The 251292-nt window shown below is 43.3% G+C and overlaps 2 protein-coding genes across 3 annotated transcripts; one reads left to right on the top strand and one right to left on the bottom strand.

Annotated features, from left to right (window-relative positions):
* The first annotated feature begins 25573 nt into the window (after positions 1–25573).
* Esd (esterase D) lies at positions 25574–46721 on the top strand. Of its 2 annotated transcripts, XM_051195380.1 has the most exons (10): positions 25575–25613; positions 28121–28169; positions 29937–30008; positions 32645–32733; positions 36278–36376; positions 37134–37258; positions 41540–41659; positions 42919–43017; positions 43700–43867; positions 46511–46721. In XM_051195380.1, exons 3-10 carry the CDS (start codon positions 29941–29943, stop codon positions 46589–46591), a joined length of 849 nt encoding a protein of 282 aa, XP_051051337.1. In that variant the 5' UTR covers positions 25575–25613; positions 28121–28169; positions 29937–29940; the 3' UTR covers positions 46592–46721. The 2 variants fall into 2 exon arrangements, with proteins under 2 accessions (XP_051051338.1, XP_051051337.1); XM_051195381.1 differs by lacking the exon at positions 43700–43867 and having other exon boundaries at positions 25574–25613.
* A 6906-nt stretch (positions 46722–53627) lies between these two features.
* On the bottom strand, positions 53628–231805 carry Lrch1 (leucine rich repeats and calponin homology domain containing 1). Its single transcript, XM_051195379.1, has 19 exons — positions 231331–231805; positions 149713–149857; positions 129186–129312; positions 118750–118855; positions 112442–112578; positions 111452–111579; positions 110348–110411; positions 107262–107367; positions 104850–104965; positions 100696–100760; positions 98691–98777; positions 97752–97841; positions 97605–97641; positions 89786–89839; positions 88841–88913; positions 78205–78314; positions 74533–74670; positions 73466–73543; positions 53628–56014 (listed from the first exon to the last, which is right to left on the bottom strand). The coding sequence occupies exons 1-19, from the start codon at positions 231578–231580 to the stop codon at positions 55904–55906; spliced, it is 2022 nt and encodes a 673-aa protein (XP_051051336.1). The 5' UTR covers positions 231581–231805; the 3' UTR covers positions 53628–55903.
* Positions 231806–251292: the final 19487 nt, after the last annotated feature.

The raw sequence follows: 251292 nt of genomic DNA, 5'->3' as shown, positions 1-251292 counted from the left end.
CAAGATCGCTGGCATTTGCTGCATTTGTCATTTAATTCTCAGATGTGGAAGGGTTTTAAATGTTATTCAATAACACGCTGCTTTCTCTTCTACTACTTGGGCTTTACCTGAATTTGCAATGTGGTCTTGTTTCGTATATTTTCCTCTCTGTAAACTATCAAAGGAAAATTTTGCTTTTTGAAATACAGTTCTAGAACTCGCTTCAAAGAAACAGCATCCTGGAGGTATTTGGTCACTCACTACAGGACCACTGCACTGCGCATGCACCCTTTGAGCTGTGACCAGTACATTGATTTGACTGACACAGCTAAACAATAAACTCAGGTTTCTCGCTGTTAGCAGTAGTTTCTTAGACTATTTATGTTAAAAAAAAAAAAAAAGTCATGTGACTTTCCTATTGACACTTAATCAGGTAAACTGACGTTTTCAAAGGGCTGGGGATGTAGCTCCATGTGTAAGAGTGTTTGTCTAGCATGCAGAATCCCCAGCACTGGGAGCATTGGGGAAGCACTAACTTGGATCCCCAGGGCACCGTGATGCATGCCTGTAATCCTAGCCCTTGGGAGATGCAGGTCAGAGAATCAGGAATTCAGTCATTCTCAGCTACTTATTGAGTCAGTGTGGACTGCATGAAATCCTGTCTCCAAAAAGAAAATAAATAAATATAGGCTTTTCTAAAAATTGATACTTTCAGATCAATGTGTTTATATTATTTATTAAAATGGGTTAGATTGGTTCCACAGTGATCTATGTACTGTATCTTGTGAGTGGAGCAGTTCCTTAGTTATTAAGGGTATAAAAATTAATTTGTAAGAGCTTTACATTTAAAAATGACAACTTAATTGATCATTGTCAACAAGTATGAACAGATTTATTCTGAGAATCAATCAGTTCGATTTCTTTCTTACCCGACTCAGAGTTTGTATTTACTCTTGAAAAAAATTTTTTTTCCAGTTTTTCTCATTTGCCAAGCAGGCAAGAAAATGGGAAAATATCAATTAAATCAAGGATTTCAGCTTATATATATAGAAATAAGCACCTCATGACTATCAAGGTTTAAAGCAATATTTTTTCCTACCCTGTAAAACTACATTCATTTTACTCTGACAGACACTAGCTCCCAATTAAAAAGCAAGTATCAGTTACCATAATGTTTGGTAGAAACTACAGACTAACAGGTCAACCACTGTTAGTCCATTTGACACTGTGATGCACAAGAGTGAATTGCACATTACTGTTGGAACAGATGATAGATACGGGGGAAAATGCTGGAAGATTTTTATTGACTATAAAGGTGTTTTGCTGTAAGCCTTTGGGAAATGTTCCAGGTTTGGCATTAAAGAATGTAGAAAGCTTCATTATGTAAGTTGGAAATGCACTAATGTTTTCCCAGGTTTGCCTTTACAGGCACTTTGAATGGTGATCGTTGCTTCAGACATAGAATTTTAGTATGTCCCTAGGACTTAGGTTGTATTTGAAAGGAGCTAGTCTTCAATTATTAGACCATAATGATTGATAAAAACAGAAGTGTTAGGAGGTCTACTGTAATGTGTGTTGCCTTAGTTTAACACTGTACACATGTCAATATGCATTAGAAAAAGATTATTAATTTTAATCCATGAACTTAATTCATCAAGATGAACATAAATACTGCCTGGCAGATGTCTTTTGACTACAGATATATAACCAGTGTGTATGTGGTTTTTCTCTCTGTAAGTATCCATTGGAGTGTATATAAGAAAACGTGTACCTGTATATATGTACAGACATGTTCCCATGCACTTTATTCAATATTTATATATTTATATGGAAGAAGAGCAAGTTGGTGAAAACACACACATGTGCATGTTTGAATCATGTTGATCTAAATGTGAATTCATGTTCTAATATTCCTATGACCTTCCATGTCTGCCAAAGGAGGTTACTGTGTAACAGAGATACCCTTTAAATAAACTGGAAATTGCTTTAATTGTATGGAAAGATTTTAACACAGGTCTATCAGGGTGTTGAAAATAATAGTCTGTGTTCCGTGTATCAATCTTAAATTGAATGGTAACTTAAGGCCTGTCTTTAGTCTGGGTTCTTCCTGACCTCTATGGCTCTTCAGATACACTCCTCTTCCCAGGAGGTGGGGAAAGACCATCTAATGATTTATTGATCCATGACGAAAGGATTTGTTTCTGGACAATACTATTAAAAGAATAACAAACTTCACACTTCTTTAAGTTGAATGACATGTTATTCTAGACTTAAGGGATTCAATGCCATAGTTAAGGAAATCTCAGTTAAAACTTACAAAATCTATTTGGCCACATCGCCATCTTATGGTCAGTTTTGGAAAATGCTACCATAGCCCAATAAAATTGTGACTGGGCTGCTTTTAGCAAAAGGGTTCTTCACCCATTTTGTGCACTGATGAAACGTATTTATAAAGTGTTGTTATTCTGTGCCATATGTAACAAATACAGTGAAGATTTATTTTATGTACTGATTTTAATCTATTCTAAGATATTTCAAGAATGAATGATTAATTGCAAATAAAGTATACTAAAAACAGTGAGTCAATAGTTGTGTTTGCTCAAAGGAATTGCCTCAAAACTTCCAGATCTCCAAACTGAGGACAGTTGGAAAGTAAAGGCCTGGACTTCTGAATTCAGCCACATCACAAAGCTAGAACTCACTTCTTCAGTTTCAAGGTCATGAGTCAGTTTCCAGTTATACACAGAAGAGAGATGCTCTGTGTCTCATTGATGTCGTCAAGAGATAGAGGCATGCCTGCAGGTACACACAGGCACAGGTGCATTACCATACATGCACAAGCACACACACATTCTTTCACAGGGACCATAGTTAATCAAGGACATAGAGCATCATTAAATAGGTCAGAGAGTCGCCTGATTCATCTTTTTATCTTTAAGCATAGAGACAAGCAGGGCTTCATAAGTGCATGCCTATAACCCCAGCACTGAGGATGTGGAGGCCACCCTGAGCTACATGGTACACTGTTTCCAAAATAAAATTAAATAAAGAAGGTATAGAGATAATTACAAACAGGGATAACGGTCTTCTCCGGGTTGTTGTACCTCATGTGTTGAGCACCTAGCTACTGTATGCCAGCTGTTAAGCTGTTTTTGCTCATTTTACATAAATGGGCTCTTCACAATGATCCTAAAGGTAAGAATAGTCCTTTTGAAGGTGAGGACACTGATACTCAGTTAGTGACATGTCAAAAGTCACACAGCTAACAAGAAATGTGGCAGTTCAAGCCAGAGGCATATGATCCAAATCCATAAATGCTTCTCCCAACTTCATTCAAGTGGTGGAAAGAGTACCTTTCACAACCCGAACACTCCAGTGTCCATCTTGGCTTCTCCTATACACTTAGTTACGAACTTGAGTCATCCTTGTCACCATGCACCTCATTGTTGTGTCTCTAGAATGGACCTGCTGCGCCCTGCCTGGCTAAATGACAGAGATGGATTCATCATATCACAGCTGTAGCTGTCCATGATAACCTGCAACACACTGGAAATGTTAGAAATGGGTTTGTTTGCTTCAGTTTTTTTGTTTGTTTGTTTTCATTATTATAAAGCTAAAGATTCAATTTGGGTCTTACACTGCTAGGCAAGTATTCTGCCACCTAACTATGCACCAATGCCTAGCAAACCCAATTCAGCCACCCATCCTTGATAGATCAATTGGAAGAGCCAAATTAATGGTGAAAACAATAAAGAAGGATTTATTCAATGAGAGATGAAGAGATTTGGAAGGCAGAAGTTAGCTAAGCAGTCCTACCAAGGTGTGGTCCTGCCCAACATTTTCTCAGATCCCGAAGTTAGTTTCTCCTGCATCATCATCTAATAAGCTGTAAGTCTTTCCCCCAAAGACAAGTTTCTCTTCTGGCTGACAAAAGTTCCTTCTCTGGTTGTCCCCAGGGCATGGACATTTTCTTTTCCAACAAGAGATTCCTGAGAAATTCTATTTACTGAGGGATCCATTTGTTTCAATAGTCTGATAGGGAAAGACTAGGACACAAGTATGCCTTTTGAATGGATTTGTTCCTGCCAGGCAGGCCTCTATTTTAACAAGAGACTAAAGCGTATTGGCCTTGGGCAGAAACCAAAGGCAAACACTCTAGACACCAAGAAGAAAAACGAGAAAGAAATTTGAGGAACAGTAATGTTTTCTGGGTGTCTTGCAAATGATCTACAGAACAAATAGGTATTCTCTGATCTTCCATAATTCTTATAAATGTTTACAATTTAACATTAGGAAGGAAATCGAATTTCCTAAATGCATGTTGTATTCATATCTTTTCTTCTCCTACACCTATTGCCCCCAACTCTTTCTGGGCCTCCTGACTCCCTCTCAAAAGCATGACATCTCAATTTATTATTGAGATACATGCACACACACACACACACACACACACACACACACAAGACCAACGGGCTGAGTCCATACAGTGTTGTTCAACTGTATGACTATGTAAAAGGTTGACCTCTGGATAACCTTTCAGTGAGCTCATCCCTGGAGAAAATTGATTCTCCTCTCCCTCTTGGAGCAGCCATTTGCTTATAGTTCTCCTTCTAGAGGAGGCCCCTCTGAGATTTTCCCTGTCCACATAGTCATGTGAGCTGCTGTTGTCAATATGCAAGTCTTATTTAGCCAACTGTAAGATAGTGTCTTCTACATATGACAGTATTATCACCTAACACTGAGTTTAGCCCATAATAACGACTTGAAAAAAATCCATAACTTTGAGAAAATTAGGAATATTACTAAATTCTTCCTCATGTTTTACAGCTTATGGGTATTTAACACAATCAATAATTATACCACCTCTTGATGCTTAGTGATTATTTGTGTATGAGTTCAAAAACAAATGGTTTCTTCTGAATAACATTAATGATATACACCCAAGGGCTCTGACCTTCCTTGTTATAATACAATTTTTATTGAATTTTGGTTTTGAGTTTCATACATGTCTATAATGCACTCTGGTTACCCTCACCTCTCACTCTGCTTTCCATCCCAACCCTGCCGGACCCCTCTTGTCTACAAGTCCCTCTCCTACATCCATGTCTGTTTGCTCTGATTTATGACCCACTGATTTTAACCAGGACCTCTGTATGTCCATGGGTTTGGAACTGTCCATTGAAGCTTTGTGAGCTCATCCAGGGGCACAACACTGAAGCCGGTGTCTGCCTCTCCTCCAAGTAGCCAATAGTTCAGCAGAAGGGATGGGGCTCTGGCAGCTCCTTCCTGCTCCGTGATGGAGTAATGACAGGCCCAGAGGAAGCAACCTCAGCTGCTGTAGACCATAATTGCAATGGCTGTCGTGCCCTAAAGGTAACATTTCAACACCTTTTGTCTCATCCCCTGGCTCTTACCTCCTTTCCTTCTCCATTTCCTCAAGGTTCCCTGAGCCTTACTGGGGGAGATATAAATGTCCTGTTTGAGGCCAAGCTCTCAATCATCGCTTAATTCTCAGGACCTAAAGCAGCCATATGTCTCTGCATTCACTCACTGCACTGCCTCATCGCATTTGCTTACTGCATTGCCTCACTGAAAAGCCTCACTGCATCACTCACTGCATTGCCTCACGGTGTTCACTCACTGTGCTCACTTACTGCACCAGCTTACTGTATTCTCTCACTGAATTGGCTCCCTGCATTGCCTCACTATGTTTGCTCACTGTGCTGCCTCACTGCATTTGCTCACTGTATCACCTCACTGCATTCACTCACTGTATCACCTCACTGCATTCACTCACTGTATCACCTCACTGCATTCACTCACTGTATCACCTCACTGCATTCACTCACTGTATCACCTCACTGCATTCACTCACTGTATCACCTCACTGCATTCACTCACTGTATCACCTCACTGCATTCACTCACTGTATCACCTCACTGCATTCACTCACTGTATCACCTCACTGCATTCACTCACTGTATCACCTCACTGCATTCACTCACTGTATCACCTCACTGCATTCACTCACTGTATCACCTCACTGCATTCACTCACTGTATCACCTCACTGCATTCACTCACTGTATCACCTCACTGCAGAGCATCACTGCATTCGCTCACTGCACTTGTGCACTGTATTGGCTCGGTACATTCACTCACTATATTGGCTCACTGCAATGTCTCTCACTGAAATGCCTCACTGCATTTGCTTACTGCAAAGCATCACTGCAAGTGATCACTGCAAAAAAAAAGTTTCTCAGGTTGAGGCTAAGATTAGCATATATATATATATATATATATATATATATATATATATATGTGCTAAATCTTAGCAGTTTAAGCCCACATCAATTTACCCACACACTAGAAAGTCTCACCTCAGGCCTAAGACGTGCTGACATACATTCTTCACTGGGATTACAGTACCAGGCATAAATCTCCTCTTTTGGAATGAGCCTCAAAACTAATAATCCGAGATTGGTTGGTTAGCCTTCTTAACACAACTCTTATTTTTCAAAGGGGAAAAAAGATAGCTCATTCTGAAGCTAAACAAATATGAATGACCACAGCCTTGGAACATTGATTTAGATTACCCCAAATCCCGTGCTTCAACATGGTAACAGTGTGATGAATTTTTTACAGTAGTGGGACAAAGAAAATTATAAATCAAGGCATTTTTAAAGTACATTGGTTACAGCACAGTGGAGAAATCTCAGCTATAGGCCTCATATACTGTCTGATGATACTCTCGGCCTTTCGTTTAGTGAAAACTGGGGGTTAAGTTAATATGTTCCGAAAGCCTTTGTCTGTTAATCACAGGATGTCAGGACAGACTTAGAACTATTTAGGGGGCTAGAGATGACCCAAGATAAACGCTGTTGGCTCTGAACCTCTCCACTGTCATTGAAGTTCTAATCAGTTAATCATCCATGAAGGAAGTTCCATTGCAAGCTCAGTTCATTTCTAGGGACTTCCATTCTCCCCTCCATAACAAGCATGCCATTACTGCAGCGGTGAGAACACTCTGTCTGGCAAGCTGGCATTGTAATTCATAGAGTTCACAGCTGGTTAAGACTATCAATGCGCTTTCTATGTATTAATTAGTGTTCTCTAGAAAAACAGAGCTGATAGAATGAATATACATCCCATATATGGAATTTATTAGAGTGCCTTAGTCCAAGAAGCCAGTAATCATTTGGTCCACAAGGCGGGATGTCTCAGCTGGTCTTCGGTATATGTTGGAACACCAAATAAGTAGGCTTTAATACCAGTGAAACAAAACTGAGGTTGAGCAGGCAAGGAGGAAAAACAGCTTCTTTGGTCCTTCTCCTTTATATAGGCTGCCACCAGAAAGTATGGCCCAGATTTCAAGCTGGTCCTCCAGCCTCAAATGACCTGGATTTAAAGTGGGTCTTCCTGCCTGGAATGATCCAGTAAACTAAAAAAGCCATCACAAGTGTACTTAGGTTTTTGTTAATTCCATGTGTAGTCAAGTTGACAACCAAGAATGGCAATCACACTCTCCCAGGCTCCATACAAAAGCTAGCTAGTAGGGTCAAAGCTTCAGTTCAGTTCCAGCTTGATTTCTCTGCATGTTCCAATGAAGGTATGCGGTGTCTTCAGCAAGAGAGTTTATCAACTAGTTCTGGTAGGCAACCAGGAGGAATGGCAAGAGCCTTGTGATTTAACACCAGTATGTTCACACGACCCAGCACACCATGAAGTCTTTTCAGATAGCCTATTTAGAGTCTAATTGTGGCTGGAGAGGGACAGACAACTCAGACTTGGTTTGCCGCTCTTGTGTGACTGTGGGAAAATGTTTATTCTACCTGGAAGCTAGAATAAAAGACTTAGGGATAAGGGTGGAGGAACCTGTCCTAGGTCTGAACTTATCTGAATGTTGGAAAGCCTGGTCCTTCAGACATCAGTGAACCATAGCAAAGAACATCCTGGAACTCTTAAATTCTATACATGGATTTCACATGGCGGTAGCTGACTTTCAGAGCAGAACCATCAATGATCTAAAACTTTTGTAAGCTATAGAACCAAAGGTGGGCATCGGCATAAATGAGTCTGACTGTGGCATTATCCCACAGTCAGGTCCTCCTTTGGACAGCTTCTTCACCATTATAAGATAAACTTCTGCTCTCTTTAGTAGTTCCTAGGCTTCCTAAAGAGTAATTGAACCTATTACTTGAGATCAGTTTCCTTGAAGGGTTAAAATTTAAGAGCCCAAATAGATTTAGAACCCACAGTGACAAACAACTTTTTATTTATTTATTTTTTAAGCTAGATTATTGTTGACAAAGAGCCAAGGTCATTTAGGTCTTTATTTATAATTAAAATTATGAGATTTCCAAATGGTGTTTATTCTGCCTCCTAGAGAACAGCACAACATGTACTTCCTGTCCCACATTTCTTTCTGATATTGGAAAGTAATGTATGCCATTACTCATCATATCTGAGTAGGGTGACTCTGAAAACAGAGCCAAGAGTGAGGTACAGATTGCCAATGTGCAAGATGATAAGGGGAAGAAAATAAGGTTAGATAGAGAAGATGAAATGTCTATGCGTGTATTATATTTGTGGCTGCTGGAGATGTAGCCACCCATCTAAGCTGAATGGAGCACGTCATTTATTCTCTCAGCAGTTTGGTTAATAAAAACCCCAGTGTGTACATTCTACATAAAGATTGATTATATATGGGAAGTCTGAGGACAGCAGTATCCTTGTATGGAGAGGTCTTGTATGGAGATTATTCAGTGCACTTCACAAAATGGGTGTTTATTTTATTCAGTCCTCCAACTTTTCCACAAATTAACCTAGTTAATATGCAGCATCACATGCTGCCTGAAGGGGTGCACAAGACAAGATGATCCCTGACTGTTTTAGCCACCCTAGACACTGGTGGGCCAACAACAAACGTCTTCAGATTGTTGTAGAATTCATAAATGTATTTTAAGTAAAAGAAAATAAAGGAAAATTAGAATATTAGATTATTAGATATCACTATTTCCAGACTCCATTGTTAATGTTCTTCATTCTAAATCTAAACAGGTTCACAATGGATGCCACCAAGAATCAAATGTAAAAGGGGGCAGTGGATAAAACATCATAGACAAGAGCTTTATAAAATAACAAACTCAAAAAGGAAATAAGCAATGATCAAGCCAAAAAAAAATTTTCAACACATAACATATTGAATCATTTGTCTCTTTGGTGCTGTAAAAATAGGCTATACCACTTGTCTATGTAATCTCTAGAAGGAGATTTTCTTATGAATTACAAGGAAAGTGTGTAGTTAGTTATTCATGAGTGACGTGAATCTGACAAAATTAAACCACCAAAATGTTTCCAAGGGCAATTGGAATGATTTGCATGAAATGTCATGCTTTAGCCAGCCTTCTAATAGAACACAGAGAACGTGACTATGATTAAATCATCTCTGAACTTCTCTCTGCAGAATGAGAAACTGTGGCCCACGCTTCATCTTGTTCCCATACACAGAATAGACCCAACAAAGTTCAAGAACTCACTAGAACTACTTGAATCTGGGGGTATAGCTTAGGAGAAGACCGTCTACCTAACATGTACATGTTTTATCCTCAACTTTAAAAAAAAAAAGACTAAATCTGGAATCACAATCACTATAATGATACAAACAAATTATTTTAATAATAACCAGAAGAGATAAAACACTGATGTTAGAGAAATATTTATGTAATTATTCTTTGAGAAATTTGCCTTACTGATGCCAAAAGATAAGTGAACTATTTCTTCTTTGGGTATGAATAGTTTTTATTTATATATGTAAACAATGTATGCTGATCATAGGCACTCCTAACATTCCCCTTCCTTCATGACATCTCCTTTAAAACAATGATAACCCACTGAGACAGTTAGTGCCGCCTGTTGGAAGGTTGTCTGGTCTTGTTGGCTTGATCTTGTGGCTAACCACATCTGTAGTGGGTTCACAAGTACACCAGAGTGCCATGTCTAGAAAGCAGCATTTCACAGCAGTCCTCCACATCCTTCATCTCTTATACCCTTTCAACTCCCTCTTCTGCATGTTCCCTGATTCTTGTCGTGGGGATTAAGTGGGGCTAATAGAGACAGTCACTCAGGTAGGATGATTACTATCTGAATGAGGTAATCGCTGTGTTGTTTAAAATGGGGAGTAGTCTGACTAGATTCTAAGAATCTGAGGAAGTTACAGTCACTTGCAGATAGGTAAATAATGAATATCTAAAGTAGAAATTAGGTCTCATTCTCCTGAGACTGGAGGCAGGCTGGTAGTCTGTATATAGTGTTAGGAATCCTCCCTTTGATAATTGAGAGGTGCGGGTAAGAGCTATTAATTCAGCCTGCTTGTTTGTGGTTTGGGCTGGAAAGGCCTTTGCTTCAACCACTACGGTGTCTGAAACAATAGCATATCCTGCTTTGCGTAACTCCTTCATATGGGAAGGAGCTGCCATCCGTGGACCATGTATAAGGGACCTGAGATAGTGCTACCTCCTTTTCAGTAACACAGAGAGAGAAGAGGTGAGATAAATCTGGAGGTGTAGGACTGGAGCCTGGAGGAGGGCCTGTTGAAACTTACAAAATAGCATAGTACCAGGGGCTAGAAGAGATTTGCGTGAGGGGACAGGGCTGCTTTATATAGGCAATAGACAAGAGGAGAGAGAAGGAATCCAAGAGCATAAGAAGCCAGACATTCCTGGAAAAGATAAAGAGTTTCATCCTTTGTAGTAGTGACTGGATTAAGTGTTTGCTTTCTAGGGCAATGGCCTTATGAGTTGGAGTAATGGCTAATCCCAGATAATCAGGTGCCTGGTACCAGGGCTTCCCTAGAGTTGGGAAGGCGATAGAAAACTGAGCTCTAGGGGAGGGTCTCATCCACAGGAAAGGTCTGGGAAAAGGAGACTTTTGTGGCTCTTTTTTGTGGGGAAGACAGGAGGAGGGGACAGGAAGGGATGCTATAATGCAATTGGGCCTAGGGAAATTGCCTGGTTGCAGCTCCAAGGGTAGTGGAGGGTGGTCAGATGAAGAGCCAGCCATAACCTTAAAGACCATGGCTAGGGTTACCACTGCTTCCAAGAGTACTAGAGGGGTGCTGGACACTCAAGGGTCACTTCCTCAGACCCGGAGAAACATTTACACCAACCAAGGGGGAACTCATCTAATTGGTACTATTGGATAGAATGCTGAGTGACTTGTGAGCTGGAAGGTGTGTTTATTGCAGATGGACTGGAGATAAGGGATAGGGTCCCAGTGTAGTTTAGACCCCAAGGGGAGAGCACAGGCACCAAGAGTTTCAGCACCAAACCATAAGCAAGTGTGAGTGTTGCAGTTGTAACTCAAGGCATTTGTAACAGCACATACGAAACCCGCGCAAAACCAAATCCCAACAAACAGAAGAGTTTGGCACACAATCCTATTCCCAAACATGGAACCATTGACAATTGATGGAAGAAAGTGAAACAGTTTTTCTAAAAGTTTAGTCCCTGGTGAGTTGGCCACTCTCCAGTATAAGACCACACAGGTAAAAATATTTGTGCAGCACAGATTATGTGTGTGTGTTTGTGTGTGTCCACCAAGGTCTAACCTTGGGAAAGATATGACTCTTCCTAGTGATTCCAACTTCCTGTGTAGGGTAAATAATAGACCTTGATAAAGAAGTATTATTTGATTATCAAAGTGAAAAATTCTCTACAAAAAAAGGTCGCTCTTGGTTGGATAGACAGAATGATAGCACATCCTTCCTTGTCTCTCCTCTTGACTCAGCTTTTTGCCTAGAGAACAAATTTAGCATAAGTTTCTCTCAAACAGAGTAGAAATGCATAAACTCTGTCCTTCATATTAGTGGGTAGGTTCAAAAATAACTTTCTGATATGCTCTTGGTACTTCCTGTACCAATGACGAGAAGAATTTTGACTTGAAAATTCATATTTTAAATGTGTTAGACATGCTAGTCAGAGAAGTTGCAAAACCTCTGTTTTCTTCAGAGGATGTAGAATTTACTGGATCAAGAACATCTAACAGGCCTTAAAGAAATAGAGGTACACAACTCACTTCGTACCACATCTGAAAGGTAACCCACATTAAATCCTCCACACTCACTAAAAGCCTCCTAGGCCATGGCCACCTCCCTCAAACTTTTTCTCGCCTGTCTTTCTTTTTATCATCTTTCTACCAGTCACTCTTCTAGCAGCTTGTAACATGTGCTGACTCAAGATCCACAATGGCTTGGCCTTTGATCTTGTACAGTTGCCAATAATCACTTGATCTTCCTGTTGTACCTTTTACAGATGTTTAGAGAAGGGCTGATCATGTTTTAGGTTCTCCATAAAGGGACATAACTTTCTTCTGAGCCCTACCTGAGGATGTGCGAGACCAGATTCTAGCCAGAGACCCTTTTCCCAATCCAATCATCTGTAAGGAGCTGTGTGAGATGTTCCCAGAGAGGATCCTTGGCGAGAAAAGAGTCACCAGATTTATCCAAAGTCTACATGCTTAATCAAAACCTTCTCTGCAAAGTGAATCCATTGACTTCTTGTTCCGGTCAGTGTGGCTACTCATTAAGGCTTTGCATTCCTCTTTCTTTCCATTTTCCCTGCCAATAGAACTATTTGCAATTTCCCATCCAAGCCTCTTCTGAAAAACAGAACTTTCACAATAGTTGACACTTTAAAAGATATTATAAGGAGCATGCCAACCACTTTTCTAATGGTTCGATCTGAAAAAAAAAAATAGTTGCCATTAAAAAAAATTTTTTTTTTTCAGAAGCGTGAATACAGAACCCTAGGAAAACAGTGGATGGGAGATGAGTCAAACGCAATGGTGCTTTTTCACTGCTTGCCTCAGAATTGTGATTTGATGACCTTTATGGAGCAATCGCTGAGTTCTGTGATTAAAATAGTCACATTACAATCTACAGGAAATTGGACAATTTAGGAAGAAAAAAAATCATTCAAACTTCAGTGGAGGAGAAAATCATTTGGTAACTAAATTAGAAACATTTATGTCATCAGTTTGACGGAGCCCTTACACCTACTGGTGTTATAAAACTTGTATGTTCCAGAATGTCTGCATTATACCTGCCAGGGAGGGGAACATGGATTTTAATCTCTCCAGATCAGACTTATAAGACAAATCAGAGAATGGTAAGTTAGGCATGGGGGTGCACACCTGTAAGCCCACCACATGGGAGGCAGAGGCTGAATGAATTCAAGGCCAGCCTAACCTATAGAGAGAGTTCCAGGACAGCCAGGACTACACAAAGAAACCTTGTCTCAAAAAAAAAAAAAAAAAAAACAGGAAAGTAAAATATTACTCCTGTAGTGCAAGAGTTATTCTAACTATTCATATTATTTTTTGTTTGGTTTGGTTTGAGGTTTTGTCTTGTTGTTTGATTGTCTTGTTTGGGTTTTTTGTTTGTTTGCTTTTTTTTTTTTTTTTTTTAGATAGTGTCTCACTGTGTAGCCCTGGTTGGTCTGAAAGTCGTCACTATGTAGATTAGGTAGACCTCAAACTCACTGTGATCAGCTTCTGCCACTTCCTCTGCCTCTGCCTCTGGAGTACTGAGATTACCATATAGCAAGATGGTTAATGACACTGTACCACCACCACACCTGACAAATGATTCATATTCTTTAGATTTACAGCAAGAAAACAATATAATAGAGCTTAGGTAATTTAGTTTTAAAGAATATCATAGTGAGTCAAAATTCTTAGGGAAAAAAAATCTAGTGCTGAAAGGTTTAGAAGGTCAGTAGAAATGGATCACAAGCTTAGGAGTCACACAGGCATTACTTTGCATCTTATCTCTACCATTTACCAGCTATGGGGAACAGCTATTTATACTCTGCAATCCTCAGCTGTTAAATGTTCATTGTTACGTTCCAAAATGAAAATTCTCCAGCACCTCTCCCCATCCTTGGTGCAATATTGGGAGATTGTGGGATGTCTGAGGCACAGGGCATGGCTAGGAGATGCAGACCACTAGGGGTGAATCATCAGGATTGTAACATAGTCGTGTTTCTGGTTTTGTCTCTACTTGCTGTCAGCCACATGTGGGAAGTATCAACCATGGGCTTCTGCTGCTCAGGACCAAAGCTCTTCCCACTGTGACTTCCCCATTGTGAGGAACATGAGCCAGAACAAATCTCCTCTGGGAGAAAAATGTTTTTTAATCAGTCGTCAATCTAGCCCATTCCCAATATATTTTCATGAAGGTTTAGAAAAATAGCACATTGAGGAATTTTGCAATGTAGAAACTATTAGACTTTAAAACAAAATAATAAAACATTATTTGGGGTTCTTTTGCAGATACACTTTAAAGGGGAGGCATTTGCTTTCCTGCCTTGTCTTGTTCCCAAAGGTCTGAGGACTCCTTCCCATAGGGAACCACAAAATAGGCCTCTCAGCCCCCCTTGGTTGTGTCCTATCAGATGCAGATAGAATGGGAGTGATGATTTCAACACTGTTTCTCAGAGATGAGGGAGACACAGGCCTGGCACTTCTACAAGTGAGAAAGACCAATGGCCTGCTCCATCCTGGACAACAGCTGGCAATACAGAAGACTCCTTTCAGCTGCCAGTGGACAGGCAGAGAACAAAAATCAGATGCATTGGCAAAATCTAAGCATAAGATTATATGGAGGGGGTAAACCTCCCCACCCAAGCACTAGTCACGAGCCCCATGAGGCTTTGGGACTATGGTATTTGGGCTCTTGAAAAGGAGCCTTTCCTACCAACCTTTAAGGCAGAAAGGGAGGCAGGTACAGGGTAATTCTGATTTAGACAAACATTATTTTCTCTGAAATGTTACTACTTAAAGTAATAGAAAAATATGATTTCAAGTTATAATTTCCTTAAAATAGTGTAAAAAACTGTCAGTTGTGTTGGCTTGAGGGGGCAAGAGGCTCATTCTATTCCTACCAACCATCCTTGGAGCAGTAAAAAATTTCCATTTTTTTATTACTGGGTGACATCTGCTGGGCATCTGTTGTCAAGCAGCCTGAGCCCTTCAGAAACCAAGAAAAAAGAGCCAAAAGAGCTGCCAACCCCCCAAATGAATCTTCAGCAAGTACAACAGACACAGCTCTGCCCCTTGTCTACAGAGACCTTCCTCATGTAGGAAAAGTGGATCCTATGAAGGTGATAGTCAATACTATGGTACCCACAGCTTACAAGTTTGAAATCACAGGCACCTGTGGGTGTTGTAATGATTATGTGATGAGATGCTGCTAATGACAACCATGAGATAGAACGGAAGATGGGAAAATAGGCAGAAACAGGTACTCAAGACCTCCAAGGTAAGTGGTAGACATTGTCAAGGTGTAGACAAACTACAAGTGAGCAGCAGAAGAAAATCGCCCGAGTCTAACAGTTTCTTGGACACAACAACAACCAGCATCTTTCAAAATCTCCAGAACAATAATTCTCATGCTGTAGAAAACATTAGAAATGCAGGTTGCAGGGTCCCATTCCAGATATTCTTGGTGCATTTACCTAATTATTCTTTATCAATAAAGACTTGGGAGTCAGATATCTGGATAAGAACCTTAATGATCACAGAAGCAGCAGAAAAACAATCAGTAACCTCACTATGTCTTCCTTTCCTTCATCCAAAAAGGCTGAGAACCTTTCTAAGCTCCACCCTACTGCTTCCTGTCTTTCTATCTGTCCTCAGTCCTCCAAAACCTCTATGATTGATTTTGGTCAGCTACTAGCTAGCACCGTCCTCTGATTCAAAAAAAAAAAAAAAAACTTTATTGACAGTCTTGGGATCATCAGAATGCAATGAAAATATTACACAGCAGATTCTGTTTGGAAGCATGCAGGGTCTGATCCCAGAATCTAAAGTTGTATATAATACATAGTTCCTATACAGTCCTCAGACCTCTTTTCAGGAAACATAAAGGTGTGGCTGCACCCCATTTTTCATTCCTTCAGTGGACATTTATTTAAAATGCATCTGAGTGGTCAGGCATAGTAGCACATACCTGTAACCCCAGCACTCAGGAGGCAAAGAAAGGAAGAACACTGCAAGTTCAAGACCAGCCAAGCCTGGATCATGAGACCTGCCTCAAAATTAAGTAAAAATAATAAATAAATATGGATGGATGGATGGATAGGTGTTAAGTTCACCAAGCTATTTAGGGGGGAGGGTGCTGGGAATTACTGCAAGGATGTTGACAAAGGTTCAGTCCCTGGCTTCAGAAAGCCCATAGTCTAGATGACTACAAAGGCACAGGCATTCGTGGAAAACTGGCCAATAGCCAGTCTGGAAAGTGTTTGTGGATGAGAAGACTGACTTGTGATTCCTGGAACCTGAAATACCCCTCAGAAGCCAGTGCTCTTGGTCCCCATCTTGCAGACCTAATTTGAAGTCTGTGGTGCATTTGTGAGATGGAGCTCAAGTGGAGGCAGTCGACCTGTGAGGATGTTTTGCCCTGCTGGTCCAGCTGCCCTCTCTGCTTCATGGTCCATGCCATAAGTATCCTAAGCCACATGTGATGGTGCATACCTCTTTTAATCCCAGCACTTGGGAGGCAGAGTCAGCAGATCTCTGAGTTTGAGGCCAGCCTGCTCTACAAAGGAAGTTCCAGAACAGCCAGAGCTACACAGAGAAACCCAATCTCAAAAAAGAAACAAAACAAAAAGCCATTACCTACACAGGCTCCCATTGAGTTGCACCATCACTTTCCAGCTATGGTGGACTGAAATCTCTAGGAAACCACAAGCTAAAATAAGCCTTTCGTCGCTTGAGCTGTTTGTTGGATATTTTGCCTCCGTGGGAAGAAAAGTCACTAAGCTGTATTTCATGAATAAATACTAAGTCATCTTGGCCCTCAGGTTACGGAAGAATCTGAGAAAGCATAAGTCTAGTGTTGAACATAAAGAGAGAAAGTGGAATAGCAGAGGATGAATTATAATTTTATAGAGAGGAGGCAGATCAAAGACAATAGCAAATTCCCACGTTGAGAAGCTCCCTTGTGGGCAGTGAGAGTCGCTGATTAGTGGAGAAAAACACATGTAATCAGATTTGTATCTGGAAGGGATCCTAGTACTGAAGGTAAAGATGCTGGAGATGAACATAGTAGCCCCACATAGAGTAGGAAATGCTGACACTGTTTGGAAATACAAAGGATGACTAGGAGATGGGAGAACAATCGAATGAGGCCCTTTAGGAAATTACCAGACTCCAAGCTCACAGTCTTCTGACATGGTTCCAAGATCCTCAATTCCAAAACCAAAAATTGTCAAAAACCTACTCACTGTACACACCAGAGCAACCGAATAAAGGGAAGAACACCATGGGCATGAAAGAGAAGACAGACCCAGCTCTAGCGGGGACTGGGGCTGACGGAGACAGTCACCATCCAGAATGAACAAGAAGATAGAGCCAAAGGACTAAGGAATGTTCGAGGGCACTTAGACTGAATAATGTAATAATATAATTTTCAATTTAAATTATTAATTTCTAGAAACAGGTCATCTAGGGATGGAACCAGAATTCCTCCTAACTGTGTTGGCTTATCTGTGATGCTATCATTATGCTGGTCTTGTTTATGGGTGCATTTTCCATATATCTCAAACTTCTTAAAAATCAGATAAATGAAGACAGAAAACAGTAATGTGTAGTTGGGTGAAGCACTTCAGAACCCTTTACTCATTGTAGGGCCCTGCATAGACCCCCAGGCATCTTGAGCAAGCCTGAAGCTGTTGGCTGAACATCTTGCCCCAGAGTTGTTACTGGTACTCTGCCTGATTTGCTAACTTGCAAGCTTGACTCTTAATTGTTTTCCACTGTGCTGTGAGTCAGTATAATAAATAAGCCCGCTCCTTCCCCTCAATAAACTGCATTCCGCATTCAGCATTCCAGCATTCCTGTTGCAGGAATGACCTGCTGTCTTGTCTTTTATTTCAATCTCTAGGCCTTTGCACGATTGGTGGAATAGATTGTAGTGCGGGAGCTACAACTCATGCTCTTAAAACTACAGTATTTATGCCTCTCAATATTCCTCCTGTGTGTGTGTGTGTGTGTGTGTGTGTGTGTGTGTGTGTGTGTGTGTGTGTGTGTGTTTTGGCCTGTGCTTACAGAGTCTGCCAAATCCTCATTTCAATAAATATTCAATTTGCTTTTCTGTGTATGAAGTTTCAAAAGATATATTCACCAGCAGTAAACCCCCTACAGACAAGGAGAGGCTTGATGCCACCAGAAAAATTACAGAGCTGCATGCACTTCCATGCTAATTCCAGGGGACTTTCTACTGACTTATTAAATAGCACAATGTCATTTATTTCCTCTTCTGGAGGAACAAATGAATGTCCATACCTCTCTCCTTCTCAGAACTCTGTATGATTTGATCACTGTTTTCTGTCAGTAAATTTTCCCCAATGATAAAAGAATTGCAGTGATCTGTACATCCATTAACCTTGTTTGCTTCCCCATCTCCTGAGTTAATAATAAATTCAACTGCAACATTCTTGATTGCATTTTTCTTTATAAACCTATATTTATCAGATAGCTGTATGGCATATTGCATTGCCCTTGGCAATTCTATGTGTTAACTGTCTGTGTCAGGCACCCTGGATCCCTGAGAAAGGACATGCTGAGACTATATACAAGGTGCCTAAATGAAATCCAGTGTGTCCCTAGAAAAAGATGTCAGTCTCACCCATAATTTCAAGAGGTGTGTAAATGTCATGAGAATATTATATTGAACAGGTATTTCTAGGAGAACAGAACCAATAATGTGTGTGTGTGTGTGTGTGTGTGTGTGTGTGTGTGTGTGTGTGTACTTTAAAAGGAAGTTTATTAAATTTGTTACACACTAAGGGCTGGGTCAAGAAACAATGGCTGTGTTCACACCAAAGAAAAACACAATAGAGTAGCACTCAACCCAAAAATTGTATGTATGTATGTATGTATGTATATATGTATATGTATGTATGTATATATATGCACACACGCGTGCGCGTGCACACACACACACACACACACACACACACATATATATATATATATATATATATATATGACTTATTAGAATGACTTACTGGCTACAGTCCAGCTAATTCAACAATGGCTAGCTGTGAAAGGAAAGTATAAGAGTCCAGTAATTGCTGAGTCCATAAAGCTAGATATCTCGGCTGGTCTTCAGTATATACGGGAATCCTGAAGAAGTAGGCTGCAATACCAGTGAAAGGATGGATATGCTAGCAAGGTGAGGGCAAGCAGGCAAAGAGCAAAAGCTTCCTTCTTCCATGTCTTTATATAAACTTCTAGCAGAAAATGTGGCCCAGACTAATGCTGTGTCTTCCCACATCAAAAGTCCAGACTAAAAGTGGATTCACCCACTTCAAGTCAAGCCAAAAAAGCTCTCACAGCTATGCCCGAATTTCTGGATTGTAACTCATTCCAGCTGTAGTCAAGGTGACAACCATTGACTACAAGAAGAATCATCATAGTGACCAAGAGCAATGGCAATAGCTTGAAGTGATTTGGAGGCCTCTGGAACCTCCATGAGCAACCTATGAACTCCTTAAAGATGTATCCAACACCTGTCACTGAGATTTCTCTTTAATAGCCTACAGCTTCTAGGGGCAGACTTACCTACCCCTGCAGGTATCTCCCTTCGTGTGTGTGTGTGTGTGTGTGTGTGTGTGTGTGTGTTATATATTTCATAAATATTCTTTTAATTTTTAATTATCTTACAAATAGTAGGTTCCCATATGGATTTTCATATATCTTTAGTTTCAGTTACCACTCTCCTCCACCTACTGTGAATACTTTGTGAAATAGGCAACTGACTTTTTAAACATAAATACATATTTAACTGCCCCTCTAGGTCAGCTATATAAAGTTGGGTTTGATGATCTGGAAATTTTTTTAATGACCTTCCATTTTGTTCTCTGTCAACTCTTCAAGCTCTTTTTTTTTATACTCCCCAAGCTAAGATGCCACTAAAGATGGACATTTCATCCCCTGAGAATTTGATTCATACTCCCTGAGCCCACAAAACCTTCCACACCCTGATTGTCCCTTTAGCTTTCCTCCCACTAAAATATTTATGCGCACTGACAAATGAAATAGACAGAGCCCTCACCCCAGTCATAGAGTGAAATATTTCCATGTCCAGAGGCAGTCACATCCAAGCTGGACCGCTTCTGGCCCATCTCTTCTGTTGCTGACTCACAATGTCATGATTTCTGAATGCTGTTACTATGTTACTGACTCTTAGGCTGCATAGTTGGCTTTAGGAGATGGACAACTGGGAAAGGGCCATATTCAACTGCCAGTTGGAAGATGTTGCCTACGCCATGTCCCCATGAGCTAGTCTAGGCTGGAAGCAATGGACACTGGTGTAAACTTGCTTGCTTCCATTTCTACTTCTCTTCTCGGAAGCCTGAGTCTTTTCTAACAAATCAGTATTCAGTCTGGAGCCCTGTTGCTTGCAATTTTCAGTCAACTCAGCTCTCAAATTAAAGAGACTATGTTTATTGTTTACGTTATTCCTTGACTATCCTCTCCACTAGTTAAAAAGCTGTAGGCAGCATACAGGTCTTTGTGTTCCCAGACACATAGGTTCACATAGGTGAACCTGGAACATATAAGCAAACAAAGTTGTTCCTTCAAGGGAAGGATGGAAAACCTGTTTTCCACCCAGAAGGCTGGAGTGGATGTCCTTTCTATCCCAGTGACCTCTGCACAATTTGTGCGCCTGGACCCTCCTCCAGGACCATTCTTGTAAACTTGTTTTTCTCAGTCAACATATAGAACCTATATTTATGGAAGGTGTATGTGTACTTTACAAAGAGTTTCAGTGTAGTAACATCTAGTCTGTATTTAGCTTATTTTGTTCCTCAAATAGATTGATATATGTATGCTTTATGGTGCATGTGAGAATGAGTTAGTCATCTCAAGAATAGTTTTCACCAGGTTGTGCTGAGCTTAAATAAGCCCAAAATAAGCCACCTGGGGTCAAACTCCCTCAGTCTGAAGCAACACTGGCTACTGAGTCATGTGTGTTGAATTGTCTTCTTGCCTCTCACTCATTACTCTGCTGCCTGGGAAAGTAACAGAGAGCCCTGAAAAAATAACTGAAGGAAGATTACCAAAATTCTTTCAAAAAGGCAGAAATAAGGTATGTACTGCTTCCTGGGGGGGGGGAGGGGTTGTAAACAAATTTTATATAGATTACTGCTGAGAAAAATATCAATTGAAGACATTGATAGCATCAAGGAACCAATGCTTTATCCCTTATGTGGTCTGGGTAGCTTATGGTTTCCATGACCAACATTTCAAGGTGATGTTAGGAAAGAACGTGCAGTTTCTGTCTTTCTCCTGGGACTCTCTTCATTATGTACTTGGGCCACCAGGTACACAAGACGATGCTCTGACCTGAAGGCTACATCCACTGCCTAGTTTGTGAGTGAAAATATCTATCAATGACTCCATTCTCTTATTTTTGACTCATCTCAGCTGTTGGATCTCACAGCTAATCCACAGACACCATGGATCTGAGACACCATGGATCCGAGATAATTTGTGTTGATATCTTGTCTGTACAAATAAAGCCTGTCTGAAGATCAGAGGGCAGAGCTAGCCACCAGCTCACCATAGAGGTCTGGAGATCAGGGCAGACAGACAGGAAGTGAGATGACTGGGCAGAGAGACAGGATTATAGGCAGAAGGAAACAGGAGCTCCTTCTCATTTCAGCTGGGAAGTTGACCAGGTAAAGTGTGGCTGTAGATTGTTTCTTCATCTCTCTGACCTTCAGACACACTTTATTTGTGCAAACAAAACACCACAATAATTTATCCCTCTTTGTGCCTTGTCTAACTGCTGTCCCCGAGAATGAGCAAAGAAAGGTGGTATTTCATGTAACTATGCTTGGCATTTGTTTTTACAGGATTAGTTACCACGTTACTGTAATATTTGTTAGGGGAAATGTGCCACATCCACAGACTGATGCAGCACATAATTATTAGAAAGTTTTAAAAAAGAGTAACTCATATTAATACATATTATCCTAGTGTATGAAAGTGGGGATGATAAACATGGCACTTACGAACTTTTCAGAAAGAAATATGGCAGTAGATTTCAAGAGCAATAAAAATGTCCAAAACAATTGGCCCAATAATTCCTCTTGAAAAACTTTATCTTAAATTAAAAATGTTTAAGTTCACACATAAATCCAAAAACATTTGCTTGAAAATATCAACAGAAATAAATCACATATATAAAAAAGACAAGAACACAGTCCCTCAACAATTAACAATAACAGTATGATTACCATTGAGGTGGAGACATTTTTTTAAAGACACCAATATACAGTATAAATATATTAGATTACCTCTTTAGAAAACATGGAATTAAAAAAAAAATGTTTTAAACAACTGAAGCCATCACTGTGCCCAACTCACACTCAGTCATCAGGCTTTGCAGTCCATGATTTTCAAGCTGAACTTCTGGGGCCGGGGAGCTGGCTGGGGGTAAAGTGTTTGCTGTGTAAGTATGAGGACCTGAGCTCAGACCTCAGCAACTGTGTAAGAAGAACTGGACTTTGGGGTACACACCTGTAACTCCAATGCTGAGAGGTAGAGGCAAGAGGATCACAGGATTTCACTGCACAGCTAGTTTTTAACTACTTGTTGAGCTCCAAGTCAATGAGAGACCCTGTCTCAAAGTATAAGGTGAAGAATCAGAGGGAGATACCCAGATTGATCACCAGCCTCCACATGGATATGACACGGACAAAAACACTTGCCCCCATGCATGCACTCATTCACATATGTGTTGTGTGTGTGTGTGCATGTTTGGAAAGGATATGCAGTCCCTGTCTCTTTCTCCTGGGACTAGAGCCCATCATTATGTACTTGAGCCACCATGAAGACAGGCCAATGCTCTAGCCAGAAGGCAGCATCCACTGCCAGGATTGTGAGTGAAAATACCTATCAATGACTCACTACCAATGCACACATGCACACTGACCTATGTAGAGAATTAGATTAAATTCTCTCAGAGAGGAGAGAGACACGGTTCTCAAAAGTGCGTATCACTAGACTCAGACCCAGGTTTGTTAGCATTACAGGTTAAACAAGTATTTTAGAGCCAGGCATCTAGATGCCCAGACTGAACTTTTATTGGATGCCATTTAGAAGTGGATAATTGTGGGGGATAATTATGACATAAGCACAAGGTTCTCACAAGTGTGACAAATGCCCCAACAAAAGAAGGGACCAGAGCTCTTGCTCTTTGCAGCGAACTTGTACCAAGGTGCTCCTCTGCAAACCAGGGAGAGAGCTCTCACCAGGGACAGCATTTCCCAGCTCTCAAAATTATTATGCTCTACATTAGTGTATAAAGTTTTTTGGAAAGTTAAGACAATCTCCATTCCCACAGAATTTAAGTAGATTTGAGTTTTTATCATTTTCGTTATATTCTTTGTTGATTACGTTATGTTCATATTCATTCAAACTGAGACACTGAATATTCTCAGTCACATACCTGTAGGTCAGTGGGTCTCTATCTGTGTGTCACCATGCCTTGCAGGGAGGGGTAGAATGACCTTAGGGAGGGGTCATCTAAGACCATCAAAAACGGAATATATTATATTATGATTCATAACAGTAGCAAAACTACAGTTATGAAGTAGCAACAAAATAACTTTATGGTTGGGGGTCACCACAACATGAAGAACTGTATTAAAGGGTCCAGCATTAGGATATTTTGAACATATTTTTTTGTTTTGTTTTGATTTTTTGTTTTTCAAGATAGGGTTTCTCTGTGTAACAGCTTTGGCTGTCCTGGAACTCGTTCTGTAGACCAGGCTGATCTTGAACTCATTGAGATCCACCTGCCTCTGCCTCCTACGTACTGAGATTAAAGACATGCACCACCACCACCTGGCTTTGGACATATTTCTTTAAATTATTAATATTCACTCACTTTCATTATCAGAAATATCAACATTACTTTCTGGTTCAGCTTACTTTACTTCCCTATCCAAATACTAATATATACTCTTGATATTTTAGGAAATAGAAGTTTGGATCTAATATAATTTCATGCCAACTGCAAGAGTCATCATGATTATTATTACCTCATGTGACTATAAAAACCCTTTAAGAAAATTAGTCTATACCTCAAAGAAATCAACTTACTAATTGAACACCCTTTAAACATTATTCAAACATTTAACAATTAGAAAAAACCTGCAGACTTGGGCATTCTTTTATTGTTTTGGTTGTGAAACTCAGTTTGAAGATAATTGCCTTTTCAGTAGTTATATTTAAAAGTAGTTATGCCGGGAGTGGTAGAGGACACCTTTAATTCCAGCACTGGGGAAAAAGAAGCAGGTAGATCTCTGAGTTCAAGGACAGCCTCATCTACACAACTAGTTTCAGGCTAGCCAGGAAAATAATAATAATAATAATAATAATAATAATAATAATAATAATAATAGTAAATTCACCTTCATGCTTTCTCAAAATAATATTTTTATTAAGTTTTAAATAGGTGAATCACATGACACAGAAAAGCAGTGTTCTGCATGGCAGCTCATCCACATTTAGGTTATAGTCCATAGTGCTCAGTTCACCTACTTGCTATTTCAGCAAGACTAGCCATGTAATTTGCAGGTCCCTGAGCAAGACTAAAAAGTAGAGTCTATACACAGAGCAGGCTCTGTGCCCTTCTGACCGACCATTCTAACGCAAAAGCACAGGCTGTGTGCTCGTTAACCCCCAGATTGTGTATAGTATTCACAACCTAGCTGTCTAAATTCTGATTTTAAAAATTAGTTGTAATGTTTAATTTTCTGAACAAAGTACACTTGCTGGCTACATTGGATGAAGCAGAGATCTGCTGTAAATAATTAACCAGTAACTCTTAAGCAGTTCAAATTTTTTTTGAGGGAAGGGGGAAGAAAAATGGACATTGACAGAGTTACTGTGTCACCCTCTAGAAGCTCCAACTCAAAGCAGGTGCACTGAAGACTTGGGGCAGAGGTGCGAATTTGAAATTTCGCCCAGGTTCCAAAGCAACTGAAGAGTTACACATAAGCCCTTTCCACAAGTTATCTGGGGCAGGCCCGCTGGTGTTCTAGAGCCTCGTTCCCTCGTTGCCTTCTGGGATCATCTGAAGAGCGCTGCAGAGGTCTAGAGGTCCAATGTCACAACAAACGCACTTTGGCTACCCTGACATTTGCAGCGACCAGAGGAACCTGTGAAAAGGCAGTCAGGAATGGCCTTGTAGAGGAGGGGCAGGGCCCGGGGAGGACGGGCAGTGGCCTTAGAGCAGGGCCACAGGGAGAGTGCGACCAGAGGGCGGGGCCACAGAATGGGAGCAGCCCCGGAGGGCGGGCTGCAGGGACAGGGGGAAGGAAGGGGGGGAAGGAGGGGAGGAAGAGCCTTGAGGGCGGGGCGGCGGCCCAGGAGGAGGCGTGCCCTGGGGCGGAGACTCCGCGTGGGCACGCCCCGGGGCGTGTCTGATAGGGAGGGCGGAGCGGGCCATCTCGCGTGGGCGGGGCCAGAGGGGCGGGTCTCGAGGCGGACATGTTAAAAGCTCCACCCTTCTTCCCTGGCGTTCCGAGTCCCCGGGAGCTGTCTCTCACTGAGGTAAGAAGGAGAAAACGGCGGGCCCCAGGCTTCCTCCACCGCCTGGGTCTGGGGCAGCTGTCCCGCAGACGCCGAGACGAGCGGCGGTGACGGAGGCGGCGCGAGAGCGGGGACGATCCCTGCCGTCCCGCCGTGGCAGGGCTGGCCTTGGCCCGCCCGGCCTGCTAATCGCATTAACTTCGGGGAGCTGGAAACAATGTGTGACCTGGGGCGCCAGGCTTGCTGGGAAGCTCGGGTTGGTGGAGTGCCTGCTAGTGCAGCTTGTTGCAAAGCTTTCCAGTGCGGAGCAGCCAGGAAAGCATTCTACCCCGGAACCCCGGCTGGGCTGCTGGCGACGCCACCGGGGCATGGGTGACCCTTCACCCCGAGGCGCCCTCGGGAGCGCGCGGGAGGCCGTGCACCTGGGAGCTGGAGCCCAGTTCTAACAGTTCGGGTATAGGCTGTCCTCTATGGGTCATTTCTGGTTGGTCATCCGAAAGATGGCATTTACTGTTTTTGAAAATTAATAAAAATTTACTGTCATTTTTATGTAGGCCATGTTAGGACTAAAGGTGAGCTTGTTAAAGGCATCCATTGAGAAGTCGAATGAAAACCCAGGCTTCTATAACGGTATTGTTTGTAGTGGGACATACTAGTAAGAAAGTAAACTAAGGTTTTAGTTATCTAGTAGCTTATGTAATTGCTATGATGATAGTGGGATTTATTTATTATTTTTATTTGCCTGTCCCAGAACTCACTTTGTAGACTATGCTGGTCTCCAACACAAGAGATCCACCTGGCTCTGCCTCCCATCTGCTGGATTAAAGGCATGCACAACCAAGTCCGACTTGATAGTGGAAAATTTTAAAGTTGAACTTTGAGACATTTCAGATGTAAGTCAGGCTGCACAGGCAAGGGTCTGTAAACAGAAGACAATGAAAAAGGAAGTTGGCTTGAAGTGAATGACCTAAGTTTAATTTAAATGTGTTGATTTTTATTAGCTAGTGATAGAAGGACCTAGCAGTTCTGGCACTAATGCATAACATTTTGAACATAAAGTGGCAGATTTAGATTTTTCAACCCAGAAACTGTTTAGGGAATATGAGTTAGGGGGAAAGTATGTGCAGAGAGCAAGGAAAGGGGCTCAGGTGTGTGGTGGGAGGGGGGCGTGTATGAAAAAGAGTTTTTGAGTAAAGAAATGGTGGTCAGTTCTATGAGTTTGAGTCCCTGCCCCCAAAGCAGCAGAAAGTGTCTACTCATTGTGAAGCAGCAAAAGTGTATGTTCATTGTCAAAGTTCTTTGACCCAACCCTAAGCCTTGTGGCAAATAGACATAGTCATACATTGCTTAACAACTAGGCTAAGTCCTGAGAAATGTGTTCTTAAGAGGGATCATTCATGTGTGAGCATCCCAGAATGAGCCTATGCAAGCCTAGACAGTACTTTGACTTTGAACATGTACAATGTACAGAATATGGTGGGCAACTGGAATACAGTGGTAACTAATTGTATATCTACACATAAAGATGTGCAGTAAAATATGGTATAAAAGATTTAAAAAAAAAAAAAAAAAGGATGCCAGTCAAACACTGCTTACTGTAAGTGGAGCTTACGAGTCAGGAGTTGCTGGTGTGAGCCAGTGGTTGAATGTAATTGACCCTGAAACCTTAGGATATGTTTATAGATTTCACAAATGAGCTACACTAGATTTATTTTGAAGTATCTTATTCAATAATAAATCAACCTTACCATACTTTAACTTCTTACTTTATAAACTTTGTAGTTTCTAGAACTATTTAACATTGTACAATTATGCAGCCATTCTTATTTTATCAGCTTTTGCTGGGCTTTGTTTTCTGTTTTTTGAGTTTTTACAAACTTTTTATAAAAACTAAGACATAATCACACACTAGGCAGGGTTGATTGCATGGGATGGGTCGCATCAATATTACTATCTTCCTCCACATTTCATCCCACTGGAAGATCTTTAGGGGGCCACACATATGGATCTGTCCTCTCCCACAGCGATGCCTCGTGTACTGCCTGCCTGAGGCTCTTTTCTTAGGAGCTGGAGAGGAGAGTGTGGCTTACATAGTTTCCCTTTTAGTCCTGAATTTAGTAAGTGACTGATCACCATCTTCTTTAATAAAACCCTGTTGGTGTTTGGTCTCGTGTTTTTAAAAATGTAAACATCTTACTGAACTTTGCAAATGGTTCTGTTAAATCTTCACTGAATGTCTTCCCTCTCCAGCCATGTGTATGCTGGCTGATGGACATTTTCAGTTCTACTTACAGGGTCACTGTCATATATGTCATGTGTCCTTGACTAAATAAACCCTCTCTGTTCCGACTGAGAATGTATTAAGGTGATTAGGGGGTTGAGGTCTTTGTCCCATCAGCTGTATTTCCCAAGTCAACAATTACCTCCCTCAAAGGAGAGTCTCTGTTGAAAATACATCAGTGTGAATAGACTCTGAATAGCCTGAGCTATGGTAAAATATGTCCTGATTACATTCCATTTCTTTTTAGATCCTTTGCCCTTTGGTGTAGACAGAAAGAACAAGTAACAACTGAACAGGTAAACTTAAGTTTCATTATTGGTGACTCAGTTAAAAATGATAGTGATATGGTTTAAAGCAGTTTTTATTTTTCACATAGAAAAGTTTTATTAAAATATAATCACCTAATATATAATCACTTGTTTACTTGATTTAAAATTGAATTTATAAAACAATAGAAGAAATTGTTAAGTTTTTCTTCTCTCTCTCTCAGCATTCTACTAAGTTTTTTACAAAAGATTTTAACCATGTTTCTTCTGGCCAAGGAAAAAAAATTCTGATTTAGAATTCAGCCACAGTCTAAAAGCAGAGGAAACAGAATTGTGGTTTATTCAGATAGATGAGTAACAGTTTCAAATGATACAAAAAGTCAAGAAGTTCAAAAAACTACTCATCAGTTCTACAAATCACAATAATTATTAGGTGCTTCTTAGGTACCAAATATATGCTCAGTGTGCCATGTTTTAAGGAAGCAGATGTAGCTTCTGCTAGGCTTAAGGAAATAAGGTTTTATTGTAGAATACTTTAGCAAATAAATTGTATTCCTTGGTCTTGTTCATATGTGTATAAAATAATATATATATTGTCTGCCTCTGTAATGTTAATGTTTTAGGACATGAGTGAGAATAACCGAAATTTATATAGAATAATAACATGTTATGGAATACTTTGTCATGTAAGAGTTGATATTTCATAAGTTAGAAACCAAGCTATCTTTGAACAAAGAGTACTTTCTTTTATGTTTAGCTACCCTAATCCTATAGAATTGAATTGGTTCATCTGGAATACCTTTTTTGTTGTTGTTGTTTTGTTTTGTTTTAAGAAGAGAAAAGAAAACAGAAAGCTCTATGATCCTCTAGACAGCAGGACCACAAAGCTGCTAAAAGTGGCATGATGGTGTCTCCCACCAAAGTTCAGGTTACAATTCTCCAAAGTACAACCAAGTATCTAGACTTAAAGGCAGGGTTGGAATTACTCTCACTTAGAATTGTGCAAAAACATTTCCAGAATTCACTTTTTAAGCTGATGTTACACATCTAAGAGTACCTGGAATATCACCCAGTTACATCACTGAGACCACGAGAGTGGTAACACCTGCTTCTGGTGCCTGAAGGTGCCCTGTGTAAGACCCATCACTGCATATCTGAATATAGTTCTTCTAGGGATGGAAGGGAAATCTTTCTGTGAGAGGTGCTCACCAGAATCAGTTGATTCTTCTCTTGAAATGCTATTTATGATAAAAATGATTTTCCAAGTTTTTTTCATGCATTTTCTATTGAAAGATAATATGTTTATTTATGTTTAAATTTATCTTCATATGAAAACCAAACAGATTCACTGCAGAGGGAAGGAATTAATTGTCATGCTTCAAAATTCCCTGACATTAAAGCTATTTTCTTAATTCACAGCTAACAGCTTACTTTTGCTTATTTATTTGTTTGAAAGAAATGTTAATCAAACAAAAATATCTTGTCACTTTCTTGTAAAAACTCATAAGGTGAGTAATTGATGTACATATAAAGAATGCCTTGGTGTATAGAAAATGCCCATGATACTGAAAGTGTTCAGTAATTTTTCAAATTATTCAATAACTTAAGATCTGTCTTGAAAGAATGTGAGGCAGCTCACAACCGTAAGGACAGCAAACTTCACTGATGATATACCAAGTACGGACATTGTCTAGAAACAATTTGCGTTTAGATAATTTGATCAGAGAACAGTTTTGTCTCAAAGTTTTTAGGAATTAAAATGCCTTTAGAATGAATGGGATTCATCTTTGCCCACAGGAGAATGGCTTTGAAGCAGATTTCCAGCAATAGGTGCTTTGGAGGGCTCCAGAAAGTTTTTGAACATGACAGGTAAGCATTAAGGTACAGTTGTAGATACCTCTCATTTGGTTTTATTTTGTGTTTTGTTGCAGTTTTAAATAAAACTCCCACTTATAAACCTGCTTTCTCTGTCCCACTCGTACTATGTATCTGAAAATTTCACATTTAGTTATTTCTGGCTTGGGTGTTATGAGATAAAGGCAATCCTGTGATGGCCTCCAAAATTTTTCTGGAACACCATCTATGGGTATTCTAATATAACAAAAAAACCTAGACTTGATTAAATTGGCAGCTTAAACAGACATATTTGCCTCTACCACCTTCTGAAATCCCACTAATATTTCTTAGACAAATGTATTAAACACACACACACACGCTCAGAGACAAAGAATCAGAGGATAGGAGCTAAGAACAGTATTTTAGACGCCTAAATGCAGATAGTTACATACCTACTTAATTTAGCAAAGCCTAGAAAACTGAATTCTAGCCTGAGAATTGATGTGATTACATAAATTCCTAAGAAGTACTGGTACTACTGGAAAGATGAAAGTGGAGAAGAGGGACAGGATGATGAAAGTTCATTTTAAAACTCAGAGCCCTCAGATTGTCTCAACATTCTATATAGTCAGACTGCTGCTTTTCCTGCTTTGGCCAAAGACTAAAGGTTTATTATCCAGGGAAGGTAGACATTTTGTAGTAGGGAATTCTAGACACAGTGGGTGAAGGATAAAACAATGCAAGCAGATACAAGAAGAATTGGCACACTGAATTTTTCCTGGTAGCTAAAATTTGGGGGGTTAGGTTTTTCTTCTTGGGAATTTGGCTACTCCAGGAGAGCAGATGTTGTGATGGGGACCTGTTAATAAAATGTCTAGCTAGACCCCATTCAGCAATGAGATAGTGATTAGCAGTTACAATGTGTTACAATGTACTAGTGTTACAATGTGGAGTAGTAGTAGATGACTAGAAGTCTCTAGATATTTGAGTGATGTCTTTAGTTTGAAAAATGCTTGTTCAGGGAGTATAAAGGAAAAGGCCCTGGGGGAGGAGACTGCAGAGTACAAGCTTCAAATGTCACAGGCATAGGGAAATTACTGGCTCAAACCCTAGAGGACAGTGCTATTAAAAATGTCTAAGGACAAAATACCCAGAAATCAAAATTTAATAGCAGAGATGATAAATCTCAATTGAACTTTTTAGAAAGTAGAATAAGGCAAAAGTAGTAAATAAGAAAATTAGAAAACCAGTCCAAGAAGCCTAACAGCAATACGGTGCTTGAAAAATAAAATCATGTTCCTACAAAGGATAAAGAAATACTTTAGGGCTGGCAAGATGGCTCAGTAGGTAAAGGCACTTGCCATCAAGCCTGACAACCTAAATTCTTTGATCCCCATGTCTTAGTCTCTGTTCTGTTGCTGTGAAGAGACACTATGACCAAGGCTGGCCCATGCTTACAGTTTGATAGGTTTAGTCCATTACCATCATGGCAGGGAACATGGAAGGAGGCAGGCATGGTGCCAGAGAAGTAGTTGAGAGCTAGATCCTGACCCATAGGCAGAGAGGAGACTGGACTGACATGGACTTTTGAAACCTCAAAGCCCACCCTCAGTGGAACCATCTCAACAGGGGCACACCACTTAACCCTTTCAAATAGTGCCACTCCATCATGACCAAGCATTCAATCTATGAGTCAGTGGGGTGCATCTTAGTCAGACCCACCACACCCCAAAACCCATGGGTGGAAGGAGAGAACTGACTCCAGACAAGCTATTCTGACTGCTACACAGGTACCATGATGTGAACACCCACACAGGCTGTGTACTAACTTACCAATTTACCGTGAGGGAGAATTCTAGAATTCTTAAACTGAATGGTTTAAATTATCAGATTAAAAAGGCTAACCAGCACAATGGAAGAAACACCACAGTGCTGTGAAGTGTCAGAGCATTGGGCACAAAGAAAATTCTAAACGTTTCAAGAAGGAAATGAATTGAGATTCTTTGCAGATACAGGTTAGCTTATGAGCCACACCAGAATCAAAGAGATGACAGTGATGCCTTAAATTCTGAAGGATGAGCCCACATCTGACCTCACATCTTGTATGTGGAGAATGAAGACAGTTTTCATGTATTTTCTATGTGTTCTTTTCTGGAAAAAGCTGGGTATCATGCTTCTAATGAGGGACTAGAGTGAGAGCCGAAGACAAGGGATCAAGAAGCAAAGGTGTCTCGTTGCAAGCCAAGTAGCTCTGATAAAATATTAGTGATGACAGGAAGTTAAGGGTACGGTACATTTTAGTGCCCAGGAGCCAATGTAGAACTGAAGAGTCTTAGTTTTGGAATTAATTTCTTATAGAAGTCCCTTTGCTATGACATATCACTAGATATAGACTTTAACAGAAGTGCTACATTGAGAATTACATATAACTTTTTTAATTTATTCAGCTTTAAAGCATAGGCTCAGGCTGGGGAATAGTATACTAAGCTGGCTTCATGCTTTTTGCAAGGAGTACAGTAAATCTATTAAGGGTTGGCACTTTGAATATTAAATCATATTTTAAAAATTCTTTACTGCTTATTATTCTTTTTCCAAATTGATAAATTATTTCGTATCTGCCCTGATTAATAAAGAACATTAATACTTTTGTGTGCTTGTTAAAATTGCAGTGCTGAGCTGAAATGTAAAATGAGGTTTGCTGTCTACCTACCACCACAGGCAGAAAGTGGCAAATGTCCTGCACTCTACTGGCTGTCTGGTAAGTATTTTAGTTTGGCGTTTCATAAAGGAAATTTGTCTTGCCTTTTTATTGTGACCTACTTATCTACTTCTTGAGTCACTTATAAAAATCTGCAGATGGAGCTGGAGAGATGGCTCAGTGGTTAAGAACAGGTACTGCTCTAGTAGAGGACCCAAGTTTGGCTTTTTAGAACCCACATCGAGCAGCTCGCAACTTCCTGTAACTACAGATCCAGGGGACCTACCACCATCTTCTGGATTCTGAGGGTGCAGGTACCTGCACTCACATGCACACACACATACACATGTAATTAAAAAGTAATAAAACATATGTTTTAAAATTTTTAAAGGCTGTCATACTCCATTTTGTAACTTTATCTTGAGAATAATTTCAGACTTAGAGAATTGTATTTTTATTCCCTTTTCAATTAGACCAAGTAACTTAGCTGAGAATATCAAGGTCAGTAATCAGTGATAAGGCTTGGGAAACTTATTCATAATTTGTACCTGCCCAAAGACTCTAGCAGTCAAACAAACAGAATTAGACAGAACTGGAACACAAGGATGCATGCTTTAGAAACCATAGACAAGAAACTTCCTAGATGTGCTCTGAACACTGAACTCCATAGAGCTTCACTGCAGCAGTTTAAGGAGTCCAAAGAACACAGTGCTTCTTATCCATGGTCGTATTCCTAATCAGACGATAGGACAGGCAGTGAGAGTTAAGGTACACAAGGGTGGTTCTGAGCCCCTGTGTTTACTTCTCTTTCATAAAATATGAGCACATCTTTATTAAACGCAACTGTAAGGAGAGTTAGAGCAACCCAGTTGTCACAGATGGTATCTTATTTCCACAAAATTAGTTCTTATGTTAACAAATCCATCAAAGAGACTCCCCTAATGCCAGGGTTAGTTTCTGTTGCCATGATAAAATAGCATGACCAGAAGCAACTCAGAAAGAAGAGTTTATTTAGGCTCACAGAGCAGAGGTTAGAAGTCCATCATGGAGGGAAGCATGGCAGTAAGCAGTGTGGTGTGGTGGCAGAAGCAGGAAGCTGAGAAGTCACAGCCTCAACTGAAAGCATGAAACAGAGAAGTAAGGGAGTCTGTATGCTCTCAAAGCCCATCCCCAGTGATATACGTCCTCTAGTGAGGAGCGCTTAGAGTCTGTATGCTCTCATCACACTGGAAGTAGGGCCCATCCCCAATGATACACTTCCTCTAGTGAGGAGCTCTCAATCCTCCCCCAAGTGTGAGGGATCTCTGCAAGCACCACAGCCAGCAGAGTGCGGATCTAGAGGAAGCAAAAAGGAAATCGAGTTCAGCACAACTCAGTAGCCAGTCTTGGCTCTAACTTCGAGAGTCTGACCACATGTAATTTGTTTTAGGCATGTTTAACCACAGCACAATTTGGTGAAAAGATTCCTAGTGATAATTAACTCTATCCTGTGTGTCCAATAAAACCTAATACGTCACTACATTGAACCTCTTTGGAAAGGATGTGTGACATCTTCCATAAAGATAGGTTCTATAGATTAACTGAGGAAAACAAGCTTGTATCTGGGGTAGGATCTGGTGTGGTCTCAGCCACACAGATAATGAAAAGGTCTATTAACAGGCTATTAACCACATCCTCTCCCAGCCTTCTGGGTAGAAACCAGGTTATACATCCCTCCCTTTGAAGAGACAACCTTGTGTGTTTAACATTTCTGGTTCCCCTAATGCTTTTCTGTTAGCATAAGGACCTTCATACCCAGACAGTGCCATTACCTGGGGACTAAGTATTCAAATGTTTAAACCTTTGGGGGGACATTCTCATTCAAACCAGGACCAATTTTGATTTCCCCAAAAGTGTATTACACCCACCAATAGCAATAGCAATAAAATTGGGTACTTGATTAGAAAACATGCTATTATACAACTAAATTTATCTTAGAAATCATGTAACTCAGAAGACAGGCTTAGGAAGCTAAATGCTATCCAAGGTCATACACAGGTTTCTAAGTCATTATAGACCTGTCCTTTTTCTGCTATTTTCTTGTAGTAAACTATAAAGTCTTATTCTTTGGTTAGAGATTATTAACCCAGATCAGAATTGAAATCTTAACAGTGCATAGCATCTGAGCTTTATGGGGGTAAATACCATTGGAGGGCATTACATATGTAGTTGTATATGATCTTCCTATGAGGAATAGGCAGTCAGATCTGTCTCTAGTTTTTAAATGTTCTAAGAGATTCATATAAAGTCCCTTACAGAAGCAGGAAGGAACAAGTCCCCCAGAGCACAGGGGAAGTGGGGGGGAGGCAGCGAATGGAGAGAGAAGTAGGAGAAAGAGAGGGGGAGGAGAGGAAAACATGTACAACTAGGAAGATTGAGTCCAGGTAGGAATAGAAGACAGAGAGAGAGAGAAAGAGAGAGAGACAGAGAGACAGAGAGAACATAAAAGAAGGAGCAAATATTGGTTTGAAGAGAAAATTGAACCCAAAGAAAGGTGTAGAGACCTACAAGACTGCCGCCAACTAACAATGTGAGCATCCGTGGAAAGGCTACCATAAATGCCCTTCCCTGATAGTGAGATCAACAACTAACTTATCCATGGAGCCCTCATCTAATACCTGTTGGAAACAGAAGCAAGCACCCATACCTAAACACTGAGTCGAACTAGAACCCAGATGCAGAGAGAGAGGACAAGACCAGGTTGCAGAAACACATACAGACAGCTGACCTGAACAAGGAGGAGGTAACGGGCCACCAGACTGATAGCTGGGAAGCAGCATGGGACTGACTCAGGCCCCCCTGAATATGGGTCTCAGCCAGTAGGACTGAGCAGTCTAAGGGACCTCAGAGAGTGGAACCAGGATGTATCCCTGGTGCACAAAAGGACCTTGCGAACACATCCCCCATGGAGGGATAACTGCCTTAATCTAGAGACAGGAGAGAAGCCCTAGTCCCTACTTCACATGACCTGTCAGATCTACATGACCCCAACTGGATGGCATTCCCCTACATATGGAATTGGGGTGGGGGGATGGGAGGGGAGGGTGGTTAGGGTGCATGTGAGAGGGCAGAGAGGGTAAAATTGAGGGAGGAGGTAGGAAGGGAGGGAGAGGGAACTGGGATGGACATATAAAATAATAAATTGAACAAAAAAGAAAAAAATGAGTGAAGGCATAGTAAGAATCTTGTCTAAAGCGAAATATGAGCATTCAATTATCAACTTTAATGTTACTTGTACTTTGTGTCTTATTAATATAATACTGTTTATGAGTAGGCTTAGTCTCTGTTCTCTTGTGGGCTAACAACTATAAATGTTTTATAGTTAATTTATATGCATTTCAGTAAGCTTCATTTTTGCTAATATTCAAATACTTAGCAGTGACCTTTGGAAAAGGGCTGCTATGTTAGGTTCAGCTCAAGCGTCATTGCTAATTTAGTTTTGGCCACTCTCAAATCAGTCTTAGGTACCTAATAATACTAAGATAGCTGATTTTCTATATGACAAATCATTAAAGCTTACAGAATATTCAGTGTAGCTTGACATAACAACCTTTCTCATCTTCAGGTTTAACTTGCACAGAGCAGAATTTTATATCCAAGTCTGGCTTTCAGCAAGCTGCCTCAGAACATGGCCTTGTTGTTATTGCTCCAGATACCAGCCCCCGTAAGTGTTCCTGTTCAAAATGCTTCATTCTCTTCTACATTTTAGTCTCGGATATAAGTAGAATAATACCCATTAGACAATCCCTCTCAGATTTTGCTGTCACTATCTTTTGGTCTTTCAAGTGACATCATGACTCTAAAATGCCATACTGGGAGTAGATTGGGGGAAAAAGTTGAAATAATTTCAAGAACATTAGGAGACATTTTCAGTTCAAGATAATGACTTTAACATCGACATCTGTCTCCTCAAGGTCATAGATGGTCCATGAAGGTTGTCAGGAAAAGATCACAAAACAGTCCTGGAAAGTAGAGAGCCTAGGAGCCCCTAGTAACAGAGTAAGGATGCATGTTTTCAGAATGTGTGGGAGGATGTTCAGGCTAGAGTAGCTTACCTTGCCTCCTGAATTCTCCAGTTGGAAGGCCATTCCCTCTCACCTTATTGGCCAGAACAAGTGGCATGTACTATTCAAGGGAAAAGGACCCAGAAAGTTAAATCCATCTGAAAAACTGGAAGACAGTTTCATATGTTTCATAAAAGCTCCATTGTGTGTGTACACACGTTCAGCTAACAGTGTCTATGGTGGCAGTCATTATCTTACTAAGTAGCCTAGGCTGTCAGGCTGACTGATGAGTAAGTCCCCTATCTCAGCCTCCCAAGTGCTGAGATTATAGATAGGTGCCACTCTACGTTACTAAAGATGTTACTGAATGTGGGGAGTTACTGTAGAGGGGTGAGAGTATAACCTTTTTCTTGCTAGGTGGCTGCAATATTAAAGGAGAAGATGACAGCTGGGACTTTGGCACTGGTGCTGGGTTTTATGTGAATGCCACTGAAGATCCCTGGAAAACTAATTACAGGATGTACTCTTATGTAACCGAGGAGGTAAGTTCATTTGTCATGTCATTATTAGCTGATGACCACTGAGAGTCTGGTTTTAGATGTGAAGCCCTTCCAAACCTGAGAATTTTAATACAGGAAAGGCACTGGAAAACCAATTTTAATTTAGAAAATTCCAAGGTCTGCTAATATTATTGTTGCTGCACTTTAAGTTAACTGTAAGTGTAGATTCAAGGATTTTTATAATTATATTCAGGTCTGTGCACACTTTCTAGGTTATCTCAGAACACAGCACATGAAGCAGCCCTTCATGTTCTGGAGCTGGTTCATTTAGGTGACTTGTATAGTAAGCAAGGGCTGGATTAGAAAGGGTAACCAAAGCATGGCTTCTTTTAATGCTGATAGGCAGTGTATGCATTTTCCTGGACTGTATCACAGACATCATAAAAACTCAGACACAGTTGAAATCTTAGCCATGTATAGTTTTGGGTTAGTTGTTTGCTGTTTTTGGTGTTGGGATCAAACTCAGGATCTCATACATACTAGACACACTACTGATGCACATCCCAGTACCCAGTCACCCATAATTTTTACACCCTCAATAACAGTTGTGTGTTGCTATATTCTGAACTTTAAAATTTTTATTTGCTTTTTTTAAATATAGATTTCATTGACGTGGTTTTTCCTGTTAGCATTTGTTCATTGTACATTGCATTAGGTTTCAACATTTTCATACAACCAACACCCCACATACAACCCCTTAACTTCTCTGCTTCCTTATTGTTATTCCTCTATCAGGCATGCCAACCTACAGCATATGGCCATGTGCATCCTAGGACAGCTATGAATACAGCCCAACAAAATAGCAAATTTACTTAAACTATGTGTGTGTGTATGTATGTATTTTTTCTTGGTTGTGCTATTCTTAAGTATGAACTCTTTAGATGACAACATCATATTGCATTTGTACACCCTGCTTTCTTCTTTTATGTCATATACACATAAATGATTTTATGTATCTATATAGAATCTAGTGTCCACGAATGAGAGAAAATATGATTTGTCTAGTTTAATATGCTTGACATGTTACTCTCCAGTTACATCCATTTTCTAGCAAATGACATAATTTCATTCTTCATGGCTGAATATAATTCTGTATATATACACCATATTCTTGATACCCATTCTTCTGTTGATGAATACCTTATTTGATTCCATAATGTAGGTATTGTGCAGTAAACATTGATGTGTTGATATGAAAGTGTCTCTGTGATATATTGACTACTCTGGGGGGGGGCTCATGAATATGTTTATTTCTCTTCTGTACATAGGATTCCTTCATGTGTCTTCTATGATAGTCATCAATTCTTTAAATTGATTATTGTGGAAGTTTTTTTAGTTATGAAGGATAGTTTGGCTGGGTATAGTAATCTGAGTTTATTATTTTGGTGCTTACAATATATTACCCCATGCTCTTCAGAGTTTCAGGTGTTCTGTTGAGAAGTCTGATGTGTTAGATGTGTTTGTATGACTTGGTGCTTCTTGCTTGCTGCTTTCAGTGCTTTCTGTTCTCTGTACTCCATTTCAGTGATGATACGCATGGGGAGATTCTTCTCTGGTCTTGTCTATTGACATTCTAAATGCTTCCTGGATGAATCTGGATGGCCATTTCATCCCTAGACTTAGGAAATCTTCTACTATGGTTTTATTGACTATATTATTTATGTTTGAGCTTCTTTCTATAATCCGCTGATTCATAAGTTTGGCTTTTTATTTGTGTCCCAGAGATCTTGAGCTTTGTCTTTATCAATACCTGAATTTTCAGATTCATTTATTTCATCTCCTGTCCCTAATGTCTTTCATAAACTTTATTCATTCTGAAGGTGAGGCTTTCTGTTATTTTATTTAATCAAGAGCTTTTCATTTTAAAATTTCAACTGAGTTTTATTTCAGTAATTTTTCTTCCATTGAATTTCTCTTTCATATCCTGTATTAATTTCCTTGTTTCACCTGTTAATTTTTTTTTTCACTCATTTAGTTTGTGTTCTCTTGATTTTATTAAAAATTCTTACAGTTGTCCTCTTGTATTCTTTGTCTAAGATTCTATCTGAAATCACTAAGAGTGGAATCCACTACTGTGGAATTGTTTAGGGGTTTTGTTTTGTGTTGTGTTTCAGGTGTCATACTGCCTTGATGACATGTATCTGGTATTTGTGCACATTGGGACTTGGGTTCCTATGGTTACTTCATAGGTTGGATTATAGTCTTTCATTAGAAGTATTTGCAAAGTTTAAAAGGAACAATATTGTAGCAGGATAGAGGTATCTATTCTCCACAGTAGATTGAAATGTAGATCTGTGGCTAAACCCTAGGACCACAGGCTTAGTGCACCAGGCATAATTCCCAAGAATATTATTCACTACAGAAGCCGGGCCCACTCTGCAAATGTAGTTGGTCATCTCTTTTACGTTAGTTTGAGTTATAAGGAAACAAAGTTTGTAAGAATTTAGTACTGCAGAGGACTGCAGAGGAAATAGGCAAAAAAGAAAGAAATGAGGAGGGAAAAGGTGAAGGAATGGGGAGCTCTGGGGAACTGTTAATATCTCACAGAGATCAAAGATTGTTAAAGCTACAAGATGTTATAGTTAAAAAGTAAAAAGGGAGAGGGAGCAAAGTAGGAATGAGATGGTACATCTATGGATGGTGCATAGGAAAAATAGAATAGAATAGATGGGTGCAGAAATTAATGGAACACAGAACGATCATAAAACTACTTGAGTGGCCAGGTGGAGGTGATGCACAGGCAGGCAGATCTCTGTGAGTTCCAAGGCATCCTGGTCTACAAAGCTACACAGAGAAACAAAAAACTACTTGAGCAATAGAAAATCTAACACAAGGAAATTTAGGAATACTTATGAGCAAGAGAGAAGATGTTTAACATGTAAAAATGAAGTCAAATAGTCTATTTTAAATGTAGCATAGGTCAGTAATTTTTCTTGGTAGGATGGGTTTTGAGTTCCCTCCCTCCCTATGTTATTTCATGTGATTTACTGTAGTGGTGGGGGAGGTGCAGTTTGCATATTCAGATCAAACCTGTAAAACTAGATTTGTGAGTATTCAGTGTCCCAATGGAATTCAAACAAATACATTTTAGGTTGAGTTTCTTCCCTATAGAGTAGTGGCTCTCAACCTTCCTAATGCTAAAACTCTTTTAATACAGTTCCTCATGTTGTATTGACCCCAACCATAAAATTATTTTCATTGCTACTTCATAACTGTTATGAATCATAATGGAAATATCTGAGTTTTACAATGGTCTTGGGTAACCCCTGTGAAAAGGGTTCTTTGACACCCCCCCACACACACACACCCCTCAGTTTGAGAACATCTGCAAGCCAGCAACTCTCTGCATGGAATGTTGTTTTGAGGTTAATTGCCTCTCAATACTCCCCATATGCTGGATGTCACACTTCCTCTGGCTATTGACCTTTTCACTTGGAATCATTTATCTTAAGGCTCGGATGTCTTTGGCTGTGTACTTCCAGTCTCCATGTTGGTTTTTTTGAGATGGTTTCTCTGTATCGTTTTGGAGCCTGTCCTGGAACTCACTTTGTAGACCAGGCTGGCCTTGATCACAGAGATCTGCCTGCCTCTGCCTCCCAAGTGCTGGGACTAAAGGTGTGTGTCACCAACACCCAGCTGAGACTCCATGATCTTTCAGATCATCTCATTATAAAACTTCATCCTATTTAAGTTAGCTGTATTTTAGAAGTATTTTTCAGTATTATTCAAATTTTAGTAACTTCATAATCTTCCATGTACTTTATATTTTTTGTTAATGTTAAGACATTTAGGTTCTGAAAACACTTTTTACATAACTAATATTACTATTCTTTTACTGCATAATTTTCATCCATAAAGTACTTGTTCCTTATAATGTTAACAACATTTGTTGTCAAGCTGAAGACTGAGTTCTATACCAGTACCCACCTGGAAGGAGAGAGCTGGGCTACCACAGGTTGTCCTGTGAACTCCATTAGGGTGCACAGTGCACACTAAGTAAATAAATATGGGGGCAGGATTTAGGACATTTCAAACAATCTTCTGTTATCGTCTTAACTTTACCCATTGGTTTTATAAAACATCTGTGAACATATTATTCAGTGATGTATTAGTAACCCTTGTCTACCTGAAGATTTTTTTTCTTTGAATCTCACAGTTCAAGCCACTGTACGACTGTGCTTCTGAAGTACTGATTGGGACACTATATATAACTTTGGAAGTCTAACATTTCCTCTGAGATCTTTATCATATTATTCTTTATAGCTTCCACAACTCATAAATGCCAACTTTCCAGTGGACCCACAGAGGATGTCTATTTTTGGTCACTCCATGGGAGGCCACGGAGCTCTGATTTGTGCTTTGAAAAATCCTGGAAAATACAAAGTAAGATACCAATAAGCTTCATTGTTAAAACACTACAAGAGAATAGTGGGAACTTTCAAAGATGGAAATTTTAAAATGGCCTTAGGATCAGGAATTAAACATTTCTTGGGTTAGGGTTTCAGGAGGTAGGCTGAAGACATTAACTTGATCACATGATACATGCTGTATGATTAGTAGCATAGGGAATCCACCAGAATGGTCTTCACTGCCTTGAGAGAAGAACTAGAAGAGTATAGCATGTATTTTCACGTCTCTTTTCCAGACTTTTGAACATATTTTCCTCAGGATTGTTAGTCTTGATTATTATTTGACACCGTCTGTATATCTTTGCTTTAACTTGAGAAACATCATTGTAATTCTGAATTTGATTACCATGGAGAACATTCATATTGTAGAAGTTTATGTTCTTAATGCTCTGAATAAGGGTTGAAATGCAACTTGGTTAAAAACATCTCTCAGCATCCCCCATGCCCCAACTCCCATCTCCCACTCCATCACTTTATTTAAGGCTTTATAGATTTTCTTTTCTTTTAATGAGACAAGATTGAAAACCCACAACTGAAATTAATTTAGCAACTAAAATGAAGTGTGCTTAAAAGTGGGATGCATGTTTTAAAACACAGGGTGTTAGCATCTTAAGTTTGATCTCTTCTGTTTCCTTTGGAAAGACTGCAGTCATTTCAGGCATGCTACTGAGATATGCAAATGTCACTCATAGCAGTTCTATAATACAACACTAGAACGTAAGGGTTTAGTTTTCAAGTTTTTGTACAGTGAATCAGTTAATTTATTGTCTAAGGTAGAAAGTGAACTTAAATTCATTATGAACTTAAGTTTTGTTGTCTTTTAAAAATATGATGTAGTTGATGTGAGCTATACGCATGAGAACTCTAGAGTAGTGAGATGCACTGTTGCCCTCCGAGAACCCACACTGTAGGAACAGAAAGCTGTGTGTATAGTGAGGCGGTCTTCCATGCTTCCGTGGTGTTCTTAAGAGAAACGCCTCATTTAACAAGTTTCACTAAGGGAGACATCCGCATTTAGATCACTACAGATTGTTTGTCCCTAAATTGACTTCCAAGGCATCCTTTACATTAAGCACTTGAGTTTGTGAGTTTTTGAAATTGATTGTACAAAGCTGCAGTATGCAGAGGCCATGGTTGCAGGGCTTTTGTGTTAAGTCAGAGTTGTAATTTGCAAGCATTTGTATTTGATTTATCGACATATAACTTACTTTTAAATTTCCTTTGTCTCTGAAGTCTGTGTCAGCATTTGCTCCAATTTGTAACCCAGTGCTTTGTTCTTGGGGCAAAAAAGCTTTTAATGGATATTTGGGACCAGACCAAAGTAAATGGAAGGTAAGTGATGGACCACCGTTTCTATACTCATTCTTAAGTTTTCAGGTTCAATATATAAATAAAATGTGTATGTGTGTATATGTGTGTGTGTGTGTGTGTGTGTGTGTGTGTGTGTGTGTATGCTGACCATTGTAGTTACTCCTCCATACTCATGGATTCTACATCTGTTGATTAAACTAAAAAAAAAAAAAAAAATTAAAATTCATTTTAATCACATTTGTAGTGAACATGTTCAAACTTTTTATTATTGTCTTTGTTCTCTGCTACCTCACCTTGACACTGTAGCAGGTACTAGGAGTAATCCAGAGGTAATTTCAAGTATTTGAGAGGGTGTGTGGGGGATTATATGCAAACACTGTTATTTTATATAAATTACCGAAGCATTGCCGGTGTTGATATCCTTGGGAGAGTTCCACAGCCAATCCCCAGATACTCAGGAACAGCTATGTAATAGTAACCTTGGTTTTTTAGTTGTTCTGAATCATGGCAGTGGTCCTGAGGCTGGTAATTGCATTTATATTTCTAAATTACCATTGCCTCTAAATTAATTTTACAAAAGTTTAAATTGGATGTCTGACTAAAAGTTAAAATACTTTTAAGTATAATTTTGGTTCTAGTTCAATATATTTTGGAAAACATCATTCTGGGCACTTAAGTTTTCAATGTTTTCTTCTTTTTACAGGCATATGATGCGACTTGTCTCGTGACATCCTATTCGGGTTCCCAGATTGACATATTAATTGATCAAGGAAAAGATGATGAGTTTCTTTCAAATGGACAGTTACTCCCTGATAACTTCATAGCTGCCTGTACAGAAAAGAAAATCCCTGTTGTTTTTAGGCTGCAAGAGGCAAGTATTGGGAAACCTTAGTTTAGTTTTAAAAAGCAAGATTATATACAACTGTCTTGCTTTGATTTTAGATACTTGAAGATGACATGTTGGCAATTGGATGATGTTGGCAATAAGAGGTTTTAATTGCATTCAGGTATATGAAGTGAAATTTGTGATACCTAAGGCCAAATTTGATTTAAATAAGAAAGATTTTGGCAGTGAAAAATGAATGCAATTTTGCCCATTGTCAGGCGGTAAAAAACAAGAAGCCTATAGCTAAAAATGAAACACTAATTCCTATCTTGCCTAGATGACCTTAACTGCTTGGCCTTAATGCATTGGATACTTTGTCTGCTTCCCCTGAGGCTGAGCCAGGGAATTCTGATTTTTCTGTAGATGAAGCTTCTGGCCCAGCAAAATCTGAAAATATCTGGAGTTTGTTAAAACAACAGCCTAGAGTTAGAACATGGATAACATTGTTAGGACAAGATATAAACAAGTGTATTAGTTTCTAACATGCCTGTCTATGTCCCAAGTGATAAAGAAAGAGTTTGGCGCTCTTGGAAAGAGGTTAAGACAGAATAGTAAATTCTTCTAAAATCATAGGAACTTACTAAAATCACCAATCACAACCTAGAAGTGAGGCACATCTTTTCATTCATTTTCCTTCTTGCAAGGCAGGAAGAGTAACTGCACAGCCTGAAGCAAATTCGTTAGGTTTGCTGTAACTGGATCAGCTGAGTAGACACTGCTTGGTGGTGGCTACTAAGAGGCCACTTGCAGACACCCCCTCAGCTTCCTGACCTTAGATCCCCTCAGGTCTGAGAGGTAGTATGTTGGTTAGGTTGGTTTTTTTGTTTTATTTGTTTGTTTGTTTTGGTGTGATTTTTTTTTTTTTTTGCTATGGTTTGTTTGTTATTGTTTAGTCACTTTCTTAATCATTTGATTGTAAGTATAACTATCTCGTTGTGAAAAGAGTTAGGAAAAAATTAAGCTGAAAAAACAAGTTTTATATAAAAAGAAAGACAACTGCAGTCCAGTGCATGTTTTAACTGTCTTCATTGTACATCTGTCATGTCAAATGTTCTCAGTTGTCAAAAGAGATTGCTTGACAGGAAAGGACTAGTTCATGAGGATAACTATTTATTTTTTTATTTGATATAGTTTTTTAAATATGGGGCTTTGTGGCATCTAAATTTAAAAAAAAAAAAAAGAGGTATGCAGTAGAACTCTGACAGTGTGTAGAGACTCTGATCCTGGCAAAGTAGGAACTTAGGTATCCTGGTTTTAGTTCCTAAAGTTACAAAAATGAGGAGAAAAGTTCAGTGGCATAATGCTGAGGAAACATCCAGAAACAGTATTCCCTTCTTGGAAAAGATAAAGGGGGAATGCTAGCTTCTCTGCTCAAATATGAGGGCCTTTTTGAAGAGTCAGGAGCTGTTTTGGCCTCTGCCAATCTGTGCCCTAGACTGTGACTGTTAAATAACCAAGTGAAGGTCTTTCAAGAAGCTTCCTCATTAACTAAAGGTTCAGCCTGAGCTTTTCTAATTGGTTCTAGACACTGTGTAGAAAGTGCTGCCATGGTGTGGTGGAGCATTGCCTCCCTTTTGAGAGTTGACCCAAGACCAGAAGAATGTATTTACATTCCCAGAGCCAGCCTTTCCTACTGAGTGGTTTTCCATTTACAGTTTGGAGTAGAGGAGAAAGAGCCCTTCAAGTGTTGCTAAATATAGGTAATTGCACATGCAGCTTAACAAACCAAACTGACTGATTCATCGAAGAATGTAGTGGATGACACCCATTTAATGAGATCCGTCCTCCATTTTCAATCTCTTCCCTACTCCTTCCGGAATTTTCCTTGTTTCCTAGTCCCGCCTATCTTGGTTTCCTATTGGCCAACAGTGCTTTATTCATTAACCAATAAGAGAAACATATTTATAGAATGACATCTCCCATCACAGCTGCTTGCCCTAACTGATGTAGGGTTTAATGAATTGCTCTTTCTCAAAGATAGGACATGGTATGAGAATTTTTTCCTCTCTGACTGAGGGTGCATGTGCACATGTTTGCTTATGCACGTAAAGGCCAAAGGTAAACATCGTTTGTTTGTTTCCGGTGGTTGCACGGATAGAGTTGGATAGAGTTGGACAGAGTTGGATAGAGTTCAGGTCCTCGTCTTGTAAAGCAAGCACTTTACCAACTGGGCCATCTCCCCACAGCAGAGGTAGATTCTTCACATTGATGTGTGATGCCTGTGCTGATTTCTGAAACAGTGTTACAGCCTCAAGGCATTTTTGTATTTTCTCCATGTTGTTTGTAGTTACTTCCTTTGTCCTATAAAGTATAGGGCTTCTAAGAATTAACACACCTGGCGCATCCTGCTGGTTCTTGTCAGTGTGGCCACAGGCCTCCTATGGATATTGTATAGTAATAGCAACACTTAGAAACTAGGATATGCAGATTGTTTGATTTCCCTTCATATTTTGCTGCTTCTTAAGTAAGGTACAAGGATGACAACCTTGATTTTGATTGAACCTTACATAAAATACTTGGGTCATGTACAAGCAAATTAAATAACAGGACAGTTAGAATGAATCTTAAGAACAACATTTAATGTTGGGGTTTCTGACTGGTAAGTCATTGTCTTATTTTCTCTTCTAGGGTTATGATCATAGCTACTACTTCATTGCAACCTTCATCACTGACCACATCAAGCATCATGCAAAGTACCTGAATGCATGAAAAGCTCCAGACAGAAGAATCTCATCAGGATTATAAACAAAATACACAGAGTACAAGACTTGGGATTTCCTCTCCAAAGATCATCCTCCTGCAGTTGAATCACTTTTCTGAATAAAGATAACAAACTTTCTGATTGAGATGGTTATTTTGCCAGTATTCACATAGGAATTCGATGCTTGACAGTGTTTCTGAGTAATTGGGAAATCCCTGTTAAATAGCCTCAAGTCTTAGACTGTGAATACAGTTCTGTTGGAGTTATTTCAGAGGATTTAAAGGGAACTAGGCATAAATTTCTCACCCCTCCAGACTCCAGACATTTGAGGCCACTGACTGTTCTCACTGTGGGCATTTTTCTCTGCTGTCTAACAAGCATTTGATAACTGATCATTCAGAAGACAGGGAAGTAGGCCCAGGAGACGTGAATGAATGCACATCATCACACAGCTGTCTGCAGCCATCTTCCTCAGCTTCATTCAATCTGGCAAGATTTTTCTTATCTATTCAGCTGAATGCATTGGTAGATACTGTTTGGAGTTTGTTGAGTCTCTCAAGATTATATAAGACCCAACCTGAAAAAAAGCTGAGTAAGGGGACTAGTAAATTGTACTTCTCTTAGTAGTGTGGAGAAGTTTAACTTGATGAGTTCTATAACTACCCACACACTCCCTGAAGAACTTTAAATAGGCAGCTTTTTGAAATATGTTAACACAAAGGTTCTGTCTTATTTTGCCTTCTCTTGCTGGGGTTAAACATCATGACAAAAAGCAACTTGAGGAGGAAAGAGTTTATTTCATCTTACATTTCCACGTCATAGCCTATTACTGAGACAGGTACTGGAGGAATGCTCTTCACTGGCTTTCTCTCTGTGGCTTGCATAACCTGCTTTTTGGAGTACCCATGACCACCTGCCCAGGGTGCCCACAGAGGGCTGGACCCTATGCCACATCAATTGTTCATCAAGAAAATGCCCCCACAGACTTGCCTATAACACAAGCTAAGAAAGGTTAGATTCCATAGCTATGAATACTATCCAAGTCCTTTTTCATAGCAGTTTTAGGATTTTGTGTGTGTGAGGATATTTTTTCAAATTTGTGTGTTTGGGCATATTATGTGTTTACACATGTATGTGAATGCTCAAAGACCACCTCAGGTGTGGTCTCAGGAGTGCTGCCCATCTCCTTTGAGACAGGATCTTTTATTGGCCTGAAGTTCAACAAATAGACTAGCCTCTCTGGAATCTTCTGACTTTGCCCTACCCATTACCACACTGGGCATTTTTTAATGAAGTCTAGGGATGGAACTCTTATCATTGTGCATGTGAGACAAGCACTTTACTAACAGCTATTTTCTTCCTTGCCCCAATTTTAGGGGGGGGGAAAAGTTGTCCTAGTTTGCTGTGATGAATACCATGACCAAAAGCAACTTGGAGAGGAAAGGAGTTGATTTCAGCTTTCAATTGTCCATCATGAAGGGAAGTCAGGGCAGGAATAGGACAGGAACTGAAGCAGAGACCATGGAGGATGCTACCTATGACCAGGTCAGCCGTACACAACTTAGGGCCACCTGCCCAAGTGTGGCAGACCCACAGTGGGACAAGCCCTCATACATCAATCAAGAGAATGCCTCACAGACTTGCCTATGGGCCAACCTGATGGTGACTTTCCTCAGTTGAGGTTCTCTCTCACCAGATAAGTCTAGCTTCTATTAAGTTGACAAAAATCTAACAGGTTACATATGCATTCAGAATGCATAGTAAATGATCAAGGAAGTCATATCGAGTTTTTCAACTTAGGAAATTAATGTCATTTAAATGTATTAGTTACATTTTTGTTGCTGTGATAAAATACCCTAAAAAGATGACTAACAGAAAAAGGTCCATGACAGAACAATCCATAGTGGGGTGGACATCATGGCAGAGGGGGCTTGTGGGGCATCTGGGCAGTCCACAGTCAGGAAGAAGAGAGGTATTGCGTGTTCTCAGCATGCTTTCTCCCTTGTGTTTGTTCAGTACCTCATATGACAGTGCCACCCATAGTTAAGGTGGGTCACCTTTGCCCCTCGGTCAATCTAATCTAGATAATTCCCTCACAGGGACCTGCAGGTTTGTCTCCTAGATGACTGTAGATCCTGCCAACCTGACAGCATATACCACACTGCTTATAAGTATAAAAACACTAGAAATTATTACAACTGAATATGAGCGGGTTGAGCTCTAGAATGGACTTCATACAAAATGATTTCAATCCTAGTCCCTCTGATAAAACCATTCAGTCCCTTGGCTGCTGGTGATTAGCTTCTGAGTTGTGTTCTAGTAGTTGAGGCTTTAACCAGAGAAGCAGAATGAGTAGGACACAGACTCTTCAAACTTTTTTACGAATGAATTGGCTCTTGTGGTTGTAGGACCGCTTAAGCATGCTGGATGTACACTCGGCAGCTGTAAGGAGGTAAAGGTGAAGAGAAAGCTCTGGTCATAGCTCCAACTCCGGCTGTCATAGTTTCGTTTCTAGCACTGCCTGGGTTCTGAGGGGCAGGCTCTTCTCTCACTTAAAGTCATAGTTAAGCACTTAGATCTTAACTAATCCAAAAATGGGCAACGACTCTGAATAGCAGGGACTAAGCTAGGCAATGTGGCACATTGTTATGAGGAAACAGGCTTGTGTGTTTCTTGTTGGCAGGACACATGCAAAACATAACAGAACTGCAACAAAGGTAAAGGCCAACAAAGGTAAAGGCCAGTTACAATACAAGTGGCTTACAGATGTACAGGTAGGCAGGACATCTGAGCTCACCTTTATATATAGCAATTCTAATTGGCTGGGACAGAGTTATTGACACCTATGCCTAAATGTAAAAGGAATTTCTACTACCCACCCAACTCTCTCTCTCTCTTTCTCTCTCTCTCTCTTTCTCTCTCTCTCTCTGTGTGTGTGTCTCTACCCCTCCCCCTCTTCCCTAAAGAATCCATCTAAATCGCTTGATTGTAAACAACAGCTAATAGATGACATTGCAATACTAAGTTGGCATGCTCTAGAAGTCATGTGACAGAATTAGATTAAAAAGAAAAAAAGGCAAGTGAACTTCACACAGCTGTCCTTCATTATTTTGGATGAAAACCCACCTCATCTAAGAAGCAATAGTCAGCTGATGGATTGTCTTTTAGTTAGACATGTTAGAGAAGTTCCACCCATGAAACCTTAAGAAGTTATGTCTGCCTAAACAAGACCTGGACAATGACAATGCCAGGTGACACCCCAAAGTGGATTGGAGAAATCTCACAGGTTCCCACCTCTAGATGAAGAACTACAAATAATTAATGACTGCAAGTGGGATAGAGTCTTCCCCAAGCAGTCACTGCTAAAAACACATACATTCATGCAAGCAACACTTAAGGAACTCAGAAGGCACTATTTATATGTTTATTCAGATTTCTATTTATATGCAACAATAATTAAAAAGAGGCCATGAATTTTAGGAGCAAGGATGAAATAATGTTTTAATTAAAAGAAGCACAAATGGTGTGAATATTTTAATTGAAATAAAAGCAGGGAACTGGACTTGAATGCAGGCTTGTAATCCCAGCTGCCAGCTACTGAGGACAGGGCCTGACACTGACTAAGAGAGTTTGAGGCATGACTAGGCAATTTAGCAAGACTCTGTCTCAGAAAAAAAAGAAGAAAAAAGAAGATTTTAAAAAAAAAGTACTCCAAATACAGCTCAGTGGTAGAGTACCACCCAGCTTGCATGAGGTCCTAGGTTCAACTTTCAGACCATAAAAATAAAAAGGCAAGCCTCAGAGATATTTATAATAGGCTTGTCTGACAAAGCCTAAGGAGAATACAGTAGTCACACAAGTTGATTATAATGGGAAAAAAATGGGAATAGTTATGTCACCTAAGTGTACTTCATAAGCAGGAAATGGAAGAATAAACTATAACAGAATGCCATTGCACACCCTCCTGAATGGCTGTAGACAAAACAAAGAAAACTCATGTTGACAGGCTACTGTGACTTGCACTGTTATCGCTGAGGAGGGCAGGCTGGCTTCCAAATAATCATAGTAATAGAGACTTTAAGGCTCAGTGGAGTTGGAGCATGCCTTTAATCCCAGCACTCAGGAGGCAGAGACAGGAGGATCTCTGTGATTTCAAGGCCTGCCTTGTCTACAGAGAAACCCTGTCTTGAAAAACAAGCAAACAAACAAACAAAAGAACAAGGCTTTGGCTGAAAAGGAAGCATTGCCCATACTCCAGGGGTAAGGTGAAGCTGGCAGAGGTCGTGGGGAAACAGAATGTGCAGCAATGGAGACAGCAGCCTGGGTCCCTTGACCGCCTTGGTCCTTTCTGTTGCTGTCATGAAACACTGACCTAAATCAATCTGGGGAGGAAAGGAAGTTCATTATACCTCAAAGGTAACAATCCATTATCAAAGGAAGCAGGACAGGAGCTATAATGAAATCTTCTGTAGCTTTGATGAAAACAAACGAACAAACCAACCTCACCTTTTAGCTTGGATCCATCCCTATCATTAATCATTTGAACAGTCCTCCAACCGACCTCCTTTCTTCTCATGTTGTTGACACCCCCAAGACCAACTTGTTTAGTGGCGACAGAAGCTGCCACTTGGCCAGCACTGCTCGGAAAGACTCCTGCACAGTGAGGACACACAGGCTGAGCTTGAATCTAACTTGACCTCCTCCTTACCATCACTGTGAACTGGTGACCCCAGCCTTACTCATTTGCATCATTCATTAGAAGTGACAGTGGGGGCATGTTGGTTTCACACAGCATGCTTTCAAACCCAGGAAGCTTGATGGGTGTTGAGCTGCACTTCTTCTGACTCAAGAGTGCAAACACTCAGGATTTCCCCATTGCCCTCTCTTGTCTCTCTGGGTGCTGGCTCCACCCCCTCAGGCGGCTCTAGGTTTTATGACTTCTGTTTTCAGTCACTAGAATAAGATGGGTGTTAAGAATTCATGTTGTCCAGCTGTAATGGGCCTTCTTATCTCAGCCAAGTGTGTGTAGGGGGGCATCTTTTGTGTGGAGTGTGCATGCATGTATGGCTACATACGTGTACACGTATGGAGGATAAAAGCTTACTCCAGTGTCATTTCTTAGGATCTGTCTACCTTGTCATTTTGAGACAGGGTCTCTCATTAGCCTAGGCTATGAGACAGCCTGTCTGTTTCCCCAGAGCTAGGATTACAGGCATGGACCACCATGCCCAGCTTCAACCACATCATTTTCAGGTGCGTTTCTGCTCTAAAGAACCCTCTCTTACAGTAATGGCATCTCTTACCACGCTTTTAAAGACCTCCGTCTTATCACTCTTGAATACTTACCAATAGACTTGTCAAGCAATGCTGAGCCACTTCATAACAGCTGGCTCTGGGGGCATCAGGATAAGAATCTCAAAGCCCATGCATTTAAGGCATTTGTGGTCCCTAGGACAATGTAGATGTGTAGTCTTATAGACACCCACGTATGCCTCTTCCTGATCTACTTATTGTAATGCTTAAGCTAATGTGTGTAGCTTATTAGACCTTCTAACTGGATTCTCTTCAGTACCTACGGCATGTAAACAGTTAGAGATCCTGAAGAACTAGCAGAAAGCATGACAAAGCAACCTTGCTATACAGTGGCACTCAACAAACATGAGTGCAGGGTGAAGATACCGAGGTTGTCAGTTTGGGCATATGTATACACGCCACCACTGTCAAGGAATATTAGCTCCAAATGAAACTCCCTACCAGCACACCATCCTGAGACCCACTCTTGACCAGGAGGGAAGTCTGATAACTGACTTCCTGCAGAAGATGGAAGATTAGGAGTCTTCGCTACCACATCTCTGACTCAGCCAGGAGGACCTGGACAGTTCCCAGGAACAGCTCTTGGCCAACTGTACCCAGTGCCACACATTCAATGATAGATGATTCTCATGCCTGATTTCCCTGCAGCCTCCCTGGTGCTCCTGCCCTGTTAGCTTTCCTCCCTTGTCTTTACGGCCTTCTCAGTTGTTCAAAGCACCAGGCTTCTAATTGGAGGGGATGGCAGCAAAGATGCAGCGTCTCAGATCACATCTTGGCCACATGTACTTGCTTGTGTTTAGACTGGGTAGATGCAGACATTGAACAGAGGTCCCAGGGTCCTTGCTCAGGACAGTGGACCTGGGTCTGTGTGTTTTACTTGTAGTTACTGCTTCTACTTAATGTTTTTTCCTGTTGAGATGAAATCTCATGTAGTTTAGGCTGGCCTCAAAACATCGCTATAGGAGCCCTTCTGGTCCTCCTGCATCCACTTCTGCAGTTCTGGGATTGCAGGTATGCATCATCACATCCAGTTTTTATGTAATTCAGGAGACTAAACCAAGGGCTTCTTTTGTTCTAGGCAAACACTCTTGCCAGCAGAGCTGTGTCCACACCTTCACCTGTGTTCTCACTAAAGGAAGGGTGGATGTATAGGGAAGACACTGGCCTGAACTCAGTAAAGTTATGATCAGACTTCAGCAGCACATCAGCTGAGGCAAGAGGGGCCAATCCTATGACTTTTGCAATTTGGGTCATGAAACTGAGGCATCTTTGAGATGCCTTGATCTGACGGAAGCACCATCCTCAACCCCATCCCACCCCTTTATAACAAGTACGTTTTAGCTTAGGGAGAAAACATTAACCTGGAGAGAGGGAATGTGTGTATTCTCCTTCCCACATGTCCTTTTATCCTAAACCTTGCAGCTGTCCAAAGACCTCCTAGAACTATAGATAGTAGTGCACACACACACACACACATATGATAAACTTAATTTATACATCAATTTAGTAAGATTTAAACTGTAACTATTGAAATAGAAGTTACAAGAGAAATTACATATGCATGTTACATACATAGTTACATTCATGTATATTCACAATATATGATTTCTATGATCTATTTCAGCAATGGTACTGTGTGTGTGTGTGTGTGTGTTTGTGTGTGTGTGTGTGTGTGTGTGTGTGTGTGTGCAGTCACCATTAGGATCAGACTGATAAGTCAATTCAAATGTGGTTGGTACAAGTTCAAAACTTTAATGGCTGTTAAATAATAAAAAGATTTGTACTATATACACTCTACTTATCATACTGTCAGCCAGCCATGCACATTTCATTGCACATATAAACAGTGTACAAGGATCTTGAAGACATCTTATCCATACAAGAATTGCATTTAAAAAAAACATTTTACAAAATATTGAAGCCATTTGTATGATACAGCCAATTTCAATAGTGAAAATTAATATCAAAAGAAATATAATTTTGAAAAAAAGATATCCCAAAGTAATTGTTATTGAGCTTCATGCCATCAAAGATACATGTAAAAATATATTTCAGGACCCTGCACTGCAATGCCAGGAGGGTGCAGCATTCCAAATCCTTGTGGCTAAGCTCTGAATGCTGCTCCAGCTGAAACACTGTTAAAATCCCCTCATCTTTCCATTGTTACGCCATTTGACAAAACAGGTATTTGTGCAGTACAGAAAAGTATTAAAATATATTTATGTTAAAGTGCACAGTACATTTGATAGGAAGTAATATACTAGCTGCCGGTCTGAATCCCCATGTTCAGAGCCCCGCCATCATGCCCTGGTTGGTGGAGGGCCAGTCTCTGTTGAACACACTCGTTCCTCCTGAAGTCTTTTGTATGGTCCCCCATTGCGGCTACTGTTGCTCTAGAAACTGCTAATGGCTTTGTACAGAGGTGAAAGTGCAGTCGGCATCCACAGGCTTTTGACAGGTGAATGACTGGGGTATTATCCATCCATACCTACAGCGTGAGTGTGCATGGGCGTGACTGCTCAGCATAGTCCTATGAAGCCTTCAGTGGAAGCTCTCCCACCGACAGGATGGGACGGGCTGCTCTCCTGGGCTGTCTGCTCTCTAGTCCTGCTACACACTGGCCGCTCACACATTCTACCTACTTCCCTTTACTCAGACTGCTTGGCTGTGCATGTAGCCGCCCACCAGAGGCCTCATGACCCACTCACTTCCCAAGTTTCATACCAGACACTATGAAGCTTCCAAGTCTGGACTCTTTGAAAAGCACCAGCTCGATTACAATAAAAACGAGCACAGCCACATTTCGGAAGCTCTCCCTCTTTGAATGCTGGCAGTTGTAAGAAGTGCTGGCTTCCCTACTCAAGCTCTCATGACCCTTTTAGTTTGACAGTTACCTCCCACCATCTCCATTTTCTCATTCATTTCCTCAACATCTATCTTTGGTGCTAGATGCTACTCAATTATCCAAAATACAGTGCAAAATTATACTTCAAGACATATGCTCAACATTTCCCACTTTTCTGTGTTAAAATGTGTCTGTTTTGTGCATAGCAAAAGAAACATGAATCAAAAAAAAAAAAAAAACCTGTTCACATTTCATCTTCAAGTTTAATATTTTTTTCCACATAGCTATTTACAAATAACTCTGGGGTGCTCTCCTGATTTCAGTCGGTTCACTATAATAGGGACAGGAGGGCTACTGGAATGTAGGCAACTGGATGGAATGCAGAAGTATAAATACGAACGATGTCCCGCAAATCAAAAGGTGGATATCACCTCCCCAGAAAACAACTCTCTGTCGCAGAAGCACGTGTTTCTTGCTTAATTTTTTTTCTCTGAATCTTATACACCAGGAAGTAGGAACACTGAGACCTGAACTCCTACATGCCAAAGAGGCTTGAAAATAACTCAGTATTTATAATATTAAAATAAATTGTTTAACCACAAAAAAGCAGTAATAAAATAGTTTCCTAATTTACAATTTGCATCCAAAGGATGAATAACGACTCACTAATAAATAATATTTATATAAATATTTTGTATGTTGAAAATAGTCTCTCAAAGAAGGCAATGGTCTCAAGAAACATCTTGAAAAATTTTGGTGGCAAATAAAACCTGATTGCGTCCCCCCCCCCCCCCACTGATTCTGCAAGGAGTTTGGCTTTGATAAAACAGATGCGACTCACTGTGAAACGGTTTGTGCTTGGCATTTGGTAATGGCAGTTGGTGAGTGTGGAAGGGATGAAGGAGGTTGAAAAGGCAATGGTGTGCTACTCAGTTCTCTGCCAGCTCCCTCACTGGCTGTCAGACAATACCTGTGCAACCTGAACCCTGACAGCCAGCTCTAAAAGGTCCTGAATCCTCCCCTTGGGTTGAAACCTTGTCAACGAAGCTTGTCAGGGAACTGGCAGACAGTGAGTTGGGGAGCAGGTACAGGTGCCAGGAGCAGAGTCCAGGGTCCCTGCTCTGGGTAGAGTCTGAGCCCACCAAGCAGAGAGGGCTTGGTCTCATGTGAACAGAGCTTTTGTGATGGTGACGTCCAACAGCGCTTGAACAGTCATGCCCACTTTGACCAGGCCTTTCTCTTCAAGGATGTGATGAGGCAGACAGAGCTTTTCCTAAAAGGAAGAACAAAACATCAACATTCAGACGACGGGTCTGGGACAGTAAACCATCACTTCGTCACGGATGGGATGCCTGGGCACAGCTGGCCTGCCTGCTTCCCTCAGCCTGTGTCCCTTTCCCTGGTGCCAAGCCATTACCAAAGCCTTTTCTGGGTTTGCAGAGGAAATGGCTTCTCATATGTGAAGCTTGTTCCAGAAAGCTCCTTCATCAAACCCAACTCTGTATTAGATCTAAACATGTAGGAAACTTTTCATTAGATAACTAAGTGACACGGAGGAAAAAAAAAGCCAAGCACCAAGAATATCACAGCTTCCAGCCCTAGGAAGAGGAACTGCACATAACTCCTATGTTTAAAATGAACCCAACTACATATTTACACAGACAATAGATGGTTACAGTGATCACCAGCCTTGATTTAATTCATTTTATATTCTGTGAGTTTTGGAGTGTGCACATGCAAGGTGACTTTCCTGTGGTTTAGGCAAAGTCTATACATAAGAAATCTTTTTTTGTAAGGTCTTTTTTTTTTTTTTGAATGACAATTTCTATTTTATGCACATGACTGTTTTGGCTGCATATATGTACACATACACGTGTGTGTGTGTGTGTGTGTGTGTGTGTGTGTGTGTGTGTGCCTGCAAGTCAGAAGAGGCAGTGAATTCCCCAGAACTAGAGTTACAGACAGTTGTGAGCCACCTTATGGATGCTGGAATCCAAATCCAGTTCCTCTACAAGAGCAGTTAAGTGCTCTTAATCTCTCTAGCTCCCCCAACGTTTGTTTTCTAATTTTTAATCTTGTGCATGCCGTGTGTGTGTGTGTGTGTGTGTGTGTGTGTGTGTAGGAGGATGTGCACATGAACGTAGTTATCCATGGAGGCTGCAAGAGGAGCTGGAGTTACAGGCAGTGCCAGGAGGAGACTGTGGGTCTCTCCAGCCTCTACACAAAGCCTCTAACTCAGCTCCCGACGCCCTCTCCTTTGAAATTCTTTCCTTAAATTGGCAACAGCACACAAAGTGTACCCCTTTCTCTCTCGTGCTCTGCTTTCGCTTGTGGGAAATGCCTGAAGCACAGTACTCAAGGAAAGTGGCCTAGAGCCCCTCCTTGTGTGTACCACCTTTTGTACGCTTATAAAGCGGCCCACAAAATAACACAAAAAGGCATTTCCATCTTTGCCACCTGGCCCTGTTCTGTCACCATTCAGGGGATTCTCCTTCTCCGTTGCCTCCCCAAAGGGAGGAAGATTCCCTCCCACCCCAACCCTAGCATCTGATGACGGCAGCCCAAGGGTTGGTCTTTTTGTCTCTTTCACTTTTTTCCTATATAACTGAATGTTTGTATTCTTTCCCAATGTCTCTAGAACATCTGTTCTCCAACTGCCGGTAATTTTTATGAAATTGGTTTTCTTTTCTTTCTTTCTCTCGCTGTCTTTCTTTTTCCTTCCTCCCCTCAACCCTTTTCAGTGACCCTCTAAGTGAGATCATGTGATACTTGTTTTGCTGCATCTGGCTTGTCTAACGTAAAAACATTTTCCACGTCCCTACACGTCATCACTAACGAGTTTCTTTTGGAAGGCTAAGCAGCACTATGGCTGAGCAGGGTGTAAATGTGATCTGCGTTTGGGTTCAAGTGCTGGGGTGTGTTTATTAGCATCAAGCCAAGTCCTGGGAACAAGACTGTTTCCTTCCATGTTACGATGAAGAATCAGACCTCCCTGCCAATGTCTGACCACACATTCTGTACACATCACCATAGACACAAGCAAGGCACTGTCAGTATAAGATCTCCAAAGGAATGCCCTGGTGACTCCAGAAACTTCTCTCACATTCTCGGAAAGCCAGTGTGTCCTGCAGTCTCTGTCTCCTCATCTCTGTAGTCCACAGGCCTTGCCTAAGCAAGAGAGGCTTGGGCTGCGGGTCTTAGGAAATGGCCACATGTGGCAATGTGAGAACAATTTTATGTGCCTTCATGTACCTGTGGAGAGTCCAACAGGATGATCTCCTCCGTAACGTTAGGCAAGCATGCGGGCTTCCATTGCCAGTCTATCTAACAGCCAAATGTCAAGGTAACAAAGGATGGAGGCCACCTGTGACTGAAGTTCAGAGTGAGTCACGACCCAGGTCGGGAGGACTGGTGACTCAGGGGGCTTGGCGAGGGGACATCTGTAACTAGACAACAGCACCCATCCTTTTCTGGGACCATCTTTACAGGCCAGGATGTCTGTAGGCCCAGCTGCTCCTTGGCCACCGCTAGTTAAAGGGTAGGGGTGTGTCCTCCCCATTCGTTTTTACTTCCCAAGTTCACCTCTGACCCAGCAGGAAATCATAAACACTTAATACAGCCAAGCTGCTGGTGTCTGGCAATCTTTTGGAAAGAACAGAGAGAGACAAAGGGAAAGATACAGAGAGAGCAAGAGCTCAACATTTCCTACCATATGCTAAAAGCAATTAAAAATTGTTAAAGTTAAATGTCAAAAAAAAAAAAAAAAAAAAAAACTTTAAGTAGCTTCCAGTAAAAGGAAATAAAGGCTATTTATTTTGTGTGTGTGTGTGTGTGTGTGTGTGTGTGTGTGTGTGACTGCATGAACTTATATGTATCACACATGTGCACATACACACAGATGCCAGGAAAGATTTGTGTGTGTGTGTGTGTGTGTGTGTGTGTGTACCAAACCATGTCCAGAAGAGCAGTCTTACCCACTCACAGTAAGACTCAGGGTAAGACTCCAAGCCTATAAAGACATATTTACAAAGTATAAAGAAAAGATCAAAACATTGTAAACCTAAAAATGTGAAGTTTCCATTTGAAAAGTGAAGGAAAAAAAAAAAAAAACCCTACTTAACTAAAAGATAAATAACCAAAAAAAGAGCCCATAAAAATATAAAAATGTGTATTTGCCTCAAATTACAAAGTGCATTGTGTGATACAAGCTCAACCAACATACTGAGAGATGAGCAGGTGAATAAAGAGATGGCAGAGCGTGTTTATAGTCCAGAACCAGGAGGTGGAGTGGGGAGGGCCAGAAGCTTAAAGCCTGCTTATGCCTGTCACACGAAACTCTCTCAATCAGTAAGTAAAATGTCATAATAGCTTTGCCTAACATAGTGGCAAGGCATTTGATTCTCAACCTAACCTATCTACATCATGGCTTGGCCCAGCATCTACCAAACACATACTCAGAACACTTACATTAGCTTACAGTTGGCCAAAGCCATCCAACACAAACCTTATTCTATACCTATATAGAATATATGTGTGCATGTATGCATGTATATATGTATGTGTGTCATGTATGTAATATATACACACACACAGAGAACATCTCTATATAGTGAATAGCTCCTGCAATTTATTGTGTTCTACACTGAAAGTGAAAAAAGAAATGACTCCTTCAGAATGGTATCATCTTATGCGTAGAAAATCTTAATCTTAAGTCGGGGACCATCAGAAACATACCACTCATACTCTTCCTTTTTCTTCCCATTTAGGCCCACCTAGCGTGATAGGGGACACCTAGTCTATCTATGGGCATCCCATGCCATTATTATTATGTTTTAAACAGGGTGAAATCACAAAAGATCCTGCTTAACAGTAACACTCTGAGGCTGTTGGGAGCAGGTGCTTTGCCTTACCACCCCAGGGGTGGAATGGATGAGGCCAGTGGTTGTCAACCTTCCTAAGCTGTGACCCTTTAATACAGTTCCTTACATTGTAGTGACCCCTGACCATGTAATTGTTTGTGTTGCTCTTTCATAACTGTAATTTTACTACTATTATGACTTGCAATGTAAATGATTTTGGAGACAGAAGTTTGCCAAAGGGGTGGAGACCCACAGGTTGAGAACCATTGGACTAGGCTCTCTGATCCACACTCTTTGGAGCCACAGCACATAGGATATAGAAAGGCAGTCGAGCAATTGAGAATCAATGCTGTGGGTGGGGGGTACGGCTGGGTGGCTGTCCCTGCTGGCTCTCCTCTCCCTGCAGTTCTCTTAGGATGATTAAAGATAGCCACCCCTACTTCTAGGCCAACCACTAGTCTAATGAGCTCATTTCCCTTGGTTCAGCCTGTTTCTTTACATGCAACATTCTGAGACTGAATTGTGTAAAGCTTAAAGTATGGGCTATTTAACGCATGAGAACAGAAAGGATTAGTTCTGTCCCCAGGGTAAATCTCTTGCTACTTCTCCCTTTCTTTACATTGAAGCCAGGCTGTTCTCCAGCCCCTTCTCACCCTGTTATACACACACATCCACCCTTCCACTGCCTTCCCACGCATTCCTAGCTTACACATCTTTCTAGTCTTAGTACAGACTTTACTGTTTCAGGGGATCTGCATGACGCACCCTCGTTAGATTCAGGCCATCTTCCCACTAGTTTCACAGAATTCTGTAATTGACCCACCCCAGGTCCTTCTCACTGAGTCTCTCTTTGTTTTCTAAGAACTAATCGATTTGCAAGTTGATCCAATTCCTGACCTACTTTTGTGAATAAAGTTTTATTGGTACACAGAACTGCTCATGTATTCTGTGTGCCAGTATTCATGCTACAATAACAAGCTGGGTAGCTGCAACAGAGACCATCTGCCTAAAAAATCATAAAGTATCTGGTCCTGCCCCCTAAATGCTGAAATCTGGTATGGATTGCAAACTCTCTGAGGACAGGGACATGGGCCTTGGGCACTATCTTGTCTGTCATAGGCGCCAGTACACAGTGCCCAGGAGTAATAGAACAAACCAAGAATGGACAACGCTTCAGGGAAAGTCAAGGACTGGAAGGAAAGCAAAATGCACAGTCCGCCCACCTCAAGGGTTATCTGTTGAAAGGTAATTTTGAAGTCTCAAATCTAGCTTTTAAATGCTCTGAAAGAAAATTAAAGTATTTTTCAGGAGATGGGACATAGTTTAGAGGTAGGAAATACACTTAGCACATGCAAGACCCTAGGTGTAACTTCTCAGCACCCAAGCATTTTTACCCAGCCTGTAACCACTTTGCCACTCTCAGGCTCCTGAAATTTTAACTCAGACCAGGACTGCTATGAATTAATTTTGGACACAATGCAAGTGCTAAGCAATTTTTTTTGTTTACAAACAAGTGTTTTGTAATATCAAGTGTATTTACTTTTATCTCACTGATAAAAGCCCTCTTCCATTCTCCTGCTCTGGAATTTAACAAGCCCCCTCTTGACCGGCTCCTTTTCTGAAGTGTTAAGGACAGCAAAGTAACATGGATCTGAAGACCAGAAGGGGCCACTAGGAAGGGGCTGTCACAACGTTCGGAAATCCTGATACTAAGTGGGACATTTCCAGTCGATAGCGGGAAGGAAGAAAGAGATGTGTCACAAATGGCTGCTGCAACATGAACATGTAAAGAGAAAATATTTAAAACATTCTTTGTTATAAGAAGCTAGGGATTTAGTATGCAGGACAAGTCACACAATTGGATCCCTGACCACCAGACTGGTCAGGGATTCCTGGCTGAGCTGCAATGGCACATGAGCTGGTGTCTGGGACCTTGGAGAAGTGTCACAGAGAGGCTGAGCCTTCCAAACAGAAATTGATGGCTCAATCGATCATAATATGCAAGATGACTCACTTAAGTTTTGCCTGAAGGGCTGAATTAATTACATTCTGTGAGTGACCATGCTTCAAAATGAAAAACTATTACACAGCAAATCCCAAGGAGAGCAGCACATTAGGGTATAAATTAATGACATGAAAAATGAAAAGTGTAGCCAAGGGATCCTCCAGAAGCCCTAGGAGAAATACATAGAAAGTTAATGTTGAAGTTCAAATCTAATCTAATGAAATTGTTTTACTCGGTTGGTTTTATTTTGTTTTGTTTTTATAAGTAGTATTGTTCCTTGGGCCAGCCACCCAGTATGTTTTCTCCTTTCCCTGTCCATCCCCACCATAAAGAAGTAATGGAAAAACCCAAACAAACAGAGGTGATCACTGAAGGTAAGTCCCCAGGCATGGCAGAGCTGCGTGGAAATACCACAAACAGATTTATCACAGCCAAGAAGAAACCTGGATTAAATCACCCAAATTGTGTTTATTAAGAGACTTATGGCTCAGGGTGCTCACCAGACACTGTACAAAGGGATTTTATTGTTACAGGTTGAAAAGTACAAGATAGCACCAAAGGCAATTCAGTACATCTGTGGTTATTTAGACAAAACTCATGTCCAACAACTTCCACGTACCCTGTATTCACCAATCAACACAAAGCTTGGAGGAAAAGGCTCAGACAAGCTAACGTCTTACCATGTAAAGAATGTTTCCTTTAAAAAAAATCAGATCTTATTTAGCAGCAAGTAACCTTTATAAATATATCCTTTCAAGTATGGAGGTTTGTCAGAATCTCCTCTTCCCTGTACTCATGAATACATTCAGAAAAATAAGATAATCTTCTTAGCAGCCACATCTGAGGACTGTCTGCATCTCAGCGAACTAGACATTTATCTTGAGGACATTAACTCCATCTTCTTCCCAACCTAAGAAGCAGCATTTAGCAAGAAGGTTGTAAAATGAAGGAGATGATGGTGGCTAGAGCTTACAGCAGGAATTCTCACATTGTAAACAGACATCTCAGGACTCAGCAAGATCTGGGCCTACATTAGAGTTTAATGGTTCTTTTCTTTTTTTTTTTTTTTAAAGCTCATCACTTTGCTCCAAAAGCTGAGTTGATATGTTGCAAGCCTTAAAAAAATAAATAAATAAATAAATAAATAAACTGACTTAGAAACAAATCAGTTGGCCAGTTAATATCTCTGGAAATCAAAGGCGAAATGGACAGTCAAAGTAAATGGAGAAAACAACATCCATCTAAAATAAGAGCAATCCTATCATTGGCTGCTACTATAGTAACCCAAGGCCTGGTACCAAGAATGTTCCAAGACCCATGGGTTTATTTGACACTAAACAGTCAAATCCACCACATCCTGGGTCTGCAGTTATGTGACATATCATGAAAGTAAAACGATCCAATACTTATGCAAAAATAGAAATCCCTTCTAGAATACACTTCTCAGAGCCTCAGAACAGACCTAACAAAAAAGGAAAAGCAGTGTAAGCAGTTCCGCCAGGTGGCGCTCTAACAGGAAGGCACTTCCCCAGAATATGCCTGCACAGGGCAGAGAAGGCATGCTCTGGTGGATGTGGGCGTGGGCAGCAACCCTTCTGGGTGCCCTTTGCAATTCCCTTGCAGCAAACAGGGTGGACTCTTAACTAACTAGCCGGCAAAGCAGTCATTCTCCATATAAGACTTCTCAACTCGGTCAACAATGGCATCATTAGAGATGGTTATGAATCATACTGGGCCAAAACGCTGGCTTCTTGTCTCTGCAAAGCAACACCTTACAGCTCAATCCCAAATCCTGAATTAGGACTGGCATCAAGTCTCGAGACTCCCATATGCTAAATCCAGCCTGTTCTGTCCTGGTTCCTCTTATCCATGACCCTGAGCAGCAAAGGCTCATGGGAGAGAGCAGGTCCCACAGCAGCATTGCTGCCCGCACTACATGCATGGAGGAACGTGAGGTATGGACTGACAGACAGGCTTTGCTGTCGCTGTTGCTTTTCAGTTAAGTGAAAGAAATTACCCAATGGGAACTGCAGTCTACAAAGTTTGTGCTTCATAAATGTTCAACTTTAAAACTCATTGGCTTACTGAAGAGATGACGGGGATGGGGATGGGAGTTTGCAAGGCAAGGCTCCAATGGAGGGCGGAGCTGGGATGGACCAGGGTGCCAGAGCAGAGCGTTTGGATGCGCATGCAGGGGTTAGGCGGACAGAGCGTTCCAGCGGTAAGTGATATAGACCAGTACTATAAAGAGAACATGGACAAGACAGAAGCCTATAAGGTCCCTGGAGCGGAGGGCAGAAGTTGGTTGTGGGGGTTTCTCCCCGAGTGCCAGCAGAGTGTCAACAGTCTTTCGAATGTGACGAAAATCCAACTGCAGGATGTCATACGGAGAGCAGAGGTCGGCCTAATCCAAGGGCAGCCATTAGAACAGAAAGAGACAGTGCATACAATTAACAACTGGAAAGAAGCACACATTTACCGTTAGTAGCAAACAGCAGGGCTCTACCCTTACTTCAAGTATGACAACACATGACAAAAGTAGAATCTCCCAGTGTGCCCTATGGAAACTGGACAAGAAAGCCTCTCCCCAGTCACACCACGGCCACAGCGTGCTGTGCAGTATACACCGTTCTGGGACCAGACTGGCCTTAGCGGTGAAGTAGTTATTACAGTGTTCATCACTGGCACAAAAGAATGAGTTTCTCATTCAGGACACTGAGGGCTAAACTTTACCAAAGGAAAAATACAAATCTTAAAACTGAATCTTCAAACTTTTTTTGGTGGTGGTGGGGTGTTGGAGTCAGGGTTCCAAGGAGCAGATCAGGACAGCCTCCCGGGCACTCGGATTACAAAACAGAAGAGTCTAAAGGGGGCCTCTGAGATACGCAGTAGGAAAGCTAACACACAATAGGTTATTATCTAAATCCCTTTGCTATTTATTACTCAGGTATGGTAGATGCCTCAGCCTCTGTTTTATCTCCATGTAGCTAATGTGTAATAATGTGTTCAGACTTTCTGAATAGCTCTCTTAGCCACCACTGTCAGCTGGTGCAGTTCTCTTACACACTGGATTTCTGAACTGGGAAGAGTTTGTTTGTTTGTTTTGGGTTTTGTTGTTGTCATTGCTTTTTAAAAGCAGGTCTCACGGTGTAGTTCTGGTTGGCCTAGAACTTGCTATGTGGACCAAGCTTGTCTTGAACTCAGAGATCCACCTGCCTCTGCCTTGGGTGCTGGGATTGAAGGTGTGTGCCACCACACCAGGATTTTAAGCCATGCAGCTTAAAATTAACAATAATTATGACTTGTATACCAGTAAGTAAGACAAGCTGTGTTCTGCTTTCAGCTTCAACAAAAAATTGACGATATTTGTGACATCTCACAAATACAATTTCCAGAGCATTTAAAATACCTATTAAATGTAGTATTAGCCTTTATTATAGCTTCCTTGATAAGTACACTGATCCCAAATGAAAGGCTATTCTAAGTCCAAGGGCTCATCTTGCCTGTATCCTTAAGGCTCAGCCTGCTATCCTCAGGTAAGACACCAGGTGGGCTGATGATGATGGAAATGCTTATGATGGCAGAGATGTTCTTCACAAAAGGTATTTTAAAGGTTTGTTGAATGTTACACATGTACATACATACTCTGTGTGTGTGTGCATGTGTGTGTATGTGTATGTTATGTGTGTATATGTGTGTATGTTTGTGTATGTATGTTATGTGTATATATATGTGTATATATATGTGTGTATGTATGTTATGTGTATAAGTGTATGTGTGTATGTATGTTATATGTGTATATGTGTATGTATGTTATATCTGTGTATGTATGTTATGTGTGTGCATATGTGTGTATGTATGTGTGTTATGTGTGTGTGTGTGTACTTGTCCTTGCGCACAGTATACACAGAGCCCAGAAGAGGTATCGGATGCCCTGAAGCACATGTTACAGACTGCTCTGAGCTGTCTCCCATGGGTGCTGGGAGCAGAACTCCATCCAGTTCTCCTGAGGAGTGGTGAGAGCTTTTAACTGAGAAGCTGTCTCTCCAGGCCCAACAGAAGATTTTTTTTTTTTTTTTTGAGATTAACAAATCTTGCTACACCCACTCAACCTCACATATTTTCTCAGTGGATCTGGAAGAACCCAGACACCATTAGGAGTCCTCCCAAGAACTGAAGCAGCCACATGTAACCCCGATCTTCCTGGGGAACAGATGCTGACCTTGAACTAACAGATGGGAACTACCTCCTTCCCATGGAGGTTTCCACAGTAATAAACATTCTAGTGTATTGTTATACTTGATAGTTACGTCTGAGAAAAGCAGTCATGAGATGGAGGCTTAAAACACAAACTGAAATGTGACTGTCCCAGGGTATTTCCATGTTAGAAGCAAATCACTCTGTCAGGGGTGGTGACACACACTTATAATCCCAGCCCCTAAGAGGCCAGAGAGTTTGGGGTCCGCCTGGGATACACAACAAGACTCTGTAAAACCAATCAATCAAAACAAATGAAAACCAAGAAAGAACAGTATGGAGCGCCACCTGTCAGCTTCCTAGTAGCACTGTCAGGGGTCAGACTGCCATGCAGTTTTTAGGGTACACCTTCAGGTGAGGCGGACACTCCCAGAAGCACACTCCTGGGGAAGTAAAGGACATCTACCAGGTCACAGAAGCTAGACTTAGCTAAAGCAGATGAGGCTGAGCATCTCAAACTATGACCATTTAAATGGTGACCTTTAAGAGAAATGGTCAGGACTAAATAAGCCTGGTTGCCAGGCAAATCACCATGACAACTGCCAAGTGTGTAATGTGGAGGGCTGCTGCAGCCACCTGAAAGCTGGTCTCTGGCTCAGCTTCATGTCATAGAGCCAATAGCCAGAAGCTCCAGCTGTGGAAGCAAGGTTAACCACTAAGGAAATTCCTGAGAACCGGGGGTTTCCTCCTGACCCTTTGTGCTTTCCCAAAACTGTCCTCATTGAGAGGAATTCTGAGGTTATGGTAGTCTTTTATCTCCGAGAATTAAATGAGAAAACACTAAATTTGCAGAGACTGAACACCCTCATTTTTTACAGATTACTCGTAATCAGTGAAAACATTTTCGAGCCAGTTAATTCACTTAGAACCCTTCTGAGGCAAATGTTGATTTAATTTCCATTACATGGAAAGAAAGAAAAAAAAAAAAAATCACAGCCAGCAGAGTATAAGAAATCAGCTGAGATTAAACACAAAGATGTGACTGAAATTGCTAATAAAGATTGACTCAGACGCTCCAAACACCAAGTGCTTACTAAATAGAGACAAATTTGGATGTCTGCCTATCTTAAAAAACAAAAACACAAATAAACGAATGTAAAAAAAAAAAAAAAAAAATCGAGGCAGTCCCACCATAGCTTTCGCTACCTCTAACTGTGTACATTAGACAGGCCTTGAACTCAGGGGCCTGGCTGCCTCTGCCTACATTACTTATGAATATTCTTCGCTGTTGGCTTATGCGCTTCATACATGTGTATTTCATGGACTTTGGTCATGTTTACCCCCTCCAGCTAGTCCACATCTTCCACCCAAAGTGCCCACCCCTAGTTCACATTTTTTCTTTTGTTATTACTATTTAAGTCCAGATTGTGCATACATGAGAAAAAGCAAACAAACAAACATGCAGTATCTGCCACTCTGAGTCTGGCTTATTTATCAAGATGATGACGATCTCCGGTTCCATCCATTTTCCTGCACGACAGTTTTATTTCATTCTACTCTACTGCTGAAGGAAAACTGCTTTGTGCAGACGGTTTGCCTTTTCCTTATCCACTGACTCCTCTGTTGATGGCCATACAAACTCATTCCAGGCTTGCCTACTGCAGACAGCGCTTTCACGGGTATGCACATATGATCACTGGAATGCTGGCTGGGAAAAGCACAGCTGGGTCACATGGAAGTTTTCTGGTTTCTGAGGAGCCTGGATCTCAACTTCCACAGTTGCTGGTGTAACTAACATTTCCATCAACAAGGAGAAGCACCCTCACTATAGCATTTTTGTTCATTTGGGGTATTTTTGCTGTTGTGGTTTTTGTTGTTATTATCTTGTTTGTTTTGTTTTGCTTTTTGGTTTGTTTGTTTGTGTGTTCATTTGAGACCAGGTTTCTCTGTGTTTCTCACTCTGCAGACCAAGCTGGCCTCAAACTCACAGATCCGCCTGCCTCTGCCTTCCAAATGCAGGGATTAAAAGTGTGTGCAGCCACCTCTGCCTGGCAGTTCTCTGCTTTCTTAATGATACTATTCTGACACTGACAGTTTTGTTTTTAAAATTCCATGATTCTGTGCTCCCTTGGCTGTGAAGAACCCTTTAACCTGATGAAATCCTACTGGTCAACTGCTGCTGTCTATCTAGAACAACTGAAGTCCTGCTCAGCCCTGGGGAGGTGGGTCTGGGCTGTATAAGGTGGCCGAACAAGCCAGCGGAAGTCGCCTGCTTCCACTGTCTCGGCGTCAGTTCTTGCCTTGATTTCCTGGTCTGGCTTCCCTTCTGGGTCCAAGCTGGGTCTTGCTCAGCGTTTGTGGAGGTTTGAATAATAATAATAATAATGATGATGATGATGAGGATGATGATGAGGATGATGATGATGATATCCTCCACAGGAGTGGCACTATTTGAGAAGGAATAGGAGGTATGGCCCTGCTGGAGGAAGTGTGTCACCGGGGGTGGGCTTTGAGGTTTCAAAAGCCCAGGCCTGGTCTCATGTCTCTGTCTCTGCCTGTGGATCATGATGAAGCCCTCAACTACTTCCCTAGCAACATGTCTGCCTACACAGTGCCATGCTGCCCACTTGATGACTAAACTTCTCAAACTGTAAGCAAGCTCCCAATTAATTGCTTGTCTCTTGTAAGGGTTGCCTTGGTCACGGTGTCTCTTCATAGCAAGAGAACAGTGTTCTATCACAGCAACAGAAAATAAACTAGGTCAGAAAAAATGGTACCACAGTGGGCTACTGCTGTGCTGGGCCTGACCATGAATGAAGTTTTTATGCCTTGGGTTGTTTTGTGAGAGGATTTTGAAGCTTAGTCTAGGAAAGTGATTGAATGCTCAGAGCTTAATGAGCTGCTGTGGGGCCTTGGAGGAGGATGCTAAGACCACTGCTGCCTTGTGACTTTCTGGAAGGAAGGGTGAGATTTCCTCAAATACTCTCACAGAAGGGTTTGTGATATTTCAGATTAAGAATGTGGTGTCTGGTCATCTGTGCGCAGCAAGAGACTAGCATCACTGCACTGAAACCTTTCACTTACTGAAACAAATCGATGCTGTTTAGCTGTGGCTGAGAAACCAACTGTGACTACAAAAACAGAACAAAATAAAACAAACCCAGCACCACTGGGGTAGTCTTCTGGGAAGTGTTTATTCATAGTTTCTGTTTCAGTTTCTGCCCTTAAATTCGCTATGGGCCATTACTTGGGAGTTGCAGGATGAAACAAACTCTCCCCACCCCAGGTTGCTTTTGGCTGTAGTGTTTATCACAAAAACAGAAACCAAACTAGGACACTGCTGGAGTCACAGAGTCTAGATCCTAAGAGCTAATCACACGTAGTCAGGCATTCTATGTAGAAAACGGGAATTCATTTACTTAATCAGTAGGCTTACATTTTGAGTGAATGTATCACAGAAGAGTAATCACCCAAATTTGGCAACCAGGTATATAGTCTGATGCATTGAGGAGAAAGGTGGAGGATTTTGAATTCTCTCCAAATATACAATAAAGAATTGCCAATTTTAAGGACGTAGAGGGCAGCTCTAACATTGTCAAGCTAATCTATCTACATATGCAATATGACTATTATTAAAAATTAGGCCTCTATTGTAAAACTTTCCTCTAAGCCTCCGTCATTGCCAAAAATAAAACATAGTAAAAAAAAAAAAAGGTGGTTAGGCATCTTGAAAAAAAAAACATATCTAAAATAAAACTTAAGAGTATCCTTGCATTTAAAAAATTTTTAAACCGCTCATTCTAAAAGCTGCTTTTAAGTTGATTTCTTTCTAACCATGCATAGACACAGGTTGGAAGACCACTGACTAGAGGTGGGAGGCAAGCACGCACCAGGAAAAGGGTGCTCACAAGAGTGTATGGTACTTAGAAAAGAACTGACAGAGATAGAGACACAGCTTCTAATGCCAGCAGGAGGGGTTTGATACCCTTTTCTGGCCTTCATCATGACTGTACTCACATGCACAAACCCAAATACATTCTTGTAATGAAAAAGAAAATTCAATCTTTAAAAAAAAAAGAGATTAGCTGACTTTATATGGTAGGTTCCTCCAAAAGTATAAATTTATAAATTGCTGTAGTAATAAACCTGTCAGTTTGTCTTTCCTTACCCAACTACAGAATCAACCAGTAAGATTACATAACCAGAATAAATATACGAAGAATCTCATTTCCTCCCTTCAAAAAATGCTGGTTTCAATTTAAAGTGATAACTAAAGTCACTGATCTGTGAGAAACTGAGACCAACTCAAAGAAAATAAGAAACTCATTCCGCCTAAAAATGAAAATGAAATTACAGTTCAACTTGGCATTGGATGACAACATTCTGATCCCTTATCACTCACATCTGCATAATCTAACCCTATCCAGCATGTGTGGTATAGGGATATTTTACTATTACTTGCTGTAGAAAATCTCAAGTCCAAACACCAAAAGGTGGTAACAAGGAGAAACCTCTAAAATAAGTAAGCCTATAGAAACAGAATCAGTGTTAGCATCTGCAAGTAATTCTCAATGCCATTTAATGCCACTTGGTATGAAAACTGAGGTCTACCCAACAGCCTGACCTTGTGAATTTGGAATGAAAACTAGTGGCCTTGCATCCTCTTGAACTGTGGTGCCAACGAGGCAAGAAGGGCCACTACCTGCCAAGGTGTCCACACCCAGGGCTGATTGGGTCACGGTCTTAACTTTCTTCTCTGTTCTCTCTAATGAGAGTAAGGAGGGCAAGGGTAGGGCAGTGAGGAAACAAACTATCTTTCTGATCCAAGCCCACAGCACCCTCCCCAATCTAAACAGGTACCTTGGTTAAAAGGAAGACTATTCCTACAGAGTTCTAAGACCACTGTTATTTATTTAAAATTGGGTGGAAGCGTTCCCAGCAAACCACATAAGTATCTGTGGTATAATTATCTTGATTCTTCATCATTGAGACTTCTCTCAACCTGAGAGAGACTACTCGTAATATTCCTCAAGCTGTCCGGATGTGGAATGCTAGCCAACAAGGAACCTGTCACTTGTAAAGGAGGGGATAGGAGGACCAAGCTGACTCAGACATAACAAAGGAAGCTCAGGTTTCAAGGGCCCGAGACTTAATCAGACTCAGATTTGTGGGTGATACAAAGACTCTATCCTGAATGATTTAGGAGCCCACCGAAGCACTGGCCTTAAGGACAAGGTGATGCTTGCACAGAGGTCAGAGATAGCTACCAATCCAATCTCTAGAACAGCCTCACACAGGGTACCAGTGTCTACGGCTCTGAATCTAGCCTACCAAAAACACAATGTGTGCACAAACGCCAGCCTGGAACCATTTACTATAAGGAGTGGGCTCACTATACCATGGGACTACAGTTCCACCCACACCCTCACCATTCATGTAGTGAGTTGAAATGCTCCCTTACAACATGGACAAGCTTCCTGGACAATTAACAGACCACCGCCTGGTTCTGAAGATCAATTGCTCAACTGTATGTAACAGTTTCACAAACACTGACCAACTCTGGGGGCAGGTATCTGGGATTGTACTGGTGGAGATGTCTACAAAATGGAATAAACTACAGAAGTAAGAACAACTTTATAAACTGTTTCCATACCATCCACTGACTTTGAATATGATCGCTGAACTGAATCTATCCCTATGTATCTGACACATTGTACATACTGTTTGTGCTGACTTTAGGCTGTAGCTCCAAATGGCGACCCTATGACAAAAAGGAGCTAACACAGTGTTAGAGAACAGAAGAACTTCATGCCATCTCCTTAAAGGAAACATTCCCTCATGCACTTGTAAGATGAACACAGTATGTTTCGAACAAGCAGTATGATTTGCTAATTACTTTCCAATTAGGGAATTCTGGTTTTCCATTCAAGTATGTCTCCCTTAATACCCTCAGGAAAGACGTTTAGATGCTTACGCAATTTTTTCCTGGTAGTATTGACCTAAGGTAGCTCTTGCCACCAGTGGAAATAAGGATACACGCACGGACACACACACACACACACACACACACGCACACACACACACACACACCTTGAAAATCTCTTACAATTTTAAAACTAATAAAGTATGACCAACTGTGTCATGTGACTCTGGCAAGTGTCCTTCACCTTTCTTCACCCTTCTTGGGAATTATGAGCTGACTGTCACCATTAGGGGCACCACGATAGGGGCATACTGAGAAACTGTTCTGTTTTGCTCTTTTTCAATGGTAATTTAAAGTAAGGGCATTCACATTTCACTTTGTTCCAGGGTAAGCCAAGTGACAGTGATCCTTGATAACTCACCAGGGCCTTCCAACACAGATGCTGTAATTTATCACCTGCAATTGGCTTGAGAGTTCCGATGCACAGCGGCAACTCCTAACAGCCCATGGCAGAACCAAATTATCAGAAAAGTTGTATTTTCATACACACCTGAAGCCAAGAGTGTTTATGGAATATCCAAACATACACAAGCAACACAGATGCATGGTTTAACAGAGTTGAAAGCAGAACTGATCATCGAGATATTTCAACCAGTAAATAAAATCAGATTTTGTTTTTCAAAAATGGAATTGGTAAGTTTCTTTTTATTGACACAGCTTGATGTGAGGTCGCTTTAATAATAGTCTCCCTTTTCTCAAATAACACAGGAATCCTTCACTAACCTCCCCCCAGGCCAAAATTAGAGGGGGAAGGAAAGGGAAGTGGGGGGCTAGGAGGAGAGGGGTGCAATATACTTTGAAATACGATACACAAAATCAGCCTCTCATGAGAATTTTGTGTTTTAACTGCTTGTTCCTGTTAAGCTGCTTTATCCCTGTATCATTAGGAAACATAGAAGCCATAGGAAATATAATTTCTACTCATCTCTGTCTACTACAATGAGGAATGTCTTAATTTGTGTGGCTGCTACCTAAAGTCATTTGATGTTAAATTAAATATGGAAGTCTCTAAAAGCCCCAAGCACCTTCCTGGGTATGCCTGGGTATGCCTGGGTGCCTGGAGGGCTGAGCCTGGGATGGTGGGTGGGGACAGGTAAACTGTATAATTAGGTGGGCTGCAAACTGGGCCTAGAGCAGATGGAAGGATAAAGTGACAATGTAAGTAGTTAGCAAACTACAAAGCCACACACAGTGTCACCACCAACGATAATGAACATTCATGTGATTCATATCTTAAAACGCAGCCACTGGGAAGGAATCAGCAATTAGAATGCCATCAGGGGTTCTGCCCAACAGCCCCGGCTTAGGAACCCACCTGCCCCACCCTGCTGCTCACAGCTCCCCTATGGATCTGGTCCTCGGCCACTCAGCAATTTCTACCTAGAGCATTTACTGATTCTTATCAATTCACTCATATTAGCCTTTTACTTTCCACTTTTGATTTTCTCACTTCAAAAGGAATGGTTCCCCCTTTTCGTTAGAACTGAACATACATGTAAAACCCACTTTAATTTCATCATTGCCACAGAGCAATTTCAGTTCAAAGTGTGTGTCACTTATTCAAGATTTCTTGAATTTAAAAAAAGATGGGAAACAAAAGCAAGATGTCTATTCAATGGTTCAACAGCTACATTGACATTTTTATCAAAAAGTGGACATTTAAACTAAGTCTGGTGTTACCTCAGGAACGCCAAGTTTTCTGCATGCTTCCAAGAAGTTTTCCACGTTCCTCCTGCACTTGGCCATGCTGAGTTTTGGCTAGAAATGCAAACATACAGAAACAACATGGTATTCAGACAAAAGCTATCCAGAAACATCCATCTAGAGATAAGAAACTTAATATTGTGGGTCATATTCTTGGACTGTGTGTGCGTACACAGACATTTATATGTGCGTGTTTGAGAGATGTTTGGATAGACACAAGTATGCAATGTTGATGTGCTGACATATCTGTATGCATATGCTGAGTTTTCTGCTCACACATCTAAGTATCTGCCTATATGCACGCACACATGCACGCACGCACACACGCACGCACGCACACACGCACACAAATTCTATGGGACCATACAGTTGGATAACACATTAGTTCACCTAAAAATATACCACAAATGTCACTGTATTGGTTGTCTACTCCACACACATTGCATTTGGTGCTGAAGGTACAACAATGGACCAAATGATGGACCAAAAAGACACAAACCTTGGGCCACACAAGCTCTAGTGTAACTGGAAACAATAAGTGCAAAGAAAGTATAGGTGATAGCTATTCCTGGTGACAGGTTTGCAATGAGGGAAAATACAAAGAAACCAAATTCTCATGGGCCATAGCAGGAATGTGGTGGGCAGCGGGGTGGGCACCATGGGTCCAGGTTCTATGGCTACAGTAGGGATGGGTCTATCAATAACAGCTTGAAGGCCTGGCAAGATGGCTTAGTAGGTAAAGGTACCTGCTGCCAAGCCTAATGACCTGAGTTCCATTTCAGGACCCACACAGTAGGAGACAAGACCCAACTCCTGTAAGTTATCCTGTGATCTCCATATACCCACTAGGACAAGTGCATGCCTCTGCACACACACACACACACACACACACACACACACACACACACACACACAGAGAGAGAGAGAGAGAGAGAGAGAGAGAGAGAGAGAGAGACAGAGAGAGCTCAAAAGGAAGCATGACTCCTGATAACAGCAAAGAGAGCCGACTTTATGCCAGTTTTCCTCTATCTGGCATTACTTACAACTGCAGGTGAGGGCACATGGATGCTGGCGACAGACCGTGGGCGGATGTGGTTGGCCAGGTGGCAGAGCACGACACCGTCCATGAGTGCTGCCCCTAGGTCTTCATGTAGGGTCACTTTCAACCTCATTTCGATGCTCTGGGGGTGGAAAGCAGAAAGAGTCCATCACAATGGGAACCACAGCCAAGAGAAGTATTAAACACAGCTGTACGTGTGAACTAGAGCACTGCTCTCAATGAGCTGAGCGGACAAGAGTAAGATTGTCTGGAGGTAGGGAGGTGGCTCTGTCAGTAAAGGATTCGCAAGGACCCAAGCTTGATACCAGAGACCAAAGAGTCTGGCATGGTAGTGTATGCTTGCAATTCCGGCTCTGGGGAGGTGAAGTCAGGAGGATCCCTGAGGCTTGCTAGCCAGTCAGCCTGGTGAGCAGGGTCCAAGCCAATGAAAGACAGACCCTGACTAAAACAAAAAAAGAAAAAAAAAATTAAGTATAGGTGGTACCAGAGAAACACCTGAGGTCATCTCCTGGCGTTCACACATATGTGCACACAAACACACTCACATGTACATCTACACATACACACACACCTCAGACACAGAAGGTTTATAAAACACTCCTGTTAAATATTTTCAACATTAAAAAAGCCCTCTGTATAAAGACAGATTGATTCAGTTGTACTGAAAAAAAATGCTTTAATTAAAAACTGCAGAAATAATGAAATCCTTTTTTAGTTTGTTCCTGAGACAGAGGCACATGTAGCCCAGGCTAGCATCAAACTCTCCAGGTAGCTGAGGATGACCTAGAGATCCTAATCCTCCTGCCTCCACCTCCCCAGCACTGGGATTACATACCTGTGAATCATTTAAGTTCAATATTTTCCTATCTTTGGTGATGAGACTATAAAAACAGAAAGAGTGGATTGATAAAAATCCAAATCTGGCTCGCTCGGTGTTGACATGGGATGGGAGGGAGATGATGGGAAGCATTTTAGTTGGGAAATCAATTAATTACCCTTATTCTAAATATTAAACTTGAAATGCTGAAATGGTTCAGCAGTTAAGAGCACATACTGCTCTTCCAGAAGACCGGAGTTAGTTCCCTCCCCCACGTCAGGCTGCTCACAGATGCTCTAATGGCTCTGACTCTGCAGGTACTGTACTCATACGCATGCCCGTAGACATATACATAGAGCCCGTAGACACAACAGTTAAAAAAAATAAAATTGAAACAATGCAGGAGAATTAGGAAGCAAGGCAGAGAAATTTCATACACTATTTGCCAAATTTTCCCAGTGACGACAACTTGCAAAACGACCATGGTATTGTGTGTGAAGGCACACAGGGATCTCTCACAAGGATGCCAGGGGACTGATGTCCCTTCTTGAACTCTGCACATGTCACTCCTTCACAGGCTCCCAAGCCCTGCCCATCCGTTTTCACATTGCTTTCTCTCTGAGCCTTAAAGTCATGTCCATCACCCTGTCATTCCGGCTCTTCCCTCCATCAACCCCACTCTGCTGTGCTCATCTCCATCAGTTTTTCTTCATTTTGGACAATGCATTTTTCAGTTACAAACTTCCACTTGGTCCTCCTTTGCTGGTTCCTCGGTGATCCACTATGGCGTCTTCTCCTGTGTCTCTCACTGAGGCGCCTCTGCTGTGGCTGCTTGAAAATCTGTCGCACAGTTCTAGGCATTTCTTTTTTGGCCTTCAGTGCTGGGGATCAAAGCGGGGTCTTACTTGGTAGACAAGTGAATTCGACCCCACCACTCTGCCAAGAAACAACATATCCAGCCTTTGTCAGGTAAGTTTAATATCCTTGCCAGATCAGAGCTGTCATCTGCGGGCAGTTTGCTCACAGGGTTTATAATCCTCCCCAATCGGCTTGGTTTGCGGAGTGATTTTTCAATGGAAATCCGGGCACATTTTGAACTGTGTTGTGAAATTCAGATTTACTTAAAACTCTTGTTTTAGATAGCTGTGTTTAAGGATACTGGTCCGGCACAAAAACAAAGACTCCTACTAAGTTATGGCGAGACTAAGGTAGAGACTTAGGTTTTCCACTTGGCCTCGGAAAGGGTATAGGGTAGTAGCAGTCTTCGTCCGGGTAGGCTCCACACAGGTCCCCCCCCTGGCTCCTTACAAGTGAGGGTGAATTTCTGGCTTCTGCCTTAGCTTCTCTGACACCACTCTAATGGCATGGCTGCTGACTTGGCCTTTGCTAGCAGGGAAGCTAGCTCCTCTTCTCCAGTGTCTAGCTGGAACAGAGCACCGTCTGAAAGCTCTCTGTCTTGCTAGACCACCCGCTGCCTAGTTGTCTGGGCAGAGGACACAAGCCTTCACTCTGCGAGCATTAGTGCCTCTGGCTGCAGAGAGACACAAGGTAAGAAGAAAACCCATCGAGTTCACGTCCATGCTATTCTTCAACTCAAAGGACACTGCCATCCTTGCCTGGCCCTGCAGGGCAGGTAGCTTGTGTAGCATGTGTGCTTTCTGGGAGGACTATAAGCACCCATCATCACATCAATGCTGCCTGGCAATGGTGGTTGTGAGGGCAAATCTTGGTCATCAGTTTGTCCGCATCTGGAATCAACCAGAACACAAGCTGTGGAGCCCTCCTGTGAGGGGTATTCTTGGTCAGGTTATTTGAAGCAGGAGGACCCATCTGTATGTGGGGACATGCTCTGATGGCAGCTTGGATAATCGGACCCGGAATAAGGAAGCTTTGCTTTTAGATTCCAGCAGCTCTGCAGGAGCCCTCCAGGCTTTCAGTTCCAGATTCAGTTTGCTGAGACATCGAGCCTTAAGGATGGAGCAATTACTGGATCCTCTGCCTCTCCAGTGTGAGACAATGACAGTTACAACTACTTATGAGTCAATCTAATACATTCCCCAATTGTATATGTATATATATTTGATTAAAATAATTACATACATTAAATAAATACATACTCACGTAGTATATATACGTGTGTGTATGTGTGTGTGTCTATGTGTATATATTGATTAGAAGCCCCCAACTTATAGAGTGGCCAAAAAACATTTGTCAGAGAAAGGAGAGGCTTCAACATAAAATCTGTGGCATCTCAGAAGCTTTCCTTCCTACTCTCTGTGGCCGTAACCATGCTACTTCTCATTGAATGTGAATACCTTACACACTGCCTTCCACAACTGACACTGGCAATGAGACTGTTACTTTCTTATACAAATATATTCTCCTAAGCAGACAGAAAGACCTCCGAGTGACCTTGAAGGTCCCCAGCACAGTGGACACACAATCCCATTCCCTACCATCACTAAGCTGAAAATCTTAGATGACATCCAGGCAAGGCTTCACCTTCAACAGGAATTCAAAAGGCTTGCTTGTTACAGGGTGGATTTAAAAGCCCTGACCCGCTTGGAACACAAACTTCAGGACACTAGCTAAATGCCTTTAAACTAATGACATATTACCATTAAGCAAACACCCTGCAGGCATTCTTTTATAGGATGCCAGAGCCCCCTCATGGGTCTTCCACATAAGCAGAAACTGAAACTCAAGGTCCAGTGACTCACTCAATAACAAACAGTCCGGCAGGGACCGACATAGCTGGACCCCACACTGTGTGATACTTCAGGGCTGCTCTGACCCTGAACACCACACCCCGTCACAGGCCGCCCCCCCCCCCAGTACCTCTCGGAGCTGCTCTACCAGCTCCTTTTCTTCTCTCATCTGCTCCATTTTCCTCCGAATCGTAAACTGCGGGTCTATGGATTCCAAATTTCTCTGAGGTCTTAGAAACACTGTAATAGAAACGGGAGGGGAAAAATCAGACCATATTGCTCCACGGCGCTATCCCTATTTCAATTAAATAAATTATTTATTCATCCCAGATTATTTATCTTTCACAGAAGCAAGGAAATTCCAGGTTCACAGCAAAGGTGTGATGTGAATACTCAAAGGGAAACTATCTCTTGAGTTGTCCTAGGTCGTGTGGACTGCAAAGTTGGTTATGTGACGACTGACTGAATAGACTGGATTCAGGGATGGGCTTCCGGGGGGTGGGGATGGGGTGGAGATGAGAGCGTGCCATCACCCAAATCTCTGTTCCCACTGTTTCTTCTGTTCTAACTGATATTCTAATCGTATGCTTTATCTTTCTTTAAATTTAAATTATATCAACTAAGTTATTAGAATTGTTTTATGTGTTAGAAACAGGTGTAGGAAATTGTTTTTGCTGGCTTCACGTTTAATAAGCCTCTATCAAGAACTAATTGATGATATTCTGTACTATACATTTGAGGAATGGAAAAATTCTACTTTTTGTCCCATCACCCTGGTGTTCAATAAGCCAGCTCTTTACAGATGCTCTTGGATTACCGTCCCAAAGGGGGGCTGGACTACAGGTGGCTTCATTATCTGGCTCAGGGGCCTTAGACTTCCTACCAGAGCAGTAGCTGGAAAATGCTGCTTCCTCTGGAGTAGTTCAGAAAATACATGCTCTCAGGGCTCAGCTCAGCAGTTAAAAGCACTGCCTGCTCTCCCAGAGGACCAAGGTTCAATTCTATCTCCCACATGGTAGCTCACGATTATGTTCTAGAGGATCCTACACCCTCTTCTGGCCTCTGAGGGAATCATATACATATATATATATATATATATATATATATATATATATGTATGTATATATATGAGATAGACATATATATGTAAGACAAAACATCCATATGCATAAAATGAAAATAAATAAATCATTTTTAAGTTAAAAAGGAAAAGTATATACTCTCCAGAGCATGGAGTCCTGGGTTCAGTCCCCAGCACTGTATAGAACAGAACAGAACAAATAGACGATGGAAAAAACTCATAAAAATCATATGCACTAAACTTCTATGTGATAATATCAGTTGGGATGATTAAAATACAGCCTGTATATGGCTTTCTGCCATTTTTGCACCTTTCAAGGAATGCTGGGAACAGAGTTTCTAAAAGCAAGTACACTAGGAAACATTTGCAAGGCCATTTTTGCTGGCTACAAGGAGATCTCAGTAACCAATGAGAACACAGCTCTTCTCAAAAGTGAAGGTGTGTATGCCAGAGATGAAACTGAGTTTCCTTAGGCAAGAGATGCTTAGGTGTATAGAGCAGAAAGCAAGTAGTGACTCCCGAAGGTAAACTGAACAAAACCAGAATGATCTGGTTTTGAAAGATAACGATTCATGGACACAGTGAACTGGTTCATGGCAAATTCCAAAGCAACACATTGCAAAGGCCACTGGATAGGAGATCTGGGTGACGCTGCATCTCTGGAAGATTTAAGCTAATGAAAAGTAAAAGAATGAAAGTGGGTTTGCAGCCTCATAAATATATGCTACTGTGAAGAATGATTTTAGGGGCTGGGCAGGGTGGCATGCCTTCTACCCTGGCACTTAGAAGGCAGAGGCAGACAGATCTCTGTGAGTTAATGACCAGCTTGGTCTACACAGTGAGTTATACACCAGCCAGAGTTAGACAGTGAGGCCCTGGGGGGGGGGGGTAACGCAACTGTAGCAAGAATCTTAAGTTCTTTTTTTTTTTTTTTTTTTTTTTTTTTTGGCCTGGAGACACAAAGCTGTTGGGGCTGGGATGGTATGGTTCTCTCTGCTCATGTTTTTAGATTTGGCTGGGAGGTGATGGCAGTGCTGAGTCATTAAGGACAGTTTGTGCAGAGAATTCCCATGTCAGAAATCGCCACCACCTAGTAAGTGGCATGGAGACACCACAGGTACAGGAGTCCCAGCCACTGTCTTTTAAACGGTGCTCCATCCAAGGAGTCTATGACACTCATTCTGCCACTTCCTTCAAGGTCACTTTAGAAACGACCCCAGCTTACCACACTCTGAAAATTAATTATGGCTTGCAAATACAACACTTGGGGGGGGTAAGGACTCGTGCTCTTCCTGTACTTAAACATTTACTACTGGGAGACTGTATCCATCCGGGTCCTGCTCCTTTCTTTCTACATGCACTCAAAGATGCCAGAAACAGCACTGAGATGATGGGACATGCGATTCTGTAAATATGTTTCTCATACTGGTTTAACGAATAAAGCACTGTTGGCCAATAGGAAAGCAAGATAGGTGGGACTAGGAGACGAGGAGGAAAGAGGAAGTAGTAAGGAGGAGTCAGGATGGAGAGTCTGGAGAAGGGAGAACCACCATTCCTCCGCTCTCGGTAAGACCACGTGGAAATACATAGAAATGGGTTAATAATTAAGACAGAGCTAGCCGATAAGAAACTAGTAACTGGCCAACAGAATTATATCACATACAGAGTCTCTGTGTGTTAATTGGGGCTGGCACAGCGGCGGGACCAGACCAAGCGGCGGGTAGAAAAATCTTACTCCTTACACTATGATGCTTGGGTAGATGAGAAGCCTGACACGGTCTTTGACTCAGTTCTTGGAGAATGAGGCTGACCTAGTGCACACAAGGCTTTTCCACAATGATAGAATGGAGCGTGCACCCTGGATTTATGAGGAAAGTGAACCAAGAAGTCACTGGTAAAAAAAGCATGCCACAGGAATCTCTGAAGTAAGACCAGTAGGAAAGAAGAAAGGAAGGAAGGAAGGAAGGAAGGAAGGAAGGAAGGAAGGAAGGAAGGAAGGAGACACATTAGAAATGACAGCTGCACAGCAACAGGAAGAGAAAGGCAACGTAAAACCTAAAAGCAACCTCATCTTGCAAAAATATTAACTAAATTCTCCAAAAAAGCAAGGAATGTGGGCAGAGCTTGGGAGTGCACCCACATGTCACCAATGGGCACCTCGACTCCACTCCAATGGGCCTACTGTTTTCTTCAGAGGTCATTTCCCTTTTGCCTTTATTCTTGGGGAAATCTTATCTAATGTATACAATCTGCTTGATATGTTCAATATGTTTTTATTGGAGGATTGATTCTGAATATGAGAATATGAGGAAGTTGAAGGAACTATAAACTCTGGTTTAACAATCCAAGCGTCTGTGTTGCCAGGGCCCTGCGAGGTATATCAGGGTTCTGCAGTGAGGTCTGGGTTTTCATTTCCTGACATGCCTGTTTATTTTAAATTCCCATGCCTCTTAAAAACAAAACCTGCACACTGGGGTGTTTGTTCTGTGAACAGCAAGCAATCAAAAAGCATTACAGGCATTTCAACTGTAGTTTAGAGTTTTAAGCAAATACTTCAAGTGTACATATAATTATTGGAAATGAGGAGTATAGGCAGTGTATACACCAAATTAGTTATAACTTCTGTGGACTATTTAAGAATTTTGAAGAAACTCTTTCAGCTTATAAGCCTGCCAGCTTACTTTTTCTGAAGCCAGTCTTGAGGAAGACTGACCCATGGAAGAATCATCCTGTCTTGTGTTCATTCTCTATCACAGCATTTCAAGCGCTCCCTACTCAATTCCGGGGACTGAAGGGTTAACTTGAAGTTATATTAACAATATTAAAAAATTGTTAGCACCTGCTTTTCAATGCCATCCTGTTTCAACGTAAGTCAAAAAGAGGGAAAGCAAGCTCTGTGAACGAGTGTGCACGCATGTGCCTCCACGAATATGCACTTGAGCACAGGAGAGGGGGCAGATGGTTGAGACACAGAGAAAAAAATGAACTCTTTGCTGCTGAATTATTAGGGAATAATCATTACCAGTTACAACAGACCATAAGGCTTGCTGCTTATAGTTCATTCAGCAGAAGACAAATTTCTAAACACAGGCCTGTGGGGGGTGGTGAGATGTCTGTCTGTCTGTATGTATGTATGTATGTACGTACGTACGTAGAAGGGGGTATTCCAGGGATCTTTCCATCCTTTCTATGTTCCAATCACTGGCCTCCTCACCTTATCTCCATAATCTCTACTTCCCAGGAGCATCCAAAGGTGTTTATCTGTGTGTATCTCTTGGCACTCCTCACTCTGTATTACGGCACTATAGACAGGACTCTGCAAGAGCCCGAAGGCATGCTCTACTGCATCCCACAAAGAAGTATGCTGAGACAGGTTTGTTGATGAGTAAAGGAAACAAGTGTTTCGACTCTCTCAGGAAGGATGGATGCATCTGAAGAGTTTATAGAAATTTCCTTGTCCTGATGACTCCTCTCACAGAAAGACCCCAAATGACTTTCCAAATTTGAATACATTAGCCTCTGATATAAAAGTTACACAACAGTAGAGACTGTGTGTCTCTTTCAGAGGTGCATGTGTGTTGGAGATGTGCTTAGCACGGGACGGCACTTTACAGATGCAAAAAACAAAATTCTTCCTCCAGCTGTTACCTTTCAGTTAAGGAAGGAAAGCTTACTAGTTCCAAAGCACTAAGTGAGCTTTGGAACACTTCATTGATACAAAAACAAAACACAGCAAAACAAAAAACCTCATGCACTTTGCATTCAAATTATGAGTTTACTAACCTACTCACTCCTATTACCAAACTAAACAGAATTAAAGGAAATTTCATCTGTGTGAAAGCATTAGGCTTTAAAATTTAGCTTCCTCTTTCCAGAAGTTAAGAATGTGGGCTGGAGTACCTTTTAATACATTCAAATTCAAGGGCAGAAATGTAATGTCTGTGAACACTTACAGGCTTTAGATTTGGGTTCTTGGAGGTTAGAAATCAGGCAAATAAAGTCCTTCATTTCCTTCTTGTGCTCCAAGTGAATCAGGTGCATTTACGGCCCTTCAAATGCTGATATTTCCTCTCATATTATCGTGGGCAGTTTACTGAACTTGGATATTGTCAATCTTATGTCTACCATGTACCATATAAAAAGATAAACACAAACAAGTAAATGCTTAGACTCAATGCCAGTGTTTGCCTAATGTGTCTGAACCTGGGGGCCAAACATTTGAACCTGAAGCCAGTTGAAAGCCACTGAGGAACCTTACACAGACTCAGGTTCCCTATTTTTGTAATGGGAAGAATGACACCTTAGTGCTATACTGTCACCACAAAAGAAACAAGGATGTCTGTAAACTGGCCAGAGGTGGATGCCCATTCATTCACTCTTATAAGAAGAGCAACTTTAAACAAGTCTAAATTAGTACCCATGAATTCACCTCAAATGAGAAGGCAGAGATGGCTCAAAAAAAAAAAAAAAAAAAAAAAAAAAGCCAGGATGGGTTTTTACCTTCCAGGTAAAAGGGGGAAGGGAAGACTAGGCCACAACAGAAGGTGTAAGAGCTAGGTCAGAAGAGGGTAAGTTCTCAGTAATGATCAGACGGAAGAAAAGCCACCCCAGCCTGTGGCACAGGCAGGCAGAATCACAGATGGACTACCATGCCGTCTGTCCCTGTCAGGGGGGACTGACTTCCAAAACTGTGGTCTCCAAACACCCAAGGTTTGTCCAGCTTATCTGCCATAAAAAAAATCTCTTTAAAGAATATATTACAAAGAAAACAATGAATTTAAAATGAGTTCAATTTGGAACAGAATGTTGGAAGGGATTTAAATAAAAAGAGAAGATGTTGTGTGCAAAATGAGGCAATAAACAAAGGGATGAATATTCCAAGTTTGCCAAAGTTAGTAACTAAAAATTACTATGGTAGTCTAAGCCATCGTTTACAAGGTTGGACGGCCACAAGTGTCAGACAATGAAGAAACCGGGGAAACAACATACATGTGTAAATAAACACTGTTGAACATGCCAAGAAGGCCTGGTATAGAACACTCTGTTCTATGGAAGTATCTAGAACAACATGGAAAGCATGTTTGCCATGAGCCTCAGCTCTTCTACTGGAGCTAGAAAACATACTGTATTCACTAGGCAAAGTCTAATACACAGAGGATGAAAATGTGTGTCACACTTTGGACAAATTAAAGAAAAATGAAAACCACAAAACATCTGACATGATTGCCCAGTCCAGAGGAATACTGAAGACAGTCCTTTTTTATTGCTGTGGTATCATGTGGCAAATCCCTGGAATTGTTCAACACAGGGGAAAAATAGGTCATGTAATAAATACAAGGCTGTTTTATTTTTAGATGCTCACAATGAGTATTGGCTGTGGACACAGAATTTCTAATAAAAAGAAGGCCTGGCCTGGGGCCTTGCATGTCAGCAATGAATGTAGATTTGTCTGACAGGAAAGAGTTGAAGAGATGGGAATGCAGGATCCATGATCCCTATCTCACAAGTATGTGCTCATATCACCTGGACATTCTGATATAGTCAGTTCACATACCAACACAGGAATTTTGCTGTTTAAAAGTTTTAAATCTTTCTCAAGTTTTTAAAAAAATCCTCCGGTTGCAGACAGCATTTCCCAGGAAATAGCAACTCATACATAAATGTTTCATACTGGGTGTATTTCCGGTAAGCAACATCACACCCATGAACAACCAGGTGCTAAGAAAAAGCAGAAGCTCCTCTTCATAAATGCTCATCTATTTTTAAATAAAAGAACAGCTTATCAAGAAAGTTTCCAAAGAACCATCCTCAGCTTCCAGAATTTAAAGTAGGGTGATGTAAAGTTGGGGGAGGGGGGTTGTCTCATGATTTTTTTTTAAATTGGGCTTATTTGCAGAGAAGAACATTAGACCCCCAGTTCTCAACCTGTAGATCACAACCTCTTTGGGAGTTGAACAACTCTTTCACAAGTGCTGCCTAGGACCATCCGAAAAAATCAGATATTCACATTAGAATTCATAACAGTAGAAAGATTACAGTTCAGAAGTAGCCACGAAATAATTTTATGGTTGGAGGTCACCCCAATATGAACTGTTTTAAAGGGTCACAGCATTAGGGAGGTTGAGAACCACAGATTTGGACAACTATGGAGTACCAGTATTCCTTGTAGAATTAGTCTATTAGAATATGCGTTATTCTTTAGTAAGTAGGAAATTTGGCTGAATTTTAAGCAGAGATCACAGCAAGTACTCCAACTTTATCTTCCAAGTACTAACCATATTACAGACGGCACACCCAGCAACCCAAACATATGCACCGCTATGCCTGGTGGTTATGTCTCACATCTCACTTCTCTTTAATATTTCTTCTGTCACTCTGTAGTTTGAGGTAAAATGTTCACAACTAGTATTAAACCATAACTGAGATTGGGACATATGTGGCATATAGTTCTAAATTATTTTACTTTTTTATCTTGAGCCCTTTAATGAGACAAAGTTAGGATGTCCATATTAAGATTCACTTGGTGTCCCCAATTTTTAAAAATGTACGCATTTTATTTTTCAGACTAACTCAGTATCCTTTAATGTGTGTGAATTCATATGGAAAAAAGTATAAAAGTCAAATGCATAAAAACTTTGAAAAGAAACGGGGGGGGGGAAGTAATTTCTCTTCATGTTTAGAAACGTCTCCACCTCAACATTATTTTCAGTGCAAACTCTAGGATTAGCCATGGAACCTTTACATTGCCTTCAAAGCCCACGTGGTAAACAGATAATAAAAGACCAACCTTATCTGGGTGGGGAGGGGCAGGCTCCATTATATAGACTCAGGTGGCCTCCCCTGTCCTGTGATTATAGGAGTGTATAACCACACCCACATTCTACACCCAAATGTGTGAGCTCAAATTTTTGTAGATGAGCATGTCTAAAACCCAATAAAAATAGGTAGAGAAGAGAGTACTGTGAATCCCTCCCCAGACTCAGCACCCATGGGTATGTAAGCTGTCACGTCATCAACTGTCAGGCAGCAATTCACATGCGCTTGTCTGGACACTGCCTTGCAGGCTTCCTAAGTACTGAGCAGGTAGGTGTCTACTGGCCCTAGCTACACACACAAAGCAATGTGGGGCACAGTCACCGAATCATTCACAAAAGCATTGAAGAAGAGACAAAGCACCTACCATTGTCACTGTCTCCTTCAGATGGAACACTGTAGCTAGAGTTGTCCCATGTATGTGCCTGTGTAAGTTTGTTGAAGGAGATAGGAGGGAGAATGAGGGCTGGGTCTGCAGGAGAGCGAGAGAGCCGGGCGGACAGTTGCACAAGGACCAGGGGAAACCAAAGGGGCCGCAGCATTTCACACGTGGCATAAGGTTCGTATGGAAATGGAGTGGATTTCATTACATGGGGTATAAATTCAAATGCACAATATAGGAGAATGAAAGATGGCGCATGGAATAAAAAGAACGATAAAAACTGAGTGTTAGTACTCATCAGTCACATACTTTGCATGCAGTTAATATCCTTAATCTTAACAGCTCTGCAAGCCTGCAGCTTAGAGGACTAAAGGGTCATGGCAGCAGACGAAAGGAAACTTATAAATTTATGCAATTGAACGTAAAAGGCCTACTATACACCCTTTGCAGACCCCTTCTAATCAACTAATCAGAGGATACAACCTTGAAATTCACCCAGAGCTGTGGGTCACATCAGACAAAGCTCAATTGGATAAATATATCTGCTATTTACAAACAAAAGGATTACAAAAAGCGGTCTATGTTTTAATCCTTTTTAAACATCAAGACAGTAGATTTTTAAAGACACTGCCATAAGGTTTCATAGGGTGTTTAATTAAGAACTGACCTTACCAACTATTTCATTAACCCTTGAAATGCCTTAAACTCACTTTTCATTGTTGCTCAGTAAAACTTTTGAATATTCAGTCCACATACAAATAAACCTAACCCGCTAACAGAAGCAAAACAAACTAAACAATCACACACACACACACACACACACACACAAACCACCACTCAGGAACTTCTGAGTTGGATATTTATAAAATGATAGCACATCTTATTTTTGTGCTTAATATCCAGATATTAATTTCAGGGGTGGGAAGGAATCTGTCATTGGAAACATGGAGAGAAAATAGTATTTGTTTTCTCCGGCTTAAAAATAACACTTTATTTTTCATCTCCACACAGAATTTGTGCATGGTGCAAGGTACAAGGCAATCTCTGACTTGGTAAGCTACGGCTGGACTCTATAAATGCATTAAAAATCACCAGATCCATTTTACAACTAAATCACAGGGTTCAACATTCAAAAGACTACTATATCTGGAGACGCATCCAGCTTTTGATTCCAATTATGAAATGACTTTTACATTCTGCAGAACTGTCCCTAAGGCTTGAAAAAGTCTGCAGCCACATATGAAGCAGAGAGGGTGCAACTGGGGTGACCTCCATCTCTCCCAGAACAGAGCTGGGATTGTGGGAATCACAGTGCAGCCCAGATTTAGCCATATATGCCTAGTCTCAAACATGAGGAGGCCAGCCAATTTGAGTTTTATGCTATTTCTCCTACACTTTTACTCTATAGGGCTGGAGATATAGCACACTTGCCTGGATATGCAAGGCCCTGGGTTTAATTCCCAAGACTGCAAAACAAAAACATCTAGGAACTCTGATCACTTTAGAGGCATTTTTCCAACTGTTTTTTTTTTTTCTTATATCATTCTAATGGCCAGGAAACCCCCACACCTGGCCACACACTGTCCACCAATCAATATGCTTAAATAACAAAACATTTCCTTTCTAAATGAACCATCTTTGTTTTTCCCAGAGGATCCTTTATTTCAAGCCAAAAACTTGTAACTCATACTGTGGTCATGGCTTTTCCCCCCAAAGCCAAGAACACCTGTGTTTTGTAACAGGTGTGGTCACAAACATGTGTCCAGGTCCTTTATTAGAATCCACTTAAAAGCATCAGTGGACAGCAAGTATGAAAGAAACAAAAAATTGTAAAACAAAGCAGGTCCTAAAAAAAAGGCAGATAGCACCCAAACTGGAAATACATAAAGAAATGTATTTTTCTAACTAGAGTCCTTTTTTAAAAATTGAGGGTAACTTTGCACATTGTATAACTGTTTTTCTCAATATAGTAACACAAATTAAAATCAAGTAGGTCAAAGAGTAAGATGCTTTCATAAGAATTTCTCTCTCCGATTCCTAACCATTCACACACTCCTTCAAATGCTCACCCTCTTGTGTGAGTCAATGCAGAGACCTTACCATGCTCAGAAAGCAATGGGAGACATCGTAGGTAGGACTCTGCTTTCATGCTGCCCCTGAGCTCATCAGGGCACCAGGAAGGTTTAGGGTAAAGGGAAGCCCTTTTATTTTCCGTGAGTGAAATGTTCAAGGGACTGTTCCTTCCCTACTCACATGATCCCTTTGCCACCCTTTTTTGCCGTGGTTCAAAAGAAAGCAGGCTGCCCACTCCTGGAAGCAGGGACCAAACAGCTCCATGCAATCACCTGACCCTCAAGCTGCAGCAGTGCTGACGCCAGGACCCAGGCTGGCCGGAAGTGGCAATGTTCCTATTACTCAGGCAGACACTGGAAAGGCCACAGACAAACTATCCAAGTTATTCGGTATAAGAATCAGCTGAGACTAACATACCTGAGCGAGGCTTCAGGCCAAAAGGAGCTGTGATGTTTCCAGTAGGAGACACTGCAGGGGAGTTGTCTCTCATCTACGGGGTGAGAAGGGAAGACAATATGGGGAAATGAAGAAACAGATGTACTTGTACGGTCAAGGATTATTATAAAAGCACTCTGCATTTTGCTGCATTGTAACGAAGTCTTGAATCAAAAAAAAAAAAAAAAAAAAAAACAGTTTGTGGGGCTGGAGCAATGGCTCAGTGGTTAAGAGCACTGGCTGTTCTTCCAGAGGGCCTGGGTTCAATTCCCAGTGCACACATGGCAGCTCACAACTGTCTGTAACTCCAGTTCCAGGGGATCTGACATCACATAAGCACACATGCAGGCAAAACACCAAATGCACATCAAATAAAAATAAATACATTTAGAAAAATTTGGTGGAAATGTAAGAGGTAGCCGACAGAATGTTTGCAGGCGCCTTAGTAAATTGTGTTACTCTGGCTGTTTTTGCTGTTGCATAAAATTTTTTACTGTAGTGACAGAACACTGGTGATCCACTTCTCACCCGACAAAGCTAAATGCGTGTGTGCAGGCATCCCAAAGGGCACACCTATGGATGCCTCTCTAACATGGAGATGAAACAGTTAATGCTTAGCAGACCGCTCATCTTCACCAAAACAGCATGCTGACCCATCACAGGTATCAAGGAGTAAATGCCATCTATTTGAATGATTTTCTCTAAAGACATCCCCATATCTAGTTTTCAAAAACTATTTCTCATTAATCTTTAATAATATAGACAGCCAAGTGAATTTATGACAGCGAGTGACAGCTAATGAAAGAACTCAGAAACCTTCCATTAACTCATTTATCCCAGTGCTAAAGACTATGCATTTCTGTGAAAGGTATTTCAGTGCACTCTTCATGGAAAACCTCAGCTTCTGTTAGTCTTCGGGGATCTTACCTCATCTGGAGAATACTGGCTCCCATTACTCTGTATCGTTAGGTCATTTTGCACCTTAAGGAAGACACAAATGCATAAGTTCTGTTACTCTGTGAGAAAGAGGAGGCAAGGACTGCATCTTTCTCATTCCCATCATAGCCCTGGCCTCAGAAGCACACACTGGCAAATGCTGAATTAATTCAAGTGTTAAGTAGCGAAGAAGGTTACACTATTTTCTAAAACTATACAGCTGTATTCATAGGGAAAAAAAAGCATCAGAAGATAGCAGAGACTGGGATGACAGAGACCCATCATGGAGACCCTCCCCAAGGACCTGTGAACATGTCTTACCTGGCCACATTACCACCTGCCTGCTGGGTCCCTTCTCCATTTTAATTATGGATTTTTAGAAATGGTCCAGGCCAGTAGTTCCAAAATACACAGAAGCACATTGGGGGCTTTCAGTAAGTGCACATGCCTGAACCCCACATAACCTTGAAAAGCCTTTCACTGACCATGATATCAGTTTGCTGTGGCAATCAATCACCGATAACGAGAAACACTAGGGAACCACGCCAGGCTTGCATGTGATCGTTAGTACATGAAATGTTTAGGGATAGGTAATCACATCTTCAGACATGCCACCATAAAAGTATAAATCTATGATGTCCATTCTGTTGAAGAGTGCTATTAAAAGTTACCCCTGATTTTCATGAACCCAAGTGAAAGCTACATGTAAAGTTAAGATGCCATTTATGTCCCTATCCAGTTAAGGGTTTGGTGAGAACTGCCAACAAGGGTATCATGCCTACATCTTAAGCAACTTCTTCCACTTTTCCCCACTGTCCCCCTCAAAACCCTTCTCTCTTCAATCCTATTTCTGTACAAGCCTGCAAGGAGCATTCTTACTGGATGGATGCTCATGCTACCCAATTTCATGTGGCCAGCCTTCTGCAGTACTGTTTAAGGGAAATCATAGGAGTGAAGGCAGACCCCTCTACAAGACTTGCCTCACCTCTCAGCCATGGCTACACATTGCACTCAGTCCTCCCAGACCATCCTCACTCTGGGTCCATATCCAAACTGGCCACAAACCAAGTGTCCTTCCTCTTGTCATACAATCCTTTCCCAAAGAACACAGAAAATAGATGTAGGATAGCAAACCACACCGTATTCTTCTTGGAATACTTTCAACATCAACCTTTTGTACACTCAACAATGTTGCTACTTCACAAGCCTCACACTCCAGTCCTTAACTCCAAAAGGGCCACACCCAGCATGTATAGGCAACTGGCAAACTGATAGGGGTCTGCTGAAAGGGGGTGTAGACATGTAACTGAATAACAAGTGAGACCCCAGAAGCAGGACAAGTGGCCTCAAGAAGCCACACCTTCCTCTTCCTTCATCTCATGACTCCCTTTTTGCATCGCATCGGCGTTCACATCCCTTCCTTTTGGAAGTCATAGGAACCTGCCTGTTATGGACCCAGAGCTGCCTTGAGAAGGAAAATAAGAAAGCCTTAAGCCAAACATGGCTACTCACTGAAGCAAAGGAAAACAAGCTCACAGCATTCTAAAATAGCCAAGAGCACTATAAACTGAACGGAGATGAGTTCAGGAAATTGGCCCCTAGAAGCTCTGGAAATCTTGAAAATGGCTAGGTTTGGTTTTGAGACAGGGCCTTACTATGTAGTTCAGGCTCACCTTGAACTTGAAATCCTCCTGCCTCAGTGTGAGGATTAAAAATATGCTCCACCATCTGCAGCCAGACAGGCTGCACTTTTGGGTAAAGGCTGTAGGGCTGGGCCTGCATCAGCCTGGCCAAAGCAGGAAGTTCACCCTGGAGGAGAAGGTGTGGCTGCTGCTTGGATGTTAACAGAGTTGCCAAATGAAAATTAGATACAGACAAAATCCTGAACTGGTCTCATATCCATCTTCTTTATCCTTTCCAAACCCTTTCCATATTCCTAGAAACATTGCTCATGAACTCACAAGTGTGCTGGGCTTCTCGCCTTCTGCCAAGACAAACTTTTAAGGAAAGGTTTGATGTCATTGGGCCTCACTAAAGTTTGGAGTGTAACAAGACTGAAAAGCGGGAGGCAACACAGTATGGTGAAATTGCTGGGCCTACCCATTACCATGGCAACTGATTCAGCCAGTCACTCAACCTTGAATTTTATGTCCTGCATCCATGAATGGGTCATGCATTTCCTAACAGTCATCTGCAGTATGTATGGCTAAGAGCAGGACCCCGATGGTCTTTGCAGTAGCATCCAGAGAATACTTATTGAAGAGATGGCAGAAGAAAGTCCTGACTACATGAAAATTTCTGTTTTACTCCTGTGTAAAAAATGCACCAATCCAACCATCACCATTTGTTTCACCCCCCCACACACACACACTTTGATTTTTTTGTTTGTTTGGGTTTTTGCTGTTGTTGTTTTGTTTTGTTTTTGAGACAGGGTTTCACATCGCCCTGGCCTGCCTCAAACCTGTCAGTCAGTCAAATCTACCACTGAACTCCTGATCCTCCTGACTCTGCCTCCTGAATGCTGATGATACTGGTGGACACACCCATGCCAATTACTGAATGCTTTCAGTACAACAGTTAATCAATTACTTCAGATTTTATTATAAAGTAGACATTACATTAAATGTTTTGCAAGCTAGCATAGGTGCTCTGAACCTATTAGCAGCAAGCTAGGCAAAGCAACAGTGCTCACCAGGGTGGGTAGCTTAAATGCATTTTCAAATTGACACTGTTCTTAACTTAGCAATAGTTTACTGGAAACAGAAATCCACTGTAAGTCAAGAAGCACCTGTGTTGATAAGGCATGTAGAATATGAAGCACGTGACCCTGGCACCCAGCAAAACCTCCTTTTGCCCAATATCAGGAATTTTGTGAATAGGGTCACAATGTTAGAACTGTGCGCTGGAGCTACAGTGAGGCTACTTTTTGTCTAGAAGTCTTGTGTCCTCATCACCCTGAAGCCACGTAGCAGGACAGTCTGAGGGAGCTGAAGCATCTCTTCACAGACGTCTCATTGGTCACATGGGAAAAATGAAATTATAATACAGTGATGCAGTGGGGATAGGCTACAGTTGAATGTTTGCATGAATACAAGCAATGGGAGAAAGAAAACCCAATCCGATGACCTGGGAAAAGCACACAACAGCACCTAGGCAATATCCAAAAGGAGAATGCAGGATCTCAACCACAAGGAAATGTCAGGGTTAGGCTCTGGAAATGTGCCTCAGTTGGTAGAGTACTGGCCTAGTATGCACAAGGTCCTAGGTTCAATCCCCCATGTTACATGAACTAGACATGATGCATACCTGTAACCCTAACCTTCCAGAGGTGACGGCAGAATGGACAGAAGTTCAAGATCACCATCTGCTGCATTTCGAGTGGGAGGCCAGCTTAAAATACATTAGACCCTGTTTACAAAAGAAAAGGCCTAGAGCAGGCTGGGGTGGCATATGTCTATAATCCCAGATGTGTGTGTGTGGGGGGGGGAGGGTAGCTGTAAAATGATTAGGAGTTCAAGGTTATCTTATGAACTATCAGGGTTCTAGAACAGCCTGGGCTACATGAGATCCTATTTCAAAACACCAAAACAGAAGAGGCCCGTATCCTCCCCAGTTTCATCACAGAATCATCATTCTCAGAAATGTCGCAAAGCAGAGGAGACGACGATAAAGAGGCCAGAGAGATCCGGCAACCAAATGCAAAGCCTGTCACTAGCCCGAAGCCCACATAGAAGGACAGGAATGCTCAGAGAGCTATTTTAGATCAACTGGTATCTCTGGAATTTGGAAGGCTGGTGACAGGAAAACAAGCTAATTAGCATACACTTAGGAAGTGGGAGACAGAAATGTGTCTACAGAAGAGGAATCCGTATGTGTACACAATGTAACACTGAAATGCTTAGGGGGGTGACATCCACACTGAGCTATGGAAAGAACTGCAGATGTGGAGAAAAAAGGGAGAGATTCTAAATAATACAGCAGATGTGGGAAAACATCAGGTTGAATCTCCCTGTCCCAAACAGGAGCTTGGAAACAGGACCCAAATCAAACAGTCATTTTCATTTCATGTATGCCTTATACACATGGTCTAAGAGGATTTTATTTTGTGTTTTCAAGTGCACCCATATTAACTTTGACCTGTCCCATAAGGTCAAGTGCAGAATTTTATATTTGTGGTGTACTGTTAAAAAGTTTCAAGTTTTGTAACATCTTGGATTTGTATACTGACCATATTTATTCCATAACTGAAAAATGTAAATGGAAGATTTGAATATTTTTATAATGTTTATAGAACTTGTAATTTATTTTTGCAATCTTTTTGAAGTTAAAAATATTTCTAAATATAGAACTGTTTTAAAAAGTGAGTCTACAGAGCTGGGCTGGAGAGACAGCTCAGGGTAAAAGCACCTCTTCTTTCAAAGGACCTAGGTTTGAAATCTAGGACTCAAGGGGCAACTTACAACCATCTATAACTACAGTTCCAGGGGAATGTGATGCCCTCTTCTGATCTCTGTGGGAACCAGGCATGTATGTGGTACATACATATAAGCAAAACACTCATACAAATACAAAGTCTTTTAAAAAGTGAGTCTACAGAGAAGCAAACTCAGTCTTACACTGAGAGCATAAGAAACCAGCACAAGGCTACCTGCCAATAAAAGTACCCTGTTGTTCAATCCTGGTTCATTTGCAGAGGAGGCTCTGTGACTCTGTCTGAAGACCACACCGATAACAATAACAGAGTAGGAGAGAGACAGCTAGCATTTATGTGCCCACTGCTGCGAGATTTCTCCTGAATCGTCTTATTTGAGCTGTACACATAGCTATTATTAGACTTAAATTTACCAAAAATAAAAGTCAAATTTAGAGAGGTTAATTAAGTTGCACAGAGTTAGCAATTCAGAGACAGGGCAGCTAGGCAATGTAAACACTGTAACGATGTAACCATACTCTCTGCAAACCCAACTCTTCCCTTTACATTTCTTTTGCACAGATGTGTTGAGTGTGAATCTGCTTTATTACTTCATAGTACCTGTGCAGGCAGCTCCAGTATTTCAAGTACCCATCTTAAATCCACTCACTATAGCTCCAGTATTTCAAGTAGCCATCTTAAATCCACTCCCTATGAGGAATGGAATAGATTGTAATAGGCTGGGTGATGGTCCCAGTGAGAATGACCCCCACAGGCTCATATATTCAAATACTCAATCCCAAGTTGATGGAACTGTTTCGGAAGGATTACGGAGGCGTGGTCTCACTGGAGAAGGTATGTCTCTGGAAGCAGCTCCTTCTGCCTCCTGCTTGGGAACTTGAGTTGTGAGCTCTCAGCTGCTGCTCCAGGACCATGCCGGCCTGCCTGCCACCATGCCCCCCCCCATGGCTCTGTAACCATGAGCCCCAAATTAAACATTTTCTTTTGTAAGATGCCTTGGTCAGGGTGTTGTTACAGCAATAAAGAGGCAGCCGGAAGTAGGTCCCAGGAGTGGGCTATTGCTGCGACAGGTGGGTCAGACCATTCTGATTTTCCAGAGGAGTGTGGATGGATGTCTTTGAACTGGGGAAGCAGTTGAATGCTGTAAGAATGGCTTAGCAGGGCTACCCTAGTGGGAGCTTGGAAGACAGTAGTGTTGAGAGCAACAGGAGCATGGAGGCCAAGCCCAGGCAGTTTCCGAGAAGAACAATGTTAGCAACCGAGCTAGAGATCACTCGTAATATTTTGGCAAGAAGGTGGTTGCTTTTTTGCCCTTTTCCTAAGAAGAATCTGCCTGAAGCTAAACTGAAAAGTTTGGGACTAATTTCTTTGGCAGAGGATATCTGAAGACAGCCTCATCTTTATTCAATTGTGTAGTTGTTAGTAATAACTCTTATGCAGCTCTACAATGAAAAGTATCAAGCATGCCAAACAGAAATTCAACATGTACAGCTTGAGAAGAGAAAGAGCACCAGGAAATTTAACGTCGGAGGCCAGGCTTGTTCTAAAAGACACGAGGAGATGCTTGATGCCAAGTGGAGCAAAGGGACTGGTGACCTTGGAGCAAGACCCCACCCAGCTAGTCTGCAATGTCTGGGAAAGGGCCCAGAAGAGTTTCTGGTCCTTAAAAAAAAAAAAAAAAAAAAAAAAAAGCAACGGGTCAACGCTTGTGTAAATGTAATGCAAGGAGGGTGTCAGGCTCCATCCAAGGAGATCAGTTGTATTTGTCAGCATCGGCCATGTAGTCTGGTTTAGAGTCATGAAGGGCCTAGAGTAAAGGAGTTGTGGACTCTTCCTCTAGGGCAGTGGTTCTCAGCTATCCTGCATATCTGCTATTTACATTTTAATTCATAAGTAGCAAAATTATAGCTACAAAGTGGCAACAAAGTACTATCATGGTTGGGCGTCACCCCAGCAGGAGGAACTATTGTTAATGGGTCGCAGCATTAGGAAGGTTGAGAACCACTGGTGCATGGACAAAGGGAGGTTCTGAGGTCAAGTGTATGGCAGCGGAGTCCCTGCATGGAAATTCTAAAAGGCCTTTACATGAAGCCATGGATATGAAACCTAGAGTGTTTCATATCCCCAGGATGTTAGAGGGGGATGCCAGAACCATGGTATGTCTACCAGAGAGAGCTGCATGGCTGTAGCACCACCTGCCTGCCTACCTCCTACTACGGTCCAGGACATGACGACCACGGACTCTAAACATCTAGGGCCCCAAATTAGACATTTTCTTTTCTATGCCCTGATCATGGTGTTTTGTCACAGCAATAGTGAAACAGACTGTAACTCCCAAACTACTAGCTCAAACCTATCTTTCCACAACTTGGATAAGCATCCTCTAGGATCATTCCTAGTTTTATGTCAAGAATGTTTATTCTATAGGCACCCATACTTCTTTCCATGGAACACTACCCAATCCTGTCCCCAAATATTCCCAGCAGCCTCTCGCTGTAATATTCTTTTGTGTCTGTGTTTATACCTATGTGCACACAAATGTGGAAGCCAGGTGTCAACATCTGGAGTCTTTCTCCATCATTCTCCACCTTATTTTCTCAGTAGGAATCTCTAGCTCTGCAGTTCTCAACCTGTGGGTTGTAACCCCTTTGGGAATCAAATGCCCCTTTCACAGGGGTCACATATCCTGCATGCCAGATATTTACCTTATGATTCATAACAGCAGCAAAATTATACCTATGAAGTAGCAACAAAAATAATCTTATGGTTGGGGGTCACCACAACATGAGGAACTGTATTAAAGGGACCACAGCATTAGGAAGGTCGAGAACCACTGCTCTACCTGAACCTGGGACTTTACCAATTCAGCTAGGCTGGCTAACCAGTGATCCCTAGAGATGCTCATGTCTCCATCTTGTACCACTGAGATGATAGGCATAGGCTGCCATGTCTGGTTTTTCACACAAGTGGTGAGGATCTGAACACAGGTCTTTATGTTTGCATGGCCATCTATCTTCCAGCTTCCTGTATATTCTTTTAATCTCCCCAGACATCTTCAATTCATTTGATCATGTCATCAAGGTTCTTTATCTGGCCAGACTTTTCTCTCAGCTCTAATGTCTGCATCAAATGGGCCTCCTTCCCATTTCTAACCCAGCACAGGCTTCCTATGCATCTTAGTGGCCACTGCCTGAACAAGTGAGTCTATTCTGGCAAAGAAATGTACAGAATCTAACAGAATCAGCCAACTCTCATCTTTCAGGGAAGGTGAGGGACAATGGATCAACAGAACTTGAGAATAAAAGCAGGAAATGGGTAAAAACATGACATGAGCAAATGCTACTACTGTCCTCCCACAATGCCAAGCTCTGTCCTTACCTCACACTCTGGAGACGTCTCCAGCTGCATCTGACCACTGTAGGAAAGTGGGAAGGAAAAAGAGACAGTGGATTTTGAAATACAAATGTATCATTGTGTAAAAAAATAGAAAAAGAAAATACACTTAATTAGGAAAGGTGAACATACTTGAATGTAGGGTCAGGTAATTCTAAGCCTTCTGCTGAGCCCATGGGGTACAGGCTCAAAATACTCCTCTCTGTAATGTCAGTGCTCAGACTAAAGAGGAGGGAAACAGACAGGAGAAAAATCATTAAACTTCTAATATAAACTCTACCACCCCATGTACTTTGAACACTTAACTGACAAGCAAAGCTTATCTTCAGGATTAAGAGAAAGGCTTTCCAAACATAGTTGCCTATCAGCTATTTGCTCTGAAATTACACACTTATGTGTGTAATAGCCATGCTCACAGTAAGACCACATCATCTTCCCATTCCTAGGACTCCTAAACAATTTAGATAATCAGAGATGAGGTTTAAATCTATTCCTGTAGTGGTCGTGTAGTTAGGGTCTCACATTGGATACTGTTGGACTTAAAAGGAGCTTTGTTTATGGAAATTACGTTGTCTAAGAAACTCTCTGTCTCTACTTCTGTCTCTGTCTCTCTCTCTCACACACACACAAACACAGGAGTCCAATTCAAATTTTAAAAGGAATCTATAACTCAAATCTTTAGAACTATATTAGCTGATTATCATATGTCTGGCCCTATCAAGAATACACAGAAGTTTTAAATTTCCATTTTTAGTAAAATTTGCCTATGTTTTTGTACTTCTATCATAGTTCCATTTTCTGTAAATTATTCCAAGAATCCCATATGAATGTCAGGAGAGGTAAGAACCAATCATTAAAGATTGAGAAGGTAGAAACTTATCTCAATTGCCCCAAAAAATCTGACTCTCCTACTTTTGGATCTTGGAGAACAGGCAATTAAATGACTTCACTTTGTTAATGCTCACATCAAGCCCAAATTGGGCATAAATGTTTTAGAGTGAAGTCATATCCTCAGTAATTCAGTAGGCTTCACTTGCGCACACGACCCAGGCCAGGAATAGATGTGCATACCCATTGGAATCCTGAAGCAAACCTTCTGCTTCTCTCAGCCGCTCCATCATCGCTAGATCCAAGTCCTGATCTTTGGATGACCCTAGTCTGTAACACAAAACCAAGCATGAGTGCAGAATAACTACCAAAACATCTTAAGCGCCTCCTGGCAAAACCCCACCAACCTCTTAAAAATGATTTTTGACGAGCTCAATACTGTACCCTGCAGGTTGGGTCCTATGGAGATAAGAAGTCCCTGGGCAGGAAAAAACCCAGTTCAACTCTAGACTCCCAGGCCCCCACCTGCTCTCATAACCAGGCAGACAGGGACAGGGTTAGTGGGGCTCCACACTTTCGAGAGTTCTCTAAGATTTCTTGGAAGGGCCTCTCTGAGTGGAGCTGTGTTGGTTCTGAGGCTTCCAACTCTGCCTCCACAGAATGGCTGGACATTATCATGTTCCTGGTGCGAGGGGCTCAGTGTGGGAGAGTGGCTCCGATCCTGATTATTTAATGCAGGGAAATCAATTGTGGAGCTTAAGAAACAACCCAGGCCCAGTGCATCTAAGCTACCTCATATAAAGAGGCCTTCTGGGCACCTACACAGATGACCCTGACTTTATAGCCAGGGCTGAGAAAAGGTGTGAAACTGAAAATGGTTTTCCAAGGATTTCTCTGGTTTCAGTTCTCTTTCCTTGTGGTAGTATGCTGCTACAGTTAAGTCAGGCTCTTTGCCTCTCAGAAGTGTATACAACAAGGAGCTGGTAGGACAGAGTGACAGAGAGACAGAGAGGGACTTCCCAGCGAGAGAAATTTGATCACAGCTGGCTGTTCTTGCCACACAACGTAGGTCAATGAATTCCTATGAATTCCTACTGGTAGAGGACATTCTTAACAATTGCACCAGTCCTTTTTAAGGCAAAAACACAATCCCTACAAAGTACAGTGGAAGGTCGAGGCCCATATATATCCCAGACCATAGGGAGCAAAAAGCCTATGAACTGAACATCTTACGCTAGAGGTACCAAGCCAACTTCTTGAAAGAGGTTCATTTTCTGGTGATACACTTATCTGCTCCCCTGGGGATCTCGCCAAATAAATCTTTATATGCAGCAATAGAAGAAAGAGATTCCTCAGGGTCAAATGTTAGCTTTCTGAAGCCTTGGAGACAAGATCATCATCAGTCTGTGCCCCAATTTCATCTACAATATGGCGGGTAACAGAGCTTACAGGACTGCTAAAAGGATGAACTGAGCTTTGGCCTATGAAATAAAACAGTGCCAGGCATGGCGAACTTAACATATGCTAGTTATGGCAGTGATGAGATTAGCAACCAGGGCAATGGAGAAAAGCTTTTCAAAGATTTGAACCAGAAGATCCTGGATGAAGGGACTGGCTCTCCTGACATCCTTTCTAGCTACTGGCTTCTTCAAACAAAATGCAAAGAGAGTATAGGACATTCTCACCATTATTATTATTATTATTATTATTATTATTATTTTGACAACATTGAGTCAGATAAAACTCAAGGCCAACAAAGAAGTATCTGGGCAATGATCTGAATGTACCTTCCAAACTTCATGTGTAGAAAACTCAATGCCAAAGGCAGCAGTGTTAGGCATGGCAACTTCATGAGGGCATCTAGGGTCCCTGAAGGGTACAATGGGTGCCATTATCACAGGAGATGGCATCTAGAGGAGCTCAGTTCTACCTCACACTCTCTCTTCCCATGAGACAGCTTCTCGGTAGACATAACCTCTTGATCTTGGACTTCTGAGCCTCTACTAACTGCAAGCTAAATAAACTTCCATGTCACCTAGTTTATGTGTTATTCCCTTATAAGAACACAAATAAAAAGACAGGCTAGGGCCCAGTACTGTAACAAGAGTCACAGGAGAGCTGACAGCTTGTCAGTATGCCTGGGAAGATTCTAGGCTTGCCCAAGGAAAAGTGGATCCAAGCCTATCATGACATGACTGCCAATGTGCCTGAAGAGGGGTGGTGAGCCTTCCCCGGCCCTGGCACTCACAGTCCCTCCATATGCCAGTGAGCATCCTCTTCTATCCGCAATAGCTCTTCACATTCCGTCTGGTCCTACGGACAGAACACACGGGATGGATAATGAAGAGTTAGAACTGGTGCCAGCCCACATCCATGTCCGTGCAATTCACAAGAGCCAAAAGGTGAAAGCAAAGCAGGTACTGTTGCTATGCTATGGATATACAATGGAATATTCTTTACACTACACACAGAAAAACTCAAAAATGAAAGAGCACAAATACACACCCTTCACGATTTACCCATGTGAGGTACTCACAGTAGTCAGATTCACTGAGAGAAAAGAAAAGCAGCAGACGGAAAAGGCAGAATGGGACAGATTTGATAGATATATAATCTCAGTTCCAAAGGGTTTTGGAGGTAACAGAATACTACTGTAACAGTATGTATGCACTTAACACAGACTGCACTGTGGCACTGAACTGTGGCTAAGAGACTCTATTACGGTGGGGTAGTGGTAGTGTATACTTGCACCTCAGCATTTGGAAAATAAGGCAGAAGGATCATGAGTTCAAGGTCAGCCTGAGCTACATACTAAGACCTTGCCTCCAAAATTTTTATAGGTCAAAGATTTTATTTTTATGTGTATTTTACACCACAATTAAAAGTTAGAAAATTAGCTGGTGGTACATCCCAGAGCTCAGAGAGGCAGAGGAAGGTTGAGGTCCTGGATAGCCAGAGCTGTTACACAGAGAAACCCTGACTCAAAATAAAACACAGACACACACACACACACACACACACACACACACACACACGGAAAAAAACCCTTAGAAAGTTAAAGATTTTAAAAACCATAAAGTTTACCCGAGTTCCTTCTTTAATTCAACTTACTAGTATTTAACAATGGAAGAAGACGCTACACTGAATCCAATTGTCTCGTGTGAACAAATTCAGAGGTCCCTCAGCCTCGGTTTCCCTCAGCCTCCCCCACACCAGAGCTCTCCAGAGATGCCTCAGTGTGAGTGCACCCTGGGAAAGCTGTGTCCACTGTGAGCCTTCCATGTGTTACTTCCACTGTCTCCTCAGACAAGGAAAATGTCCCTGCTGGGCCAACACTGGCAGGGAGCCACCCTGGAGTGGGTACACTTCCCTATTAGGAAAAGAGTACCAGGCTGTAGCATGTAGAGGCACATCATCATCGCCGGCTCTGGTGTGCCTTTAGGACCAGACTTCCCCCGAAGTTCCAAAGGCACACTTTACTGCACTGGCTACACTTTTTGCAGTTAAACAATCAACATATAAACTAAGCGTGCGTCATTCTGCAAACGACAGTGAAATCCGTAAAGAGAGACTTCCAGATGTCACTCCCACAGAAACCAGTCCTAGTTCTTCCAGGGTTCAACTGGTGAACACACTGCTTCCTGCTAATTTTCAGCTCTAAAATGAAAAGTCGCCAAAGCATGTAGTTTTTCCTTCAGGACACAGAACAGGCTGACATTAGCTAGCTTGCTGAGTTTTTCTTTTCTTTTTGGCAAATCAGTCAGCATTCAAGAACTGGCTCACTCAACAAAAATTCACCTGTAGTCACCAAAGCAGTGCTCGGGGTACTTCTGAGTAACACAGAGACAGACAGACAGACAGACAGACAGACAGACAGACAGACAGACAGACACACACACACACACACACACACACAGTGATTGATAACAACAGGACTAAGCACATGCAGGGCCCCAGGTAAGGCAGGATGAGGAGCGCTCTCTGCCATCTGGCTCTAATTCCCATAGTGTAAACTGAACAGTCATTGCCGTTGGTCCACTCAGTGCACACTTTCATGTTTTTGTGCCTTTAAAAAAAATGATTTTCACAGTTCAATATGGGTCCCATATATAATGCTAAGATGCTGCCTAATGGTTCTAAGACAGCTACCAAGTACCTCATTAAGAAAAGGCATCGTATGCAGGACAGTGATCAGTGATAGTAAATTCAGTATGAAAAAAAAACCAGTAACAGGCACTCATACGTAAGGTTATGTTGCTAATGACATTGCAGCCATCTGAGCTAGCAAGGGCACAGTGATAACATTCAATAACAACATATTTCTCAGAACCTCTCTCCGCCATTAAGGCCTGATGACACTGAGCCAGGTGTCTCTAAAAAGAAACAGAGACAAAACAAAGCTTTGTACTGACTGACAAGAATGCAGCCAACGGCTCTCAGAAACCTAAGCTGGTATTTTCTCTAAGCAGACTGGCTCAGTATTGGATAATTTAAAATGCAGTGGTTTCATACACTATTACAAATGATAAAAACTGACCAGAATAACAAAGGCGCAAGATGCCATTTCTGGAATATAAAATACAGAGCTTTCAATGGTCAATGTGCTGGGCAGAATTGCATGCTCATTGGTCCTTAGGTATAAGTCTACAAAATAGAAGTCATGGCTAACATACGCTTACACCTTGAGTTTCTGTCTGCAGGACCCACCCTCTACAGCAGCCATTTCCAGGGCCCTTGACATCCTGGAACTCTGAATCCAGGGGACAATATGCTTCACTTGCTTTTATTTCCATCAGAACTTGAATTGGAGTTTGAATCTTCCAACACACAGTCAAGTGTTCTTTCTATCTTTAGAGTCTCACCCTAAGGGAAACTTGAGGAAATGAAGACAAAACCATTTTCCCATGTTCTCAAGACTCTCACTATCCCATGAGCTGACAGACAGGGGTCAAATGTGGGAGAACCTTGTGGGAGAAACCTAAGAGTAATGCAATCAGATTTGTGCTCTAGAAAATCACTGGTGGGAGAGTATAAAATGTGTGTGTGCATGTTATGTGCACACATACACACGTGCACACACCACACACACAGGGGGGTGGTGTTTGCTGAGGAGGAGCTGGAGTGGTGCCTGTGACTATCACAGTGAGACCTGATGAGCTCAGCTAAAGCAATGTGGATGCAGACAGAGGATGACTATAAGCTCTGAAGCTGAAGAGCTAGGAAACTGTATGGACTGTTTTATGTTTTACCCTGCTGTATGCCTATGGTTCTCAACCTGTGGATTGGGGCTCCTTGGGGTCAAAAGATGCTTTCACAGGGGTCACCTGAAACCATCAGAAAACACAGCTATTTACCCTACAATTCATAACAGTAGCAAAATTACAGTTATGAAGTAACAACAAAAAATAATTTTATGGTTGGGGGTCACCACAACATAAGAAACTGTGTTAAAGGGTTGCAGTATTAGGAAGGTTGAGAATCACTGGTTTTGGAATGTCACATTGCACAAACTAAGTAGGGTTAATTATGGAATTGTCAAATAAATTATTTCCTCCTCAAGGCTATGAAGAAGGCTATGGCCCACTAGAATCTTAAACAGTATAAATAAAGTTCAGCTTGTCTTCCTCCTGGACAATGCCAAGAATATTGATTAGGCTGGGTCAAAGCATCAAACTGATCATCAGGAAACACGGATGAGGGGCTGGCATGATGGCTCATTGGGTCAAGGTGCCTGTCACTAAGCATGATGGTCTGAGTTCAATTCCTGGGATCCACATAGTGGAAGGAGAGAACTAATCCCTCCAAAGTTGTCCCCTGTCATCCATACAGGAGTCATATAAACTTTTGAGTTTCTACTTGGAGCATTTCAGGTATTTGGATTATGGATTCTCATTCTGTAATGTCTATGTGAACATTCCACAACCTGAAGAGCCCAGAAATTCAGGACATTTCTAGTTCTAAGGATGTTGGTTAAAGGGTGCTCAGCCTGGGCTCTCAAGCTAAGAAGTAAGTATTCACGTAAAGCATGCTGTGGAAAATGAAATGATTTCGAGCTTTTGACAAGTGAGCATGGTCATTCTGGTTAACCTGCCAACTTGTGAGGCTCGATGAGGAAGAAGGAGCTCAGCAATTCCTGAGTTAGAAAATAGAGAGAGAGAGACAGAGACAGAGGGAGGGAGGGACAGAGACAGAGAGACACAGAGATAGAGAGACAGAGGGTCCAGAGACAAGCATGACTGTGGCAAGTTCCCAATGACAGACTCAGACAACCTGAGCTTTGAGAAGGCATGCTGGAGGCGTCGGGAACAGACGTAAGCTGGACTGGAAAGGAGAACTGAAATCTTTCAACCTGAATTCTAAGGGGCCAAGCAGAGGAAAATGAGTTGAGCCGCAAAATCTTGCCTTAATATAGTTCATAAATCCCGGGTGGAGAGCATCTGCTCCATCAGCAAACTGGTCTCTTTCTTGTCCTGAGCTGTTGTTGCCACCCAAAAGGGATGGCTTTGGCTGAAACTCTCCTGTCAGGAAAACACAGAGAAAGGTGTGACTTCTTAGTGACAGAAGCATGAAGCGCAGGTGCTTAAACACACAGAGGACTGTGTGTAACCCCTCCCTCACGTCCAGGAATAACCCACACTTAATTCTTCCCAGTAGAATGTAAGGTGAAAATTAAACATGAGAGAAAAAGAAATAAAAAATAAACAGGACCTTAAACTGAACATCAGAAGTTAAGGCTGCTTTACGGCTTAGCTCCCCAGGAATGAAATATCTCCTTATGTTTTTAAAGAACCAAGACAATTGCAAAAGGGTTTTTATGCTCTCAGCAGAATGTGGCTAGTTATTACAAATTCTATGTTCAACAGAATGCACTGACCAGCTGTTCCATGGGAAGCATCATGACACAGATATGTCCCTACATGTACATTTGAGGAATTACATGACTTCTGCCCTTAACCAAAAATGTTAAGAAAATGTGGGACACGACTAATGAGCCCCACAGCCTATCCCAATAGAAATTACCCCCCAAGAAAGGCCCTCCAGAAGCAAGAGCATGCTGAGGTAGAATCCATCTGTCCCAGCAGGCTCAGTATAGAGGAAGGGACGGCACAGAAGACTCTTCGGACAGAAGACTAAACAGGAGAAAGCAGGCATCCTTTAAAGGGGTCTGGGGGGGGGGAAGCTTACTAGGAACAGATTAATTACTTCAAATATCTGTCTCAAACATGGCCCCCTATAGTGCATATTGTTGTAAGATTTATGTGAATGAATACAGCAGCAGTTATATTTGTATGCAAGTATTCAGTTATACTTTCAGGTCATGTATGGTTTCTATCATAGGCTCTATATTTAATACTACCCTCAAGTTCTAAATTTAAAATCTTAATCTACGGTGCTAGAGAGATGGCTCAGAGGACTCAGGTTCAATTCCCAGCACCCACATACCAGCTCTCAACTGTAACTCCATTCTAGGGGATATGACACCCTCACACAGACAAATAAGCAGGCAAAACACCGATGCATATATAATAAGAATAGATAAATCATTAAATGTTAAAAATAAGTAAATAATGATCTAAATCTAAGACTCAGGTGTTGCTCATCTACAACGTAGCACTGGAGAGGCTGGGGCAGGAAGAGAGTTCCAGGCCAGCCTAGGCTATGTAGGAAGACTTTCTTCAAACAAACACAATGAAATGTATGTGTCCTAAATGGAAGAAGGGAAAGAAAACATGGAAATGTTTAAGTGGCTTTAAATTATCTCTCCAATCATTAAGAATGCTGTAGGGACTGGAGACACGGCTCAGGAGTTAAGAATGGTTTGCTCTTACGGAGGACCCAGATTCGGCTTCCATTCCCAGCACTGAACAACAGTTCTACTCTTCTCGTACAACATTCTCCATTCTCTATCACAAATCATGAATGGTAAATTTCAATATTTTCTTTTAAAGCCATTGTACAAACAAGAGCCATCAAAATACTGCCACAATTACCTATGACAGTATGGCTCTTACTAAGGACTAAGAAGACATTCAAGCTACAGTGTTTAGTGATCACTTGATGATTACCAAAGAGTCAAAGAACATGAGCTACAAAGAAGCTTGGAGGTCACCTAACCCAACTGTCTAACAGGGAATGACGAGAACAACTGACTTGGTTACAGGTCAACAGATTCCCGAGCCCATACCTCAAATGCATTTCCCACCCTCAAGTGTATTAGATGAAACCATGCAAAGAAGTATGTCTTATAAACGATGAACACTTCTAGGCCAGGCCTACAACTTCCCATCCCCAAGAACCTCCATGTTCTGCCCCTCTAGCTTAACACACATGGATGTGGAGATACTGGGAGTCCATGCTAAAGGTGATGAATGGAGCATTGGTTTGCAAATCAATGCTTGGAGGGCAATTGTCTGCCAGCCACCAACTTCTGTTTGGACCGTCACTGAGATTTGGAGATTTTATGGCAGCAGCTAGCATATCAATATTTTCTTTTCAAAAATGAATTTAAAGATTCCCCTATAATCTTCAGGATGAGGGCTCTACTATTAACTGTAAGGAGCAGAGCTGGCTTGTGAAACCATAGGTAAACCATTAAAACTGTCTGAGCCTTGACCTCCCCAGCTGTAAAATAGATAGAAGAGCTATGTAGAGTTTGGGACTTGAAATGAAATCCGTCCCTGTGAACATGACAGCTGTCTCACAGTATGTGCACTATGAAGAGTAAACATATCATCTCGGCATCTGTAAGTGGTGCTGTAAGCCCTGTATCCAAACCTACAAAGCAAGCGCTCTCCACACACATCTCTCTCAGACCTTTGGCTGGGCTCAGATGATGACATGCATCCTCCTTGATGGTCTGGTCTTCCTCCATGATGTTTGACATGGGAACATTGAGGCTAACTGTGTCCTCATCGGAGGGCTAAAAAGACAGGGAATCATGTCATTCAAGGAAGCAGTCTTGTCAAGGCAGATAAAAGGGACTCTGTAGCATCCTGACCTTCACAAACAGCATATTAAGTAAAAGACAGCAGAGAGAAAAGTCTACCTATACAGATTCAGAAACAGCAACCTGATGATGATATCTGAACTCAGGAGAGTGGCTGCTCACCAGGACATACACACAGTGGGCATATGAGTGAAACTTTCAGGACAGCTGGTAAACTCCACTTTATGAATGGGAGCTGGCTATGAGCACAGATGTATAATGCTAACCCTGCATACACACCTCTACAGGCAGGCCTGAAATCTCCTCGGGTTCCTCCCATTCTGAACTTACAGCCACAGGCACTAAAGGACCCAACATAATAGGAATGTTTGTAGACAAAACGATCACACTGGCCCTAAGTCATACTCTCACCAAGACAGGCATCTGAGATCTGACAAAACTACACTGTGGTTTCACAGAAGCAGCACTGGGCAGATGACAGGTCTGTTAGGTATTATATATAAGGAGCGGTGTTCTGTGGACTTTCTGAGCAAAGGTATTATGAAGTAACAGAAGTTGATTGTCTCTGATGTCTCCTTTATAAAATCTGTGGTTCAGCCAGGCATTGGTGGTGCATGGTTTTAATGCCAGCACTCAGAAGGCAAAGGCAGGTAGATCTTTGTGAGTTTGAGGCCAGCCTGGTCTACAGAGCTAGTTCCATGGCAGAGAAACCCTGTCTTGAAAACAAAAAACAAAAAAAAAAAAAAAAAGAAAAAGAAAAAAAAAAATCTGTGGTTCTGTCACATGTGACAAGCCTCCCAAGCCACGAGGAGCAGGACCTCCCCAGAGCACACTCAGGTGTGTGGCTGGTTCCTCGAGGTTTACAGCTTTCTTCAAGACTCTTGGACAGATGCACTGTTTAGAAACGGGCAGAAGGCAAGCATGGATTTCACTCAGCAAACAAAGATTCGCAGATCCCTATAAGTTCTTGCTTAGTTATCTTGAAGAAATATGCACTTACTGTTTTCATGACCAATGTTAAATCAATCAGACAATGACAAACATCAGAGAAAAGGTACAGGTGTGACCACTGACCCCAACAATGAGGTTAAGTGGGGAGTAATGGTGGCCAAAACATTTACAACTAACACACCATGCAGTAGAATTCAAAACCTTACCAGTCTAAAAAAAAAAAAAAAAAAAAAAAAAAAAAAGTATTTTAGAGGTGTGCTTAGACAATGAGGCTAGCATGTGAGACGAGAAAAGCAAACGAAAGGCTTATTCATTTTATTCTACTGAATTATAATCATTCCTGCAGTCCCCTTTCCCTCCATCCACCTCCTACCCTTAGAGTTAGCAGAAACCCAAAGACATGCATTTAATTAAAGGGGGAGGAATCCTTGGGCTCTCTTTAAAATGCTACTAGCATCCTACTTGCAAGTGGAGAAGGATAATGAAGTTCTTTGTGTGATGTTTAATTAATGAACTTAATTACTCTTAGAAGAGAGATAAAGGAGAGCTTGTTTAATTTCATGGAAAATGAGTCCAGGGTGGGTAGTTTCTGCAACAATGGTCCATTTGAGGGGCCTTATGAGTTTTCATGAAGTCCAAGAGGTTAAACAGACTGCAACATAGACAGCAATTTGTTGAGCATGCCCACCCCACCCTGGAACCACAGCCAACTGTCAATGTGGCTTCGTGTGGGTCATTTTCTTACATTGACACTGGATGCCGTTTTCTTCCTACTAACTCTTCCTCAAAATGTTTTTTAAAAATATTCTTCATCAGAAAAATGCTGAGGAATTTTGAGAGAGAGAGAGAGAGAGAGAGAGAGAGAGAGAGTGTGTGTGTGTGTGTGTGTGCGCGCGCGCGCATGCGCGCACGCGCGCGCGCATGCGCACGTCGCACATGCACACTTCTATGTGTGTAGCATCTGGAGGTCAGAGGTCAATGCTGACAATCTCCCTTCCTCACTCTCCATACTCTCCTTGACACAGGCTCCCCTCACTGAACCTGGAGCCCACTGATTTCGCTGGGCTGGCTGGCCTACAGCTCCAGGGCCCCTCGTCTCTCTCTTCCTCACAGTGGGATTGCTGGCTTACGCTCCTGGGCCTGGCTTTTCCAGGGGCTCTGGGAATTGAACTCCAGCCTTGTCTACAGAGTGAGCTCCAGGACAGTTAGGGCGACACAGAAAAACCCTGTCTCAAAAAACAAACAAGCAAAAGACGTGAATGGTGTGCACAATCATGCCAGACTGATTTGGCTGAGTTTACAAATAAATTTAAGTTTCTGAACAGAACCCAGCTAAAGTGCCAGAAATGCAAATAATGTTTTAAAAACTGTCAGCGAGATGGCTTAGCAGGTAAAGGTGCTTGGTGAGGAGTCTGAGAACCAGCCTGAATTCCATCCCTGGAACCCACACAAAGGAGGAAAAGAATTGGCCCCTGCACATTGCATCCTAATCTCCACAGTGGTGTGGCACAGATGCATTCTTCTGAACTCAGACATTAACTTAACCATTCTAAAACACAATGGCTAGTTACAAACATTTCTGTGAATAAGCTACTCAAACATAGTGTACACTTGATTCCTTAACACTTCTGAATATGCATAAGCATGCTTCTCTAAAGTACTGTTAAAGACAGGAATGTTTATAAAGTGCTTCATACTTGTACAGGACTTAGCCCTTTCATAGTATTTACTTAGTACTGAAGACTATCCTAGATAATGTGCGAGTGGGAAAAGAAAAAGCCAGGGACTCTATTTTGAGTTATTTCCAAAATAATAAGCTATGCAGAGTGACAGCAGCTAATGTTTGCATAACCCTTAGGGGTTGCAAGCTGCGTCACAGATGTGATTGAACTGTCAATCCAAATCATTCAAACGCACCAGTGGCTCCTTCCATAGAGAGACTTTAGTGGACATAGACAGATGAACCCAGAAAAAAGGACAATACCATAGTCACCAGATTTACCTCGGTGGCAGATAACCGCTTATCTCCATTGTCACTTCCAACTCCTGAATCAGAGTCCTTCTTACTGGGTAGATGTCATCATCATTGAATTTGTTTGGAAAAAAAATTAAATATCACAAAGTTGACAACAAGATACACCGATTAGTAAACTAATGACTTCATTATATAACATTTACTACTATTATTGTAATTATTATTATGAGACAACAAAGGCATAATGAGAACTATACACACCTACTGTGGACATTATAAATTTTCTGTACTCTGGGCTTCTTCCTCTGAGGGCAACTCATTTCTTTGAAACAGGTACCAATTTTATTTTATTGAGATATAGATATAAATATAGATTTGTTTTTATCTCATAGGTAATAAAACATTTTCAATCATTTTGAAAACTTTACCTACGATTATTTATACCTGGTAATATAAATATAAAATAATCAATATATACTTAAAGCATTATTTTGAAAATGCCATTAGGGTGGTATGAGCTTTCAAGTCACCCTGTTCAGCAAAAAGCAGAGCAAAAGATCTCTGCTCTGGAAAAGTCTCCAGGAGGACCTTTTCTTTAGTGTCACTGAGGCAACCCTGATGTCTGGATGCTCATGGCCTGTCTTACAGCACAAATAGCCCAAGGGTGCTTGAGAGGATTCTAACACTTTCACATGAAACAAGAAACAGGAAAAAATTATCCACACTGCATTTAAAAACTGACAGTGTGCAGGTATGACAAATAACCGGTAGCTCCTCAAACATTTCAGCTTGATACAGTCATTAAGATCAAGAACACCAGGTTTGAGACAAGATCTCACTATACATACACGTAGCTCAGGCTGATCTAAAACTCAAGGACTCCTCTTGCCTCGATCTCCTAAATGCTGGGATTACAGGTGTATGCCACCATGTCTAGCTTAGTAACACTATTTTCTTCTAAATGTAATGTTTTACAATAATAGATTTGATATAGCTATGCTAACTGTAAGCATAAGAATCCATTACAGATCTTGGTTATGAGTATAAGGATTCCGGCTTCCAGTTACCTGGGCAGCTGTGGCTAAGCACATTCTCAGTGTGCTTCCTTCAGGAAGGAAGACATTAACTCACCTGTCTTCTACATGCTGGTGTAAATGAGGCCTCTCCATGGCGTGGAGGTAGAGGGGGTCAGTCGTCTTAATCTGGCATGCTTGTATACTCAGGTACTTAAATATGTGCACTTTGCCTTTTGTGCAAATCTACGGAGAAATCAGTAATGCATATTTAGTTCTCAATGACAAAACAGAATGTAAGTTCCAGGTCCCTGACCATTTAATCTTCAGAATGTCATGGTGAGTAACCCTGTAAAAATGGACACTAAACACACAAGAATTCTCAGAACTGTCCCCTCCAAATTCTACTTCAAACACAAAATCATGCTTTAAAAATCCCTAACCTTTTGAAAGTACTAAATTTGAACAAAAACATATTTAAATGACGATAGTATAAAATTTATAAAAACCAGAAAATATTGGTAATAGTCCAGCTACAAAAGGTAACCAAAAAAATCCCATATTTGCAAGTCCACAGAGAACAATCAAGAGTTGAAAAGACAATCATAGATTTAATAAGTCATCACACTATTGAGAAAAGAAAATAAATAGTAAAATTTCATTTGTACGTAGAAGCATATATACTTGGTAGTTTCTCAGTTTTATGTTTGAGTTTGATTCCTGCCTCAGAAAAATCAACAATCATATTTAAGATGCGTGAATTCCATTTACCTTGCTAATGTTCAAATAAGAAACATATTACTCCCTTAGTAGCTCAAATACCCTACGAAAAGCTTCAAATGTATGACTGAGTGGTATATTATCAAAACTATAATTCTAGCCTGGATTGTTCAAAGTAGTAACACAGATGTGGGCACAGATGTGATGCACCCTGAGGCAACTTGGTAGTCAGATTTACTTAATGTTTCACTGTGGGAGCTGCTGACTGCATCTCACCATGCCTGGTACAGCTTTGGGTGTGCAAAGAGTCACAGAGCAGGGGCTCTGTGGCAAGTGTCACCCCACCCCCACCCCGTGACGCTTTGCACAGGCCTGGCCGAGTTCTCACCTGAGCCGGAGGGGACTGCAGAGGATTGTTCTCCAGGAGGAGTACTTGTAGATGCTTCATCTCTCTGAAGCAGATGGGGATCACCAGAACTTTGTTGCAGGAAAAGTCAAACTTTACCAAGGGGAGATCAGCTAGTTCTGAAACAATAGGGAAAAGGAAACATTAATAAAAGAGGACTCTCATAAAACAGGAGGATCAAGTGGCTACACACCCTAAAATTAACTCTCAGCCTATCGGGAGATGAGCTGTTTAGCAAAACGCTGAGCTAATGCTAGGGATACGTGGTGTGCATATAAAGTGTTTCCCCGAGTGGAGGAATCTTTCCCTGATGCTCTGACATCACAAAGCGTACAGGGAAACTTGCCATTCATATAGTCTCAAGAGCGAGCTTTCTTCCAGCAAAGGAACTGCACGAGCCCTGTCACACAGAACGTGTTTGTTCTAGCTGCAGCCCATTTTCCTGAAGCACTTGCCAACAATGAACGATGATATGCTCACTACAGAAAATCCTTATCTATTCACTGTCGCTTAGTTGACACAGGGCCAGAAAGAGTTTCAGTAAACACGTTCCTGATTTTCTCAGAAGTTTTTTTTTGTTTGTTTGTTTGCTTGTTTGTTTTATTTTATGTGTGTGTGTTTGTTTTCCTAGTGTTATCTAATTTAGGATTTTCCAAAAGGTCCCATAATTCCAATCTGACTGGGCTTTGTTTTGCTGCCTCTGAAGTCGTCCACAATGCAGCTCAAAGAAGAGGCTGCATTTAGCCTGAGGTTCCCACCCAGTGGCACAGTAATTTCAAGCATTCCAGCCAACACTGGCAGCTGCTAGGAATAAAGTCAGAGAAATCCCCGCAGAGCAAAGCGAGGCTGAGCCAAGCCAGAGCCTAGGATGACGCCAGCAGACCTTGGAGCTGTCTGGGTGGTGTCTACAGTGGTGTCACATCAGAACAATGACCAGCACTTTGGGTATGGGAGCTGTTAGGGGCTAAAATACAGCGGTTTCAAATACTTCTGGCTCTCTAAAGTGGAATACAGCCATAAGCAAGATATGGAGGGGAGCTGAAGGAGAGGGCAGTGGCCTAAAAGAAGACTCAACTATCCCTCCTCTCCCACTACATGGCTGAGGCTGTCAATCAACCTCTCAGTATTACTTTAGCTCCCCCAACACCACTCCCTGGGGGCTAGTGCTGCGTCTTCTCAGAAGCCAAGGCCCTGGGAATGTTAGGGGTTTTCCACCTTCCATACCTCAGTGCATTACTTGGTCTTCCAGAACAGAGTAATAAGACCGGAATCCTAGAAGGAAGATGAACACCCAACTTCTAGGTCTTGAAGTCCATGCAGGCTCTACAGGGCAGACTCGGGAACTGTATTTCAAAATACATACCACGGAATCCATATGTCCATATTGCCCTGAGCAGCTCAAATCCCCAGTGGGGGCAGCCATGAGTCTCAGGCCATCTCCTAAAGGTTGTTTTGATGTGACACAAGCAGGAGTTACAGGCAGGGCTAGGTTGTGGCGTTGGAAGCATTAGAGTGAAAGGAAAGGAAAAGCAGAATTCTGCCTTGGTGTCTCTATGGCTGTGATAAGCACAATGACCAAATAGCTGTGGTGAGGAAAAGGCTTACTTCAGCTTACACTTTACAGCCCATCATGAAGGAAGGCAGGGCAGGAACCTGGAGGCAGGAGCTGACATGGACACCATGGGGGGAAAAGGCTGCTTACTGGCTTGTTCCTCAAGGCTTGTCCAGCCTGCTTTCTTATAGCACCCAAGACCACCTACCTGCCAAGGGGTGGTCATACCCACAGTAAATGCACCCACAGACTTGCCTACAAGCTAATCAGATGAAGGCATTTTCTCAATTGAGTTTCTCTTCCCAGAGATGCCCTGACCTGTGTCAACTTGACCCAATTCAAGCAAACTGACTAGCTAATAAAGATCCCTTCATGTTACAGTTTGTAGATCAGCTGAGGATAGGGACTTCCTGGCAGGCTGACCTCAGAGTTAAGCTGTAGCTATCTCACCAGTGCCAAAATTGAATGGGACACATTTTTCTGCGGGACATGGCTTCCATGATTCCTTTGCTAGAAAAAAAGGGGGGGGGCTTTTTAGACAATAGCTATATGTAGCAAGTGTTCCCAGCAATTGTTGACCAATTAAAATGAAGACTACGAAGCATGGCTAGAGGAGTAATCAGGGGAGTCAGAGCTCACGGGTGACTAGGTAAGGATGCTTTTCCAATGGCCACCGCCTTGTCCATGGATTCCAACCCACAGTGGTGTAGGGGGTAAGAACTCTACCGTCTCACAGCAGACATGCATAGGAGGTAATAACAATCTTGCAAGGCTGATCCAGAAAAGGTCATGAGTTAGAACAGGTAAAGGAAGAAAGCAGGCCAAGGAGGGGAGAAGGAGGAAGTGGAGAAGCAGGAAAACAGGAAGAGGGAGGCGGGCAGGAGAAGGGAGAAAAGGAAGAGAGGACAGGAAAAGGAGAAATATGAGGAAAAAAAGAGGAAGGACAGAGCAGCAGAAGCAGGAGAAAGGAGAGGAGGGGAGAAGAGAAAGAGGAGAGGAAGAAGCAGAAGGGTGAAGAGGAGGAGGACGCCACCTCTCTCTCTCCCTTCAAAGACAGCCCACGAGTACCTAACTCCTACAGTCCCTGCCACCCTGTCCTAAAAGAAGCAAGCATGGCCTCCCCATTGCATCAGTTGTAAAACCACACAAAACTGGCTGGGGGTAACTGGACTGCAAACGTCTATGTCTGCTCTCCCTCCTTAAACTGGAAACAAACGAGGAGACATTCCCCAAGAGAACAAATGTAAGTAAATATGGAAGGTCACTGGTGACATCAGCATTCTTGTCAACAGAGCTCTCTAGGCCGAGGCAGAAAGGACGTTCCAGAGAACTGACGTTGTGCCTTTGGGTGTATTCTAAAATAGCCAAGCTAAGAAGACATAATTTTCAAAGGCAGAGCAAGTTTTTGGGGAGTGGGGCGGGGAGAGCGTTCATAAGGTAGGGGAGAAAGTGATGGGAGAAACGCAGGCCTAGACTCTGCAGGTGTGTTTTCCCTGTGCCACACCGTGATGTAATTGGTTTCCCCTTCTGGAAATGGGTTCAATTATTAATGACATTTCCACAACGATTATCACAGGCGCTTAAATATACAGGAGCTTCTTAATAACAAGCCTGAAAGGTTGAGCTGGGCAGATGTGCTGCGAATTAAAACTTTGTTTGCAGTTATTATTTGTAGTTATTATTAGAGGAAAATAGTTTTATATGCTCAACGAAATGAGACTGCACTGGAACCAGGGGAAAAGTACATCTCCTTCTGTGAGCTCATCTCAGAAAAGGCTATGACTCCTACACGGAGGAGTTTCTAATTCTTCTTCAAATGCGAGCCAGCATGGGGAGGGGGACCCAAGCTCTCAACCATCAAGCACAGTGCATTGTACAGAGATCTAGCGCACTGTTTCAGAAGCTGTTTCATGTCTTGAACAAGAAAGCAGTTACGGGATGGCAAAAACCAGGCAGCTTTCAAGATGCCACACTAATAAATACCTAAAAAACTGGATGCCAGCTGCACTGAAATGACTTACAAAGAAACACAGAAATCTGTTACTGTAGAAGCTTCCTAAATGTAATCTATGCATATACATAAAAGAGTTAAGATGGAGTTACCTTGGAACCTATAATTCAGCAACACACTCGAGCTGAAGAACAGTGAAATCAAGCTGGTGCTGACCTGGAAGCATCATCCCTAACACCCAGCATTCACAGCGCTTAAAAGCGCTGTGCCTGATACCAGAGGAAAAATGCACCTTAGATATCTTACCCAGCTTGAAACCCTGGGAGTTACAATGACGACCGGCCTGGCCCAGAAGGCCACTAGTGCAATAGTAGCTCAAACATCACACAAACAACCAACCACCTTCTGATTGGATTTAAGTTCACCCTACAAGATGAAACCCATATCTAGCACCATTAAAGACAGGGCCAAGAACCTATGGCTGGGGTAGAATCTACTATTCTTATTCTGCTAAAAGTTGGCACTGTATTAAACTCCAAAAATCTTACTGTTACACCCATAGATCAGTGCATCTCTAAACCCTCAAACCCTCGTCTGAGAAGTAGTAGATGACTTGCAAATGGCCAAGGTGAAGAGAGTAAGAGACTTGGTCCCAAATGAAACAAAATCATCTACCCCCTCCTCCCATGGTTTGGGGATCACTGAGGAGGAGAGAGTGAGAAAAGGTATTACCAGCGACAGTGATGACTACAAGCAAACAATGACTTGTGGGTACACAGCAGAGCGGCTTAATATATGCAGTCACAACAGCACACACAAAACCCAAAATAACGACCTAAGTCAGTTAACGTGGGAAGATCCAGCCCACTGTGGGCAGCACCATTCCCTAGGAGGGAGTCCCTGAGTTCTGTACGAGTGGAGATGTGAACTCAGCAGAAGCAAGCAGGCAGGCAGGCACAATGCAGTCTTTCTCTCTCTGGACTGACTGTCAGTGTGAGCAGCTTCTTCAAGCCCTTCCCATGGGATTTCCTCACGTGATGGACTATAACCTGAAACTACGAGCTAAAACAATTGCTTTTCCTTGAGTTGCCTTTTATCAGGGCATTTTATCACAGAAACAGAAACGAAACTTGTGTGTGTGTGTGTGTGTGTGTGTGTGTGTGTGTGTGTGATGTGCCATGTACATGCATGAGTCCATGTACATGCATGTACACATGCAAGGCAGAGTTTGCCATCAGGTGTCTTTATTACTCTCGCCTTTGTTCTCATCTGTTTTAACATTTGAGACAGGACAGGGATCTATCCTATGCTCCAGTCTCCCTTTGGCTGCCTTGATAACACACTCCTTTGAAAAGCAATTTATGGGAGGAGAGGACTTTGATCTTACAGGGCACACGGGGCACTGTTAAGGGAGGTGAGGAAGAACTGAAGCAGAAACCTGAAACAGAAACCATGGAGGAACACTGCTTGTTGCTTTCCTCTCTGCCTTTAGCTGCCTTTCTTACACAGCCCAGGACCACCTGCATAGGGACGGCACCACCCACAAAGAGAAGAACCCTCCTATATCAATTAACAATCAAGACAACCCCTCCTATAAATGCTACAAACCAACCTGCTAAAGACACCTGAGACTCTTTGCAGGTGATTCTGGGTTATGTCATGCTGACAGTTAATGCTAACCAGGCCAGTCTCCCACTGCCCCTGCAGCCCCCTGATTTGGCCAGGCTGCTTGGCAAGTGAGCTCCAGGGATCCATTTATCTCCACACCTCTTCTATGCTCGGGCTGAAGGTGCACTCTGCCACACTCATAACTGGTTTCTCTGTTGCGTGCCCGTGAGCAAACTTATTTCTATGTTTACAGAACTTTCTACACTAAGCCCCATCCTCACATTAATACCCTTAAGCACGTACAACTTCTAAGTAAACATGCCCTGAACAAGAAAGACATACTACTGCAAGGGCCCATGGCAGGGCTGCCTAGGGGATACAATGACTGAAGGTGCTAGGGTCAGGGGAACCAAGTGTTCATACCAACGCTTTAGGCCATCACTGGTCCTGATGAGAGTGACCCCAGTGCAGAGCCCTCACCCTACACATAGAGTGCAGACATTGTGGGTTCCCAACCAGTGTTCCCCAAAGCTAGAGACCCTGATAGCCAGGATCTGCAGGACCAAGCTTGTCCCCTCCAGAACTCTGGAACATCACACACCTGCCCCAGAAGAATTCATTCTGTCATGTTATGGATTGTCCCATATTCCCAAAATTCGGATATAGAAATCCTAAGTCCAATATATAAAAATCTGATGGCATTTGCAGACAAGACCTCTGAAGTGGCAATTAAGTCACTCTGAGGCCATTAAGATAGACCTTAATCCTCCGGGGTAACAGAAAAAAAGAGATCAGAATACAGAGGGTGAGATGCTCTGAGGACATGGGGAGGAGACCTATGTGAGCCACAGGAAAAGGCCTTGGAAGGAACAACCCAGCCAATGCCTTCATCTCATACTTCCAGCCTCCAGAATGGTGAAGAGACACATCGATGTCACTTAAGCCACCCTCTCTGTGGTCCTTTCCATAGTAGCCCCGGAAAGCCACTAATGGTTGTGTTGCTGTAGCCTTGATTCAAACTGCAACCTGAACATCATTGTTCTGATATCTGCCAGTGAGATCCACAGTATTAACAGCAGCCAGTGTGTGCGCACACACAGACCCGCCACCACTCATCAAAGTAAACCCAAAGAGTGATATCTCCCTCCCGCCTTCTCTTCCTCTACCACCCTTTCTTACCTGGCGGTAAAACTTTAAGGTAATTTCTTCGGACGTTCAGTTCTCGTAGAGACTTCAGCTGGCCTATCTGCTGGGGCAAAGCTGTGATCTCGTTGCAGCTGACATCCTGTAGCAAGAGAAGAATTAGGGGTGGGGGGGATCGTCAGACAGCGTAATAAAATGCCCTTTCCCCGAGCATTTCGTGTGAATTCTCCTCTGAGAACTTAAATACTTGTATAACTCCACATTATACTTTTACACTGGTCCCCAGCTCCCCAGTTGGTGGGGCTCAACCATGAAGAAAAGGAGTTTGGTTTCCAATATCCTCTGAGGGGAGAAAAGACGTCAGTGGTGTTCACTAGCTGTTTTTGTCACTTTATTTATTTATTTTTTAAGGTGCTTGAACCTTCTTCAATACCCGAGCACAAACTTACAAGGCAATATTGCTAGCTAATGTTCACAGCTGGAGATAATGAGGCTTTGTGCCAGTCGACATTAGGAAGGAATTGCCAGGCACTGTTCAGGAGGAAAGCTATACAGACTCCCATCACACCAAGCTCTTACACAGAGAACTATTAGCAGAACAGCCGGTTGTGTAATTTATCCTAAATGGACTTCCTATCACACAGTGGAAAACTGTGGCTGGACCACTGCACACACATTTTGGGAAGCAAGTCTGTGAGGTACAAGGATTTTTGTCATTGACCATGTAAAAGAAAGACGCAGCTCTTCTTACCCTATACAAATTCATTATCTGCCCACATCTTTCAACTCCAGTCAGTTGCTGGGTTTTGTCTTCTTCTACAATTCTAGAGCCTCCTTTAGTCTAACCATGCTATCTCTCAGGACTCCTGCACATGATATTATCTGGCTGGCTTCTTCTGTTCCTCCCCGGAGCCCTCATGCCCATCCCCTCAGAACTACCCCAGTGCAAATTTCATTCTGCTGTTCATCAACTTAAACTTTAGCAAGACCCAGCCCTTGTGAGGGGGGTCTGTCAGTTTCTCCAGGGCCATTCTCTGAATGGTCTCTCTTGCATTCTACACTTAAGACAAGCAGTGACCAGTTGAGAGTTTTGGTGTAGGCCATGCTGTTTCACAGCCCCAAACTCATGAAGGGTTCCCCATTACCTGATATGCAAGCCCTGGTGTTGTCCTCTTGGCCTCCTACTCATCTATAACCCTCAACTCGAGCCTCAACTTTTCTCTATGAGACCATTCCCATGATCCTCTCCTGCTATGAACAACACCCGGGAATAAATTTTTCCCCTCCCCCTTTCTTTTTCTACACACACAATGTGTACCTATAATTCACTTCCTCCCTTAGCCTTCTCCTGAAAAGCTGGGAAAGTTTCTAGGTGAGAGGACCCATGCATATTCTCCCCATCTTCCGGGTGCCCAGGAGAGTGCCAAGTAAAAGACAGAGATGAAATTTCCAATACCCTCTGCTGTAGAAGTCCCATAGCATTGTGGTTCCTTCTACCTTGCAGCTGGGAACCCCAGAATGTTCTAACACATCACTCAAATTCCATACTGGTCCCATTGGCTATAACAGGACCAAAGGCAAATTCAGGCTCTGGATTATCCCAGTGAGGTTTAGTCATTAAATGGCCCGTGTTACTTATGAATGTGAAAAACATCCTTCACTCTGGAGGTCACCAGGGCCTCGTTACAAAAAACCCATTTCACTTTCCCTCAGACCAGATGGCTGCATCCATAACCAGTCAATCCCTGCCTCACTACCTCAACCCCACAACCAGAATCCCTGGGAGACCAGGGCTGTGTCAGTCAATGATCCCATATTCTTGCTTTGTGTCTGTGTCTCAAGCCCTCAGCTGATGCTCATTTGTCACAAGCCTTCTCAATACACACTACTTCACAGGGACACAATATCACCTCTGGTGTAAGAGTACAAGGCCTCGGTCCACGAAAAGGGTGTGCACGGAGTAGGTGACACACTGCACCCTTCTGTCTTCAACTGAGTGAGGAAGTAAGGGAAGAGAGGTCAGGGTCACAGCATTTTGAGGATACCACCTCAACTGCTGCCCTTCTCCTGATCCAGAAAATTTGCACACACTCTCGTCTTAAAGCAAAGTAACAAAGCAACAACAACAAACCTCCACCAGTACATCTGAAGAAATGAAAAGACCACAGGAAAGGAAAATCAGAATTAGGTGGTGGGCAAAAGCAAACCCTTCCTTCCTGTGAGAACATGATCTTTCCATGCCTTAACTAAGTAAGGAATCAACAATGGGCCCAGTCCACTCTGGTTTACAATAGCCGCACAAGCATGGAACCCAAGCAAGCCTGAGACAGGCATCACACCGGATTACTATACTCCAGACTCTAGATTAAGTATGGCACAGGAGTGATGATATCAGAGGTGGAGGAAGGGTTGTAGGGAAAGATGTGTGGGAATTATTTTCTATCTGTGGAGAAGATTCATGTTTACTGAACCACAAATGAAGATTCTGTAAGTCTTACAAGCAAGTACATGGAAAAGCTTTGCATTGCTTGTGGAGATTTGTCTCAGTGTGAAATCAACAGTTTCCACATATTTCAAAGATAAAACTAATACCATTTTTTTTCTTTTTAAATTTAGGCAATATGCTCACAGAATGCCTTATCCTGAGATCAAATTCAGCTTTGATCCATACTTAGGGAGAACTATATATACCATGCCCTGTGTCAACTGCTCCCAGTTAGTTAGCATCAAAGTATGCTGGACCCCTAAAACCAGGTGACTCCTCCCAGCACAAACCCCTGTTATGAGCACTCTTTACCAACAGCGTGGTCCCACAACTGCCTCAGCCCCAAATAAACACTCAGAGACTTAAAATAATTATAATACTGTTGGCAGATGACTAGGGCTTCTTACTGGCTAGCTCTGTCTTAGTTATTAACCCATAACTACTAATCTATGTATTTTTACATGAATTTCTCTTAACAGAGAATACCTCACTCACATCCTCTCTTCCCAGGAATCACATGATGACTCTCTTCTGCCTACACTTCCTAGAATCCTCCTTGTCTCCTAGTCCCACACATCATCCTGCCTGATTGGCCAAACAGTGCTTTACTAATCAACCAATAAGAGAAACATATCTACAGAATGACATCTCCCATCATCTCCTCTTTTCTGTCTAAAAGAAGAGAAGGATTTTAACTTTAACATAGTCAGATTATATATAACAAAAAAGTTACTAAGCAAGAACTATAATTACAATATTTAGTTCATTAACATTTAGCAAGATTTAAAGAAAATATTTTATCATCTATCCTATCTTTTGAGTCTAAAGTCTTATATGCAATTCATTTTTATCCTAAGAAAAACCATAACCATAACTATCTATTTTCAACTCCATTAAAGACCACAGAAGGATAGTATATAAATTCTAGAATTGACAGAGACATCTCACTACCTAGACAGTCACCCGAAGTTCTTATGTAATGTTGGGGCATCCATCTTTAGCCCTTAGGCCTAATGTGTCTGGCAGACTCCTCAGTGAAGCAGGAAATTTTAAACTGTCTGCCTGCACTGTCAGTTTGTCAGTCATTTTTCTCTGTGTCCTGCAGACTGTCTGACAGACTCTTCCATGAAGCAGGAACCCTTCTGAGCTATCCATTTTGTTTTGCAAGTTCAGCAGTCACTTTCCTGTGGGCCCTGAATGCCCAGTTTATACAACAGACAGTCAAATAGTCCAGGCAAGACAGGTTTCTTGTCCAAATGGCTAGTCTTGCCATATTAAAAGCAAACTCCATAACGTGTTTCTTTGATGCCCATCTTCCTCTCAGACGTAATTGGTGTTGCAAGGAGCAACTATGTCTAGCTGTCATGAAAAACCCTAAACCATTTTAAATGCCATATTCTGTAGGTCTTTGAAAGGTTTGAAGAATATCTATTCATCTCAAATATATCTAGAAAACATAACTAACATAACTATGTTTTGACTATCATAGGTGACTATATATAATCTGTATTTAATTATGCATTACATTTTTAAAAGATCTGTATAAACACAATATCTAAACAATAGGAGAAATACACATATAACAAAATTGATCTTAAATTTGTTCGATAAACCACACCAATGCAAAATATTCATTTCTATTATTATAAACCCCTAACACCAAGGCCTTCACAAACAAAACCAACTCCTGCAGGGTGTATTTAAACATATGCTGGTAGACACAACACCTAGTTGCTACACAAAACAATACTACATCCCAAAGGTACCCAACTCTTCTGCCTAAGAGACAGGATACCTGCAGACAAGTGTAAGCACAGAGGCCAGCAGCCTGTTCAGATTTTAAAGGGTATATGTCAACTATGTTAATAACACTCTAGATTCCTACTAGTTATGCCTCCCAGTAAAATAGTAAGCAGAAAATTCCCAAGAAAATCTGTTACATAAGGGAGAGACAAGCTGTCCACCACTGTACATTCAATCTTGTAAAAACAGGGCAAGTCCTGCTCCCCAGGAGCTAATAAACCTAACCAAATTTTAAAGAGGTTATGAATTTCATCATAAAAATAAAACCCATGGGTAATTATATCTAATTAGCTGAAGGAGGAGGAGTAGGAAAAAGAGATAATAGTCTACATGTCTAGGGATGTTTCGGTCTCGAAAATGCACAAACATTTCTAGAATGGCCTCATTCTCTAGAATATTTCTGTGCAAATTTAGCCGAAATAAGACCTAGTTGGGGCTATTTAAAGATTATTTTGAAAAGACAACACTTTGAAAAATAAATTAAACAAATAGCAATGCCTAACTGCAATTAGTGAAAATTATCAGAATGTAAATTCCGCATTCATTTACTTACTAGAATATTCAAATTAATTCCTTCTGAATTTTCTATTAGCCCCAAGCCACTATGTCTTACAGAATAACTAACCCGATTGTTAGTGAAATCACTGTAGGTTCAATGTTATAACATCACAATTGTACAACCCAAGAATCATAAACTGTTACAAATACTTACTGATTCAATTCTTCCTGTTAGAGAAGTGAATCTAATTATAACAATATCAATACTCAAATGTGAGCTTTCCATGGACTAGCTAACCCAACTTCATGATTTAGAATCTATAGATGATTTAAACCACTCAATGGAGTGGTATAATACCAGCAGAAGAATGTCTATGAGAAAATTAGGTCTCTATGTAATCGGGAGAGAGGCAAATTATCGGCAGTCTCCAACCATTGGAACCACGCCCTTCTGTAGAGATGTCCTTTGTATGCTTCACTCTGCAACTTTAGACAAGTGTCTTAGTCTCTGTGTGCTCACATGGAGAGACAAGCACCACACAATCCGCTTTTAAAAGGTGTCTGCTGCCAAGCCTGACGACTAGAGTTCAATTCCACACACCTGGAGCCAATGGTGGAAGGAGAACACTCACTCACTCACCTATGTTTCCTAACTTTCACACACCAAGCAAACAAACAAGTAAATAAATGAGCATTAAATAATTCCAATTTTCTCTCAACACTGGAAAAATCCACCGACTACACAAGAAATAATGAAAACACTGAGCGGTATTGGTAGTGTAATTATCAATGTTTTTTTGGTAATAAAACAACCCTCGATGCCTATGGTCGGAACTTGAAAAAAGAAACAAATACCGACTATTAACTTAAACCTGAATCCTTCCAAGCAACCTTTGATGTGATAAGTGACCTCCTGACACCCTTGCCTCTCCAATGTGAAACTACACCCCAGACCTCTCTGCATACCACAAACACATACTTCATGCTCTGTTCTTGATAAAAGGCAGAAATGCAAGCCACAGAGGGGCCCTGAGCAACTCCTGGGTTTCCACAGAAACCACAGAGGCCAAAGACATCTCCAGAGAGCACTAATGGACACATGATTACAGCAGGCACATTGCCACACAATGCCACACCTACCTCGGAGGCAGGAACATTAGGCATAAAATGTGGGAGGGCTCACTTCACAAGTTTGTCATCGGTCTTTTAGCTCAAATTTCCTACACAACCAAACAGTTCGTGAAAACAGAATTTAAAAACTGTGTGTCTAGGTAGGGCCTGGAAACACACCTTCCAACTAGTGTGATGGTTTTCTGATTATAAAGGCCGGTTCTTACACCAGGCTTTGTCTTCTTTTGCATGGGTAACAGAATGCTCACCCAGTGGTGAGGAACTGGGTGAGGACAGAACTGGGAAAAAGCAAACCTGGGCAGCAAGCCACTCAGCACCCAGAGCAGTGTGCAGCTACAGAGCCTTTGGCATAAACGGCCCTGACTGTACTGAACTGTTAGCATGCTTGTTCATACCATTAGTATGTTTGTTAGTAGGCTTCACAGCTGCCGGTTAACTATAACGTGTGGCATTTATATATCACCTCTCACCAAACGCACTTCACCATTCTGCCGGATTGCATAGAACACAAAAACCAGAGATGACTCAGCCCTTGTGGGAGCATTGAGTTTGCACCTCCAGCAACCATGTAAAAAAACTGGGCACAGAAGCAGCTGCCTGGAATCCCAGCCCCAGTGGGTGGAGCCTGGCCTCCCAAGGCTTCCTGGCTAGGCCAGCAAGTCTGGCTCAGGTTCATTGAGAGATGAAACCACACACACACACACACACACACACACACACACACACACAAAAGACAGTGGGGCGGGAGGAGGAGGACATGCAGCACAAGTATGAGGACCTGAGCCACATCTCCTGCATCAATCTAAAAGACAGGTGTGACAGAGTGCCCGTCAACCCCTATGCTGGGGTGGAAGGGCGAGAGGACTGCTATCCAGCCAATCCTTGCTAAAAATCAGCAAGTTCTATGAGAGATCCTATCTCCTGCTATACAGCAGAGAGTGATAGTGAATATGCAGCATCCTTCTCTGGCTTTCCCGTGTACAGGCACGGATCACACCACATGTATACACAAGCATGCACATACTATAACTACACACAGACACACACCTTGTTTTCAACAAGTTCCAAAGGTTTTCATGAGTTAAATAGGATTCAGTTGACACAGATCTACAGCTCCCCACAACCCAACCTGGTTCTGTAGTGAGGAAATATTCAAACATGCCCATTTGTCACAGCCATCAGGGAGAATGCCTCCTGCTGACCTGCAAGTCACAGCTTGTCACAGCTTGGATGAGAATGTCACAGCAAACTGAACTAAGGAGTTCCAGAGGAAGGAAACACAGTACTAAAGTAATTGCTCATCTACACAATAAGTGAGCAGAGAGGGGCTGCCTTGTTCTTTAAACTATGTCTATTTCTATCACCTACCATCCACCTATCAACTCCATCCATCCATCTATGTATCTATGTATCTACCTACCAACCTACCTACTTGACCTACGTACCTATCTGTACTGGCTGGTTTTGTGTGAACTTGACACAAGCTAGAGTCATCAGAGGAAGGAGTCTCAGCTGAGGAAATGCTTCCGCGAGAGATCCAGCTGTAAGGCATTTTCTCATTTAGTTTTTAATCAGGGAGGACCCTGCCCATTGTGGGTGGTCCCATCCCTTTGCTGTTGGTCCTGGTGCTATATAAGAAGGCAGGCTGAGTAAGCCACAGGAAGCAAGCCAGTAAGCATGTCCCCTCCATAGCTTCTCCATTAGCTCGTGCCTCCAGGTTCCTACCCTGCTTGAATTCCTGTCCTGATTTAACTTCATAATAAAAAGCAATGCTGAAGTATAAGCCAAATATACCCTTTCCTCCTCAACTTACTTTTCGGTCATGGTGTTTGGTCACAGCAATAGAAACCCTAACTCAGACACTATGTTTGCAGTTCTGGGAATAAGAGCTAGAGAGGCACACAAGCCAAGAAAGTGCTGTAGCAATGAGCTCAGTCCTGATGCGGACTTTAATCAGACACAAAGCTCCATCCCCCTAGGTAAACAACTCCAAAAGCAGCTCCTGACTATAACAGGTAAACATTATAAGGCTTTATGAAATGATGCCAGTGAATGTGTTAGTTGGCAGCCTTATAGAAGCAGATCCCGAGATGTCAGTTTTCACCTGTCTCCTTCCCCACAAAGCAGCACTCACACACACACACACCATCTCTGCAGCAAGAGACCGTGAGGAAACTATTTAGAGTGGGTAAGGAGGTCTGAATGTTCTAGATTACTATCAGTAGTGGCTCTAAGAGGATCAGATATAAAGTTGGGGTTCCATAAATTACCCAACACCAGTGACTGCATCAAGGGGGACATACAGGCAGGGTGACGGCTGCGTGGGACAATGGGTGACGTGGGGCACTGTTTGTCTTTCTAACGGCTGAGGTGTTTGTTCTGTTTCTAAAATGCACACTAACTGTGGAATGTTCTTCCACACTTAAGAGAAGTGGGCATGGTTCTATTCTGAACACTCTGATGTGGAACTGTTTGAAAACAGCCTTTCTAAAGTAGCCAACAAACAATGCTTAGAGTCCAGTGGGCTGAGTGGTTTCCTCGGCACTCAAGCCTTAAATGGTGAGTGCTCGGAGTGCTCAGAGAGTGCCCAGCTTTTCTTTTCTTTCTTTTTAATTAGTAATATGTAACTATAAAAACCAAAGCCTCTTGTTTAAAAATGACATTTAGCTCTCCCAATTGATAACTAAAAATAATCTGACATAACATGGTTACCTATAGCAACACTACTATTTTAAGCAAACTAAATAAATAAATAAAACTACATCAAAGATAAATGAGACTGGATGGAAAAATAATTTTTTTTTTTAAGTGCATGACCTTAACCAAGGCAGGCCACATTACCTCTTTAGGGTTAAATGAAATCATTAGTAAATTTCTCCTGTTCACAAACAAATGTTGTATATTTATTTTTTTTAATTGTTATTGATGTGTGTTCATGCCACAGTGCACCTGTGGAGGTCAGAGGACAACTGTGGGGGTTGGTTTTCTCCTCCCACCATGTGGGTCCAAGGGACTGAACTCAAATCATCAGGCCTGGTAACAAGTTCCTTTACCCACTGAGCCAGTCCACTGTGTCCCCTGGAAAATGCTTTTTACTCAAAGCACACTTGCCCAGACCCAGGGGTAACACATCAAGGTTTCAGAGCTGTCCTATCAAAGTGGTGACCCTGCCCTGGTGGCATTGAGCACCCAGGGTGTGGCTGGTCTTACGTATGGTTCATGACCCATGAAAGATGCACACTGGACTTGGTTGCAAGGACTCAGTACAAACACAAGGCTACACACAGATCTCAATGGTTTTCTGTCATATAGGGGGACATAACTGCCTCCCTAGAGTTAAATGTAGTGTTACAGAAAGGACTTTCTCTTATTTCTTTTAACTGTTTAAGCATGGCAGCTACTACATTTAAACCACATTTTTTGTTTGTTTGTTTGTTGTTTGTTTGCCTTGGTTGTCTCCTGGACAGTGCTGTTGATGAGGGTGTTTCAGCTCAGGTTTCCATGAGCTCTGAATTTCCCTATGTCAATGTCTAGCTGGCCTGGGTTCCATCTTTTGACCAAGAAATTGAGATCTTAGACTACACTACTTCTAAAACCTGCTGGGACTCTGACATTCTGTAATTTGTGGGTCTGGGGGAGACAGGACTGTGGCAGTAGTAAGATGTGGGACAGGAGCTAGAATCAAGGGACACCCCTGCAAAGATCAGCTCGCTGCATAAGGGACCCACAGCTTATGCCCAGGATTGGAGAGAGCATTGTTCCAGACACGTCAAACACCTTACAGAATCACAGCACCCTGGTCTTTCTGCTTTTTGACATTATTTAGTATGGCCTCCTGCCTTAAATAGTGGAGATTTTTCTGACTTAACCATACTTTTTTGGGATGTAAATGCACTCTGAAAAAACTATGTAGCTACGATGCCATAACCTGTCAACTTCAAAACTGCAAAGCCTGTAAAATTCAGGTACAATCCACAGGCCACCACCATGTCTCTTCACTTAATACCTTTATCACACATGGCCTCCAAAGGATAGGCGCCTGGTGTAGTTTCCCTTGGTTCCAAGGGTCACACACTGGACCCTCAGCTCAGTCTCTAGTCTGGTGGTGGCAGCAGGTGGGGGATCCTTTAAGGAGCCTAATGGAAGGTGACTAGAGCACAGGGGGTTTGCCCTTAGACGGGGTTATCATAGAGCTTGCAGGATCCCAGTAAGGGCTAATGAGAGTGGATTATCATAAAAGCACAAAACTGGTCCCTCCCCCTGCTTGGCTTCCTGTCCAGTCATGTGCTCTTTGCCTCACACATTTGCTCTCTCCATGATGCCATCAAATCCCTCAGCACTGGCCAAACAGATACGGCCAGCTTGGTCATGCACCTGATGTAAGCAATTGGCCTTATAAAATTCCCAGTCTCAGGTACTTGTTACAGCGATGGGAATGGATGATCATAGCCATCGTCTCCTTGTCCATCTATTAAAAAGTCTTTCAGGAACTTTAACGGTTATGAGCAGTTAGCGCAGTTAGCAAAGAAGAGCGTCTTAGAAATCAGTAACATACCAACTCCATTAACTGTTTGAGCTGACCTATCTCTTCAGGCAGTGATCCCAGCTTGTTGTTACTCGCGATTAAGACTTTGAGAGGCAGACCACACAGGCAGGCGGGCAGGGCAGACAGCTGATTTCGGCTGTAAAGACAATACAACAAGAACACATGTAAACAGAAAGGTCACTTCATGATGCTGCCTGGGAGCGGATTCCCTTTTGTTGGCGAGTACATTTTTCTCAGGGTCATTGGAGATGGGAGCTCTCTATGTAGCTCTCAAGTGCCTAGCATCCCCTCCATAGCCCAAGCTGACTTTAAACAGTATGGTCTCCTGTCCAAGCCTCTCAAGCACTAGAATAACAGCTAGCAGCACCATGCCCAGCTGTGAATATGAGAAAGTGTTTTATAATATTCTTATAAACACTAATACTTCCGTCTATGAAATCACTCAAATTACTAAGTACACAAAAAAAACACACACAAGAAAGAATAGAGGACTGGATAGACAAGACTGGACAACAAATACCAAAATGCAATTAGACAATTACATTGAGATTTCATCTTACACCAATCAGAATGGCCAAGATTGATACAACAAATGACAGCTCATGCTGGCTGGCAAGGATACAGAGTAAGGGGACCACTCACCCATTGCTGGTGGGACTGCAAACTTGAAGAGCCACTAGAGAAAGCAGTGTGGCACTTCGTCAAGAAGATGGAAATTAATCTACCTCAAGAACCAGCTACACCACTCTTGGGTATGTGCCCAAAGGATGCTTTATCCTACCACAGTGACACTTGATCAACCATGTTCATTACTGCTCTATTCATAATAGCCAGAAAGTAGAAACAACCTAGGTATCACTCAACAGATAAACGAATAATGAAAAATGCAGTACATTTACACAATGGAACACTACTCAGCTGTTTAAAAAAATTGGAATCATGAAATTTGAAGGTGAATGGTTAGAGCTAGTAAAAAATCATTCTGAATGGAGTTACCCAGACCCAAAAGAACAAATATAGTATGTATTTGCATATATGTGGATGTTAGCTATTAAGTCTTCGATAATCAACAATCAGGCCACAATCCATGTAACCACAGAGGTTAGGTATAGAGTAAAGGACTATGGGGGAAGGAATGATCTCCCTAAGAAAGAGAAGTAGACTAGATAGTTATTGATGGATTGGGAGAGGGGATTGGAACAAGAGCATCAAACGGGGAGGAGAAGGGAACGTGGAATAAGGGAGGGACTATGGGGGTGGGGTGACAGCTAACACTAAGGACCATTTGAAGGGTCATATAAAAACCTACTACAGTAGAAGCTTCTTAAAATATATACTAATATGAAAGAAATCTAAACGGAATCACCAAATGACCAGAAGACAAAGGCACAACAAAATATTTCTTGTCACCAAGTGAAACCTCCAGTGCTAGGAATAAGTTACATGTCATTTGAGTTGTGGGCCACAGGCCCCCCATGGAAACCCAGGCTATTGCCACGGCTGATGGTGGCCCCCCACAAACTGAGAGTCAGGCCAATTGCTGGAGATAACACCTACACAACTCACTGAGCACGGACAAGCCAAGCTGGTGCCTGCCTAGAGCCTTCTCCCCTGCTGACTAGTCTCCGGTACTAGAAGGTACTCTGCATGCTACCAAAAGAGAAAACTAAACACCAACCCAGCTATAAAACCTTCAATCTACAATGGAAAACTACATGCAAGATACACTAGTACAACTACAACAGAAGAACAAAAGTTGTGGGAGTAACCAGCCTCCTATTTGATTGGATTTAAGGCCCACTCCACAAGACATGGTGTGTCTCTTTGTGGCTTCTTTCTTCCTCCCCACCCCCCCCCCAGCCTTCTCTTGGTCTGGCAGTCTGGCCTATGCTTCCTGCCTGGCTACTGGCCAACCAGTGATTTATTCATCGACCAATAAGAGGAACACATATACAGAAGGACATCCCCCATCAGATCAGCACCTTGAAAAGCTCATCACAGAGGCGTCCTCCTGCAGCAGCTGGGAACAAATACAGAAACCCACCGCTGGACAATGTATAGACAGTGAGAGACTTTGGAACACTCCGTTCTAAATGGGATGTCAACATCAAATCCCTCCTGTCCTGGCTCAGGGAAACCCAGGGAAGAGGGGGCAGAAAGATTTTAAGGGCCAGAGAGGATAGAAAATAGCAAGGAAACAGGCCTTCTAGACACAACAGAGCTGACATACATATGACCTCCCAGAGACTATGGCAAAATGAACAGGGACTTACAAGTGTAAGCCAGATGGTGTCCCTGTGGTGAGAGGGGAAATAGACACAAGCCTGCATCCCTAACCCATACACTGTCTCCAAATGATAACAGCTTGCAAAGAAAAACTCCAATGGAGTCTTGCTGGACATATAAACCACTTTTAAAGGCAGGCCCCATGCCAACACAAAATGAACTCAAAAGTGGTTTTGGAGGTCCTTTGGGTGGGGGGGAGTTACACTTACAGGTATTATGGTTTCCAGTTTGGGGTTTTTATGGGATTTCTATGTGTGTGAACATGCGGGTCTCTGTGTCTACATATTTCTTGTGCCTTCTCTTCAGCCCTTTTTTGCCTGTCCATTTGTCTATTTGTTTTTATCTTACCTTATTTGTTTTTTTGTTTTTGTTTTTGTTTTTAGAAGTCTGTTTGCTTTCTAGAGAGAAAGGACAAGAAAGGGTATGGAATTAGGTGTGTGAGAGAGTGGGGAAGATCTGGGGGAAGTTGGGTGAGGGAAGACTGTAATCAAAATATACTGTATGAAAAAAACCTACTTTCAATTTTCTAATTACCATAAAATACTTTTTAAAGAAGAAATTTAAAATTCTGAAGAAGAAAAAAAAATACAATTTGACAGAATGAACTCTGGACTCCTAAAGCAGTGTTCAGTGAGTCAACTTTCTAATTGCCTGTTACATATTTCAGTATGAGTGATAGCTGAAAAATTTCCATGGAACACATGTCTACTGCTTAAGGATTGAAAGTTGCTAGGCACCAGGCATGATAACTTCACTTGTATACATATCAAATCACCACACTGCAGGTCACAACTGTCTCCAACTCCTGGGTGTGCATTGCAAGCACACACAGAGGGGCCCTCTGCAAGAGCCAGACTTTGCACAGTGGGTGCCATGGAGATCCTTGGACAGAAGGACAACCACTCCATCAAACCAAGACCAATGGCAGCTGGTACTGCTAGAGTTCAGGCAGTCAATAGTCCCCAAAAGTCCAGTACTGTAGGATGTCTTTTAAGTCCACCACCATAAACAAACAAATAAATAAATAAGAGGGGGAGCCCACAACCAGCTGGGTGGTAGTGGCACCCATCTGTAATCCAACACTCAGGAGGCAGAGGCAGGCAGATCACTGTGACTTTGAGGCCAGCCTCATCTACATAGTGAGTTCCAGGACAGCCAGGGATACACACAGAAATCCTGTCTGGGACAAAAAAGGCCCACTACCTTCCAAGAGTACCATGGTGTTCTAGCCATGACAAACCACCTCACCACAGGCCCAAAAGTAATGGGATCTACTGACTAGATTGGAACTTCCAAAAGAAAGCCAACACACACCTTTCATCCTTTTAAGATGATTATCTGAATTGCTTTGTTGCATGAGCAGAACGCTGTCTAATTGATGCTACTGTTGTCTACTGACAACATTTACAGGAAACTCAGCCACACAGGACCAAAGCAACCAGTACTCGGAAGGCACTGCTTAGTCATCCTTTTAAAAGCACACTTAGAATTTACTGCGAGAAGAATTCGTATTTCACTGTTTATGAGTGTTTTGTCTGCGGACATAAACCACATGAATGCAGGTGGATCTCCTAGAACTGGAAGGCTGGAAACCAGCATGTGGGTGCTGGAAACCAAACCTGAGTCCTCTCAAAGAACAGCGAGTGGCTTTCACCACTGAGTCATCTCACCAGCACCCAAGGGTTTTAATTTTGGTTTAAAGCATGAAGAGGAAGGGAGGTGCTTGGGGTGAAAAGTAAGAAGCCCGTGTGCATGGGTGTGGCTTCTCAAAGGAGAGCCACTGTTAGTGGGGGCAGAAGTAGTGCTTGCTGAAAGCTGGGGATCCCTGGGTGGGGTTCCCATGTTTGCCTCAGCTACACGCTGTTAAAACAAGAGCTGCTGCAGCTTCCGTCCATGCAAAGGAGCTGAGGGAAAGGAAAAAGATAGTCTTCTACCAAAGGAAAAATGTAGCCCCTATCAAAGGATGCCTGGAATACAGAGAGCTTCCGATTCCCAGAGTATGGGGCAAAGCTGACAGGGATTTTGCTCCTCTCTGCATAAGAGATCACACAAACGTCTCTGAACTTCCTTCTGTCCATGTTTATTTGCCTAAATTAGAGAAAGAGTCAATTAATGAAACTTTGTTGCCTCTCCACATGCTCCTGTCAACCATTTAGTTTAGCCTCCTCCCTGCACAAAGCCCTTAATTCTGCCACCAATCACAGAGACCCATGGGTTATAGTTACTCTGATTTTCTTTCTTCACTATTCTGTAGGTGAAGCCGATGGCATGTGATTGCAACTGTTAAAAAACTTCCATGTGTTTGTGCACATATGCCTAACATTTCAAAGCCATGCCACCCGTGCATGCATAAATTTATAGGCAGAAACATCTGCAAGTCACAATAAGAAAGATAGATGTCTAACATCAAAATATCATTAGTCATCATCTGGGAAGAACCTAAAAAGTGATTTTTGTTTTTCTTTGCACATTTTGCCATATTTCCTGAAATTCCTACAAGTGTTTATATAATCAGAAAAGAAACATAACAAGATAAACTGAATTAGATGTTCCTCACACAGGTGTTTCTATACATGAAAAAATCCAAGGTATGCACATACCCCACGCACTGAGGTTCACTTGCCGTACACAGTAAGCAGAAGGAATCTGCTACACTAAAGGACATCACTAAGCTATAGGTTCAGAAAAAGCAGGTGCTGAGCAAAAAGCCTATCTAATCATCTAAATAAGGCCCTCCCTTAATCAACACCTCAATATCACTCCGACTTTAGGCATTTGCTGCCCAGTAGCTCTATTAGGGAGAGAAACAGCACAACAACAATTTCCCCCATGGTCCAGATCTGCAAGAAAGCTATTTCCACAGTTGGACAGAGGAGCTTTCCCATAAAGGTCCAGCAGGAGAGAGGAGGTGGGGGCCCCCTCGGGCCTGTTAGAAAAACAGACTATGACACTCTTCCAGTCTCTGGGAACAGTGGAGGAGGGAAGTGGGCCACCAACCTTCTCACATCCCTCCTGATAGGGCATGTCCTTCTGTGTGTATATATGTATGTATGTGTGTGTATATATATATATATACATGTATGTATGTATGTATGTATGTATGTATGTTTCTCTTATTGGTTCCAGGCAGGAAGATTAGGAGGGACTAGGAGATAAGGAGAATTCTGGGAAAGGTAGGCAGAGGGAGCCCACCAAAACAGTCATCGTGTAAACCACAAAGGAGTAGCAGGTCAGGACTCTTCTTCAGTAAGATAAGACCATGTGGAAATACATAGAAATAGGGTAAAAATTAAGACAGAGCTAGCCAATAAGTAGCCCTGGTCATCGGCCAACAGTTTAATAATTAAAATAGCATCTCTGTGTGTTCATTTGGTGCTGGAAGCGGCAGTGGGACTTGGCAGAACAAGAAAACTCTACACCCTCCTGCAACCCTCCCCCACCTATAAGGACCTGTTTAAGGAACTGGTTGGATAAGGGGTCCCCTTGGTGCTCTGTTGGCAGGGCTCTGTAGCCATCACCTCTATCAGAGAGAATTCAGTTATTAAAAGGTGATGAATAGTTCACAGCATAATTTGTTATTATGAAATATTTATAAGCTTGTCAACTGAGCCTGGTGGCGCACACCTACAATCTGACACTCAGGAAGCTGAGGGAGAAGGGACACCTGGGTTACAGAGCGAGACCTGATCACAAAAAGCAGAACAGGGTCTGGAAAGATGGCTCAACCATTAAACAAGCTAGGCTCACAACCAAAACTATAAAAAGCAGACAGTTTATAAATATCCTATTTCACAAGGTGAGGACTAGCCCCAAAAGAGAGTTAACAAGGCAATTCCCTTAGCATGGTGGTGCATCTCAACTTCCCGCTGAACAGAGGATTGGGGAGGGGTGGATATTTCCAGAAACTTCTACTTTCTAAACTACACTGAAATCTTTCCAATACTTCTGTTGCAGGTCTCACAGGCTGATGCAGGCACCAAACCAGGCCAGTGCCACAAGTGACAGGGTCATTATCACAGCAGCGTCAAGAACCAATCTAAGCAAGCTCTGCTCCTTTGGTTCATTCTTGCTGGAGTTGTTTGAGGGCAAGCGCTAGCTTCAAACGGAACACACTCTAAGCCTCTGGACACTGGAGAGACGGTGCAGTATTTTAAAAGGCCTGTTGCTCTTCCAGAGGACCTGAGTTTCGCTGCAAGCACCCATGCCAGGCGGCTCGGAACCACCTTGAACTCTAACTTCAGGATTATCCTTTTTCTGACCAAAGACACACGTAGAAATAATAATAATAAAACAAATCTAAGCTTTTAAAAGCACCTATGGCTTCTTTGGTAGGACTGCATGCTTTTTACACCAAAAGCTGCTCAGCATGCCTCAAGTCCACGAGGTTGATAATTTAGTCATAATAAAAGCATGGCACAGGCAGAGGTGTGTTCCTTCCATGTCACCCACCTGTTCCTTCAGCATCACTTCATACATTTCGTCACAAGGCATTTTGGGATTATTTGTAGTTTTCATGACAGTCAAGGAAACATACACGGGTAACAAAGACCCGTGGTCCCCTGGGGAAACACTCACAAAGCAATCATCTCCCTCTAGCCTAGTGCCCACCACAGACATCCTGAAGTCACTCATCAGATAACCATTTCTCAGGCAAGCCCCAAGGGCCCCAATCCCCTCCCTGTTCTCCACTAGTCTCCTGTAAGCCTCCAGGCTATAAACAGATCCTTCGTGGAAAGGATGTTTCAGAGTAAGGTCACACAGTACCTCATAAGGCCAATATTTATTCTCATCTCTAATCAGTGGGGCCTGCCTAAAAGTTAATTTTATTTATTGCTGTTTATTTTTGTCACTCTTTATGAAAAAGGTGACTTGCAGTGAAAGGGCTCCTTGGGTTGATACAGAATTATGGGTTCACCTGAGACTCCATGTCCTCACTGGGGAAAGCCTCTTCCTGCCACTGCCCCTGTCCTACCTGGGAAGACAAGGACAGGAGACAGAAGAGGGTCCAAGGCCTGCCTTTCCCCGGGTCTTTTGACATCACTCTGTCTTCCCAGCTGAGTAACTCCTCGGGTGTTTCTCATCATAAAACCAGGCAGCACAGCTCAAGATCATCTCTGACTCTGTTCCTTTGCTGCCTAAATTCGCAGCATGAATTTTCAAACACTAGCACTCTGCCCCTACCCTCGGTTCCGTTTCTAAAGGGTTATTTTCAGAGAGCATCAGTTACATGCATTTTGACTAAAGTATGTATCTGTGTCCATCCTGATGTATAATATTCTTTATGTGATTTCACTACCGGGAATAATATTCTTTCCCCTATTTTACAGGGTGTGTGTGTGTGTGTGTGTGTGAGTGCATACGTACGTGCATGTGAGTTCACTTAATAAAGGTACTCTGGAGTGACTTGAAATAACTTATAGAAAGATGTTTATCTCCAGGCAGTGGTGACACACTCCTTTAGTCACAGCCCTCTAGACATGGAGGCAGAGAAATCTCTGTGTTTGAGGCCACCCTGGTGTATAGAGCAAATTCCAGGACAGCCAGAGCTACACAGAGAAACTCTATTCGCAAAACCAAAATGAATGAATGAATAAATGTTTAACACAGATTTGTCCACTATGTCCTTAATTGCTACAATTCCAGCTGCTATTAAGAACTGACTAGCAAGCGACAGAAGCAGGGTAGCTGTGACATTACTGGAGACCTAAAAGATGTAACAGCATGTTAAGTATGTCAAACAGCATATTAAAAATATATATAACAATTGGGAGAATTTACCTAAATTAGATATTTTATGATAGCAAGGAATTTATTGTATAGTAATTACTGGTTTTGGTAAATAAGGCTGTCCAAGTCTCTTAACAGAAAAAAAAATTAAAAAATAAAATGAACATAGTTTCAATCAGTTAAAACACATACCAGCTAAAAATAAATATAATCATTCAAAGACCTGCCGAGAAGAGACAAACTGGGTTCTAACCCCACTCAAGTCCTGTTTAGTACAGCCAGTCAGGACTAGGGCACACCCCCACGCAGTCTTCTCGATAACAAAGCATGAATCCCAGGGCATACTTCCAGGTCTTTAGGTAGTCATGGAAACAGCCACGTGAAAACATTAATCTTCACAGGACTGATAAGAAAACACCTAAGGCCTGAAGAGCCAAGGGACTGGTTTCAGTGTGGCTACACCAGGCTCAGCCTCTGCTGCTCCCAGCAGGGAAAAGGCACACACATCTGTACTTCCTGCTGCACTATTACAAGGCTGGGCATCTGACCTGCAGGAAACAGCAGTTACTCTAGCCAGGAAGTTTCCTTTTTTACAGGATCTCTCACCTGATGCTATTTTTATCCTTTGGTATGAAGTCTGTTCTCTTTCCATTAAAGCAGGACAGTTTGTCTTCTGCTTTGCATATGACACCTGCTCGTTCTCATACACGCAAGGCAGTGAACAATATCCATAGAGGACCACTTCCTTTTCCTGCTTCCTCCTCCCTGAAAAGCCCACCGTGGCAAAGTGTCTCACCCCTGCTTCCCTTAATGACTGAAGACTTCCCCTTCATCCCAACACCTCCATCCTCAGGCCCTTCATTCCCACAGGAACGTCTCCACAATGAACTATAAAAGCCCACCTTTGTGTTAGTTACCTCCTGACATTTTTGATGCACTTTCATTCTATGCTACACAGCTAAAATCAAATAGAGACTATCTTTGTGCTTAACTGTAGAACAAAGGTAGTGTATTACATAACTTCTTCAGTCTGAAGGTTTATTTACTTACTAGTATTGGGACTTCAACCCCAGGCTCTCACACATGCACGCACACACACACACACACACACACACACACACACACACACACACACACGAGCACCCTCCCTGTAAACACATGCAAACATAACCACAACCTATGTTGCTGCTTCTGAAAATGGTTGATAAATGAACATTTTTTGCTGATGATGTTGAATTCTCTTTGAAGATCCCCTTTGATTTTTAAGCATTTCTTTTTGTCTTGCATGGAGCAGATTTGAAGCAGTAGTTTTTACAGTGAATGCCATCCTCCCAGAGAAAAATTATTTGAGGCTTAGGCATTATCTGGCCAAACTCTAGACATTGCATAGCAGTGGTTGCTGCTACCCAGTGAGGGTATAAAATATGGAATGTTTTAAGCAGTGAGTTATTTATACTCAAGGGGAGACTGATGGACTGTTATTGTGGGAAACAAGTGCAGTTGTGGTACCCAAATATGGTACAGGCATGTACCGCTGAATGGCCATGCAACAGCTACTGCAAAATTGGGCTAAATTCTGAGGAGTGGCTTGGAAGGTTCATTCTGGGGGTCTGGTTTTGAGACAGTTCTTCCAAACAGAATCATTATCCTTCTTAAAACATGCCTTTTACCTGTGTGGGCATGAAATTAATGGACAGTTCTCAAGAAGCAAGTTCAAGTTTTAATTGAAACAATCATTGTGTATTTCTAGTTTTATGGCATTTTAAGTTTGCAAATGGGGGTGATAGTCAGGCTGTGGTTAGCAAAATTGCTTTCAAGAGGACAAGAGGACAGCAAGCTCTTAATATGCAACTGCCTTCTCAGCAACAGGGTCACCAAAGCTTGCAGGGACATCCCTCTGTACATTCTTTCTAGAATGAGAAAAGTGAGGGGAAAAAAGCAGGAAAAAGGTACAGATTTTCCAGCAGGAGGCAATAAAATGCTGTACTGGTAGTTAATGATCAGTGCAAAAGAGGGGTGTAGGGAAGGGGTTAAAACAACCCTGAGATCCCAGGTAGGGGTGATGGAGAAGAGTAAAAGCACAAACAGGAGCCAGAAAGACAACAAGACACATTCAAAATGGGTGTAGTCTTCATTACATTTCTATGGCTGTGGTAGAAATACCACAAACAAGGCAACACAGACAAGAAAGGATTTCTTTGGCTTAGGGTTCCAGAGGTTTAATGGTCCCTGATGTCAGAGAGGAAGTAGCAGGCAGCAAGCAGTTGGAACTGCAGCTGAGAGCTCACATCTCTAACTACAAATAGAGAGCAGAGAGAGCTAACCAGGAATTGCCCCTGGCTTTTGAAACCTCAAAGCCCGCCCCCAGTGACACACTTCCTCCAAACACCATCAGGAACTGGGGACCAAGGATCCAAACATAAGAGACTACAGCGCCATTCTCATTCAAACCTCCACATTTAGTTTATCCTGTGCTGGACTTTGAGGTATAAATGGGCATCCAAGAGGCCAAGGAGGAAGTGCGGAACGGTGTTCAAAGGAACCAAGGAGATGGAGAATAAACCTGGGACTTGTGAGACAGGTCTTGATGAAGCTGTAAGGACCAGAGCTTTGGGAAACTGGGGCTTTAAATAGGTGCAGGAAGAGAAAGGACTTATAGATGTGGGAACAGAGAAGAAACAGAAAGAGGCAGGAAAGTCACCAGGAAAGAGTGATCAAGGCCACAGAAGGAAAATGGTGCTACCAAACAGAATTCCATTATTTTTGACACCCTGAGTTCTTTTTCTGCTAAGCTCCTAGAAACTAGGAAAGGTATATGAACCCTTAAGCTGCATCCCTAACAGACCAGGCAGCATCACTCTGAACTATGATCAACCATATCCCACCTGAACTGTGACTGTGTTTTTCTACAGTAGTAGAAGCTTGCAGAGCCTTCCTGTTGGGTTTCTGAAGATCTAAGTATAAAAGTTTGGTGACTCCCTGGGAATAAAGGGGAGAAGCTTCCTTTAAGTACGACGGTGATAAAGGATTCCTGGCTAGATCTACAGATTCCATGTAAGTGCCTTCAGAGGTCAACACTGCTGTCAGACACTCAGTGGCCACTATACTGACGCTGGGCTGTTTTCCACGCTGAGGTCACAGTGGTCTCACAGTAGCCATCACCTATATGGGGGACAGTACTCAAACCATTTGTATAAACTCCCTGTGGGGCTCTCATTCAGATTACTGACCAACCGAAGGCTGCCTGGCTCTCCTCAGAGCATATGGGTCATTCTTTGGCTCTACCCCACCTGCCACTTTCAGGGAAGAGGACCCACACAGTCCTTGGGATGCTTGCTCCAAAAGGAAAACAGTGCACAACCTCCAGGAAATATTTTCCCCATCTATAGTCCCGTGCAATGATCTCACTGTTGTACAATCCTTTCACGTGATGATAGAAATCTGAGTGACAGCCCAATGTAGAAGGCACCAGCTCCCAGGCTGGGGACACAGGAGAGCAGGAGGAAGCCCATTAGCAAGGGTATCTATCTCTCCAGCTGCTTCCTGCTGCTGTGAGGAGAGCAGCCCTGCTCTGCTGCTCCCTCCCCAGGAGGAGCCATGCAAGCTTCTGAAACCCTGAGCCAAAACAAAGCTCTCTACCTCGGTGTCGTTCTGCTCGGTTACTTAAATACAACAGTGAAAGTCTCAGTAACACACCTGCTACACATGCAAAATATGTTACAGAGGGAGGGATGTAAACCCCAATTCAGAAAGGCACCCACAACTTTCTTTACATGTATACATTCTATTTTTCACACAGCAAATACACACGGATTATTCATGGAATTAATTGCATAGGCTAGAAAGCAAATCTTGGCCTACCTAGAGAATCTACACACTGGAAACATGCCCTGAAACAATAAATCAGATTCAAATTAATTTTAAAAGGTAACTTAAGCCACGCGGCAGTGGCTCACGCCTTTGATCCCAGCACTTGGGAGACATAGGCAGGGGGATCTCTTTGAGTTTGAGTCCAGCCTGGTCTACAAAGTTAGTTCCAGAACAGGCTCCAAAGCAAGACAGAGGAACCCTGTCTCGAAACACCCACCCCCAATAAAAAGGTAACTTAAAGCAAGAAAGCAAAGATATAGAAATTTAAAGCTCATGGTCAGAGTAATACTAGAAAGTAGAAAAGATTTTGAGGTTATTTAAAAAAAAAACAGTGCATATTGTGTCATACATTAAAGGCTTGGGTACGTGGGGGTGGTTATTGATCTTGAGGAGATAGGTGGGGCCTTTGGGGTACTCTTAGGACATGTGGGGCGCATTCTGGGAGAGAGCCCCCTTCCTTTACTTCCTGGATCATGAGATGAGAAGTGTTTGTTTGTTTGTTTCTGTCACATGCTTTGGTCAGGAAGTACTACTGACATCAGAGACCGAAATTTACAGAGCTTCCCAATCTTATACTGAAGCCTCAATAACTACAAGTCACTACCATTTTATATCAATTGTCCTTGTAGTTAGTTTGTTTAGTGCCAGAAACTAAAGTACTACATATAAAATTACTTTCAGCATCCATGCAGAGCTCTGTGTACCCACACTTGAAGGCTCTTACAAGGAAGGGAGAGCAAAGCCAGGCACAGTGGGACAAGACTGTAACTCACTGGAGACATTGGGGCAGGGGGTATTGTTTTATATTATATCCACCACAGTGATTACACCTGAATCTACTGCTGTTTCAGCCAGGCACACTTTTCCCATAGCTGCCTGCTGGATCCGCCTCCTGCCCCTGCCATCAAATGTAGTTTTAACTACATCTCTATTATCGTATTTATCAATAAGGCTGGGGGGTCAGAGGCTGGGGTGAAACCCTGCTAGCTCAGAGAGGCTGAGGAGCAACTAGCTGACCACCCCTCTTCACCAGCTTCCTTCTGCTCCATGAAACCAAAAAAGACTGCCGCACTCCAAGTCCCTCCCTACTACTTCCTGTGTGTCTCTCTATCCATCTTCCTGCTTCCCTCTGGCTCTCTATGACTACTTTCCGCCAATTAGTTTCTGGCTCAACCTCCTGACACAATATTGATTTTATTTAATTAGTGCAAACACAAACCTGGGGTTCTCAGTGTTATCATGTATCCAGCAAGAAGGAGGATTACAAGTTTAGCCAGCGTTTAGAAAATGAATAAACCTGTATGCAAAATAGAAAGAAGGAAATGATAGATGAGACCAGAAATGAGTGAAACAGGAAATAAAGTACCAAGGGATAATAAAGCCAAAACCTAATTGGGACAGTCTCTCTCTCTCTCTCTCTCTCTCTCTCTCTCTCTCTCTCTCTCTCTCTCTCTCACACACACACACACACACACACACACACACACACACACCTCTTCTTCAATTAAAAATAATCCTGGGAGCTGGGCATGGCTGTTTATATCTTTAATCCCAGCATTCAGGAGGCAGAGGTAAACAGATCTCTGTGAGTTTGAAGTTCCAGGCCAGCCAGGGCTACAGAATGAGACCTTGTCTCAAAAGAAAATAACCTTCTGAAAACACACACACACACACACACACACACACACACACACACACACACACACTTACAGTTTAAAGAATTAAAGGAGGAACTAAAACAACATTGTTGTTTCCAAACTTAGACTGTCCCCTGAAAAATTCCCTAACAACTACTTTCAGGTTCATGAAATGGTTTACAAAGCATGGAATGCAATGGAGATGTCACTCAGCAAGATAACAAGGACAAAGTGCTCAGCAGTCTAGGAAATGCCAAGGCAGGGAAGCCACACCTGTCACTCACACAGTTTGACTCTGGAAAAATAACTCTCCTGCCTCACGCCTACTGCAATGGCTGAAGAAGGGTGTGCTCAGTGGTGTCACAGGTACATGGTGCTGGTGGTGATAAGGGCAACAATTATTCCCCCGATCCAGAATTTTCTGTGTGTGTGTGGCGGGGTGGGAGGGGCGGGCGGGGGCTCTCTTATCTCTCATTTCATATACGGGAAATGTAAGGAGTTGCTTGTTGATGAAATGGCAATGTTTCAAGGTGCTTTTATGGTCTCATTAGGAAAATATCTGCAATTTAGAAAATAAATGACCATTTGGAATCACAGAATAAACACTGATAATTATCATAAGTGAAAAGGAAGTTCTGAAATGAATTCAGAGAGAGCATTCACCTCACTTCCAGAGAGCTACTCTGGGCACAAAGATCTTAACATCCCTATAAAGATCAGAAAGCTGGGAACAAAGCCGGCAAACTCAGGCTGCATTCTGTGGAGAGCACAATGTCACTTTTGTGTTGCCGGCATTTTTTTCTCCCAATACAAACAGGGAGTTAAAAACATCTGTGATCAGGTGTATATAATGGAAAAATCCTCCTCGGAAGTCTTGCCAAGTTTGGGCTATGCTAAAAGGAATGGAATTTGGTAAGAAATATCCCATTATTAACTTACTTGTGTTTGGTAGCCTGCCAGCACAAAACAAAGAGACATAAATTTACACACCCTTTACGCAGAACAATTCATAAACACATCCAAAAGTTTAGGGTACCCTGACTATATGTTTGACCACATTAACAAATGCTTAGGCTTAGAAAAACCAAGGCTTAAGACAAATGTAGATAGCTGTGCTGTGTATCCTGAATGTCCCAAGGACCTCTTTCCTTTCTACCACTTTATGGGAAATGTTTCCATTTTTTTTTTAAGATTAATATTGTCAAATTCCAATCTAGTTCACTGTGTTTTCATGTCTCTGCATTATCTGAGATTTCATAAGATACAATGTGACTATCATAGACTAGCTACACACACACACACACACACACACACACTCACAGGTACACATATGCATGCACACACACATACACAAGAGCACACATGCATGCCCCCACACACATGCACACATACACACACATATGCATATACAGCCACACAAGTGCTCATATGCACACATACACACACACAAACACACACACACACAAATGCTCTCTTTTCCTTTTGAATAGAGCTTCATAAAAAAAAAAAAAAAAGGTTGGGATTTAAGTTTGTATTAATTGAAACAAAACTCAGTATCAATTTCCCGTTTTCTAGAGGAAGACACACTGTTTTGCCACAGATAGTTTCTTCAGAAATGTAAGCGCAAGGCAAGAGAACAATGAAAATGAATTTTTGTTTCACAACAACAACAAAAAGTGAAACAACTGTGCTTTGTAAGGCTGCCCTGGCCCAGGGCCCCTCAAATAAGAGAACTGGGATTCTGAAGATTAAAGATCGTTTCTGAGAACGAGTCCCGAAAGAATGTGGGGATACTAGTTATATGACCATCAGGAAGCTGGCTCTTTCTACACATTGTTTAGCAGCCAAAAGGGATACCGCGGAAGCAGAGGGCAGCCAAAATGCATTCCTTTTACAGTGTGATAACATTTCATGCAACCGACAACCCTCCTCACAGGCAACAGCTCCAAAACCAGGGCTTCTGAGGAACAATCCTGGCCCAGCTGGTGGTGCTTCCTCTGAGAACAAGAAACCCACTCCCCCTCGTCCTGGAAGCAGTCAGATTAAAGCAGTTTCATTCTTGATGCCTCCATGCCCGAACTTCTACAGAGATGAGCCCCCTCGGCTCTCCATTCTAAGAGCCACAACACTCACTGCTGCCAAGCCCTCTGCTCCTCCGGGCTATTCTAGTTTCCTATGGAACACTAACACCTTTCCAACCATTTAAAATAGATTTTAGGCTTCTCTGTGCGTTTCCGGTTCCAAGTGTTTGTTGCTATACAGCAACAGGCTTGCTGAATCACTTTTTATTGTTCTTGGCCACGTTTCTTGAAGAAAGGCATTTTCTAACAGGAAGGCAGGGGCACATACACTAAACTAACACAACCTTTGGTTGTGAACAGCAAGAAGCAAAGATTAAAAGCAGCTAGATGCTTCAAACACAGGCTACGTAAACAGCAATAAATCAGTATTCCACTTCCATCATCTGAGAGAATGTGGAAAACAGCTCCATGTTTTTAAATGCAGTGTATGATGAGGATGTTTTTGTGTGTGAATTAATCCTGCCTCTTGAGAAGACATGAGGATCCCTGGCACGAAGCAGCCATTTGAAAATTGAAGATAACATCAGGAGGAAAGTATGCCAGCCAAGAACCTGGCTAAGCAGTTCCACCATATCTCTGACCCCTTAACATCATCATCACCACCTTCATCATCATCATCACCACCACCATCATCACAACCTTCATCATCATCACCATCATCATCACCACCTTCATCATCATCATCACAACCTTCATCATCATCACCATCATCATCACCACCTTCATCATCATCACCACCACCACCATCATCACAACCTTCATCATCACCACCACCATCATCATCACCATGACCATTCTCAAATCTTTCTAGCTGTTTACATTGCTAAAATATATCTTTCTCAGGGGGATGGAACCAACTTTGAACATTTCCCATAAATTCAAAGTATCTTTATATGGGATCTTTTCTATTTTAGAATGTACAAAATTAGTAATTCCTGCATATAATTTATTAAGAAAGGGAGGGATTCTAAATATAGCGAGAGTGGGGCTGGAGCTCCGTGGAGGGACATAAGCTTTCCAAGGACAGTATCCTGGTTTGATCCCCACTATCAGAAACACAACAGCGTGGGGGCTTCATTTTAAGCACAGAAACGTGAGATCCGGGAAGACATTTTTGCATTACTTTATCTAAGAACTCTTTCTTCCTAGCTAATGAGAGAGACAGAGAGAGAGAGAGAGAGAGAGAGAGAGAGAGAGAGAGAGAGAGAGAGCAAGCACCAAACACTATAGAAAAGAAAATGTAGTTGCTTATACAGGAATGACCCCAGGGCTGCTGCAGTGGCTCAGAGGTGTCATCTACGATACCTGACAGCCTAAATCCAATCCCTAGGACACAGGTGGTAAAAGGAGAAAATGGGCTCTCCCAAGCTGTCCCACACATATATACAAATGAATACTTACTATTTAAAAAGTAGTTTAACCTCCCCCCTCCCCCGACCTGTTCATTAAAGTTGTTGCCTACATATGGCTTCCTGAGTTCCTCCAGTTACTAGCTTCCATCCAGCTGGAGTGGGAGCCAGTCTGAGTCAGGAAGATGTCACACAGACAGCAGACAACGCAAGGGTTGTGATATTACTCAACATCGCAGAGGAGGCCAATGGCATTGTCTAGACAAGATTACATATTTGCAAGTAAGCACACATGGCAGTCACCTACTATTTCAAACACTACAAATAAACTCTCAGGCAAGAGCTAAGACACATTCTAACTGAATCGCTCCCAAGCCTAGAAGTAACACAAGCTCAAGGGTCCAGTCCCAGCAGATACAGTTTCTGAATCTTTTAACCAAGCAGGAATTAAAGGCTATTTGAATAATTTAATACAACTCTAGCTTCTTGGTTTCTTCAACACTCACTCTCATCAGCATTTCTTACTTACATATTCATATCCAGACTGACTTCTATAGGAAGTATCAAAATTAACTCTTGTGCTGACTAGTTTTTATCAACTTGACACAAAATAGAGTCACCTGACAAGAGGACCCCTCAACTGAGGAATTGCCACCATGAGGCTGGCCTGTGGGCAAGTCCTATGGGGCATTTCCTTGATTGATGATTGATATGGGAGGGCCCCGGCCCATGGTGGGTGGTCCCACCCCTGGGCTGTGGTCCTGGGTTCTATAAGAAGCAGGCTAAGCAAACCACAGGGAGCAAGTCAGTGAGCAGCATCCCTCCAAGGCTCCTGCCTTAAGCTTCAGACCCAACTTCCCTTAATGATAGATGGTAAGCTGTAAGCCAAATAAACCCTTTCCTCCCCAAGTTCCTTTTGGTCAGAAAGGTTTATCACAGCAAACTAAGACATGAGTATTTTGGGTTCTCAAAATGGTTTATAGGGTGAAGACACTTGCTACCAAGACTGAGGACCCAAGTTCAATCACCAGGACCCAAGAGGCAAAAGAAGAGAACTGAGTGCCCTACGTTGTCCTTTGAGCTCTGCACACACACACACACACACACACACACACACACACACACACACACACACACCATGGCACACAGCAGTCCCCCCCAATACAAAAGAAATTTAAAATTTAATGAACTAAAATAATAATAATAGTTAGTATCTAGATTTTTTTAACAGCTTAGAGGCTAACCACACATGCTTTATATACCCCCACATAAAACTCCTGATTGATAAGAGACATACTAACTTTTTTTTCCTCTCCTGCCATGTTCCTTCAAAGAACACATGGTTCAGCACAATAGGTCTCAGCCATGCAAATATTTAAAGTAGGAAATGTAGAAAAAGAAAAATAGACAACATTTAAAAATTACCAATACAATTGGGAGATGAGACATCTTGTTGAAAGCCAGAAAGCAATTTTAACTGTCTTCCTTTCTTTCTTCCATCCCTTATAGAGGATTCATCACAGAGTACCAACTGCATTACTTGCCTTCACCAACAACTTTGCCTTTTTTTACGTGTTTTATTTATTTTTATTTTACTGTATGTGTATGGGTCGTTTGCTTGCATGTATATCTGTATAATACTTGCATGCCTGGTGGCAAAAGAGGCCAGAAAGGGGCATCAGATCCCCAGAACTGGAGTTACAGACAGTTGTGAGCCCTTATGCAAATGAAAGGAATTGAACCCTGTTCCTCTGGAAATCAGCCAGTGCTCTTAACTGTAGAGCTATCTCTCCAGCCCCTTTCTTGTCTTAAAGAATTCTCTATTATATTCTTTCTATTCATTTGAAGACAGCAATAATCTATTCTCAATTAAGTGCAACCTACAACTCATTAAAACAAATATTTTTTTTTAATGTAAGAATAGATCATCAAGTGTTTTTAGGATTTTATAGCCAAAGTCCTTAGTGCATATGGACTTACTAGAACAGCATGAAGCTACATTGAGTATGAATATTCTTATGTATAATAATACATACTTACTGTATGCTAATTACTGGGGTAAAAAAATGCTAAAACAGGACAAAACTGAGTAAGTGAACAGAGCTGCATCTGCTTGGGCAACCATCACAAGTTATGAAAAAAAATCCTCTTGGGGCAGTCAGGGGACTGAAATCTACAAACACTGCTGTGTGGGCTCCCAGGAAAGTCCAAGGGAGTGAACTTCCTGCTGTGGCCAAGCTGCAAGAAATCGGACGCTGGACAGATGGACCAGGAGCCTGCAGAACTAACAATCAGATAGATGAACCTGCAGATAACCTAACAGTACCCTACTTTTTATTTTCAAACAAATAAGTTAAAGCCAATGACAACTACTCCTAGGAACGTTTTTTCCCTGAGGAATAACATGCGCTCCTGTGAAATATGATGGAAGACCTCTTTGTTGTTTTGGCTACAATGAAAGCGAAAGGCCCCTTTCGGGAGCCAACTAAAACAAAAGGCAAAACCAAAAGAACAGTAACAACAGCAACAACAACAGCGCTGGTGTTGTTATCTGTTATAAAGAGTTGCTGTATATGGCTTGCTGGGAATTTTGAACTTTAAAATTGGACGTATCTGTTATGCAGCATGAGCCTAGCTCGCTAATTGGGTCCTACCCTTTACACACCAAGATGCTAGTGGTATGAAAAAAGATTCAGGCTAACATGGGAACCTGTTTTCATTAAGATAGAAGGACTAAAACAACTCTCTCTCAAAATCCTCAATGTGAGAAAGGATTTAGGGAACACAGAACAAGAATCTGACCAGAGCAGCCAGCTACAAAGTTTAAAAACAAGATTTTAAAAGAATCCGTGTTCTTGAAGCCCTAGAACTAGTCCGCAGCATTAACACATTACACTACATTAGCCAAGGTAGCCTAAGGCATGCACAGCAAGCACTAGCTTAATTTAATGGGAACTGAGAAGGCAAACTGTCCATCTAGCTAGAGTGCTCATGGGTCCTCAACAACTTCCTTTTTTGTTTGCTTTGGGGTCTTTTTGGTTCTTGTTTGTTTTTGTTTTGTTTTGGTTTGGTTTGGTTTGGTTTTTCAAGACAGGATTTCCCTCTGTAGCCCTGGCTGTGCTGGAACCCACTGTGTGGACCAGAGATCCACATGCCTCTGCCTGCCAAGTGCGCACCACACCGCACTCCGATCCTCCACAATTTTCTTAAAGTGACTGAGCCCACAAAGAATGGCTACTTCCCTTCCTCTTGAAATGCCTTAACTCTCAGTCTTCTCCCTTCCTCCTTCAAAACCTACGTGGATCCCTGAAGAGAACATACTAGCATCCTTATACACACCGTCAGAGAGAGGACGCAATGACGCTATGTCAATGTCCATTTAGAACCTTGCCCTGCTGACACGTGGGGAAGTCCAGCACCAAGGGCAACAGGAAGAGCCGTATACATTTAAGACAAAGGGCATCTTTAATATTCCTGTGGCTTAATCGCAAGAATGGTCAGGAATGGCAGAGATGACTGACGGATGCATCATGGTTTTATGCTGGCCCCTGAAAGCATATAAACAGAAGGTCCCAGTTAAACCTACCTCAAGTTTAAGTAGGTTAGCATCTGCAAGTTAACAATGGCCTCGGGAATGACCCGGATGCAGTTGTGATACAGGTTAAGGATTTCCAGTGACACGAAATGGCACAATTCCAGTGGCACCTCCACCAGCCTGTTTTTAGACAGATCTACGAGAAAAAGGAAAGAGCGCTCTGTTAGTACATCAGCACCCTCCTCGATGCCTCCTTCCTGCTTCCCACCATGCTATGATCGCAACTTTATCAGCACTACTGTTTTAGTGCCTCTACCCAATTTCCATGTCTCGGGTAAATTCATGTCTAAGGGAAACAGAGGTGCCGCTGAGGCTTTAGGCAACAATGTAACCCTATCTTTTCACATACACAAATACACAGTTACTCTAACCATCCACTTAAGTTCCGGTTCATTATATGTACTGACTCCTCTAATGTAGGAGGAACTTGTCCATTATATCCCTTACAAATAAACACATAATCAGCGCTTTAAAGAAATGTTTTATTCACTGGAGTGGTTACGATGTACAAGACCAATATAAACCAACTATGTGTGTCTGACAGACAGTTACCAGTAAAAGTGAACTCCATAGTAAAAGTGAACAAAAACAGGGGCAGTGACCTGTGGGTAGATGTGAACACACAGGAGCCCCAAGTAAAATGATGTAATATCTTTAATGGAGAAATGTGAGAACAGCAGACATGATACCAGACCTGAAGGATAAACTGAGGACTTTATGCTACTGAACTTAAAACTTCCCAGACAGCTTGAAGGAAGAGGGTGAATGTGACACATGAACAATACATATGACAAAAAAGCAGTAACTCCACACCTGAAAAGCATGATAAAAAAAAACAGGGATGGCAGCACTTCCATCCACAAGCCCAACAGACTCATCTTATACAAAGATAAAGAGATGCTATTGTCAGTAAGACTGGGGCTGAGGATGCAGCTCAGCCGGGGAATGGTACCCAGCCATGTGAAGTCCAGGGTTACATCTTCCAGAAGGAGAAATGGAACACACAAAGGAGGATACAAGGGTTCCCATGCACTCACACAAAAGGGACCAACATTGTTTCAATTAAAGTAAAATAAATAGCAACCCCATGAATGGTACTTTCTAACTTTTGCACTGGTGAATATCAAACAATCTAATCCAGACACTGCCATGAAAACATGGTCACTAAAGGGCTTTTCACTGGTGACATTTTAGCAGCACCTATCATACTAAAACTGAGAGTGAGGAGAAATGGAGGCATGGATCACACAACAGGAAGTTGTTTAAAATGAGTAAGCCTAGGAAGGATTTTACAGCTCGGGATTCCTGCTCATATTAGGAATATTGTACACTAGGTTGAGTGAGATGGGTCAGCAGGCAAAGGCACTCGCCACCAAGTCTGACAGCCTGAGTTAAATCCCAGGACCTGTACAGTCAATGGAGAGAATGGACGCCTGTAAATTTAGCTCTGACCCACACACACAGCCATGACTCTCACCTCCCCACTGAAAACTAAGTTTAAAAAAGAGGAGCTGGAGAGATGGGTCAGTGGTTAAGAACATCTGTTGCTCTTGCAGAGGACCCAGGTTCAGTTCCCAGCAGCCATATGGAGTTCTCACCATCTGTAACTCCCAATTCCAAGGGACCTGACACACTCTTCTGGCCACCAAGGACACCATGTCATGCTTAGTGCACATACATACACATATGCAGGCAAAAACAACTTAAGATATAAAATAAAAATAAATAATTCTTTAACAAAAGACTTTTGGGACCAGTAGATAAGGCCTGATAGCTGGGGTCGTTCTATGGCACTCACACGGCACTGCAGGAGTGCAAACACACGCACACAATAGCACATCACACAATCAACATTATTTTAAAGAAAACGTGGGCCACAGAAGATGGCTCAGGGGGTAAAGAGGCCCTTAGTGAAACCCCAACAACTTGGGATCTATCCCCAACAAACCCATGTAAAGGTAGAAGGTGAGAACTAACTCGATAAAGTTGTCCTCTGGCTTTCACATGTGTGAAAGTGTATGTGAGCTGCACATACACTCCCCAACACACACACACCACATACACAAACTAATAACAGTGGACACATGAATAAAGTTGCTCTATGAACGGAAGGTGCTCGAAATGCCAAGTGGGTTTCTCAAATGACTTCAAAGGATGGTTTGAAATTCCACTTTCTTTCATTTTGTGTGTGTACCTTTGACCTATTTTCCATCTCGGTAATTTGTCCTGTTGACTTTCTTCTCTGATGGGCTCCCTCTATAAAAGAATATTGTATACAGGAGATACGCTAAAACATTTCAGGTACATCCCCTCCCCCACCACAACACACGAAGGTTAACTATGTGAAACAATACATAACCTAATTTGCCTGACTACAGTTACCATTTCATAATGTATTATATGTGTATATATATCAAAACAGATTAGATACATGGAATACATACGTGCATATACACTTCAACCTAATCCTTTTTTTCTTCTACAAATATGAATGTGCAAATGGTATGTTTTTTAGCAGAGTTGGAAATCATATAAGTTAGAAAGTAATTTTAAATGTCAGTGGAAGGCTGATTACATTAATAAATACCATAAATAATGCTTACATTAAATCAACCAATAGACATGGATGTAACAGTAGTCGGATTTCCTGTGATGTCGCGGAATACTGAAACATCACATTCTTCAATGAACACTAGTGCTATGCGCTCAGTGGCGTGCATGAAAGAGCTCTCTGCGGCTGACAAGGAAGCATCTCTAGGACAAACCGCCCACGCTAGTAAGCGGCCGGGTGTAGGGCGGGAATGAGGCATTTGGGTTTTTCGAGGGTATTTTACACTTACTTAGCTGTAAGTTATTTCTGGAGAGTTAAGGGACGGGTGAAAGCTGCAGTTTCTAGACAAGGGTTCTCTGGCTAGATGAACAGGAGTGTGCTGTAGATTATTTGTCTAGGATGTGTTACATTCGTTTGTGCTGTGGAACATTTGCTTCATGATGCAAAGATGTATTGCACTCTTTCATGATGCATTTGTTTAACTCTGTGAGGCTGCGCTACTTCACCTGTCTGAAACACCTGATTGGTCTAATAGAGATCTGAATGGCCAACTGCAAAGCAGGAGAAAGGATAGGAGAGGCCTGGAAGGCAGAGAGAATATACAGAAGGAGAAATCGAGAAAGAGAAAGATCAAGGAGTGACGAAAGAAGGGGCCAGCCACCCAGCTACACAGCAAGTCAGGGACTAAGAAGCAAAGAAAGAAAGAGAGAAAGGTAAACTCCCAGAGGCAAAAGGTAGACAGGGTAATTTAAGAAAAGCTAAGGCCAGGCATTTATAAGTAATAAAAACTCTCCTTGTGTGATTTATTTGGGAGCTGGGTGGTAGGCCCCCAAAAGAGCAAAGATCAAAGAACAAAAGAGTTAGATTAAAAAACAACCAACAACAGGAGGGGCTTCTCACTGTAGCCCCTCCTGTACCTGTAAAGACTGGAAAGTGTGTGTGTGTGTGTGTGTGTGTGTGTGTGTGTGTGTGTGTGAATAGGCTAAATATATTTGATATATATCATACATACACTATTAAAATATTAAAATCCAGATGTATACGATGTATACACACACATCTAAAACACTCTTCTGGAACAAACACCCACATTTCTCACTCTCACCACACAATGAATTTGTGCCTTAACAAAAGACTGAAGTGACTGTTCAAGTCCCGGACACCGGGAGGGTGTGAAGCAAATTTCCTTTAGGACCAAAACAGAAGAAAAAAAAAAAAAAAAAACCACACAATTCCAGAAGACATGAATATGTTCATGTGCCACAAAGCAGGAAATGTGCCCAGAAAATTAGACTGCTGTTTCCTGTGAGTTCAGCTCAGAAAATCCCACTGAAGCTCACTGAGGCATGCAGCCTGGCGTTTACAGTACAGACTGTTTGCAGCCCTCCCCTCTTATCTCCTCCACAGTCCCCCAGGTGTGGGAGAAAGGTCAGCAGTCTTCCTCCCATTTTCCTCTGGGCAGACTGATCGACCCTGCCAGAAGGCCTCTGTAGAGATGGGATTAGTCCTACCTGCTGAAGGGAAAGGCTTGATTCATCCTCATTTTAAAGTGGATCTAGTATCTTCCTCTTCAATTCTTAATTTTGTTTCTTTGCTTAGTTTGGGGTTTCTGTTGATTTTCCTTTTGGAGATGGGAAATTACTATGCAGGCTGAGGATGACCTAGAACTCACAACCCTCCTGCCTCAGCTGCCGGTGTTACCACCTGGCCACAGGCCTGCCTCATCAGGAACATCTGAAACTGTTGTGGTTATGTTTGGTTTTGAGACAGACTCTCATGCAGCCCAAGTTTGACCTTCTTGAACTTCTGGTGGCCTTGAACTTCTGATCTCCCAGCTTAGTTTAGGCAGGTGCTGCTACACCTGGCTTTTATAGGTTTATGCAGAGCTGAAGAATGAACCCCAGCCTTATACACATTAAGCAAACGCGCTACCAACTGAGCTATATTAAAACTGTTGTTTGTAATTGTTCTATTCTCTACATACCTTTTCAGGGATCCTGAAAGGAGCTAGGCTATATATAACAACCCAAATGAAGTCCTAAGCTGTTGACAGTGCATATCCACCACGACCAGGCCTGCACTGCCTCCAAATAAGCAGATTTCCATATCCACCAAGCTAGTGACAATTCTCTTTGTCATGAGCTCCCATGTTTCTGGATTTGTGTCATTTCTACATTAGAAGGTAAGAAATCTACACACAGCCTAGACCCTCCCAGTGCCCACATAAAAACTGCTGCCTCGGTCAGCTGTGTGGAAACGGTTTGGGTTAATTAACCGAATGCTGAATTATTTTCACAATCATCAACATTTCCTAAGTATATGCTTTCTACATAAATGGAAAGCTGCACACATTCAAAAACCTTATATGTTTAACCCCCAGTAAGGCACAGACTAGTGAAAAGCAGAACTGATTCCCAGGCCTGTAAACAGCCACCTAGGCTTCCTTCCTGAGAGAGAGAGCCCTTCTTCACTCAGCCTCTCAAGACTGGAGTACCAAGAAGACCCAACTGGCCACCTAAGTGTATCTGGAAAAAGTAACACTATTAACAACTGGCCCTTTTCTGGGGACCTGATCAGCAGACAGTCCACAGCCCTATAAAAGCTACCTGACCCCTGGCCAAGTCTTTTAACACTTTTTCCAACTGAAGGGGGGTGTGTCCCGGGTGCCTTTGCTCTCCACCCAGTAAGCTGGAAACCCACCCTGGGGTCTTGCTCTACAGTGGGGAGTCAAGTATACCCTGGGGCAAACACACTTGGGCAGCAAATCAGCACTCCTAAGACACGATCTGCCTACATCCGCTGCTTAATTGAAGTATTCACACAACAGCCAAGCAGCCAGAAATAAAACAATAAGTATCACGCTGCCAAAATAAGCTTTGCAGATCCCTAAAATAAAGTGGCCAAATGAATAAAAATAAGCGGGGCAGGGTAGGAAAACAGTACATGGAATCCAGTGTGCAGTCAGCAACACTGGCTGGAGGGAGGGCACTGGGCTGTTTTTGCATTAAAAAAAAAAAAGGAAAGCGGTAGCTCCGGAGGAACTGGATAAGCCCCCAAGCGCCAGCAATAACATCCGAAGTTTGCAGTCATTAGCTATCCTCGGTGTACAAGCTGATGGGCCAGGACAGCTGCGGACCTCATGTACACATCCTGTGGGTTGGTCAGAAGAAAAGGATAACTCTTGGAAGCCACTGTCATGACCAGTTTCAGGAAAACCAAGTAAGACCATACACATACTGCCATGTCAATTAACTGGAGCAGCTGGCAAGCTCCCACATGTCCGAGGATTGCACCCCCTCTCCGACTCCCAGGGATGCTTAAAGAGCCCAGCTAGAACTAAGTCCATCCAGCCTTTGTTCTTCTATATGCATGCCTGTGGAAAGGCTGAATTTACAAACTACACAAAGCGAGATAACAACAATAAGGAGTGATAGACTAGAACAGTTTCAATAATAAGACTGTGATAAAAGAAAAAAAAAGTTATATGTCTGTGGCCTCTCTCTTGAGAGGTTAGACAAATGTTATTTTTGGACCAGAACTGACCAATAACTGAACACAAACAGTGAAACAAGATAGGAGGGAACTACCATCTTAGAACCAGCCACGACGCCTGACTGGCGAGATGTGTCACCATCACATGGAAGTCAAAAGCCCTGGGCTCAGTTCTGCATGCATCCTTGAGCCTCCTAATGCTGTAGAGAGCTGTTTCCACTTTCATATCGCGGCTCCATCCTGTGTTGAGAGATGGCCTGGGGGGTCACCAGCCTTCTTCAACAATTAGGCAAGGGCTCTTCCATCTTTCTGTCTGTGATGAGATTCCTCTCTGCTCCAACAAGTCCGAATAGGGCAATCCTTGTCCTCACTTTCTACTCTGCTCTCCATAAACAGGGGACCAAGTTCTGAGACTCACCACCCACCTACAAGAAGGGCATGCTTAGAAAGGCCCCAGAGTGAGGGGTCGTGGCTCCGGGCGAAGGGACAGAGCCCATGGCTGACTCAATCCTGACTCTGCAGATTGAACCACCAGATATTGCAAGAGCCAAACGGGCAGAAATAACAGCAGACTCTTAAAAGACTGGAGAAGAGCCCACCACGAAGGAAGTCTCACTGGCCAGCTTCATAAGGCTTGAACTGTTTGACACAGCGCTCTTCTGCTTAACACTTAGATTTCTACTTAGTTGTGTATAATGGTTGCTAATTTATCTTCCCCAGGCGGTCTTTCCTTGTATCACACTTGGAGTGCAGTGAACACCTCACTGATTAAGCTGCACAGTTGATTATGAAGCAGCAGCCCAAGAGGAATTCCTGGTGATGGAGGAATCTAGCAAGAGGTGCCAATGACGCCCAGGAACGCCAAGGACTGGGAAGTGGGCTCTGCCACCTTGCTTTACTGTCACTGTAGACTTGCCATCAAGGACAAAACACAGAAGGACTCCTCCTCGACCACAAAAGATGGGGAAATATGCTGGGGAAACCTTAAAAAGTCCCTTATGAGAAAATGAGTATAGCAAAAGATTTTTTTCACAAGGTCTTGACTTAAGTTGGAAACTTCTGAAATCAAGTAAGGCATTAAATGCCTAGTAAGCATCAGTTCACCAGGACCCACAGTTAAATGGATCCTTTATTATACACAAAATGGTAAATACAATAATAATAATAATAATAAAACAATAAATACACTGGGCATGAGTGTGCATCCGTCCTCCCAGCTTCTTGGGAGGCTGAATAGGAAGATGACTTGATCCTTGCAGCATGAGGACAGGCTGGACAACACTTTCCTTCCCAATGATTAAGATAAAAAGACAAACAAGACCCTTGGGAAAGTCAGTACCCCCCCCCCACCTGAGACCACGTGCATGCAAGGCTATTTCGACATACGAAACATCCTCATTTATTATTAATCTGGTTTCTCCTTTTCAAATATCAAAAGGCTTTTAGAAGTAAGTCAAGTATGATTTTTCTTCTTTTAAAAAAAATGCACTGTAAATAATCTCAGATATGACCACATACATCGGGTCTTTCACCATCAAAGATAAAATTACTGACCCTCTAGGAGACTTGAGAATTTGGCACAGAAGGTGCAGCGTCATTTCAAAGGGTTCCAAGACAGGGAAAAGAGTCTCTCCTTTGATCTGGAGTGACTTCAGGCCAGCTAGCACCAAGAACTTGGAGTAACAGCTCACATCAAACACAGAAACAGTGAAGGTAGCAGCAGGATTTTAAGTTGAAATTACAGGGGATTCAGAATTGATGCCACATGGTGTCAATCACATCAGTAAAATGAATCCCAAATAAGCAAAACATGAAAGGCTACCCATGGTGTCCATTTCAATGTGTTCCTTAGAAAGTTAAAGAAAAATACCATTGCCACAAAACCCCTCAAAGATGTGATATTCTCATGCAGACAGGACTTGGAAGATTTAGAGCTATACAACATATTTAACTATATAAAAAAAAACCCTAGGAAAGAAAATTTTAATATAATCCTACTTGAAAATCTACAGGAATTCCCTTGTATACATAAAAGTAAAAATTTTATCACTAATAACATTTCATATTTCAAAAATGTTCAGCACTATATAAAAAGTCTTATGTATGTTTGTAAAAAACAGGACATCTCAGGGATTATTTTTTTAGATTTCATACAAAATAATAGTTTTCATTATGATAGTTTCACATATACAATTTTTGGGGGGGAACTTAAAAAACCGTCTTGGTAATGATTTGGATTAAATAAGACTCCGAAATTTCAAATTAGGTCTAAAAAAAGAGGGGGATGGGCGATTAATTACACTCGTCTGTCTTGTAAAAACTTCAGCTATTTGATAAACACTGACGACGTACTTACTACATGCCAGAAATGGTTCTACACAGAGGGCAAGCACAGCAGAGGTCACCAAAACCCCAACCTCCCAGAACTAGCATCCTAAGGAGGCAACACAAACTAACCCAGCAGTTAGAACCAATGACAGAGCAGCTGCTGGCAAGTGTGGAGCACGGATGCCAGGAGACTCAGGGAGGCCTGTGATTTTCAAGTCACAGAGTAGCGTTACCAGGGAAGAACTTAGTGTGAACAGCTGCAAAGGGTTCACATGTCCCACAAGACCTACTGGCTAGATCCTTTCCCAGAGTGAACTGTCAGTGAGTAGCCCTACCATGGGGACAGGTGGCATCCCGAAGAGCTGCTGCCAGGGAGAACCTCGGTGAGAAAATAAGAAAATGACACTGATGTGGTCTCAGGGTAAAATCTGGACTCCCAACTGCTGCAAATACTCAGGACCTACTCACCCCTGGAAGCGATTTAACTAGGGTCTGACTCATCTTTAAAAGGTTCAGACCGAAGGAATACGGGCCACAGCAGCTAAGGGCTGCTGCCACAGGCAAGGTAGGAGGCCAGTTAGGCTGAGGTGCTGGAGGAATGGGACGCACCAGCGGGAGAGCAAGCTTTGGGTGTAGCACAGCACCCGTCAGGCTCAGCTTGGCCTTCTATTGTGTTCTGAATATGAAATGCAGCCCCATGGGCTCATGTGTTTCAACATCTGGACTCCAAGCTGGTGTTACTATTTGGGAAGCTTGTGGGACATTTAGCGGGTGGAGCTTTGCTAGAGGGAATGGGTCACCAAGGGCGGATGTTGAGGTTTTATAACCTGACTCCACTTCCTGGCTGCAGAAGCAACATGACCAGCTGCCTCCTGCTCTTTAGACCATGCCTTCCCTGCAATGGAGGACGGTATCCCTTCTAACTGCAAGCCCTTCCTCCCTTAAGTTGTTCTTGTCACCTGTTGTCACGGTAACTAGAAAAGTAAGGGCACATATCTGGGAGCACAGCTGGTGGGGAGCACAGCTGGCGGGGAGCACAGCTGGCGGGGCTTCCAGATGTGGCTTTGAGAGAAAAAGAGTAGCCAGCTGCGACTCCTCCAGGGAAGAAGGGTGTGACCATCCTCAGGTGTAGACACCTGGTGCAGGGCAAGGCCATTTTAGAGTTGTCAGTGGAGACGTCAGTACATACTACATACACAGAGAAAGTCAGGAAGCGGGGGAGAACCCATGGTGACAACTTGAGAGACATGTCTGGAGGGCTGTCAAGACATACATGGCACAATAAAGACCTCTCTAGAAAAAAATCACCAGGGAATGCAGTGAAAGCATGAATCACTGTGTCGTAGAAACCGGAACACACACAGGCTGGGCAAGGGAGAAGATACAGAAATTGTCTACGGGAAGGAGAAAACTTATTTAATGGGCCAAGGGTTTAATAGGAAAAGTTCCTGTCTCGAAAGATGCAGAATTCTGGAGACTGACTATACAACAATGCAAACATTTATACTATAAATTCATTTCTTTCTTTGTTTGAGACATGTAGTTCTGTCCTGAAACTCATTCTATAGACCAGGCTGGCCTCGAACTCACAGAGATCTGCCTGCCTCTGTCTCCAGAGTGCTTAGATAAGACATGCACTAACATGCCTGGCTATACTATAAGTTTAAAAGTGTATTCTATATCTATTCTATCACAACTAAAAGCTTTTAGGAGAAAAATAAGTTGCAGTGTATTCACATAAACCAAAATGAGGGGGAGCAGGAAAGGATCGGTACAGGGAAGAAGTATGTCAGCTTGCCTGCAAGCTGATGAGAATAACCCGATGGGGAGATGGAGAGGAAGCTGATGCTATAGAGGATAAAGAACACAGCTGGTGGGGTTATGTTCTGAGGCAGGCAGCTAGGCACGTACCTTCCATCCCTCCCCATCCTCACCCCCGGACCACTGACAAGCCTCCTACAGCAAGACAAGCTAGCTAGTGGCTATAGTGGATGCAGACACAGATGCAGACAACCGAACACGCCAGTGGTGAGGAGGGAGCGGTGCGGGCAGACCCACTTAGTTGGGAGTGGAGGAGGGAGAAGGTGCCAAAGCTTTAAGGGGAGTAGAAAAGTAGGAAGCTGTCAACAGTGATTACAGCAGTGAAATGCAGCACAGGTTACCAGTGAAATGCAGCACAGGTTACCATGTTTGTGGATTAAAAGTGAGACCATGGTCACGGCAGAGACAGACTTCTGACAAAAACATGTGCAATTTACTGCAGTCATTCGGTTATGTTCAACCTCAGTACTCTGGCTCATCAACAAGCTCAACCTAGAAGCTTGGCTTGGAGTGTAGTACCCCCTTGTGACACTTGCTCTACCCAGCATGTGCAAAGCCCTAGGTCTAATCCCCATCATAGGGACAGTGTGTGTGGGGGGGGGGGGGGATAAAAACCAAAGTGTCTCCATTCTGAGATCATGGAAGGCTGCTCAGCAGTAGGTCATGGGTGCTGAGGGAAAAATGGACTAGAACATTCACCTAGTCACTGAATCACTTACTGGAATGTCACTTGTGAGATGTGAATATCATGTTAGTATATACAGACATGAGTGAGACTTAATTTATAAACTATAGTAACCCTGAGTCTGATGGAGGAGGCAGACAAGTGAACAGGAGAGGGTGTGTAGAGAGTAGAGGGACATCTCTAAACATGGTAAAATCCCACTCCACTGACGAAGGTTTCCAAGAAGCATGGGCCTGCGATGAGACTGGAGACAAATACTTGGGCAGGCAGGCAGACAGGATACTCCCTCTCAGACCACAGACACAGCCCGGGTGCCTCAGGCAGCTCTCTGAGGAACCGCTATTAGCCCCCATGAGACCTAAGGCACTGACACTCAGCAGGAATTCATGGAGGATCATCTACATTGTATCCACCAGGAGAAGCAGGAGAAGGAGTAAGGTAAAATGGAAAGAATTACAGACAAGAGAGGCATTGGTGAAGCAGAATAGCAGCACTTAGCCTAAATGTAATCTGCAATGCAAGGAGCGTTACTGGTCTTCCAACCCATGCAGGCGGTGCCCCGAGGTACACCACTTGCTGAATTTGCTGGCAGGGGGAGTACAGGAAAATAATGCGGCTGGGATGACAGTGGGAGAGGAGACGCCATGGAGCTCATTTCTCCCACACTGGTTTAAGATCATCAGTAGGCAGCCGAGGGGACAGCTTGATTAGGGCCTTAAGGCCCACAAGAAACGCCTTGGCAAAATGCCAGCTAGGAAGACATCAATACATGAACAAGGACTGGAATGCCACCCAGAGAACACGTTACAAGGAAGGAGAAAGAGCTAGGAAAGTGTCTACCAACAGCTGCTACCCAATGAGGCCATTGTCTTTCTCTGTCACAACTTCTCAAAGCAGAGGAAGTTGCAAGACTGGACTCCATGCCTCCCGACCCAGACCCAGTGTTATTCCCAATGCTGCACCCTCTAATTCAATAATAAATAACACTGACTGTCATGGCGCTACCCTGATTCCCTGACGTGACATGTGTAACTGGGTGATGAAAAGTTTATTATTTTTTAGAAAATCAAACATGGTTCATCTTTAGAACTAGAATTTAGACAGTTACTACCAATTCCCCCAAACAAGAACACTATCATAGTCCAACCTACAAGCTACGCTCCTTCCTTGGGCAACTTTGTTTTAAGCCCCAAAAATATGAAACAAAGAGTAACTGTCTAAAAAGTGCCTGATTTCCAATTTTTAAAGTTCACACTTAGTTAGGGCAGCGTGGATAAGAAAGGCATGTTTGTGATGGTGACTGAATATAGTATTGTGAGAACAGGAATTTTAAAGCCAGAAAGAGTCGATTCGGACGATCCCTACATCCTTCTTGCAAATGAACTTGGATGTTTCCTGCTGAACCAAACAAACAGCAGAAAGATTGCTGGCCACGAAGGAGACACCATCTCACCCTATTTTCTTACTAGAAACTGCTTGATGTGTTGGGACAATTCGAGGTACAATCCTTAACTAGAGTATTCTGATGTTCATGCATGAAATTCCCAAAAGATTAAAATGTAAGCAAAATGCTTACCATTCTCCCCATGGTGTCTCTTTTCCCTCATCTTGCCCATATCATTTGCTCGTCTTGGGTTCCTTCTATGTAACAAGAAATTATTACTCACAACTGCTTCTTTTAAGGGTTTTGCCTGAATGTATGTCTGTGTGAGGGTGTCAAATTCCCTGGAACTGGAGTTACAGATGGTTGTGAGCTGCCGTGTGGGTGCTAGGAATCGAACCTGGGTCCTTGGAAGAGCAGCAGGTGCTGTCAGTCTCTACTCATGGTGACTCCTCTCTCACTGTTACTCACCAATTTCTTAATAAAAGAAATTTCCTTTAAGGCTCTGGAAAGAGATGATAGCAAAATATATTCAGAAGCCTTCCCCTACTTCAAGTCTCCTGCATTGTTTTATATGTGAATATTAGGAAGTCTTATCTTTCTATTATTAATTCTTTGGTGATCTAAATCTGTTTTTTTTTTTAAATCTTCTCACTTGAAGTTCAAATCACATGATTAGCCCTGTGCTAAAGTCAACACACACACACACACACACACACACACACACACACACACACACAAAAAAAAAAAAAAAAGATGTAAAACTACCTGATTTTTGTGATGGGAATTCTCTGTCTTCACTACGAAGGGATGGAAAGTAATTACTCCCACATATGTGTAGGTGTGGCATGTGGGGCACACATGTGACACCAGACTCTGAGGCTTCTGAAGTAGGCTGCTGGTAGTTCGAGCCTCTGAACCACACTGTCACTATCACTCACTGTGTCACCGCACAAACACCAAGGGTTTTCTAACTCTTAATCTCAATTACAGACAACTACAACCTTGCCAGGCTCCGTGGCACACTCTCGCAATCCCAGCACTCACAAGACTGAGGCAGGAAGATTGTGCGTTCAAGGTCAACCCGGATGTTCCTTTTACCCACAAAAGGGAAAGCAAGTCGCAGAAAGTTAAAATAATTTGGCTTCTAGGGCACAGCTTCAAGGTCAAAAGGTTATATTATACATGCACTCCCCGCCATCAAACTGTCCACTTAGATAACACTGTGGAGAGTGGGGGATGGGAAGGTGGCTCAGTCTGTAAAATGCTGTACAGCAGGCATGAGGACTTAAGATGGGCTAGCCAATGACCATACCGGCACAGTGGTATATGCCAGAAATCCAACAGCTGGGAAGGGAGAGACAAGCAGGTCCGCAGCCAGGCTAGACAAGCAATGAGCTCCAGGTGCACTGAGCCATACTATCAATACAATAAAATAAAAAGAGGGTTAGGGGTGGGAACTGGGGGGGGGGTTACTGCTGGGGAAAACAGTGTTACCTTCTCCATGTACATGCACACACGGGAAGACACACATGCACCACACCTACCCACAAATGTCTAAAACGGCAAACTTAATGTTACATATATTTTAGCATACATTTTTTGAAAGTGTTTTAAAGGAAGGAACGGCTAGAAACAAAGTTGATTTCCTATACCAAAATAAATCCCAACTAGATTAAAAACTTTGGCATTTTACAAACAATAAAAATTCCTAGGGGTGCAGGGGAGTGAAAAAAATCTAGGATCCAAACCCCAGCTATCCAACCATCCGACAGGAGAGCCCCTGCCACTCACTAATGGTCTCCCACAAATGGCTAATTTATGGGTAAAATCTACCCAAAGTGCTATTATACAGAACCACCTCATTATCATCAAATTAAGTTTAATAATAACTCAGTGGTAATGCATGGCTTCCGGGGAATCTGCAACACACTGAGCAAGTCCAGCTGCCAAGGACAAGGAGGCCAAGTGCCCCGGCAAGACTAAGGAGGTACCCGGAGAGCCAGCCCAGGCATTGCAGCCAGCTTGTTCGCGGTAGAGACTGCCAGTGCCAAGGAGCAGGAGCTGCCTGATGAGTGCATTCCAGAACCTACTTTTGGAGCCTGCAGTCGAGGAAGAAATGTTTGCTATGGAAAGGATGCAGAAAATAATCACACTTGTGTTTGAAGAAACCACAGCATACGGCAGGGAACAAACAAAATTATAGTTTTCCAAAATACCTCAGAGTTGAAAGCTTGCAAAAAGCCTCAAATCTTTTCCTGTAAGTCTAAATAGAGTTCAGAGGGAGAAGGAAGGAAGGGGCCAATCCTGAGTGAGATCTCCCTGTGGCCTTCATACAAGCATAGGTCACAGATATGGGGAGCACGCACGCCCTCCAGGTAGAACTAGGGGGCTGGGGTGCAAGGGTAGGGCTGCAAAGAACCACCCAGGTAGGGGGTGGGGGACAGCGGCGACCAGATCTCTGTGGTCTGAGCTCACCATATGCTGACCTATATTTTGCCTTTCTTGCCATATCAATCCATGCTTTGCCAGAGTTGTTCTGGGACTAACCTAACAGCATTTCATGAAGGGGAGAAAGTCAAAAGTCACCTCTCCCAGAATGCAAAGCTTCAATGCACAGTCTCATTCCTGTCAGATAAACAATGCCATTTCCTGGGGCCATTGCTTAAGGCACACAAAATCCTGGCACCAAACTAAAAGAGAAACCAGAACTGGCCACTTGGTAGCACTTTTACCAAATCTGATTCAGGAGCGAGTAAACACCGTGGTTTCTTAGGCAGCAGGTCACGTAAAATAGGACAGATGGGTGCACCTCAGATTCAAACAGCCTTGCCCTTACACCAACCGTGCTACAGAGGTAATTCATTCATCAATATTATGCTTGGACTCATAGACACAGAGTCAGTTCCGTCACGTCACCAGCTGCAGTCTGCAGTACTCACTGCCCCCCACCAAGGCTGGGACTCCACTGGGCTAGCATACAATGGGTCCCAAGATGCCAAGGACACTCCCAAAGACAGAATCAAAGGTTTAATTGCAAGGGATTCCAGTCAGAGGTCCACTGACAACTTCCACCAGTCAATTAGAGGGTGTTTACCCATGAGGTTGGTTAGCACCAGTACCCATGCTGGTATTTTAAGTTGTGCTTGGCATACAAAGCATGAAATGCATTTCCATGGGACTGTTCAAAATGTTTAAAATAAAAATAACAAGCAACACAAGAAATGAAGGACAAAATGAGCTACAGGCAAACACTGAGAAGACAGTGTTTTCATGATGCTGAAGGATTCTGTCCCAGGGTCCCAGAGCTGCTGTTCCAATCACTGATTTTGCCCTAAGTAGCTGTAACTTTCCCTTGGGCTTCTGTGATGTTCTCCCCTGCTTCTTGGGAGCCTGGAATTAAAAGGAAAGCAGAATCTCTGGGCTTATTTACTGAGGTTCAGAGAGATTTCACAGGCACTGCCAAATTCAGAATAAATAATAAGAAGTAATTGGTGAAGCCTGGAAGATGGCTAGTCCACGCAGGTACTTCCTAGGCCTCAGCAGTAGCAAACCTGGATGTCCTGTGTCCTGTTCCAGGGCATTTCAGCAGTGACTTAGACTAGACAGGGGGCTGAGGGCAGCACAGCGCAGAAGCCACCCTGTCACACTCATGATTGGACTACACATTACACACTTCTGTATCTCAAAGCAGCTGGCTGTTGAAGAGAGCCTCCAAGTGACTTAAAGTCTAGTGTTACACGTTATGTCTGTGTAGCCTTGTGCCTTAGGCATGACCCTATGCAATGTTCTTTAGGTGAGTCCAAGAGATTTTAGTATATTTCACAGCTAACACCAGAAAGACTTAGACTTTCTTTTCATCTTTAAAAATGTTTTAAATTACTATTGTGTTTTTGTTTCTGTGTGTGAGAGAAAACAATGTGTGTATGTTGCATGCACGGACACACACACACACACACACCAGCAAAACCCATAAAAGTTGGACTATTCCTTCCATTGTGAGATTCAGGGATGAAATGAGGTCATTTGGTTTACATGGCAATCACTTTTATCTGGTAAACCATCCCACCATCTCCTTTTCATTCTCTCGTATAGCCTCTTTCCTTCCATCAAGTAGCCCTTCATATTTTAATATGTCAAAAATGCAGCGGTACATGTCTACATTACCAACCCTTGACAAGTAGGGGCAAAAGGATCAACAGTTCAAAGTCAGCCTTGGCTACACAGTGGGTTCTAAGTCAGCCTGGGCTACATTAAGTCCCTATCTCAAAAACAAGCAACCACCACCAAATAAGTAAAACAAGTCACATTTACCGTGGCCTATCTGTGTATGGGAGGATACTAATGTCTTCTGAACGCTGCCGTTGTCCCTACGCTTGTACGGTTTCGCCACCACTCCAGCTGCATGATAGCATGGTCAAACAGAATTGGCCTCAACCCCAGGCCACCCCATCATGTCACTGTGAACACATTTTTTTTTTTTTAAATAATGTGGATGATAAAAAAAAAGCAGGTGATGAAAGGAGAGCCTAGAAAAAAGGAACTACATTTGCCCCCCCCCCCCCGAGAGCACTCGACACTGCAATGACTGACAGCTGTGTGCAGCAGGAGCTAGCTGCATGGGCAGGCCGCACGGAGGAGGAGCTCCCACCTAGCATCCTCCCTGGTTTCAGCATGAGGCTCCATGCACAAACCTGGCTGGCAGGGAAAGAAGAGGGGAACATGGAAAATCACAGGAAGGCAGTGAGGTGTGATGCATCATGACTAGCAAAGTGCCAGGAAGAAAGGCATCCTTGGCATCCATCACCTTGGCTCCCGAGAGGTTAGATGACTTAGCCTGTGTCACCTCCAGAGAGACTAGGAAGCACACACTGGCCCCAAAATATCACCGCCGCATGGACTCAAGCACTCTCCACTGGTCAGTGGTTGTTCTGAACCCTGACTCTTTGCTTGTGAACTACGAGGTTAATGCTATTTCTTCTCTTTCCACATAGGACATTCACAAACAAATGATGGAATCTTACTCCCATATCTTAAGGTCTTTCCATTGGCACACACTACCTAAACAAAACATGCAGGAAGCATTTGAAAGCACTCAAGCATTCCTCAAGCGTTAATGTGAGGCTAAACCAATCAAGAAATTAAAAGAAAACACTACTCAGTATTCATCTCATTTATAAAGACTGGGAGTTAAGGTATCATGGTCATTTGGGTTTTCTGTTTGTTTTTAACTTTTCATAAACTTACACAGAGGGTGATTCATGCAAAAAAAAAAAGTTTGACTATTCATTTGCTATATAGCCCTATATCCTTTCTCCAGTCTTTAGTTTGGAAATGGCAAGGCAAGCTAGACTCAACACAAATTATATTATTATTACTCAGCCTGTGTCTATAGTCAGGTCTGGAGGAATCTGACCAGGTTTGTGATATTAGAATAAGCTGCTACCACCCAACTTTGCACATGCAAGAGCCTAATACTGAACTAATGAAAACCAAATCTTGTGCTATACATTTTGCACATAACATTACATCAAAACCCATGAGTTTCCATTTTAATTAAAAACAGACTGGTAGCTGGGAAAACAGCATAGGGTCAACCCAGGTGTTAGTTAGGAGGCCTGGGCACTCTATGGGGCCTCTGGTAGTGGATCAGTATTCATCCCCAGTATGCAAATGGACTTTGGGAGCCCATAGAGGGATACTCTCTCAGTCTAGACACATGGGGGAGGGCCTAGGTCCTGCTCCAAATGATATGACAAACTTTGAAGATTCCCCCATGGAAGTCCTCACCCTCCCTGGGGAGCAGAAAGGGGATAGGATGGGGGCTTGGGGGGGCAGGGAAAGAGGGGAGGGAGAGGGAACTGGGATTGACATGAAAACAAGTTTGTTTCTAATTTAACTTTTTAAAAAGAGGAAAAACAAAACAGGCTAACCAAGGAAGTGGTTTCCTATCATAATCCCTTGAATTATGTGGAATATTACTGAGTATAAGAGCCATATGTTAAGCACAATGGATGATTTAAAAAATGTTGGAAGCACTAAAATATCATCTTATAAGTTCGTCTCTTATTTGCCAACTGCAATTCACAACACAGATTTTTTTTAAAATACCCTGTCCCGAGTGGGTGCTATTCAGTAAACATTTTACAACAGAGCAGTGTTTTAGGGCTCCCAGACCTGCAACACCCTGTCACACTTCAGAAGGAAACTCTCTCCCTCATAGGTTTAGCGAACACTAACATACCCCTCTGTTACTCAATCAATGCCTACTTCATGTGCTTCTGCTGAGATCTGGGGATTCCATAGGAAAAGTCACTGTTCTTACCCTCAGAAATTTTCAGTCCAATAAGGGACAAGACTCGAAGGCCAGAGTTAACTGTAACTGTGATTTAAAACACACTTTCCAATGTACCCAATCAGGGAAGCATTATTTAAACGGCTAAAGGGGAAGCAAACTTCGTGTTCACGGGTGGGTGGATGGATGGATGGATGGATGGATGGAGGGATTGATGGAGAATCAAAATGTAAAGACATACTTAAAAATTGGAGAGAATTATTACACAAGCTGTAACATAAACTTGGGTGCATTATGTTAATTGAAATATGCAAAGAAAGATAAATACTACGTCCCACTTACATGTGAGGTATTCTGAGTCAAATTCGTGGAAAATGAACAGCCACTCACAGAACACTTGGCTGCCAGTGCGAAGGGGAATGAGGAGGCATTCCATGGGCACAGAATTACAGTTTCGTAATGGGAATTTCTCTGAGACAAATGAGGGTGGTGACAAAATAATCTGAGTGCACTTAAGGCCACTGAACGCACACGAAGACTGAGAAGGTACATTTTATGTTGGGGAGTGTTTTACCCCCCAATTTAAAGAGATTTAAAGCACTAGGGTTTCCACAACCTTTCATGTTCCTTCCACCAAGAGATGGCACCTAAGGACTTCTTTATTCCCACTCCTCAGATGTAAGCAAGACCTACTCCCTGAATGAGTGGGATGCAGGAAACTTAACTCTGTGGCCTCCAAGGCGAGGTCGGTTCTTACAGCATCTCCTGGGACACTTGCTTCAGAACCCTTGGCCAGTGTATAAAAGGGACAACAAAGGCTTCCCACATGGTGAGTGTAGAAAACACACTAAAAGTTTGCCAGCAGCACAACTGTTAGATTCCTCTATGTTCTAGTTTTAGACCTACAAGTAAGGACATCTCAGCTCTATCCACCCTCTGACAGCAACTGCATAAGATCCTCCAAGCCAGAATCTCTGGCTGAACCCACTTATCACCAGAATCAAGAGGTGATTACTATTGTCTTAGCTCTGGCCCCTAGTGAATACATCATAGGTAGCTCAGCCAACATCCATTTAATTCTCACTGTTCTAGAAGCCAGAGAATCCAAGATTGAGATGCCAAGAGATATAGCATTTTAGGTCACAGGTGGAAAGGTCTAGCTACTAACTCATGAGGACTTCTTTCTAATGGCCTCACCCCCTCCTTCCACAGTGCTCACATCCCCATACCATCCACTGAAAGGTAAGGGTTCAACATAACAGCTTGAGGAGAATACAAACATTCAGTGTTGAGTGTTGTTCTAAGCCACTGTTTTGGGGGTGAGCAATTCCCTGGCCATAACTGGGTGAAGGACACATATGTTAGGGAATCACAGAGGTACACATATGTTAGGCAAGCACAGAGGCACACATATGTTAGGCAAGCTTGAAGTTTAGTGTCCATAACTGGGATGGAGGGAGACAAGAATGAACAACATCTGGCTGAATCTCATGGTGATAACAGGGTTGGCTGAGCACTCGAATGGGAGAGAGGCTGGGGGTCAATCAGACAAAGCAGCAGTTGCACAGGTAATTGTATGGCTTGTTTAGAATGAGTGCTAGAACAGAGCTCAAGGAAGGAGACAAGGCTAAGAAGGTGGCATGGGGTCTCTCTAATCCAGGGGCCATGAGCGATAGGCAAATTTTTAGTCTTTGTGGAGTTTTTTGTTTGTTTGTTTGTTTTTGTTTTTTGATTTGAAAAAAAAAAAAAAACAGAAGAGGAAGAATTTTGGTAGCAAGATGAATCTACCCACCATAAAACTCTGCTAAATGCCATTGTAACAAGGGTTAAAATGTATCTCTGACACATAATTAACATTCCTGGGGTTAGTCAAGTAATCCATCATGATGTGAATGCCTTTCTTCTCTGTCCTGATTTAAAACACATTCTGTCACCAGTGCAAACAGCTGAACCTAAGCTGCCCCTCACAGCTGTCTAGCCTTCCACCTGTCCCAGGACCTCCTCACAATGGAAACTCCTCCAGCTTCAAGATTTTTCTGCAAGCCTTTTCACCTCCTACAGCTTCCCTTAAAATCCTTGGCAAATTCAAACTGCCCTGTCAGAAGGCATCCATACCCCCTCACCGAAGAAAAAAGAGCATTCCTCTGCGTGTAGGGGCGGATGCCCTAGGAAATGGGCAAGAACAAGATACCCAAGAGCTCTCATTCTGAAACTCAGAAAGGCAGATCCCAGGCAGTCAAGGCTGCAGGCACCGACCGCCCCCATTCTCTCCAATCCATAGCATCCACCTCACACTCCAGGCAACTAAAATGAATGAAGGTGTTGGTATAGTGTGGAGTGTTCTGTTCCATCTGTCTTTCATCAACTCAGTCTTGCAGTGAATTGTTGCAAGCTAAAAACAGAGGCAGGGCTGCATAAGTCACCCCAGTTAAGGAAAGAGGGTGAGGCCACAGCGGTGGAAAGAATTATCCATCAGCAGATACTGATAGAAGGTGACAGGCTTAAACATATCCCGGAAAGAAATGATTGGCTTCAACGAAAAGGGGGTGAGGGAATCCTCCAAGGAAAACGAATAGGCATTGCTTAAAAATCTGGAGAATACTTAGCTTCACTGGTGCTAACACTTCATGGGCTCTCTTTTTTTTTTTTTTTTTTTTTTTTTTTTTTATGACTCTTAAACTAGTGCCTGTGAGATGGCTCAGTAGGTAAAGATGCTTGCTGCCAAGCCTGAGGACCTGAGTTCAATTCCCAGGTTCATGTGATGGAAAAACTAACTTCTGAAAATTGTCCTCCATAGGCATGTGAGCCTGCACAAACACACTAAAACAAATTAGTGTAGTAAAAATTGCAGTAAATTGATTTCCTCGTCTGAAAAATATCAGTCTTGTCCCCACCACTATCTAACGAAATATCTGTCTCCTGTCCCTACTCAGCCCTCCATTTTAAAAACCCCAGCACTATTATTGGGCCATATTTGCCACCATTAAGAAATTGCTCCCAAGATAAAGCCAGAGAGCATTAAACACAGACGATGGGTCCCCAGCACAGGGGAACTCTTCCAGCTGCTCCCAGTAGAAGCAGAATGCTGGGCTCAGTCTGAAGCCACTTGCCCAATTACAGTGGATGCCAATGATAGACGGACCAACATCTTTGAATTACACTGAAAGCTTCAAGCTCTGCTTACACTGTGGGCCACATGCCAGGGGGATCCACTATTATACCATTTGGGTCCCTTGCAAATGCTGTTTTCCCCAAGGCTTCGGCTCATTAAGCAGCACAAGCACAACAAAGTCAGTTCAGGAAAATTACCAAGGGCAGACTTCCTAGAGAAAGAGCAGCAAGTGTAAATAAAACCTTCTCAATGGACAAGCCAGTCTTAGCCGTGTTCCTGAACGTTGTTGCGGGAAAACCCAAGGGTCGAGAGTTGTTCAAATTAGGAACTAATTTATATCCTTAGCTTATTCTTGGTATGATTTGATTTCAACAAACACACATGCAACTCATGTGGCATGTAACACACATGTGCGTGCGCGCGCGCGCGCACACACACACACACACACACACACACACACACACACACACTGGAATTTTTCATCTTCCAGGTCCTTTGGGCCCTGAACAGTTCCTTTGGGGGTTATGTGAACGACACTTGTGCTGAATATTCTGAAGCTGCACTTCCAGGTCAGCAGAAGAGAGCACAACAGATACCAGAATACAATCCACCTTCAAGGGCTCTGCAAGTCAGTGCCTGCTGCTGGAGGCAGAGTCAGGATTTGCACTGCTTTTTAATGAGCTTCTGCAGGCGATCCTCAAGCAGAAGCTTGTCTGTTAGCAAAGTCTGTTAGCAAAGATGCAAATCATACCCACCCAGGCTGAAGCAAAGCAAAATCACTCAGCAGCCAAGACACAGCAGGTTAGGTCTGTGCCCTCCGTAAAGCCTTCAACATCACTGACTACTTTAGTGGCTCTTAGCCAGGCTGGTGGTTCACCAAAGGAATCCAATCAACACAGAAGGCACAAGTTAACTTTGCTTTACAACATCCACAGAAATGCATACAGGGTTTCCATTTCTAAAAGGAGTGAGTGAGTGAGTGAGTGAGTGAGTGAGTGAGTGAGTGAGTGAGTGAGTGAGTGAGTCTGTCTGTCTGTGTCATTCTGTCTGTGTCTCTGTGTGTCTGTCTGTGTCTCTGTGTGTCTGTCTGTCTGTGTCTCTGTGCGTCTGTCTGTCTGTGTCTGTTTGTGTCTCTGTGTGTCTGTCTGTCTGTGTCTGTCTGTGTCTCTGTGTGTCTGTCTGTCTGTGTCTGTCTGTGTGTCTGTCTGTCTGTCTGTCTGTGTCTCTGTGTGTGTTACATGTAAAGGTACATAAATGCATGGATAAGTATTGTGCTGGCCAGTGGTTGACATCAGCTGTCTCCCTCCATTGCTCTTTATCTTGTATTTTACAAGTGTCTCTCACTGAACCTGGAGCCCATAGATTCAGCTAGATCAGCTAGCCCAGCACACCCTCAGGTATCCTCCTGCCTCCTCTTTCCCAGTGCTGGAATTACAGGCACGATGCTATCACTGAATTTTACATGGATGCTGGGGCTCTAAACTCAACTTCTCATGCCAAGCACTTTAACCAGCTAAGCCACCACTCCAGCCCACTCTATGAACATTCTTTATTATGCACATTTTATCCCTGGGCTCTTTCAGCACCTTAACACATTCCCATTCCCGTTAACTCAGCTCCTCGGGAATGGTTTATCCACCCGCTTACACAGACACCCAACCATAGAGAGAAGGATAATGCAGTTTGATATGTGTTTAGACTCTAATGTCTGCCACGCAGGCATAATAAACCTCTATCTTACTCATCAAATAAATCCCTTGAGCACTTCAGAACATAAAGTGGAGACTGCACAGAAGCCTTCAGGGTCAAGAGTGGGAGCTCTTGCGAGCAAGCTCGCCCACCTGAGGCATGCTCTACTTCTGCACACACATGGTACTTTCCACAAATGCTGACTACAAAAACACAGTGGACTTTACCATTAACTTACAAGCTATCTGGCGACTTTACATCTTCTTGACATGCTGGTTTTAAAGAACTTTATACTACCAAGAGCATTATAATATCAAATTTATTCAAGTATAGTAAAAGTTTGACAACATTATTCCGAGAGATCTAGTTCAGACCAACAGCAGAGAACCAGGGTACAGCCCCACCAACAGCTTGTGGCTCCAGTGGACCTTATCTCTTCCTGCTCCTTGCTAACACCCGCAGAGTCGTATATGGAAGCCTGGGGCTCACTTTTTCAACCTCTCACAGTTTGCTACCACCCCAGACTAAAGTCCAGACCCGATTTTCTGTGCCAAGTGCTGCAGCATGAGCAGAACCAGGGTCTGGCTGACCAGTCAGCTAGCTGTCTCCTCCACTGAACAACGTGCTTGGCATTCCCTCAGTGGAACAGCACTGGCCCTGCCCACCCACCATGACCCTCGGGGGGGGGGGGGAGGAGAAATGCACAGGCAGACGTAGAAAAGCACACTGCCAGCCTGCTGCAGACTTCCCACAAATGGACGAGCATAATTCAGCAGATGGAAATGTCTCATTTACTGTATGTTCAACAATACTCAAAAAACCTCACCAGCACTAACTAAGTGGAGGGATAATGCTTCTGGACACAATCATCCATGCCCTTCCACACCCCTCATAGAAGACACTGAACTGGGTGCTGGGGTGTCTCTATGGCAGAGGGTACCTAAGAACAACCTTAGCTCTCAAGGCAAGGATGCTCACAACATCTGCAACAGCAAGAACACAATAAATTGGATTATACGGCCTATGGAAGCCAAGAACTGTTCAAATCAATTCAGGAAATGTTTCAGTACACCATACAACACAGCTAATTCTCTTTAGCTAATGACTGACTCCATGTCACTATTACAAGACGGAGTAAATGCTAATCTGATACTGTCTGGTACTGTCATAACTAGAACTCGGGTTAAATGCTAAGCATGGGAATGTCCAATCGCAAAGGCGAACCTTTTCCTAACAAGGCGAACAGAACAGCAAATTCCTATGGACTTCCGCTAAGGAGCTCAGCAAGGCTTCAGGAAGACATACTGGCTTACAAGACCGGTCCCTCCATACAGCAACCTGTTATGACAAACTACCTACCCTGCCTTTTTCTATGACTAAAACTCCATCTTGGGGGCTGGAGAGATGGCTCAGCAGTCAGGAGAGCTTGCTGCTCTTCCAAAGGACCTGAGTTCAGTTCTCAGCACCCACACTGGTCAGGTGACAGCTGTCTATAGCTCCAGGGATCTGACATGACTTCCCAGCCTCCGTGGGCATCTACCCACAAATACTCAGACATATACATGCACACAGAAATAAAACCTCAATATTATTTGAGCTGCATACCTGTTTATAGATCTACAGAGTTCTCTAAGGATTATATTTATTTCATTTTACTTTTTTTTTTCTACAAGAAACAACATAACTGTGAACACCACTGGAGAACAGACACAGCACATCATCACTAATATAAAAAAAGAAGACAATATACCTTTAGCTTTGCTGGGCCTGGTTGCCTGGAGAAAAGGGACTGGGTGGCTGATGAAGGACCCAGAAAGTCCTCTGTACGGCCTACCCATTTATCACACCTGTCAAATGTGACACAGCAATGCACTACTGAGTCAAAACATTTCAAGCACCAAGAGCAGACACTGCAATTACATTACCTCCATTCATAATTTAAAACTAGTGCTGATCCAGGAGGAAATGAAATGTACTCTTAACTACAGACTTAACCCAGTATTAAGAGAAGTGAGATGTAAAATACAATTATACGCTCTGGAAAGTGTTTCTGGCAGGAACTGGAGGACTGAGGGCATGGGCGCAGACCTGGGGGAGTCTCCCAGCTTGAGGATCTATTTCAGCTCAATGTCGTCTGCACATGTGAAATCTGCACCTGTGAAATCTACCAGGCAAACATTTACTCCATCGCACCAAGAAAGGGTGGGCGTAAACACCACAACGATCCAGCAACTTCTCCAGCCAAACGTTCCGTTTTCTTTCCTCTGCCTCCCACACCAAGCTCCGTCATGACATCTTTCCAAGATCTAGCGGAAGACTCCTGTGAGCACCAAGCTATCTTGTCATGTAAAACCCTCCCATGGCCTGTCTTACAAACCGGGCTCACTTCAGCCTGTTGCACTGAAACAACACCTATTCCTTAACAGAGTTCCTGAAAAAAAAATCTTGGTGGTGGCTTCAAGCCCACCTTCTTTATCTTCCCGAGAAGAAGACATTTAAATAGGGAATTTAGGCATGAAGGTGGAAAGCCTTTTTAAAGCCACTAGTAAAAAGCAAGGCACCATTTTCTAATACTTGCCTTTTTTTTTTTTTTTTTTTTTTTTTTTAATGGGAGGGAAATTCCCTTCCTTTTCCCAAGACAAACCCACACTGGGGACTCACAGCCCAAAGGCACATGGAGGAGTGACAGCCCCAGTAGCTGTGAATAGAGCTCAACCATGAGCTGGTGAGCTGCTTCAAGGGGAAAACACAACAGGTACTTCACAGCTTGAAAGGAAAGTTCCTGGGAGCACCAAGGCTGGCCCAGTCTTGGCTCTTGTCTGTCTCATGGCTAGGCCTTACAGAAATGCCCTGGTTGGGTCTCCACACGGCACTGCCCTGTGCTTGTGCTGCAACACGTGATGCCTGTCCCTCATCTCCCAGGGAAAAAATGCAGGCCTCATGTAAACCACATAGAATTCTTGACTCGTTTTTTTCTCTAGCTGTCGGTGAGGGAGAAACGCCACAGCAGTGAAGTTCGGCACGTTCAACACAGACGAGCTACCCACCCCCAAGTTCGGCACGTTCAACACAGACGAGCTACCCACCCCCAGTGGCAGGCCTCACCTGTAAGTTCACACACATGCACGTCCACACGCGTGGCTTATGGAACATACCGACTGAATTCTGTGCGTAAACATGTAGTAATATCAGGTGCTCAGCAGTTTCTCAAAAACATTTGCTCAGTACATGCAAAATGAACCAAAGGCAATGAGGACATGATAGACTAACATGAGGGGAAAGTTCTAGACCTTTTCAGGCCCCTTGGGAAGGAAAGAAAAGACTAAGAAAGGCAACAAGGGGATTGTTTTGTTGTTGTTTTATCTCCTAAGGAAAACCTGAGTGAATGAGTCTACAGATGTACAATTGCCACAGGGAGAGACGGCAGCTGAACTTTTGCTGAGAAAGGTGAGGCAGGGCTAACAGCATCCAAGGACTCGTGACTGGACTCACCCTGCAAGAGCCTTGCTGTCTTCCTGGGTGTGGATGGAAGGGGAAGCCCACAGGACCTACGGTGAGGGCAGATTTCAGAAAAGACACCCCCTCGCTGGCACCGCCACGCCCCTGCTGCCGCCCCGGTTAAGGCAAGAGACTTAGGAGAAAGAAATGTGGATATGGATGAATGACGCCATACCATTGGGGCTGGGCTGAGAACCAAGTTTTGCAGGTCCTTGGTCCAAAACTGTATCCAAGTCACCCCCCTCCTCTGCCGATTTGAAGAGCTAAGGTGCTGCCAACTCCCAACTAAAGCATGGAAGCATGAACAACTGGGAGTACTTCTATAGACTGAGAGCCCAATACATCCAGGGTTCTTTACCTGGCACACGGAAGGCCTTTCCTGAGCCCTGAGAAACAGACTTTCCTGAAATAAACACACACAGAGAAGGTGCTTTCAGGGACCAGGGAGATGGCTTGGTTGCCTCACTGTTCAAGTGTGAGGATCTGAGTTTGATATCTGGCATCCATGTGAAAAGGCAGGCTTAGTGGCATACACTAACCATTCCTGTACTAGGGGCAGGGAACGGGGGGGGGGGGGGTGTCCCTGGATTTACTGCCAGCCAGCCTAGTCTACTCAGCAAGCCCCAGATCCTAACGAAACAAGGGAGATAGCCCCTTAGGAACAACTAAGGTCACCCCCCAGCCTCCACACACAGGTACACACGCCCAGGGCCAGGTCTCCCTTTCTGCTTCCTGCTGCCTACTTTCAAGTTTTATGCTAGTAGCCTGTCTTACATCAGGCCAGTGATGAACTGACACACATCACAGGATCTTGCCATGTTCTAACTCACTGAATAAAGCTATTTCTCTGCTGTGCAAAAGCTTTATCCCCTCCAGGATATTTTCCATTTCCTAATACACAACTCTCCTGCCAAATGCATGAATGCATCACAATCCTAAGCCCATGTTTACATTTGAAAAAAAAAAAAAAAAAACCTTAATTGCTCCAGGAGCAAAACTTATTACAGGAGCTGTACAGGCCATTAACAAACTATAGCTCCAAGAGTCACCTGCATGAGAACATAGAGGGAGATAAAGGTCTGTACTGTGTCTAACGGGGTGTCTTTCCCAACACTGGAAGCATAAAGCTTCCAGAAAATTCTCCCATCAAGCCATTATCAATGGTACTTCACCTGTAAGAACATATCCATTAGGAGGACTAAGGCCGGGCACATCTCTATGTATCAGAAACACAGAGAACAACTGGTGTGTAGATGTCTAATCTTGAGGACAAAAGCAATACTCAACTGTCTGTGAGTATGCTGTTTCTAGAAATGGAAAGAAATACCAGCTACCCTGATTTGGTCACTCCATGTCATATACATATATTGAATTATCACATTGTGCCCAAAAGTATATGCAATAGTGGTTATCAATTAAGAAATTTTAAAATCAGTTACAAGTTTAAAACACCTTTGCCCTTGGGAACAGTAACACCGAAGAGGTCTTTAGGAGGGAACAGAAGAGGGTTCAGGGCTGTTTGTTCATTTATTTATTTTTGAGAAAGGGTTTCATGTATCCCAGACTGACCCCCCTCCCAGACTGACCCTGAACTCCACTGTAGTTGAAGACAGTTTTGACCAATTGCTCTTTAGGTACCTTCCTCTCCTGAGTGCTAGGATCACAGACATGATCCACTACACTGTGTTTCATGTGGCACTTGGGTTAAACCCAGGGCTTTGTGCATGCTAGGAAAGCCCTCCACAGTCATGCTACACACCACCAGGACCAATGTGGGTTTCTTTTTAAAAAAAAAAAAAAAAAGCAATAATTGTGATGGTCACAGCTTATCCACATAGGCATGAGAAAAAGTTTTTTAAGACTAACAACTCAATCATGAGCAGTAATAAGTTTGATTCACTGCTGTCAATGAGTAAATAGATCAGAGTCTCTGGACAGGAAAGTCCCAATAGTCCTGAAGACAATGACATCTTCAGAATAACTCTGGGAGGCACTGGGACAAGGATGGAGGATAAAGCTCTGTGGGAGAATACTAGCCTATGATGTAAGGCTCCAGGTTCCATCCTCAGCACCAGAAAAAGAGAGAGCAAACCGCAAGGTGATTTGGCCACAGACTGATTGATGGCCAAAGGTCAGACTGTGATTCTGAAACGTTTTCAACATCACAATTTCAATAGGATCTTCTGAGTCACTGCCACCTCTCCCCTCCTGTGACTACAATAGAGTAAGTCCCTGTTTCATCATCATCCTCTCCAATGCACAATATCCTCCATCTGAGTGGACAGCCCGAGGCAAAGGGAGTTAACACTGTACTATACAAGGGAATGGGAATAAGGGGTTTATTTTGGAAGGAAAAGCATTTGTTTTCAAATGAAAAACAAACAAACAAAAAAAAGTCAACCATAAAATATGATTCAAGATAAAGTTCTAAATATGATTTGGAAACAGCATCTATTACTAACAATTATGTGTTCTTAGAATTTTCTTTTAAGTTCTTCCTTAATTGGGTGTGTTCTAGAAACCGCCTGAGTGACTTCACCCTTTATGAACTGCGCATTTCCTTTTATCAGGACGGTTTCCCAGCTGGGTGTTTATGACTTCAGTTTTATGGTTTTATTTATTTATCATCTTCAATCTGGTCTATCTCTAGCAAGTCTATCTCTCTAGAACCAGACGAAATGATGGGGGAGGGGTGGCTCAGGGTGAAAGTGCTTGCCTAATAAGCAAGAAGACCTAAGTTCGGATCCCCACAGAACCCATGGAACCACTGAGCAGGAAAGGCAGCTTGCCTGTAATTGGAGCCTTGAATATCTGGAACAGGGGCTCCCTGGAACATGCTGGAACATGCTGGCTAGCAAGACCCACACTGCTAATTGAGCTCTGGGTTTAGCTGAGAGACTATGCCTCAAAGAATAAAGTGGAGAGTAGTAAGGGAGATGGAGGAAGATTCCCAAGATGGGCCCCAAGCCTTTAACACACATGTGCGCACACGAGTGAGTGCACACACACACACACCCTCCTCGTACAAATGAAAATGGGGAAGAAGTCACCCATAATCCACTGGTGCCAACTACCATGTTACCCACCCCCAAGGCACAGCTGTGAGAAGTGGGGGCACGGAGAGATCAAAGGGCACACGATGAGGTTAGCCTGCACGAATAAGACAGAGATTTAGAAACTGTCCATATGTAAAATGGTGTGACTGCTCTACGCTTTCAATGCATACAACTCAAAATAAGGAAAAAAGCCGACAAGTTAGTTAAGGAGCCATGTGGGTATGAAAAGCACACGGCCCGGCTCACCTAATGATGTGGAGAAAAACCACCTCTTACTTTTAATGCTGGGAAGGAGGGGGCTGGCAAGATGGTTCAGTGCATAAAGCACCAGCCACCAACCAGGCAACCTGACACCAATTCCTGGAACCTGCACATTAAAAGGAGAATAATCAGACCCACAAGTTGTCTTCACACTTCCACATACATGGCATGGCATGTCACACACTCAACAGCATGTATACACACATAATAAATAAACATAAATCATATTTTAATAGCATTTTTAAAGGTCTTTTGCTAGGCCATCTGGAAAACCTCAGTTGAAGGGAAGAACCTGGCAAATGCATAGGCCTTTAAAGTAATCCACAAAGTTCACTGTCAACTCCGTGGAAAGTTTGTATGTCTTTAATTCTGCTGCATTTCTATAAAAATTAATCCACTAGAAAGCTCCCATTATTAACACTTTTAGCAGCAGGCTGACAAGCGTCCCCTGATACTAATGGCAGTCATTTGCAACTCTGTTTCATCTCCTTGGTTACAGCAGGAAAGACAGAATGGTAGGCTCAACTCTGTAAACCTGAAATGACAGGCTGTGAAGCAGTTCATTTGGTTACCACTGTTCTTGTTTTCAGAAACCATTCCAGTCTTGGGGATGTTTCCTTATACTGAGTAGAAATAAACATTAATATTATCCCAGATGACATGACACTGTTTGTGGGACCCATGACCGGCAGCAGGAATAGAGCAGCTCTGGGGGAGAGCATGCCGTCCTCCACCTTGGCTTGCACACCTGGAGAAACTTTAGTGGAACGTGACTCCAACAATGGTCTGTGCAAGTGGTCCCTGGACTCAGACTAAGAGAAAGAAATGTCCTCTGGACCGCAGCTTCTGGCACCTTCTCCCTTCACAGGTTCCCCCACCGTCCTGGATGACAGCACCGGGTCACAGTGGCCGCAGACTTCCCCTCTGATCAGAGGATGACTTAGAACCTTCATACTACAGGGGTAAGCGTGGGGCACCCTGCCCTCCCTGCTCGCTGCTCTGTAACAAGCAGAAATCAGTATTGACTACATTGCAGAAGCACAGACCCACTGTGGAGGCTCCTCTGTCTCTGGGAAGTTCCTCCTGATGAAGTCACCTGTGGTTCTCTGAATTCCCACCTTCCCACCCCACCCTCTTGCTCCCAAGGAAGCTGCTCACCTGGTTAGGAGACACAATAAATGAGAGCTGTTTTCCCGAGGTGGCTGAGGGCCTGAGATTTTATATTATGCTTTACAATGGTACCAATAAAAGCATTTAACGAGCCAAATTAAAATTTAAATGTGCGTGTGGAAACTGGAAATTTAGAAGGCAGCGAGACTGGGGTTGGGCAGAAACCATCCACACTGACACTTGAACAGAGTTCCGGTTCTCAGCTTCTGGTGAGCATCTTTTCAGGTCTGAGGTGGCATCCACACAGAAGAGGGGCACGTGTATTCTCTCCAGCACAGGGTTGCATGTGCCTGAGTGTGAGTGTGAGTGTGTGAAGAACCTGGTGTGTGTCTTTGTGTATCTGTGTGCTTGTGTGTGTGCATATGTGTGTGTGTACGTGTGTGTGCCTGTCTGTGTCTGCGTGTGTATGTGTGTACATGTGTGTGTATGTATGTGTGTGTGCATGTGTGTGTATGTATGTGTGTGTGCATGTGTGTGTATGTATGTGTGTGTATTGTGTGCATGTGTGTGTGCATGTGTGTGTATGTGTGTGTATTGTGTGCATGTGTGTATGTGTAAGTATGTATGTGTGTGTGCACATGCATGTGCGCATGTGTGTATGTTTGTATGTATATACACATATGTGTGTGCATGTGTGTGTGCCTATCTGTGTATGTGTGTGTATGTGTGCATGTGCATGAGGGTGTGTATTGTGTGCATGCGTGTGTGTATGTGTGAGTGTGTGTGTGAGTGTGTGTGCATGCATGTGTGAAAGTGTGAGTGTGTGTATGTGTGTGTGCATGTGCATGTGTGTGTATTGTGTGCATCTGTGCGCATGTGTGTATGAGTGTGTGTGGGTATAAGTGTGTGTATATGTGTGTTTTTGTGTGTGTGAATGTGTGTGTATGTGTGTGTGCATGTGTGTGTGTGTATGTGTATGTGTGTGTTTATGCACATGTGGATGTGTATATGATGTCTCAATGGGATAATCCAAGAAAAAAGAACTTTCTATCCTCAATGATATCTAAAATCCTTTTCCCCCATATAATGGACACTTTCACAAGCTTCAAGGATTACAGACTGGACATGTTGGTCCTTTTTCAACCCTATAACATCACTGAATTACATTTCAGTGCTATCCAAAATCCTTTGATGTGTGTGTGAGATTATCATTCAAATGGAAACATAATTTCACCTCACCTATGAGCAAGATTGGGTTGAAGTCCTTCTGAGTCAGTATTTACTATCTGGCTCTAGTTATCCTAAGCCCCTCCCTCTGCTTTGATACCTTTGTCTCTAAGACCTAAACTACTCCATTAATCCCACAAATACTGAACAGGGCTTGTCAGATATGAAGCCTCACAAAGCTTCCTTGGAAGCATTACCACATAGGAAGAACAAGCAGCTTCTACTGTCCCTGGAGTCACTCACCAGATAGTCAAGCCTGCCATCAGAGGGTGAGCAGCAGTGAGATGCTAGCCACCACAGGGGACCCTCAACAAACATTTGCCTCTGGCTCATCCCTAGACCCTGGACCACATGCTGGAAAACAGAGAACTATGCCAAGAGGAGGGAAGAAAATGCACAAGAAGAAAACCCAACAGGTGTGAGTGCCATCCTGGAAACACAGAAAGGTCACTTCAGATTTAGCTATAAAAGAGGTAGCAGGAAATGAAGACCTAGAGCCAGGCATGCAAACACCTTTAACCACCAGCACTCAGGAGGCAGTGGCAGGCAGAGAGATCTCTGAGGTTGAGGCCAGTCTGGTCTGCACAGAAAAGTTCTAGGGCAGCCAGGGCTGCATGGTGAAAGCCCCTCCAAATAATAAAATAAACTTTAGAGAATAAATATGTAAATAAATAAATGACTGCTTATACAAGGACATCATGGCAGGTGGCATGTGGGCTCTACTTAAACTGGGTAGGAGAGAGAGGGGGCAAGAGAGAAGGAGATGGAGAGGAAAAAGAAAGAAAGAGCTTTCAATCACTAAGAATCTATAGGGCTTCAAATAAAGAAGCCTTATTTAGTTATGAAAATATCTAGTCTTTGCTGTAAGTCCAAAATCACAGGAAGATCTCAAAATAAAATAGATCTCATTCCTTATAAAATAATAAACACCCTCTTCCAGGACACACAATAGACACCGTCTAACATGCCTGGCTGAAGAGTTTCTTGGATCTCCCCGAAATTCAAAGAATTAAAATGGGTCAGTGTTCTGTGTTTGTTTGCCCTCCGTTAATGACAGGGCTAAATTGATGGTCAAAGTGTTTTCCATCTACCCAGCAACTCAGAGCCTCCTTACCCTCCCTCCTTCTCACACATCAGCACGTACTTCCTCTGTCCCAAGTCACCAAGGCCAGACAACAGGCAACTAGTCACTGTCTGTAGCCTAGAAGCCACCGACATTATCCAAACCAAGAATCCTGCACTGTTCCCTAGCCTGTTTGCTTCTCCCATGGAAACCATAAGAAAGATCTGGGCTCAGGCTTCTCCTTCTCTTGATTCTGTAGCTTCCCTGTGAGGGTCTATGTGACATTTACACCCCTTCTTTAGAGACAATCTTCCACTGCCAATGGTCTTTCTGTGGTCACTCAACATCTCAGTCAACTCTAACCCTGTGGGTACAAGTGGTAGCAGGTAATAGAACAGGATCGTGAATATCGATCCTACAGCAGCAAAAGGTGCTGGGTCCACACAGGAGGCTTGTTGTCAAGCGGCTCCTAGTAGAAAAGGGATCCAAGAATCAAACCACAAACAATGGCCAACATTCCCAAAACAGTGACATATCATAAAGCTGACCGTGTTCTACACAGTCAAGGTTTCAGAAGGTAAATGTCTTTAGAACAACTTTCAATGGCTGAGGTACAGGTCTGTGATGAAGGGTCAGCCCCCAGCACCTCACCCCTACCCAACAAGGACAACTTTCACCAGAAAGCAGTTGCATTGGGCATCTGAACTTCAGCTGTCTGAAAAGTTCAGTTGTGCTAAGTGGTTTCTCAGCAGCTGGTGGAGAAGTCTCTAGAATCCGGTGAAACAGGGCTGGATTCCAGCTTTCCCACTAGCCTGCCAGGTGGTGGGGGGCACCTTCTGCTTCCTCCAAGGGAGGGCCTGAGGGTGCCAAGACTCCTTCCAGCCCTATAACCATCAACCCCTTGCCTCCGACATAGTCCAGTTCACAGCCATTGTCACAAGCTACAGGTCTCTCGGTCTTTATAATACACATAAATATCACATTCTCAGACAGCAAGAAAATATTAAGAGGAAAAAAAAACTTAAAAGGTCAGAATGGTTCAAACCTTCCATTATGGAATTTATCTCATGAAGAATTATTTAACCTTCCCTACATAGGGAGGGCTGGAGATGGTGGTCAAAACTGTCCAGCAACAATACAGAAAGGCACATGAGTGGCAAGCATATGATTATAGTTAGTTTTGAAAAAATAAGTCAGACGGGAGAGGAAGAGAGTAGAGAGAGAGAAAAAGAGAGAAGAGGAGAGGAGAGGAGGAGAATGGAGAGGGGTCCCTCTTCTTCTTCCTCCTCCTCCTTCTCTTCCTCCTACCCCGCCTCCTCCTCCGAGGCCCACTCGCACTGCGGAATATCTGAACAGAATATTCTCTGCACGTTTGAACATCTGGTCCTACAGGACACAAGTATGTTTCCAAGGTGGATCTTAGTGGATAAAGGCGAAGGACTCCCATAAAGTAAATGCATAAAGCAGCATGGAAAGAACACGTTATTGTTCAGGAGTCAGGAAGCTTTGGAGCCCAACCCAGGAAAACACTCGGCAGTCGAAGGTGTACCCTTTCCCAGCCTGGCTGTTTAGAAAGGACCTGGATAATCCCACACACGTGTGATTCCACGTCAATCCAACTTTCCTCAGAGAAAACACATGTGAGTTCTGAACAGCTACACTTCAGAAGGGACTGGAAAGATTGCTTCAGCATCCTCACCCGAGGGACCCGGTGTCTCCCATCATGATGTCACTGTCTATCACTCAGCCCAACCTTTTTCTTGTCCATTTGAATGCTTGCTCCCAATTCCTCAGCCAATAATGAGTACAGCTAAGAGTATCCTCAAGGAACCTCTGGCTCTCACCGAAGCTCAGGGGACCAAGTGTGAGGCTCACTTGATCGTGGTCAGCAGGTGCCTGATTCCTTAGACTCAGAGATGAAAAGTCTGCAGCTAGTACTGCAATGTGATAAAATGTATTGTTTAAATGGCATATACTGGAAGCTCATCCAATAAAAAAGCACCCTGTCACATTATTCTGGTGTGTCTCAGGATCAAGAGCAGAGAAGGATAAATCCTACAGAGCTCCAGCCACCTTTTCAGACTTATTCAGTATCATGGGGAGAAAGGGCAGACAAGCGAGCATCAAAATGAAGTGGCCTGAGAGCAAATGTTTCCAGGAGACCGGCCCACTATGTTCCTTCACAAGTAATCCGTCCCATTGCCTGGAGTCACTGTCGTCTATCCTGAGTGGTAACAGGAGAAGGCACGGGGCTGGACTCCCAGGACAGCCAGGCTGGCTGACAAAAAAGCCACCAGACTCTAAGCGCTTTATCTGGCTACCTCCCTCCCTCAGCACCTTCTCCCCAGTTACAGATGCCAGAGAAAACAGGCTGCCACGGTTGGTTTGAGCTTCAGATAAATGCAGTCCCAAACAATCCCCTCACAATGAAGGGAAGGTATGCTCACACAATCATTCCATGTGTGACATTAATAGAGCACTCAATAAATTACATGAGAAAGTCAACACTATTCTAAAACGTGTTTCGTGCTAAATGATTTTGCCCAATTATAGGCTAATGTCATGTACTGAGTGTGTGTATTTTAATTGAAAAATTTTTATACAATAAATTCTGATCATGGTTTCCCCTACCCCCAACTCCTTCCAGATCATCTCTACCCATCCAACTCCTCTTCTTTCCTCCCCCCTCCCTCCCTTCCTTCTTCTTCCCTCTGCCCCAAAATGGGCAAAGAAAAAAGAAAAATCATAAAAGCACAACCAAGAGAAGCTAGACCATGATATTCGGCAGGATAGTTACTTTGGGCTTGCAGTATTTTCAACTTGTAATCATTCTATCTGACCATAATCCTATGGTAAGGAGGATACTCAAGGGGTCTGTTTAATTATGTTTAATGATGGTAGATCTAAAATACTCCATGGATTGTGCTTTTATTAAAAAAATAATCACTCTTGAACTGTCAAAATAGTTTAGTGGACATGTCAGTCAGGGTTTCTATTGCTGGGATGAAATGTTATGACCATAAGCAACCTGGGGAGGAAAGGGTTTATTTGAGCATAGTTCTGCTCATCATCAAAAAAAATTGGGACAGGAACTCAAGCCTCAGGGACCCGGAGGCAGGAGCTGACGCAGAGGCCAGGGAGGATGCTGCTTCTGGCTTGCTCCCCATGGCTTGCTCAGCCTGCTTTATTATAGAACCCAGAACCAACAACCCAGGGATGGCTCCACCCACAATGGCCTGGGCCCTTCATCAATCACTAATTAAGAAAATGCCTTATAGCCAGACCTTATGGAGGCATTTTCTCAACTGAGGGGCCCTCATTTCAGATGACGCTAGCTCATGTCAAGTTGACATAAAACTAGCCAGCACAGTGGATAAAGGCCCTTGGTGTCAAACTTGAGGTCCTGTGTTCAGTTCCTGGGACCCACACGGGGAAAGGAGAGAACCAACTCCGTCAAGTTGTCCTCTGACTGCCACAAGCATACCATGGCTGTACATGTACATACATGCACACACATGTATACACACACACATGTTTTTAAAGGTTTTAAAAATAAGCTCTTTATATGGATGTCCTGTTTTATTTTCTACATCTGGCATTCCATCCCCATCATCTTTCAAAATTCCATGACAGCCTATAGCATAAAAAAGAAAAATAAGCTGGAGGGAGGGAGGGAGAAAGGGAGAAAGGGAGAAAGGGAGGGAAGGAGGAAGAGAGAGAGAGAGAGAGAGAGAGAGAGAGAGAGAGACAGAGAGAGAGAACAAACCTGACTGGTGGATAGGGAAGAATCAAGCTAATTGTGTTCAATGTCATCAACAACAAAAACTAATTTTTTTAATTGTCATTGAATTTAAGAGTTTACCATCATTACTTCAAACACAAACCTCAAAGAAGTGCAAAGGACAAACCTTTCCTTCAAAGTACTCTGAAGTTTCCAATCATAAAAGTGGAGTATTGTCTACATCCCATATTAGTAATCACTGCATTATCAACCCGGTGCCCCTGCTTTTTCTGTTAGGCTCCAGACACCAGCTCTGGAAGCCACCTTGGAAACCCTGCTGAGTTGTCTAAGGAGCCTGAGGGTGGCTGAGGCTAATAGGACTTTGGGGAAGACTTGAGTCAGACTCAAGAGGAAACTGGAAAGCTTCCCAGGGCCTTAGATCCTTAGTGTGGCTTGTTGTTCCTGGTGATCTGACACACCCATGCTCCCCACACAGCCAGCCAAAAACAGTACTCTGGAGACAGGCCATATCTCTGTTCCATGCCTGCAACACTGGGAAGAGCGTTCTCCCTCCTGGATCAAGAAAGCCAAGAGGCAAAACGCAGCTACAAGCTGGAACCATAGAATGCAGATACCATTATAACACAGCCCTCTATCCAGCAAGCGACAAATAGGTTTAAATTGAATGACTACTTGACAGCTGGGGAAATGCTGTACAGTGGCTATTAATAAACATCCCTGATCGTACTATTCCACCTTCAGACAAGCTGTTTACAGCAGAGAGAAAGGGGATTCAACACTCCCATCCTAGTTCAAAGCCGTCAGTGCCCTGCAACTGTCAACAGCATTGGACATTTTCTGGTGGCAAGACACTACACTAAGTGTAGTGCTCATGAATCCTGTGCTCATGAATCCTGTTTAAGAGAAAAAGCAAAAACCCTATTTCTATGTAATCTCATAGGAAGTCAACAGGTCCGGCAGCCCATCCAAAGGTACAAACACGACAAACTGCAAGGAGATTCAGATCTACTGCATGCTGTTTGGAACACTGCTCTCCACCTTCGGTAGACACCAGTCACTACTACACGTCACACAGTCTGGGTATGATCATGACATGGTTTTAAAAAAAATGCCTTGGAGCAAACTTACTCAGTGATACAAGGAAGCTAGATCCTCCCCAAAGACTTTGCCCATGTCCAAAACCTAGGCTCTGCTCAATTTCAACCAAAGACATCCCTGAGTCGGCTGCATGCTGCAGTGCTAGTCTGGACACCTCTCAGGTTTAGACTGATTAAGTGGCTTATTCAGAGTCCAACCTGTAGGGCAGGACAGTCACCACTAAAGCAGAGCTGGACCCATGTCTCTGAATGGATGGCATCGTGGCAAGACAGAGGATCCAGGACACAAACTCAACTACAATATACCGACTGTTAATTCTTAAGCTTGTCATACAGCCTGTTTCCCAGCAATGATATGACAATAATAATCAAAGAGAAGCAGGACCATCGATCTGAGAGTGGAGGGAACAAGTGAAGGACTGAAATGAAGGTACATAGGAGGCACGGGGCGGGGTGGAAGGGGGAGGTGATGTAACATCTTAACTTTAAAATGCATTTAAAAATAATAGATAAAAGCTGTGCATGAAGAAGTCAGAAAAAAAATGTAAGAGAATATCACTGAAAATCTGACCAATTAGGCAATGGTGGTGATGTCATCACGTGCACTGATAACCACGTGGGAAGGCCTTCACCACCAAAAAGTACCCTGGCCCTGTGAGCAACGAAGTTCTAAGATTAAAATGTGTGACAAGGGCTGGGGACACGGCAGAGCTGGTAGTGTTTGCCTAGCATGCATGTGTTCTGGGCTTGGTCTCCAGCACTGTATAAACTGGGTGTGGAGGCACATGCCTGCAATCCCAGAATGCTAGAGGACACAGAGGTGGGGCAATCAGAAGTTTAAGGTCATCCTGAGCTACGTAAGAGTTCAAGGACAGCCTAAGCTAAAGACTCTGTCTCTAATAATATAATAATGCAAGGTGAGATAAAATAATTTGCAAGATATGAAATGAAACATATCCAATAATAAGCATTTTATGTAAATTAGTAATAACCGTATATATTTGCAAATTGAAACAAGCACTGAGGTTTAAGAAACAAAACACACTTCTCATGGGAAAGCTTGGAAAGCACTTATGCTAAGTCAGTCACAAACTGAAGCTGAGTAAGTATAATAATGACCATGGCCTAAGGAAGGGCGAACAAAACTAAATACAACTCAGTAATTCTTTAAAAGGCCTGACAATTTGGTTCACATTCTTGACCTCAAGTCTGCTCTTTACATTTGAAAAAAAACTACCATGAAACGCTGAACGTCTCCAGCACAGGTGTCCCTAAGGCACATCCACAAAAACAAACACAAAAAAGCAGCTTCAGGAGACAGTCCCCAAACATAAAGATGCTTACAAAAATGTTTTACACTACCATGACACAAAGCCCAAGCAGCAGGCCAACAGACAGTGTGCATTACAAGGAAGGGGCCAAAGGGCAAGCAACGTCCGCACACAGGCATGGCCTTAAGTGTGGGAGCACAGAACAAGATCCTCCACCTCCCTCCCCCCATGCATGTGCATATGTGTGTTTGGGTGGGTATGCACATTTATCGTCAAGTATGTGAATGTGGTGGCCAGACATCAAGCTCCAAGCACCCTCCACCTTGGATTTTTTGAGGCAGGATCTCTACCTGGGACCTAGGGTTCATTAGTTAGGGTAGGCTGGATTGCCAGCCAGCCAGCAAGCCCCTGGGATATAATAAATATACATGATGACATCCAGCTTTTTCACATTCTGCCAAATTAAATAACCAGTCACCCAAAAACCAAACCATAAATACTGTGTGTCCTATATGACTTACTTGCAGTCATCAAATTCATAGCAAGACAAAGTAGAACAGCCATTTCAAAAGGCCTGGGATAAGAGGAGATAGAGCTGGTGCTTACAGAGCTTCAGGGTTCCAAGATAGAGTTCTAGAAGCCCCATCACACAGCAGTATGAATGTACTTAACATTACTGAATTGTGCATTTAAAATAGCTCAGAGAGTTTTGTGTGCATCTTACCATAATACATAAAGGCACCAAACCCACGCACCACAAACAGATAGCACAGACAGATAGAGAGAGAGAGAGACAAATGGACAATGATGGATGAACAGACACACACACACACACACACACACACACACACACACACACACACACACACACTTAGTTCTAAGGTTTCATGCACTATGGAATAATACCCAGGGTTCGATAAGCAGAAAGTCACTTTCCAATGACTATGTAGACACTGAACCCAGGCCTAGCAGCAACCTTCACTTCCCCTACCAAAGGCCCATACCGGAAATCCTGCCTCTTTCATTCCTTGTCTAGCCAAATGACCTTAAAAAAAACTTCCCCAAACGGAGCTTGTTTTGTTTCTACCACTCCCCCCCCCCCCCGTTTTCCTTTTAAGTGGCAAAACAAAAGGAAAAGTTATATGGAATACAGAAGGGTAGACACACACACTCTTAAAATTAGATTACTATTTTGGAATTGGATGTTTTTCCTTAAACCTGTAGAATAAAATACATTGAAAGGTAAAGCCTACTACAGACCAAAAGCAACTCCCTCTACAGGGTAGGGTCCCATGGGCCTGTTTTCACAATGACTCTTCACTGCAGGGGTCCTGCTCAGGAAGCCACAGAAAATCTACCTGGACACTCTGCAGAATCCATTGGTACCGATGAAGAAATGATGGACCCCTGGGGAAAGGATGCACTGATTTCCTTCCATTCAAGCTCTACTGTTGGTTTGTAGGTCTGGTCCGACACACTCAAACTTGCAGCTATGGACACCCAACCACAACAGTCTCAAGACCTTTTGGAAGCCAGTGGGGCTTGCCTGGGAAGGATGGAAGGAGACGGTTCCCCCCAGTGATGCTCACTGTTCAAGGAGACAGTCCCACTGTAGAAGGTGACCTTGAACATTCCATCAACACTTAGCAATCCTCTAATCCTCCTGGATGCTCAGGGTCAGTGTCCTACAAACCCCCAACATACTGTGCTCAACCAGTCAACCCATAACTTTGTTTTATTTCTGTCTCTATTTAAAAACACAAAATCAAAACAAACCCTTCTAACATAGAGCTACTCTACGAGCAGTAGAGTCAGAGGCAACAGTGGCTTTCTAACATACAGGCATTTCTTCCTAAGGCAAGTCACAGCCCTCCCTTAGCAACACCAAACACATACCAGCTCTACAGTTGGGACCATTTTAAACAGGAAAATCACCAACAGAGGCATGACAGTTCAAAACAGCCAGGTTAAGTAGAATGCCACAGGGACACTAACTAACCGTTTGAGGACAGACAAGAGGAGTATCTAGCGGTGTCCAGCCTCACCCAATACAGGCATCTGGCATTTTTGTTATCATTTATAACCACTGACTGCCAACATCCATGAAAGCACCTCAAGCGTTGCTTTGGGGTAACACATTTTAACATGTCGGTCATTCACAAATACAGGACTTTGCACAATGAGGACTTAACCCTAACCTTATTGATTGACTGCCTGGAGTCTCTCAGAGCTTCAAGCACAGCAACAATAAATACAAATCTACTCAAACCTATCACAGTGGCTCTACAGTCATCTGATGGGATTCCCTGAGCTGTGTATGCTCAGAATCCAGCACCAGATGCTCATGAATGGTGGAAACTCCCCCTCCTCTCCGAAATTCAGCAGGCAAAAAGGGCTGAGCAAAGGACAAGGTGCTCAGACCTTAGCAGATTTGACTTCCTGTGTCTAAGGCCAACAGGACCCGGATCCAAACACATGCCACCTCTTTTCCAAGGAGAATCTCCTCAGCTTCCAGAAGCCTCCCCAAAATCATCCCCTTTGTCTATTCATGTCTTCCGCGTCGAATCTGAATGCAACTTCCATTAAAATTCACAGAATATTTTTTCCACGTCCTAACAAAGGGGTCTCTGTTCCAGGATTTCTGTATCAGTTCTATATTCACACTTAGGATAAAACTCAATGCCTGGCCTGTTCCGATTTGCTATTCCTGGTAACATCAAGTGTCTTACATCATAGAAATGGGAACAGATGACAGGCATACTGTCACTAACACAGCATCCATGCAAAATAACAAGTGACTTTCTTTTTACTGCATGGAGAAGGCAGACACATGGATTTACACTCAGAATGGGCTGCCTGCTTTAGATCCAGAATGTTTAGGGCTAGGGGACCAGGACCCTGGAACTCCTTGAAGTAACTGTGTGTCTTCCATGCTTTATAGAAAGTTCAGGCTGCGGCAACCCAACATTCTCATTACCATGGAAAAAGCTTTTGATTTTGCTTTTTGTAGATGGGGGATGTAAGGGGGGGTGTCAGCTCAGGTCTCAAGCTCACAGGCCAGCACAGAGCCTGCTGCCTCCCTCCCCCACCTTAAAGAGCTCCTTCTCCTTTCTGTAAAGCTAAAATAGGAGGCACTGTCTGTGAACACTTCTGCTTTCAACTCTCAAAATGGGTTACTGTGAAAGGCTTTGGACATCACAATGAAAAGGTTTTAAACTTTCAATGATGCTGTCATTAGTATGATTATTCTTAAAACACAGGGGCCATTCTGTTTCCTTTTCTTTTCCATTATTTTTACTGTAACCCAGACTGGCCTCAAACTCACAGTAATCCTTCTGCCTCTGCCTCCACAAATGCTGGCATTGCAAGTCTGAGCCACCATGCCTAGCTAGGTCTACCATTCTTAATCCCTTTCCCAATTTCAACATCTCATTCCTACACAGACTAGTCAAAGGGGAAAAAAATGGATTGCAAGGGGCCATCACCTGGTACCAGTCACCAACAAAGAATCATCCCTCCCATCCCCAGCTAGGTAGGACTCTGTATCTAGCGCGCTTTGTCTGACTTGTCAAATTCCTTGGGTCTATTCCTGTCACAGGCAAAGGCTCCAGAAGTATGGAATGATGCCACAGAAACTCGTGCTGAGTCGTGGCTAGAACCTGTCTTCTTCAGTGTTCACCATCAAAATCAAGCCAAGTTCAACATTACCTTTTAAAAGGCAGGAGGAAGCTAGAGGAACAGATGCGGCTTTGGCCCCAGCTGGATACACTCAGGAGAAACAGATGTCAGCAATAAACCTGGGGAAGTCACGGGGCTAGCTCACATCCATCTCCAGTGAGTGAAAACATAATGGTTCTACCACTCTCCTGCCCATCTGGGGCTGCCGCATGGGGAAAGAATCAGGCCATGGGGCAGAGCTGCAGAGCAAGGGTAACCGAGTTAGTGATGATGCAGGCTCTGTGACTGGCAGGCTGTAGGCACGGTGACATGTGGCAGGAGCAGGGAAGTAGGAGCTGGATCCTCAGCACCCATGTGAAAAGTCAGGCTTGGTGGCTCTGTATACACTGAGTTGATGGGGACAATGGACCCTGAGACAGAGTGGCCAGCCTGCCAAAGGGGCGAGCCCCAGGCCACTGTGATGTGTCAGAAAACAAACAAACCAGGTAGACAACTCCTAGGGGCTGGCCTCTGGCCTGCACACACATGTGCACCTGAACACATACCCACATACAGGCATGTGCTTGCGCATGCGCACACACGCACACTCACCCACACGAACTCACACACACACAATACAAAATGAAAAGGCAGTGACTATCTTGATTCGTTTGCTGGAATCTGACTGCTTGCACTTAAACCCCAACTCTGCCACTTACTGGCTGGCTGCGTGGTGTTGGGCAAGTCACTAAGCTCTCTGCACCTCATCAACCCCAAATGGGTCAACTGAAGAGTACTTAAAACTATTTCTGTCACATATCACATTCTGACAAATGCTACAAGGAGCAGCTTTTACTGGTCTTAGAATTTACACAAACATGTCATCCCAGGTTTCATCAGTAGATAATGACACTTTTGCATTATATCTTACTAATTTAAAATTACCTTTAGAAAAAGAAATAATATATGATTTTTTTTTTTTTTTAAAGTCACACGCTGGGCAGTGGTGGCCCATGCCTTTAACCCTTGCGCTTGGGAGGCAGAGGCAGATCTCTGTGAGTTCGAGGCCAGCCTGAACTACAGATCAGGTTCCAGGACATCCAGAGCTACTCAGAGAAACCCTGTCTTGGAAAGAAAAAGAAAAAAAAGAACACAAAATAATCCAGAGCTTTTTCCACATTGTCATTGGGAGGGGTGGAGAGGTGGGGAGGGTTTAATAAAAACCACAACAACAAAATCACATCAGAGGGAGCTCAGAGTTTGTCCGGGCAGGAAGCTGAGGGAGGTTGGGAGTCCCCCTGGGACTGACACAGACATAGGTATCTACCCACCTCCATATACCTCGTGTCTCACCCCACCCTGGGCAGGGAGCAGGCTGAGCCCAAGGCATTAATTACAAAGGCAGGGTAGCTGATGACAGAGGCTGAGCAGTGACCACTTAAACCACCCCAAGGACAACTGGATCACAGTAGGGCCTTGCTTATCTGAGGACCTAGCTTACTACAGTAACTGAAGTCACCTCAATTAACCCAGTTCTAAAATCCAGTGACTCAAGCTGGGGTGTGGCTAGAGCACTTCCTGAGCACACTGCAAGGCTCCATGCTTCATCCCAGCATGGCAAAGGAAAAAAAAAAAAAAGTATTCAAATCCTGTGATTGGCCCTGAAGGCTTTTCAATAAATAACTTTTTAACGACTGGCTCCATACTATGCATGGTGTTCCTCAAAAACAAAACCTCTGAAGAATGATATGTCCTAGTTAACTAAATGCATCTAGGCCATTCACGTCTTGCGAAGACTAAATCAATGACTAAATCAATAAATCTTATACAAAACATTTTTGTTTCAAGTCTTGTCAAAACACGCTTGGTTGGAGCTGGAGAGATGGCTCAGCGGTTAAGAGCACTTGCTATTCTTCCAGAGGACCTGGGTTCAATTCCCCACACTCACATGGCAGCTCACAAAGAGCAGTAACTGCAGATCCCACACCCTCATCTGGCCTCCAAGACACCAGGCATGCACATGGTGCATGGACATACAGACAAGCACAACACACATAATGCTTGACAGCACATTGATAAGCTTCTTGTATCGAAGAAGTGAAAAAAAATATATCAAGCACTTTTTTGAGTATTTTTCAAATGGCTTGAAGCCTAAATTTCCTTAAGGTTTGGAAAAACTAGAAACGCAAGCTCAGCAATTGAAAATGCTTAAGAGACTTGTGAAAGGCTGCAGTTAGTGTGGGACCTTGGCCCAGAGTGGCATGGGGATTTGGAGAGTGACAGTCTTAAGAGGAAGGATGCAGGCACACAAGAGGCACAAGGTTCAGAGATGGAGAAAGCCACATGCTAAGTAACTCTATCCAACCTACATCTCCTCCTCAAAAGCGTGTCAAAAGCCAGGCCCAAACAAGAGGGGACACAGGGGGCTAGATTCCACAACAAACTAGTTTGAATTTTAGCCTGTAAAGCAGCCGAGAGTCACCAAAGGCAAGACATGGAGCAGAGCTTGGGACGGTGGCGACATCTCAGAAGAAACTCTGGAGTGACAGAACCAGCCATGACAAGTAAGGTTTGCAACACACCTGCTGGGGTGCGCATCCTTTACCAACACAGCCACAGAAGAAAAAGCCAGACCTGCAGGAATCAATGTGAGGTCAAGGTGAATCCAACACCCTCTAGTCAGAGAGCCAGGGGAGGAAACCCCACATCCCTGCAAAGGGCTTAGCATCATACAAGCAGGAAGCATCAACCATTCTAGTTCTTTTCTCCTGCCCTCGCCTACAGTTGCTGAAGATGGGGGAATCCAGAAGCAGGAGACATGCAACAAGCCAGGGACCCTCCTCCGTGGCACTCCCCCACACATCACAGACTGGCTGCCTATGCACCACAATGCACCCTGACTGGGGAGCACTCCTGTTCATTAAAAAAAAATGAATCAATAACTATGTGCTAGGGATCCCCCACTACGAACAGCCATGATTTAAAAGTCTACTCCACTGCACATTACAGGGAATACTTGCAGGCCACTGGGTTGCACAGCTACATTCAAAATAAAGGCTTGGGCGACATGAGGTGCTGCTGGCCGGACACTGTGCCTCTCCTGAGAATTTGAAGATGGGAACCTACGTCTTGATTCCTAAGTCACATGATTACAAGAAGCCTTGCAAACCGGGGATGGCTTTTCACCCTGTTCCATGATAAAGTTGAAGGGTTCTGTGACACTAACCTGCCTAGGGTCCACTGAGCCCCTCATGCCCCACACTGCAGATGTTTCCCAATGGGCTGATCCAATGGGCTAGAGTGAAAATGTAAATCTTTAAAGAGTAACAAATGACCATGACCAAGCTCTAACCCCCTGGCCTGCTCATTTAAAGCACCGTTCATGGCTTCCGTCAGCTCGGCCTCTCCTTCAAGGCAAGTGTCTGACTGACCTCAAGGCTGGGGACTTGATCTAAGCCTCCTGTGGCCTCCTTCAGGTGCAGGGACTCGAAGGTGGATTGGCAGGCTGAGAGTTCTCTGAAACCACAATTTCATTTTTTATTATTTTTATTATTTATTATTATTTATTATTTTATTATTTATTCTTAGCTATTTATTATTTAATGTTATTTATTATTTGTGTATTATTATTATTATTATTATTATTATTATTATTATTATAGTTAGCACAGAGGGAATGGGTTCACTGTACCATGTTCATGAACCCAGAACTATGCGCTGTCCTTATTCCACTTAAATGCCGGTGGGAACGGGGTGAGGTGGCTAGCCTGGAGCTTCAGCTGAGCAAACTGGACTTGAGCACGAAGCTGGATGTCTGGTACACACTTGTGATCCCAGCACTTGAGAAGTGAAAGCAAGGGAATGGAAATTCAAGGCCAGCTTCTGCTTCCTACAGAGTTCTAGGCCAGTCTGAGCTTCATGAACACCCATTTCAAAACAAAAACAAAACAAGTAGGGCTAGAAAGATGGTGTGGTTGGTAGTTAACAGTGTTTGCTGCTTCTGCAAAGGACCCAAGTTTGAGTCCTAGCACCCATTTGGGGTGGCACGCAGCATCCTGTATTTCCAGCTCCAGGGGATCCAACACCCTCCTCTGGCCTCAGTGGGTACCCATATATATGTGGTACTCACATGCACACACACACACACACACACACACACACACACACATACACACACACAGCAGCCTTTTCTGTGTATCAAATGAATGTTCAGAACAGAACTGTTTTCTTCAAATTCTATTGTATCATTTATGACTTCCCAAAAGGGAGTCGTGACAATGTCCAAGAGTCATTTTCATCTCAGTAAATTATATGTTCAGGAAGGTTTAGTCACACAAGTGAAGAAAGGAACTAATTCATTATGAAAACGACAAATGTACACACAAGCCTACTGAAGGCTCCTAAAATAAATATTTTCAGTTGAAAGCTGTGTTTTATACTCTCAATTTATTTCCAGAATTTGGCATGGAGCCAAAGCAATTCAGTAACTTTGCCATTTATAGCAAAGCTAAGGCCGAGTTTCGCTGTGGGGCAAACAGAAAAGTATCTCTGTAGGGCGTTTCAAGGTCATGGGACAGGAGTGTTGAGCAGGAAGGGACTTTGCCTAAGTGCAATTCCCAGTTCTGTGCAACTGAGACAGAAGAACCAAAGAGATAGGAAACCCCACAGCAATGGGACACGAAGACCAGAGAAGGCACACCTCAACTCCTAAAAGAGAAAATAAAAACACACAGAGAGCCAACATCTCCATTCCCCTCTTCTCCCAACACTAAGAGGAGGTTCAAGTGTTCACAAAAGTCACTCTGCAAAAAGAAAACACCAATTACTCCTTAAGCCCTCCACTTTACCTACTTGAAACTGAATGAATGACATCCAGCCTTCTGGCCTAACTTCCATTCCATACAGAATAGAGGGACAAGGAAAAATAACAACAATCCAACACTTCATACAGAATAGAGACAAAGAAAGCAAACAAACAGCAATCCAACACCTCAAAGTGGCTGAGCTCCTAAAAAGTCAGTCTGAGTGAGAAACATTCTAGAGTCCAGAATAAATGCCAAAGAGGTCCCAGAGCCAGCAAGCACATCACAGTGAAGAACATATCTAAGTTCAGGGGAAACATAAGCATCTTCCGGTGACAACTCAGAGACAAGGTGTGAATGTGGACGGAATACAGCTCTCATCTTCAAGAGAGGATGACATCATTGCCAGGGTTAGTATTCTGAAATGCCTTTATGTAGGAAAATATTCTATTTGAGGGAAAGAGATACTGAACCTAGGGTATCCAACCAACATGCAGAAAAAGGAAAAAGATGGAGTATGGCAGGGGAGAGAAGAAGGAATCTGCTTACCCCAGTTTCCTCAAATTGTTCATATATGTATACATGTAGATGTATATATGCATTCGTATGTATGTATCTATGTTTGTACACATACACACAGCCAAATGCACCAACAAAGAGATACAGTGCATGCACGACAATGATAATAACATAACTGGAATGTTTATGCACAACAATGGTAATAACATAACTGGAATGTTTACAGGTGTGCAAAATATACCATTCTTTCCATTTTCCTAAGGTTCAGTAATAATTAAATGCTGGGGCAGAGGAAACCATCACGAAGGTTTTAAAACATCCCAAAGTAAGTACGTCTATCAGGAAAAGAAAGAACAAGGAAAACAGAGAGGCAAGGGTTATTTAACATGTAACTGGCAGTGGCTTTAATCAGAATTATAGGTTACTTATTTATCTCTGAAAATTGCCACCACTTTCAGTACAGTAGGTCTGTGGAGGTTTTCTTGTATGATCTATCCCAGATTTACTGTGTACATAAAAGATGTTTTATGGCTTCAGATAATACCGAAACTGTATGGCTCTGGTTTTCACGCTCTACTGAACCGCGTGCTGTAAATACGAGTGACTCTGAAATAAGTTACTCACGAAAGATCAAATAACTCCACATTTACAATTCTAGCAGGCTCATCGGGGAGAAATGTGGCCTGGGATCTGCCCATTCCTCTGACTTCCTCACATTATATCATACTTAACAATGCTAACAGCCAGAGTCCCACCATCCCTTAATGACTCTGTCACATCAAAATGAAACAGAAACCTTAAGAGTAATGTCAGCAACGGGAGGAGAGAACACAGACAGATTCACACACTGTGTATAAGTCCAAGTGGGTGTCAGATCCCAAAGAAACCCTGCACAAGTCCCACTCAATATCCAAGGCTCCTCCCAGCACTTCCCATCCCCCCATCCCCTAAAACCTCTCCCTCCCAGGGGCTGGGCTTTGCCTCTGATTCCTACATAAGGTCAATCTCAGATCTCTTTGCTCCCTCTCCCCCGCCCCCACCCCCACCCCTCACCCCTCACGCCCCAGTCTATTGAGCTGGCCTTGCTCAGTCTGGACCCTTCCAGATGCCTCTGGCTGTTCTCTCATTCGTATCTAAATAAAAACCTTCTTGCCCGCCATACCTATGATCTGTCTGTCATGTCCTCATTTCCATTCATCCGAACCTATGCTGCTAAGATTCTTACTTCTAGTCCACATCATATCCTTATTAACAGGCAGATAAAGTTTTCAACTTTTCACCAGCAACACAAATGACTTTTAATCTCCAAAATTTTGCTGTAACACACGAACAACTACTTTGGATTTTTTTTTTTTTCTAAACCCTAAGTAATCATACTTATCATGGGTTCCCCAAGAGATTCATCCATCAGTTCAAACCCTTCCTCAGGCAGTCATCATGTATGTGTTTTATTTGTTGTTTAATTTTGTTTGGTTGGTTTTTCAAGACAGGGTTTCTCTGTGTGGCTTTGGAGTCTGTCCTAGAACTCGTTCTGTAGACCAGGCTGGCCTCGAACTCACAGAGAGCCTCCTCTGCCTCCCGAGTGCTAAGTTTAAAGGCGTGCACCACTGCCTGGTTATGTGTGTGCATCTTAACACCTCTTTATTACCTCTTCTCTGATACTTCTAAAACCTGTCAATCACTTCAAAACTATCAGAAGCATCCTGCAATGCTGCCTAACCCGCCTTCACTCATCACTGTCAAACCCTGTCCTCAAGCCTCACCTGGCACCCTTTCCATCGATATGGGTGTTACACACTCACTTCAAGTGTAATCTTCAGACTGCTGCAGAGGGCAGAGGAAGGGCTGTGAGCTCCTTCAAGGGCTCTGCCTTTCCGGGAGATAGAAATAACACGGGGTCTGGCAGCATTGGAGGCCACACCTCGCTATTCTCTGGAATCAGGGTAACGGGGACAGGAGACCTCACCCTGAGCAAGCAGTGTCCCTGACTGAAGTCATTACAAGCCAAGCATCTTGGAGAGGCAAAGAACAGCCTGGAATACAGAGCCTCTTCTCACATCTGTCATGTGCCGCTTCATGGACAGTATCTCACGTGTGTGTCTAAGCCAGCAGCCACCACTGCAGTCATTTAGTGGTCAGTCCATTTTTGTTGTGATGAAACTGAGACCTGGTGGGAGTCACTGACCCTACTGTAAAAACTAAAGCTTTCTAATAAAATCCTGCTGAGACACCCACATCTGCCCAAAATGCCCAAGTCTCTGCCTGGAAAGATCCAGAAAAGTTACTCATGCCAACAAACTGCAATCTAACAGCCAGAACTCCATCCTGATGCCAGCACTGCCATTTACAGTTCTGTCTCGGGTCTCAGTACAAGAAGCATCTCTGTAGAACTCAGCCGAATGAGGAAACCAATGAGGATGTCCCTCACCATAGCTCTAGCTATTCCTTGGCTGTCAACTGCACGAGGCTGGCAGTCACGGACATTTTATGTCTGTCCCTTCCGTGAGACATTCCCAGGAACAGATACGATCAGTTCAACAAAATGTCCCTTTGCTGTAGCTATGGCCACACTCTCCCTCTACCTGCCATACTCTCCCCATCTCTCTCCTTTCAGCAATATTTATGTAACACCATCTATGAGTCAGTCTTTTCTAAGCTACCTGACTGGCTAGAAATAGCTTGTCCAAACCTAGAAACAGTCCTCATCCAAAGCGCTGTGAAGAGAATGTGTGACACTTTTAAGGAGGTTGAACTCAAGATAAAAAGTAAAAGTGACCTGTATAGTGCTACTTTCCCCTGTGACACTGGCTCACAGCACTGAGAACTGGGATTTTACACAGCAGGGTGGGTCTAAAAACAGACATTTATAGGACATGACCAAGGAAGGGAGGGAGGGAGGGAAAGGAAGGAGGAAGGAAGGAAGGAAGGAAGGAAGGAAGGGTGGATTAAAAGTAAAAAAAAAAAAAAAAAAAAAAAAGAGAGAGAGAGAGAGAGAGAGAGAGAGAGAGAGAGAGAGAGAGAGAGAGCGCGCAGGAATCAGAAGTGGAAATCGCTTGAGTGAACAATACAGAGGTAGGTGAGGTACATTTGGGTTCATGGATTTCAGTTCACGCTTGTTTCTGTCCAATCTAGCAAGCTGTGGAAAGACCCATGGTGTTGTTGAGAGCAAGCATCTCCTAAGAAGTAGGTCCCAAATGTTCTGAGACAGGTGACAGAAACCCCACCACTCTCCAAACCATACCAATGGTGACAGACAGGCGTCTATCTGTTCCTGTGTCAAGTTGGAAAGGTTTCCAATGACCTACACAAACTGCGCTTCCCTTAAGGAACTATGTCAGGAAGACTTCACAAATCCCCCTTCACTGTTCAGTACGAAAGAGCTGGGCCTCCTCGATGCTTGGTTCCCGTGGAAGCATTCTGAGAGAGGAGTTTCTCCACCGAACCAAACGACACTTCCACAGCGCTTCCCAGCTGGCACACAGATCCCATCCACCTTCTGCATCTGGTTCTGTTCCAGAAGGTCCATTTTTCCCAAGTGGCACTCCATAAAACAGTGTTAATACAGTCCATGTGGATTTTGGCCATAAAATTATCACAAGGCTAGTCTGGCATGTTAACGTTAAGGACTAGCTTGGTGTGGAGGCTCACATCTCAAATCCCAACTCTAAGAGGTAGAAACAGAACAGCCCCTAATCCATGGGCACCTTGGTCTACGAAGTGAGTTCCAGGGCAGCCAGAGCTATACACAGTGAGAGCTGTCTCACACTTCCTCAACCCTCCCCCCAAGTAGACAATAAATAAGCATTAAGTTCACATACTTATATAAGCAAACGGACAAAACCTAAGAAACCAAAGTCCATTGAGATACAGTTAAAATACATAAAGGTAAGTTGAAGAGATTGCCCAGCTGGTAAACTGCAAGTGAAACATGAGTTCAAATCCCAGAGCCCACATTTAAAAAATCCTAGCATGCTGTCAAGGGTTTATAATTCCGGCAGGAGGGGAGGGGAGGGATGGAGAATACATGCATCCCCAGGACTCACTGGCCAGCTAATCTAGCCTGCACAGTGTATTCCATGCCGGTAAGAGACCCTGCCTCGAAAAACAAGGTAGACACTGGCTGAGGATGCTACCCGAAGTTGACCTCTGATGTTGACACACCTCCAAGGGTGTGAACATATACTGCATGTGTGTGCACATTCACACCCTACACTCCTAAGGTTGAAAGAGAAAGACCACAGGGACCATCACACTCAGACAACATCTGAGTGGCTCTTCAATACTATGGGAAATGCCATCTTCACAATATCAGCAACACAAGCTTCACCACCTCCCTGGGCTCCATGATGCAGATAAAGCAAGCAAGTGGCATAACTAGTTTTTTTTAAACTCCTCCACTGAAAACAGTACTACAAAGCTTTTGGGAGGCTTGCTCAGTATCAAACAGGAATGAGTGGAGCCCCACTTTTCTCCCCAGGTCGGAAGCAGCAGGAGTGAACCCTGGGAGGAGAATAAAGGCCATAAAAGGCACTCAGCAGAAACCCAAAACATTCATGCCAAGTGCTCTGGGCTCATCATGCACCTGCTCCTTGACACAGATGGTCCAGTTCTGCATGAGACAGGACCTAAAGCCACTTTCCCAGGGCCAGCTACCGCGTCCTCCTGAAGAAATTCCACAACATTTCAAAGTGCCCAATGAAGAACACAACACACATTTCTAAAACAAGATCTTTTTAACAGACAAGTATGTGGACATTTGCATGCACGCCCGTACTGGGAAGAAGGTCGGTAGCCTCCCACGAGTGCATGGGAAGGTAAATACTGAAATGTATGTGCAAAAAGGAGACCCAGGAAAGGAAACTGGGGATGAGTGGATGTGCACAGCAGATCTGTAGTGTTAAAGCACAGGACAGGATCAGCCTTAAGTCAGGCAAACGAAGACTCACAGAGGGGAAAACCATTATTCCCTACTAGCTACCAAGTGAACATGCATGAGGGTTTCAGGGAGAACTAGCTTGGTGTGGCTGCACCTGCCTGTAAAACCAGCTCACAGGAAGATCCTGGAGAGTTTGAAGTCAGCCAGTCTATATAGTGAGACTCTGCAGAAAAGGAAAAACAGCAAAGAGCTCTAGAGAAAAAAACACAATCAGTGCTCTGTGCATGTCTGTGTGAGTAAAGATGAAAACACGCAGCAATGAGTCCATCATGTGTGTCTAGACAAAATTACACAGCCATCAGACCGTGTGTATACAGACAAAAACATACAGTGTATCAATCCAGTGTGTGTATATAAACAAAAACATACATCAAACCACTATGAGTACAGGTGTATAAACAAAAACATTATCAATCCACCATTCCACCATGTGTGTGGGTGTAGACAAAAACATAGTTTATTAGTCCCGTGTGTGTGTGTGTGTGTGTGTGTGTGTGTGTGTGTTACACGTACATATAGCTCCCTATGTATCCCTAGCTAATCTTGGACTCTCAATCCTCCTGCCTCGGCCTCCTGAGTGAACTGACTGACATCTTGCTCAGATGGTCGGTTCACTGTGGTACTAATTTCCTTGATGATCCATGGAAACAGATGATTGCTGGCAGAGCTATGTAGACAGGTGCTGTAATCAGACACTGTAGGAGAGCATGACAGCCCTCCGTGTGGCAGAGTCAGCTGGACCAAGGTCTCTAGATGAGACTTTCAGTCTACTCTGTTTATTCCAGGACCCACATATGAGCTCTTGAAAACATAAGCTTCTCTGCTCACAGCATTCCTTCCACATCACCCCCACTACCTACAACCCTCCAGGGGAAAACACCCCAACATTCTTCCATACAATGTAACTTTTCAGCTCTGGGTTTTCTCTGCAGAGCTGGAGGCTGAAGTCTGGCTGTGCCAGTTAAAAAACATTAACAAAATTAGGAACTGCTGCTCTCCCCCCACTGGGGAGCTCCCCAATGGAATGCTTCCCTGCCCTCTCCGGCACTCAAGCCATATCTTACACATCCAGCACCCACCATCCGACTGCACAGTTCACGGTCTACACACCCAACCCAGCAACTGTTAACTTCTGTACCAGCTTGAGGAGACCACAGGGCCAACAAGTTCTGTCAATTCTCAAAGGAGTCCAAAGAACCAGGAGGTTATTTCTGGAGGGGAACAGGAACTGAAAAGCAAGGATGGGGAATTAAGAAAGTAACATCAACCTTCCCGTCCAGAGAAGACCCCAAAAAGGATCTCTGCACATATCTGTCTGCCAATCAAGGGAAACAAAGGCTTTCTGGATCTATGTATTACCAGCCTTGCCAGTCATAGTTTCCTATGAATCTTAATGAAAGCCCCCAGCTGCTATTAACACATCATCCTCCTGCCTCCACAATGAGCTAACAGCAGCACTGTTTACACAAGATGGCACCAAGGCCCAGGGCTGTCAGGGACACAAGCCATTGTCTGCCCTGGAAGCAATCTGGGCTGGGCTGAAGAGCATTAAGTCATGGAGACTTGAACCGCAAAGGCGCCAGGGCTACCAAACACACACCCCTTCTGCTCTGCCAAATTCAACACAGACACACAACTCCGATTCATTTTTTAAAGCTAGCCACAGCCAGGAGATTTGACAAGCAAATAGCTATTGTGTCTCCCTGCCTCAGGATATGAGGGGGCTGCCCCCATGTGCATGTGGTTAGAAGAGACCCACCCGGGTGTTGCTTTCAGCCCGAGGCAGAGTCTGGACCTCTGAAAACTGCAGTAAAATTAAGGGACCTTCCCTCCCTCCCATGCCATGGTGTACAGCCGTGCTACTGAGCAGAACCCCAGATTCATAGCTCTTGACCTCAGGGCAATCAAGTAACAGCCTGGGAGGGGGAAACTCCTTAGAAACATCATGTGACACCAACCCAGGTCAGGCTTTTGTCTCCTCCTCTCTCTTCCTTCTTTTTCTCATTATTTCTTCTCCGTTTATGCCTTTCCGTTACCAAGGAAACAGCTCACAAGTGATACACTGCATTCGGTAATCATCAACCTGTATCTTTGCTCACGCATTTTACACAAGAGCTGGTTGCTAGGGCACCACAAATCAGAATCCACCCCACTCAATCACCCCCACATGTGTACTGCCTGGGGGGAACATGCTACATGATCCCCTCCACTTGCACATGGGTGGGACCTGGGGACATGAGGGGCAGCCCTCTGACGGTTACATATATCATTTTATACGGCACAGTGACTTTTCCAGATGTCGGTAAAGATACTGATGAGTCACTCTGAACCAACCTGAGTAGGCCTGCCCTAATCAGGTGATGCCACAAACAAATAAACAAATAAAGAAATAAATAAGAAGAGGTCAGAGTCTCCTGTTGACCAACAAGGGAAAGGCCACTGTGGCTTCCACATCTACAGGGACCCCACATCTCAGATGCGCACAGACCCATGAAGCGCCTACCCTGTGAAGCCGAACGAAGAGGACTCAGCTAAGCTGGCCCACACGCCCAACCCACTGACATATGGATCCTGGCTGCCCCCACGGTCTCATGCTAAAGGGTTAGTCACCACCATGTGGTACCACCTGGAGGTGATGGATCTTCATGTACCACATAAGAGAACTTAGGTTATGTGACTTCCTCCTGAAGAGGACACTGGAACCCAGCCCTGACTGCTCTCTCTTTCCCGTCAGACAGCTGTGAGGTAAGACATTTCTTCCACCATACCTCCCTGCCCTGCTGTGTTAACTCACCACAGGCCACAAGCAATGCAATGGAAACTTAGGAAACTTGCGGACTTCTTCTAGTCACTGAACTCAAGCGTTTTATCACCACAATGAAAGGCTGATTAACAAACCACTAAGTTTGTGGCAATTTCCAGCACTGGACTAATGTTACAGACAAATGAATACAGAAATACAATACAACAGGAAGGCTGGTGGAGACGAAATACAGGGTCCTATGGTACCATGAAAGAGACCACTAACCCTGGCCAGGCAAGGAACATCTAGATATAAGAAATGTGATTCTCCAACCTCTCCAAATTCACCAAAGTTGGCATGATTTAAAAAAGCAGAGTTCTTACTGACCCCAGGCATGATGCACTTATGTTAACTGGGCCATGTGTTTTCTGTATCATTCAGTTCCATATTCATCTGTCCAATAACCACGCATTGATCATCAACTAGCTGCTGCTGCTGCTTCTTTTTTTTTTTTTTTCTTTTATTGAAAATAAAGTCATCACTTCAGCTTGTCTGAATAGTTGGAGAGAGAGGAGCACAGAAGTAGGCCCAAACAAGGACTTCTAGGTGATTAAAGAGATGCCTCTTGCTGACCAAAGAGGTCTTCAGTTAAGTTTTTCCCTTCATTTATTTCACTATTAGTTCTAATATCCAAGAACAATCTCAGGTAAACCTCACCCAAAGACCAAGGTGCAGAATGAACTTTATTATCATTGTTGCCAAAACACCTCTTCTGGGTGAACTCACTCACCTACAGTAAAAGATAAGCAAAAAGATGAAGAACAACCAAAACACAAAGTAACCCAGGCAACCATCGCAAACAAGTGTTTTGTAATTTTAAGTTATATGGGCTGGCTTTTTTTTTTTTTTTTTTTTTTTAACCTCTTAAGTCATTACATTGTTTACTTTTCTTTTTGCTGGAGAGATGGCTCAGTAGTTAGGAGCACTGGCTACTCTTCCAGAGGACCCAGGATCGATCCCAGGATTCACATAGTAGTTCACAACTGCCTGTAACTCCTGTTCCAGGGGATCTAACACCTTCTTCCACCTTCTTCCAGTCCTAGACACATATGTGATACACGAACATACATACAGGCAAAACACCCTGACACTTTCCTTTTATAAGCCCTGGAGTATGCTTCTAATAGTTTATATGTGCAGAGAAAGAATAATTGATACAGAAATTCTTTAAAATGTGCAGCAGAAGGGCTGGAGAGGTGGTTCGTGGGTTAAGAACACTGACTGCTCTTCCAGAGGACCGGGTTTGACTCCTAGCAGATACATGGCAGCTGTAACTCCAGTTCCAGAGGATTCAATGCCTACTTCTGGCCTCCATAGACACCAGGAATGCAACTGGTATACAGACACACCTGCAGACTGTTAGGTCTCAAACCCAAATAAGCCTCTTTTGTAGCCTGTGGCTCCTCCAAGCACTTCTCACCGCACCACCAAGCCTAAAACCCTCCCTCCCAGGGGCTGCCCCTACCCCAAGCCCGATCCCTATATATTAACTCAGTGGCTTTGGCTATCTATGCTGGTCTCCTGGTCTCTCGGTTCAGGCCACCCCTCTTGGCCATCAGCAGCTACCTTGTTCTCCCTCCTCCTCTCCCCTCTCATGGTCTGGTTTAAATTACGGGCCATGTTTAGCCTGGACTCTTCCCTCTGCCTGCTCTCTCCCTTATTCCTATAATAAAAATCTCCTCCATACTTTAGGAATAGTCATTTCCTCCTTTTTTCATTTCATTTTTTTAAATTCACAGGCAAAACAACCATACACATTAAAAAAAATAAATAAATATGTCTATCTAAAAAGAAAGTGGGGTTTGGGAATAAATAGTTGATTGTAAGTCTCCAAGTGGATGAAAAGGAAGCAATCCTGGTCCTGCCCCACCGCCCACCATTGTCTGCTTCTCCCCTGACCCTGCAAGCAGGAACTGTCACCTCCAATTCTCCTTGCCCGTCACTTTCCACCTATTGTAGCCACGTTTTTCTCCCATGGAATGAACTGGACGCACCACAGACACAGACACCATGTTCTCACAGACACCATGTTCTCCTCAGATACATCCCCTTTAGAAGCACCCAGTAAACACAGCCTGCCCAGCATCCATCCATCCATCCATCCATTGACCTGTTCACTCCAGCCATTCAGCCACTCATTCCACAGCTTTATTTCAACATCATCTTTACCCTTCAGAGAAAGCATCCACTAGGGTCCTACCACAAATCATCAATGACTCCACAAGCTGTATGACTCTTAGCTAGCTTTTGTCACTACTCAATATAATGAAATAGTGGTGTTTTATTAACTTTTTCTAGAGAGGTACAAAGAAAAGCATAATTCATACGGACACCAACCAAAGATCAAACCAACGATTTCACCGAAGTCCAGCGTTGTGCAACAATGAGTTAACTGGGCTTGCTCACAAAGCATGGATGATGGGTTACTCACACGAGTGATCCCCAAACGGCTGCACTGCCGCAGAGTCCCACCCCACCAAACATGGCAACCATCGAGCCCCACTTTCAATTGCCTTCCACTTTCTACACACTCCAGCACCTGCCCACATCACCTGGGCTGGGAGACGTAATCGATGTAGCCCTCAGGTGAGGATCTCCGCACCCTCCTACCCAAAGTCAACAGCTCCATTCCCCTAGACCTGTAATATACTGCTATAGTTACCATGGCTCCACGATAGCACCTTGTTATGCCCAGAGGAAAAGTGCTATATAAAACCTAAGGCTTAAGTGTCTTTTCCAAACTTTACCCCCTCTGTTAAGAGCCACTCTGAGGTCAGACCTGGAAGAACACACTGTTAGTTCCAATTTATTTCCAGCAGCTGAGAGGCGGGGGCAGACGGATCTGTGTGAATTCGAGGCCAGCCTGGCCTACAGAGTGAATCCAGGCGACTCAGAGGCGTTCGTGGGGCACAGACAGAATTTGTTTTTGAGTGCTGCCATCAGTTTCTTTCATCTATTCACCTCCACCAAGGGCTAGGACACTGGGCCATATGACAGGTTGTGGGCCAAATTCAGGTCACAGACCACAGAGAACTGCAGTGAGTCCCAGCAGGGTTCAAATACAATAATTGTATCTGTTGGGGCCACTGCAGCAGCTTCAGAGGTCTTGCATCTGCTTTTCAGGAAGCCTGCAATCGCCTGTAGGCACCTTCCCTTCAAAGTGCAGTGAGCTGTAGGCTAGCTGGACAGTCAGGACCAGGCCCCAGGCAGTGCCTGGATGGGAGTGGCCTCACCCAGGCCTGACAGGCCAAGGGAAGAGAAGACAGCTGTGTCAGTCAAGAGCTATGTTCCCAGACAAGTGACAGAGACAGATGCAGGTCCCCAGTGAAGGGGATCAGGAAAAACAGGAGAGTCCACCCCTCTAAAATAGTTCTTGTGTGGACATAAGAGTTCAACGCACAGCTATCAGCGATAAGAGGGGAGGCTGATCAGAGGGTTCTAACAGTGCAGGAACAGCCCCGAACCACACATCCAATGACAGAGGCAGACTCTGACTTGGATGTTAGCCACCAAGCCCATTACTCACACAGCCAAGATGGTTTTACACCCTGTGTATGGTCACAAGAAGAAAAGGACGCCAGCCAGAGAAAGACAAGGAGACTCGGGCTCTTAGCACCTCTTCACTCCAGGAAGGGCTCTCACATCATTCACAGCTCTAGAAAGTTCCATTGGCTTTGGCAATGGCGTAACCAGTCTACTTTGTGGAAGTGCGGTTTACACAACTAGCTCTTCTCCAGTGACTGAGTACAAAAGGCAACGTGTGGAAGTCCAACATGCTGTCACTGCCACCTGAGTCTCCCTGGCAGTTCTGTTAATGTACAAGGCTGCAAACACCACGGACAACTAACTGTTCGCTGCACACAGGCCCTCAACAGGAACCCTCTGCTGATCATGACACAAATGGGTATGTAGCTAAAGCCCAGAAATTAGCTGGCACGGAACAGTCACTTAAACCTGTGGGGGCACATATGGTAACCGCCACCTAGTGTCACCACCAAGATGCGCAGGCAGTTAAATACATACGTTTTGATCACCCAGATTCCCATACATTGTCATATTATTTTAAAATATAAGAAAGTTCCTTTTTATAAGAGCTTTGTATTTATTAGTTACTTTATATGTATGGATGTTTTGTCTGCAAGTATGTCTGTGTGCCACACGCGTGTCGGTACCCATGGAAGCCAGAAGAGGGCACCAGATCTCCTGGCACTGGAGTTGTATGTGGTTATGAACCACAGCATAGGTGCTGAGAACCAAATCTGAGTCTCTAGAACACCTAGTGCTCTTAACCACTCACCCTCTCTCCAGGCCTGGGCAGGGCTTTTTGTATAGAGAACTACCCCAATGGCAGGGCTCTAGGGTGGCCCTAGGGCCAAGCAGCCACCAGTGAAAAAGCAACATGCCATTTACTTCCGCACTAAGAAAAGCAAGAAGAGGGGATAAGATGCGAAGCTGGCCAACTGGAGGAGACTAACAAAGCCACAAGCAAACCATGACACCAGAGCTCCTCCCCTCTTAAACTGTGGCATTTCTCCACTACAGAAAAGTAGGAAGTAATCACCTCTAAAGATAAACGAGAATGGGGCGTTAGCTCAGTTGGCCAAGTACCTGCCACTCGAGAAGGAGGAACTGAGCTCAAAGCACCAGCATACACTCAGCAAAGTCGGACATGGTCACGTATTCACATAATGCTAGAGCTAAAGACAGGCAAATCCCAGGAGCGCACTAGCAAGCCAGCCCAGGCAGCCCGTGAGCTCCAGGTCCAGTGAGAGACCTTTGTATCAATATGACGTGGAGAATGACTCAACTGCATCACATATGCACAGGACTTGAACACAGGTATGTACACACACAAAATAAAGCCATGCACTGCATACTCTCTCTCCAATGAATACATAAGAGAGCCTGCGGCTGCTATGCAAGTTTACTCACTTCCACACATCTTCGTTTATGAGTGTTATTTATTTTGAAAATTCATGGATTGTACTACCCCTACTAGAACATGCCATCTAAACTCGTGATTCCAACAACCGAACTATTACTAACTGAAAAACATCGCCAGTATCTAGCCCTGTGCCAGGCATGGAGAGACTCAAGAATGAAACGTGGTGCTTCTCCCACACCAGGAAGGCATCCCCTGGAGCAGAAGCTCCGGTTTAGTATGGATGCCTCCTCTTATCAGCCCTGTGACCCTGAGATAATTATTTAAACACAGCCTTTGGAAACCTGGGAACCTCTTGCACCAGAGCAAGGGTCACTCACGTGAGATGCAGGCTATGTTCCATCCATAGCCTCAGGAAGCCCTTCCCCTCCCATCAAGGAGTTGCCAGAGCCAGCGTAGTAGCCAAACTGAATTTTGAATCTGCTTCTTCATGTATTACCTATGGGATGCTGGGCCTTGCTCTCTGAATCTCAAGGAAATGGGAATCGGCGTGTACCTGCTTCCTAAGATTGCTTGGGAAGCGAAATACGAAAAGAGCATGCAGTGCAGAGTGTGATATCTGACTCAAATAAAGCCATTATTGCTGTTATGGTCATGATTACTAACTGGAGAAGAGACAAGAAGTTGAAGCCCAGTCATAAAATCACCATAACTGCCCAGTAGAGCAAGCAAGATGGAGATGAGCAGGCCAGAAGCGAGCTGGAGACAGGACTGGGGTATCACAAAGGAGGTGATTGACTGGGAAGGAAAAAACTTCAGGGTTTTTGTGTTTCTGCTCTCTTTTATTTGGCAAATACAGTAAGATCAGAAAGGGTATGATCAAATATAAAGTGAAGGCCTTGAACTGGGGATATACAAAGACATTCATAAGAAAGCTGCTGGAGCCTTGGAGGCTCTTGAGGAAGACCTCATGGGAGAGCCCAGGAGGATAAGTAGGGTGGCGCCAGATTCCAGAGGCCCTAGAGACCTGCTGGCAAGCAGCTGCGCCTGGGTGGGCCAGCAGGGGAGAACCAGGGAGGGGGTGGCAGGCACTGTGCAGGATCACAGCTGTGCCTTAGAAGTTGGAAAGGGACAGGCCACATGGTCCCAGGGCAATGAGATCCAACCAGCACTCCATTTTCCCCAGCAAAGAGCGGTTCGCAATGCTGGTGAGAACGGTAGTTCAGGTTTCAGACTCAGACAACTGGGCTACAAACCCTGACTCCCTGCCCCCACCGCTGCATGATCTTGACAAGCTGCTTAGCATCTATAAGCCCTGCTGTCATAACATAAATGATACCTGTGTATAGGCTGAAAGGGGTTGGCTAGCCTGCAGCATGTGGCAGTCACAAAAGGCAGGACAATGCTCTTCTACCTTCCTCTGTCAGCTAACTGCATCCCAGCTAACTGCATGTCGCACTAAGCTAGCTCAGCACTAGTTTGTTCTTTATTCTTGCATGAAGACAGTGTTGATGAGCTACTTTACCATAAAGAAATGAAAACAGAAAGGCCAGGCTGCCATAGGTAGGAATCAATTGGCAAAGCTCTGGCTGTCCTAAGACAGCTTGTCGTCTGGGAATGGGCCAAGGGTGGGGTGGAGGGCTGAGAATGCATGAAAATGATCTGCTTTCTAAGTGCGAGAACACACACAGACATGTGCTTTTTGTCTACTTTAGGAAGACATGATCTCCAATATAGTAAAACGCACTCACTTGCAGTATGGAGTGCTGACAAATGCATTCACCTGTGTACTGGCTGTTCCAATCAACAGACACATTCTCTTAGCAGACACAGGGGTGCATGCCTCTAACCCTAGCACTTGGCAGGCTGAGGCAGGAGAGACACAAGTTCAAGGCCAGTGTGGATGACATGAGGGAACCTTTTCTCAAGAACCGCAGCAAAAGCAGCCAAGACAAAAAACGGCTGCAAGGAACCGCCTCCTGACCCAGCTCTAGTCTGTTTTGTCCCTAAGTCTGCCTTGTTACCATTATTCAAATCACGTCTATATGACTACATGCACCTTTTGATGTGTTCGGTATCTCACGATTTTTTTTTAACTAATGCTATATTTTGCTAGTCAAAATTAGTAACAAATGCCAAGCGCCTTATCAAAAGGATTTCTTGGCATGGAAGCTAAGAAGAAAAACCAGCCAAGGGCTGTTCATCCCTTAAAGGACAGCAGTCCAGGCAGCTGGCAAAGATGACTGGGACACACTATGCTTAGAAGTGTGTCACGCAGGCAAGATGACTCAAGGGCTAAGGACACTTGCTGAGTTTGATCCCCACCCTGCACCCCTGCCCTAGACCCACATGGAAGGACAGAACTGCCACCTGCAGGTTGTTCTCTGACCTCTACACCTGCACCATGATGGATGCACACCCACACATATACACAAAAATAAGTAAATGAAAAAAAAGAAAGAAAGAAAGATGGTGTCTACCACCTACCAGGTCCCATGTGCATGAAGAATAACTACGGAACTTAGGTTTTAATAGTAACTAGGCCAGAGCAAGTGGTGTGAGCCAATCATCAAGTTAACCTGGTCTCAGGAGCATCCCTGGAGATACCCTCTGATGACATCTACAGTGGCCAGATGTTCTCACAGAAAGTGAAAGACCTAGCAAAAATGGAAGTCCTTCCTTGATCCAGAGGTGCTGGAGCTTGTCCAAACCAGTCTATTATGTGGTAGTAAAAGATTACAAACAGGGCTGGGGAGATGGTTCAGCCAGTAAGATGCTTGTCCTGCATCCAATCCCCAGCATACACATAAAAGTGCTGCACTCGTTGGCATGCTTTTATAATCCTAGCACTAGGGAGGTGGAGATAGGTGGATCCTGGGGCTCACTGGCCAGCCAGCCCAGTCTAATCAGCAAGCTCCAGGCCAACACTGTCTCAAAAGTAAAAAGTGGACAGCAACTGAGTAATGCCTAAGACTGTCCTCTGGCTTCCACACAGATGTGTGCGCACGCACACACCTGCAGGAGTGTATGTGCACGGACACGCACACCAAGACTACAAGCTGTCTTCTACTCAAGGAGAGAAGGGGCCCAAGACCCAGAGTCACCACAAAAAAAAAAAAAAAAAAAAAAAAAAAAAAATTGCACAGGACACACAAAGCCACTTCAGAAATTCTAGAAAGGCCTGATTGTGGATTACACACACAATCCTAGTCATTGGCGCTAGCCAGGGACAGGCAGAAAGGGTTAAACACTGTGGGAGAAAAGCTATCCAGTCTCCATTAACATACCAATTCAAGAAAGCACTCAGAGTGGGTACCAGGCTGGGACAAAAGTGAGTTTCACAAAATGCATCATATTCAGTGTATTCCAATTCATAAACATACAGGTTATGCCCATAATAGTGTGACAGGGTAAGACAGCACACAGGTCCCTCCGTCTTATATTCCTGCCGAGGCCACTGCAGGTTTCATAAGCATTTGACCTTTCTGGTGGAGAACCCTGTAGAAAATTACCCAACTCAATTCTAGGACCCCGAGGTCAAGATGCCCCAGCTAGCTTAGCTTCTGTTAAAGGGCCTGCCTGTTCAGGACCCCCTCCAGCTAACTGCTAATCTTCTGTGAAACTGCCTGATTGTGAGAGCCTCCCCTACAGCTGCTAAACCTGTGACTGACAGGAGGTGGGCTTTGCCTTTAAAAGCCCCAGGTCTAACCACTCAGGGATACAGTTAGGCTAGAATATCTGAATGTAGTCTCAGGCAGCTGGAATACAGACTTTCAATTGTCTGTAAACTGTGTCTGAGTGCTCATCAAGATGGGTTCCCTGTAACAGCACCCTGTACTCCACAGTACCATAAAGCATTATCCAAACCACAGCTAAAATGATAATTAATTTGGATTTATCCCGGCTTTCTAAACACACACACACACTCACACACACAGGCCTACTTTAAACTGCATGCCCGGATTACCATCCATTTCTTTGAGGGAACTATGCAAAGAGAGAAAGATGCCTTCTTTTAAATTAGATTCAAACTGTAACCCAACAAAATGGTGGTAGGGTTTTTGCAGTGCTGGGGGAAATCAATCCCCAGGGACTTCTTCATATTAGCACTCACCCACTGAGCTATACACCCTGCCCACTTAGAAGGTCTCCTTATGTCTTCGGGGCATTGTGGTAGTCTGAACCACACACGGCAAGAATACCACTGAGCTACATCTCCAAACCTTTTTGCTACTTTCTATTTTTGCTACTTATCAGCCCAGGCTGGCTTGGAAACTGACTCTATGCCAAAGGCTGGTCTTCAATTAGCAATGTTCCTGTCCCAACCTCCCCAGTGGCTGAGACAGCAGGCCTATCCTGCTGGGCCTGGCTCCACACTTTCAAGATTTTAAGGGCCACCATGTAATGAATAAGACACACTTTAACAAATCCAACCAGTGATCCTTGTTAGCTAAAAAGACAACTTTCAGAAAGTAGGTATTTGTAATGTTTCAGACCCTGAACTCCTTGGTCTCTGACCAAACTGATATTTGCTCATTTCTCATTAGAGAGATTAAAATCTAGTAAGATGTCAATAAAAGGGCCAAGAGGGCTACAGTTTATACAGCCTAGTAGGAAACATTAATACTCAAGAAATAATAAATGTATATCTACACTTTTATTGTCTCGTCCTTTATTAAACCATTACAGTTGGAGGTTTATAACACGTATCTTTCTTTTTAAAAAGTAACCTTACTTCTTTTAGAATTCATTCCTTGCCAAAGGAGTTAATAGCTGGCATGACACACGGGGAAGTCTCTGGCTAGGCTCTCCACAGCTTGCACCTGGTCCCTCTACACACTGCCTCAGAATGGTATAAGATGTCACACGGGTTAGGAATCAGTGTCATAGTCTGGGATGGACTCCAGCATCTCTACTACCCAAGGACCATCTGTCCCAATGCCCCAGGTTTGAGTCTCATCTCCTCTCATGCCTCCCTCTCACCCAATCCTCCAGTGCCACCAAAGCAGAGGATGCTCTGGGGCTTCTTCAGGAGCTGAGCCCCAGCTGGGTACCACCTTTTCTTGTTCACAGTGTACTTGGACCACCTGCCTTCCCTTCTCAGAAACAAAGATGGCGGGTTTCTCAAAGGTGACCTGGGAGCCTAGTGGAATCCATGCTGAGGGTCCTGGACCCGTGAGTGATACCACTTAACACAAAGTGCCCTCCCTATGCCTTTCCATAACAACATCTTGGGAGGGGAGTTAATGAAATGGATTTTGATTAAAGTTCAATGAAAATGCAAAACAGTAGGAAGAAAACAGATTGGAGTCTTGATATTGAGGTTAGCCAAGTACTCCCAGACTCTGCTGTCCTCCCCACCACCTCAATTCCTCAGGCAGAAGAGCTGAGTGCTACTTCCTGCTCCTCAATATATTGTATGGCTCAGGAATGCAGCCCCAACATGGACAGAACCCAGGGCTCATTCTTCACTATCAACTCACTTCCCTCAGGGTACCTTTGTCAAATCAGATGGAAGACCACTGTCAAGCTACGGACTGAATGGGGGGCGGGGCGCACACACACAAAAGCCCAGACTGTAGCAGACTAGCAGCGTAACCCAAGAAAAACATTTCACCATCTGTTTCGCCTACATTTGGAATGACACTACCAATTCTATCTTTCCACGTCTGACAGGAGAGTAGAAACATCACCCCCACACACTGCCAGCTCACACACCCAGCCTTTCGGGGTACTGAGATTGCTTTGCTAATGTCTCAAGATTTCTAGGAAGCGAATCTTTCAGTGCCTTGTAAAAGTGAGTGTCTTCTGTAAAGATGCCTCATAATGGCAGATTTTGTGCCCAGTGTTGATCTACGAGACTCACCCAAACCATCATTTCCTCTTCACAGTAACCCTAGAATCACCATGCTCCTTTCCCACGGGGGAAACTGAGGCACAGAGAATGAAATGCTATTTCCTTTGGAGCTGGATGAAGTCCTAGCAGCTTGAGCTCTCTGGCACGTGGCCAATGACAGGCTGGCACTTTACAAGCACTGCCTTGATTGATGGAAACCTAGGCCCGTCTCTATGGGACCTAGGCTTCTGTTGGTCACCCACCCTAAGCCAAATCTGTTGAGTTCCAGTGTGTCCCTTCTGAATCTACACAGGACCCAGGCAGGAAAGGGCATTTCTTTTTAACAAATTACAAATATCAGCTTTAAAGACATTTTTTAAAACTTCTCTCCAGTTCTAAAACAACGTATGATTTGTAAGATAACATATTAAAAATCAGGGACGCACCCATGAGAGCACACCCCTGCAATCACTTAAGAATATAGTGAGTGAGCTTGAAGACATTCTGTACCGCTTACTAAGACCTGATTATAAATGAATAAATAAATAGGGAAGTATATGCATCTAGGACATCTTGTACCCAGCGGCCTCTCTGAGTGCCAGAGCCAACTCAAGGCACCCCTGACTTGTAGCAGTCTTAGCTGCCACATCAGTGTGGAGGAACAACCAGCTTAGGCCCACTGATGGAGGACCTAGCTGTGGGGTGGAGATCCTCTAGGGTATCCTGGGGATGTCGAGGAGAAAAGAAACACCTTCCAGAGGCAAGGACCTGGTTTACAGGTGGATGGTCATGTCTCAAGACTCAGAGTATCACTCCAAAACTGTGGCTGTGTGTCCAAAAGACACAATGAGTCAATAAAGTGTTGTCCGCCAAGCATGTAGACCAAAGCTCACTCCTCAGAACCACATAAAAAGCCAGGGGCCGGTTTGTAATCCCAGTGTTGGGCAAAGTGGAGTTAGGAGGAAATGTGGGGCTTGCTGACTACCCAGTCTAGCCTAACCATTGAGCTCCAGGACAGAGAGAGAATGTGCCTTCAAAACAAGATAATGAACAGCTCCTAAGGAACTACACTCAAAGCTGACACCTGTCCTCCACACAGGCAGGCTTGCATGCACACACACACACACACACACACACACACACACACACACACACAGCTGCATACACACATTCTCATACACACCCATATATGAAAGAAAAAAACGAAGAAAGAATTCATCATTAACACAAAGGCCTACATTCACTAGGAATAAAGGGACATCCCTGGGTTGGCAAGGGAACTAAAATCATTCTTTTCACTGGAAGAGAATTTCACCTGGAAGAGAAATTCTAAATCACAGAAGAACATTGTGGCCTACAGTTTGTGAACCAGGGCTTTCCCAACAGGCCTGTGAAGTGCTTGGAAGCCAATTCATAAGGGGCCTGCAAGTTCCCCAAACCACAGGCAGTAAAATCCTGAACTAACATGCTTAATCCAGAACTACTGTTGGGCTTATGACATTCTCTCTAGCTTTGGACCAGACGTCATTAAAGGTTTCAGAGCATTTTCTGATTCTTGGGGGGGGGGGGGGTGTGGACTGACACAAGGCTGGCCTATCTGAGAGTGATCTGAGACCTTTACAGAGAAAGGGACAGAAGTCTCCCCTGTATTCCAGCCTGCGGCAACAGCTCTTTCACACAGGGCAATGAAAAGCTAACTTGGCTCAGGAACCCATCACTCTTGCTACGTGACTTTGGGCCAAATGAGAGAATCCACTGGGACTCACAGTCCTCAACACTACTGGCAGGGAGATAGGACGGAATGGTTTCTACCTTTCTATACTGGCTCTTCTGAAGGCAACAGGAAGGCTTGGCCAAGAGTGACTAAGCCCCGCCCATGCTTAAAGCAAAACACCTGGCAAGCACTAAACAAAGACCACATATAAAGCAGTCTCTGGCCCCAGGGTACTGGTTGGTAACCACCCTTAGCACAACTCTACTAGGTAATATTAGTCTCATTCCACAGGTAAAGAAAGCAGTGGTCAGGATTTATCTGACCTAAGGTTTCCTGGAACAAAAATAAGACCTGGACTCAAGTCTTAAAAACCTAAAGAGAAGCATTTTTAACTACTGAGCTATCCTGATAAGAACTCTTTTAGCTAAGGGTTTAAAGTCTTCATAGGCAAGTTAACACTTGTTAATGAGAACACTCATATTGCATGGGAAATAAGATTTACACTCTATGATGTTTATTTGGGATCCCACCAAGATGCTCTCTGCAACCTGACCAAGAAGTAAGACAGCGACCCCAGACCTAGCTTCCTCTGACATTCGTGCACCTGTGCCCACGCCCCAATGGGTGTGGTCAGTGCACCAGGTGTGGGCGAGGTGGTTATCTCACTACAATTCCCCTTTTAGTCTAAAGATGTAGGCTTGATACAAGACTATATACAAATACAGCAAATATCAAGTCTGCTCTAGGAGAAGAAAAATGTAAGAACATACATACTTAAGACCTATTGCCAGTGAGGTAACAAGAGCAAATGCAAACGGCAAGAACTACATATCCAGTCCTAGGGCAAAGGCATAACAGATCACTGTAGAGTTGTCCTATTTTGAAAAGTTTAAGTCTTGTGCCTAATATTTCTATTTAGGAAGAGAGAGTAATAATTGTGACAGTCTAATCTTAAATCTCATCAAAGACATAAGAAAAAGGATATAATACTAGGGTAGATAGGAAATGCAGTCAAACAACTTCCAAAAGGTGCAGTGAAGACAGAAACAGCAGGCTATCTGGACAGTCACCTAAAGTCTCAAAGCAGCGTAGGGGCAGCCAACTTTGGCTAAGGTCTAGAATCTGACTGACCAACACAGAAGCAGGGAGGTAGAAAGGCTGTCTTACCCTAACTTGGCAAGGTTCAGAGCCTTCAATGTTTGTCTCCTATAAGCATAGTAGGACACCATGTCCAAAGTCAGTGGTCAAGGTGGGGCAGTTCTTTGCCCAAGAGGCCATAACTGAGGAGGGGATGGACTCCAGGAGTGACATCAGTACCCAGCATACTCTCAGGAATAGCTCGGTGCTGTCAGGAGCAATAGTGTCTCATGTCAACAGAGTACTAATATTAAAACATTTAAATGTCATATCCTGTAGGTCTATGAAGTGTTTGAAGATAAAAATCTATGCCTGACTAATCTCATAGGTATAAGAAATATGGATGGGTGAAAATATCTCTAATTCTTGGGGACCTAGTTGCACAATGGCAGAAGCTTCCCAAACTAATTCAGCAAGGTTAGGGACTTCAAAAAAATGTAACTATATACATATATATCTTTCTCACTAACAGAGATAGAGCTGAAATGTCTTGACTAGAGGTAAAACTGTAAAGTGCAAAATGATAAAAAAAAATCCTTAAAAAGAAATGTTTAAATTAAAAAACACTATTTTAATAAATTTAAAATATAGTAGGAATGAAGACACCCAATGTGGACGTCTGGCAGGCATACACACACACACACACACACACACACACACACACACAGGCAAAAAAAAAAAACACAAGCTGACTAGTTTTTATTTTCTCGTTTCTTTTATTAGTATATATTCCTTGTACAAAATAATGGGCATCACCACACTGTATATAAAAATCCTGTGCTTTGATCTTATTCAAACCTCCAGCCCTCTCTGTGGGCCCCTCCCCTTTCTCAAACAGTCCCCTCTACTTTCAAGTGATTTTTTAAAAAAGTCTAGATTCCAGATATGAGAGGAAAGCAAGCATTATTTATCTTTTTGAGCCAGATTTATTTTGCTTAATATGATCTCCAGTTCCACCCACTTTCCTGCAAATGACATCTTGTCCTTCTTGGTGGGTGGGTATGACACCATTGTGCGTATCTGTCACTTTTTAAAATCTACGGATGGATGCCTAAGCTGACTGACAACTTGGCTCTCATGAAAAGTGTTGCTATGAACGCAGGTGTGCGGTATTGCACACTCATGTGAACTCCTTGAAGTGTAAATCTGAGACGGGTACAGCTAGATCCATGCTAGTTCCAGTTCGTGGTTTTTAAATATTATTTTTATACAGTGTATATGTATGTAGCTATGCCTGAGTGTACATATGTGCTCCACAGTTCTGCAGGAGCCCGGGGAGGTCAAAAGAGGAGTTGGATACCCTGGAACTGTAATTACAAGACAGCTGTGAGCCACCATGGAATCTTGGGAACAAAACCTAGGTCCTCTCTTAACCACTGAGCCATCTCTCCAGCCCCCTATTTCTTGTTTTTTGAGGAACCTCCACAATGATTCCCATAGTGGCCACACTAATTTACATTCTGACCAACAGTGTGTGAATAAGGGTTCCCATTTCCCCAAAGCTCCCCAAGCATTTGCTGTTTGATTTCTTGTTCCATAAGAGGTCTCATTATGTAGCTTAAGCTGGCCCAAAATGTGCGGGTGTAGCCCAAGCTAGGCTCAAATGTATGAGCCTCCTGACACAGCCTCCCCGAGTGCAGAAATTACAGGCATGTGCCACCACACCAGGATTTTATTTACCAGTTTCTTTATCTGCTATTTGGTTACGTAAAGTTTTGCTAGACTCTTCCGGAATTCCTTATAAGTCACTTGATGTCAGATAAAGCTATCACAGGGAAAATGTAAGATTAACTAAATATGCACATGTATAGGACAACCTCGTGGTAAATCCTAGATAACAGATGGCAGTGCAGAGTCCCAGGGCAGAAAGGAGAAGTCAGATGAGCACTAGAGTCTGTCTCACTATTCTGGTGGTAGACCTGTAACGCACACACAGGAAAATCAGGAAAGTCCCTAAGAGCCACTCTCGTGAGCCAGTGCAGGAAGAAGCTTAAACCTGGGTAAAGCAGCACACTTCTGCTTTTCCTGAGGAGGAAACAGCCCAAGTCCAAGATGGGCAGCTGAAAACATAGCTAGTTCTCAACTCTATGTACAGGGTGCATGTCAATCAATGCACGCCTATACTAACATGTCATTTCCAAAATAGGCAAAGTAGAACATAAAAAACAGTAACTAATGGGGGCTAGAGGGATGGCTCAGCAGATAGGAGCACTTGTTACTCTTACAGAGAACCAGAGCTTGGTTTCCAGCTACCACACTGGGCTCAAGATGTCTTGTAACAATGCCTTCTACCGGCCTTCCTGGGCACCTGAACTTGCACTCACACACACACACACACACACACACACACACGTGTAATTAAATGTACTGAGATAAATGTGGTCTCTGTGAGGTGTGTGTATATACATACTCACGCAGGCACATATGTATGTTTGTGTTTGCAAGTGTAGAAGCCAGAGGACAACCCCAGGTACTATTCCACTCCATTCCTTTTTCAAGATACAGTCTCTCACTGGCCTGGAACTCACCAAGCAGCCTAGACTGTCTGGCCATGGAGCATCAGGAATCCAACGGACTGTCTTTGCCTCCCCAGAGCTGGGATAAAGACCACCACCCTACCAGGCCTTTTCTAACCCAGGATCTAGGAATCAAACTTGAGCCCTCACAAGTACTTCACCAATTGAGCCATCTCCCCAATCTCATCCTTTCAGGCACACACACACACACACACACACACACACACACACACTCATGAGCATGCGCATGCACACGCAAACACACAAGTAAAATACTCACCCTTCTAGTGCTGATGTAAGATGACATGGCAGCCATTTGATGGGACAAAGTGAGATGAGAGATAAAGGTACCCTGATGATGAGTTACACTACTTCATAATGGGTACCAGAACACAAGACTGCTATACTGCATCAGCTGACCAGATATCCAAAAGGACTACTCAGTGAGTAATAGTTTGGTAGCATAAAGAACATAAGTACATTTGGCAGAGGGGTGACTCATATGCTGGCCAGGAGGAAGTAGAAGGAAGTTTAATTCCATCATGCCCCTCAGAAAACTTCTGATTTGTTTATTTCTGGAATTTTCTGTTTAATAAGTTTGGATAACAGCTGACTAAAGATAATGGAAACCATGGAAGCAAAGTCACTATGAGGGAAGGCTACTATATCCAAAGAAGAAAAAAAGTGAAATACAAAATGCATGAGGAAATGACATAACTACATCTTGGAGTGGCATGTGATTAGTGAATTGTTCACTAAGAGGCTGGGGGAGGGGGTGCAGCTTGCTTTGGGCAGGCCAGGAACTGCACGGAATATGAATTGGTCATGCACAATTCCACGGGGCAGGGAAGGGTGGAGCCATGTGACTGACGACATGGGAAAGCAAAATAAAAACAGTCTAGAAGAGGCAAGGCAGGCCATCTATTGATGGTGCAACCTTGAATTGTCAACTGTTGCCTTCAGAGATAAGTAAGTTAAACCAAGCTAGACTGCTGCACCAGATCAGGCATACTGAAGCTGTGCGTCTCACCATACCACATAAGCACCAAAAATTCGGAAGAGTATCTGTGGAGAGCAGAACAGGGCAAACGTACAGTGTCCCCGGGTCTGCTGTCACATGGGTCGAGGCCACATGGGAAGCCAGGGGATTAGACAAGAGGAGACCAGTGATGACAACTCTTCAGAGCTAATGGGAGCTCCATGCCCAGGCCATCTCCTAGTCTCTCCAGGGCCCGTGCAGCAGAGGGAAGAAAGGAACCCTGCGGGAAAGGCCAGCCTCAAGAAAGACTCCCACGATCCACACTACCTACTCCAAAATGACCTAAAGCAGTCAAGGCTCCAAGTCAAGGAAGCTTGCCTGCCTCAGCCAAAATTATGTTGATTGCAAAATAATTATTTCTAATTAAGAAAAAAAGTCCAACACTGGGAAGCAGAAGCAGGGGGAATCACAATTGATGGCCAGTCTGGACCACATATCAAGTTCAAGGCTACAGAGAGAGCTCAAGGCTGGCCGAGCTACTTAGGGAGACCCTGTCTTAAGAAAGAGGGGAAGCAAGAAAAGAAGAGAGGAGGACAGAGGGACACGAGGAGGGGAAGAGGGGGAGACAGGGGGCAGGGAGGGGGGAGAACATGTCTGCTGTGAAAATCAGCATTGTTATTGTTTTTGTCTTTGCCCCACCCCCACCCCAGGTCTATACCCTCCTCATTTAGCCAGTATGGGAGAATACAGCTGAGGCAAACTGAGAACACACAGAGCTCTTATCAAATGATAAAATACATTTCCTGGCCCAGCAGTCAAGAACATTTGTTCCTACAGAAGACTCAAACTCATTTCCCAGGATCCACATGGTGTCTCACAACAATTCTAACTACAGTTCGAAGGACTGGACTCCTTTTTCTGACCTCCACGGGCACCAGGCACACACTTGGTACACAGACATATATTCTGTGTTTAAAAATATAAAACACAGAATCTCCCTTCTCTTCCAATCCCAGAATATGCCAAAGCAGTCCAATGGTCACAACTGTCAACTTTCTGTTCATGTAAACATCTCCCTTTGTTTTCAGTTGCTTCACGATTTCCAAGTGCATTATTTCTTCCTGCAGTGTGCGGAAGCAGGCCTCGGACTCTCAAAATCAGAGGAAGAATGACACAGGTGGACCTCAGGCTTCAGTCTACTCTGACAGACCCAGTTTTCCTAAACCAAGTCTAACTTAGAATTCTGACCTTTCCCCCCCTTTTCTTTCTTGCAGTCCGTTTTTGTTTTTATTTTGTTGAACAATTCCCATCACTTATAATTAAAAAGAAAACAAACAAACAAACAAAAACCTACCATAGGAAAGTTCTGGCACAAACAGAAACATCGGAGCTGGGGAGATGGTTCTGTCAGTAATGTGCCTGTCATGCAAGCTTGAGGACCAGAGCTCAGCTCCCCAACCCCCACTTAAAGACCTGGCAGCAGGAGGCCAGGGATTGAGCTCAGACTAAGTGAGTGACCTTTCTCAAAAGGTGGAGTGCTACAGAAGAAAGCAGGACACCCTCCTCCTTGGATGCCACATGCATGTCCATACTCAAATATGCACGAACACACGTGTACATACACACACACACACACACACACACACACACACACACACACACACGCACAAATGAACAGTTTTCCCACAACACAACAATAGCAACTGACAGGAGCTAGGCTCCCCATGAGCTGTGCTATCTTGCTAAATAAAGTACTCAGTTAGGGATTAAGATTTTATGGCTTTCAGACTGTTGTTGTTTTTGTTAGTATTATTTTTCAGGCGGGGCCTCGTTCTAGGGCCCAGGCTGACCTCAACCCCTGATAACAGGTGTGTGAGACCAGTCAGCTATTAAAAATTGTATAATATATTATGACTTTATAACTTGGCCACTGGTTACCACCAAATCCCTGTAATGCAAACCACTGACAGGGTCACGAAGGGTTTGTGAACGGCTAAGCTACCAAACCCAAGGGTAGGACCTCTCTAAAACGAAATACAATGTTCCACAGTGATGGGAGAGGTCATTCTGTATGTTTCTCATACTGGTTAATAATAAAGCACTGTTGGCCAATAGGAAAGGAAGATAGGAGGGACTAGGAGACAAGGAGGAAATAGGAAGTAATAAAGAGGAGTCAAGATGGAGAGTCTGGAGAAAGCAGAATGCTGGCCGGCTCCCCGGTAAGAGAAATACATAGATCAACAGAAATGGGTTAATAATTAAGGCAGAGCTAGCCGATAAGAAACAAGTAACCGGGCCAACAGTATTGTATCAAATACAGAGTCTCTATGTATTATTTGGGATGGGTGGCACGGCAGCAGGACAAGACCGGGCGGCGGCAGGCGGAAAACCCATACTCGTTACACCACAGAGCCACATAAAATGTTAAAATGGGTAAGCAGCTCAAGAGTGTGTCTTAACTGATGCAGTCACTTCTGCCATTGAATTCACTGAGTCTCTGCAGAAGCATGGGGGGGGGGAGGTCAACAACAGAGACAGGAACAGGAAGTAAACACTGCTCGAAGGGTTTTATATGAAAGACTCTTGCTATATATGGAAGACAGGACATGGGGATAGAAAAGCACACTTGAAAGGGGGTAAATTTCAGTTTGATCAAGCAACGATCAAGATGAGCACAGTAGAGAAGTCTCGGCAAGCAAGGAATGGACTCCAAAAGGCGTCTATCTAACCTTTCAATAGTGACAGCACAGAATCACTAACCAATAAGGTAGAAAAGTTTACCTTGCTTCAGCAACTCAGAAATTCTCTTAGGCAACACTTGAAAAGTCTCCAATGGCTGAATGTGATGGAAATGTTGACCTATCATGAACCAGCAAAAAATTAAAGAAAATGTTATGAGGACTCACAAAATCTCCAACAGATTCAGTTCAAAGGCCAAGATTATCAGCGCTGGACTGTTCCTTGATGGCATCCAGGTCTGTACTCATATGTTATTATTTTGGAAGCATGTGTATGCCACCGGCTCTTCAATAAAGCAGGCTAACATGCATGTTGGTAGAGACCTTTTGGCCATACCACAGGGAAGAGCACATGTGGGTGTGATTCAGATCCCCCATGTGAACTGAATCACAGTGCATTAAACACTCTAAGAGCACAGGTCCTCTGTGCCTTGACGAGGAAGGAATTAATCAGCAGCAGTAGAAACTATGAACAGGAAGAGAAAGGCTATAGCTAGTGGCCCCTGAATGGGTGCCTACACAAACAATGAACAAACACATTAAGATGACTCCATGAGCACAGGGGAATATTTAACAGAAAGCGGACAATTTAACAGTCGCTACGCCACCAACCAATCAACCCTAATTAAATTCAGGGGAGTCACACACAAAAAGTCATGGGACTAGAAGGGGGACTCATTGGCAAGGAGGGGGTCCAGCCAGAGCTCACAGAATCTGCCTGCCTCTGCCTCCTGAGTGGTGGGCTTAAAAGTGTGAACCACCACACCTGCCATAAGAACACAAGTTTTAAGAAAACACATGCGGCCAGACGCTTGAAAGAAAAAGAAAATGGGATTTCAAATGCTTCACTATATTTAACAGTGGAAAATCTTCATGGCCAAATTTATGGGACAGAGCATGTTATCAAAAACAGATTTCATTATCAAGCTCTGTATGGATTCCAATGGCTCTGTGGCTACGGGGTGGGAGTGGGATTAGACAAGTCATCCTGTAGCAGATAGGCCTGCCCGCGGGGCCTTGAATCTTCAGACACTGAAGAGAGCTAGGGTCAAGCAGGAGAGGATGGCAGCCCCACCAGATGACAAAGCCCAGGCCTCAGCGGTTTCCCAGAGTCCACAAACAACAGAGCCCAAAGGCTCTGTGACTGACTCCCACTGTTGGGTAGGAGCAGGGTGTAACCAGGGGGCAGGCCTAAATACTGTCTCCTCTTTTAATGACAGGTTCTTCCTCCCCATCCTAGATTCCAACCATGGGCACATTCACCCTGCATGGGCATCCTACCTCTGTGGCAGAAGCCTTCTAACCTCTGAAGGCCACATACAGTGCCTGGTGCTGTCTGGGTCTTCACTTGGCCTGTGGGGCTCCGGTGCCTTCCTGCAACTTCTACCTTGCTTTTCGCACCATACATTTCCCAGCTCCACTCCCCACTCAAACACAGAATTACACTTTGGGAGGGGCGTGGGGGGGAACAGCACAATGCTAGAGCACTGGCGTAGAATGCTCCAGGCCCTGAACCGTTCATTCAACCTAGTGTCTTATACATGCTGGCAACACCCTTCCACCTAGTGATAGCCTAAGCCCTTTTTACTTTCAGTTTTGAGACAAGACCTTACTAAGTTCCCAGGGGCTGGTCTTAAACTCACATTGCAGATCAGGCACCTGGCATATCTCTGGGTAGCTGGGGTCACAAGCCAGTTCCATCAGGCCCAGCCTTAATGAGTATTTTCATGACATGTGGCTAGACAGACAAGCTCTCCATTTCCCATTTAGTCTTTGTAAGACACTGATAATGACAGACTCTGTCACTCAGTCACACTACTAACCCCCCCCCCCAAGGTATGGTCTAATGTAGCTCAAATTCTCTATGTATCAATTGATGACTACAAATTCCCCATCTTCCTCCACCCCTCAAGCACAGGCGTTACAGCCACATGCCACCAGGCCTGGCTAAACAATACCAGTTTTCAAGGAGTGTTTCTTAGTCCTGTGTAAGGGTTTTCTTTTCACTTTCTAGAGCCTCGTGCAGCCAGTCACAATCAGATTTCTTTCCTTTTCTTTGCAATCCACTTTACATCAGTCATAAACGTAAGCTTTTGAACGTCTCCATCTGAACTCATGTTATGGGATAAATCAACTCTAGCGGGAATGGAGTGCTACACTGGCATGCCTTTGTGTATTTCTTCTTATCGGGTCCAGTTTTGTGCTTCCGTTTATACTTGTGAATCGGGTCATTATGTGCTCTTGTTATGAGCAACCTCAAGCCCATGTGAATCAGCCTGTGTGTTTAGAAACAAAGATATTGCATGCAACCAAAAAAAAAAAAAAAAAAAAAAAAAAACAAACCCTCTTACTCATCTTGCAAGATAAACCATTTGTTTTGTTTTGTTTATCTCCCAATCCCTTCCTCAAACCAGAGCGGAAACTTCATAGGAATGAGTGAAGGGATGAATGTCTGTGGAATAAACCCAGAAAGCCTAGAAAATTCTATGCCTATCCACTGCGGCCCTCTATCCTGTGGAGAGGGTCAGAACGCAAACACTAGGGAGGAGCCATCTGGTTTCAAAGCACTGGTCCATGTCTCAGAAGAGGTAAGATTCTGAGCAAGTGACCTGCTTTCTTCCCAGTGAATCTCTCCACCTGAAAATGAGGTTCCAAGAGCTCCTGATACAAAGATTTTCACAGTTGTCAGTTCTAACCGGGCCTGGACACCTGTGACACTGTCTCCATCCCCCTTCTCGGTAAGCCTACTGAAAGACTTCCTGCCACCACACAACAAATCTTACTTTGATTGAAATTGAAGTAAATGAACAGCCTCAAAGTGAGAGCACACTTGTTTCTGTTTGGTTTGGTTTTATATTTTGTATTAGTGAAGTGCATGCATTTGGTTGACAGGGGTCTAGACTTCCACTGAGCAGCTCAAGGGCGCTGGTCTCTGAGTTTACATCTCTATTCAGTTACACACTGCATCGCCCAAGCTTGCAGCCCTGTCTGCAGAGGCCAAAAGCTACATTTTACAAGGCACAAACCAAATGGCCTGTGATACATTAACTTAAAAGAGAGAGGGGCTTTCTATACTTCCCACTACAAAAAAAATATGAAAAGATTTTAAAGATCTTCATATTAACATCCTTAGATATTCTGCTTAAGCCCAGGAGAAATCACTAGCTGCATGGAATTTATTATTACCTAATGTTCATCAACTCCCTGAACTCCTTATGTGCAGGAAATGTCAACACCACCCACAGAATGTCTTTATTTTGGTTTGTTGCTCTCACAAGTAAAGAATAAGGCTCAATTATCTATATTCTTTGGGGGTGTGAGGGCATGGGGGGGATGAGAAATGAGTCAAGGGCCTTGCCCTGCAACCCAGGCTGGCCTGGAACTCACTGTAAGTCCAGACTGACCTCCACCTCCTGGGATCACAGGTATAGCCCCAATGGCCAGCCTAAGTGTTTCTGGAGAACAGAGAGGAATGTGTGTGTTTACCCTCAGCTTTTGACCTGAGTCAAAGAAAATAATCCTTAACACGAGTGAGTATTAAACTTACATAAAACAACCGACTCTTTAACTGCCTTACCCCCCCCCCTTCATTATATTGCCTTAAGTGCTTACAAACTTAGCTGTCTGTCACCCTTTTGCCTCTTCTGTCCCAGAAATAACATTGCTTTAGGCTGAGGAATTAACATGAAGCCTCTTAATTCTAACTAGCTAGGACTTAGGAGTGTTAAACATATGTGAAGCTCCTAATTAAACACCTGCAAGATCCACAGCTGTACAGAACCATGGAAAACAGAAAGGACCCTTTATAAGCAGTGGCCACCCAAAGAGACTGTAAATGAAAGATGCACATGGGCCACCACCACCCCACCACACGTACCCCAATACTTTTGCACTGGTATTCTCAAAGAAATGCCAGCACAGCCTATGTGCCAACTTCACCCAACATTGGGAGTAACCATCAGCAATACCAAAACGTTGGAACAACTCTAAGCCTGGTACGAAGCTGCACAAAGGTGTTGATATTGGCCGTGCTAGCTCTACTTCCTGCAATACACAACCATTCTAACTATGGCAGATGGAAGGAGAAGGTAGGGTGTCTTTTTTTTTTTTTTTTTTTTTTAGGTTAATGATTCAGGAGACTCTTAGAATAACTTCTGCTTGAGAAGCTGTAACCATAAGTTCCTATCAAGCGCCTCTCCAGCTGTTGGGAACTAAGTTCTGGAATTTCCCCTCTGCTTGCCCATTCCTGACAACCCACAAGTCCAAATATCACCGTTTAATGACCCCAGAGGAGTGCTTCTAGCCTCCAATGAATTCAGAACTCCTTCTAAATCTTCACTAGGCCTCCAGATAAATGTTTATGGAATTAACGAGAAACCTGGCCTCCAATAGCCACAGCTGGCTCCCCAGCTCCGCCCCCTCGTCTTCCTTCATAAGAGGACACTGAAAGACCCTGATAGGAGAGTCTAGTAATCCAGAGCCCTAGAGACCTGATGCACTTCGCAAGACGCAGTGACAATCGTGAGATCTAGGCAATAGCTCAAAAATGGGGCACCCACTGCCCCGGGAAACGCTAGGCACTAGCCGGGGTACAAACCGTCCCGCAGAGAACGGAACCGGATGGTCGGAAACCAAGTCAGATCTGCACGGATCCCAGGGCCCCAAGCCTCTTCCACCACCCTCCTTCCTGTTTATGGATCCGCTCCACAACTCCGACTACCAAAGGGAAAGCAGACATCTCCGAAATATGTCAACACATGACACAACTTGAAGAAGCCGGCTGCTCTTTGGCGCGAGTTACAACTTGCCGGCCTCACACGGGCAAACAGGCTCACTTTAATTACTTTTCATTCACTACGCTGTGCTTCCCTTGCAGGGCCCCCGCAAAGGACGGGTTAGTGAGAACCAGGGAGCCCCGGTGGAGGGAACCGAAATGTGTGGGCGGAGAGCCAGACGCCAGGCTCTGCTCGCACAGGCGCAGAACCAAGGCTGGCACCGCCTCTCCGGCTGCAGCAAGCCACGGTCGCGCGGCGCGGTGGCTGGGGCCACGACACTGCGCGGAGGGGACAGGGCTAGCCGAGGGCCGGCCGGCCACCTTTGTCTGGGCTTCCCCACCCACCGGGACGCAGGAATCTTCCATGGAGAGGTCCGTGACCTGCTTCATGTTCCGGACTAGCTCGCGGTCGCCAGTTATCTCCCACTTCCCGCGCGCCAGACACCGCTGGCGGGCGCATCCCTGCTCTCCTGCACCACGGTCACGGGTCGACGGGCCAGACGGGTCACCGTGCCCGTTGCCACCATCGCGCCCGTTGCAGAAACCGCTCCTGCCGAGCCAGTCTAGCAGCACACTCGGGCCCGGCGGGGAGGTGCGACGGTCCCGCACACGCGTGGCCAGCCCGACCCTGTCTCACCTGCCTGAACCGTGTCCGAGAGATCGTGCCCCGGGGCTGCCGTCCGGGGAAACTCCTTCAGCTTCCTTGCGCTCAGGTTCAAGCCCCCAGAATTGGCTGCCTCCTCCAGCGCGCGCTCCAGCCCACGGTTCAAGGGCAGGTTGAAGCCCGCGCCTCCCGCGCCTCCGTGGTGCTGGTGGAGGTGCGGGTGCAGAGCGGTGGCCGAGAGGGCGGGCGTGAAAGCTTGGGGTTCGCTTCCCGGCGTCGCCATCTTCTCCCGGTCCCCCGCCCCGCTCCTGCGCGGGGGTCACAGGTTTCCCCGGCAGCCCAGAGTCCCCACTGCGCTCCCTCACAAGCCGCGGGACGGCAGGAGGGGCGGCCGGAGGCGCAGACCTAGAGGCAACCGCTCAATAGCAAAGGTTTCCAGCCCGGGAAGCCGAGGGCTGTGGCGAGGGCGGCGGCGGCGCGCATGTGTCTGCTCGCGCCCGCTCCCGCGCCCTCGTCCGCGCCCCCGCCCGCCGCTCCTCCTCCGCGGCTTCTCCGCGCTCCTCCCCCGACGCTGGCAGCAACTGGATGCGCGTTCTGGGTGACTTTCACTCCGGCCCCTCCGGTTTACATCAAAGTCTCCCTGTTTCTTGTTTTGTTTTTGGTTTTCGAAGCCATTTGGGAAAGCCGGGGCGAGGCAAGATATGCGATCTGAAATCCAAGGTGATAGGGAGGAGAGTAGTAGTTCTGGCTAATTGAGCCCGGGTTCCCCCAAAGGCAGTTTTTCCACTGTGGATTTACCCTTGCTGATGCCGTCTGGCATTTAGGTACTTACCTAAATTCTCGCACTGAATCCAGGAAGTCTGTGAGTGGAAAAATTGCTTTCTTCAATTGACAGAAGAAGTTAGGAAACTGAGCCCGAGATCACCCCTGCAAAAATGGGAGGGAATTCGAACTCGCAGCCCACAGTCACCTAGTTTTGCACCTTCACTGCAGACTACAGGAACCAGACAAGTGCAAGTAGACAAACCTAGAGAATGGACTTTGAGAAAGGATGATTTCTAAGATAAAACACATTATCATATGAGGGAGAAGACTAATCAAGACCCAAATTAGTACCCTAAGATTTAAAAAGCCAAAGACCTAACGTGACAAAACGTAGGTCTAGAAGGTATGAGATGTCCAATGTAACCTTCTCCTTGTCCATGTGGGGCATAGGAACTAACATGTCTGCTTGCAAACCAATGTTCTGCTATGGGTGGCCCACCAGAGCATGCCTGCCATGGAAGGGTCAGAGGACTCGTGTCACCTCGAAGCCACCCAGCCAAAGGACTAATAATGCCCCCACGCCTTGAGAGCCAGTTTCCTGGGACTTCACCCAAGGCTTGACAGTCTCTGTGGAGTGACTTGACTTGGGCAAATGAGGCTGGAGTGACATGTGGACATGATACAACATTATACATACAGTAATGCTACCTGTGACAGTTTAGGCATCAGCGTGGAACTAGTCACTTCATGGGCTCAGCACTAAAAGTATGGCATGATCTACGTCACTTGCATGGACTTCACTAAAGGGCTAGCCTTAATTCCTGAGATTCCAAACTGAGAGTAAATCATACTCATCCTCCCTGAAGAAACAGGCGCCACCTACTGGTGTGCCCCTATCCTGCTGTGTCAGACTCCTGCCTTGGGTCTTCCGAGGCTTTTAAAAGTAGGCAACAAGCTTCGTATTTTCACCCTGTTCTGTGGGCTGTCTCTTCGCTCTGTTGCTTCCTTTGTGGGAGAGAAACATTTTAATTTCCTTCAATCTTGCTTGTCAGTTCTTACACTAACTTCCCGTGGGCTTAGGGCTCTTTTCAGAAAATTCTTCCCTCCTATATCATGAAAGGTTTTCTTCTGACCGTTTCTAGTTTGTGCCCCTTACATTTAGGGCTTTGCTACATTTTGAATTGGTTTTGTGGTAGGGTGAGAGACAGAGATCAAGTTTAATCCTCCCACATGTAGAATCCAGTTTTCCCAGCACCATGAGGTGGAGACTGTCTCTTGTTCAGTGTGTGCACGGATTCATTTCTCAGTCTTCTGTTCCTTTGACTTACATGTTTTTGTGGCAACACCACGCTGTTTCTCTTCCTGTGGCTCTGTGGCCCTTAGAATCATGTATTGTGATTCCTCCAGCATTACCTTTTTATTCCAGATTGCTTTGACTATTCAGCATCTTTGGAAATTTAGGTTGTTAATGGCTAGGATGTTAAAAAAAATGCAAAAAAAATTTAAAAAGGAATGCAAAGAGCAAAGAACCCAATCCACTAAACAAGTGGGGGCCAACAGAATGAACAGACACTTCTCAAAAGTACAAACTCACTTTCTATTGCTGTGATAAACACCACAATGAAAAGCAGCATAGGGAGAAATAACCCATTCCAGCTTACAGCTTACCCACCACGAAGGGAGGTCAGAGAGCAGGAACCTAGAGGCAAGCTGAAGCAGAGGCCATGGAGGAACACTTCTTATGGCTTACCCCTCACGGCTTGCTCATCCTTCCTCACACAACCCACGACTGCCTGCCTAGACATGGCACCGAGTACAATGGGCTGGGCCCATCTACATCAATTATCAATCCAAGAAATGTCCCCACAGACTTACCTACAGGCCAATCGAGGTTCTCTCTTCCCAAATGACTCTAGCTTGTGTCAACTTGACAAAGGGGAAAAAACAAACAAACAAACAAACAAAAAACCCTAACCAGCACATACACTAATGAAAGGGTCCAAAGGAACTTTGAAATTACTTAAAATAAACGAACACTTATTTACATCATGTAAACATTTGTGGACCCTTCCCACTTTCCCTGGTCCTTAGTAGACTTTTGCCTAAAATCTACAAGATTGGGGGTAGGGTGCGGAAGACTCTGTTTTCCCCAACAGACTACAAACCCAGTTCAGAACAAGAATCCACCCACCACACTGGGCATAAGTAACTTCTTTTAAGCAAACAGGCAAAAATCCAGTCCTTCCTTAAGGGAAACAATGATGATGAGTCTATGCTTTGTTGTGAATAAGCCCTCAACTCCTCTGGACACACCGCCCCTTGCTCATTGCAGCCTCTTTTGTCTCATGCAGATTTCTACTGTGCAAACTCTGTGGCATTGGCACCAAGTCCTCAAAGAATCTCTGTCCTTCCTGGCATCTCAAAATCTACAGCATTCTGCATGAGATGGGTGCATGGTGCATTGTAACAGGTTGCTGTTTGCTGGTACATCTCCAAAGTTTTCCAAAGTTTTAAATGAATTTTCTGCTCAAAGAAGTCTTTCCTTCAAGTTGAGGGGAACACTTGACTCTTGGAACTAAGCTCGAATGCTTATAAAAACCGGAAATGTAGCCAGTCCTTCCATGTGCCTTCAGCTGCTTCACTCTTTCCCCAAAAGCATGGGCGTGTCTCCTTTGTTCAATACCCCGTTTATTTCTCCTGAAAGTAGAGCCCTCTCCTTTCCCCTCCTGTCTCTGCACATATAATAGTCCGTTAGGAATGGCCACGTGATTGCATCTGGCCATTGCTGTTTCGTTGGCAAATGGACTCACGGCAATGTTGAGGAGTACCCAGAGCATCCTGACTGAGTCTGTGCCCAGGCTCTGGCGTTTCAAGGTTTCACCTTTGGCTTCTATGAACTGTCTATAGTAAACAGCAGGCCCTTCCTATCTCCAAACCTGGCATCTCCCAGTGTTGCATCCTCATTATATAACTAACCATGAACTAAAGACTTGTGTGTGTGTGTGTGTGTGTGCGTGTGTGTGTATCATGTACAGATTATTTTCCTAGTCATCCTTCCTGAAACAATATACTATAGGGAACTAGCATACATTAGCCCAGGTATTACAGGAGGTCTAGAGAGCATTTACAGTATGTGGGAAGGGGATGCCAAATTTAGGACTCCAGCATCTCCAGGGCTCCTTATCCACAGTGAGGTCCTATACTCAATCTCCCTCAGGACCACTATATTTATAATATGCTATGTAGTGAACATCACTGAGAATTTTCTCTGCCTGTGCTTCATGGTCCCTTCTGCCTAAAGGAACTGGATAAGAGGAAGCCTGATACCAAACCAGCCATCCATGGCTGACTGAACATTCAATCAAAAACACATGCAGACCACCATCAATAAGAACAAGCATGTGGCCCCACGGTCAGCAGAATCTGGCCTTATTTACACTTATTTACTTCGCTGTTCTCTAACCTCTTCTGCCTTCGCTTCTTCTTTCCTCAATAAAATTAGCCAGAATGTCCCCCAACGAGCGCCGCCCTTTTCTGGCCACTCCCATTGCATGGTCTCAGTGCTAAAGTATTCTTTTTGTAATATATCTGTAAATATTTGTCAGTAAATTATCTGTAAGTGATCAGGGCATGTTGTATTCATTAGCTTTCCAGAGCAGGGATTGGCCTTTTGTTTTCATCCAGTGCCTGGATGAGTCAATAAATCATGTTGTCTGACTGAGATCTTTCGAGTTTTGCAATGTAGCTAAAACTATCAGCATGGATTTCTCCAAAGAATATAAATGTTACTCTCTTGGACATGTTTCAGACATTTTTCAAGTGTTCCAGAACACCAGTCTATGAATCAGTGACAAAATGACCCTAATAAAATGAGAAAGATTAGGACAAGTTTGGTGAATTTTTTTTTTACAGAAAATTAGATGTAGTGGATTTTAAGAATTCTGTATAGTCTTAAGACTGTGCCTTTCCTACTTTTTTCTGACAGAAGAAAAAAAAAGAAAAAGAAACAGTGATAATTACTTTTAACATTAATATCCCCTTTTGAGAAAAGCCAGAAGTAGACTGCCAAGATGAGCTCACGGTTCTTCTCATGTTACTGGGTTATGCGATCCAAAGGCCAAGAACTACTCTCGGAGGCTCACTTACTCTGTTCTGGCTTGCTTTGAAGTCAACTCCTGATCCCCTGTCTTTACCCAAAGTGTTGGGATTTTGAGTGCTCCTACCATATCTGCTTTATGAGGTGTCTGAGATTGAGCCCAAGGCTCTGTGCTTCCTAGGTAAGCACTCTTCCGGAGCTAGACCCCCAGTCTCTTGGCTCTCCTAAAAGGAAGTTAGTCCCGTGCTCTCCTTGCCGGCCCTCAGGCCTTCTCTCCAGCTTTGCCCACATCTGCAACCTGATGCAATGCCCACACACCCTGTTTGGATCTTGGCTGCTGCCACTCTTCTGTGTTCTAGGCTTTTGTATTTAGGGAATTACCTCAAGCCTGAGAAGAAGCTGTCTGCCTTAGGATTTTAAATCTGTCACAGCTAACTATTGCCTTTTCCTCTCTGTCAACTTCCTTTTCTCTCCCTGCCCCAAATCTCACATGGAAACCCTCAGCCCCTTGGTAGGCACGTGCTCTCCTCTTTCTAGCTCTGCTCTGCCCCTATCTCCTTATTCTCCATCAGACTGAACAAGAGTGCTAGCTCCTAGAACAGAGAGACTTCACCCATATCCTCTTTTCCATAGCAACATCAACTAAATAACCTGCATCATGGTATGATGGCCTGCGCCGTTAATCCCAGCACTCAGGAGGAAAAGGCAGGTGGATCTCTGTAAGTTCAAGGCCAGCCTGGTCTATATAGTGAGCTGCCAAAACTACATAAGAACTACATAGTGAGAGCCTGCCAAAATAAAAATTAAAGAAAGAAAGAAAGAGAAAGAAAGAAAGGAAGGAAGGAAGGAAGGAAGGAAGGAAGAAAGAAAGGAAGAAAGAAAGGAAGGAAGAGGAAACTACAGAATCTGGGCCAAAGGTTTTCTTCTCTTCCTTCCTTTCTTTCTTTTTCCTTTTTTTATTTAAATTTGAAACGAAGTTGTTTTACATGTCAATCCCAGTTCCCTCACTCTCCCATCCTCCCCTATCACCCCCACCAAACCCCTGCCCATCCCCTTTCTGCTCCCCAGGGAGGGTGAGACCTTCCATGGGGAGTCTATAAAGTCTACCATATCATTTGGGGCAGGGTCTAGGCCCTCCCCCATGTGTCTAGGCTGAGAGTATCCATCTATGTGGAATGGGCTCCCAAAGTCCATTCATACACTAGGAATAAATACTGATCCACTACCAGAGGCCCCATAGACTGCCCAGTCCTCCTAACACCCACATTCAGGGGGGCTGAGTTGGTCCTATGCTGATTTCCCAGCTATCAGACCAAAAGTTTTCATTGCAAGATTTTCATCTCCTGGAACCACTTTCAGAATGACAATGGAAGGTCCTGTGTGGTAAAACACATACTTCAGTCTTCATCTGTCATCACAGATATCCTTGAACTCATATTGAATGTCAATTTGTATGCTCTTTAAGAAACTCTTAGCTCTCAAACTCAAGACAAATGGCTAACTGAGCTACCTATTTAACATATCAAAATGGACACTGACTACCAATTTCTCAGAAACTACCTGTTACAGGGACATCCAGGCTGACATACCCAGCCCTTACAGGGACATCCACACTGGCATAGCCCACCCTCTACCCAGGACCTGGGCTGGGCCCCTTACCCCCTGTTCCTCTTCTCTATGTAATCCAGCCATTTTAATCTATGCACTGATCTCCTGGCTCGCTCCTGCCCCCTCTCTCTCTTTATTCTGTCTCTCTCTGTGTGTCTCTCTGTCTGTCTGTCTCTCTCTCTCTTCCTCTCCTCAGCCTCCTCTCTCTCCTCTTATTGCTGGGTTCATTCTAAGCCCTTCCAGACGCCCTGCCTGTGCTCTCCCTCATATCTACGGTAACCCTTCCCCTCCCCCTCAACACATATCTATGGTCAGTCATGTCCTCAGTTCAGATTTTTCATTCAGAAATGATTAGTTTAAAATTACATATGAAATGTCATGGTCGATTGTATAGCAGAGAGAGCACTCTGACCTAGAACTTGAAGAGCTGATAGAATTGTGAAAGAAGCACAGATAATGTACTTTGGACTACTCCAGGATAAGACGGTGGCTATAACAAAAAGAATAACTTGGAAATAATGAGATTGAGATCTCTTTGTGTAAAATTTAGGAGCTGGACATATGTCACTGTTGGGGAAGCAGAGACAAGAAAATCACAGTAAATCTGAGCCAGCCTGCTCTATGAAGCAAGTTCCAGGTCAGCCAGGGTTTCTCAGTGATACTCCATCTCAAAAATGAAAAAAAAAAAAAATAGAAAGCTTTGCAGTGGAATGATGTCAGGTTAGCAACAGCTGACCCTTTGCTTCTTAGGAGAGGTTAGTTGTAACCTAGCCAGAGGAAGTCAATGGATAACAAGGACTCAGTGGCAGAGCGCTTGCCTGGCACATTGGGGCTCTGAGTTCAATCCCCAGCATGGCATAGAGGATGGATGGATGTATGGATGGGTGGGTGGGTGGGTGGGTGGATGGAAGATAGATAGATAGATATTTGACAATAAGGTGCCAAATAAGAGGTCTTGAGCTTAACAAGATACTTTTGAAAAATGTATTTTCAATCAGCCTTATATGGCCCAGGCTAGCCTAGAATGCCTCTTTCTAAATGCCAAGAATATGCCTCACCATGCTGGGATCATTAAAAGAATTTCGTAAGTACTTTGCCTTTTATTTTTAATTGCTTATTTTTAGTTTTATTGAGACAGTGTCCCATCATTCCTCTAGTTGGCTGAACTCACTGTACAAGTCCAGGGTGGCCTTGAACTTGCAATTCTCCCTGACTACCTCAACTTCCCAAATGTTGGAGTTGCAGATGGATGTCACCATGCCTCACTTGTACCTAGCTTTTTAAGTATACAAATATAAATGTTAGTTAATGGATTAATAACAGTGCACATGTAATTGATTTACTTCTGTGTTTCACCTAGTCATTGTATCGTATCATATAATATGGGTTTACTGTGCTATTGCTTTGTAATATGATGAATGCATATATTAAGGGAACTGGTAATTTGACTATAGGTAGCTGAACTTGCATGGATAAACTAAAGTAGCTTAACGCAGTGTGTGTCCCTATGGCTGTAGTTCTTCAGGCTGCTGGTAGACATTATGCATAAAGGGTACTATTGCGAAAAACTAACATGGTAGAGAGTTGGGATATTGCTCAGTGGCAGAGCACTTACTCATGTGGGAGGCCCTGGCTTCAATCCCCAGTATTACAAAACCGACAAGCAAACTGCACTATTTAGGCAGGCATGGCAGCTCATGCTTGCAATTCCAGCATTTGGGAGATGAAGACAGAAGGATCAGGAGTTCCGAGTTAATCTCGATTACATTGTAATTTGAAGGCCAGCTAGGGCAACACAAGACCCCCATCTATAGCAAACAAACACAAAAATTAAGAAGTGATTTTTACTAAGGACTTCTCAGAGCCTGGAGTGCACTACTATACTTCATGAACATGCAAGAAGGAAAGCAGTTTCCTGGAACATTTTCTCATATATGCTTCATGAGAATTAATCTAGACTTGCAACACTTCCCTGCAGTCATACTACAAGAACCCATAGTCTGGGGCAAACCCCAGTAGAACCATCAGAATTGCTACCCAACCAGTGCTTTATGTGACAGGTGTTACTAGGGAAGTGTGTCCTCAGGGTGTATCACTGCAGCCTGTGTCGGGTGAATTCTAAAAGAAATTCAAAGCTTCTTATTTTTAAGGTAGTCTGCATCTAACTAGGGCATTGGTGTATGTCCCTCAGAGAGAGCTTTCAAGAGTGGGATGTCATTACAGGGATGCTTTCCAAACCCAAGGCTCTCATTAGTGACTAGTCAGATGCTTGCAGAGTGGCAATCTCTCTGGGCTTGACTGGGTGTGTACCTCTGGCCACAGTACCTTTAGCATCCTAAGCCCAATGATGTTGGTGTGGCTTATATCATACACTAGGTATCTAGAACCTCCAGTCAGGAATGGTGGCTCATGTCTATTATCTCAGCAGTCAAGAAACTGAGACAGAAGATGGGAATTTGAGGCTGACCAGTGCTACATACTGGGTTCCATGCCAGCCTAGGGTACAAAGTAAGACTTTGTCACAAAGTGAAAAAGAAAAAAGGAGAAGAAAAAGCATCCCAGAGCACCAGGAAACATAGCTGAAAATCCATGTGCTTAAGTAACAAATTAGACATTTCAGGGGTCAAGAGTCTAAATAAACAGAGAGAGAGTTTAATTCCCAGCAACCACATGGTGGCTCAGATGGGATCTTATTCCCTCTTCTGGTGTCAAGGTATGCACACAGATCAAGCACTCATATACATAAAAGAAATAAATAGATCTTAAAAACAACAACAACAATATACAGTTTGAAGGCTGAGGAGATGGTTCAGTGGCTAAGGAAGCATGCACCACACAAGCATGCCGATCTGGTACCCAGAACCCATGGAAAGCCAGATTCAGTGGCACTAGTCTTTGTGGTCCTACAAAGAGATGATGTTCATCCTACCAGGGGAGAATGAGACCACTACTACAATTTTTGAGCCAAATTTGAAGCAAGCTTCATTAAATAGTAGCCAGGAAGATGGACACTGGCCAGGTCCATACTAGCGATTTCCAGAGAATGGCAGTGAATTACCTCAGTCAGGGTCTTATAAAGACCTACAAGGTTACATACTTCTGTCCTTCATCCAATCATGGGCAAGTATTCATCCTGACTTATTTTCTGCCTATATAGATCCCGCCTATGTGTGATCAAGCAATCCTGTACAGTTGGAACAACCAACCTTGTTTACAGAAGTGAAAACACATGGCTTCTTATCTCACTTGAACAACAGCCCCCAGCATTGCAGGAAGTTATCTGTCCTTGGGCAAGTGAGGAGGAGGCTCACATGTAAGAGACATTTTTGTTTTAGAGGTCTCTTAAGCACAGTAATTTAAAGTCAAAACATAACTTTACCCCTCACAGTGAAAGACACAAACAGGAGAATCCCTGGAAGCTTACAGGGCAGCTACCCCGGCAAACAAGCAACAAGAGATAAGCAACAAGAGACACCATCTTTAACAAGACAGAAGTCTAGGACCAACACCCAAGATTGTCCTCTGACTTCTGCATGCATGCCATGACATATATGTGTGCACACTCACACACATGAATGTACACACATATACACACAAATTTAATACAACATATAGTATGATGCTTAAGATAGAAAAATAAAGAGTCCTTGAGCATGCTGACACATGCCTGTAATCCCAATACTTGATAGAGTAAGGAGGATGGTGAATACAGGACAGCCTGTCTACACTTGAGTTCAAGACTAGTCTGAGGTGCACATGGAAACCTACTCTCAAGGGCCGGAGAAGTAGCTTAGGAATCCTTGCCTACCACATCCGAAGCTCTGGTTCATCTGTACAATGCCAAAAAGCGAGCAATAGAAGAAAATAAGGAAGATGCTTCCAATACCACAACATATCTCCAAATTCCTCTCTGTAGGCGGGGCCACACCTTGGAGTCTGGATTAGCCAGGGAGGCCTTAGGAATCTAGCTCGGCTTCTCTAATTCTATAGATGGGAAACGTAGAATAAGTGTCTGAAGGTGCGTTGTCCACACCATTCAGCTGGCATGGCCCATGCTGCCTGGAACCCTGCCCCCTCTCAGTCCTTGCTCTGCTTTTGTTTCTGTTGCTGTGATAAGACACTGGTTAAAACCAATTGGAAGAAGAAAGGGTTTATTTGTTATACTTCCACATCACAGCCTGTCATCAGGGAAGTAGGGACAGCAGCCTGAGGCAGAAACGGAAGCAGAGGCTGTGTCCGAGTGCAATTTACTGGGTTGTTCATTCTTTCTTACTCAGCCCAGGACCACCAGCCTAGATGTGACAACTCCCATGGTGAGCAGAGCCCTCCCACATCAATTATTATTATTATTACTATTATTATTGGTTGTGAGCCTAGCCTTTAATGGCTAACCCCACATCAATCATTAATCAAGAAAATGTCCCCACAAACATGCCTACACATTTATTATCATTCCTCAACTGAAGGTCCCTCTCTCTTCCAGGTGACACTAGTTTGTGTCAAGTTAATGAAAACTAACCAGTGCCATCTTCCTGAGGACTGAAGTCATTGCCCATATCATTACCTGCCAAGGTTGGGGTCTGCTGTGTCCTCTCTTCAATTCGGTTTGTTTATCTGCTTTGTGCTCGGTGTAGCTTCATTAAAAGCTCAGGCCTCAGTGCTGTCTCACAGGCTAATACTGGGTACAGGCTGTGGTTTCAACTGGCCAAGGACCTCAGATGGCTTGCCTACTTGACTCTTGGTTGTAACAGGGAGTATATCCCAGACACGGCAAGTGGGCAAAGGCCAGCCACAAGGCAAGGCTCTGAGTGAGCTGACACCCACTTCATATGTTGGCCTTTCCAGACCCAAAAGGCTGGGTTCCCTTGACCCTCTAGGCTTGTGGTACAGAGAATTTCAGTGCGGCAAGTCATTTGAGATTTTAAAAAGAAAATATGTACCCTCACCTCTACACACAGAGCTGTACATAAAATATCAAAGGTATTAGAGATTCTCTGACTCCTCAGGGCTGGTCCGGTAGCATCTTCATCCACCAGACTGCACACTAACTTTCTAAAAAACAAATGAGAAACAGACGGAAGATAGACAGACAGACTTGATAGGCATTCAGTTCCATGAAGATATCTCTGAAAATATTCTTTTTATATACAGCAAGTTTTTATTCTTCAGGTCTCTCTGATACTAGACCAGTGTAGACAGGGAATGGTAGGAGGTCAGAACTGTCTTTCCCACACCAGTGGGGTGGAGGTGATTCCAGATGGTACTCACATGTGTCATGGTAACACAGGCCCTGACTGTCTCATTCAGAATGCCTATTAAAGAGTCTAGGGTCAAACTCCACCTAGCCATTTTAATTGCCTCTACTGGCTCAAGTTAGCTTATTCATGTGTGCTCAGGCTCTTTCCAGTGTTGCTGCCATCTGGCTGATGACCCAACACCACATGTCCACAGCAGGATATGAGTCCTCATCCTTTGCTGGAGTACACACCTACCAATCATGAGCAGTATGGCTGCCCAGTATGTGGCTCACTTCCCAGTGACCCGGTGACCTGCCTGAGTCTTCAGGAAGCAATGGCTGAGGTCCCTCCCACTCTGGCTGAATCTGTGGTAAATGGTAAACAAGTGTTTGGGCAACATTTAAGTCACCCGGAGCTTGCATTTGACAAGAATTAACTGGTGTTTCACACAAAACCACAGAAATTGTCTGATTAAATAGCCTATACTCATCTTCAAGAGGCCAGGGCTTCTCTAGCAACTTTGTTGGCTAATTTACCCAGCTTTTCACTCAGTGCCTTCTCCGTTTTGCTCAGTGAGTGACTGCAAAAGGAAAGAAAACTATAAAGCCTAATGTCAAAAGCCCGCCGTTAGCACCTTTAGTGGCAAATTTCTGTTTTCGTGCTTTATCACATGGGGAATGCAGTTGTGTAGACTGTCTTGTGTGCTGGTGGGTGACAGGGAGTGACAGGAGGGGCTGGGGGGATGGAAAGAAGTGAATACTCATTAGGAATACAGCTTGAGGTGGGACTGTGGTAGAGCCTGGGGTGGGGGGCAAACACACCTTCGGGCACAACTTACATGGGAAGGAAGTTTCATTGGGAAGGGAAGGGAGTGAGGAATGGGAGAGAGAAAAGAGAGACAGAGAGAAAAGAGAAAAAAGACAGAGATCCGTCTCCTTCCTCAGAGAGAAGGCTGAAAGGGGAGAGGAAGCAGGTGGAGTCTGCCTCTTAAAGAAACCTTTGCACCTGATGTAGCAGCCTTGGGACCTTGGGCTGGCCAGGGTACTACCTGAGTGCATCCTGCCAGGCAGGCGACAGGGGGCAGGCGGGTGAAATGCCTGAATCCTAACAACCCCCAAACAGTTGAGTGCAGGCTTCCCTGTGCAAAGAGAATCACACATATTTCAGTTCTTGCTGTTGCTTAGGTTACAGTTATTCACTGACAATTTCAAATAGCCTGTGCCTTTTCCTGCTTACACAAAAAGTTAGATTCAGGTGGCTGAATTGATGGATACTTTTTTCAGGCTAGGTTTCTTCTTCTTTTTTTTTTTTTTCCTTCCTTCCTTCCCCCCTTTGTACCCCCCACCTCCCCACCTCTCTCTCTCTCTCTCTCTCTCTGTCTCTCTGTCTCTGTCTCTGTCTCTGTCTCATCGGTGGTAGAGTGCATGAAGCCCCAGGTTCAACTCAAACCTGCAGGGGTGGGGAGTGGGCAGGGAGCAGGCTTCCAAAAGAGGCCAAGCTGCTCTTTGCTCCTCCCTTCCCACTTCCTATGGGCTTGAAAAATAATTTTCATGCAAATGAGAAATATTGAATGCTGGGCTCTTTTTTCTTAGTCATTAGCCATGTGAATTAAGTAGGCAAACAAATGTTCGGCATCCATTAACCACCTCCTGCATGACCCCAGCAAGTTAAGAGGAGGGAAAAAAACCACATTTCTTTCCTTTAAAAAAAAAAAAAGTGTGAGTCATGTGACCTGATGCAGTTATTGAGAATAATAGTAAAAATCTGTCATTGACTTATAATGCAGATTTGCAAATTACAATTTTTTTTTCCTTTGACTTCACACTTTTCTCGTACAAGTAAAAAAAGAAAAAGCTTGATTCCATGAGAAAGATCAGATAAAATCAGGAAAATCACACATGCTACAGCTATTTATTTTTCTCATTTTTTGTTTTGGTTTTTTTGAGACAGGCTTTCTTCGTGTAGCCTTAGATATCCTGGTCTATAGACCAGGCTGGCCTCAAACTTATAGTGATCTACCTGCCATTGCCTCCCGGATGCTTGGACTACAGACGTGGACCACCATTGCCTGGCTTCTATAGCTATTTCTTAATTACTGTGCTAGACTTATTTTTTAAATATTTTTTCTAATTTTTGGAAGTAAAATATAATTACATTATTTTATCCCTTCTGTTTCTTTACTCCAACCCCTTCTATATACCACCCCCTTTCTCTCTCCCAAATTCATGCCCCTTTTTCTTTAAGTGTGTGTGTGTGTGTGTGTGTGTGTGTGTGTGTGTAAAACCTACTTAGCCTATATAATATTACTTTTATGCATATGATTTCAGGGTTGAGCCCTTAGTATTGGATAACCATCTGAAGGCCTCTTCCATGGGGAAGATGATTTTTTTTCCACTCTTAACATTCCTCAGTAGCCTGTAGCTCTTTGTCTAGGAGATTCCCCCTTCTATGTTAGTATATTAATTGATTTCACCTTTGTTTAGGTCTTATGTTAGGAAGCCATGTTGTTACAACTTTATGCGTGTAGCTTTACTGACTTCTAGAAGACTTCACAGGAGACTTTCTGGTACCCTCTGGCTATTATCTTTCTGCATCATCTTCTGAACTGGTCCCTGAGCTTAGATAGAGGAGTTGTGCTGTAAAGGTATCATTTGGGGCCAGGCACCCACAATCACTTGCTCTCTGCATTCTGAGTGGTGGTGGTTTTCTGTAATCGTCTCCATCTGCTGCAAAGAGAAAATTCTTTGAGGAGGGGTGAGAGCTGCACTTATCCGTGTAAGAATAACTATTTGCAGTGCAGTGGGAATTATACTGGTTTACTAAAGTAGTAGTTGTAAGCTCTCTTCCGAGATCTATGACCTCACTAACCCCGTGCAGTTGGCTGGGTTTCCAGTGTTAGGCTTTGTATCCCTCTTGTGCCGAAGCCCTTAAATCCAATTAGAGAGCTGTTGGTTACTGCCAACATACTGGTCCACCTTGGGTTATTGTGCCATGCCGGTGGGTGTTCTCATTAATGTTCTTGAAGGCTAAGGTCACAGAAATACAACTGTGTGTCCTATCCCGAGGACCTATTTTGGAATTAGGGAAGGACACTGTCTTTCTGCCAGTCAGCAGTGTTGCTGTGGCCATGACATTTATTTTCTCTAGAATTCAATTTCCTTTTGGTCTCATGAAAGGAAAGACGTGGGTAGTTCGTGCCAAGATCTTTTTTGCTCCTCCGAGTTTCAGAAATTTAAAAACGAGTTTGAGCAACAATTTGGATTTTCTGCTCTGCTTGAAGTCAGATAAACACACAAAACACACAATAATCCGTGTATCACCTGAGATGTGGATAACTGCAGGAAAACTCATCCATAAGAGATTCCCCGAAGCTCAGCCACGATTAGCTATTGCTCCTTGTAATAATAGCTTTTTTCCATGGTACCTATGAGCAAAGAATCTCTATTTCTCCAGAAAAGAATAAAAAAAAAATCTCAGTATTGAGAAATGATGCAATGGTCACAATGAAAAAGGAACCGAGATCAGACAACCAACACTCTCAAACACCACTTTCCATGGGGAGCTAGTCACAGAAAGGTCAGACTCCTCCTGTTGGTTGATAAACACCAGTGTCACAGACACCCAAGTTATGAAGAAGGGACCATGATGCTGGATAATGACACTGCTTCTGGTTTCTGTGACTCAAAATGCATTCAGTCAAACGTGAATTTTGAAGGTTGGAAGCATACAACTGTATAGGTTGGAATTTATACGCCTGGATGTTGCTTTAGCTCCCAGTGCTTGGAGTCCCAAGAGTGAGTGGGTCCCAGACAGCTGAAAGATTTTTGAATTCTTTAAGGATATTGGATATTTTAGAGAGACTGGAGTTTTAATGTGTTTGAATTCATAAGGACCGTGAGACTTTTAAAGTTATTTATGTTTTATATTGTGATAATATTAATGTTCCATCTTGGAGATAAATGAGAAAGGAAAGGTTTTAATTGAAGTGATACATTTGTGTGTCAAGTTGTCAAGGGGTCAGCTTTACTGGCTAACTTATGTTAATTTGACACAAGCTAAATCATCAAAGAGTAGTCTCCTGAAAATACCTCCTGAAGAACAGGTTGTAGGCAAGGAATCTTCTCAATTAGTGATTGATGGGGGAGGGCCCAACCCATTATGGGTGGTCCCATCCCTGGACCAGTGGCCCTGGGTTCTATAATAAAGCAGTCTCTGCGAGCCTTGAGGAGCAAGCCAGTAAATGGCACCTCTTCATGGCCTCTGCATCAGCTCCAGGTTCATGCACTGCTTGAGTTCCTGCCTTGATTTTCTTTGATGATATAACAGTGTAACCCAAATAAACCCTTTCCATCCCGACTTGCTTTTTGGTCATGGTGTTTCATTGCAGCAAGAGTAACCCTAACTGAGGCATCCACCAAAGCCATTTCCTCCAAGATGAGTTTTCATTTAAGTTTTCTTCTAGTTACTTTTCATATGAGTGCAAATTTTAATGAAATTAAATATACAAATTATATTTAAATTTTTATTTGTGTACCCATCTCTGTGTGTGCGCATGTGCATGTGTGTGTATGCCTAACATGTGCAAGTGTTACAGTTGCCAGAAGGTGTTGGATTCCTTGGAGCTGGAAATACAGTTGTGAGCTGCCTTGGTCCTGTGGAAGAGCAGTCCGTGCTCCTAACTGCTGAGCCTCTTCTACAGCTCTGCCAGTGACTGTTAATATTCTACCACCGGCGCCTCCCCACATTGCTTTTGTTGATTATTTTCATTTTAATTAGTATGAAGAATTAATGCCAAAAGGCCAAGAGCTGTAAATAACTTACATGCCATTCCCTTCTAAATGACTATGGCAAGTGTTTCCCATTTTCCCCCTAAACTAACACAGGTCAATAACGTCCATATCTCTCAGCTTTCTGTATTTTGTTTCATTTGATTCTCCTGAAATCCGGCACAGACTGTTGTTGCTGCTTCACCCTTTACAGGGTGTGTCACTTTCTTTGATCTCACTGTTGCTGCCTGACAGGAGCAGCTTGAGTGAGGAGAGCTAATGTTGGCCCACTCTTGTAGACAGTACAGTCCATCCATAGCAGGGAAGACATGGGAGCCAGGATGTCTTCATCTTTGGGGGTGGGAGCTTTTGGCTCAGATTTACATCTCAGTGCATCAGGAAACAGAGCTAGGGCAGGGATTGAAAATGGGTGTCACTTTCAGGGCCTGTCCCAAACACTCCATTTCTTCTAGTTATAGTCTTAGTTCCCCAAGTTTTACTAGCTAGGAACCAACGTTCAAACACTCAAGTATGTAGGGTATATTTCAGACTCGAACAGTAACACAGTTGGAGAGGGTCTCTGAGAAATAATAAAATGGTTGTTAGGAAGCTCCACCCAGCCCCACTCCTCCCATTCCAAACCCCACCCCTGAGAAAGCATGCCATCAGCAGCTCCTTCCCTGGAACTGCTTAAGACCACCTACAGGCTATTTAAGGCCAGCCCATACACTTTGTGCTCTCCTGACTTCTTGGGAGTCACCTGGGAGTGCTCTGCTTTGCTTTGCTCTGTTTATTAAATCTGGATTTATTAATTTGGTTTGATTTGGCTTATTACATCTGCGAAGGAACCAAATAACCGAGGATCCAATACTTATCAGTGGTCTCTATTGGAACTCAGAGCCTAGTGGCTCAGGGCCATGACTGGTACCAAGGATTTCCAGGATGCTAGGTCCCTGTGCTTTGCTTGTCTCAGGGATGACACATGCTCAGAAGCGTCTACTACCAACACAAGCATCCATGTTAACACACAGCACTCTCTGGCATCATGGTATGGTCTTTCCCAACCTTCTACAAATATTTCATCCATCATTATCTGCAATTGCTCTGCCGAAAGGCATTCCTCTCTGGGTTAGAGGCTTTTGGTGTTTAAAGGGTCCTTCTTAAAAATCTCCACACTGCTGAGAACAGTGACTGCATTAACAAGGTCTGGCTAACCCATATAATGAAGGTTACATCTCAGCTTTTTATGGTGGCGCAGACATCTGCCATTTTTGTTTGCTGAGCACCCCTCCCCCACTACTCTCACTGAATGGAATTGGATCCCCATTGCTGGGTTCCTGGAAAGACAGTTGTGTTTATAATGTGGCCTCTGATGGTGATCTTTCTAGTGTTAGGATTGAGTCAGTGGAGTCCCTTGGGATTGGGACTCACAGGGAAAGCACACAGTCTTTCTCCTCAAAGGACAGTTTGGCAGGCCTGATAGAAGGCAGCAAGTTTGCTCCTCGGAGATGATTGTTTTGATTTGGATACACTACCAAAAGGCCACCCATGAGGGGATCCATCTGCAGCTTGTGGTTTTCTGTTGGAAGGTTCTGGAAGCTTCAGGAGGAAGTATTTCTGGAGAACTGGGTCACTGATAGCAGGTCCTCGAAGCATCTTATGCCTGGCCCCTTCTTATTGTTTTCTCTCTGCTTCTCCATCATAGTTTTTCTCCCATCACACGCTTCTGTTACCATGATGTTCTGCCTCACCACATGGACCCAAGCGACCATGGACTGAACCCTGTAAAACCATGTGCCCAAACAAATGTGTCCTTTCAAATTGTCCACATCACTCATCTATCACAGCAACAAGAAAATCAACATATTTAAGACAAGAGTTGAGCTCGTCCAGACTGAGGACGTCTCTACCACTGTGACAGTCACACGTCCCCAGGGTGTGTGTGTGTGTGTGTGTGTGTGTGTATGTGTGTGTGTGTATGCTTAGTGCATCACTTATCCAACAAACACTGACATACAGCTCTCACTGTGGGTCAGTGATGACTCTTCTTCCTCCAGAAGCTCCCAGAGTGTCAAGAGCACGGGGAAGCAGACAGACACACAGCCTGACAAGGACTTAAAGCCACAACTATTGGTAACCAGAGTGGCAAGTTTGTCCTACAAACAGAAGAAAGTAGAGAGGTTTGGGTGTGTCTGGAATCGTCCATGATGGGGAAAACTTTACTTCTCCTGGAGAACAAGTAGCGATTTTGTTCTCCAGAGAGCTCTTCAATTGGTAAGTATCTGTTAAACAACGTGCTTCCTTCCGGGTAGCTGGGTATGAGATCAACAAGGAGAATAAACCACAGAGAAATACTTTCCATTGAACATTCTATGTAAATCTGAGACTGAACACTTGATGAATGAAAGGAGACCCTTTTGTTTTCTGCATCAGGTTCCATGATGTTCAAGAGAAAAGTCAGAGATTATCTTTTTCCTTTTCTCTCCTGTCCCAACAGAGCACCATGGCGGCCTCTGAGGCAGATGTGGTTAGATGATTAAAGAGGTTGTAAAATATTTGTTTTGTTTTGTCTTTTTGTCTTTGTCAGACTGGCCAGCAACAAAGAAAGATCTGTGCCTTGGAAAGCAGTGTGGGGCCTATTGTTCTAGAAGCTAAAATACTAAAATCTACACCCTTAAAAACAAACAGTGCCTACAACGTGCCAGAAAAGCATCCCAGAGGGTTCAGACTGACTACATGACAAAGGCCTATTTGGCCAACATATCAACGTTTTGTTCTACATGGATGCCAAACATCTGGATACTTGGAGGCAGCTGTTTGGCATCCCGTGGGCCACATAGAAGCGTTTTATACCACTATGGCCAGAGGTTGGCAGTGTCTGATCTCACCGCTTCAAAGACCGAGTCCCCAGAACCTTGTTGATCAAGTGTGGCTTTCTTGGAGGTCAAGTAGTAATGTTAATGGGAACTGAATTGCTCCTTGGGATTCAAGCCTAAAGAGTAGGCGTGGGACAGATTTATGAGGGAGACCAAATCTCTTCAGTGGTGCACTAGATAAAGAAAGGAAGTAGTGTAGAAACCAGGGTCAGAACAGTGTCTCCTCATGGCCCACACAAGCTGCTTTGGTAAGGAGGTTGCATCAACAGCTAACTATACACTGTGGTTTTCATTATTTGCCGAGCCCATAGCATGGAGGTATAGGAAGAGCAGGGTGCAGTTAAAGGGCCTGAGTAGGGACAGCGACCTCAGCAGGCGAAGTGCTCACCTAGCCCGCACCAAATCACAAGTTCACTCTTTAGCTTTTCAAAAATGGACATGGTGCCACAGGCCTGTAATCCTAGCACTCCAAAGGAGGAGGGAGGCTGGAGGACCTGAAATTCAAGCTGCACAGAGAGTTCAGAGCCAGCCTAGGATACACAGTAAGAATAGCATTGTTGAATAACAATGTAATAACATATCACTGTTGTAATGATAAAATATATTGCTGTACATGATATGGAAATAGTAGTAATAACACTATTATT

This window comes from Phodopus roborovskii, unplaced genomic scaffold (genome assembly GCF_943737965.1).
Source record: "Phodopus roborovskii unplaced genomic scaffold, PHOROB, whole genome shotgun sequence".
Lineage (NCBI taxonomy): Eukaryota > Metazoa > Chordata > Mammalia > Rodentia > Cricetidae > Phodopus > Phodopus roborovskii.
This window is presented reverse-complemented; position numbering and strand designations above follow the sequence as displayed.

Coding starts and splice junctions, on each gene's coding strand:
- Lrch1 (XM_051195379.1), bottom strand. CDS start 231,580: ATGGCGACGCCGGGAAGCGAACCCCAAGCTTTCACGCCCGCCCTCTCG. Junction 129,313..149,712: donor CTAACCTACTTAAACTTGAG/GTAGGTTTAACT, acceptor TTGTCTTTACAG/CCGAAATCAGCTGTCTGCCC. Junction 97,642..97,751: donor TTACCTGACCCTACATTCAA/GTATGTTCACCT, acceptor ACTTTCCTACAG/TGGTCAGATGCAGCTGGAGA.
- Esd (XM_051195380.1), top strand. CDS start 29,941: ATGGCTTTGAAGCAGATTTCCAGCAATAGGTGCTTTGGAGGGCTCCAG. Junction 43,018..43,699: donor CAGACCAAAGTAAATGGAAG/GTAAGTGATGGA, acceptor TTCTTTTTACAG/GCATATGATGCGACTTGTCT. Junction 43,868..46,510: donor TTGTTTTTAGGCTGCAAGAG/GCAAGTATTGGG, acceptor TTTCTCTTCTAG/GGTTATGATCATAGCTACTA.